Here is a 288358-nt window from a genome sequence, read left to right on the forward strand (position 1 = left end):
AGAAAATAAGGGCTTCTTCCTGGTGCCCACAGGAAAAAGGCTCTCCCTCAAAAGCCACAGCCTTGGGGGCTGGGGGTGTGGATCAGTAGCAGGGTGCTTGCCTAGCTAGCAAGCTTCAGGCCCTGGGTTCAATCCCCAGCACTAAAAAAAACTTAACTCCACAGTCTTTGCCGGGGTGGGCTTCATAGCTAGGGCTCCCTAAGGGGTCCTGTTGGTGTCCGTGTCACAGCCCACATACCCGTAAGTCCCCTCACCTCACACAGCTGCTCGGGAGAAGACAGAGCTCCCCTAAAGACAGGGTCAAAGCAAGGTGCTTGTTGGGTCTTTTCAGCCAGAGGTAGGGAGAGCTGGTCAGGACAGACACCACCCAGGAATGCCAGGGGAACCTTATGGAGCAAACACTTTATTTAATAAGTTATAAGACACAATTTACAGTCGGCATTTGATTCCAGTTTGGCCTGCACATGCCCGTTTATGATGCCTGTGGTCCCTTCACATTATCTTTAGGCTGCTCCAGTTCCCGACAGGTGGGCTTTCTACCACCCACACCTGCCCTGGCTGCTACACCTTGGTGTGGCGCACTCACCTCACCCGTCAGACACCCGACGACAGGGCCACCTCCTCAGGACCAAGCAGCAAACCAAAAGCCTGTCTGCCCGCCCCTGATTGTACTAAATTGCTCCCAAAGCCAGTTCAGGTGTGCAGGCAGCACGCAAAATGCCCTCACCCCGGTTTTGGAACTGCACCCACCCACCCACCTATTGTTTTCCAAAGACCCCCAGACTGTTTTCCAGAAAGAGTGACCCACGGAGCCGCTGGAGTGGCTGAGCTATGCAACAGGCCTCCTTGATGACAGCACGAGTGCACGGACCCATCTGAGGTCACTTGAAGGTTTTGGTAAGACTTGCAGGCTGACAAACTGCAGGAGCACGTTAGACACAAGGCCTAGTGTTGTTTAGGAGGGATCTGCAGCAAGTGGGGTACTGCGTGGTTGTGCAATAACTTCCTCAACCAAGTGGCTGCTATGGGCTTGGGAAACTAGAGCCGATACGTGGCTGCCAAGATGGTCACACTTAGGGTTGTGGCAAGGAAATAATCACCGGAAGGGGAGATGCGCTAGGAAGTCACTGCTGCCACTTTAGGTTGTGCCCTGGGAGAAACACCAGACGGCCAGAGCAGAGGCGCTAGTAAGGAGCAGTGTCCAAGTGGCGGCAGCTACCTAACAGCTTTTCTTACAGAACACGGAGGGCCCGGAATGCTACTTTTAAGCCATCTCCTTTGTCAAACAACATCCTAAACTAGATCTCTTTCTCCCTGCCCCCTCCCCCCAGTCTTGTTTCATAAATGCTCGAGTGAACCAGTAGCTTGGCCTGGCCAGATTCATTTTTTAAAAACATCAGTCTTGCCATGTTCTCGGGCTGTCTGCCGTGACTGGTGCCAGGAAGCGTTCCGATCTGGACATAGAGCACTCTGGATCTTCTTAGCCCATCGGGTGAGTTCACTTCTTTGGATTTCCCAATGTGTCCCTCAATGGCAATGTTTTCAGATGGGCTTCGGACCCACCAACATGCCGGGGGACATTGTAGAAAATGAATTACAAACAAGCAACAAAAGCAATCGCAAGAACTCCTCCTGGGGTTGGTCGTAAACTGATTTAAGGCACTGTGACATGGAAGGGGCTGCCAGGGATGTGCTCCTCCCCCCACTTCACAGCAAGAACGTAATCCCCCCTCTCCTTGACGACGTATGTGACGTTGTACTGCTGATTGCCCACGTGCTTCATGGAGACCTCTTCACAGGGGGTGGTGGGGCCATGGACTCCGATCAGCAGCATGTTGGAACCTAGGGACAGAAGAGGTTACTCTGGGTGTGTGTGGGCAGGTGAGGAAGAGGAGGCATGTGGGAGTTGAAGGGACAGAGACTGGGGACTCCTGGGATGCTGGAGCTCCTTGACAGGTAGGACAGCGTGCTGACTGTCAGCAGAGACTCACAGAGCTTGCTGGTGTGGGCTCGAATCCCCTGCCCTGCCACCTCCTACCCAGTGACCTTGGACATGGAACTCTGCCTGCAAACCAGGGAAGACAATATGATCTGCCTTAAGGAAGGTCCTACTATGGTTCCCATTTGAGAAAAGAGGAAACTGACCTGTAGAGGGAGACTCTGACTTCCTCAAGGTCACCGGCTAACACGTTTCCAGAAATAATGAATGAACAAATTAAGGGGCAGGGCTGGGTTTCCGCCTAGGTGTGTGCTGATGCCAGACCCTAGGCAACTGACTACTGACACCCAAGTAAATAAAACCCACATTCAAGTCCCACTGTGAGCAACTTGAGGCAGAGAAGGGGCCAGGGAACTGACTCATTTTGCCCATCTGTAATTCGGACACCATCACCTTTCCTATCCACCTTTAGGTCATGGCAAAGAATCAAGAGGAAAACCATTAAAAAAATACCAACTACAGGAGAACAGGGCAAGAAACATGGTTACGTGCAAATGGCTGGGCCACGTGGTGTGGGCACACCACAGAAGGCCTCCGCACAGGGGACCAAAGGACACGAGATGCTTGGCCTGGCCCCTCTCTGCCCACTCAGGCCCACGCTGCCTACCAGCTTTGCTGCAGTCCACCAGGAAGGAGCTCTTCTGGCCCACAAAGGCCTTTGAGAGTCCTGCCCCTTTGGAGGTCACCTTGCTGGCGTCCGAGGATGACTTGGGGATGGCACTATAGCAGGTCTCTGTGGAAGACCTGGTCACCGACTCTACCAGGATGGATGAGGTCTCATTGGCTGAGCCTGGGGTGACCAGACGCTGGCCTAGGACGTAGGAAAGGAGGGCGGTGTGAACAGACAAACCAAGGGCTGTCTCAGCCAGGAGACAGGAAGGTACCCCATGCAAAAGCTACAAGGGAGCCCCACACCCCAACACCTCGATGCAAAAGCCACTACATTTGCAACTCCTACCTACGATGGCTTCTAAATCCTGCGGGGTCCCACCCATGCAACTATGATCTGGATTTCTGAGAAAGGGGGTCGTTAGGGCCTTGGCTGACATGGCCTAGAAATCCCTTCCGCAGAAACACACGCCGACCTCTCATATCTTCCCATTTGCATAGAGCACTCTGTGTAACAGTTTGGGAGAACATATAATCCCCAAACTGAGTCTGTGCGCTGTAGATTTTTCTATCTTAGCTTTCTAATTACTTAGCAATGAACCTACACTACTTGTATAACAGTAAAGGACGGCATGTGGAAGGGATTTACCATGACATTTATGGTGCATTTTGGGTGGTGGGCTGTGAAGTTGTTTTTATTGTTTGACATTCTTTTCGATGTTTTGAAAGTAGTGCATTTTTATATATTTGAGCCATGTTTTTATATATTTAATAAGTTTCTGATTATTTCAAATGTGAAGGTTAGAAATGAGGGGGTTTGTAGGCACTGATTAAACCAATGCACAAGATTCTAAATATGTAAACTTTAGAGCAGAAAACCATCTAATTTGCTTTCTCAACTCCCGTGCTCTCTCACCCTTCAGATTTATTTTTCCATGTTTCAAACACAACAGCCTCTGGTGTGTCACATTATTTTTTACAGTCGACTCAAAGTAGATTCACCATGTCTAAAATAGCCACCCTGACTGTTAATCTGACAAGACGAGCTCCACAAGGTAGAGAACAACTCCCAAAGAGTCGATCATTACCTGTCACCTTGGCCTTGAAGGGACTGCCCATGATGTGGTTGGGACCACCATATTTGACACCAATCAGGTAGTTTCCGGGAGCCATGGGTGTGTACATGACTTTGTACCCTTCCGGAGTTTCCTGGCAATCCATCTTAACCTTGGACGGGCCTTCAATGGTGACAGATAACGTCCCTGGGCCTGCCCGGGTGGTGTTGATGAAGAATTCAGACTGGATGCCTGGGAGAGAGGAAGAGGAAGTGTGTGTAGAGGGTCTGGAGGGACAGGGGCCTGGTAAGTTTTCCTAAGGAAATGAAGCAGTGGCCAGGCACTCATGGAAGACGCACCTTGGTAGCAGGAAACCTACAGGTCCTAGCTCTCAGCTCCTCACACAGGGGGGACCTCAGGCCCTGGGGGCAGGAGCTCCCTTTCCCAGGCCAAGCAGGAGCATGGCTAACGTTTCACCCAATAGCACCAACTGCCTGGATAGCCTGTTATCTCCTCTGGCCATGAGCTGTGGCTGAGGTCAAAGACCTGAGTCGATGTGAGCCTGCTTCAGCCGCCAGGGCCGGGCTCTGCTCCAGGGCAGAAGGGGCGCCGTGGGCTCCTCTGACCTTTCCTTCCTCCTCCAGTTGGATCTGCAGAAGCCAGAGGCCCAGAATCCCCACCCTTCCTCCTCAGACTCCTCACCCCAGACACCATGCTAAAGACTAGGGCAGCCACTGTGACCTGCCAGCCCACCCACGTTGCCATGAATACCAGCAACAAGATGGGAACGAAATAGCAGATCCTGGGCCAAGCAACATTCTACTTGTGTGTGCATGGGATCCTTCACAGGGGCTCCTGTTTCACAAATGGCCCTAAGGCAGAGGAAGTTGGGTATTGGCCAGTCACAGCACATCACTAGAAACCGGGGAGCTGCATCAGTACCAAGTCTGTGTGGCTCTGGTGCCCAGGCCACTGGGCGGCAGTAGAGCTGCCTGAGATGCATCAGCGGCACCTGATGTCTGGAGGAGCCCAAGCCCTGGCTACCCCCAGCCACCTGCAGACCCCTTCCTGGTGAGGAAAGGAGGCCTCCAGCAGCGAGTGCCAATGATGGGCACGGGGCACCCCTGCCTGAGCCCACTGCTCCCTCAGGGCCCTTTCCAGACAGAGGGCAGGGAGGTGGGCAATGGGTGGCCTGGGTGCCAGGAGCAGCTGCGCACCCCTCGGTGGCCGTACGGGGGTGTCCTTTGCACCACACCTCCATGCAGCGCTGTGCTTCTGCCAGGCCCTGGCTAGGAAATATTCTACTTTAATTATAGCTCCCGGGCCAGAGAAAGAATTACTGTTCCGGTCATCAATAAAAGAAAGGAGCAGCTATTGTGTGACCCCCAAACACAACCCAGCTGTTTCTGGAAGCTCCTGAGGCTGCTGTCCCAAAGCCTCCCCACTGTCTCACCCTTGTCCTGGCTTCGAATCTGTGCTCTGAGAAGCCCTCACAGCAGCTGCCAAGGTAGGGGGCGGGGGTGAGCAACAAGGGGCAGAGTGCCCAGGAGCCGCAGTGGCAGGCAAGGACAGACATTTTAAAGTGGAGTCGACAAGGCCTGCAGCAATAGGGAAAAGCCTCACCCTCCGAAACAAGCGGCTTCTTCCTGAGAAAAGTCAGCTCACCGGGACTGTACGAGCCCACCAAGGCAGGAAAGGTGAGGGGGAGGAGGGAAATTAGGAAAGAGGACAAGCACTGCCTGGCCTTCACCTCCTATAATGCTGGGAATGTGTCGCTCAGCTGGGCTCCCTTATTATTCCCATGGTACATGGATCGCAGTGGAAGCACAGAGAGGTTAAATAACTCATCCACAGTCACACAGCTGGTACCAGCAGAACTGGGATTTGCATAGGTAACCCGGAACCAAGATGTGTGTCTGAGAGAAAACAGGAGAGAGAAATGCAGAAATCCCTCAGCCAGGTATGGCGGTGGAAATCTGTAATCTCAGCACTCTGGGAGGCTAAGGCAGGAGGATTCCAAGTTTGAGCTCAATCTGGGCAACAGAGCAAGACCCTGTCTGAGAATTATTATTTTTTTGGTCCCGGGGATCGAACTCAGGACCTTGTGCTTCTGAGGCAGGCAGCGGAACTACTGAGCTAAATTACCAGCCCCTCAGAATTACTGTTTTTTTAAATTTTAAAAGAGCTGGGGATATAGCTCAATCCCCAGTACAGCAAAAAAAAAAAGTCTCTCACTCCCACCCCCAGCTAAAACCTGCATCTGATACCCTAAAGCATCTCAGGCATGGCAGTCTCCCCACCCCCACCTCAAGTCTGGCTGCGCTTCTGGAGTTCAGGACATGTTTACTGCAGGGCTCCTTGACCTCTAAGGCCAGTGAGGGTAGAGGGAGCAGAGAAGGTCCCTGGTGCACATCCGGGTCCTGGACCACTTCATCAGGAAATTTGCTCAGCTGACTGGAAGAGTCTGGAACTCCCTGATCTGACTCCCGACCTTTGCCCCTGGGCAGAGTTCTGTCCCAAATTCTTCACATTCTCCTCTCCTAAATCTGCAGAATGGACCATTTCAAACTTGAGCCAAGAGATAGCAAAGCGACCCACAAAAGCACAGGGATGTTTGCTCTGCGCCAAAGGTCAGGGTGCTGGGCCCACTGACAGCCCGGCAGGTATCTTCTCATTCCACTCACCGCAGCCGGCTCATCTCTGGGGGGCTCTTTGGGAAAAGGCTTGGGAGTGGGACGGCTAGAAAGTCAAGGTGCCTTCCCCTTGACAAGAGCGGTATTTACACAGGCGTGGAAACAAATGCGCTGTCCTCTCCCCTCCTGCAGGGCCAGCTGCCTATCCCAGCAGTGCCCAGGGCCAGTCTGCAGTGACACCCGAGATCCAGAGAAAGTGTGCAATGCACCAAGAGGAAGCAGGAGAGGGCCTGACACAGCCAGCTGAGCCAGCGGGAGGGTCACGTAGTGCCTGAACCCAGCACTGCCATGTGCTCGAGGGCCAGGAGGAAACACCCAAGCCCAAAGTGGTCGGTGGCTTGCCAAGGTCCAAATGCCTGCACTGCTGCCCGGAAACCAGGGCAGTGGGGAGGACAGGGGAACCTGGTTTGAGACAATGGACAAAGCAGCTGAGGGTGTAATGGGTACCCCTAGGCAAGCGGCCACTTAGGGGGATAGTGGAGCTCAGGGGTTAAGAGCGCAGGCCCTGAGCTTACAGACCGAGGCCAATTGCTGGCTCTGCATCCTCCCAGCTGAGTCTAGGGAGTGACAGGACCTCTCCGCACCCCATTTCCCTCATCTGCCAAATGTCATCCCCAAGGTCCTTCACAGAGGGCAAGCTGCTGGCCAGAAGTGCAGTGAGAGCCTGCAGCACGGATGCCACCTCTGGACATGGTTTCACTGAGGCCACTGTTTGGCCAGAGTCCCCTCTCCTAGGCGGGGGCCCTGGGTCACTCAGGACCATCAGTCTTCAGAGCCACTCATGGGCTCGCTCGTGGGGAGGACAGGCTGCTCAGTCCCACTCACAGCATGGTGAGGACGGGGTGGAGGCGACTCAGACGCAACCAGGACAGGTGCTTCCGTGAGAAGATCCTAAGGAACACCAGGTGCACACCGCTTCCCGTGAGTCCACACTGGATGACCCCCGTGGAGACGCACGAGAGGACAGAACCCCCAGCCCGGCATCCTGTGTAGCAGTGACACACTGAACAAGGCCCCTCTCCAGCTGACCATGCAAACAGCTTTCAGTTCACAGGAGGCATTCCATTAAGAAGCAGCCATTAAGAGGAGGACAGAGCTGAATGTTTGGACACATCTTTAAGACGTTAAGTGAAGAGCGGGGCCTGGGGGTGCACACCTTTAATCCCAGCTACTTGGGAGGCTGAGTCAGGAAGATGGCAAGTTCAAGGCTGGCCTGGGCAACTTAGGGAGACTCTGTGTCAAAATAAAACATAAAAAAAAGCTGGGGGTGTAAGGTCAGTGGTAGTTTGCTTAGCATGTGTGAAGCCCTGGGTTCAATTCCCAGAACCAAACAGAAAAAAAAAAGTCAAGCAACAAAGGCAAGCTGCCCATTTGTACAGTAAGATTGCCTCTGTAAAACAAATGCAAAAGTGTGTCCCCACCTGTCCAAAGCAGTAGCCAGCTAACTGACCCAGCTGTCTAGAGCGAAGGCCGCCCTGACCTGCCGGCAGTGTTTACTCCTGGACTGACCAGGAGAGGCCGGAGCAAGGCAGCGGAGTGAGTTTCATTTCATCTACTTCCTCACTGCCTGTGTTTTTAGTCAGATGTGTCCCAGCTGGGACAAGACTGAAAGTAAGCTGTAATGGGTCCAAAAAGCTTCAGAACTCTTGGAGCATTTCCAGTGCTCCTCCTCTTCTGTTCGATCACAGAATAAAAGGAGATGGGCTGTGATGGGTCTTACGTGGCTTCAGTGTGTCTCTGGGAGCCCAGGGAAGCTCTAAAGGAATGCATGGGGGGAAGTTCCCGGCAGGCCCCGAGGTGCAGAGTGAACCCTGTGCAGGCAAAGAAAGCTCCGAACTGGGCTGTGTGCCCAGCCGTTAGCATTGTCACTAGGGTCGGGAACTCGGCAGGGGAAGACACCTGGGCCGCAAAGAGCAATGAGGTGTGATACCATGGCCACCACACCCTCGCTCTGGATTTATCCAGGGTCAACCCACGTCTCCCCAGACAACCGTGAACAGCAGAGCTTCACAGCTTGTGCTACTCCAGTTTCCCTGCAGAGAGCTGCAAAGGGCTCCAAGGTTTCCCTTGGCTTTGCTTGGCAGCTGGCTAAGTGGATGACAGGAAGCGCAGGGACGTGTTACCTGTGGTGCCACCCTCGAGCCCCGCGCCATAGGCGGACACCAGGGCAGGATTCCCCGCTTGCCCGGGCTCGCCGACGCGCACTTTGAAGGGACTTCCGACCACGTGGCTCCCGTTGAACTTGACGTCGATGGTGTGGATGCCGTTCTCGTGGGGGATGAAACGCACGGCATACTTATCTAGCAGAATGAGCAAAGGCACAGGGTGAGATGGGGCGGTGAACACGCAGGAGCCGGGTGAGGACAGAGGGCTGCAGGCCAACCTAATCACTCAAAGACCCGGTTCCACTGGGAGCCCGGCACCCGACAAGGTGGATTTCAAACCACACGGGGCAACTTGTGCGTCCCTGGTGAGTCAGTCTCCTGGGAAATGCACCAAGTCTCAAATTCTGCTTCACCCTCCTGCCCCCACCTCAGTACACTTCCGTTAGGTGACAGTGTTTCTACTTGGCCACTTGAAGGGGAAAAGAATGGTTCCAACAGGCAATTAGTCCTCCTTAATCAAGCTCAGAGCTACTAAACGTCCCACAGGTTTTTGCCCTGCGTGTTTGGGTCACATGGGGAAATCTGTTCACGGAAATAGGCACCTAAGCCATTTAGCCAGTGTACCACGTGGCCACCCTAGCCCGGGATACAGGGTGCTGGTTCTCCTCCTCTCCAGTCTCAGCCCCTGCCTGGCTCCTTGTACCTCTCATCTCCTTCAGTTTGTCACCCCACGCTCCAGCCAAGCCCTCTCCACAGAGGTGAACGTCTATGAGTGCACAGAGCCGTCCACTCCACACTCTTCAGGTCCACCTTCCCTGCAGGCCCCACTGGGCCTGGGTACCCACCCTACTCTCTTAAGCCAATGTGCTTCAGAGCAGCAGATTTGGCACCCGTGCCCAGGTGTGGTCCCTCCCTGGATAGGGAAAATCCTTCTTTACCCAAGCCTAAATCAATTAAAACACTGCATTTCTTTAACCACAAGAAGTGACTCAGGAATTGGCACATGTCCCAGTTCACTGAGATGGATACGTCTAGAAAAGGTACTGCTTGAGACTTCTGGGAAAGCGTCCCAAGAAGGCAATGTCTTTTGATGGGTATGATGTGAAGATGAAGGATCTAGTGCTACTGCAGTCATCTTGCCACCAAGAAGCAGGCCAGCTTCAGAATGAGGCCCAAGTAACAGAAGAAAGAGTAAAGGCTTTGGAGACTGTGCATGAATGATGGAATCCATAAGTACCGAAGCCCACTTTAGATCCTACACTTTCTTGTTATGTGACTCACTGGGCCCCTTTATTGTTTGAGCTGGCTTGAGTTGGGGATTTATAATTTGCAAGTAACAGCATCCCAACTGGTAAGCTGATGATCTTAGACACCTCTAGGGCTTCAAATAGTGCCTAGGGCTATGGACACCAAACTCCCACACCATAGTGAGCCAATAAACATCAACACATGGGTATCTGGGTGATACTTCAAAAGCCCCAAAGAAATAGTAAACTCTTTAATGCCCTGACCATGCCTTGCCCACCCCCTCTACCTGGAAGACCGAATTCCGCTAACTGCATTATCATCTTCCTACGCATTCACTCAGCTACAGGTCTCAATTCTCCCCCACCCAGCCCCGCCTCTGTCCTAGGCCAACTGGTCACCAAGTGCTACAGTTCTCTGGCTTCAAATTCCCCTTTTCCATTTCCAGTACTGTGGATTAACCCTGCTTTCTCAAATGGACCACTCTGGGACATCAGCTCAGCACTCTGTCTTTCAGACGTCCTAACACATTCTTGATAATGTAGCCACACTTTAACCAAGATCACCAGGGAACTGCCACCAGCCCTCCCCAATTTCTTCCTTCTTATGTACGTATGTATGTATGTATTTTTTGGTACCGGGGATCTTAGCCAGGACCTTTCACTTTTGAGGTAGGTACTGTGCTGCTGAGCTACATCCTGGGCCCCCATTTGTTCCTTCTGAGGCTCTCCACTGCGCCTTCTGCCCAGCAGAAGAAAGATGCATGAACAAACAACCCAGGACCCAGATTTAAACCCTCACTGGGCACACAGTCAAGCACACAGCAAATGCCCCACATCAAACAGGATGTGCATCTAGTGTCGCACTGCATGACACCTCTCCCGAGAAGCTCTCCTGAGCCTGCCGAGCAGGCACGGCTTCTCTCTCCATTCTGACATCTTCACCTCTGCTCCCCAGTTCTCCTGGAGGTGACAGCCCGGTTGCTGCAGGCTTTGGGCCTCAGTGGCATGAGCTCTGAGCAGCTCTCTGAGGACAGGAACCATGTGTTTCTTGGCCTCGTCTTCCTGCCAAGTCTCTGACACTTAAGGTTAACAGGCAAAATGACCTCTTTAAACTCGACCAATAATCATAGAATTCTACATACCAATGCAGCAGGAGAGAAAACCTTAGAAGCTCAAGGCCTAGAGACCCAGAGTCTCTTTTTTAAATTTACAGAGGATACCCAATCTGCCCTTCCCTCAGGGTAAAGTGAGACCACAATGAACTTGCTCTCATCATGGGGTCAACAGTAGAACAAAAATCTGTAAGAGTTTGTTAAAACATGTCGGAACAATCGTGATGAATATCATGTAAAAGGAATCTGAAAAACTAATAAAAATGAAGAATTTGTTTTAAAAAAGAAAAAGAGATAATGAAATTCTACCTAGAATGCAACTTTGAGCATATGGATGATGCAGAATGTCATGATGGTTGTTAATGTGCAGAAGATCAATGCTGCTTTGGAGCAGCGCCTACAATTTGCCAGTAAGATACAAATTAAGATCACATCTTATATTGGGTCAGGGATTTAGCTCAGTAGTTTTGCTGCCTGCTGTGCAAGCTCAAGGACCCAAGTTCGATCCCCGGTACCAAAAAAAAAAAAAAAAAAAAAAGATCACACCCGTGTGTGTATATATAAGAAAGAAAAAGAGAGGATGCACCACATGGTAAAGTAAAGAGTTTCTGAGTCCCTGGTAGAAGTTCATATCCTAATTCATAAGCAATGCCTGGCAACAGCAGAGAGCACAAAGGCTCGGAGCTGTGAGGCGACTGCTGAGCCTCCCCGGGGGTGGGGACCCCACTCTGCCCCCACTTACCTGGCTCCAGCTCAGACACGTGGCACTCCTCTACGGCTCCTGAGGGACTGTGTACCTTTGCATCAATCTTGCCTTTTGCACCGTTTAACCTTATAGCAAAGGATGCTGGCTGGTTAACTTTTAATCCCGATTCCTGAGAATTTAATATATTAGACAGGTTATGGCCCTTAGCACTCCTGCTCAGTGGCACACGCGGACCTGATCCATATGCAGGGTGACAGTTATGATGCCAATAGGCCTAGAACATTTTTCCACATAATATCTGACAACGGAAGAATTGCTGGATTGTGTCCCACATTTCTAGCATAAAATACAAGAAAATAGACATACATCTGCATGGTCTTGTCCCCAAATCATCTTGATTCAGGCTGGAAGGGACAGTTTCTGGGGTTGGAGACAACACAGGCAACAGGAGTGTAGTCTGAGCATGCCAGACAAGCACTGCACAACCCATAAAGCCCAGTATCTTTCCAGCCAAAAAAATAAGGACCCCCCCCCCATTTTTTTTTTTTTTTTTACTGGGGATTGAACTCAGGTCCTTGTGCTTGTGAGGCAGGCAGCGGAACCACTGAGGTAAATCCCTGGCCCTGTGGACCCTCATTTTAGGAGGAGCCTAGCTGTAGACAATATCACACACTAACACAAACACAGTTACGTTAATGCTTGTTTGCATCCCAAGTGTGGGAATGGAGAGAACTTTAAAAAATTGTGAAAAGCTACACATGTGCAAGGTAGGCAGTACTATACAGCAGCTAAGAGTCAGCTGGACCTTGGTTTACTGCCATTTCCTAGCAATATAAATGCAATGCTGTTACCTCTTTCAGTCTCAGTTTCTTCATCTATAAAATAGACACAGTTACTGAATCTATCGCAGACAGCTGCTGTGAGGATCGAACAAAGTTCTGCATGTAAAACTCTCAGCCCAGAGCCTGGCCCATACAGAAAGGCTCTGATATGTCAGCTTATTGTTAAGCTATTAATATGCTTTCAGGGCTGGAGATTTAGCTCAGTGGTGCCTGCGTGGCAAGTGCAAGGTCCCGAGTTGGATCTCCCGTACCACAACAAACAAACAAACAACACTTTCAGAAGTTGCCTGTCGGGCTGGGGATTCAGCTCAGTGGTTCTGCCACCTTCCTCGCAAGTGTAACGTCCCGAGTTCGATCTCCGGTATCCCCCCAAAAAAAGTTACCTCTCTCCCCAAAAAGCAATAGAAAGAAGAAGTGTAGCTTTTGCTCTTCCTTGGGTCACTTTCGTTCCCTAGGCTTTGTCTTAGGAACTATACCTTCTTGGAGGAGTGGATTAAGAATTTAGATGCTGGGGTGGGGATTTAACTCAGTGTCACCACCCCTGCCTCACAAGTGCAAGGTCCTGAGTTCGATCCCTGGTACCCCCCCCCCCGCCAAAAGAATTTAGATACTTGGGAACATAGACAGCAGCAACTTCCCAGGTCAACAGTACGGGGTTGGATGTGGTTGGAAGGCCAGTCCTCAGGCTAACATGAAAGCAGTGCAGTGGACACTTCATGTGCCAGCAAAACATCTGGGGGTCTTGGGCAAATGCAGATTCTGACCCAGGGGGTCTAGGACTTTGTGTTTCCAGTAAATTTCCAGGTACTGCCAAGGATGCTGGTCCAATGACCGCATGTGAGCAAGGGCCAAACGCTGTGTTTCTCAATTGTGTGTGTGTGTGTATGTGTGTGTGTGTACTGAAAATTAAATTAAAAATTCAGCTCCTCAGTTATGCTGGCTACAAGTTAAGTGCACAATAACCCCGTGAGGCCAGTGACTACCATACTGCCCAGTGAAGATGTGGGACAGCCTATTGTTCATCATTGCAGAATGTTTTACTGAACTGTGCTGTCTAGAGGTTATCACCTGGGGAGGGAGGACATGACACAAAATTAGGTCTCTTTCATCACCAGGTCACCTGAATCCCAGTCCCTCCTCAACAAAGTGCCAGCCAACTCCAATTTTCATCAAAGTCTCAAAAGCAAAGCAAAACAGCCCACGCCTCTTCCCTAACCAGCACCAGATGCTGCTACACTGCCGACTCTGATAAATAATGCACATGTCCCTTAGCATCAAATGACCCAGGGAGAACAGGGGACAATGCAGACACACAGGTCCCTCTTGCTACAGCAGCTGACTCAAAAGCTTGCTATGTAGCTTGCTGCGTGCCTTGTGAAATATTTATAACCAGAGTATGATGTGTGGGCTCCACAGAAAAGTTTTCTGGAGAAGCTTGCTTCAAACCAGCTCCCTTTGGATAGAATCATTTACTTTACCTGAATCTGCTTGCTGCTAAATCCTCAAGAGGGAGATAAACACCTCGGAAGATCCGAAAGGAATCTTCGAGATGCGTGAAGGCGGCTCTTTGCCTTTGACAAATGCTGGGTTTATCTCCCCCCGTAGGTTTTAGTTAAGTCAGCCACAAAAGGAATTTCTGTTAAGAAGCCTTTAAATGAAACACAAGAAAAGCATCTACACCACAGTGACCGGGTGGCACCCTTGGGACTCTCCAGACAAGGCCCCTTCAATGTGCGGACTGGGACTCTGATTTGGGTTCTGAACTAGGTCCCTACCTGAAGGACTAACATCTGGAATAACTAGAAGTACCCCCAACTCTCCCGGGTAAGTTTAGAATCTCAAGTGCAAACCAAGTTTATGGAACTAAATCCAATGATATCACCAATCTGGTTTCTCAGATTAGGTTCTACTCTAATATTTTCAAGAATTGGGGCCAGCTGAAGGCTATTTCGGAACCACCAGAAATCATATTTTGATATTTCATATTAAAGTTATTTCACAGCTTAACTGCTACTCTGGATTCAGACACTGTGTTATTTTTCAGTGTCCCGCACAAAAGACGCAGAAGCATCCCCAGTGGCTCTTTGGCTGGAAGTCTAGGGCAAACCTGAATTAAATTACTCATTTGCAATAGGAAATGCTGCATCTCCTTGTACTCAACAGACTGGGCTGTGCAAAGATTGTAGTATGGCAGGGAGACATCTGCGGTAATGGTACCAGCTCTGCAGTCATAGAGCCCTTACTCTGCCGCCTCATACCAGCTATATCCTGGCTCCTATAAGCTTCCCGTACCATCTTTAAAATGGGGTCAAGAGGGCTAGGGATTAGGCTCAGTGGTTCTGACACCTGCCTCCCAAGCGCAAGGTCCAGAGTTCGATCCCCGGTACCAAATAAAATAAAATAAAATGGGGTCAAGAGAAACTACTAACCAAGCTGTTGCAAGGATTTACTGAGCTAACATGGATAAAGCTCTTAGCCTCATTCCTCGGGCATGTACTCTAAATAAATCATCTTAACCAAATCGACTATCTTGAGGGAAAAAAAACCAACAACAGCTGGCTAAACATCAGTGGTCTGTTTGTATCATGCTGTTTTGTTTTGAAAGCCCTCCTAATCCTTTAACCAATTACTAACAGGCTTTCTTTGTTTCTCGTAAATAAACATTTAAAAGCAGATCTCTGCCTAAACAAGTGAGGGGTGCTGCTGACTGGGTCTGCTCTCGCTGGCCCCAATGTCTGTTGCGGGAGGTAGGAGCGTCTGTCTGCCCTTGCCACTGGGATGCTTGCCCACGACTGGCAACACCTGTGGCAAAATGTGCCCAGGGCCTTGGCACCCAGGGGGGATTGAAGTGGCCTCGGGAGCCCAGGGGTCCCACTGGTCGGCCTGTGGCCAAGGAGATGGATGCTTCCTTGTGTCTCACCTGAAGGCTCATAACAGTGAGGCGGCGGGCATCGTCGGAGGGTGCAATGATGGGCACCAGGTAGGGGCTCTCAGGGATGTGCTCATCGTTGAATTTGATGGACACCTCGTAGTTACCTGTTGGGAGAGAAGCTCCATCATTTATTCTGGAAAAGTCCTTCCAGAGTGGCCTTGTTTCTTAGCTAGGGCTAAAATGTCTTCAGAGAGAAGACAGCCTGGCTCAACGGGCCCAGGTGACTGGCCGGAAGAGCCAGTGGGGTTTTCTTTTTCTTTTTTTTTTTTTTTCCGGTACCTGGGATCGAACTCGGGACCTTCCGCTTTTTTTGAGGCAGGCACCGGAACCACTGAGCTAAATCCCCGGCCCTAGTGGGGTTTTCTTAGCCGGCCACAGTCAGTGATTCTTAACCTGGGTCTACAGAGTTCCCAAAGGGCTTATGAATAGAATCCAGGAGATCCATGGACTTGACAGGGAACAAGAAAAACACCACGGGCCGGGGATTTAGCTCAGCGGTTCTGCGGCCTGCCTTGCAAGCGCAAGGTCCCGAGTTCAATCCCCAGTACCAAAATAAATAAATAAATAAATAAGAAAAACACCGCAACTTTATCTTCTCTAACTTCTAACTGAAATTTAGCATTTTCTTTTTAGAAAAGTCCACAAGACATCCCAGCACAGGGAGAGACCTGTGACTTTTGTCAGCCATAAAAAAAAAAAATCACAGGTTATTTTTACAGCATTTTAAATTTTACAGGTGTCTTGACATAACCATTTATACCCAGCTCTACTTTGAAATTCAGGTCATTAATACCCCTTCACGGTATCTTATGATCTGATATGTTAATGAAGACATGCACCCATGGCTATGATGTGTATTTGATAACTACAGCTAACTATATTTTAATGTAATTTTAATAAATCCATGTTAATAGAATTGATTTCCTCTATAATCTGATCTATTTTGTGTATTTCAAAACATCATCTTGAGAACGGTCCCCATAAGCTTTACCAGATGCCAAAAGGGCACACAAAAGATGAAGAACCCCTGCTCCATCTAGTGAGCACAGGCACAGGGGTGGGCAGAGCACGCTAGTCAGTTAATGAAGCAGTTAAAAGAAAGCAAGAAGCAGAGAGGCCAACAGAGAAAGAAAAGTGCTAAAAGGAATAAGAATTTCCGTCCCTCTGAGGCTTCGCTGTGTTGATCGAGCTAGTTCGATGGGTTTCTGTTCCTGTCAACCTAACCATCTCTGAACAAGGAGAGTATCTTCAGTTGATCCTTGAGTACATACCAGGCTCTTGGGCAATATAAGACACACCGCATGACCCATTTTTATGGTCATCGAATATAATCTCGGCCTTACTGGGGCCCTCAACAGCAATGGAGAGGCCCCCAGCGCCCGCTTCCCGGGTCCAGATGCTGAACTCGGCTGAGAGCAAAGAAACACCCAGTTAGTGACCAAGCCATCGCTGCCATTTCCTAAGCACTTGCCCATGATTCCAAAGTTCATGGGAAATTTTGCACCTTTTCAATACATTGAGTCCAAGCCAGGAAAGGTTGAGAACATCCAAGTTTTTCCCCACAGACCTTCCCACAGCAGCCAGCATGAGAAGGGTCCCTTGCAGTTGATTCTGCAGCACTGTAGTGTGCTCCACGGAACACCAGCTATTAAGATACTCAGGGAACAGTCAGCCCTCTGTTCCCCTCTTAGAGACGCTGACGCACTCTAAGTTCCAGCCCCTAAGAAGCTCCACAAGCCTGTTTCGCTTTGGGTACAGCAGTGATCCAAGCCCACCGAGCCACAAAAGCCCGAGTAAGGATGTCCCACCACCACCCAGCAGAGGTCTTCTTTACGGAGCGAGGATACAGGAGCCCACACTGCAGGCTCCACCTCTCTCCCCTGCAGTGACAACCTGCCTGGAACACTCACCTGGGACTCCAGCTTCTCCTCTCTCCAGGCCAGGGCCTCCTGCCCGGACTTTGTGGGCGCCCCCTTCGCCGAGTGGCCCCACAGTGAACTGGAAGGGGCTGCCAGTTACATGCTGCCCGCGGTACTTGACGCTGACCGTGTGAACGCCCATCTCCTGGGGCACAAACCGGACACAGTGCGAGTTCTTCCCCATGGCCACGATCTCTGCCTCGGTCACACGGCCCGAGGGGCTGGTGACATGGGCTGACATGTCACTGGTGTTAATTTCTGAAAGGCAGTGGGAGGTGGTAGAAAGAGGAGGGTTAGGGTAAGGGCCAAGGCAAGGCTGGGACAACAGTGGAAGCAGCAGAGGATGCAGGTGCAGCCTGGTGGGCATGGGGTGCTTAGGCTCCTCCCTTTCGGGTTGGAGGTCTATCCTCCCGTGGCCAGCAGGGAGGGGCAAGGACGTGGAGGGCACCCAGGGCAGACAGCATTCTGGAGGCACTGACACTTCTTGCCCCACTGAGAACTTTTACAACCTGCCTGGCTGGAGTTTATTCCCCATGGCATCCTGAAACCATGGCCTCAGCTGACTGTGACAGCAGGTAAATAAAACCCACAGCAGCTTAGATGTTCCCGGGACAAAGCTGATGCGGCTCTCATGCTGAGATGTGCTCTTCCCATAAGTAGGTAAAGAGCAGAAAACATAAGAACCTCGTCCCATATCGTCAAGAAACTTTGGCGTTTCTTTTAGGTAACAAAACAAGAAGGATCTAGAGACAGGTGAATGTGTGTCACTCCCAACGGCAGAGGGGGTCCACGCATGAGCAAAGCTTTTCAACAAACCAGAGGCCACACTATCAGGAAAGTGATGCCTTGGGTCAACAGTATCAGGTGCAGACCAGGTGTGCTTACACTGATGCAGAGGAGCCAGGTGGGCAGCAGGCGGGGCACCGGGCTCTGCCATCACCTACAGCCCATAAGAAACCTCACCCTCAGCCCTGCAGGATCTGTGTTGAGCAGTTCAGACTCTGAGCCCTGAGGACAGAGAAAGGAAGGGAGGTGGTACAGACTGGATGTGCCCCTCTGAAACTCATGTTGGCCATTATTCCCCCAGTGTGACAGATCAGAGGTGGGGCCTTTGGGAGGTGATCAGGATCAGACGATGGCATCAAAGTGAAGCCCGGGGAAGGGATTCTGCCCTCAGCAGTCTGGAAAGAGCATGTTCCTCTCTGCTCCCCACCCTGTGAGGGTCCCGGGAGAAGCTGGCTGTCTACAACCTGGAAGAGGTTCACTAACACCTGACCCTGCTAGGCCCTGACTTGGCCTTCCAGCCTCCACACAGGGAGAAACAAATCAATGCCTGTTACTGCCATGACTGTTAGGGCTGTCCAAACTGACAAGGCACAAGACATTGCCCGGGTCCCCCAGACACCTAGAAGCTGGTGAGCCACCCCCACCTTCAAACAGGGGAGATCATGTGGGTAACGAGGGGGAAGCGTCTCCTCCAGTCATCAGCTACCAAGCAACTGAAAAGAACAAGAGCCAGAAGAGAAAAAGGACAGGAGGTGCCCACACGACACAGAGACACTTGCTAGAAACAAACACTCTGCAAGAAACAAGTAAGCAAGGAGAACAGAACAGAGAGCTTGCAAAAGGAGAAATGTAGAGCAAATGAAAACAGACCATGTCACTAGTAATGTGAGAAATGAAAACTGGATACCAAGTTTTCTCCATCAGACTGGCCAAAGTGGGAAAGGAAGGCAGTGAGTGCCCAGGCTTTGGGCAATGTGGAGAAAGAGGCACCAGTACGTTTCTGGAGGGCGGTTAGCCCGAGCATGGCTGCCTCTGAAACGCACGACCAACAATCCCTTCCTTCTTCCCTCCACTTTGGGCATAGGGACTTTTTGTGCTCACAGTCAGTACAGTTCCTTCAAAGTCATCTTGTCTCAGGGCTGGGGATTTAGATCAGTGGCGCCACGCCTGCCTTGCAAGTGCAAGATCCTGAGTTCAGTCCCCAGTATGAGGGGTGGGGGTGGGGGGGATCTGGTTCCAACCCTACGGTAATGAGGCTCTTACCACGTTTACCCATGACCCATTCACATATGATATGCCTACATGTTAAGAACTGCTGACCAACTACACCTGGGAAAGCTGAGAAGGTAATTAGACAGGTGCCCAGCACACTAGCAAAGACAGGAGGGGCCCCGTAGGAAAGCTGACCCCTCCCTGGGAGATCTCTCGAGCTTCACTAGAGATGGTTTATCTTTCTCTGCACAGTTTGTGCAACCCCATGGCAAATGCCAGCTTGTGGGCAGAGGAGCCGCAAAAATCTCAGTAACATAGAAAATTCTCAATAGAAAGAACCGGGCCACATTTCATTTGGATTATGTGGCCCGTGGACTGCTCAGGAACAGTTCGCTGTCAAAGGGCTCAGTGTGGCCTACCCAGTTTTGCAGCACCATCCTTGACCTAATTTGAGGCATGAAAGAGATGAGTGAAAATACTAGCAGGCTGCCATCTCCTAATGCCCCCAGATGCTGGTATCAACGGGGCCAGGCTTCTCACCAACATGATTCTACTTGACATATGGTAAATCTAAAAGCATAGCTATGCTTCCCTATGCTACACAACAAAGCAATTTGCATTTGGAAGAAGAAAAAGGTTCACAATAAATGGATTTATTTTCCTTAAATGGGCCTCTGTGAAAATAAGCATAAAAGAAAATCATAAGGGCCGCGGATTTAGCTCAGTGGTTTCACCGCCTGCTGCACAAGTGCAAGGACCCGAGTTCGATCCCTGGTACCAAAAAAAAAAAAGAAAATCATAAAATGAAATGAAAAGGGCACCAGAGCCAACATGGACAGCACGTTCTGTGTCACGGCTGGAGCCGGTTCCCCAAGCTGCCCCTGCCCTGTGCCCCTCGGCTCCCCGTGCTCACCTGGAATTTTTAGGTTCAGGTCACAGATGCTCCCAACAGTCGCTACAGATGGGGCTCGGCTCGTCCGAGTAATGCTCTCCTTGACTCTTCCTTCACCGCTGATCTTCACAGTAAATGGACTCCCTGCAAGACCAAGAAGGTGCCTGTAAGCAGCTCACAGGCCAAGCTAGAGCGTTTATGGAAAACCCAAGCATCAGAGAGGGAGGGAGAGAGGAGCACATACCAGGCACGTGCTCGTCAGCAAATTTGGTGGAGACGATGTAAACCCCAGGCACGGTGGGGAAGTAGGAGACCTTGCAGGTGCCATCCTCCAGGTCCTCCGTCTGGATGTCCACCTTACTGGGGCCTTCCACTGCCAAGGATATGCCACCGTAACCTGCAACACAGTACCCGGGACTGATGGGACAGCAACTCCCAGGAAGGGGTTCTTGACGGATGCAGAAAAATGAAAGGAATAGCAGCCTGTCTGGGGAGCCTTAGGCAGAGAAGTTTAAAGGCTCTGAGAAGTTCTATACCTTGTGAACATGGCTTTGACCAAAAGAACTCTCTCCTCAGGAGAATCTACCGACATCCCATGGAGCACAGGTGCTGGGCAACCAAGGCCTCTAAGAGCAGCACGGGCCGCCTCAAGGGTTACTCCAGCCATGGCCCTAAGAATGTGAATTTTGAAACAGCTCCCCGTTGCCACAACTAGGCCAACATATCTAAAGGTCTGACAACACAAGAACCAACAGGCATCTGTCCTGGAGCTGGGGCTTTGTCCAGAATCCTGGGTTCAAATTCCAGGAGCAGATGGGGCTACAATCCCTGTAAACCTCACTTTCTTCATCTATAAAACAAATACCAACCTGTGCCTCAGGGCACAGGTTGAAATGATCATGCAGGTAGAAGGACCCACCCCTCTAAGGATCCGCAGAGAGAAGAGGGAGTTGAGCAAAGAGATGCCAGTTTCCCTAAACTCTGGGCATTTCCACTGGAACCTCTCCACAGACCTGCATCCCTTGTGTCCACGATGAAGTCAGACATCTCAAAAGTTCGGCCTTCTGACAGGCCTCGGCCATAGACTTTGGCTCGGCGCGCATCCCCGATCTCAGACTGGACCACCATGATGGACACAGGGCTGTTGGCCACGTGGTTGCCGTTCTTCTTAATGCTGACAAGGTGTTCACCCACCTCCCGGGGGATGAAGGAGATGCCTGGCCAGAAACACGGATTGGGCTTTGTAAGGGGAGAGGGAGGGAGACGGAGGAGGGGAGGTAGGGGAGGGGAATGGCACACTCTCAAACTGGCCTCCTGACTTTCTGACAAGCCAGTGACCAAGGCTGTCAGGGTCGGAATGTGGAAACGTACCTGGACTTCTATCATGTGTGAGACACAGTGGCTTCACCACAACACCGCCCTCACCCAGTGCGCTTTCCTAGGAAAGGACCTCAGGAACCTGTCTCCCACCCACGATGTTCAGACCCCAGGCAAAACGCAGCTGAGCTCACCGACGTGGTTGTTGGGCAGCCTCTTCAGGAGACAGGGCTCGTCCCGGCCGGATGGGGCCTTAATGCTGGCCGTCAGGGTGCTGAGGTCAGTCTCACTGATATCCAGCAGGAAGTCAGCGGCCGAGCCCAACTTCACCTGGGAGCACCGCCTGCTGTCATCTGGAAAACCACCCCCAATGTGGTTCTGTTACCACGGTCAGCCTGGCTCCCCTGAGCCCTCACTCCACATGCCATTTACAGACGGATGGGCAAGAACCAATCACCCGCAGGTGAGTGACAAAACACGCCTCCGACAGTGGGTAGACCTCTGACCTCGAAAGGGTGACTGGGACTTACGCTTGGCTCGAGGAAAACTAGGAGGTGGCAGGAACTGAGACATGGAATCTCATGGGCTACTTCTTAAAGGAATCTTTGTTGGGAAGAAGCGCCTCCCACCGTGCCATTGGGCATTTCTTAGGGAAGCACCAGGCACAGTCCTTGCTGTTGCTGGCTGCTTCAGACAGGTCTAAGTACCTCCGGACAAGAACCTCGCCTTGTACCTCTTCCTTATAACCCACTGAGAGCAGGATCCAAACCCAGCAGACAGCACAGAGGTTAGGAGCACGAGCCTTGGGATGGGATGCCTGACTCTGTACCCTCGAATGCCCATTTGTGAACTTGGCTAAGCTGCTCCATACCTCTCCCAGCCACATTTTTCTCTGTACAATGAGCAGTAGAAAGCCTGTGCAGTAGCACTGCTGACAGGCTCCTCAGGTACTCATGCTGTAAGAACTATCTGAACGCCTCTGAGTGCTTGCCTTTTGCATGCGGAAGTGACACTGGCACAAAATAAATACCTTCTAAATGGTCACCCTTGTCTTCCCCCAGGTTATCATGTAAGGGAGGAGGTGGACTCGTACCTGCAAAGAGTCCCTCTAAAAACCTGAACTAAAAACACTGACTCACAGCCTGCCACCCAAGGTCTGATGCAAGGAGTGGCTGTCGGGGCAGCTCTGCCCCTTGTGAGGAAGCTGCCAGCCAGCCAGGCAACCCCACCTGTGATCTTGGCTGTGAAGGGGCTGCCAGGGATGTGCTTGTCATTGTACTTGACCAGAATGCTGTAGTCTCCTGGCAAGGTGGGCAGGTAGGTCACGGTGCACGTCCCGTCTTTGTTGTCAATGCAGCTGATTTCTGCCTTTGAGGGTCCCTCGATGGCCAAGTCGAGGCCACCTGAGAGGGCAGCGAGGGAGAGCAGTTAGGGAGGGAAGGGTTAAGATCCAGTCATGAGGGCAGCCCTGATGCTAGGGACAAGAGAACACACTCCCGGTGAGTCTCGACCAGGGGTCTATGGCAGGACAAAGTGGGCTACAAAGCAAAAAGTCCCTTGGGAGGACACCCCACCACCTGAATCGCTCCCTCAAGTAGCCCTAACTCTTCAGGAGGTATGGAACAAGGGTGAGATGGAGCCCTACAGGGAAATCACACCTAATGACAGGGCCAGACACAGAGGGTCCCCGCCAGTCAGGCTGGGCGCATTCACAGAAATCCCATTAGCTCCCCGGGTTTAGGGCTCTCCATGAGCACCGTGGACTTGGGCAGAGCACTTTAACAGGAATGAGCCGCTAAGTGATTCGGGGGAGGTCTGTGGACATGTGGCAAAAGAGAAAACCGAAACATCCTCAGCCAAAACACACTTAAAGTCCAGGTGAGTTACATTAAAAATCTCATACCACAGATCTGATTTCATCAGAATATAAGATTTCAAAAATTTCTGTTTTGGCTAAGAGAAAGAGCAGTTCTACAGAAGAGAGATTTATGTGAGGAAAAAATAAGCAAACACTACCACCCAATAACATTTTTTTCTTCTGCTGCTTTTTTTTTTTCTAATTTGAGATGGGCCTCACTGTGTTGCCCAGGATGGTCTCACACTCTGGGCTCAAGAGATCCTCCCTCCTCAGCTTCCCAACTGCCAGGACTGCAGGTGTGCCCCGTGACTCAGGGATAATTTCATTTTGAAAAGCTGCCCTGGAACTGTGCCCACTCTTCTCTCTCAATAGAAAGCCCCAGCGTGTGACTACGTAAACCGTACAGTACCTTCTCCTGCATCCTCAGTGACAATGGTGAAGGTGGCGGTTTTGTTGGCCACTCCGTACACCAGGCCTGGACCATACGCAGAAACGCTCCCACTGTTGGGGTAGTTCACGTAGAACTGGAGAGGGCTCTCTGGGTTGGCCAAGGACAGACAAAATTGGGGCTCATTAAGGGGTGAATGAGTACCTTGGGTGATGGGTATCTTAACACTGACCTATTGGCAGGCAGGTCTGGCACCTCCTGAGCAGAAGCAGGTGACAAAAGGAGAAGCCGATGTGCCTCCCCCTTCCCCAGCCTAGAACATGGAGCGGCTCTACATAATGTTATTCCTTGAATCATCATGTGAGAAAAGCAGTCCCTGAGGCCGCTCCAGACTGGACAGGGGGCCTAAAGCAGGAGGAATCCAGCTCAACTTGACAACTAAGGAAGAGACATCTGTGCCATGCAGATAAATGATCCACCACTAGAGGGAAGGTACTGGAAAAATCTGGGTTTTTTTTCACAAGGCTCTTTCTTTAGCCTGTGCCATTGCAAACGTAAGGCCTTGTGGTCTAAGGAGTTCACCCCTTAGGACTGGTCCCACAGAGGTCTTCCCTGGCCACGGCCCACCCAGCCGTATGCAAGCATTTTCATTCCCATAGGGGTCGCATGCCTATCAGAAGACCCCAGTGTCCAACAATAGGGGGCTTGTCTGCTCATGGGCCGTTAAAGAGAGTGAGGGAGTTCTTTGTGTACCAACTCAAGGCATCACCCATAATGTGTTCCAGTGATAGGAAAAAGCAAGTTGCTACATAATATTTACACTATTATGTCATTCCTTTAAAAACAAAACACAACCACATGCATGTTTGTAGATGCACAGAGAAATATGTGAAATATGCCGATACACGCCAGCAGTGGAAGGGCAATGGAAGAAAGACATTTTTTATTCTCTATACCAACATCTTTAGAATATTTAAATATAAGCAGAGCATACATTTTTGCTTGAAAATAAATATTATGCACACACACCAACACAAAGGAAAGCAAATGTCAAACTCAGAGAAACATCTGCAATCCTTTCACAAGGGGCTAATGGCTCTTAACATTTAAATCGTTCTTAGAAACTGATGTAACAAAAGCAGAAAAACAGAAAAACTGACCAAGGATAGGAGCATTCAGTTCACAGAAATAGAAATATGAATGGCACTTAAACACATGGAGAGTTGCTCAATCTCATTCACAAGAGAAATGCAAATAAAGCAACACCAAGGACTGTTTTTGTCAACAGTTCCACTGGCAACAATCCAAACATCTGACAGCTCACTCTCTGGCTGTGAAAAGGCTGGTGCCCCTCTGTCACTGGTGGGCATGTGGATGGAGCAGCCCCAGGGTGGACAATGGGCACAATCTCTCAGAGTCACAGCTGCCTGCACCTGTGCCTCCCTCGCATCCCTGCTCTGGGAACCAAACCCCACCTTGGTAAGGAGGAGATGTCAGCTGTGACAAGCTACAACTACTCTCAAATTGAACATGAAAAATAACCAACAGTAAGTTTCAAGGAGAGAACAGTTATAGGATATAGGTGGGAAGGAAATCTTTTTCAACTTCACTTTTGTTTTCAAACCGTGTGTTACCTACTCAAAACATTAAATAGAAAATATTTAAATGATTACAAAACAGGAACAACGAACAGCAGTACACCACCAGTGCGCCGGCTGATGGCCCTGAGACTTGAGCCTGGTTTCCTTTCAAAGGCCTGGCCTCCTCTTCTCTCTACTTCTACTCCTGCTCTGACCCTGCCCCAAGCCCCGAAGCACACAGGGTTCCCCAGGCCAGGGTGGAAAGTCCCTCACCCCCACCCCCACCCCACTCGACCTTTGGCCACACTCCACACAGTAACAAAGACAAACAACTGCAGCCCCGAGGCCCTGCACCATGACCCAGGGCGCTGAGCTGCATAATCTTCGGGAAACTCGCTGACGCTGATGGGCTGGAGTCCCCTGGCTGTCTGGTCTCACAGGGCTGCCGACACTGACACTGCATGCCCAAGCCTGCCCCGAGAGTGTCCCCCACACAGCGGCTGCCTGGACCACTGCCGGACTGCCAGCAGCCAGGCCCCTGGCGGTGCAGTCCTGCTGGCCCTGCCAGCCAAGCTGCTGAGCCCCACTCACCAGGGATGTGGCTGCCCATGTACTTGATGTGCATCTCATGCAGCCCCACCTCAGTCGGTGCATATCTGACAGTGACTGTGCCGTCCTTGTTGTCCACAATCTCGGGTGTGGCTGTCTTCCCGGATGGCATGTGGACCTCTCCTGCAGAGCACAGGGACAGGGGCTGTGAGCCCACCTGCCACTTTCCTCAAGAAAGCTGAGCACAATGCACAGATGTGCTCAGACCCAGGAACGCTCCCGCTACCTAAATCACCCAAGTCCCACCATGTTTGGAAAGCGAAGACCTATTTGCTTTTTTTGGTTCCCTCTGGTTTTTGCAGCTGGCAAAGTAGAGGCTCAAACAGGTCTTGAGACCACAACCCCAGCAGGATAAGCAGCGCATCCAGTCAAAAGAGGAGGCACTGAACAGGCTGAAAAGAAAAAGGAACTCTGTACAACAGGCCTCAGTGCCGAGTTCAGAGTATATCTGGAAAAGTGGAAAAACAGAGAAGGCAGGAAAAAGGGCAAAAGGAACATAACAGTGGAGAGGCACCTACACAAAGCAGTTCCTACCCTAAAAGAAATCATAGGCTCTCTTGAGAATGAAACACAAGCTGCAAGCAAACTACCTCTTCAAAGAAACACGTTCTACAATCTCAGAGGCTTCTAGACCAACCGCCTACAGCCCAAACCAGAGCACTGGGTGAGGGGCGCCACCACCTACCCAGGGCCCACCTGGGTGCCAGTGCGAGTGAGGGAGTGGAAGTGAGTCACTCTCCAAGGGCTTACCTGTGATTTCTCCTTTCCGGACTGCAAATGGAATGACCAAATTGAAAGGCTTAAAGCCCAACCCATTCATGTCACTCACTGGGACATAGGCCTCTTCAGTCACCTAAAAATGGAAGCAGTAGTCACTGAGTGAAGTGGACAATAGCGTGGGCTGGTGAAGCTACAGGAGCAGAGCTACTGGGAATTCTGCAAGCCAGAGAGGCCGGGATTTGGAGCTATGACCACCTAAGTACGAGGTACTGGCTTTGTCTAACTGGCCCCAGGCCCACAGCTGAACCTCAAGGACTGGAAAAGTCCCACTGACCAATTACTAGAAATTGCTTGGCAGTCTGCTTGTAAAATTCCCAGCAGTACCCACGGGAAAGTGGAAAAGTGAGAGACAGCAATGTCTGAGTCCCAAGAGGCTCCACCTGGAAAGGTTTAGTTGCTTGTGGCCTGGAAAAGAAGGTGAGTTTTAAGTGGCAGAGAGTAGCAGCAGGTGGCCTTGTCCCTGAACAGAAAACAAATGTGCAAATGGCAGCCGAGCTGGCAACTGGCCTGCACACAGCTGCCCACCTTGCACAGTAACCACGGAGACAAACTGCAACGAGCATGGACACACGCATGACGGCTGGCGATTCGTGGAGCATGACGGTGATGCAAAGGCGGGTCTTACAGAAAAAGCAGGATGGGATCACTGTGAAGGGCTGAACAGTGGGGACACACCAACGACCAGGTCACCCAGAGGGCTAAGCAGTCCCCAGAAGCAAGTGGTAGCTTTTCTAAAACGAAGGTTGAGTAAACATGGAAACACAAGAAGGAGAAAAAAAAAGAGGTGTACCCAGGGCCTGAATCCAAGGGGGCATGCATTTACCGGCGCCTCCTCCATGGCCGAGACTTCCCCATCCGTGGCCTGGTTGGTGGCAAATGGAGATTAGTTGGGAATTGCATTGAGGGACACTGATTCAACAGATTTCTACAACCTAATGCTACCTCCTCCTCACTGCATCACCTCGTACAGCAGGGAGGCCCTGGCTGTCACGGGCAGGCACATTCATACTACGCTTCTAGAGGGCAAGCTGGTGTCCTCTGAACCCTCAGCTCCACTTGCAGTAAGCAGGAACAGCTGAGTGGTGCGTGCAAGTTTTCCTGGAGCTGTCTGTGGTCATGATGGACAGAAGCAACCTAATGTCCATCAGTCAGAGCCTTGGGCAGATACATTATGTAGGACTGTCCGGGGAACACTGAGCCACTGTTCTAAAAAGTGTTGATGTCTGAGACTTAACATGGAAAGGCCATCTATGACACGGTGAGGGAGGAAGCAAGTTGCAAGGCAACATGCACATTATGGTCCCATGCATGAAATTCAGGGTCTGTGGTACAGGCAGAGAAAATCTGACGCCACTCATCTCTGCAGCAAGGAGTCAGGAAAGAGAATTTTTTTAACTTTATAAATACCAGCATCAGCAGAAAGGGCTGTGATTCTCAGGAAGCTCCATGAGCTGCTGCATCAGGAACAGCACTGACCTAGGCTCCTAGGGCTCCTCAGGTTGGGGCTAATGCAGGACCACATTAGCCAGGAGAAAGGACTTTCAGGTGAGGCTATGGCCTGTGTAGGACTTCTCCCGGCAACAAGCAGGAAGCTGCTTGTCCACGACTATACGTGTTGTGTGTGACATGCTTGACTGTGCCCGGAGACACCTGCTATCAATGCAGAGCCAGGTATCCAGGGCCATTTGGCCTCAAACCTGTAAGGGGTCACAGGGAAGGAATCTACCCACGGGAAACCAATGAAGAGAAAGCTGCTCCCTCTGGGGAAGGCTGGGGAAAGCGAGCAATAGGAGAGCAAAGCCCTTCTGCCTTTTATCTTCAGTGGTGCTTAAAGGGTTATGAGCACCCACAAAATATCCTTGCCTTGTGTGTTCTCGGGGCCTAGACAGGTTTTATCCCTAATGAGTTTGGAAGCCTGCACTTCAGGCCCCAGACCCTCCTACTCAACTGATCTCCAATACTTTGACCCTGCCTTTCTCACTCAGACCTTCAAGGCACCTGAGGGCTCTCAAACCCAGCCAAAGGGCCACAGGGCCTGACCTTGCCCAGAGGTTGCTCATGCCTCCCACCCAATTCTAACCAACAGAATAAAACCACTACAGGATAAAAGCAAACTTCAAAGTATAAATGAGCTGGGCATGGTGGCACACGCCTACAATCTCAGCCCTCAGGAAGCTGAGGCAGGAGCATCACCCCAAATTCCAGGCCAACCTGGAATACATAGCAAGACCCTGTCCCAGAAAAAAAAAAAAAACCCCAACAAACTACAACTGTGACCTTCTCTGTAAATAAAGACAAACTTTGAGCCGGGGATTCAGTTCAGTGGTGCTGCCACCTGCCTCACAAGCACAAGGTCCTGGGTTTGATCCCCAGTACCAAAAAAAGAAGACAAACTTTCTAGCTGCACTGCTTTCTCCTCACAGGACAAAAACATTCCCAAATGGAAAATATCCGAAGTTGACAAGTGTTTACATACTTGAGATATAAATGAGCCACGTCCAGTCCTCTGCCATGATGTTTACTAATCCACTAACGTCAAGGGAAGGGAAAAAGGCTACAACAGATTGTCAGCTGTTTGGAAGAAAGTCCCTGGGCTTCTGTTTGGAATGGAACCTTTCATCCTTTTCCATTACTGCACACTGTGAAATAATTAAAAGGTGCTTTGCCCGCTGTGGAGGAGGTGGGGTTATTGGGAGCCTAGAAACCCCTGGTGAAGGGAGGGTGGGTGGGTGGCTGCTCTCGCTCAGCCACAGATATGGGAAGGGAGCCGGAAGCACATCTGCCAACAGGGCTGGTTCTGGAGCTGACAAGAGGTAATTCTCCTAAGGTTCTACTCCCTCCTGGTGGAAGAGGCTTCATCATCACAGGAAGATCTAAGAGCCACTCAGAATTGAAAATTAACCCAGGCACGGTCATGCATGGCCATAACCCCAGCACTCTGGGAGGCCGAGACAGGAGGATCACAAGTGAAAGCCCAGCCTGGACAACATACCAACTCAGTGAGACCCTGTGTCAAAATAAAAACTAAAAAGAGCTGGGGTGTAGCTCAGTGCTTAGGCCCTGGTTCAATCTCCAATTCTCCCCAGAAAGGGGGTTGGTGTTAAGGACTCTAGTTATGTGCTGGCCCAGATATTCACATGATGGTTCCCTTCTATTTCAGACGTTCCTGGCTTCAGGACACAGTAATTCCCCTTCATATAGAAAGTGAACCTTTCCAAATCACAATTAAAGGTAGTTTCAGACCTGAGATACTAGGATCAAGTCTGTTGATCAAAGAGCATCAGGACCCTCTCTTCTCCAGTCATGCAACAGGGAGTGAGTGTGCAGGAAGAACTAATAGTAACAACGGTCACATTTCTTTAGGGTTCTGCAAAAGGGCATTTTTCTGGAAAATATCTCTTTCTGAAACGGGCTTAGGCCAGCACACTGCCCAAGTCTCTTATACAGAGACCTCAGTCACCAGTAAGATTCTCCAGATACCTTCAGAGGCAAAGGGCTCTGTGTTTCTGAGACCAGGGTAGGGCTCTCTCAGGGCCCCACAGGTGGCCACTGTTACTGTATCTGACGCCAGCAGCACGGTCTGGAGAAGGGATTCTGCTTACCATGACGGTGAAGGGGCTGTTGGGAATATCGACACCGCCAAAGCGCACATAGATCACATAGGTGCCCGGCTTGGCGGCTGTGTAGAAAATGTCATAGGTGCCATCCTCATTTTCAATGACATCAGCCTCAGCCTCAGTGCCGTCCGGGGTCAGAATCGTGCAGGTCACTTTCCCCTTCCCAGCAGTCTTAGCGTCCACTACGAAGCCCACCTCCTCGCCAGTTTTCACAGTGGGGGCGATACCAGGACCTGGGGGAAAGATAAGAAGATACTGGAAGCAAGGACCTGTGGTCCCCAAGGCCTGAGAACAATCACACTTGTTTGCACTGCTACTTTTTTTTGGGCACTGCTACTTTTAACTGCTGCCACAGAGGGACACCCTAAAGGTCACTTGGGAGGCGCTTCTCAAGAGGGCAGACCCTCAATTCCTTAATAAATAAGGGCGTCTGCAAGCTCTAAGTGCTCCCCAGTACCCCCTGAGGTTGGGCCTGGTCTGCCCACAGCCAAGGCTTCGGGACGTGAAGGCTTCTGGTCTTCAGCAAACAGACCAGGCATTTTCTCGAGTGACAGGTACCTGTAAGGAGAAGCAAGGCACAGTTGCTCCTCTCAAATGCTCATCATCTACCAGGGCAGATGGAGGGGACCAGCACAGCCTGCATGGCAACACTGAGGGGAGACTGCGCTACAGAAAATGGGACCAACTGCTCCCCTGAGAAGCGTCCTGCTGCACACCCATCCCATGCTTCTAAGAATTTATACCACAGGGTTGCCACGATGACAGAGGGCTTCCCGACAAGGAAAACCTGAAAGAATATTTTTGGCTAGGGAAGCCTTACTACCTGCCTCCAAACAACAACCAGTCTGTCTGTCTGTGTGTGTCTGTCTCTGTATCTCTTTCTGACTTATGGTACCTCTTTATATAGAAGCAATACAAAAATCAGGGACTACAGAAAAGCACAAGCTAAAAGCACATGGGTAAACAAAGAGTGTGGGACATGGCAGAGGTAGGAGGACAGCAAGTTCAAGCCCAGCTTGGGCAACTTAATGAGACCCTGTCTCAAAACCTAAAATATTTTTAAAAGGCTGGGGATGTAGCTCAGTGTAAAAGCTCTGTGTTCCATCCCCAGCATTGAAAAACACAAAATCGGGCTGGGGATTTAGCTCAGTGGCACCACACCTGCCTTGCAAGCGCAAGGTCCTGAGTTCAATCCCCAATACCAAAAAAAAAAAAAAGAAAAAAAACCATTGGGGCTGGAGATTTAGCTCAGTGGTTCCACCGCCTGCCTCGCAAGCACAAGGTCCTGAGTTTGATCCCCGGTACAAAAAAAGAAAAAAAAAATAGAAAAAACAAAATCAAGTACTGGAGCAAGAGGAAGTGATAAGAACATCTGTTTAGATAGTGAGAGGGAGAAAAGAAAACTGGAGCCGGTCTGTGGCCGCACTGAATGACAGGCCCAAAGTTGTGGCCAAAGGGCACCTCCAGGCTGAGGAGTATTCTGCTCAGGTCTCTCAATTTTTGCCACCGATGCGACAGAAAGAGATCAGCAGAGCAATTCATCACCTTGCCCTGATGCCAGAACAGAATGAGAGTTGAGAGAAACAGGATACATCAGGGTGGACTCAGGAGTGGGTTCCCCTTTTTAAGAGAAACAAATTTGTTTCGTTTCAGGGGTGGGGTTCATGTTTTAAAGTCTCCTTGAAAAGCGACCCCAGGCTGCAGGAGCTGTCCTTAAGAGACTGAAAGCCAGTGCTGGTCACCTGGTCCTGTCTAGAAACTGAATGAGCAGCGAGGCTCAACTATCCATGGAGGATTCCTGAGGAAAACCCTGAACCCTTTGATGCGGTTCTCTCGCTCTGACCTGCAATGCCCTTGGGTGACTCTTGAAGAACTGAACCCCGTATTCACCAAGGCAGAAATCTGCTTCTCATGGGTGTCATCACTGCTGATGCCCCAGCAAATGCACTCACTTCAAAAGTGATCTCATAGCTATGGTGCACCTGGCACTGTGCTCAGCATTTTTCTGGCCTGACCTCCATCTAATCTTTGCAATAACCCTGTGAAACAGTCTCTCATCCTGGACCACACTTGAATCTGAATCCCCTACCACCCTCCAAAAGATCTTCAATCTGGGTGTGACTGAGGTTCAGAAAGGCTGAGAAACTTGCCTGGATCACACAGCTATTGTGGGATGACCCCAGAGCCCACACTCCGGACCCCGACGCCACCTGCACTCACCTGTGGCCAGGCACTTGCTGGCATCGCCCGTCTGCGTAGCCCGGATGCGGTAAGGAGAAAGAGGGATGTCATCTCCGCCATAAGTGACCCCGATCATATAACGTCCAGTCTTGTCGGGGATGTATGTGACAGCATACGTGCCATCTTTATTGTCATGGATGGCGGCTCTTTTGGGTTTTCCTTCTTGGTCCTTTGGATCACAGAGAAGTGCTATTTAGAATTGCGTTGCTAACATGCGGGAGCCATTTGTGGAAAACCTTAACGTGCTTTGTTCATTGATTAGCTTCTCTAATGGGAGGACACAGAAGTGAGTTTAATACAATCTAGTTTTGTTAGGCAGAGGTGTGGGTCACAGACAATGACCCCAGGGTGGTCTGTCAAGCGAAGGCGTTGTCTTAGCTCCATGCACACTCAAATGCAGGGATGTACGCAGGACTGGCTCCTATGCACACGCCACATCCACTGCCCCATTCTTTGGTGACAAGACTCTCCCCTTCTTAGCTGGGTGAACATAGACCTCCCCGTCCTGGATCCTTGCCATCAGTTACAGCCATGACTCATGACTGACTTCTACCAAATGAGATGGCTGGATGTCCATGAGGGACTTCTGACTGGGCTACAGAAGACAGCTGATTGGACTGGGAGGCCCCTTTTCCCTTCTGCCTTTTTTCCTCCTTCCGGCCTGCCATATAGATCCCATGGCAGACTCATGGCCCATGAGGATACCCTAAGGACAGAAGTCACACACAGCGAGGCCCTAAATGATCCAAGAGGAAATTTGAATCACTTAAAAGTAAAAACAAAAGTTGTACAAGCAAAATACAGGAGAGTCACCACAAAGAGGTGTCTGGCGCTACACCCTCAAACCTCTCAGGTATACATGCTTATTCTCTCTCATAGATACTAACTCTTTGGAGATCTAACAGTTGCTAGAAACTGGTTATTAAAACCCTTGTTCTTATCCCTGGCCAGGAAATTGGGTTTTGCTAATAAGTTTGGTTCCAGAAAATGACTGAGTGTTACCGTGATCTGGACAGCAAGCAGGCCTTCCCCAGCATCTCTGGCATCAATAGCAAACTCCACAGGCAGGCTGGCGGGCACCCCATAGGAGCTGAGGCCAGGCCCGCTGGCTGTCACTTTGCTGGCATCGTATGTGGGAAGGACCTTGACCTTCAAGGGACTTGACAAGACACACAGACTCTGGTCAGTAAGGTAATAAGTCAACCCCACCACATCTCACCTCTGTCAGAGAGACTGGGACTCAAAGGAAGATTTTACAGAGGAGACTGAGTTTGATCAAAGTGTCATGAGTCTGGATACAATTTAGAACTATGAGCTAGAAGCTACCATGTAACAGGCCAGCCTTGTCCTGAATGCGTTCCATGGGATACAAACAGTCTGAGGAAGAAGGGTTCCCAAACTAGCTTGAGAAACATGGAGTTAAACACATTTAAGCCAGTTTTGCAATGCGAAGACAATGGTCACCAAAATTCAAAGAACTTTATCTCATCTCATTCTCCTTCTTTATTCTTACTCTGTATATAGTATGCTTTATACGGTACCTGATATGTACTAGTAAAGAAATTTACAAATGTAATTTAAAAATTATGTATTCTTTTTTTTTTTTTTGGTACCCGGGATTGAATTCAGGACCTCATACTTGTGAGGCAGGCGCGGTGCCCCTGAGCTAAATTCCTGGGTCTGTTTTTTGGGTTTTTTTGTTTTGCTTTTGTTACTGGGGATCGAACTCGGGACCTTGTGCTTGCAAGGCAGGCACCGGAACCACTGAGCTAAATCCCCGGCCGTGTTTTTTGTATTTTTTAAATCATACTCCTTAAGTTGGAAGTTTTACCTATACCCTCAATATATATATTTCATATGGAGATTGACACATTTAACTTTAGCTGTGTAAGAATACATAATTTTTAGGGCCAGGGATTTAGCTCACTGGCACCGCGCCTGCCTTGCAAGTGCAAGGTCCTGAGGTTTGATCCCTGGTACAAGAAAAAAAAAAAAACCACACACAAAACAAAAACCAAGTTTTAGGGGTTCTACAGGTAAAGAGTTTGTCCAAGATTCTTTTTTTTCTTTTGGTGCCGGGGATCGAACTCGGGTCATTGTGCTTGCACAGCAGGCGGCGAAACCACTGAGCTAAATCCCCGGCCCTGTGCAAGATTCTTATGTAGTAATATGAAGGGGGAAACAAGGCTGCTACCCGGCGGCGAAACCACTGAGCTAAATCGCTGGCCCAGAAATACCTGTTTTAATGAGAAAACTACTGGGAGGGTCATCAAAAGGAAGCCTCTGGGAAACAAATATATTATTTCTCCAAAGACCCCTAACTTCTTAACTTCAGCCTGCCTTTATAAAGGATGGATGAAAGTGGGGGACAGTAGGGCCAGAACCACAAACAGCAAGATGAGTGTTTGACAATACATGTATGGAACAGGCAGGTTGTGGGGAACATCTGCTGATGAATGGAAGAATGGGTGAAGAAACAGAGCGGCGCTTGCCAATCTGCAGGTGGGCGGGCTCGAAGCTGGTCTGGGTCCACCCCTCAAGTGCAAGGCACTTACCTTCGAGGGATCTCTTCATCAGCATATTTAACTGAGACCATGTAAGGCCCCTCCTGAGATGGGGTGTAGGTCACGGTGTGTGTGCCGTCCCCATTGTCCACTACATTCACGGGCTCCACCAGGCCTGAGGACAGAGATGACAGATCTGAGCAACTCCCTGGCCTCTTCTTCACTCCAGCCCTGGCTGAGCTTGCAACAGAATCATATCCATCCCCGAGAGCTACTGGTTTCCGATGAGTAACACAAAGGCAAGCAGGCCATAATCATCGGCCTAAGAAATCACAGGAGCCCAATTCATGGTTGCAGAAATGACCCCAAGAGACACCTTTAGCTTTCTGTTGGCTACAGTACACTCATTCTGCCCTAGAGTATAATTAAGGAGACTGCCCGTGCTTGCTGCTGGAGGCTGTATGGCGAAGGTGCATGCGGCAGACACACTGTATCCTTAACAAGCTGGTTAGGCATGCTTGGGATGTGGCAATTTTACTCCATTGCTGAGAAAGCACCACAGAGTCCAGACCCTGAACCGCAAACACTAACCAATGGGCTGGCCAGTCAAAACTGCGGCCACCTTTGAGCGAAATCCACTACGGTGACAGCATGCTGGGGTAAAGGTGCAGGGCAAGTGAGAGTGGCCAATCTCAAGGAGCAAGGGACCCCTCAGTGTGGTGCCCGTGGGGGACACTTAGAGGCTGCGATAAAACACAGTCAAGGCATGCTCTGGGGTGACAGACTTCGGATCCCAGCTCTGAAATGAGGGCGAAGGATGGGTCTATGACAGGGCAGGTTAATCAAAGCATGGCATGCTTATTACACAAAGCAGATGAGGCACGAACACGCTAATTTCAGAGGTGGGACCACCAAGAAGCATTCAGGTTACATAATTTAAAGCAGCAGCTAATGGGAAAATGCAAACCTGTCTCCATAAAGTCACCCTTCGGGTCACCTTTAAAGAACTCTGAAATGGCTTTCAAGGGGCTGCGCCATGACTGGGATTCCATCTCATCAGCTAAAATTAGAAGGCTGTTACTTGCGAATCCTCCATAATAGAGGCAGATAATCTAAGTAAAGTTTCTCCCCGTGGCGCCGCCCCCCTACGCATCTTGAGGTTCAGAAATTTCACAGAATCAGATTCCAGCTCTATGACCTCATTTCTCCCAAACCACTTCTGCCCTGAGCTTCAAAGGCCTTAGCCTCCTGTTGAACCCCATTAAAAAGAAGGTTTCTCTTCAAAGGAGGAAGTCCCTATTGGCCACTTCTAGAGGACAATAACACATCACAGAAGAAAAATCCAGATTATTTAAGAAATTAGACACACAAAGAGAAATGTGTTTGTTTACCAAAAAAGGCAAATTTTACATACTTCAGGGCTTTGTCCCCAGATGACCTGCCAGTCATACCAATCCTAAATTCCAGGCTGCCAACGAAACCCATTCTCGAAAAGACACTCTCTCTCTCAGGTATATCCAGGGGGCCGGGATATACCTGGCATTCCCAGGGATTCTCCCATATCTCACTTGAGGCCTCTCCAAGAGAATTACCCCCTCCAATCTCCACATTCAGAACACCCCCAGGAACCCCACAAATGTTGAAATAGGTATTAAAGCAGTCAGATCAATATTACATATGACAATCCAAATACTACTTGCTTCAACTAGCTACTTAAAAACTGAAACTATAAGAAGGCATCTAAGACTGTGTTATTAAGGAGAGAAAAGACAGACTTTTAGCGAAATTATAGTCTTGCTTTTTTTTTTCTGGTACTGGGAATCGAACTCAGGACTTTGCGCTTGCCAGGCAAGCACAATGCCACTGAGCTACATCCGAGGCCCTGGCCTGCCTACTTTTAAACAGGCTCTTCTAACATTTGGCTAGATGATGGAGCAATAAAATAATATGAGAAATGTAATTTTCAGCTCACAATCACACTCAAAAGCCAAGTGCCTGCACTAGGTCCCAGCTGTCCTGCTGGAGCAGGTGAGCACAGGTAGGGAGGCAGGGCGTGTACTCACCTCGTGGGCCCACAACCCTCACTTCCAGCGGAGCCAGGCCGGCCTTGCTACTGTCCACTGTAAAAGACTGCAGGATGTGGGCTCGGACGCCAGAGCCCAGGCCAGGGCCAGCAATTTTGACCTTGCTGGGGTCCACAACATCCTTCACAGGAACTCTGAATGGGCTGCCTGGAAAACAGGTCACGGGTATCTGAGCATCGAGCAGTGGGAGCCCTGCCTTGCGCACACCCAGATGGTGCCACTGTTCTGGGCCTTGATTGTACAGGCTTCAGGCAGCTTCTGCTCACTAGGTGGCTTCCTGTATCATTTTCAACAACTGCTGCCTACTATGTGCAGACGTTGTGCCAGGCGCTGGACCCACAGTGGCCAGCAGCCCTGAAGGGATCCGGTGCAGGAGGACGATATAAGCATGCCTCTCTAATATCCTATGTAACATGTGCTGAGAGGTGTACAGGGGCGGCACTTAGGAGACAGTGACTCCAGTCCACAGGAGACCAGAGAAGGTCTGCGAGTGACATCTAAGCTGACACAAGAGGGAGCAACTGTCACCCAGGGCAAGCGGATGGAGAGGTGCTTCCAGCAGCGGGACCAGTGGGTGCAGGGGCCTAGAGATGAGGGAAAAGACAGGAACTGAAGGAGGAAGCTTCACTGTGGGAGGACATCAGAGAGGAACAGAGAGGGCAGGGCAGGCTTTGCAGCCCATATCCTATCTCCCCTCCCACAAATGATCCCTGAAGGCCCCCGGACTCCGTTCCCGCAAATGCAGGCATTACCTCCTGTCCACACATGGACATCTTGGTTCCTTGGCCATCAGCTGAAACCTTGCTTTTGCCCTCACAGTAAGCTGTGGCCTTGAAGCATAGCTGACCTCATGGGGGACACAGAGGGCCTCTCATTTTTTGAGTGTCAATTTTAAAGACTGACGGCACATGGAGAATACAAGATCAGGATTTGTGAGAAAACTGTTAAACAGAGAAATAAGGGCTGGGCCAGGAACCCTAAGGGGACTCCCCAAGGACGAGGATATCCTCAGAAACAGGAGCCCCAGCATTCCCAGCACCATGCCCAAGGCTGCCAAGTCTCTGCCAAGGGGCTCCACGCACAAAAAACTAAGACCCTGGCTTCCTAAAAACAGCTGTTTCTATGACATCAAGTTTTTCAGCTAAGTGAAAAAAATGGCCGATGCTGGCCAAGATGAGCACAGCCCATCATGCTGGGGTTCAGAGAAACAAAAACGAACTTTATTTTACAGAGTGACAGTTGAAGATTTCAATGTCAACAGGTGATGACCACAGACTACTTCTGAGGCCAGTCTCTATGTTGACATTTCTATTGGAAGTTGTCTGAACTCAGTATGAGAGAAGCCACAAAGCAACATGCAAAGCTAAGATAAACTTAGGTCCAAGATGGCAGACGCCAAGTATTATCTCCAGGCAGACATCACCAATCTATCACGGCATCCTTTCTTCCTGACATGCTCTGAATCCCAGTCAACCCAGAGTGGCCTAGGCACCTACCACCACCGGACCATAGCTGGCCCACCACAGGAAACCAATAAGCCATTATGGGTAAGACAAGACATAATTTAAAATTATCCCATGGGAAGTATGTATGAGGCCAGGATATATTGGCTCATTTTTAACTACGTAGAATTCCTAAGAAAACAAATTAGAAGCTAGCAAGTCACTGAATGTTTCAGTACCTCATGAGTTAACTAAGTAGCCTGACACGAAGAGAATAACCAACACCTTTAAATTTCTCTGCCTGGGGCAGCTGTGGCATTATTTCCAAGAGAAGTTGGCATTTAGTTCTGGGAGGCCACAAAGTCTGAAACAAGCCTTCCACATGTGAGGCAAAAATGCAAGTCAGTCTTTATTATTATACTCAAAAATATCCCTTTGCATTTTGCTCACAGATTAGCCAGCAAGGGCTCCAACTCTTACCCCTTCTGCAGGGGAATTCCAAGGTGATGGCATCTAGCATTTTCCCAAGAGTCAAAACAGCTCTGCTGCTGCCACAGCCAGGAGGTGCTCACCCTACTGCTGCCTACAGGGTTGGAGCCACCTTGGCATCTCTCCCGACAACAGCCTTAGGCCCATTCTTGACATTTAACTATCTACTCTCTCTTGTCCCCAGCACTGTGGTATGGTAAAACTCCAAGAGACTATCTTGTCACCTAGCTCCATTCTTCTTTGGAGCAGGACCTGCAAGTTTTAGTTATAAAATGCTAAACATTTAGTTATATGAATGCTGGACAGCAAGCTTCTTGGGAGTAGGAGTTTTGTCAGTGTGGCTTTTGGGAGAAATCGCCTCGGTTAGTGATTACAGTAATTTTAAAAAATCTATATTGAATGAGCTGTAAGTACAAGTTTTATGAGAAACCTGTCACTTGGGAAGACTTAAGGCTTACATGGATATCTGAGTAAAACTACATTGAACTGATTGTTAGTGCTTTCTGATCCATTTGAGAAACATAGTGACTGTGAACACATATGCACGTCTACATATGGCAAGAGAAAGAGGACAGAGTCAGAAAAGTTGAGTGGTCAGGGGACACTCCAGCTTCCTTTGAGTCTATCCAGAAACCCAACAGGGAGCTTCTCAGCCTGCCTCTTCCTCTCAGCACTGCCCCATTTGTGTGGGGAGAACATGAGCCAGTGAGGCTCTTCCTGCTCTGCTCTTCTCAACACCACCAGACAGCTCAGGAATCCCTGGACCTGAGCATCTGCACCACAGCACACTCAGGGGCCTCCCCTTTGGCGCGCGCGCGCGCGCGCGCGCGTGTGTGTGTGTGTGTGTGTGCACATGCGTGCATGTGCGTAAGCGTGGTCATTCTATTCATTCTGTTAAGCAAATGGGACTAGAACCTGTGGTGACTCCACTCCCTGAAACAAAGGTAGAGATGCTTTCCTACTTACATCATATATTTCTTTTTTTCATTAGTATATGTCTGCAATACATTCATCTGGGGGAACGGGCACACATACATACACTTGATCTTAGCCAAAAGGCCGAGAAGCGATTGGCACACACACATTTGTATCACATCTTAGTCACTTTTACTTCCCCTTCCCCTCTTGCCCTCTAATCTCCCCCATTCCCAGACCCCCTTCTCATCTCCACAAAGACCACCTCCTTGTTTCTTATCATCTATCCTTTATTTTGCTTTTTAAATTATCTTCACATTTAGAGTTTCTCTTAAGTCATGTATTTTTTTTGGTACCGGGGATCGAACTCAGGTCCTTGTGCTTGCGAGGCAGGCGCAGCACCACTAAATCCCCGGCCCAGTCATGTATTTCTTTTTTTTTTTTTCAGTCAAGTATTTCTTAATGGTTTCAATCCTTACAGCAGTTTTCAATGGGGGTGGGGCGTGGCACCGTGCCTGCCTGGCAAGCGCAAGGTCCTGAGTTCAATCCCTGGTACCAAAAAAAAAAAAGAACCAGGCTTCCCTTTGATCAGGTATGAGGACAAGGTCCTCCATCATGTGAACAATCATTTACAGTAAAAAGGCTAAGTCAAGCTTTCTGTCATTTTACTGTCCTACTGAGAGCTAGGGACATTCTTGGGGAAATAAACCTAGGGAAAATTCTCCTTTTTACAGCTACTACAAATATTTGACAGATTAGCAAAATTAAATCTGCTTTCATGCAAAATTAGTTATTCTTTGGACTGTCCAGGAGGAGGTAGCTTACCAGGGATGTGGACTCCTCCATATGTGATATTAACATCGTAATCTCCTGGAGCAAAGGGAATGTATTCAGCGCTGCAGCTGCCATTTTTGTTGTCTCTGCAGTTTATCTTCGACTCTGATGGTCCCTCAACAGTGATGCCAAGTCCGCCAATTCCCGCCCCTCTGGAAAGAGTTGGGGCAAAAGTGAAATACGCACAGTCCATGCTAGTCTAGTTACTGTCAGAATTCATTTAAAATCTCTTTATAAGCCAGGCATGGTCGAGTACACCTGTGTTCCCAACACTAGGGGGACTGAGGTAGGAAGATCAAGAGTTTGAGGCCAGCCTGGGCTTCATAGTGAGTTCAAGGCCAACCTGAACTACACGTGAGTCCTTGACTTAAAAAATAAAATAAAATAAAATAAATGAATAAATAACCCCTTTATAAACTATCCCATTTAGCCAACCTGAGTCAACATGACACCACCTGTTACACAGGGAATTTCTCAGTAGTCTAACAGAAATCAGGCTTGACCCCTCTTTCCCAGCACTGGTCCTTTGTTTTACGTATCTAATTGCACTGCCTAGGACTGCAAAATATAATGCAGTTATGTGCCAAGTGGTTTCCCCATAGCCTCAGCCTTGTGGATACTAAGCAAGGGCGCTACTACTGAGGCACATCTGGTCTTCTTGTGGTCAAGGGAGTTTACGGCATTTCCTTTACATATGAGACTGGCTATGAATTTCTGCATTTTCAAATCAAAGAGCTTCCATCTAGTCCTAGTTTTCTGAGCAGTTTTATGACTATGATCAAGTGCTTTTTGATAAGTTTGTAGGTATATCTGGTCTTTTTTCTGTAATGTAACTGTAAAGGAGAAAATGTGGGGCCGGGGATTTAGCTCAGTGGCACCGCACCTGCCTTGCAAGGGCAAGGTCCTGAGTTCAATCCCCGGTACAAAAAAAAAAAAAGAAGAAGAAAATGTCTAAGCATCACAGAAACATTTCTCAACAGAAGTAGGGATACCATGACACAGATGTAGGGCACAGCCATAGGGGGAAAAAACTTTTTAAAAGCAGTTGAATGACCTAGAGTTACTCACTACACTGAATCAGGGCCTGCCTACCTGGTAACCACAGTGAAGACATTGGGTTTGTTGGTAAAGGCCTCGTTCAATCCAGGACCCTGGGCATGGACCCGAGATGGCTGGCAGCCTTCAGTTACAGCCACTTTGAAGGGACTGTTGGGAATGGGCACATCATCATATGTCACCTCCACTACGTGGACACCTGTGCAAAACAAACAGAAACATCTATTTTGGGGCAACAACTCTAGTTCAGGGTTTTATCCAGCATTCAAGTCTGTGTGCAGTTCTCTGTCACTGGGGAAAAAAACCAAATTAAAAACATAAATAAATAATGCTGGCACAATCTGAATTGTTTTTATTTTGGTACCGGGGATTGAACCCAATCTGATTTTTAAAAACTACTCTCTTTTAATATTTTCTGTGCACTTGGCAGTCACATAAGCCGGCTGGCCCACCTCAAGCAAGCGTCACTATGCTTATATTCAAGTTGGTCATTTGCAGCACACTATCCTGATCTGAGCAAATTCCATCCAGCCGCTATCCAATATACCATAAGAAATTCATGAAATAAAAAAGATACGGATCCACATATAAACTGAAAATATCTTGCAAGGTGTGTTGTGTACACCTGTTATCCTAGCACTCTGGTAGCCTGAAGCAAGAGAATAGCAAGTTTGAGTCCAGCCTGGACAAGGCAACAACTTAACAAGACCCTATCTCAAAATAAAAAGTACAACAAGGGCTGGGGATACAGCTCAGTGTGAAGGCCCTGCATTCACTACCCAGTACAGGGGTGGGGGGGTATACCCGAATATTTATAGGGATCATCCAAGTAGTAGGGGTAGATGGGACTGTAATATTTTTATTTATCAAAAATTTTTATAAGAGAACCCTAATAGCCAAGATATAAATTAATATACAATAAACATAGAACAAATGATAACATGCCACAGCCTCACCCCATAACCTCCTCAGGTGAGGCTGAGGCTATGCCCCAGCCCACCCGTTCCACGAGGCCAGCAGGCCAAGCACAGGGCAGACAGGTGGTCCCTGCGAAGGAGCTGTCGCCTTCCCTGTCATTTTGCTTGTGCCCCTGCGCGAGACAGGCCCAGCACACAGGTCGTGCGTGAGGCAACATAAGCCACTGGGAGGAAATGGCTAAGTGCAGCTCTGAACCAGGCTCACTCACCTTTCTCAAAGGGCGTGTACTCCAGCTGGTAGGTCCCATCCGCGTTGTCTGTGATGAAGCACTCGGTGGAGGCTCCTGAGGGGTTGGCAATGTGGGCCTTGATGTGGTCACCCCCCACCTGGGTCAGGGGCCTCGAATCCACTGTGAAATCAGTGGTGGCTTCCCGAAATACATCTGCAGAGCAACCACACAAAGGGGAACATCACCAATACCTTGGACCAAGGAGCAAACTTCAAAGCCGAGGTTCTCAGCACTGGGACACATTAAATCTAATTTCAGTGACAGCAAACAACTGGTTTCTCTGACTCTCAAAATCAGAAATATTAACCTTGTTATTGTTTGGATCAAGAAAGTCCTTTAAAAGGCTCATGTGTTCAGAGGTAGGGCTTTTGGAAGGTGACTGGATCCTGGAGCACTAACCTCATCAATGGCTTAGTTCACCGATGAATTTATAACTGCATGTGCTGTTAGGAAGTGGGGCCTGCCTGGAGGAAGCAGGCCACAAGACACATAACCGGAAAGGGTTTATTTCTGTCTCTGGCCGCTCTCTCTCTCTTCCTGTTCTTTTTGCTTCCTGGCTGCCACAACCTATGAGCTTTCCTCTGCACGCTGTTTCTGTCTTGTAACCTGCCAGTCATGGACCGAGACCCCTGAAACCATGAGCCAATGTAAACCTTTTCTCCTTTAAGTTGTGCATGTCAGGTACTTTGCCTCAGAAAAGAAAGATGACTAGTACAAGGCCCTCTCCCCCTTCCAAGGCAGATCTTGGCCAAGTGACAACACAACCTCTTCTAGAGCAGTGCTGGCTTCTCTACCAGGGCAGCGACTGACAGCCTGTTCTAGGGCAGTCACAACTACTCACACAAAACTGGGGATCTACAAGTTCAAAGTATAAAAACAGTCCTGCTTTGTAGCACATGTAGTGTTACCCAGCACCACATTTTAAACTTTTTCAGTCAAGTGTCAACAATAAAATACGTTGTTTCCATATTAAAAAAAAAAAAAAAAAATCAAGACTTCTGCCTTTGACACAGAAACCAGAAAATCTGCTGACAATGCTGGGCACCATTCCCAGTGGAGAAACAGAAAACAAAGCTGGGCAGCTGAGGAGCCTCTGGAAAGGCAATGTGTCCACTCCCAACCTTGGTCCCAGTTCCCTGAGGCAGGTAAATATCGTCAAACAGCCTGCCTGGCACTGTAGCTGGCTGTTTACAGCCCCTGCTCCGTGCGGCTCTAGTGGCCCTTAAATCCCAGCTTGCCCCCCTCCCCTGTTTAACGAGACCTACCCTTTCCTTCTATTCCTGGCCCAAAGACTTTGACTCTGCTGGTGTCCACAGCAGGCTCCACCTTGACCCGGGCAGGGAAGTGCGGCACAAGCTCGCCACCATACTTCATGGTCAGCGTGTACATGCCAGCTGTCAGTGGCACGTAGGTCACTGCATAGGTGCCGTCCTGGTTGTTCTGAATGCTGACTTCGGCTTTCGCTCCTGAGTCCGAGACGGCTTCCAGGCCCAGAGCCCCAGGACCGGCTTCTGAGCAGTCCACACTGAGGAGCCCGGCTTCACCCACTTTGCCATGCTCCAGGCCGGGTCCTGACGCCACAACCTTGGTCGGGTCAAATGGCATTTCAATGTCGGCTTTGAAGGGGGATCCAGGTATGTGGACTTCCTCAAAGAGGATGTTCACAAAGTACTCCCCAGGTTTTGTGGGAAGGTAAGAGACAGAGCAGGTCCCATCCCCATTGTCAGAGCATTCGATTTTGGCCTCACAGGGGCCTTCCACGGTTAGGCCCAAACCTCCCGTTCCGGCTCCTTTGGTGTCAATGGTGAACTCAGCGGGCTTGCCCACGAGGCCACCTTCAAGGCCAGGCCCGTGTGCCTTCACCTAGTTCAACAAAGAATAAGTCAAACTCTGCCCGCAGCTGGGGACTCCTACTCAGCCAGCCCTGGTGTCCACATCCGACTCCCACCTCCACTGAAGTGCACCTCAGTTAAGAGGCCCTTCCTCCCAGGCCCCTTGTGTCTCTTACACATACACCCGAGTGACACACACATACACCACAATGCACTCCATGCTTCAAGTGGCAAATAACTCAAGAGCACTCAGTTGAAAGCTACAGGTTGGAGGCGTGGCCGTTGGGACAGCACAGGAGTGGAGATGGCAGCTCCCTTCCCCAGTCCTGGCCGTTCTGAACCACAGGGTCGGACTGAGACCTAATAGCTCATCCAAACACAGAAGGGCTTTCATGTGTTTCAGTGCAGCTCTGCCTGCTGCACTTTGTTCAATAAATTTTGCCTAGTCAAAAATCAAGCTGTTTCTTAAAAAGAGGAAAGGGATAAAGCATTCATCTCTGATTCCACAAATGAGACAACTTTGTAGATTCATGCCTTTCAGACCAGTGGAAATACCGTGGAGTCAGGGACAGTAAAAGAAATAATATTGAGGGTTACACCTGTTTATATTACGTTGTTACAGCCCTCACAGGGCAAACTCAGTCAGCCTCCACATTTACCTCACCCTGATAAGCTGGCTTTGAAGCAAATACCATTACTGCATGGATAAATGAAGGACTCAGGAACAGGGAGTTCCTCACCAAAATCTCACAGCCAGTGAGAGGAGGGACGGGGTGTGTCCCACCTGCCCAGGGACCCTTCCCTCTGACAGGAGAATCACTGAGAAATAACATTCATCACAAAATAACTTTCCAAAGGCCTTTTCCAGGCAGACCCCCGGTACTGTGGTGTCATATTTGACGACAACAGGGAAAATTCTGGAACAGAAACAAAAGCTGACCTTGGTGGGATCAGGTGGCAGTGAGGCCTCCACCGTGTAGGGGCTCCCAGGCACAGGGTGTCCATCGTAAGCCACGTCTACAGCGTACAGCCCCTCCTCCCGAGGGATGAACTTGGCTGAGCTGCTCTCCCGGCCTGCCACGGGTGCTACCAGGCATGGCACCACCTTTCGGGAGGGGCTCAGGATTGTCACGTCCAGCTTCCCCTGGCCTCCTGCCCCTCGGGTGTCAATGGAGAACTCCTGATCCTTCCCCACCTCGACCCCTGGGAAAGGGAACAAGCCAGAGTGAGGAGCTGTCCCTTGTCAGCAAGAATCGGCAAATGAGCTCTTTGGACATCTCGACCTCTACAACAAACAACATCTGATACAGAGGACAAAAGGCAAGACTAAGCATCAGCAACATTTCACCCTTAATAACAACCAGCACCAAAACAATGATTAATAACAGTGAGAATGGCTATTATGTACTAAATTCATTTTATACACAAGCACAAATATGGCACATTGTCCTCTTTAGTTTTTCACATAGAGGGTATCTATTATTAACAAACGGTAGTAGATGGGGAAACAGGCTCAGAGAGGTTAGGTAACTTGTCTAGGGTGAGACATATCCAGCAGGACACAAAGGTAAGACTCAAACCTAAATTTATCTAACTCCATGATCTGTTTTTCTGGGCAGTCAGTTATATCTGATGCTGTTCTCTTTACTTACTTTTGATGTTAACCTCATATCAAAACAGCCGCATAGGTTCATGTTTTATCTACTAACTCCTGGCAGGAGAGTCAATCCTACAGCCAAAGCCAGTCTCCAACCCCCACCTCAAGAAGGCCAAAGCCACAGAGCTGGTAAAGGTGGGGCCTGGAAGCAAGTCCTGAGAACTGATTTGGACGATTTTTGAAAGGTCTCTGGAAGGCTGCAGGAAACCTAGTGTTACACTTGACAAAAACAAGGAAAGAACTTCCAGCAAAACAAAAGCACACGGCCCAGGAATCCTGACTCTGGGGCAATGGGGCCTGCCAAAATGAACCCCGAGGGACCACAAGCAAGGGGTCTCGAAGCTCTGTATCCCAAAGGGGAAGAAGCTTTTCCTAATTGGCATCCTGCTTTTCCTGTTCAGAAGTCAAATCTCTGAGTGCACGGGAACATGTGGCAGAGTTGAGCAGTGACCGTTCACATGTTCGGTGCTGGCTGCCCCTGGCCACAAAAGCCAACATACTGAGCTCTCACTCTGCAGACTGGCGACAAGTCATGCATTTGGGTCCCAGGTCAATAAAAGCGCTCACCAAGGCCACTACTGAGACCCTGGAGGAACCAGGACAGAGGGCACAGGAGACCTGTTAGGTATGCATTTGCCCAGCTGGATTGGTGGCCCTGTGAACAGGGACAGGTGCACCACTGAGGTACATCCAGTCTGGGACCGCCATCATGGGGGAGGACTTAGGTATGAGTGGTTTTCAAGATGCATGGCTCACTTCAAAAGGCAGGCTGAAGATGCACGGGTATAGCGGGGTAACTTAGGGTTAACGGTGCTTGTGGCCTTCGTCTCCCCTTCTTGCCCTTCCTCCTCCATCTCCCAGTAGTTCACCCTGGACTCATCTCCACATTTCTTATAACCTTACAAAACTGGGCCATAGGAAAGAATGAACGTGTGAGGAAGAGAGCAGTTGTACTGGTTCAGTACTTTCATTTTATTGCAACAGGAGCAGTTGTGCTGAAGAAAAGGCTTGATTCGTGATGAGATACAGAGATTTGGCGTGTTTGTTCTGGCCAAAAAAATCCATAGTGAGATGGTCCAAAGGGGTTACAAAGGTTGTGAAGTTGAAGGCTGTAATGGTTAAGCTCACTGTGTGAAGTTTCTACAGAGAAAAGTGTCCTGGACTTTAGAATACTCTCATGCAAAGTCAGTGACTGGGGTTATTTTGACATGTATTAACTGCTTTAAAAAGTATACAAACAAAAGGCCTTTTCAAGGTGTCAGTGTCAGCCCTGTGTATGTCTGAGTAGGGTCTGCTTGGGGGCCACTGGCACCTAGTGGCGGCAGTGTGGGCTGGGAGGGATACCTGGTCACACTTCTAAATCCGCTTTTGCTTTGCTGTCCAAGTCTAAACATACATGTTCTTTTACTAAGAGGTAATCTTTATCTATAGAAATGTATTTTTAAAACACTTTACACAGCAATTTTGTATCCACTTAAACTAATCTTTGTATTCAATAAAGCACTATTGTTTAGAGAAAAAAAAAAAAGATTAACAGTGCTGAATGCCTTCTACTGGCACACTTATGATGCAGAGAGGAAGTGTGGAGGGAAGAAGTGAAATGATAATTTTGGTCAGCCCTAGGAAGGGAGAGAAGTGATGGGGAACATGATCTTAGCCAAAAGGCCAAGAAGCAACTGTGATGGGTGACATGGAATCAACTCAACTGCAATTCTTTTTCATAAAACATAGATTTACGTATTACTTGTATAAAAGATAATTTCACGGGCATCCTGGAACATCTGAAGCTGAGTGCTAAATACATCGGTGTTTGTATGAGACTACTCTTTACTTTTGTATATTAGAAATGCTCCACAATTAAAAAAAAAAATTTGAGCTGGCCATGGTAGTACAACGCCTGTAATCCCAGCACTCAGGAGGCTGAGGCAGGAGGATAACCGTGAGTTCCAGGCCAGCCCGAACTAGATAGCAAGAGCCTGGTCTCAAAAAAACAAACAGAAATTGAGAACTTCAACACATTAAATGAAATGAGCTCATGAGATCACCGGGATGGGGGCTCAGGGCAGAGAAGAAGGGTACGTTGTGGCTGTGGTTCCTGGGTGTCGCGGACTTGACTTTGATGCCTGACTGTCGACCTAAATGGGATTCAAATGCTGAGGATTGGTGGCACAGTTAGAAACTCATCTGAAAGAACACGCCCCAGCTTTTCACTTTAAGGACAGCAATTAAGGGCTGTCTACATGCCGGCCTCTACGTTATTAGCTCATCTGCTTTCACAGTATTCCCACGAGTATGCTTGTGACCACCCCCTCTCCCCCCTACAAATGAAAAACTGAGTCTTGCTGAGGCTCAGTGGCAGGGGTCACAGAGCTATTTCGTAACATGGCGCCTAAGACAGATCTGCTTCCCTGTAATTTCCACTTGAAGGAACTCTAACAGCAGCCACCTTCCGCCAGACACTTACTGTTCTCCAGCCCATTGATTTTTATCTTGCTCAGATCCAGCGGGGCAGCAACACCCACAGTGAAAGGGCTTTTAGGGACAGGGTCGCCACCGTAAGTCACCAGAACCTGCATGTTGCCCTGGAATGAGAGAAAAGAAAGAGTATACTCTCAGCAGCCAGCACACAAGCTTGGTATTTAAACCTGCCCTCTGGACCCTTCATTCCTCCCAGAGAGTGGATTTAGAAAGCATCTGACACATTTCTTTAAGCTTTCTTTTTTTTTTTTTTTTTTGGTACCGGAGATCAAACTCAGGTTCTTGCACATGCAAGGCAGACGCCAGAACCACTGAGCTAAATCCCCAGTCCCGTCTTCTTTAAGCTTTTGACCACTGGCAAGAACAGAGAAATCAGATCAAGTAAGAGCAGCTGATGACCACAGGGACAACATAATGAGCATGCACCTGTGTCGAGCTTTTATGCATTTCCTCAACTCAGTCTCATGCAGACCTAAGGCACAATTCCCACCGTAGTCCCCATTTTTCCAAGATAGGAAACCATGGCTCAGCAAGGTTAAAGGAACTTCCCCGTCACACATCTAGAAGTGTGAGCACTCCCTAACCCACCTGCCACCTTCCCACCCAACACACAGCCAACCCCAGCCACTGGGCCTCGGGCCACCAAACAAACACAACCAGTTTCTCCACATCCTGGCAATCAGTTTCAGGTCACCTGGATGCAAAAGGGATTTGCAGTATTTCACCCGTGGCAGAGCTGTGCTTTCTTCAACCAGCACAGTGTCTAAATGCTGTTTCCTCTGAAGGAAAGAAAAGCTCCCTGGGCAAAGGCACACTGTGCTGCGGGATCGGGAGGGCCCTGTGCTGGCAGCCCTGGGGGCTCGGGAGGGGAGGCATGGCCATGTGCGCCACTGCTGTCCTCCCACAACCTCTGGGCCAGCTCCTCCCTCCAGTCCACCAAGGCTCCCTAAACGCCCACTGCCACTGAGAAGATCAAGGTCCCCTCACCTCACCTGTCCAGGAATAACTTTCAGGACATGGATGGAGGAAGAGATGATCCCTACTCCCACCCTCCCATAAGGCAGGCTCACTGACATTCAGGCCCTACAGAAAGCTGTCGCTGATAAAGATGTGTTGAATGGATGTAGCTTTTGGCCTATGTATATTTTCCCACAGTCCTTTTGTAATAAAGGGGGAAAGCCAAGAAAAAAGTGGTTGTATCAATGAAGATGGAAGGATTGATTTTCCAGAATTTTTAACACTGCATACAAAACCAACAGGCCCCCTACCTCAAGTGTATAGCATTTCGTGGTAAAATGTGCACAGGTCAAACTCAGCAGGGCTGAGAGTCAGCCAAGGGACAGAAAAGGTCTCCTCATAATGTTTAATGAAAGACTAACTTGTGATTTCATCCACCTTGGAATTCCCCATATGCCAATGCCTCAATTTGCCCCCATCCCCAAGGGCTAGCCTTGAGGCTAAGTAGGAGTCCCGGAAATACCTTCTCCCCAACCCCCAGAAGTCTCCTGGTCACTTCTCTGAAGTACTAAGGAGAGAAGGGAAAGTTAACCCCACCTGTCCCATAAAAGAAAGTATGTTCTCATTACCTGTCACCAAAGCAACGCAAAAACTCAGACAGGAAATTAACTATATCTTAAGTAACCTAACATGGGGGGAGAAAAACCCCTCAGAAATGTGTACCCTCGATGCCTTTAGCATTTCCAGTGCACACCCCTGAGCTCAGGCCCAGATAAGCAATGGATTGTGCTTTCTCCCTACAGGGCTGTGAGGAGAGGGCTGTCTGACCACCTGCGTCCTTTCTCCACAAGGTGGCTGGCTGCAGGATGGTTTTATTTTACATGCTTCTGAGACCTGCCCCTTATTCTGCTAAACAAGGCACACAAGGACCCTGACGTGACAAAAGATGAATGGAGAGCCCTCTGTGAGCAGCCTTGGCCACCACACTAAGAACATTTCTAGACCAGGACCGCTGTCCTGTGAGGTTCTGTGAGCACACATGGTTTCCTGAAGGCGCCATGGTATCAAGTGAGCATCTGATTTCCTAGTGGTTCCTAACACACACTGCCTGTAACGGCGCTGCTGCCACCAGCTCTGTCTCAAACTGCTCTGTACAGGGGAGCCTGGGGTGAGAACTTTAAGCCACACATAACCAGAGGCAAAGAAGGCAAAGTCCTCAGGGAAAAAACATTACCTTTCTAGAAAATCCAGGCCTTTGACCTCAGGGAGGTCCTCAAGCTCCAACCTACCATGTCCACTCCTCTAAGGCAAAAAGAGCTCTGAGCACCTTGTGGTGACAAAAGTGGACACATCCACTGGCCACACATCACTTGTCCCCTCCACAGCTATCACTCTGGGCCCCAGCAGGACAGAGCAGCCTTGCTGGGGTCAAGGAGCAAGAGCCAGCACTCGGGGGCTGGGGGCTGGGGGCTGAGGCAGGCGAGGGTACAGTCGGCATTGGAGGAAGCACCCACCCATAATACCAGGAGCTGTCTCTGGAAAGCTCCAGCCTGTTATTCCTGAAAAATACCAAGAGAAGGTGTGCCCGTGGGCACCAGTCCTCAACGAAGGCCACCCTTTGTCACACCCAAGAGCACAGTGTACACGTATACTTCCTTCACCGAATCTCGAGCATTCAGCTGCTCCTCAGAAAAAGGGCCCAGAGAATGAAGTCATGCTAACCACACTCCTTTACCACAACGCAGTGCTCCCAGACCGCTCTGGTTGTAATCAAGGTGCCACATCAGTTATTCACTCATTCACCTGCTAATCCATTCAGGGCACTGATGGTGCCAGAGCTGTTGCTTCGGGTCAGGGATGGGACATGACATCTTATCCTATGGGAACTCACAACCCAAGGAGACAGTCAGCTGTTTTGTCCGCCATAGAGAAATGTGAAGAACGGCAAGTGGGCCAAATAATGAAAACTATAAACCTTGCTATAAATGACAAATAACAATCTGAGAAGCACTGTGGAAACTACTCACACAAAGGGCAGTGACTGACACCAGGCTGCCGCCTGGCTCTTCATCCGTGTCTGCATCTGGACCAACAGCCCCAAGAGGGACACTACTGCACATGCCAAGCCCTCAGACCTACTGCTACCAGAGAACCAGATGCACTCGACCTCGGGGCGAGCCAGGCAGTAGGTTCCCTCATCCTGTCACGGGGGTACAGGTCAAACTCTGATCCCAACTTACTTTCTAACGGCTCAGCAAAACACAAAGAAGGGATTCAGATATAGGATGAAGCAAAACCAAGGTCAGTGCATACGACGGTAGCGTTCTGGTGCCTTCTCACAGGGAACATGGAGAAAGGGCACACAAAGCCACTGGAATGTCAAGGCGGCACTTGCATGGTGAGGCCCCACTGGCAAGAAAATAATGACCAACTTACCACTGAGCAGGCTGCTGAGAAAGGAAGAGTCTAGCTACAGAAGTATCAGTTTCACTGTTATCATAAGGACTCGCTCAGCTATGCATGGTGGCGCACGCCTGTAATCCCAGCACTTGGGAGGCTGAGGCAGGAGGATTCCCACGAGTTTGAGGCCAGCCTGAACTACATAGTAAGACCTTATCTCAAAAAAACAAAACAAAATCCCCCCAAAAGAAATTAGAATTTCTCTTTTTTTGGTACCGGGAATTGAACTCAGGGACTCAGGCTTGTGGGACAGACGCTTATACCACTGAGCTACATTCCCAGCCTTAGGATTCTTTCAAAAGCACAGGAATGAGAAAGTCTGGAGAGTCAAGACCACATTTCTAGACCAACACACCTGCATCAGAAAGCTCCTTATACTGCCCAGGAAATTCTCACAGAAAAGATACGATCTCCAAGGATGTGTAGCCTCAAAGAAAGGGGAATGGCCACCCATGGCCCATTCTCCTGTACCCCTGCTGAGAGTGCCCAGGACAGGGTGCTTCTGGATCAGAGTTCTGCCCTTCCTCTCATGGCCCACACAGGGGGCTCTTTCCCTTCAGCGTGAAAGAGCCTCAGAGGCTTGGAATAATTACTTGTAACACCAAGTGTAAGTACTAAAATCCAGGCCTTTCTGCTAGCACGTCTATGTCCAGACCCTTGAGGCGTGAACATGAAGTAAAACAAAATTTTCAACAAATAAAATGAAGACAATTTCAGTTCTGCAAGACGAAAAGAGCAGTGGGAACGGGTGGTGGTGGAGGTTACACAGCATGGTGAATGTATTAATACCGCTGAAGGGCACTTGTATTTAACACGGTTAACATGATAATGTCATGTATATTTATTTCACTACCAAAAGATGAGTTTTTAAAAATTTTAAACACATAGGGCCGGGGATTTAGCTCAGTGGTTCCAGTGCCTGCCTTGCAAGCACAAGGTCCCAAGTTTGATTCCCAGTACCAAAAAAAGAGAAAATTTTAAACACATAAATGTGAACTTGTATAAATATTGCTTTTTAGACCCTTACTACCTAAAGTAATCAGGGTAAACTAGCCTAAATGGCAACACAGACCTGAATTCCTACTTTTTGTAAAGGGGAACAATTATTTGCTGCCCTAAATAACACCTCAGGCCTTAGGAACTAAAGCTGAACTGGCTCTTTGAAAAAAGACCCCCATTAAAACATCTCATATAAAGGTAAACATAAACTAAGCTGAAAGGGCTGACAAGGAAAAATGCAAGTGTGGCAGCTCTTCCTCCCTGAGTTATTAACAAGACTTTAAGGCAGCTGGAAAGGAAGGGAGACTATGTTTGTGTATACGTGCACAAGCAAATGTGGGTGTGTTAGAAAAAGGTAGGCCTGAGTTCCTAAAGTCAAAAACCCAAAACAGAGGGAGATGTGAGACTGGTTTCCCTCATAGGGAATCCTGCAGGCGGTGTGGAGAGCACCGACCAGAGAGACACAGAGGAAAGGCACCGTGAGCCACCTCCCAGGGCTCAGCGCCACCACCAATGCTAATCACGTCCCTACTGTCTGAGGCCAGCTGCGTAGGCCTGGCCAGCAGAGCAGGGGACAACAAGGACGCTACCTGCTGGGCGGGTGTGTATTTAACGGTGTGTGAGTAGTCGTAGTTATCGATGATGTCCAAGTCCTTCACCGCATCACCAGGAAGAGGGCTGCTGAACTGCACGGAGAGTGGGGCTTTCCCAGCCCCCTTGGTGTACACAGTGAAGTGGGTCGGCTTCCCATTCTCCACACCTGGAAGGACACGGGGACATGAGGGAGACCAGGCCAGCTGGAAGGCTTTCGCTTTTAAAACCAGTCTGACAGGTTCAACGGCCTCACACCGCCTTAGCAGTGGGTGAGGAGGCAGGCCCATAGCTCTGGCAGGCACACTGTCCCTGCCTCCATCTGAGCCCAGGGGTGAGGACCAATCCTTCCAGGTCTAGATCAAACACACCCACTGTCACTCCATACAGGACAGCCCCACCCGCGCGCGCCATCTTACCTGTTCTGCTGAGCCCTGGGCCTTCAGCCTTCACTTTGCTGGCATCATGGGAAGGGTCAACTTTGACTCTGAAAGGGCTGGCGGGGATTTCCTGTGGCAGAAACACTGTCTCAGAAGAAAAGCCCCCGAGCTACTGCCAGAGCTTAGCCTTCTACCCAAACACACAGGGCAAACCTTAGTGCATCTATGGCAGCAGGTGGTGAGCACACTTCTGTTACACAGGGGAAGTTTGCACACACTAGCATTAGTAAGGCCATGAGAGTTTGCTTCTCATGTCTGCAGCCCTGAGAGCACAAACAAATCTGAGGACTCTGAACCTTCATTCCAGACTTTGGGTTCTGTGTAGGAAAAGAATCGTACCCAGAATAAAACCCAAACTGATGGCACTATATGGGATTGTAGGAAGGTAACACCAAGGAGCTAAAGTTTGGGGACTACAAGGACAGAAACAGAATGATTGTAATTCCCCCAAAAAACATGTTGCAGACAGTCAGAATAAAGTCAAAAGAGGTGAAGTCAACTCAAGGTTATGACCTTTAGGCATAAAACTTTCTCCTGAGGTTCCTGTTACTAAGTAGAGTTAACTTTAATCAAAAGAATTTCAAACTTCCTGTTTTCATGGTGCTACTCACCCAATCATCACTGTCACACACCTGACACTTCAAAACAACTCTCCCTATAAAAGTTTAAGGATGGGGCCACAGTTACTGCTTCAAAGAGGTTAAAGAACAACACGTCTAGCAGTTACTTGTTTCAGGCAGAAGCCTGATGAAAGTGTTCAACAATTCTGTCTCCAGTCCTACTTTTAAACATCGAATACACTGCCTCACTTCTGTTATAAAGTGGTAAAAATGTTGTCCTTGGTATTTTTTTCCTTCTTGGTTTTAAGGAACCAGAGAGAAAAACCATCAAGCAGAGTTCTCAAGATACCTTCCTATGGTTTAAAAAACCAAAAAGAAAACATGCATACAGGTCACCAGGAAGAACCCAGGCCACTCCCTTCTGTCGCCTCCCAGGCTCCAACACATACCTGTGATGCAAAGAGAACTTTGATAGTGTATCGTCCGGTGGCAGGAGGCACGTATTTGACTGTAAATGTGTCATTAGCGTTGTGAATAATGTCAAAATCCACATCTTCCTCATCCTCACTTAACACCCGGGCGTCACACTTAATGCCAACGCTGACATCACCTGGAACAGACCAGCTTATTAGAGCATCACTTTACAAGATACAGCATGTCCTGCACAATCACTTCCAAAACAACAACAGAACCCAAGCGAGGGAAGGTGTTAAGTCAAGGTTTTGGAAAGGGGATGAAGGATATCACCAAGAACATGACACAGAGGCTCATTAGGTGAGCAATTACCTATCCATATAGACTACTTCCTGGTTCAAAGTTCACAGTCCTCCAAACATTATAAAAAGAACCTTCTTCCCAAAGGAGCAATAATCACTGGGTTATGTGAAGCCTGCTCTCACCTTCCCCGGCCTCAGTACAGTCCACAGTGAAGTGAGTGGGCTCGTTTGCCTTCAGACCACTTCTTTCCACACCTGGCCCGAACACTTTGACCTTCTGAGGATGGCTACCTTGCCCAATGTTGACCTAGAGAAGACACTGAGAAAATTATCAAGTACCCCAATTGGACCCAGCAAAACATTGTCACAAATAGTCCTGCAGGGCAGGCTGGAGCACTCTGCTTTTCAGGCCACCCCACCTTTCAAGGCCCTTTCCTCATACAATCTTCGGCTGTCGGGCACAAAGCCCAGATGTGGCAACAAAAACAGACTTTTTCAAACAACCTCCAGGACTCGCCTCACAACCTACCCTGTAGGGGCTGTGTGGGATGCTCACACCGCCCCAGACCACAGCAATGGTGTGCTTGATGGGCTTCTCCGGGGTGTATGAGCAGGCATACGTGCCATCCATTCGGGCCTTCACCTGTATGTCGATTGGCTGGCCTTCCCCATCCTGCAGCAGGGCCAAAATTAGGGAAAGAGGTGCTGTCACACTGTCTCTATCAAATAGGCCACCGTGACCTCCCGAGACAGCCAAGGGGTTACCCGCTTAACCGGCCACACTTACTGGAGCAGCCACAGAGTGCCACATTCTCGCTCCACAATGGCAATAGAGGACAAAATGCCACATCCTTTTGTGGTTGTTTTTTTTTTTGGTACCGGGGATCGAACTCAGGTCCTTGCGCTTGTGAGGCAGGCAGTGGAACCACTGAGCTAAATCCCCAGCCCCCCTTTTTGTTTTTTGAGACAGAATCTCACCCTGTGGCTCAAGTTGGTCTCAAACTCCTGGGCTCAAATGATTCTCCCACCTCAGCCTCCCAAGTGCTGGCACTACAGGTGCATGCCACACACCCTACTTTATTTATTTTTAATTATTATGAGCCAATTACCCTCCAGAAGAGCCATGGCCACTCCATGCTTTTCACTTTCAATACCTATACGCAGGTTCTTTTGTCAATTACATTCGATAAACATATTTTCAACTCTTTACAAACCTCCCATGGCAATGTGAAACAAGCCTTCCCTCCACACAATAAAAATGATCAAGTTCATGAAAAATTTCTTGCTTTATGTTAGTCTCCACCCTCACGTAACCTCCCAAAACAGTACGTATATTTATTATTCCCAACACAGGGATGAGAAAGAAAACTGTGGATCAGCTCCACTGACCAATCTGCCATCCTACTTTCGATCTGACATCTGCCTGCACAGGTGGCCCCGGAAACTTACCTGGGCATATATCATTAAGGGAGCTTTTCCAGCATCTTTAGGGTCCACGACGAACTCAGCTGGGTTGTTGACAATGCACCCAGTTCTCTCCAAACCTGGCCCATATGCTTGGACCTGGGGCAAAGGGCCAATAATCATTCTCTTTCTCTGTAACATCCCAATCAAGCCCCTATATCAGCGATGGCGAACCTTTCAGAGGCCAAGGGGCCAAACTGCAACCCAAAACCCACTTATTATCACAAAGTGCCAACACTGCAACTAAACCGGCATGCTGCAGGTTTGCCCCTGCAAAACTGCAGGGGCAGTGGTGGGGTGACTTGGCTCATGTTCCAACAGAGAGGGTTCTGTGTGCCCATTGTGGCACATGTGCCGTTGATTTGCCACCACTCCCCTATATGACAACTGGTATCCAAGGAACGGGGTGGGCAAAATGGTGTGTGACTGGTTTCACAGTATCCACGTGAAGATGGTTATAGGAAACAAATCCTCAAATAGGTTGTAACTTCAAAATAAATAGTATTGGGGCTGAGGGTATGGCTCAGTGGTAGAGCATTTCCCTAGCATACACAGGCCCTAGGGCCAATCAGCAGCCCCGAAAAGAAAGGAGGGGAGGGGAGGGGCCGAAGGGAGGGGAGGGGCGGGGGGAGGGAAGGGAAGAACAACCCAGGCTCCCTGCCTTATTCTGAGCTGAGAGAACTTCTAGTAACTGGGGGAGGGACCTCTGGCTGCCTCATTTCTATGCTCAGAACCTTTGTCATGGACAACATCCCAAAAATTTGTAGCTCCAGGATACCAAAGGACTAAAGCTTGGTCAAGGACTGACCTGAGGTCAAGCCCAAACTAATGCCAGCCTCAAGACAACTGCCCAAGTATCCCACCAGCAGCACACATAGGCTAAGGGACCACCTCCGATCAGGTGGCCAGGCTGGCTCAGACAGGATGCCCATCAGTCTCCTAAGAGCTTGAGAGAAAGCACTCGGAAACCCTGCTTCAACTTAAGAGAAGGGGAGCTGGAGGTGGGATGGTTGAGACAATCTTTATCTATGAGCACATTGAAACTGTAGCTACAAAAAATGGCAAGACTGGAATATGATGCTCTGGGTTATAAGGCAATAGGAGGTCTGGAGTCCCCTACATAGGTCAAGCACTGTCAAAGGCTGTGTTTTCTCTGTGTGACCTCAAATCTCCCCAGATGCCCTAGAAAGCAAACAGTAGAACCATGAAAATAGGAAGAAAGGTAAATTACTTGTCCAAGATTATAAAAGTGCTAAGTGTACTATCCAGGCCAATTTATTTCCAAAGATGTAAAAGGACCTCTGCCATCTCTCAACATCCTGCTATGGCAACTTTCAGGGGTTAGGGGAGTGTGAGGGGTCAGGGAAGAGAGGAAAGAAACAGGTCGGGTTGGCTCACCAGGTCTGGGTTGTAGTCTCCTGTGGCAGGGCGGATGAGGGCCATATATGGGCTGTCTTTTATGTCTTCGTCATCACACATGATATGCACAGCATATTCTCCAGGCTCTTTGGGCCAGTATTTGACATCACACGATCCATCATTCTGGTCATCATACTCGATCTTTGCCTGGGAAGGGCCTTCAATGGCAAACCCTGGGGGGTAGGGCAGAAGGCCTCCTGGTTATATTGTAGAAAGAGTCTGCTTTACGTCACTACCAACTCATCCTTTCTTCTTCCGGAAAAGCCAAATATCAGCAAGAACACTGAAATCTGCTCCCCTTTTCCACAAAACCAAGGTCACTGAGTCGTCACTAGAGATGGAAGGGTTGGCATAGATATACTCTTGTTTTTCCCTCAAATATCTATTGTCAATATGGCAATAGGTGCCAAAAGCCTTACACCAATGCCTGCTCCTTGCTCCACCAAACCCAGGTCTGGGCCTTTACCTGAAGGAAATGACAAAGGATAGGTACTCAGCATTGTGTACATAGCACAACTTTGGAAATAATTAGAGAAATACCCCTACAATGTAATTCCAAGCATGCCATGAAAAGTGAAGGCATGCCCTGTATTCAACTCATGCCTACAGCCATAAAGACTTCCCCTAGATAGTTTATATTGCAAATCAACATTTGTATGTGCATGGGGGGAAAGTCTGAAAGAATATACCAAAGCGGGGCTGGGGATTTAGCTCAGTGGTTCCACCGCCTGCCTCGAGAGTGCAAGGTCTCAAGTTCAATCCCCAGTACCAAAAAAAAAAAAAAAAAAAAAAAAATGAATACTCCAAAAGGTTGAATATTATCTCCAGGCTAGAAGGATATATCGAGATGATTAATCCTTCTAGTAGGGAAAATTAAATGATTTCTTATTTTTCTCTCTTTTGCTTATTGCTTTATCCAAAACAGGGCCACTAAAGTACAGTACAAGGGCCAAATGTGGCTTACTGTCTGTTTTAGTAAATAAGATTTTACTGAATCGTGGCCACATCCATTCATACTTTCGCCAAATGTGGTGGTGTACACTTGTAATCCCAGCACCTGGGAGGCAGAGGCATGGGATGCTGAGAGTTCAAGGCCAGCGTGAGTTACATAATGAGTCCAAGGCTGGCCTGAACTACACAGCCAGTCCCCATCTCAAAAACAAAATAAAAACCATAAACAAAACCGTATTTTTCTATGGGTGCTTTCAGGCTCCAATGACAGAATCACAAAACTATGACAGACAATATAACCCACAGGTTGAAAATATTTGCTATTTGGCCCTTCACTGGAAAAGTTTCCTGAATCCTAACCTAAAATGATCATGTAGGGCCGGGGATTTAGCTCAGTGGTTGTACCACCTGCTGTGCAAGCGCCAGGACCTGAGTTCAATCCCCTGTACCAAAAAAAAAAAAAAAAAAAAAAAAAAAATGATCATATATAAAATGATCAGGTTTCTATTTAAAATACATTCAGTTTCACACCAAAGAATATATTTACCTCCCAAGTTTCTTTTTTTAATTACATAATAAACCTTATTCAAAATTTACCAGAAGCCTTTTCCCCTGATTATTTATGTTTTACTGATTATATTAGTAGAACCTATTTTTTTTGGTGCCAGAGACCAAACTAATGGCTTTGTACACGTGAGGCAAGCACTCTACCACTGAGCTACATCCCAAGACCTTCTTATATTTTATTTTGAGACAGATCTCACTAAGTTACCCAAGCTGCTCTTGAACTCCTGCCTCAGCCTCCAGAGGAGCTGGGATTACAGGCATCCCCAAGTTTCAAATTTTAGTAAAATTCTCTCATTCATTAATCTAACTAAGGGTCAGTCAACAATATTTGCTAAGTGCCTACTGTGTTGCAAGCGCTGTTTAGGCACCACGCCCCAACCAAGGGCTCTGCCATCAAGTGCGAGTGCATCGAAGAGGCTGGTGTCTGGAAGCACTGCGCACCTAGAAAGGTCATGAGCTTGGGTCTGTGGTTTTTAAGGCTGAAATACAGAACTTAACCCACTCTTTTAAAATAAGTTTGTAGGTTTATTGACCCTGGCTGTGGAAAAAGAATATTTAGGACACGCCAGTAAAACAGACATGAGAAGATTGATTAGAGATAGAGATTCAGGACACGCTTAAGAGCGGAGTGTGGGTGTGTAAAGAAACGAGAACATGTTATAAGCTGGAGTGGAACACATTTAAAGGGGCATCTTTAAGACGGGTGATCTAGGATTTGTCCTTTTACTGTCAGGTTTTAGAGTAGGCCATTTATCTGTGTTTCACGTGGAGACATGTTGTCAATGTAGCTGTTTTTGGGGGTAGAGGAAGGGCAATTTGTAGATGTAATTTATAGGTGAAAAGGACAGGCCCAGTGCCTGGAATTTAAGGGTTTAACACTATTGAGAGGAGGAGTCACAAGCTGGGGTGGTCTCCAGAAGCAAGGGAGAGAAGAAAGCACTTGTCTTAAAGCTGCAGTTTTTCTTAAAAGTACTGAGCAACCTTAAAATCTCAGGGGTCAGGATGGCCAGGTGGTCTAAGGCACCAGGTTCAAGCTTTAAAATTTCAATTTCTTTGTCTCCTTTTTGAATTCTTTTTTTAGGGGGGGCATCCTACTTCACCCCCCACCCCACCCCCCGACTTTGGTCCCTAATTTTGAAGGGTTTGTAGAAGGCCGAAGGTCTGACTAGAACAGTTTTAGACTGAGGAAGGGCATCAATCCCGTCTAGCTAGGGACCAAAAGTGTCATCCTGACTAATCTAAGGGAGACATGGAAATATTGAGGTTTTGTTTTTTTTTAAGAACTACGTCCTCTTTTTTGGTATGGAGAATAAAACTCAGAACCTTGCACTTGCCAGGCAGGCACCGTACTACTGACCTACATCCCAGCCCCATCATTTTTGATAGTCTAAAAAGAGGGCAAGGGCATATAAGACATTAGCCCACAACAACAATGGATTATGTAACATAAAAGAATTTTAATGTATAGTATCATAGCCAAAGAAATGTAAACTTTTTTTTTTCCTGGTACTGGCGATCGAACTCAGGATATCTTGCGCTTTTGAGGCAGGTGTGGTGTAAATTTTTTTATCAGGTTGTTACAGAACCAAGATGTTAGCCAGTTATTAAAGCTTATTATACAATTTGACATTGTATCAATCTATCATCTGGGGATACATCTGTAGAGTTGTCAGGAATGTATCTATAACATTTAGTTTCGATAACAGATAGGTTTCACCTTGTGTTGTTATTTAGTAGCAAACAACCTTAAATTTTCAATTTCCTTGACTCCCTTTCTACATATTTTACTTATTTACTTATTTATTTTTGGTCCTACCTCAGAAGGGCAGGAGGAAAATTGGCAGCTGCTACTCTACAACAGCACTCAGAGAAAGTCCTGTGTGGTCAGGAGGCTAAAGGCAGTGAGGCTGGGTGAGGCCCCAACACCCAGCTGACACCAGGCCCAGGTGCCCTGTAACCCTCAGCCCTCTACAAGGTGCTGGCCAGCTGCGTCCACTTACCCAGAGACCCTACTTCAGAGCCAACGGACTCCACCACGAAGTCAGCCGACCGCCCCACGACCCCGCCATGCAGACCAGGGCCCCAAGCTCGGACTTTCTGCATGCCTGCTTCAGGGCCAACCTGAACTTCAAAGGGGCTAGAAGAAAGGAATAGAAGCATTACAGAATAGTAAAAAAGGAGCTGCCTACAGCCATAAACTGTTAACACTCATTCTTTCCACTTACCTGATCTTTTCACCAAGTCCCAAACCCCAGGAAAGCCCTTCCTCCACACAGGTCCCCTTACAGCCATTGTTATGTCAACAATATAAGGTGGCTGCCACTCAGGCCATACTGTATCGCCTGGCACCATCCTGCAGTCAGTGACCTTTGTGTGCAGGGTTCACCAGACTGTGAGCCCCGGAAGTAAGAAAGTCTCCATATCCTACTTACACTACAACAAGAAAGCTCAGTACGACTGGGGATTTAGCTCAGTGGTTCTGCCACCTGCCTTGCAAGCGCAAGGTCCTGAGTTCGATCCCCGGTAAGAAAAAGAAAGCTCAATGGAATAGGCTGTACCTTCTATGTGAAAGAATGTGCTTTAACTTTAGGGTGGGGAGTTTTAAAAAAGTGTGCTTGGATACTAAGAATCCTATATAGTAGTCCCTCCCTTATCCTCAGTTTTGCTTCGGAAGTTTCAGTTACATGCAGCCAAATTTCTGAAATATGTATCATCAGGAGGTCAACAGCAGCCCAGTGCTATGTCACGACACTCACCTAATCTCACCATGTAGGCACTGTATCATCTCACATCACAGAAAGGGTCGCAGTACAACACAGTATTTTCATAGGCTCTATTCATACAGCTTTTAGTATGTTGCTCTAATTCTATTTCATTATGAGTTATTGTTGTTAATCTCTTCCTGTCCCTATTTTATAAATTAAACTTTATTATGCACATGTATGTATAAGAAGGAACATGGCCAATCTAGGCTTTGGCACTCTCTGTGACTTCAGGCATTCACTGCAGGTCCTAGAACACATGCCTCACGGATTTGGAGGGACTTCTGAAATGGCCAAATATTTCTCAAGGCACACTAAATGTATTCAGAGTTTGAAGTTGCCCCCAGGAGAGCTAAAGAATACATGAGTGCAGGGAGGAAACACAACACCCGGAAGGCAAAGCTGGAGGTAGAATCCCTCGGTTCCTGACACCACTCACATAGATGGTTTTAATGTAAAACCATAGCAGATTGTGCCCCCCCGGCATTTGTGAACAGGGGCATTCACTGAAAAATGAGTATCTCGGTCTCTGTAAGGGTGTACAGACACACGATGCATTTGCTCTCTATTACTGTGCCTTCTGGCTTCCTTGCCTTGCTCCAGCCCCAAACCACTAGCATTTGATTTAAAGCAAAGCAGCTGAAACCACAGCGACTTTCTGCTGCTTTTGAGAATAAGCCAAATGTCTGTGTGCTACTCTGAGAGAGAGAAAAAAAAAGCTTTCAACAAAGCAGATCTCTTTTCCCTCCTGCAGACTGCGAAGCAGCAGCCTGTGCGTCTGCCCTGGGCTGAGGACGAGACTCACCTCTTTGGAATGTGGTGTCCCCCCCATGTGATGGCAACACTGTACTTCCCCGGGGTGCTGGGGTAATACTCGAATGTGTAGACCCCATCCTGAAAGCCTTTCTGCTTCACCAACTCCTCCAGGCCTTCTGTGGGAAGAAAGCATGCAATCATTCCAGTGCAATCCAAGGCTCACAGCAAAAGCCAACACAAGAGCAGCGGGGTGGCAACATCCACAACACACCACGTAGAAAAACTGAGTGGCCTAAGAGTGTGGGACCTCCGAAACCTGCAAGGGGAGTCTGGGCTAAAAGCAGCCTCCTATCTGCCCCAAAGTGTGAGAAATGGAGGATTCCCTGGCCAACGGGCTGGAGGCAGCACTCTCAGCCAGAGGGACACTGAGGTCCTGGATCTGCAGAGAGATAGCTCTGATCACCCTCAGCGTTGCCCAACGACCATCGCCACCCTTCTCAGGCCCCCACGAAAGCTGAGGGTGGGGGAGGTCTTTATGAGTATTTGGCTTCAGTGTTCCAGCAGATCTTTTTCCACTAATGCTGGACAACAAAAGGAAGAAAGCCCTTGTGTGCTATCTACAACAGGATGGGTTTTAGATGCTGCACCACAAACCCAGACCCGGCCACCAGGCAGGAACTTGTTTTATGTTGAGCCCTGAGGTTTGGCCAAGAAAGCCGCTGAATCAAGCAAGTCTCTAAAGTCAGGAAAGAAAGCCTCCTTGGCTCCAGATGCAACAAGCGAGGAGGGAGGGGGCCCCAGAGGAGCCTGGCCCCAGGTCCAGGCAGTCTCGAACCTTGGGTGCTTGCAGGGCACACCCTGCCCCAAAACTTGGTGCTCTGTGATCAAATATTAACTTGGTGGAACTCAGAACCTTCCTGCCCCAGTCTGATGGCCACACAGAGGGAAGGAGCAGCCACAGTGCAAGAAGCTCAATTGCAGGAGCGATGGGACTGAAACCACCCAGCACTGCTACATCTGCTACCAGAAATGCTGGGCTGCTTCTCTGTTCCAGGCAAGACGCCTGTCCCCATGTCTGCTGTCTCCATCCCTAAAGCAGGGAGTGAGAACAGGCTTCTGGGTATAACCTGCCCTCCAGTAATGTCACTTACTTACAAAGAAAAACCTCATGGTACGGAATCTTATTCTCCTCTGAACACTGATCACAGTAATAACAGTAGTAACTGACATAATCTCATAGTCAATAAAATGTAACCTGTACTGGAGAAATCACTGGCTTTGGATAATATGCTTGAATTCCAGCTCAGATGCCTACAAACTGTGTGACCTTGGAAAAGAACCTTCTTCTCTGAGCCTAAGTCTCCATGAATAAAAAAATACACCTCTATGGGTTGTTGCTCCAACAGCAGCATTTCTCCAATTCCCTTACATGGCTGCTGCTTTTTCTCGTCTCAGTGGCCTTAATGTAATGTAAGAGTATCAAGGGCCGGGGATTTAGCTCAGTGGTTCCGCCGCCTGCCTCGCAAGCGCAAGGTCCCGAGTTTGATCCCCAGTAGCAAAAAAAAAAAAAAAAAAAAGAACTGGGACTGTAAGGCTATCAAGCCACCTACTGTTCTTGCCCACTTCCAGGGCAGACACTACTAATCAATCACGGCTCTCTTCCCTGAAGAGTCCAGACAGCCTCAATTCTTTGTTACAGCTCTGCAGATAAACCAATCAGCACTGTGATGGGATGAAATCCATACGCCATAACCACAACTAAGACGGGAATGAAAGGAGCACTTACTAGGACCCTTCACGGTTATGCTGAGATCCCCGCTTCCAGCAGCTCTGGTATCAACTCTAAAGTCTGCAGTCTCCCGGATTCGAATGCCTTTGGGCTGTAGGCCTCGACCACTGGCCCGGCAAGCATTTGGATTGCAGGCTACAAGCAGAGTTTTGACATCAGTTCAAGCTTTCATTCTTAGTCAGAGATGAGAAAGCCAAGGTAACTTGGAGCCAATCTCCAAGAAAATATTTGCTTTGTACAAAGAGTATGCAGCAGTTGCCCAAGCCCAGGGTCCCGTTCAGGGAGCACACCACCTCACAAGCAATGATAAAACGTAACTCTGTCCGGCCCTACTGCAGAAGAACTGGCCAAAGTTACCCTGTCAATGAATAGAGGAGAGTGCAGCAAACCCACGCTATGCTCCTGGATCAGTGTTCGTCCTTTAATTTGTGAGGAGCAGGAGTTAGGACAGAGTGCTGGACATGACTCAAACCTCACTGCCACACTCAAGGGCCCAGTAATTGGGAAGATCAGACATTTTCAAGTCTACTTGGAAAATGCAGGGCTTGAAAATGTCTACCTGGGTTCCAAACTGTAGGTCAGCCATTTCTGAAGCTCAAAACACTGTTGTCTTCTGCCTGGACAGCCAGGCAAAACAACAGAGAGCTCAAGACAGACGGTCGAGCCGCACTCGGCCACAGCAGAACAACCTTTCAGGGCTAGCTGTTACAAGGTTCTCAGAAGCTGGGAGGCTACAAAAGCAGGGATCAGCACGAAATCCCACTGCTGACTTGACTTCCAGGGCTATTTTAAAACCCTACACCTCTCCAACTGAAAGCTAAAGACTAAGATAGTTTCTAGTATTCTTTTCATGAAAGGTCCATACAGACCTCTGGTGTTAGTCAAAGGTTAATAAAAGACACCTTTGTGCCCTAGGAATTCTTTACCCAGCACGGATGACCTTCTCATTAAGCAGAAATGGGAAATTCATGGGTACAAAGTCCAAATCTCACTCTGCATATGACGGATCTTATACACTGGGGGTTACAGACTCCAGAAGAGACTGCTGCACACAAGGAAAGTAACTCTAACATCTGGCTGCTCCTCCTTGCAATGTCCACAGCTTCCCAAAGAAGCAGACATTCTTGGAATTAGAATTTTAGATGGATCATGGGTGGACACAAGTTTATAGTGGCATTTTGACAAGTGACATCGGTTTTCCATTGTGACAGAGATAGAAAAGTTCTTTTAACCTCAAATCTTTATAGCAGCAGGTAGTAAATCAGAAGAAAGGGTCTATTAATTAAATACTGCACAGTGTAAGTGATGGATGGGGTGGATATGCCAGAAATGAAAAAAGTGGTGCATGAGTGAGAGCAGGTTAGGAAACATTAGAAAAATCAGGAAAGCAGTTACAAATTCCTTTTTTTCCTTATGTCAAAAAGAGTTTTGCTTACGAATATGTTAGGGTTTTTGTTTGTTTTTTTTCTTTGTCAAAGGGAGAAAAAGTTGCTCTCACTAGAAATAAGTCACAACGGGATGACAGGACTTCCTCAGAGGGTTTAAATGTGTCTTAAAAGACATACACACACTCATGGAAATTCTGAACATGTGTAACAGTCTCGACATCAAAAGGGTAAATGCTCAGTTCATATAAACACTGAACAGAGCTGAAGAGCTGGCAGGAAACTGTCAGGTTTTCTGCTATTTTGCAAAGCCTTAGGTATATTTAAACCCAGTTAGATAGTGGGTTTGGGGTCTGGCTGCACAAGTTGTAATAACACCTGAATTTCCTGAAGTCACAAAGAGCACAGGCTCAGCTGATGATCACAAGCAGAACAAAGAACGGGCAGAGACACCCCACCCAACCAGCCCTTACCAAGCAATAGCCTCTGGCCCAGTGCTCGCAACTAGGAAGCCAGCAGCTTCGGGTCCAGGCTGGCCCAGAGGCAGGATTCGGAAGAGGAAGCCAAGTCTGCAGACGCAGAGGTGCAGATGCGGAGGACAGAACAGGAAAGGCAAGTATGGGTTAGAAAAGTAGGCACAGTTGGGAAGGAAAAAAAATAAGGGAGCAACCAAGTCTGAAGAGGTCTAACATTAGAGAAAAACGTGTGTTCCTGGTGGAAAACGAGTTTAGAAGAGTGGTTAAGGGCACAGTTACCAGAGACTGAAGTTCTGCTCTTACTGACGTGTCACAGCACTGACACCACACATCCCCACCTGCGACACACAGGTGGGGTGACAATCAGAGGTGGGTGTGCTGAGTGTCTGGCAGCCAGTGAAGGGGCAGTGGAGGCTGCAGGCCACCTGCTGCACCAACCTCAGTGACAGATGCCAGCTCCTCCGATGTGTGTGGGGAGCTCACCCGCTAAATGATTTCATACTCTCTTTTTTTTTTTTGGTACTGGGGATCGAACTTAGGTCCTTGCGCTTGTGCAGCAGGCGGTGAAACCACTGAGCTAAATCCCCAGCCCCGATTTCATACTCTTAATGCACTTCGGTCTCTGTGTGACTTATGAAAAATACAGATTGCGTATTCTTTATCCAAAATGGTGGACTGGGGATTTAGCTCAGTGGTTCCACTGCCAGCCTCACAAGCGCAAGGTCCCGAGTTCGATCCCCAGTACCAAAAAAGAAAAATGCTTAGGACCAAAAACATGTCTCAGACTTCAGATTTAAATTTTCTTTTTGGGGAGATTTTAGAATATCTGCACAGATTTTGATGGTTAAGCATCCCTAATCTCAAAATCTGAGATCTAAAGTGCTCCAAAATCTAAAGCTCTCTGAGCATCACATCCGTGCTCAAACCATCCTAGATTCTGAAGCATCTCAGAGTTCAGATTAGGAATGCGCAACCTACTGTAGACTGGATCTAAACTGGCCCCCAAAGGCCCCTGTCTGTGTTGAAGGCTTGGTCCCCAGCCTCAGGCAGTATTGGGAAGTGACGGGGCCTTTAAGAGGTGGGGCCTAGTAAGTGGAAGTTAGGCCACTGGGGGCGGGTCCTGAAGGGGATACCGGGATCCTAGCCCTGTCTCTCCCTCCCTTTGCCACCAGCTGCCATGAGGGGAGCAGGCAGCTCTCTGCCATATGCTCCTGCCATGATGTGCTGTGGCAGGACAGGTAGAAAGGCAACAGGGCCAAGTGTCCATGGGCTGAAACCACTGAAAGTGTGAGCCAAAATAAACCTTTCCTCCTATCAATTTGATTATCTCAGGTATTTTGTCACAGTGATGGGAAGCTAACAACCTACGATAGTATTAACAGCTTAACGAGAGAGTAATTCACTTCCTCCTGAAGTGACCCTAGTAGAAAGAGGACAGGGCAAGCTCGGTATTGGGCGAGACCACTTTGAGGCCTCAGTGCCCAGTGCACAGTCAGTCTCCACACCAGCACTCACCTTCCCCCACCTGCACAAGAAAGGGACTCTTGGGAATGGTGTCCCCAGCAAAGAACACCTTGACCGCGTGAGGGCCAGGCTGCACTGGTTTGTACACACATCGATACACCTGGTTTCCTTTGTCTTCCACGAACAACTCCAGCGTGTTCTTCCCCTGGGGATCTTCCACCTCCACGACAATGTCACCCACACCAGCTCCTGGGAAAGAGTGAGCATTCCATGAGCCCAAGCTCCCCCTCTGACAGCTCCCTGCTGTGCGGTGCAAAATGCAAACAGCAAGGGATACAGAGGCGCTTGGCGAGGTCACACGGAGACACTGACAACCATCATCCTGGGGTGGTGAGACTGTCACTGAACTTGTCTGAATTCAGATTCTCTATTTTCTAAATTATCTACGTCGAAAAGAAGGTTAACAATTCAACTCATAGGTCTTAGACAGTCTATCCCTTCCCCCGACAGGATCTCTCATAGAACTTCTAGTAGATGATTGTTAAAACTTACTTTCTTCGGAAAATTTAGTAAAGTCAGAAATGTATACAGAAATTGATTACTAATCAATCACTGTCAAGCCTGATGATAAACTTTTGAAAAGAAAAGCTAGTTTTGCAAAACATAAATATATAATACACATTGGGAAAAGTTGATTTTGTGGTTTGTTCAGTTTAAAAGACAAGTCTTCAGCTGGATGTGATGGCACATGCCTGTTTTCCAGCACTATGAGAGGCTTAGGCAGGAGAATCACCAGTTCAAACCCACCCTGGGCAACTTAGCAACTTAGTGAGATACTGTCTCAAAATAAAAAAAAACTTTAAAAGGTGGTTGGGTGCTGGGAAGGTAGCACAGACAGAAGGCCCTAGGTTCAGTCCCCAGCACCAAAAAAGGCAACCCTTCAAATCCTGAGGACTATTTACATTTTAGATTTTGGAAGAAAGCCTGAAAGTCCAATCCATGGAGGAATACACATTACCTGCTGTGTAGATATCAAAATAGGTGGACTTATTGGCAATATTCCCTGCGGCTTCCAACCCTGGGCCTTTGGCAGTGACTTTACTGGCATCTCCTTGGGCCTTGTCAACATTCACTTCAAATGGGCTCTTGGAGATGTGCTGTCCTGCAAAGAGGACGGTGACCTACAGGTGACAGACAGCAGAGATGTAATCACTTCTCCATGCCTAGCAAAACGACTATTATGCCTTGTGCATCATTGATCTTTTTCTCCCTTCTCAGCATTGCATACACAAAGACAGCTGGAATCAGGAGCCGGGAACCAAGGTAAACAGCTTCAATGAGACGCCTGCCTGGCCCCATCAGCCATGCAGCTGTGACTGGGAGATCATGCCTTCAGGAAACTAAAATGCTTACAGCAGATATGCTCAGCCTTTCAAGCAGGAAAAGAATAACCTGTCCTAGTCAATCTCTAGACATAGGTCCATCAGAGGGCTGCAGACGGGGCCTCTGTCCTCCCAGAATATAATATGTGTTCCCAAGATTTCAAACTGATAGTCAAAGCATTTTTCAAGGGACCAAGATCATTCTTTGATGTATATATTTGAGACAAAGAACAATGATTTCCATCTAAACCTTGTGGCATAGTTCTCATTTTTGAAATTTTTCAAGAGAACTGGATTGAGTTTCATGTGAATCCATTCTAGGCTAGAATGAACAGATTACATCATAAAATGCTCCTCTTTAAGACGGCTTTTTTCCAAATTCATAATTTTTTAAGTCAAAGAATAATCTAAGTCCAGTGGGATTCATGAAAACCCAAGGTAGTAGTGAGTGAGCCGAGTCTACATCTCCAAGACTGGGCCTAGTACACAGGAGTTGGGCTTCCTGTGCTGCACTGATCCTTCTTTGACATAGGGTACACTCCTGGGTCACCCCACTCTCCTGTAGAACAGGCTCTCAGCCCCTGCCCTACAGGCCACCTGGATACACCTGTGACCAGAATCATGGAAAGAATTAAGCTTGTGAACCCAGGTACCACTGTCCTATCTCAAAGAGAACTCAAGATGCTGCTGATACAAAGGGCCTGGGGCTCGATCACTGTCACTTCCCCAGGCTGTTTCTTTCTACTAGTCAGCTTGTTCTTCCAACCTTGCCTTCAATGCCAGCATAGCCACAGCCTCCAGACCACTTTGGAGGAGGGCACCTAAGGAATCACTAAGGACACAGAGCCCAAAGTTTTGAGACTACTACATCTACACTCCAGAGATGCAGCTGCAACCACTAGGTACCAATACTGAGTCAGACAAAACTCAGGACTTTACAAAGAACTTGCTGGTGGAATTTAAACAGAGGAGCTAATGCCTGACATCTGACGTCTGACTCATACGGATTTCAAACTTTCTACAATGAGAATGGATACTTTAAAAAGAAGTTAACTTAAGAAAACCACTCTTGGGCCAGGGATTTAGCTCAATGGCACCGCACCTACTTTGCAAGCACAAGGTCCTGAGTTCAATCCCTGGTACCACAAAAAAAGAAAACCACTCTTTTTTTTTTTTTAAAGTACTGTGGATTGAACTCGGGCCCTTGCGCTTTTGAGGCAGGCGGCGGAACCACTGAGCTAAATCCCTGGCCCCAGAAAACCACTCTTTCGGGCTTGGGTAGAGCTCAATGGTAGAGTGCTTGCTTAGTATATGAGAGGCCCAGAGCTTGGGACAAAGAAGGACCACTGTTCTTCCCTAAGATCTCCCTCTTTTATAAATATCCAAATAAGCCAAAAGAGTGTCTAATCCACGATAACTCATCTTACTTTGTGTAGCCCAGTGACCTTGGGCAGATACTCCACAGAATATGTCTTGTTCTTGTCGCTGACAGGGGTGACCTGTGCCTAGAAAGGAAGGGGTGTAACAGTTAGGGAAGGTGTCAGGTGTGAGGAACGCTGTGTCAGCCAAGGTCCTGCAACAAGCAGCCAGGCTGGAAACCCTGGAGGTGCTACTTCCTGCCTGCCAGTCCTGCAGAGGGAACGGAAAAGCAGTAGCCTGAACTCACGGAAACAAACCACCCGGGACAAAGTGAGGACTGGCACTGTCCAGGGCTAGCACTCCGTGGATGACAGAGAACATGAAGCAAGTGACTTAAACATTCATTAGCTCAGCAGTTATTCAAGGTTTGTAAGAAACAGGCGTGTGGTGCACAGGAATAGTTGTGGCAGTTGGGAGGGCAAGGCAGGAGGATCACAAATTGGAGCCCAGCCTGGGCCACATAGCAAATTCAAGGCCAGCCTGAGCTACACAGTAACACTCTGTCTCCAGAGTGGGGAAGGAGTGCTTATGAAATGCATGCAGTTTTAAGTACCAAAAACAAAATAATGAGCAAGTTGGGCACATTCTAAGTACTAGGAATAAAATATGGTCATCAGAAAATTAAGTGAACAGAAAGGCCCTGAGGAAAGAGCCAAAGAATGATAAATGTGAGAAGAGATCAGGGCATGAATCACCCCACTAACAAGGCCTTTGCTAAAAAAGCCAAAGTGAACTTTGCTTGGGCCGGAGGTTTAGCTCAGCGGCACCAGCGCCTGCCTGGCAAGTGCAAGGTCCTGAGTTCGATCCCGGTTTCACAAAAAAAAAAAAAAAAAAGAAAGTGAACTTTGCTTTATTGCTTTATTCGTCCTTGTATCCTTCAGTATCAATTTACAGTGTATTTCAAGGCACAGCTCTTGGCAAGTTACTTTAACCACTAGAAGTTTCAGTGGCCTGTTGATGCAGAACACTGTGGCTGTGGTCTACAATGAGGAAAGTGGAGCCTCCGTCCCAGCCCTATTACAAACCCCACAAGCTCCAGGGAAGGGCACATCCTTCAACATACCTCTTCTTTGTTCCCCTCTGGGTCCTCAATAAACACCATCACCTCTCCCTGCCCCGCACTGATGGTGTCCACGGTGAACTTGGCAGGCTGCTTCACCATGTTTCCAGTGGGTTCGATTCCTGTCACAAATTTACATGGTTTATTACACGCTGGACGAGGCTGTGGCACAAACCATCACCAGCTGTGTCATGCGGGAGGCAGGGACAAACTGCCACAGCAAGGACAATCAGACAGCTGCAGAGCCTTAATTTTGTCTGGGTTATTTAAGCAACATGCAGGTGTAAGAAATAATACCCTTTCCCGGCCGGGGATGTAGCTCAGTGGTGCCACACCTGTCTGGCAAGTGCGAGGTCCTGAGTTCAACTCTTGGTACCCTAAAATAATACCCTTTCCCTAGTTCCTCCAGTGGTAACATCATGTAAAACTACAGCACAATATTACAACCAGAGCAATGACGCAGTCAGGACACAGAGCCTTCCAGGGCCACAGGGGTGCCTCACGCTGCCCTTTCAAGGTCCCACCACTTCCCCCTCACCCCACCCTTCTCTTGCTGCTGACAAAATTAGTGATTTGTTATCCACCTCTATAATCTTATCGTAGCAAGAATGTTTCTAAATGGAAGCATACATTATGCAATTGTATGGAATCCGTTTTTCTTTAAGGATTCTCTGTAGATCTAAGCGGGGTTGCTACCTGTACCAACACTTGTTATTTTTCATGGATGAGTAATAGTCTATGGTGTAGACTTGTTTAATCATTCTCCCACTGAAGGTCATCTTGGTCGTTTCTAATTGTCTATTAATAAAAGTGCTATAAACATTTATGTACATGTGTTTTGAGGACATCAGTATAAAATAATAGACAGACAGACAGTGAGATCATCTGCTCCTAGTTCCTGACATGGCCCCTTGTAATTTCCAAAGTGGTGCTAGGAGCAGCTTTTGTTGTAAAGTCTGGACTTGGACCTGGTTCTGGTTCGCATCTGAACCTCCTGTCAGAATTTTTGTTCTAATGAAGCAACTCCTGGATGGGGGATGCTCAAGAAAGACAGGGCTAAAAAAAAAAAAAAAAAGAAAGACAGGGCTGTTGATTTCAGCCCGCTCCACCCTCAACCTCCAGGGAGAGAAGGGCTAGAGATTGAGCTGGTATCAATCACAGCTCATAGAAATCCCTGAAGTGTGGGGCTGAGCAACCGAGTAAAGCTCCCCAAATCAGACAGAAGCTGTAAGCCCACCAGACTTGCCGCTGGGTCTGGAGTGGGAGCATTCAGGACCGAGTCCCTGACCCGTGGCGCCAGTTTGCTATCACAATTGACCACATTAAGAGGCTCAGAATTCAAGAATTGGTCATTATGGAGAAAAACCCACAGTTTGGTCGCCAGAAATGCAGTACCAAGAAGAGAAGTGGAAAGAGAGTATTTTTCCTTTAGTTTTGAGTGAGAATACAGAAGGACAAACAGTTTTTCCTACACAATAAGCCCGCATTCCTCTGGGATAAATGTCAGGGAGCACAACTGATGGGTTGTATAGCAGTTACTTGGCTAATAGTTTTGTGTGTGTGTGTGTGTGTGTGTGTGTTTTAAAGAAACTGCCACACTGTGCTCCATAGTGGCTATACCACCTTAAAGTTCCACCAGCAATGCAGGAGTGAACCAGGTCCACTTTGGTGCCACTGCTAATTTTTATTTTTTAGCCACTCTGATGGGGTGTACTGGCTTTAGCATTTCTCTGATGCCTAATGATATTGAACATCATTTCATATATGCCTTTGCATTGGTTTATTCTCTTAAAATTGTGTTCTGCCCATTTTTTTAGTCAGATTTGTTTTCAACTACCGAATTTTGCTAATTCCTCGGATGTCCCAGATGCAGATGCTTTGCTGGCTATGTGGATTGCAAACATTTGCTCCCAGTCTTTAACTTGACTTTATCTTTTCAACTGTAAAAAGTTTTAAGGTGTTTTAAAAGGTTTTTAAAAGCAAAACCAGCCCCAGGCTCTAAGTTCTGTGTCCAGGTGGCCTGTAGGGCAGGGACAGGAGTATCTGGGCTGCACAAGAATGGGGTGGCAAAGCAGTGCACCTTTTGCCCGAAAAATCCCTTGCTCGACAGCACAGGAAGGCCAGCTCCCCTGCCGTGCCAAGCATGCGAGACAAGATTTACCTTTATAAGACTCAGAAGTTTATGACTTTGATGGCAGCCAACTTAGCATTTTTGTTCCCCCTTCAGGGATGCTTTTGGTGCCAAATCTATGAACTCTCTGCCTAGCCGTAGATCTCAAGATCCTCTTCCTTATTTTTGCCCGGGAGTCTTATAATTACATGTTTTATATTTAAGTGAGGAATCCAGTTTGAGTTAAGTTTTGTATTAGTTATGATACTAACAAGTTTCTGTTTGATTCTTTCTGGTTTTGCCTATGGATGTGCAGTTTCCCCAGCATTGTGTATTAGAAGCTCCCCGTCCTCTAATGACATGTATTTCTCGTGTCGATAACCAGCTGTGCATGTGATGTGGTTTCCCTATCCTGCCCCACTGATCTCTCTTCTACCCTTCTGCCAATAAATATCGCACGGTCCGGATTTCTATAGCGTTAGCTGAGATCAGGTGAACTAATTCCGCCCCTGTTATTCTTTCTCAGTCTAACAGTCTCCCCACTAAGCTATCGACTGCCTAGAGTTTATTCTTTATCAGAACTATTTCCACTACTGTAGTTCCTCTGGCTTTCCATGCACATTTTAGAATAAATGAATACAGAATATATCCACAAAAGATCTTGCTGGGATTTGGGGGGCTGTTGTGAAATGCTGAGGATCAAACCCAGGATCTCATCTCTCACTACTGAACTCAAACCCAGCCAGGCTGGAATTTTAGTAGCAAATATGTTGACATGACAATTTGGTGAGAACCAACATCTTTAGTATGTGACATTTATAATCCACGAAAATAGTTCAGTTGTCTCTCTACTTATTTAGAGGTCTTTACTTCTGTATCAGTGTTTTCGTAGTTTCTAATATATAAATCCTATATGTTTTATTACATTTATACTTATTTCTCATTTTTTAAAATTGATTTGTATGCTATTTTTCATTCTGGGGTCCAGATGTTCACCTCTGATAGAGAAAAATACTGATTTTGATATACTGCTTTTGTATGTATCCTTGGCCTTGCTGATCTTATTTATTCAAAGAGGGCTTTCTGCCAGGCATGCTGGCACATGCCTGTCTGTAATCCCATCATTCAGGAGGCTGAGGCAGGAGGATTGATGTGACTTCAAGGCTAACCTGGGCTACATAGTGAGAACCTATCCAAAACAAAACAAAACACAGAGTGGGGGATGTTTTTGTGGCTTTTTAATTAAGATTCTTTGAGATTCTCAACATACACAATCATGTTATCTAAAATGGGGACAGTTTCAGTTTTAAATTTTTAACCTGCATGTTTTTAATTTCCTTTTCTTGCCTAACTTCACTATTGGAAGCTTCCAGTATCATGCTCAACAGCAGTGGTCAGAGCAGCTGCCTTTCCCTTGTTCCTGATCTTAGAGGAAGATATTTGGTCTTCTGGCACTAATTATGATACCAGCTGTGGGTTTCTTGTGGTCGCTACTCTATACTGAGTTGAGGAAGTTCCCCCTCTAGGCCTCTTTTTTGAGTTCTTACCATGAATGGCTGTTGAATTTTGTCAGGTGCTTTATCCGGTTTTGATAAAATCAGGTAACTTTTCTTCATTAGCCTGTTATGGTAACACGGGAGATCGTGTTGAAAGATTTTCTAACAGTGAACAGGCCTGCATCACTGGAATAAGCCCTACTTGGTCATGAAGTATAATTCATTTTATTTACTGCTATATTTTATATGCTAATATTTTGTGATGGCCTTTTACATCTATATTCTGAGGGATACTGCTTTGCAGTTTTCTTTTCTTGGTATTGTCTTTGGTTTTGGTATTAATTTCATAAAATGAGTTGCTAAACATTCTTTCGTCATATTTTCTGGAAGAGGTTGCATAAAATTGGTTTTAATTCTTCTCTAAACATTTGATATGAAATCTCCAGTGAAACCCTCTGGGCCTGGAGGATTGTCTTTCAGGAGGTTTAAAAATTTTGCAAAATTAAAGCCCAGCATGGTAGTGCCTGCCCAAAATGCAAGCTACTCAAGAGGCTGAGGCAGGAGGATCACCTCAAATTTAAGGCTAGCCTGGGATACATAGCAAATCCCTGTCTCAACCTCCCCCCCAATTGTAAATTAAATTTCCTTAGTGGTTATAGAATAATTCAGATTACTTCATTGTGGCTGAATTTGGTAATTTATGGCTTTTGACGGAAATCTACTGTAGCTGCCCACATTCTGCTTACCACATTCTTTCTTCCTGTTATTCCAAGATTTCTTCTTTAAGTTTCCTTTCTATTCCAAGAATTTCCTTTAAAAGGCCATCTCTTTAGGGTAGGGCTGCTGGCGATAAATTTGTTTAGTTCCCTTTGTCTGAGAATGTAGTGATTTCCCATCCATTCTCTCCCCTCTCCCCCACAGGGAATCTGTGCTTGCCAGGCGGGTGCGGCTGCGGCGCTGCTGAGCTAGCTGAGCTACATCCCTGGCCCCTCTTACTGCTTTTAAACTTTTATTGTCTTTAGACTTTAAAATTTATCTAAAGTCAGGTGTGGTGGTGAATGCCTATCATCCCAGCACCTGGGAGGCTGAGGCAGGACTGGCATGAGTTTGAGCTAGCTACATAGTGAGTTCAAGGCCTGCCTGAACTACACAGGGAGACCCCTGTCTCAGAAAAAAATAAATAAGTAAAATTCTTCTAAGATGTATTTTGGGTTTTGGTGTGTTTTTGATAGAGGGTATTTATCCTATTTGGGTTTCACACAGCTTCTTGAGGCTACAGGTTTCCATCTTTTGCCAAATTTAGAAAATCTTAAACCAAATTTTTAAGAATAATTTAGCCCTATCATCTTTCTCCTGGGTCTCCACTAACACGAAAGCTAGTCATTTGTTATGATCCCCAGGTCTGAGGCTCTGTTCATTTTTCCTTCTTTCAGACTGGGTAATCTCTATTACTCAATCTTCCAGCACTCTGCTTCTTTTCTGTCCTTCCATTCTGCTCTTGAGAACAGCCGATGAGTTTTGGTTGAGTTACTGCATTCTTCAGTGCCACATTTCCAGCAGGTTATTCCTCAGGTCCTCTCTTTGCTGGAGCTTCTTGCTTCTTGCTGCCCCTGTTCATTTTTCATTTGTTGCCAGAGCAGCATACCTGCTTTTTGAAGCCCACTTTAAAATCTGTCTGATAATTCTAATACCTCTTTCACCTCAGTGTTGGCACCAATTGTCTTGTATATCAAGATCATCCTGGTTCTTGGTATGACAAGTGAATTCTTTTAAAGTCTGGATGTTTTAGGTATCATGTTCTGAACCTCTGGATCTTATGCAAACTTTCTGTTTTAGCTGGCTTTTTATGATACACTCTGGCAGGGAAGGGGAGCAAACTTCTCTGGTACCAGTGGGGGAAGAAGTCCTGGGTCCCCATCCTAACTCTACTGATACTCACTTGGGTGCAGGGGGCTCCCCGTTTGGGGTGGGTGGGGTGGGAGATCCAGCTTCCCACCAGGCCCCCCTAGTGGCTGCAAGGAGCAGGCCTGGCCTCTGAGAGTTTTCTGGCCACCTTATCACTGCCTCATAGTAAAGGTGAGGCTCCCCATTAGCTTCTGCTGCTGGAAGTGGGACTACGGTGGGTTTTGAGCAGCAGTGTTCTGCCTTGCTAGGCTGCCCTTCCAGGTCTTCTGACAGCAAGGAAGCTTTGGCTGGAACTTGTTTATGTTTGTGCTCATTGGTATTATCTAGGTTTTCATCATCTTTAGCCCCGAGTCTGGTCTGGGACACACAGGGCAAGAGGACACCCAAGGAACTCACTACCCTGTCATTCTTGGGCTCCAGGTCCTTAGCGGGCTGCCTTGTTTCCTTTCAGAGCCTCCTTGTCTTACATATAATGCCCAAGGATTTTAGTGGTCATTAGCAGGATGAACTAGAAAAGGTCCTGCTTACTGATCTACCCAGAAGCCACAGTTCGACTTATTACTTTGGGGGGGGGGGTGAGTGGGTTGCGGGGGATGGTGGTTGAGCCCAGGCCTCTCACACTAAACTACAACCTCGGCCCTCTTCTGTTTTTTATTTTGAGACAGGGTCTCATTAAGTTGCTACATTGCCCCGGCTGGCCTCACACTTGCCATCTTCCTGCCTCAGCCTCTCAAGGTGCTAGGATTACAGGGCTGCACCACCACAAGAAATTTATTACATGTTTAAAAAGCTTTTTATTATGGAGAATTCCAAGCAGACATCGAAAGAACTGTCCAGTGAAGCCATGTGCCTGTCACTTTGTTTCAACAACTACCAGTAACTCAGGGCCAGTCCTGTTTCACCTTCACTCTGGCTTCTTCCCTCCCTAGACCTCTCCTATTTTATCCATAAACATCTGCTGTGTCTGGAAAAGACATTTTTAGGGCTGGGGATGTAGCTCAGTGGCACCACACCTGCTTCACAAGCCCTACGTCCTGATTTCGATCCCCGGCACACCTGTAATCCCAGCACTCTGGCAGGCTGAGGCAGGAGAATGGCAGGTTCAAGCTTGGCCTGGGCAATTTAATGGGGGGAGGGAGGGTTGATAGCAATGTAGCTCAGTATGAAGATCCTGGGTTCCATCCCCAGTGCTATGTCCAAAAAATTAATAATAACTCCTTAATTTCTTCAAACAGTTAGTTAGGGTTCCAGTTATTTTATACATTTCTTTCTTTTTTGTTGTTTTTTTTGTTTTTGTTTTTTGGTACCAGGGATCGAACTCGGGGCCTTGAGCTTGTGAGGCAGGCGGCGGAACCACTGAGCTAAATCCCCGGCCCCCTTTCTTTTTTTTTTTAATTGAATGTTGAACAGCAATTCATGCAGTTTCCTATCAGTCAGTTTGAACAGGAACTAAATGAGGTTCCTATAATCTCTTAATTGTCAGCTCTGAATATGTCTCCATCTTTTCGCCTTGCCAACAATCTGTTGAAGACCCCAGCTCTAAGGTACTATACTCTGGGTAAGTCCCACAGTGTTGGGTAAGAAGCACAAAGTGAAAAAAAACACAGCTTAAACTCATTTCAGCACAAAGAAAGGCTAGGAAAAAAGGCCCGAGTCTTTGGAGGGAGGCAGAAGATGGCAGCTAAGAAGTGGGCTCTGGGTCTTTTATTTCCTACATTTTTCTTTGGCTCAAACTTTACACGAGGATCTGGTCTTCTTGCAAGCAGATTTGAACACGCATCTACAATGCTGACACACATCCACTCCACCGACTCCGACAGCCTGAGAAACAAGCCACTCCTTAGCTTGTCGGAAGCTGTGGGCTTGTGGCCTAGCTGATCCCAGCTGGTGAGGAGGCTGAGCCCGTCCCCATGCTCCCGCGTGCAGGGACAAGGGACAGCTGGGCCCTTTGGCTGCCCAGACTTCAGGCTTGCTATGCGGTGAATGCTTCACACAGAGCAAAGCTTTTGGAAAGGTTTCTGCTTAGCTCATGGATGGATGCTTTCAACAACCCTCCCCCGCCAGGCAGCCAGCCCACCACAAAGGCCTGCCTGTGGCTAAGGTTCGAGCCACCTGGCTGGCTCCCCTGGAAACCCACTCAAATGAGGCAAGTCCGGCCTCAGTGACCGGGGCTGCAAGTGCTAACTGGCTGGCAGCGAGAATCTGTTCCAATCCCAGGGATAAAGAAAGTTAACCTCTCAAATCTTCTAGCGATTAGATGAAGATGCTCTAACCCCGGGTTGGGTGGCAGGAATGAAGCAATGCAGCCACACAGAAGAGGCCGCAAAAGTGGCCCTGGCTTCTGTCTCACCGTGGGCCAGAGTGACGTATCACAGCCCCACCGTGATGTGGCCCCATCACTTACAGTGGCCACTTTGTCTTCCTACTTTAAATGAGAAAAAGAAGTGAGACAGAATTATATATGATCTCGTCATTCCACTTCTAGGTACAGACTCGGAAGAACTGAGAGCAGAGACCCAGATATTTGTAAACCTGTGTTCAAAGCAGCATTGTTCACAACAGCTGAAAGATGAAAACAACCCGATGCCTATGCATAGACAAATGAGTAAACAAAACATTGCATATGATACGATAAAATATTATTCACCCATAAAAAGGAAATTCTGATACATGCTCCATGAGTGAACCCTGAAAACATTCGTGCTACGTGAAGTAAGCCAGACACAAGAATACAGATAACATATGGCATTTCTACAGGCACCGACACAAATTCGGAGAGTCAGAGAGTAGAACAGAAGATACAAGAACTGAGGGGAGGGGAAAATAGATAGGGTTTTTTTTTGTTTGTTTGTTTGTTTTGGTACCGGGGATCAAACTCGGACCTTGCGCTTGTGAGGCAGGCGCTGGAACCACTGAGCTAAATCCACCTGCCTGAAAACTGGTAAGTTATTGTTTAAGGAATGAGGTGCTTTACTGTGGGAAAATCCTGGAAATAGATAATCGTGATGGTTCCATGACATTGTGAATGTACTTAATGCCATAGGAATACTTAAAAATAGTTTAAAAGGTCAATTTTTGTTAAATACACATATACATGAGGGGAGAAGGAGAGAGAAAGGGGGAGAGAGAGAGAGAGACAGCAAATCAAATTCAATGGTTAGGTTCAATGTTGACCTTATAGGGAAATTTGATTTGGTTCTTTTTCCAATCAGTTTGCAACCAGAATTGTAGAAAGAATTAAGTTCATGAACCAAGGTGTGTGTGTGTATGTGCATACACACACATACATACATAGCTATTATATTGCTTATATCTCCACAATAAAAACACAAAGAAACTATAGACCCATATATAAATATGAAAGAAAAAAATGTTTGCTTTCTCCCATGAGTGCACAATGCTTACAAAGAGACAGAAAAAGGAAGTGGCAGCGGCCAGCTACATTCCTGAATCCTAGCAAGCGGTCATTTTCTAGAAAACAGCACTGCGAAAGGAAACCATCTCACATTAACAATGGGGAAAAGAGACAGCCAGTGATAAGGTCACTACAAACAAGTGTGTTATGCCTTGATTAGATTCAATCCACTTGGCCAATTTTGACAAGTTTTATTTGGCTGTAGCTTTTCTGTCACTTAGGAAGCATAATCTTTCAATGCAGAGATTCCACACTCTGGTGATCCGCTTTGGTCACGGTGCAAAGAAAGGAAGGATTGTCAGCGGCCTTAGAGTGACTGGCCTCAAACACAAATGACTGGGGCCAGGGATTTAGCTCAGTGGTTCCGCTGCCTGCCTCACAAGCGCAAGGTCCTGAGTTCGATCTCCGGTACCAAAAAAAAAAAAACACAAACACCTGCCCAAACCCACTTACTGCCAGGTAGAACCTCAGGTGGCAAGTGTGTCCAACCCAGCGTTTTCAGGCTGTCTGCTGGTCTAAAACAGGTCTGAAAAGACGGGTGAAAAGACCTGGCCACTTGGGGAGAAAACAGCACCTACTCAGCATCACTGGTGGCCGTGTGTCACCCTGAGGGTCAGGCGGTGCCAGGCAGGGCCACACTCCACTAGGAGGGGCAAATGCTCGCGACATCCTATGAGACCCATGCTGACGCTCCAGAAAGCCAATGCGGGGGGGGGGGGGGGGATTGTTCTACATTTTAAAAGTCTAAAGAGAAATTATAAACAAACGTTAAGTGAAGTTTAATCAGATCTTGATTTGTAAACCTATGACTACAATCTTTAGGACAAACTGAAAACAAATTGAGCATTAGATGACTTGAAAAGATTGCCGTTTTCATTATGTGTGATGATGACTAAATATTGTGGTTATGTAAAGAGATATCCTATTCATAACAGTGGTTCACTGATGTATGAAGGAATGAACTGCCACTATGCCTGCAACTTATTTTCCAACAATTCAACAACAATAATAACACACACACACACACACACACACCCTCTCTCACACACACATGTGCGCGCGTGCGCACACACACACACACATATACAGAGGGCAAGAGAAAATTACTTACTATGGTAACAACTGTCAGTTCTGGGAGAGGACATAGAGGATATTCTGTGTGTACAGATGTTATCCCAATTGTAATTATGAAAATTAGGAAATAAAATGTGCTTCTCTTCCCCACAGAGAAAGAAGTAAGTTGCATTGTTACAAGAAAATAAACTGCACAGCCATGTAACTGTACTCTTTTAAAACCTGTGCTCACCGGGGGTGGTGGCACATGTTTGTAATTCCAGCAATCAGAAGGCTGAGGCAGGAGGATTGTTGTGGGTTCAAGGCCAGCCTAGAATACAGCGGGGCGGGACCCTGTCCCCCCAAAAAAAACAAGGTTAGTGTGCTTGAAGTCAGATGACAACCAGAGCAACAAGTCCCTCAAAATGGTTTCAACCTGCCATCATGTTCTGAGTCATAAACAGGATGTCTCAGCAAGGAAGTGTCTGCCAGGGGTTAACAATAACTCCCGCCCCATCTGGAAATCTGAGCCAGCTTTCACCCAACAGGAGAAATGCGTCAGCATCCCCGTGACCCTGGCTCTTGCCCAAGCCCACCACTGACTGATGACCCGGGGAAAGACCCCTCCCACCCCTGTGGACCAGGCTCTGGTTCCTCTTCCGAAAAATAGGACCAGTGGCCCTTTCTTAGTCCCATCAAGAAAGTTGCCGCACCAAAATCACAATGTCATCATTCTCTATCACATGACAAAAGCGTTTCTTAAAGCCTTCAATTGACAAAGCAGAAATACTATGACCGAGGTAGGAAGATCACTTCAAGTTTGAGGCCAGCCTGGGTTACATAATGAGTTCAAGGTCAGTCTGAACTACATAGTGAGACCTTGTCTCTCAAAAAACTAAAAATAAATAAATAAATAAATCTTAGTTTTTAAAAAAAAATATATGACAGGGCCAGGGATTTAGCTCAGTGGCACCGCACCTGCCTCACAAGCACAAGGTCCTGAGTCCGATCCCCTTACAAAAAAAAAATGTGGGCCAGGGATTTAGCTCAGTGGTTTCGCCACCTGCTGCACAAGTGCAAGGACCCAAGTTCGATCCCCGGTACCAAAAAAAAAAAAAGGGGGGGGGGGGGCGCCAAAAGAGGCCTAGAGTATCTAGAAGGATTAAGCCAAGTCCATCTTTCTGATCCTAAGAACATTTCTTTTGAAGCCATTTAACAATCAACACCAGAGGACAAGCCTCAAGTCCAACCAGACCAGCACTTACCTCTGCCGTAGGCCCTGGCTTTCTTTGGGTTGAGCTTGGGTTTCAGAGGAGCACCTGGCTTGAGTTTGGCTTTGGGAAACTGGGACAGGTAAGTCATCACCGAGTGCTCATCCACATCTGGGTGAATAATTTCTTCGGGAGTGATGACCTGGGACAAGGACACAGTAGGTGAATGCCCACATCACTCTGCACCCACAAAAAGCTAAAAATACTAAGAAACCGAGTCAGCTTCTCATCTAAGTGGAATTACATTCACCCAGACCCCAAGATCAGAGTTTTTAACTTTTTAGAGGCATCACCAGCCCCTTTGGAAGCCACGGGACAATCTCCAGAGAATTTTGCATGTCCAAAAATTCATGCCCTCTACCTCCTCAAAGAAGATTCTATTCAATGCTCTGGTCAAACTTCCCAGAAAGGACAAAGGAATAAACTATATCAAAATAGGAGGAAAAAGAAATAAGCACACACATGATTAGAAAATATTATCCAAGCCAGGGATTTAGCTCAGTGGCTCTGCTGCCTGCCCTGCAAGCGCAAGGACCTGAGTTTGATCCCCGGTATCAAAAAAGAAAGAAAGAAAAAAAAAGAAAATATTACCCAAAAAGCTCATAAAAGGACCTCTTCTTCTGCTTATACATCCACTGTCTGTGTCTCTATTAAAACCCTACTAATACAATAACAAGAAAAGACCAATCAGCGACAACACAGAGACTTACTAGATGTGGTCTCAAAATATTAGGAGCAATTTCTTAAAAGAAAAGTGAGGAACGAGTGAATTTCTCCTGACATTCAGCTTCAGAGCAAGACTAGACAGGTGACCTCTGTAAAGGTGTCAACAATCTCAGCTCCGGGCTGGGGATTTAGCTCAGTGGTTTCGACGCCTGCTGCGCAAGCGCAAGGACCCGAGTTCGATCCCCAGTACCAAAAAAAAAAAAACAATCTCAGCTCCCCACCTGTCCCCACTTCTAAAGCATGCAAAGCCCTTTCTGCCTCCAACCAGGGTGCTAAGCACATGAGCCACCTCCTTGGATAGACAGACTGTCCTGTAAGCCAGGTTAATCAAGACAATGGACAGATGAACTCAATTTCCCTCTCCCTGTGATAGCAAGCACCAGAAAACTCTCTGAGCATTACATTAGCCTACAGGAACAAAACAGCTATTTGGGTTTGAGCAGTCGCCTACAATACATTCCATAAAAAGTAGGATGTGTGCTGATTTGCCATTTCTCCTCAGCGGCTCCTCTGACAACTTCATAGTGCCAGCATCACATGAACGTCAAAAGATGGTTTCGGGTTTAAGATGAGGAGAAAAACATACCATACCACTTCCTCGGGTTGGATTAGCCAAGAAACAGATCATGTAGCAGAGACCTGACTTCAAACCAAACCAAAAAACAGGCAAGCTCTTTCTACCTTCCAAAGAATTCTGTTACAAAAAACACTGAACTTAACTCTGAACACCAACTCTGACCTTAACAGAGCCCAGAGCAAGGTCCTCAGTTCCATCACACTGGCTACCTATAGCTTCTCTTTGACGGGGTTTTGACCATGGGAGACTAAAGAGTAAGGGGGGCTTTAGGAGGGAAACACTGGTTTTCCTCCCTGTTAATAAGACTGGACTCAACCAAGCAACATGGCCTCTGTAGACGGGATCAAAGACTTTCAATTTCCAAGTTCTTTTTGCTATTCCTGTGATAGGACTTGGAACACTCTAAGGTCTTCCACAATTTCCATTAAGGGCGAGTTATCCCAATATTCTGCCCCAAAAATGTACACTTCAGGGCTGGGGATTTAGCACAGTGGTTCCGCTGCCTGCCTCAAAACTGCAAAGTCCTGAGTTCGATCCCCGGTACCAAAAAAAAAATGTACACTTCAGCAGTTCGCTGTACTAATAAATGATGTCTAGAACCTCATGGCCACTACTTTGAGCACCTCTTGTAATTGTAGAGGCCAAAGGTAACTTGTATTAGTCTCATATCTCAGTAAATTTAATGTTAAAATATTTATACAAGTTTTTCTTTCCCTGATGTATATATTTTTATACATTTGCATATATATATATGATACCACAGTATGATACTACAGTAGCCATAGCTCAAACTAAGGGTTAAAAATTTTGATAGCCTTCAAAGTATATGCAGCAAAAAGAAAAGAAAAATTTCCAGCAAGTGACTAAGAAGAGTGACATGAAGATTTCTGGATGATGTACAGGTACCTAGGTCCATGAGAACCTATTATTATGGTAAATGGAATGGGCCGCGGATTTAGCTCAGTGGTTCCAGCGCCCGCCTCGAAAGCGCAAGGTCCCAAGTTTGATCCCCTGTACCAAAAATAAATATATAAATAAAAAAAGATCATCAGTCTATGGGAAATGGAGCAAGGCAGAAGAATGACAGAGGAATGCCAGTGGGCCAAGAAAGTCAACTTCCTGTCTGACCCAGAAAGATATCCTGCAGTGCCAGAAACAAAGCCGAGGGTGGAACCAGCCTGGTGGGACAGGATACACGCATACATACCTGCGGGACACCCAGCCAGTCATCTGCCTGCTGCATGGCTTCTCGGGCATTATCCACAGGCTTTCGTGGATCCCAGGACTCCCAGTCTGGGCACAGACCTGTTGACATACACAAAGATGCTTTTAGCATTAACTGACTGAAGCAATTACAAGAAGCCCTGGGCCGGAAAAAAAAAATCAAACCCCATTTGGTCTCAACTCAGAGAACAATCCCCCGCCCCTAAATTCTCACTGAATGACACATTTTATGGGCAATATTTGCCAGTGATAGGAGTGTGCCAGAATGGAAACTATTATACATTAACACCCATTTCTCCTTTGATGTGCTATTTTGTATTAAGAGGCACTTCACATTCCTGGAAGGTCTGCTATATAAACAAATCCTGTAAAACTGTTTGGGCCTCATGCCTTTTCACAGGAGAGATTTGTTTTACCCTATTCCTGGCTATATCTAAAAGGACAGAATTAAAAATATACTGTGTGATTCAAAAGTCCACTTGTTCAAAGGCACAATATTGCCAGGCATGGTGGCATGTACCTATAATCCCAACACTTGGGAGGCTGAAGCAGGAGGATTGCCCCAAGTTCAAGGCCAGCCTGGGCTACATACTGAGTTCAGAACCAGCCTGACCGACACAGGGAGACCGTCTCCAAAAGGGAGAGGGATGCGAGCAATCCTACAATTATTTTAAGAGCCTCTATAAGCACAAGCAGTACAAGACTAGAATAAAAATCCCCAAATTTAAACTCGAAAGAGGCATCCTAAATTGTGTCAGAAGATAGAAGGACGAGGGCACAAGGACATGAACTAAGCCTGCTTCAAATCATCCCTAGATAACTCCAGTTAGAGCTTGCAAGGGAAGACTGAGGCCTTGAATCAGCCCCTCTCCCCTACTCAGCTGACATTAGCCTATCTGCTCTTAGTGTGTTGAGAGCCATCATCTTCTAAACATTAACGTTCCCAGCACATAGAGAACACTTGGTAAAAGGGAAATATAACTATTAGGCTTTTTAAAATTAAAAACAATTTTGGGAGGGATGTATAAACACTGGCACTGGTTTTTCTGTTGAGTGTGTACCAGCAAACTCTACCAACCTATCTAAACCCTCCAATGGAGATAATTACAATTGTGGGGTGCATTCAACCAAGGGTGGAGAAGGCTCCAGCTGGATCCTGACCGAGTGCAGTTCCGCGGCAATACAGAAAGGGGCAAAGAAAACCATATATAGTCAAACCAGTGGTTAATAAAAACGGGTACTTTCCACTCAGTGGAATTTTTTGGATTATCACGCCAAGCCACCTAATAGGACCACATGTTTCTGTTGAAGCCAAGGAGAAACTAGGCACCAATGTGGGGAGACACAGGACTTTGGAGTCTGGAAGCTAAACCCAAAGCCTGCTTGAAGCACAAGCACTGAGATCTACGCTGGGCATTGACACAAATGACTGCATTTGGTGCTTAAACATGCCTACGGATACACCCAGAAGAGACGGAGCAAACAGCATGTTTGCTCCCACTGCTGTCTTATGCAGCAATCAGAGCAAAGCTAGATTTCCCACCGCAATTGCAGGCTCAGGACCCGCCCACTCCCACACACAGATGGCTGAGGCAGCAGAGCACTTACCAGGGGCACAGCTGTCCACCAGGGCTCCCAGGGCTTTGCCATCTTGCCAGTTCTGGTTAAAGTTGGTGATGGGCAGGTAGGGGATCTTGTTCTGGATCCAACCCAGCAGCCTCTGCTTTGGCGTCTGCTTCTTGGCATCATCGTCCCCTTCGTCCTCCCACACAGGCATGGAGATGGAGTAGTGGAGAATCAGTGTCCACACCAGGCCCAAGATGAGCTTCAGGTTCCCATCCACAATGGCCTTGCTATCTGAGGAGACAGACAGGCACAGGCTTGGTCACCCTTGGGTTATGCAAAGGTAAACACCATGCTCTTTGTAAAGAAATAAGTGCGGCCTTCAACCATCAGAGAACTGTACCGAGAGTGAGCACGTGCATTGTCAATAGCTGCTTGAAAATACTTGAGGATGGGAATGGATGAAAAAATGATTCTAAAATGTCATTAACTGACGCCACTGGATCACACCAAAAACATTAAACATGATATTATTGTCGCTCTATTCTAGTGTATACTTAAAATTTTCCACAATAAAAAACGTTTATCATTGAAAAATCATGCCAGGCATGGTGGCGCATGGCTGTAATCCCAGCATTCGGGGGCGAGACTGAGGCAGGAGGACCACCATAAGTTTGAGGCCAGCCCTGGCTAAATAGTGAGTTCAGGCCTTGTCCACCGAGACCCTGACCCAAAAAACTGAAAGAAAGAAAAAAAAGTTCAGAAATATAGACCAAGAGGAAGAAGGGCCCGCCTCCCCGTTGATACCTGATGGCATAGCCTGTCAGACTCTGTGTGCACACTAACAGCTACGTGTGTGCTGCTACATAATCAGGTTTTATTTTGGTTGCGTGTGTGTGTGTGTGTGTGTGTGTGTGTGTTGTTTTGTCTTTGTGGTGCTGTGGATCAAACCCAGGGCCTCATACATGCTAGGTAAGTGCCCCACCACTGATCTACATGCCCAGTCCTACAAAAAATTTCCCCCAGTATTGAGGATTGAACTCAGAGCCTTTCCAATGAGCTACAACCCCAGTCCTTTTTTTATTTTCTATTTTGGGACAAGGTTTTGCTAAGTTGCCCACGCTGGGCTCAAATATGTGATCCTCTAGAACACGGGGATGACAGGTGTGTGCCATCATGTATGGCTTATGGTTGGTTTTGAAATGGTTTTTTTTTTTCCTCTCTAAAAATTACGTCCTACTCATTTTTTCCCTATAAAAAGTTGTTCCTATTTACACTCCTATCTACAAGTTCAAGAAGCCAGCTTCCCCTTAAATCTCACCAACAATGAGTGTTATCAATTGTCTTCATCTTGGCTGCTCTGACAAGTGAGTCATTCAGAAGAGGAAACCCTGAAGGGGCTAAAGCAACTGGACAAAGTCTCTGTGGCCAGGAGGGTAAGTGATTAAGCCAAAATCCTCCAGAGTGACAAAACCCTCCTACCACCAGCACTTCTGGTTCTCTGTCCACTTTCCAGTTTCCATCTACACCATCAAACATCTGTAGAATCAATATCTCCTCTTTTTCTCTCTCCCTCCAAACAAGATCCACTGAAACTTCATCTCAGAGCCATTGCACACCCTGTCCTACCCAGCCACCAGCAGCCACCTGAACACCGGTTAAACACCACCGAATTGCATGTAACAAAACCCAAGGACAACCACATGAAAAATATACACGTGCTGCTGGCGCATGCTTGGCCTGCTACTCAAAACTGTTGGGGCTTTTTTAAAAAAAAATTAACCTATTTTTATACTTCTTGCAACAAAAGACCTCATTTAAAAGCCCACACCCAAACCCATAGAAACCAGAATTTCACAGTTGTACAAACAATATCTACATCTGATCATCTACACTGGACAAATAAAGATTACCATAATCTGGCTGATAAGACGAAATTCAAACAATCCTCATTCCAAGTTAAGGTATCAAGAGGTACTGTGGTTTGGTTTGGTTTTGGTACTAGAGACTGAACCAAGGGCTTTTGTGCATGCTGGGCAAGCATTCTACCGCTGAGCTACTTCCTAAGCCCTTTTTACTTTTTATTTTGAGACAGTGTCTTGCTGAGTTGCCCAGTGATGGCCTCAAACTTGTGATCCTCCTGCTCAGCCTCCTGAGGAGTTAGGGTTACAGACACGTGTCACGACATCCAACGGGATTTTCTATGTAATCAATTGTATAAAAAAAGACTAGCAGGGGGCCGGGGATTTAGCTCAGTGGTTCTGCTGCCTGCCTTGCAGGCGGCAAGGTCCCAAATTCAATCCCCAGTATCAAAAAAAAAAAGAAAAGAAAAGAAAAGAAAAGAAAAAGAAAAAAGACTAGCAGGACTATTTACTCATACATAATTCATGGGGTCCAGTAAAAAATGAAAATGGGGTACCCTTTGTTCAAAAAGCATTAAGAATTTAAAGGTGATGGGCTGGGGGTTTAGCTCATTGGCACTGCACCTGCCTCACAAGTGCAAGGTCCTGAGTTGGATCCCTGGTACAAAAAAAAAAAAAAAGAATTTAAAGGTGACAACAGCAGAGCATTAAATCAAGTGCAGGGTCCTCTGAGCACACACATCACATGACCATGGGCCAGCCCTGCTTCTGAGATCCTGTGGTCAATACAGCAGCAAAATCTGCACAGAACCCTGAGCTCTGCATAGGACTCAGACTTCTGGGTAATTCACCCCACAAGTCTGGCCACTTTTCCAGGTGACAGTCCTTGGCAGTGACTAAAAGTTTTGAATTAGATGTCCTGTTATAGATGCTGTCTTTGAAATGCTATTGATTATCAAGTTACTACCTACTGATCATCAGTAATTCCATATTAAACAAATTTCCAAGCCACTTTTCTTTATTCAAACTAACAGGAGAAGTGCAGTCTTCAAAAAGCGGCGGGGGGAGGCGCCCACGCACACAAAATATGTGTGTGCACATGGCTAGACAGGGAGGGCAATGGTGGCGTCAGGTCGCATCCGAGGCCTCAGGGTCTTGTGCCTCAGGGCTCTGAGGGGACTAGAATGTCTCATCCAGCCTCAGCCATCAGTCTCCGCAAAACTCAAACTTCCCCAAGTTATGTGTTAAATGCTCTTCAAAAGTAAACCTGCAGATTTAATATATAACTCAAAGCATGGAGCCAATTTGCTCTATTTTTATCCCACTTACACATGCTGCTATAAAGGAATGAAACAAGTCTTTTCTCCCCGCGCCCCCAAAAAAAAATCTTGGGGGAAATATGACCCAGTTAAAATCTGAGCCAAATGTATGAAAAATACAATGCCCAGAACTTCTGTTTCCAATGAATTCAAGGTGGGTGTCCAAACGAGAAAGCCCTCATTCAAGCCTCACTGGGACAAATGATACCTTCATTCTGCTATTCTAAGAAGCTGGAGGGAAAGCCGTCTTCATTCCAAAAGTGATTTTGACAGGTCAAATGCTTGACCAAACTCTTGGAACAATAAAAAAGATGGAGGATTGCCCAAAAGGCCTCCCCAGGCCCCACCCGCAGGAAAACAGGAGACTCCCCGGGGGGTTGAGAATGAAATGCTACACGGGGTCCGGGGGTCACAGTGTCAATGTCAGACCATCGCCTTGGATCACAGAATTCTCAGCCCTGGGGGTGCCCTGCAATGTTTATGCTAATGGTAAACACGGAACAGAAATGCAGAAGGAAAAAAAGGCCAGATGAGCTGAAGCTTCTCCTTCTTGAGAGCCACTTTCATAAGATTAGCCAGTGCCCAGCCTCCTAGAACCTGCCTGGATCTCAGCGGGCTGGAATGTGGCCATGGGCTTCCCCGCCCCACATCCAAGCATTGCAGTTCCCACATAATGTTCCTGGCTCTGTATCATACTGACTGTCAAACCACACACACTCTCAAACTACTTAAAATTAAGCGATGTTGCTTTTTATTTTTTAGTTGATTTTTTTTTTTTTTTAAGACAGGGTCTGGGGCCGGGGATTTAGCTCAGTGGTTTCACCGCCTGCCTTGAAAGTGCAAGGACCCGAGTTCGATCCCCGGTACCAAAAAAAAGACAGGGTCTCACTACGTAGTCCACTGGCCTTGGGCTCACTTATTAGCAATAATCGTGCCTTGCATAAACCTCACTGGCTATGATACTGCCACTGTGCAAAGCTTTGAACTCACTGTGTAGTCTAGGCTGGCCTCAAACTTGCAGCAATCCTCTTGTCTTAGCCTCAAGAGTACTGAGAGTATAAGCAAAGCATTATTTTTGTTGTTGTTGTTTGTGTTTTTTGATTTTCTTGAAATGGGTTTGCTATGTAGTTCAGGCTGGCCTTGGACTCATGGTGATCCTCTTGCCTCAGCCTCCCGAGTGCTGGGATTGCAGTGTTGTTTTCAAATGAGGGCAGTAGCGTTTTTTCAGGGATGGGGTGGGGTAATAGGTAGAAGGTTAATTTGAGCTACTACAATCCTAGGTTAGAATTTTTTCCCCATCATTTCTGCGCATTGGTGTCCAGACCTGTACATCAGCATTCCCTGGAAAGAGGACACTTGGGGAGAAAACCAGCTATTTTTAGGCATTTTTCAGAAGCATCTTGGAAATGCCTCTTTGGTGGACCACTTCCCCAGAGTCAGGACAGTAGCCTTTCCTCTCTCTGCTCTTATCGGGAGGGGCCAGATCCATCCAGCCTCTGTCTGTCCACACCACAAGTATCCATGGCATCCCTGGAAGCCAAGGTCGGTACCTGCTCACCTGGCTGTCGGGGATTAACAAGGGTAATGGGTGGTAACCTACGCACAAGGACAAAGACAGCAGGTCATCCTCTGGCCACAACACAGCTGGCTGCCCAGTTACAAACAGCTGCCAAGGGACTGCAGGACTCGAAGAACGACAGTGTGTGCACTTGAGGCTGTCACTGAGGGCACCCCTGGCAAAGGTGTAAAGGACGCCACATCCTCCATGTCCTGCCGCCCAGCTCCATTGCCCTCTGGGAGGAGGTGTGGCAGAGTGATTCCAAGAATGGGCTCTGGAACAAGCAGCTCAACTAGTTTTGTCACTTTCGATAGTCCACCCCCTCTCTGAGCCTTATTTTCCATCATCTACCAAACAGGAATGACTATAGTCAACACCTCGCCCGGGTCGTGGTTCTGAGTAGGTAGGTTAGAGAATGCCAAGAGCTGAGCACAATGCCTGGCACACAGTAGGCACTTCGTAAACATCACCTCTCTCCCTCCTACACTAACTCACCTAACAACTTAAGTGCTGCTCTTCCTTAGAGCTCAGAGCCCGGAAGCCACCATCCCAGTGCTATACACAAGGAAGAAACAAAAGCTAATGCCCTGTGAACTTACAAGTAGTTTACACGTTCCACTTGTCACTTCTCTGAGTGACAAGTCAAGCGATTCATTAGGAGGGCGAGGACCCTGCTCTCCTGTTGCAAGCAGACACACTGGCCTGTCATACTGCTGTGAGTCTGGGGCTCTGTGGGGGACACTACTAAGCTAAGCAGTTATAGAGACTGTGAGTCAGATGTAGTAGCGCACTCCTGGATTCCAGTACTTTGGTAGGCTGAGGCAGGAGGATCCAAGCTTGAGCCCAGCCTGGGCAACTTAGTTTCCTAACATTCTTCAAAGTCCACAGGTGACTGAGTTTTTTTGTTTTGTTTTGTTGGGGTTTTTTTCGTACCGGGGATCAAACTCAGGACCTTGCACTTGTACGGCAGGCGTCGGAACCACTGAGCTAAATCCCCGGCCCGTGGGCAACTCAGAGAGACCCTATGTCAAAATAAAATTAAAAGGGCTACTTGAGAGGCTAAGGTGGGAGGACTGCTTGAGCCCAGGAGTTCCAGGCTAGTCTTGGCAGCACAAAGACATTCTGTCTCAATAAAAGGTACCCAAGCAGCCTCTGCAGACAGAATCCTGAACCGGTTCCAGAATGTGTCCCCCTCTGATCCTCCACAGGAAACAGAACGCAACACTGAAGGCAGACCAGGGGACGCTGCGGAAGGTGCAGGTGGGCTACAGCACCCACTCTGCACCTCGGTTCCCTCACTGTGTGCCGGGACAACGCTAGAACACGAGCACAGGGCTGCCAGGAGCCCAAATGGGGACCTCACCTACAGACTCCCACAGTTTTCGGCCAATGCTAATGTTATTACTCTTCTTCCCATCCCTGACTTCTACATGCGCTTAGACAACCCTGAGACATGAAGCACGAAGGCAGGAGGGAAAATGAAAGCTTAGCAGCTGGAGGTGGAGGCGGCAGCCTACGCTGGGACTTCCGGGCAGCCTTGCAGTTACAGAGCTCAGTGACCGACATCCCCGGTCAGCTCTGCAGTTCCTCTCTGTACTGCCTCCTTTCAGAGCTGAACTGGAGCCTTCAATGCCCCAACAAGGGGGCCATCTGAACCGAGACGAGGGGGTGCCATTTTCTTCAGTTTCTCAGTGAAAATCTACTACAGGTGCAGCAGCCCCCCTACCCCAAACTAGGTTAAAGAAGATCCACCTTAGTCGGCTGCCCCGGAGCAGGTCACCTGTCCGGGGGTTTAATGGCCCTTCGTGTTTTTAAGTCAGTCCTTAGGATTGAACCCAGGGCCTTCACACTGAGCTACAGAGACGTGCAACCATGTGACTCACAGCGCTGACAACTGAAGCATATCTAAAATCTTTTCTCCCCTTTCCCCTCCCAGCTATGTCATTCCTAGATGGATGTCTCTCCCAGCCTCCATCAGAATTCATGGTGTGGCTGTCTTGCCACGGACCTCGAGCAGGAGCAAAGCACGGGGCCCTGGTCAGTGGAAGCCCCCTCTGTGGATCCTCCCCCAAGCCCTGCACATCACGGTCACCTTGCTGTCAGGTGCCCAAGGACAGGCCAGGCCCGGCAGGCAGGGGATGAAAGAACTGGGTCCTAGAACTGGGTGCCCTGCCACGCTGAAAGCCGGAAAGTAACACATTTTCACACTCTTCCCACTGCCGCTCTTCTCGATTTCTTTTTCCACCAGGGGCTACAAAGGAGCTGTTTGGTTTTCACATATCACCATGTCAGGGTTCAGTTAATAAGGGGTTCATTCAGAAAGTCCTTTTATGTTAGTGACTTTCCAAGAGATCACGCAGAAGACCATGGTGCTGCGGGCTGTGAAGCCACATGCGGAGCTCAGCAGTAAGACTGCTAAAACAAGCCAGGTGTGGGGAAGCGTGCCTGGAATCCAGCCTTGAGGGAGGCAGAGGCAGGAAGATCACAGCTTGAATCTCACCTAGACAGCTTAGTGAGACATTGGCTCAAATTGTTTAAAATATATTTTAATATTATCTAAAATATTATAATTATATAATTAATATAATATTAGGGTAATATATTTAAATATAGCTATACATTTAAAATGGCTGGAGATTTAGCTCAGTGGTAGAGAACCCCAGAGTTTGATCCCAGTTACCAGGGGGAAAAAAGACTGCTAAAATATATTATCAATGTCTACCAGGGATGAGGCACATGACATGGAGGCTCAGCTAAAAAGATTATTGTGCAGGGGGCTGGGGATTTAGCTCAGTGGTGCGGAGCCTGCCTCTCAGGCACAAGGTCCTGAGTTCCATCCCCAGAACCAGGGGAAAAAAAAACCCCAAAGATTATTGTGCAGACTGGCAATGCCTGCCTTGGGCAGGGCACAGAGGTGGTACCCAGGAGTTCTCTGCAACAAAACTGAGTAAACACACCCAAATCCCTGGTCTGAGATTTCTACTATAGGCTCATAACACATTCCTTATGCATAACCTCACACTACAAATTTCCTACTTTGCAAACTATTCCTTCTGTTTTCTCTCACTTGCTAGACAATTTTTGCCTGAAACAGTTGGAACAACCTATTTCACAAATACCTGGTTTTTATTTCAACATGCAGAGTTAGTGAACTTTTGGATCATAAACTCTATGCTGGTAAACTGCTTTGCAATTTATCCCACAGAATCTATTTCCTGGTTAAGAGGAATTGCTTTATTTAAGTAGCTTTTTTTCAATGCCACTTTTGAAACATTATTAATCCCTTTTTTTTTAGGTACCGGAGATCGAACTCGGGAACTTGTGCTTGAGAAGCAGGCAGCAGAACCACAGAGCTAAATCCCCGGCCCTTATTAATCACTTTTAAGAAGTGTGATATCCAACAACAAAGCCACACTAAACTACATGATAAGCAAAATGGGTATATTAAAGGGACTAGGGTAGAGTAAGTATCCTTCCACTAAATGTTATTGAGAAATCTTCAGAAAGTCAGAATGAAGACTGTAACCTTATTAGAAAGGTTAAAAAGGGAAAGGGGACACCCCAAAACAGGCAAAGCGGTACACTATAACACCAGGTTTTGAGCTGAGCATGGTAGCACATGCCTGCAATCCCAGGACTCCGGGAAGCTGAGACAGGAGGATCATAAGTTCAAGCCCAGCCTAGGCAATTTAGCAACTTAGTGAGACCCTGCCTCAAAAAAAAACATAAAGGATTAGGGATGTAGCTCAGTACAAAGTCCCTGGTTCAATCCCCCCTATTTCAATCAGTTAATCAATAAAGACTCTAACCTCGAAGCTGTAGGTTCCTACAAACTCATTCTGTGCTGCCACCAGTTCTCCTTGGAGACTGACAAGAGAAGGCCCCCATGGACTCTGCAGCATGAGCACGGAGCTGAGGAGCCCAGCCAGCGTCCAGCCCCAGGAGGCTCAGGCTCAGCTCAGTGTGACTCAAAAGGGCCCTGGCTCCCGGCTCCCGGCTCTCTGAGAACACGTGCATCCAGCTGAAGTGACAAGGCTGGCTGTGAGTGAGGTCCTCATGCCCTGTTAACTCCAGGCCAGCTGTCGTGTAGAGAGGCCCCTCCCCTGATAGGGAGCTCACTTCCCTGGGAGCTGGGCCAGGCCTACCCAGGGCCACAGGCCGAGAACAAATCACAGCAGCTGCTGCTCCTCCAGCCTCTCCCCCTGAACCTGCATCCCTGTGAGGGTGCTGTCCTTGGTCAATCCCATTTTACAGGTGACATAACAGAAGCCCGAAGAGGTGAAGCCCCAAGGGACTTTTAAGGAGAGCCTAGATGTTTTTTTACCACTGCCTGCTGCCTCCCTGCACCTACATACGGTGAGTCTCAGCAGGTGTGAGAGGAGTGCAGTCTTTCCACCCTGCATGTGGGAGACCGAGGGCTGCCCCACAGCTGTAAGGCACAGTGCTTGGGAGGGAACCAAGTTTCTGCCACCCAGGAGGGCCCAGGACTTGGCCTGCCCTGATCACCTCCCCACCCCTGACTTCGAGGCTGAAGGAGAAGAATGAAACAGAGACAGCAGATGATGGAGCACAGGCTCAGCAGGCACAGCGTCAGTGCCGGGTTATCCTGGTCTCGGCCTCTCCCATACCCTGGGACAGGGGACTCCAATGATGTTGGCTCTGTCCCTCTGCCCGGGAGCTTCCGAGTCTGCCTCACTGCTCGCCCTGCACCCAGCCTCAGTCAGCTCCTTGAAGAAGATGCAGCTCCGCCTTAAGAACTCATTCACAACCTGCTGTTCCTCTGGAAACTAGGCATTGGTATTACTGGTATTCCTGAAAGCTCCATTTGTTCTACTCCTTTTTTGAGGGGGGAGAGGGGAACAGGCTGGCCTCGAACTCAGGGCAATCCTCCTGCCTCAGCCTCCCGAGTGCTAGAATTACAGGTGTGTGCCACCATGCCCAGCATATTCTTATGTTCCTATACTAACAATACTTCCTTATTGCCTACTGGGTGCCACATTCTGCAGTGGATACAAATTATACTTTTTTAAATCTCTTTTGAACCTGGGCCCTTTACACTGAACTATATCCCTGGCCCTTTTTTTTTTTCCTTCCTGTTGGATCCCTGGTAATCTTCCTTTCCCTGAAGTCTGCTTAATCTGAAATTAATACAGCTGCTCTGGCTTTCTTTTTTTTTTTTTTTTTTGGTATGGGGATCAAACTCGGGTCCTTGCGCTTGTGCAGCAGGCAGCAAAACCACTGAGCTAAATCCCCGGCCCTGCTCTGGCTTTCTTTTTGTTAACGTTTGCATGATTTTTTTTTTTATCCCTTTTACCTTTAATATATAGAGTTTGCCCAAAAAATGTATACACACTTTAGGAAAAGAAAAACAGTATGATGTCTTATAATAGATACTGTTACCCTCACATGAAGGACCTTAGAGGATATCTTATATTGCAGAAAACCTACCACACTGATCCCTGGCCCTCTTCAAATTTTATTTTCTGACAATGGCACGTGCTAAATTACCCAGGCTGGGCTTGAGATTAAAGGGGTGCTGGGATCACAAGCATATGCCATCAAGCCTGGCACAAATTATACTCTTAATAAATTAAACTGGCTTGAAAATGCTCCACAAAGAGATGGTGACACTATTACAACAAAAATGGGCATGTCTCCACGGGACAAACACAGATGGGCTTATTTAAGAGAAAAGGATGAAAAGGAAACCCCTGGCTTTTTATCCCTCATACCAGGATATAGGGGAGGGGGAGTCTTTTTATTATTACAAGTTAAATAAAAATAATACAAATGATGAAAGAGCAGGTACTCATTCGTCCACTGCAGACTCGTAAAAGTCGGTGCTGTTACAAAGCAGGATCAGGTGGCCTCCCTGGTTTGAAAGGGGAGAGGTCAGATTGCGAGTTTCCCTGTAACTCGCCTCTCGTTACACGACTCATACAAGATCGTTACAGAGATGGCCACAGAGACGGGCTGGCTGCCTGCCCAAAGAGTGTGAAGTCATAAAAGGAACAACTCTCCACCGAAAGTCTTGAACAGGAATCAAACTGAGGGAAATTCAGGATAATTTATAACCCCTGGCTCTCACCACCACCAACAGAAAGGATGCAGGCGTCCTTACATGGACACTTTTGGCTGCTTCTCCTCCGGTTCTTAGCTCAGTTGCCAGCTAGAATCTGTACCTTTCAAGTCGTGATGGCCTGAGGAAGCCTCCGAACACATGTCCCACCCAGTCCCATCAGAGCTCCCTGCAAGGAGTCCCAGCCGGAACTGGCCACCTCCCAGCAGGAGGAGCCCGGCATCCACAGGAGGGGGAGGGGGGGGAACAAGGGGTGGGACTCTGGCTGAAAGGACCAGCAGCCAAGTGAGCCACGTGTCGGGGATGTTAGGGAGTCAGAGCCCAGGCACTGCCTGGGGCCCGAGAGATCAGGGCTGGGAGTGGGTCGGTGCTCTGTGCTCATCTCACCGGCACAGTGCACAGTGAGAATCAAAACGGGGCTCAGCACCCCACAAGCCGCTGTGACATCACGCGGTAAAGCAGGCAGTGTACTGCCTGCCCGGTGATGGTTCAACTATATCAAAAGGGCTCTATTATTTTTAGATGCTCATTTTTATTCATGTATTTCATGAGTACATGTTTGTGCTACATTACGATTACATTTATCGTGGGGAGTTGGTACATGTATATAACACATCTTTTCTTTTGTCCCTGCCCTTTCCCATTCCTTCCTGTTTCTCCAACTTTTTTTTTCTTCTCAGTACCGGGGATCCGAACTCAGGACCTTTCTCTTGTCAGGCAGGCACGGTGCCACTGCGCTAAATCCCTGGCCCTCCTCCAATGCTTAATCCCCTTCCATTTGAAAAAGCTCCATTTCCATTTTTTTTCCTTCTCTTTTTCTAAAGTCCTTTCTCTCTTCCTTCCCTCTTCTTCCCTCCATCTCCATACTATTACTTTTACTATTAAATACAAGTTTGGGGACCAACAGTGCCTCTCTAGCTAGCACTGTGAAAGACTCGGTGCCATCTCACTCTGGGCTGGGGCTCAGAGCTGAACACCCCGAAATCCAGTGCTCCAACACTGCCAGGCCTTCCATCCGCTAACAAGCCAAGAGCCAGCAAGGGCCTGGGATTAGGGCTGATAGGATCAAGATGTTCCCCGCTCTGTGAGCTGCTGAATGAACTGGCATTTTGTTAAATCAAATCTGCAGGCCACCCCTGACTCCTCCGGCAGATTCCTGAGCAGTCTGCAGGGGCCAGGCCAGGCCACTGCTGACAGAAAATTAAATGTGAGGTCAATAAATTCAATGTGAAGCATGAAGTATACAAGTAAGTCCTCTAAGGTGATTTCTTTTTCTAAGGGGAGATGAAAGGGGGCTTGGTAGTAAAGTGATCTTTAACCACTAAAGCAGTTCATGACAGTATAATGCAGAGAATATAATGTGACTACCTCCCTGCTGATAAGTAGTTAAATAAACTTTCCGTTCAAGGAAGAGTAACAAGGAAGAGTAACCGGCTGTGGTGGAAACAAGGAGAAAGATGTTTGTGCTGATAGGGACAGTTGTACTACTTACTGAGGGAAGAGGAGGGCGGTTTGCAGAAAAGCATGGATCCTGTTTTGTGAAAAGCACAGCTCTGCGGCCTTGTCAGGAGATGGGTTTTCATTTGTTATCTGCTTCTGAATTGATCAAATTTTTTCTTCCCGGTACCGGGGATCGAACTTGGCTCCTTGTGCCTGCGAGGCGGAACTTGATTGAATTTTTTTTATTTTAAATTATATTTTTTCCTTTTATTATAAATGTTGGCACATATCACCCAAAAACTAGAAACATAACCATACACATGTTAAAGGACCTCGTGTTCTCACAGAGTCACATGTGGATCTGCGGGCACAAACGTGGCAAAGTCGGCGGGCTTTGCCAGTGACGAGAGCAACCTGTCCGGTAAGTCTGCATCTGAGGAGAGGGGCTGGGTGCTAAATGGGCAACAGCTCCCCAGCCACATCATACAGGAAGGGGTGGCCCCTTGCCCCGCACCCGTGTGGCTTTCACTGTGTGAGGCTCCCTGTACATGAATGAACCACCAGATGTGAAGCAAGTTTGCCAGGTTGTCTTTGAGGATCTCCTTTGCTCAGCGACGGCTGCCCGTTCCTCATCACACCCTGAACAAATGACCCCTGCCCCAGCCAAACAGCCGGCCTGGGGGTGACAAAGATTACACCCCAACAGGAGTCAGCTGTCTGCCTTTAGGCATGTTTTTCAAGCCAACAACAAAATCAATCTCCCGCATTCCCAGCCCCCGCCCTCGAACTCCCTCCCTGGCCGCATGGGACAAATGTCCACCTCAATTTCCACCACTGCTTCATGAGGTATCTTTGTCAGCTCCATTTTCCGGATTTATAAAAACCTACGAATGAGTAAATTAACCCAAAGTCACACAGCTCAAAAGCAGTGTGGCAGATAGCAGCACAGTTTGTAATGGCTAAAGCTTGGAAGCAGCCCAAGTGCCCATCAACTGGAGACTGAATAAAGAAGATGTGGTTTTTTTATAAAATGGAGTACTACTCACCCATTAAGAATGAGAAACTAGAGACATTTATAGCTAAATGGATGCATACTGAGCCCATACTCTTAAGTGAAATAAATAGGACACACATGTGTAAATACCAAATAGTTTCTCTAGTGTGAGAAACTGATAGTGTAAATAAGGAGTAAAATGATTAAAATGAAAAAAAAAAAAAAGCAGCGTGGCAGGAATTTGAACCCAGGCCATCAACTCTCAAATCTGCTGCTGACCATTTGCCCTGGAATCCGGAACAGGCACACAAAGGAAGAGGCCCATACATGGACATGATGGTGTCACAAATGCCCTAAAAGCCATGAAAAGCCAAGGAGGAAGAAAGAATGAGGGTTACATCATCCTCCTAAAAGAGAGTTATTGTTGTGCCCCTGAACTCTGTCCCATGAAAACCGCCCTGGCAGTAAGATAAACAGAATAAACACACAGCAGGTCAGCCTCGCTGCTAAGAGCGGAACACATTCTCACATTCCTGAGGCACACTGCCCAACTGCAAGGCAGGCGAGGGCCACGCGATTGATTAATACCCATGGATACCCACGGCCTCAACCCAAGCACCAGCCACTGCCCGGACTGAAGGCTCACAGGCACCCCGGGTCTCTCCATCACCAGATCCTGCTGACAACTGTCTGTGCTTTGAGCCAGAAGCTGCCTCCCGACTCCACCTCTTGGCCTAAAGGTGGCTCTGAGGAGCATTTGTCCAGCAACCCTGGACCACACATAAAGCTGGCCCTATGCTCGAGCCACGTGGGCCATTTACTAGTTTTCTGTAAATCGACTCATTTTTTTCTCTTTCTATACTCTTTTTTTCTTTTTCTATATCTTAAGCAATTATGTCTGTGAAATCACAGCTTTGACACATAGCTGCATTCTCCAAACACACAGGAAAATACCTATTATAATTTTTAACTGTTGCTTGTGTAACACTGAACATCATCCTGAGAACTATGTCTTCAAGAAGGCTTCACTGTGAGCCCGGGGTTTGCCTCAGTGGGGCCGAGGTCCCAAGTTCGATGCTGGGTACCAAAAAAAAAAAAAAGAAGACTGCACTAAATGTTTACTGGTTTTTCCCAGACCAAAGGGTTTCTGTGGCAAAGTAACTGCAGACACTAGACTGGGAACGATTTTTTTTATTTTTAAGACCCTCACTATGCTGCTCTTGGTGACCCTGAACCTCTGGCCCGTGATCCTCCTGCCCCTGCCAGGTTTGCATGTTGAACAATTTCTAAACTGTGACAGGACTTGGGAAAGCTTTTAATGTGCAAATGTACACTGACAATTCCAAAGGACTAAGACAGCGTGCCAAGTTTCCAAACATTACTGAACTAGGGAAATTTTAAAAATTCTATTTCAAAGAAGAGTAATATTCTGCAGAATGTACTTTGGAAGATTCTACTTTAAACTGCTCTTGGAGCCTTCAAACACTTCTCCCAAATAATCCCAGAATCTGGGAGATTACATTTTATAAAACTGGTAGGTGTGGGGTGAGAGACACAGGAAACAAGAAAGTGTCGGTCTCTCTAACCTACAAGTGTTTCTACGGCCAGCCAGCTGTGACTAAGAAATTAGAACCCTGCTGTTTGGAATCAACAAGTTTTGTCATAAAGGACAGAAAAAGCAGGCACTGTTCTTAAAGGAAGGCGCTAAAGGGAAGCACGCCCTTCTGACACACCGCCTCACCGCTGTGTTTATGAAACTGGTGATAACCAACAACCAACTCAAAAGCCACACAAAGAAACATCAAACAGTTCTATCCCAGTCCAAACAGTAATTCTTACACAACAGGCCATGATTTAAAGGAATTCAAGCCAAAACCAGCCCCCGCCTTCCTGGATTTGCTTTAGAGCTTCTAATGTCAAAATCTTCAGCCACAGACAATATATTGCCAAGCGGGCAGAGGCAGAGATGGAACTCAGTCATTTGGACCCCCGCTTCAGCTGGCAGACAGAAGGTGTCGTCCTGATGTGGGCAGCTGGAATATCAAACTATGTGACCAGGAGAAAGCTCCAGAACCTTCGCTTGAGTGTCACCTAGTTCTAAATTCCTATGCAGGGGACAGAAGTGAACTTATTGTAAAAGTTAGTATGAACTGAACCAGGCTTTGTGGCACATGCCTATAATCCCAGCACTCAGGAGGCTGAAGCAAGAGGATTGCCTCCAGTTTGAGGTCAGCCTGGGCTAAACAGTGAGTTCAAGACCAGCCTGAACTGCATAGCGAGACCTTGTCTCAAAAAAAAAAAGTTAGCATGAATTATTTCTTTAATAACTGAAACACATCCAAGTAGTATCCCTGGTGCTACTTAAGGATGAAATACTCATAAGCACAACAACAGTGGCAATGAGTCCTGAAACTTGGGTGGTGATGAAATCCACTCTACACTTCTGCTTGGTATCGGATCCAAACCTAAGATGTGGTCACTGTATCACAGACAGGGCCCCGACTGTAGCACCACTGGGATTCTATCTATTATGGTCCCTGCTACACAGTAGAGAGATAAAGGAAAATGAGGGAGGAGGAAAGAAACTACTACAACCTGCTGCCCAGCCAACAACCACCCCCAATGAACCAACAAACCAATTACACACCTGCCCAAACAAACCACCACCAACTATTAAACACTCACCCATCAACAAGCCAACCAGCCAACAATTGCCAGTCAACCAGCCAACCTCTCCACCACCGACCAACAAGTAACCACCAGCACACCAGTCGCCCAATGAACTCCACGCCAGCCATGAAACCCAAATGGACTCGGCCTTGCCTATCCCGCCCACCAAAGCCACTCTGCCCCCCCACGCCTGCTGGCCCCTCTCAGCTGCCCCCACCCCAGCCAGCACCAGGCTCCTGTACCAGCCACTCCACTCAACTCTTCCCAAACCCCCACTGAGGCCGCCAGGCCCGCCTCACACCAGGACCTCTCTCAGGGACCTACCAAATAATCTGAACGCAGATCACTAGAGGAAGTCAGGTCAGGCTAAGTATAAAGCTAAGAAAGCTGAAAGAAGTTGAAACTAATGAATCTTTAATCAAATGTCTGCAAACCATTGTCTTTACTAATTACTACTTTAATAGTCACAGAAATTTTATTACTTTTGAAATGAGTTAAGGTTTGTGTTTTCACATCCCCAGAATTTTCTAAGTATGTGTTATGATTGTTAAGCAATCACTATCAACTGTAAATTACATTAGTCAAATAATAAAATACAAAACTGAAAAAAAAAAGCCCAGTGTGGTAGCACACACCTGTAATCCCAGCACTCAGGAGGCTGAAGCAGGAGGATCGCCTTGAGTTCAAGGCCAGCCTGGGCTACACATCAAGGGCCTGTCTCAAAATTCCAAACTAAAGGGCAGGGGATTGTTTGATTGTATTCTGTACACTTAGGTCTGGGCCTGCGGTCTTTACACACCCAACAGCCCAGACCAAGTCACAGGCTCTCCGGCCGCTCTGCGGAGGCCTCCACTGTGCTGCAGCTGCTGGCAGAACACCATCAGTGCACCGGCTCCCTCCAGGGCCAGCCCTGCTCTGAGACCTCCAGAGCAACCCTCAGGATGCATCTTGCCCTTCCCTTTGGCTCTGGGCTTTGTGACTGTGTGACCTACCTTCGCACACAGATGTCTAACTTCCCAGGCTCTACTGCGAAGCTGAAGGACCAGGACATTTCACAGCTCACCCACGACCCGGGGTGGCTGCACATCCCCCTAGAAGGGAGACCACCTAGGTCAGGGACTCTTGGGGCTGGGGTGGGGGACAGGACAGTCTAGAACCCAGACAGGAAAAGGTACAACCTTGGTGTTCAGCATTCTCTAACTGATGAGATTTAGTGTCTTTACATTATGAACAGAGACCTAGTATTGGTGACAGCTTGAAAAACCCTTTATGCCATTACTATATCAAAACTATGGTAATGATGAGGATCACTACTCAATCTTGTTATTAGACATTTAATACAGATGTGGATTTATTCCTATATTCCAAATTTTTATTTCTCATAACTGTATTTCAATATAATTGGCTTCCTTTGTAATACTACCTATCCAGCTAGTTATAGCCAAGGACCTAACAGAAGCTCTTTCCCTTAAAAAAAAAAAAAAAACTAAAAATCCGGTGTGGGGTGTGGGGGGGTGTGTGTGGGTGTGTGTGTGTGTGTGTGTGTGTGTTACATACCCACACCTTTCTATTTTTTATTTGGGGACAAGGTTTTGCTAAGTTTCCCAGGCTGTGCTTGAAATTGCAATTCTCCTGCCTCATCCTCCCAGAGTGCTGGGATTGCAGGCATGTACCACCATGCCTGGGCTTATTTATTACACTTTTTAAGGCCTAGGATAAAGACAAAGGTGGAAAGTCTGAAGCTCTGATAAATAGCGAGGGAGGGTGGGTATGCAGTCCGGGCATACACTTGAGCTAGTGACCCTCCTGCCTCAGCCTCCCAAGTGCTGGGATTATAAGCAAGTGCCATTATGTCCAGCTAGGCTCAAATCTTTGCTAACACAGATTTCTCCTAAAAGGTCATTCACCTAGCCAACATCAGCCTCTCACAGGGCAACAACTTCTTACCTGTGTGTCTTGCTAAACATTTCACCCACAGTAGGCACAGAGGGAGATGGTCCTGTTTTACAGGTGTCAAAAGAGAGGCTACTCTATTTGCCCACATGCCAGTGAGGGAGGGAACACTGAGGAAGGACGTGGAAGAAAGGGACATGGGGAGTCTGTCTCCAGGAACAACCTGGAGACTGGGCTCAGTGCCTCTGAATTCTAAGCTGATGCTGCAAGCCAGGGGGGAAGCTAGAACTTCACGAAGTCCTCAGTGCTGGCAGAGTCCCAGGAGGACTCGTTGGTGGGATCTCCTGCCGGCAGTGAGGGTCCAACACCGGCGGAAATGCTTGGCTGACTTCCCAAGCGGAACCTCCAACAGACCCAGCGAAACCTGAACTACAGACCCTGGTCCATGAGAGGACCCCAGTCCCTGGAATCTATCTTTTCCCAGAATGGTTTATGGGAGGTTTAAAGAAAATTAAGTGGTAACCACTGAGTATTTGCTATGTCGGGTCCCCCTCTTGTCTGACAGGCCCACTCAGCCCAGCAAGTTACCCTTTAAACACGGGAGGAAAGGTGAATGCTTGTTCTGCTTCTTCCAGCTCAGCAGGTAAGCGAGGGTCTGGGGAGTGCCTGAATCCAGGACTCCCTGCTCCAGCCCAAGAGCCCTCTCACAGTAAAGGGAGATGAGAGATGCCAAGGCCCTAGATAGTCCCAAAGTGCGAACTTCCCAGAACTACCTTGAAGCAGCCTAATGAACAATTTCCCCATGAGTCTCGCCCTGCCTGACTGAACCCCTCCACAGCTCCTGGAGCGTTCCCTGAGACCTGCCCTGGGCCAGCGGTGTAATCGAAGGCCGCATCAGAAGCTTCTGGTTGCTCATCAGAACTGAAAGTTGGCTGGGGGCTGCAGGCAGGAGGGCGGGTGGCTCCATCAGGCTTCCTCTCGTAATAAATTCCTCCACACCCCACCTGTGAAACTCTATTCGAATTTATTACCAAAACTGGAGCTCTGGCTTCAGAGCTTTTTCCTGAGGCCTGGAAGCTGGCTTTTCCAGCTGATGACATCACTGACAAGCTCCTGACAATGCCTCCCCAGAGCCTAAACCTCTGCTAATACCTAGCAAGCGCACATTCCTCTCTCATGAGGTCACGTTTGGCTAATTGCTAATCTGACCCCCACACCAGCTCCTGAAGCCCAGCAAGGAGGGGACCTCCTGCAGCTGCAGTCACCACCCTTCCCCAAGCTGCAAAGTGGAGGCCACTTACGAGCTGGCAGTGGGACCTAGGGTGGCCAGATTTTGCAAATAAAAATACAAGGCGGCTAGTTAAATATTAATTTGGGTAAACAACAAATAATTGCTTCGTGTAAGTATTTCCCATGCAACGACTTTTCAGAAGCAAGAACTGCCTGCCATTCAGGGCATACTTACACTAGAAAGTTATTAGTTGTTTATCAGAAATTCAAATTTAACTGTTTCCTCTGGCAACCCTGGTGGGAACACATGTGAGTCTTTACCCTTTGTCTGGCTTGCACGATTTCCTAAATTTTCAATTACACATTACAACAAATGTTCTACCAACAACATAAATAGTGCTGGGGATGTAGCTCAATGGGAGAGTGTGGTTGGTATGTACTTGTATGAGGCTGGGGTTCAATCTCCAGCATGTTGTGTGTGTATATGTGTGTGCATGCTAAGTTGTATTTAGGAAAATATTAGGACTATGTGGAAAATACTGAACTCTGTGGAAGAGTGGAAATTGAGGGGGTGTAGAGAATGCAACAAAAATCCAGAATTCCACTCTCCCACTGCTTCACAAATACCCTTAGTCCATTTTAAGGTTGTGAAAACTAGAAATTAAGCAATGCACTTTCAACGTGATTTATGCAAGAAAACCCACAGGCACTGTACTGACTGTCAGGGAAAATGTCTTGGCCCTGCGTGGAAACATGGGTAACTGGCCACCAGGAGTGAAGTTTGAAGCCAGGTATGAACTGCAAAAGTGCCTGGCACAGTACAGAAGCTCAGGGATACTTGCAGAATCAATCTCCCCAATTAGGTTTATTTCCAGAATAATAATGCTGCTGAAAGTGGCTAATGGTAATCCACTCATCCATCACCCCGTTGGCACAGGCATTTGGGGCACATAATAGTATAAATGTATCTTATTTTAGAGATTTCATTTCTTAAATTACCTCAAAAAACCAAAATGTCACACACAGAGTCTCTAATACAAGCTAACACTTCTTTTTTTTCCTCCTGGTACTAGGGATCGAACTCAGATCTTGCACTTGCCAGGCAGATGCAACACCACTCAGCGATATCCTCAACAATACTCTTTTATTGAATAAACAGGGATAAAATCAAGAGCATGAGTACTTGAAAAAAATTGTCAAATAAATACACTATAAGGTTACAGGTTTTGGCCAGCCGTCCTGGCACACGCCTGAATCCCAGCACTTGGGAGGCAGTGGCAGGAGGATCGCTGTGAGTTGGAGGCCAGCCTGGGCTACATAGTGAGAACTTATCTCAAAAAAAAGCACTTATACAGTTAAAGGTTTGGGTTTTTTTGTTTTTTGGTACTGGGGATCAAACTCAGGACCTTGCACTTTCAAGGCAGGCAGCAGCACCACTGAGCTAAATCCCCAGCCCTAGTTACAGGTCTTAAATAGGTCTAAGATCCTTTTTTAAGAACTAGAAATTGGGGGTTGGGTGTGGCTCAATAAATAGTAGCACATGTTTAGCATGTGCATGAAAGAAAAAGGAGAGCTAGAAATTCATTCAGTCAACATGTCTTTGCAGGTGAATCAAACCTTTCATGAAGCACTCACAAAGTCACCCCATCCTCCCAACAAGCTCAGGAGCCCAAGGCCCATTATTACCCTGGTTTCACAGACTCAGAAACTTGCCCAAGGCCACTGTGCAGGTGACAGCAGGGCTGGGATTAAGACAGGGTCTCTCAGCCTGTGGGCTTGCACTCGCTCCTACCAGTCTTTCTACCCCCAGAGCACTGAGATGAAGCTCAGGGTTCAGGACAAAGGCTCCAGACTAAAAACACCCCAGCCTTTACAGGTAAAGGCCCCTCGCTTGCAAACTTCTCCTCTATAGCTTCTCATTAGCTGTGGAATCAGTGGTGCCCCAACCCACCTGGCACACTTTTCTTTTTCTGTTTGTTTTTTTTTTGGTACCGGGGATCGAACTCAGGTCCTTGTGCTTGTGCAGCAGGCGGCGAAACCACTGAGCTAAACCCCCGGCCCCTGCACACTTTTCTTAAATACCTAAATCCTCCATTCGTGATCACCCAGCTTTTTATTTCAATCAAAAAAATGGCAACTTGCAACATGTGAGGACTGCCTGTCCTGTTGAGAAAAGCAATTTTCTTAAGTCTGTGGGATAATTAAGGATCCCAATTATAGTTCTAGCAAACAACCCCAGGAGGTTCTCAAAAACTCTTTTAAATTAATTGATGGGGAGGGATGCTGAGATGGAACCCAGGGGTGCTCTACCACTGAGTTACACCCCCAGCCTTTGAGTCAGGCTCACACTAAACTGCCCAGGCTGACCTTGTGATCCTCCTGACTCAGCCTCCACAGTAGCTGAGATTATAAGCCTGTGCCATTGCACCTAGCCTAATTGATTCTTTAAACACATCACACTACCCCTGGTTATAGAAATGTAGACACTTTTCACGGGAATAGGATTGTAACACATCGAAATTTGAGAAGCTGTAAGTCAACGTTTAACAGTATGAATGGTAGTCAACAATTACTTGCTTTTTTTTTTAAATTACACATAATTAACTACTCATTACATAAGAGGCTTGTGTTACCAGCAGGGCATTATAATTGCAAGACATTATTTTGCCCAAAAAAAGTTCATTAGTGGATGAAAACTGTTGAGGAACACGATAGCCATGCAATCTCAATGATTACTTACTAATTATAATTACAGATTACCTAATAATTACACTAGAAGAAAGGTATCATTTCAGTGGAAAGCCAACAGACTCCACTTGGATCAAGTAATTACACTTAGCATTTTTAATAACAGGACAAATTGACACGACACACCTCCTGGTATGCTACGGGAAGTACCTATGAGCTCTGGCAGGGTACTTGCCAAAAATATTTAAACTTATTTCATCTCGAGGCCACAGACGTCTAGAAGGTGGAGCATCCTACAGTCTCGCTAGTCCAAGTGCGGCACAGCATTGGCATCCCCTGGAAATCAGCCGGAAATGCAGGTTCTCAGGGCCCCAGTGTCTTCCAAAATCAGAATGCACACTGCCCAAGGAGAGGGGAAGGAGGTCCTCCTCGAAACCGTATCTAAAGTTTGAGAAGCACCAGTTCTACACGACAACTGGTCTGGATTCTTCAAAACTCTCAACTGGGCCGGGGATTTGGCTCAGTGGTTTCGCCGCCTGCTGCGCAAGCGCAAGGACCTGAGTTTGGTCCCCGGTACCAAAAAATAAAAAAAAATTTTTAAAAACTCTCAACATCCCAGCCAGGGGTGGTGGGCGAGCCTGTGATCCCAGCTACTCAGGCGGCAATACCCTGTCTCAAAATTAAAACAAAAAGGACTGGGGATGAGCTCAGTGGTAAAGGGCCTGCCTGGCACACACAAGGCCATGGGTTCAAAAAAAAAAGTGATGTGTACTTTTAAGAGACAGCAAGCAAATATGATGACTGGAGATGCCAGGGAAGGTTTTATGAGTGCTTGCTATACCAACTTCTCACACTACCTGAAGGACTGAGGGTTTCTAATAAACTTAGGAGGAAAAGAAAAATAACTACATCACTGCTAAAATGATGATTTTCAAAGCAAGTCAAGTATTTGGAAAACAAATAAGGAAAAAGTTCATTAAACTCTGGTCGGTGAGCATCTGTGTTAATTGTACGTATTAATTTTCCTGGCAGTACAAGAAAGAATACCCTTTTTTCCAGGAACCAACTTTTCTGCCCAAATGTCAAAATGTTTCAGAAAATCAGCAGTTATTTAGGTACAATTTGCTGGAAAAGTTTCTCATTTAACGTCAAATACAGAGGAGACGTGGCATTCCAAGAAAAAACTACAGGCAAATGAAATATAAATCTGAAAACTTTATCTTCAAATCCTATACATTCCATCATTTGGCCATAAAAAGGAATAAAGTATGAGTAGAACATGGGCAAACTCTGAGAATATTCTGCTAAGTGAAAGAAGTCAGCCACAGCAGAGCACACAGCGGATTCTGCTCTGGGAAAAGCCCAGAACAGCCAAAGCCAGGGAGAAGTGAGCTCGTGGCTGCCAAGGGTGGAGGGAGGAACAGGAGCGACTCCTAAAAGGGTATGGGGATTTGCCAGGGGATGTCCTGAAACTATTTAGTGGTGACAGTTGAACAACTCTGAATACACTTAAAATTGTATACTTTTAAAGGGTTGAATTTTATGATATGTGAATCTCAGTCCTATACATTTTTCCATGCTACAAGCTCTGCCCTATTCTTCCTAGCAGGAAATATAGAAACACTTACAGGTAGGACTATCCTACTGAGGTAGGATAAAAGAAATAAAAGGTAGAAAGAAAGCAGACAAGGAAATCATAACTACAAATTGTACTTTTTCTGTTTTGTTTTGTTTTTGTTTTTTGAGAAAGGGTCTCACTATGTAGTTGAGGCTGGCCTTGAACTCACTTTGTAGTCCAGGTTGGCCTCGAACTCATGCTGATCCTCCTGCTTCAGTCCCAAGTGCTAGGACTACAGGCGTGCGCCACCACATCCCGCCTACAAATTGTACTTTTAAGAAGACTGCAACTTCCAGAGCCCAGTGAAGTCACCCAAGGCAACCCACAGCAGTATTACCTTGGTTAAACGTAGGCTCCTTTCTTTCCTTCCAGACCCGTCACACACCCCAGTTCCTCGGGAATACTACAAGTCCATAAATTGGCTTGAGAAAGTAAAGAACAGGAACATGATCTTAAGATAAAGGAACAGTTCTGAGAATCCAAAAAATAAACAATTACCCATCTTTTAAAAAAAAAAGCTGAACTCTAAAATGGGCTGGTACCTTTCTGGAGGTCAGGCCACCTTTCCCAGTGTCCCCACCCCCTTGGAACAGCATAAATGGCCCACACAAACACTAAAATTTCTGCCCAATAAAGCCTTCCTGAGCCACTTACTGACAAGTCCTAAAAATTCTTTTTCTGCGACCCTATTTTGCGGGTGGAGTAGGTTAGGTTCCTTATCACAGCTTCGGGAAGCTCCCTATTGGTGACATCTCTGACCTGTGACCAAAGGGACTGACAGACCAACCTCACAGCCCTGTGTCACCCTGACACCGGGTCTCAGAGCTCAGAGGCTGAGGCTGTGCCTCTCTGAACTATTCCATTCTAATCGGTGAAGTCCGGGCTGGACCAGAGGTTATCTCGAGGTTCTGCAAGACTTTGTATTAAAACCAGCTCCAAGTCTTTTACTTCTATTTTAAACAGCACAGTTTCTGAACTTTCATGAACTTTCAAGAATAATAAAGCTCCACTTGACTTATCCAAGATCGAGTGTCAGGTTCACGGCATCAAGTTACTTCCTTTAGATGGTCTTGGGGCTGGACAACAGGGCACTCAACTCAGACTCAGCTCTGCAGCTCAATTCAAAACAAATAAAGATGGAGAGAATAGTCATTTTCAACAGTGACTACAGTAAATAAGGATTTTTATGGAAGTTTTCCTTACCAAGTTCTTCCAGCTCCACTCCCACAGATTAATGCTGGAGGCAAAGCCAACCACTGGTAGAGGAAATCTGGTAATCTGGTTTTTCCGCACCTAGTGGAAGTCAGGATGGTGGTGGGACACATTCCTTCTCTTGGGCTCATCCCTACAAACTTATTTCTCATCTTCTGGGCAGCAGAAGCCAGACGCTAGAGCCACAATGGACAAAACTCTCTGCAGAGCCAAAGGCAACACACTGGAAGTAATCAGTGCTGATTAGTGTTTGGGGAAATCCTCGGCCTGAGCATGCTCTTTGATTCAGTTTTTCCAGTTGAAGCCATCCCGAGTCATGCTGACTCGGTCCTGGAAGGAGGAAATTCCCATTCATGCCTCTCAGATGGCACTGTCTCCTCTGCAGGAAGGAAGGGCCCACACTACAGTAGAGTCCAACTCAGAGTCCTGAGGTGCTGAGCTAGGCATCCCTTCCAAGCAGGAAGCAGCCATCCACGTAGCTGAGCTGGAGCTTCAGCTGACATTTTCCGAGGCTGGAGAGAGGCCCCTGACACTACTGATTCCCACCATCTCGGACCTAAGTGGCTGCTTCTCAGCCATGCAAGGAGTCGTAGCTGTCTGTCCCTCTGAGGCCCTCCACCTGCACCTTCAAGGGCAGATGCCCAGCACCCCTGTTCACAGCTGACTGGACTGGGATGGGACCTCTAATGCAGGCTGAATCTGAGTCGCCTTCAAGGTGTCCACCTCAGACAAGAGAAAGGGAAACAGCTGGAGACAGCAGACAGCTGTGCCGTGGGCAGTGCTAGCAGGGCTCACAGGTGAAGGGGAAGAGAAAGGTACCAGGGAACAGGATACCAAAGGCCTCTGCTGCTTTCTAGTTTCTGGTTTTTCACTACGGGGGACTGAACTGAGGGAGCATCACGCTAACCTACAGCCCCAACCCTTTTTTCAGTTTCATTTTGAGACAGTGTATTGCTAAATTGCCCAGGCTGGGTCCTGATGTTCTCAATCTCTCACAATACTGGGATCACAGGGGTGCACCACGTGCCCTGCTTCCGTGGCTTTTTGAATTTTGGATTCCACCTTTTTGAGGCCCTGTGGAGGATTTTCCGTGACCTGTGAACTCAGGGTCCTTCCAGGGTGAGCGTCTGTTTCTGCTGCCCAGTACAGGTGCGGACACATGACGGCCCCTAGCACGGGACTGGTTTAGAGCAAGGAATGAGATTCCAAAAAGGGGATTTTTTTTTTTTCTCTCTATCTGCTTCTCCTACCTTCTGCCCTGGGCTTGGATACTGGCGCCCTCAAGGCAAAGAGTTGACAAATGGCCATTCTGCCACCACCTGGTTCCCAAATCTGAAGCTGACTGACACTATGAAGTGAAGAGAGACACCAGACCCTGGTGGTCCTTTGTTGTTGTTGTTGTTGTTGTTATTGTTGTTGTTGTTTGAGACAGGGTCTCCCTGTGTAGTTCAGGCTGGCCTTGAACTCACTACATAGCCCACAGTGGCCTCCAACTTGCAGGGATCCTCCTGCTTCTGTCTCTCGAGCACTAGGATTACAGGCGCATGTCACCACCCCTGGATCCTGGTGATCCTTTTGAGCCTTGGACCCAAGCAGTCCATTTGGGGACTTCTCTGTCCTTGGAGCAAGTGGCTCCCTCTTTTGTCTTTAATTTCAAATGAGTTTCTACCACTTGCCAGATTAAAAAATAGAATCATAAAGCTCTCCTAACAAAAGACAATTTTTTCACTTAAGGTAGCAAGTTTTTCTCACTTGTACTCAAAAGATTAAAAACTGGGGAACTGATTCGCAGCAAGAGATCAAAGAGGTGACGGCTGGGTTCAGTGATGTGCATCTGTGATCCCAGTTACTCAAGAGACTGAAGAAAGAAGGGTCACACATTCATGCCCAGCCTGGGCCTCTTAGCAAGACCCTGTCTCAAAATAAAACAGGGCAAGGGATGCAGCTCAGTGGCAGAGCATTTGCCTAGCATGCCTGAGGCCACGTGTTCTCCAGTACCCCAAAAAAACTTATTTTAAAAAAGCCAGGCATGGTGGCACATGGCTCTAATACTAGCACTCACTCGGGAAAGTAAGGCAAGAGGATTGCTGCAAGTTTAAAGCCAGCATGGACTTCACAGCAAAACCCCGTTTCAAACACACACACACACACACACACAGAAATGTGGAAACACTAAACCAGCTGAAAGCTGAATAAGTAAGAACACATCTTTATAAGATCCTCTAATCAAACAGAACTGATGCATATCTGAAGTTCACCCTGTATGAAAGAGAAGACTGAGTCCATTACAGTCCAATTCTAACCAGCAGTTGCTCAGGATTCTGAGTAAGAAGTAAGACTTCTGCCTGGACGGCAGAAAACCCACCTGCACCAAACATGGGCAGCTGCCCTGAGAAAGTAACACACCAGCCAGGGTCTAAGATAGTGCCTTCAAGGGCAAGGGGAAGAATGGGCAAATTGGCAAATCGAAGAAAAGAAATGGTTTAATCACACTGGCCACAGGAAGAATCTCAAGAATGCAAAAATCTCTAAACAGTCTAATGAGTCTCAGAACACTAGGAAAAGAAAGCAATGTGGGCATCAGGCAAGTCTGCTGGCCAGATCCTTCGTGGGGCAGCTGACAGTTAGCTGTGGGCCTGGGACCACCCAGCTGGCCACGGTCAGGACCAGCTGGAAGGCCTCCTGAGGGAAGCCCATGAAGAGCAGCCAAGCAGGGTTCCAGGAAGGATTGTGAGGTGGGTTTGAGGAATTTCAGAAGCACAGCCCAGATGATCTTGAGCAATCCTACATCTGTTTCAACCTAGGTTTGTTAAAACAAAAGACTACTGATCCCAAAGCTGCCTTCAAGGATATTTGGCTCAAGGTAAATTCAAGGCAAGTACAGTATTTTAATTTTCCCTGCCTGAAGACTGCAAGATACAAAAGCATGGAGAGTGGCTACGTTAACTCACTTGGAAACCAAGTATGGAAGGAAAAGGGAGGCTTAGCAGGCATAGAGCTCACTGGTAACACTGGTTGGGAAGGAGGGTCTTCAGGAAGAGCCAACTCCTTCAAGAAAAGCAAGAGGCCTCTGAGGCCACCCAAACCCTACTGAGGACTCACAGGCATCTGACAATGTGTCCTTAGGCTCAAAGACTAATCTGCATACCAGGCACTTAGCTAGCTGAGATAAATTCACACACCTGATGACTCACTGCTGGAAATCCCTGCTCACATATCTTCTTTTATAAATTTAGAACAAATAATATAAGCTTACAAGGGCTGGGGATTTAGCTCAGTGGTTCCGCCGCCTGCCTTGCAAGCGCCAGGTCCAGAGTTCGATCCCCGGTACCAAAAAAAAAAAAAGTTACTGGGCCAGGGATTTAGCTCAGTGGTTCCGCCGCCTGCCTTGCAAGCGCCAGGTCCAGAGTTCGATCCCCGGTACCAAAAAAAAAAAAGTTACTGGGCCAGGGATTTAGCTCAGTGGTTCCAGAGCCTGCCTCGAAAGTGCAAGGTCCCAAGTTCGATCCCTAGTACCAAAAAAAAAAAAAAAAAAAAAAAAAAATATATATATATATATATATAGCTCATATATCATCTTTTTTTTTTTTTGGTACCGGGGATCAAACTTGGGTCCTTGCGCTTGCACAGCAGGCAGCAAAACCACTGAGCTACATCCCCGGCCCATGTTTCAGTTGTTTTCTATGTGGAGGGTTGAGGATCAATTAGAGTAGAAAAACTCAGTCACCAGTATGGAGATCTCTTTAGTTAGTATCTGTTTCCCTGTGATATGATCTTGGCTTTGGTTATGTTTTGGAATTTATACACTTCTTCAATGTGCTCAATGTAATAGGGTCAATCCTTGTGGCTGCCTTGGAAGGAGAGATAAACTCCCAGTTACATAAGCATCCACAGAGCCAATTATATATCAAGTTTGTAATTTAATATTTGTCGCAGCAACTTCTCTCTTTTTTCAATGACCCAAAAACATTGTGATTGCTAGGGACAGGTAGACTTGGATGTAGCAATGAGGGGAAGTAAAAGAAAGAGGAAAAGGAAGAGACTAGATCAAAGAATATATATATATATATATATATATATATATATGTGATAACATGATACTGAGAACAAAAAGAATCAGGTTAAATCCTTCTGTCCACAAAGATGCCACACAGAGTTCTATTCTGTGGAGTCCACCCAGATCTGCAGCTAGTCTGGCGAGGAACCTTCAAGAGCCTCAGTTTCCCCATCTCTGAAGTAGGGATTAGCACCATTCCTCAGACCTCCTGTGAGGATTCACTGAGAGGAGACAGAACAAGCTCTCAATCATGTGGTTACACCCAAATAATATGTAAATTTCTATAAGGATCAAACTTTTTGTAAACAAAGGTATCTGATTTGTGTTGTTGTTTGTTGGGTTTTGTTGGGTTTTTTGAGACAGGGTCCCCCTATGCAGTCCAGGCTGGCCTTGAACTATGTAACCCAGGCTGACCTTAAAGTCTGGCAATCCTCCTGCCTCAGCCTCTAGAGTGCTGTAAATACAGGCATGCACTACCACACCCAGCTCTACTTTGAGATCTACAAAAAACAACAAAGATTAAGGAACAATTTAGAGAAAAAAAGAAGAAGAAACATCAGATACACTCAACTCCTTCCTATGTGTGAATGGGACAGAGGGGGAGTGTGTTCTAAAGAATCTATGTCCTCAGACCTAGCCCATCAGCACCCACTCTCGTCAGGGCTCCCAGGCATAAACTCCCAGCATAAATCCACTCAATGAGAAGGACAAGGCCTCAGAAAGTATCACACTGCTGGCCGGGGCACAGCTCAGTGTGGTAGAAGGTAACTGTTTACTCAGCTCCGTGGCAGAGTCAGTTCCTGCCTGTTTGTTTTCACTTCCTGGGTCAGGGTGTACTAATATCCAAGAAACGCTGATCCTGCATGAGAGAGCCCAAGAGGCCAGGCACTTCTGCACACTGCTGAGGGGCTTGCCAGGCAGCACCCCAAGGACCTGCTTGCTTCTGGACATCTCTTCCCAGTAGGAGATTTCACCTTCTTGGTCAAACCAGGGATCGGTACTGAACAACCAACGTCAAAGCCTGAAACTTCCCACCCACCAATAAATCATAGTTCCATTCTGTGCATGAGAACAGGCACAAAAGTGTGTGGTGTTCTTCCAAGAGCAAATCAGAGCATTTCTGGATTTTTTAGATTTCCATTAAGAGTTTGCTCAAGGGCCAGGGATTTAGCTCAGTGGTTTCGCCGCCTGCTGCCCAAGCACAAGGACCAGAGTTCGATCCCAGGTACTCAAAAAAAAGAAAAAAGAATTTGCTCAAGGGGGCCATGGTGGTGCATGCCTGCAATCCCAGCACTCGGGAGGCTGAGCCAGGAGGATCACTGCAAGTTCAAGGCCAGCCTGGGCTACATAGTGAGACCCTGTCTCAAAAAAAGAAGACACACGTCTAGGTTTCCCTTCAACCATTCTGGTGACCCTTAGGTTCGCCATCACTGATCTAGACAGACCTCTCCACTCCACGTGCTGGCCCCCTGGGAGAGTCAGTGTGGCCTTTCCATGAGGGGCAGCATAAAGCAGATGGGCTGTGGGGAAGACTTTTAAATCTATTCATTCAGAGAGCATCAGATTCTCCCAAGAAAAAAGCCAGCCTTAATTTGGTGCTAAAAACACTTTAGCAGTTCTCTCCATAATAGTAAAAGCAAGCCTCAGGCTCAAAGTCTTTAAAAACCTTCAAGAATTTAGTAACAATTGTTTTTACTGACTTTATCTTTTAAAAAACAGTTGCCTAGTCTTTCTAACACATAATAGTGCTTTCCTATTAAGATGTTCTATAGTTCCCTTTTGATTCTTTTTTTTTTTTGGTACCAGGGATCATACTGGGGACCTTGCGCTTGCAAGGCAGGTGCAGGAACCACTGAGCTAAATCCCCAGCTATAGTTCCCTTTTGAAGTAAAGGAATATAAAAATGAGTAAACAAAAAAAAGTTTTTTAAAAGAAAACCTCAAAGTAATAATGGCAACTGGAGGGCTGGGGATTTAGCTCAGTCGTTCCGCCGCCTGCCATGCAAGCACAAGGTCCCAAGTTCAATCCCCGGTACCAGAAAAAAAAAGGCAACTGGAGAAATCATGATGGTGATAAAAGAAAGCTTATGGGCCTAGCACTCTGGAAGGCTGAGACAGGAAGATTGCCAAGTTCAAGCCCAGTCTGGGTTACTCAATGACTTAATGAGATCCTTCCTCAAAATAAAAGGCATATAGCTCAGTAGAAAGGCCCAGGCAGGGTTCAATCACCACTGCTGCAATTAAAAAAAAAAAAAAATAGGTTGAGGGTAGCAAAGGGCTAAGAAGCTGATGTGGTGTAGGGTTATGGTCATAAACAGCACTGTGGCCAATTTATGTCTATACTTGGTATGTACAGTTCTGTAGGAACATGGGGGGAGAAATGACGAATTCCACATAGGGGATTAGAAGAGGACCCCGCTAGGGAAGAGCTAGCTCTCCCCCAGCTGGTTCCTGAAGTACAAGAAAAACTGACTGATCAGGCAGAGGCGAGAGCAAGGTGGACAGGAGAGCCGCCGGTGGCCACCAAAGCACCAAAGCCCTATGCTGATGTGCAAATCGAAGCCGAGCCCAGGGGCCCACAGTGCAGCTTTCCTGGCAGGTGCTTCACCAGGGGAACGCAAACCAGCCAGGCAAAGGGGGCTGAAGTCCATGCAGTTTCAGCAAGGCGTTAAATACGTATCTCCAGGATGCGAGAACACGCAGGGCAAAGGACTCCGGCAGAGCCTGGGCCCAGTGGGAATGAACCCCACGCCTGACCAGTGCTGTGCCGGGCGACCTGACACAGGGTCAGCGCGAGAGATTCCAGGTGAGGAAACCAAGGCTCAGAGACACAGAGCTGACAGCTGGAATAAGAAACAGGAACTCTGGCTCCAGGGCCTTCTCATCTGCGCTGCAGGATGCTCCTTCATCTGACTCAGAAGCATTTAAGGCCATGGATTTACTTATAAAGAAAAGCAAATCTGTCCTAAGACTTGAGTCAATTAATTAAGAAGCTCACGAGATGGGCCCCAAACTATTAGGCTTTTCGGAGTGAGGGCCCCGGTGAGCTCGCCAGTGAGAAAAGGGTTTCACCTGAAAGTGCATCTCTGCAGAAAGTCGGCCCCAATAAAAACCTTTCCCACACAGCTGCCCGGCAGGCTGTGAGGCCAGCTCCCTCCAGGGAACTCCAAGGTGTTTTCCACCCTGGCCAAGTGATAAGGTGCTAAGGAGCCACTTTAACTATGGGGCTAGAAAGTCTCAAAGCTCCCCCTTCCCTCCAAGTGAATCTTCCAGTCCAGAATAACACTCAAAGCTGACTGAAGCTGCTGGCTTGTCAGACGTCCAAGCCCTGTAACCACAATCTTTTTTTAGTTTTTAACTGGGCAGAGTCACTAACGCTGAGCTACATTTCCCTCTCCTTCCACACAAACCCTGTGAGGCAATCACACCCCCTATTCCTCACATGTTCGTATTTTCTTTCAACTCTTCCTCCTAAGAAGGAAGGCAGGGGCCATCTGTTGCCTACACTAAGGGGCTGCTTTGCACACTCTTCAGATGGGAGCCCAAGTCTGAGATAGGTTCACAAATGCAGTTACCTGGTGTGTGTGTTTGTTTTTAAACAGGTTCACGCTATATAGTTCAGGCTGGCCTTGAACTCACTATGTAGCACAGGCTGGCCTTGCACTTGAAGTGATCCTCCTGCCTCAGCCTCACGAGTGCTGGGATCACAGGTGTGCACTACCACATTTGGCCAAAATTACCTGGTATTTTAAAAGGCGTGGAAATTATACCACTTAAATTTAAAGTCAGATTTTATTATATCTACATCTAGTTAACACCTTTTAATTATATAAACAGCTTAAACGAAACCTCAAACATTCCACAATTTACACATGTATGTGTGTTTTCCCTGTTTGAACTGCTTGTGAGATGTAATCTCACTTCACAGGTATAGATAGACAAGGTACTTACTTACCCTAAGTCACCAGGAAAGAAATACATAGCCAGTGACACCAATATTTCAGAAAATGAAGGAGTTTCTAAAGAAAAAATGGCAAGCTACTATCACAGTAACCCAGTGTGAAAATCCTGACATTCTTCCACCTACTTCAGAATCTCCAATTTCAGGTGCAGTAGAACATGTGATCTTGGTTCAAACACCCTGGCCGATGACTGGTTGAGGAGTGAGCAAGTGACATAACCTGAACCAATCACAGTGAGTCCTGGGCCTTCCCGGGAGGTACAGGGTGTGGCTGTGGGACCGGGAAAATGCTACACAATTCTGCCAGTGCAGGGAAAGCAGAGTCAAGAGAGAAATGGAGCCGGGGCTCTCTGGTGACCTGGAAACCTCTACGTCAACCGGCCTAACCCACTCCTAGACTTTTCAGTTGCTGGAGCCAACAAGCTCCGGTTTAGACTGCCAGGATTAGCTGGGTTTGCTGTAACTCAGAACCATACACGTCCTAACATGTCAAAGTCTTTCTCACTGCTACCTTACTGTGCAGCAAGTTACTAAACTCTTGGAGCCTGGTTTCCCCATTTGTTTAATGGAGATACTCCCCAGCTCAGAGAATTGTTAGGATTAAGTGAGATATGTGATACAAAGCACCACCTTCGCAGTCCCTGGAGTGTAGCTGGCACTGCTCACTGCCAGTCCTTGGAATCCGGATGTGAGAGATTACACACCTGGCCCCCAGAGCACCCACCTCTCCACTCGTCTGCTTTGTGGTGGGACTGCAGGGACCCTTTCCTATAATTACTTAGAGAAACTCCCAATGGGGAGAATGGAAACCTTTGTGATGAAAGACAAGGGGAAAATGTGACTAAGGCCATAGCCACTTTCACCAACCAGCTTTAAAAGTACTCTTTTAAATAAGAGACAAAATACTTCTTCTGGCTTGAATGTGCGGTAACTGCAAGTCTCATACATGCTGGTGGAAATGTAAAATGGTACAATCACTTTGGAAGACAGTTTGGTGGTTTCTTAAAAAGTTAAACATATACCTATGACACAGATCACTCAAAAAATATGGATGTCCATAAGTAAAGTAGTACAGAAATGTTCATGATAGCTTTATGTAGAAGTAACCCAAGTGTTATTAACAGAAGGATATATAAACAAAACAAAGTGTGGTATATCATACAATGGAACATTGCTCAACAACGAGAAGAGAAAAAACTATTAGTACATGCAAGAAGGATGTGAATCTCAGTAACTGTGCTGAGTGAAAAAAAGTCACACACATAAAAAGTACTGATTCTGTGCATGCAAAATTCTAAAATAATGCAATGCAAACTGACTTATAGTGGCAGAAAGCAGATCCATGGTTGGCTGGGGGTGGGGAAGGATGGGATAGAAGGAAGAGAAGGAAGAATTACAAAGAGGTACAAAGAAACGTTTACTGCTCGTAGTTATGCTCACTGTATTGATTGTGTGAATGTATGCATACATCTTTTTTTAATTTTGTGGTAGGGATGGAACCCAAGGTCCCAACTACATATATAAGAACATAGTGTATGGGCCAAGGATGTAGCTCAGGGGTGCCATGCCTGCCTGGCAAGGGCAGCAAGTGCAAGGCCCTGAGTTCATTCCCCAGTACCACACACACAAAAAATAGATAGATAGATAGATAGATAGACAGACAGACAGACAGAGTGTATAAACTTGAAAAATGGGACATTTTTAAAGTGTGACTTATTGCCTGTGAGCTATCCTTCAATAAAGCCATTTTTTAAATTAAATATTTATGCTGGATTGCAGTGGCGCATGCCTATAATCCCAGCTACTCAGGAGGCAGGAGGGTCACAAGTTCAAGGCCAGCCTGGACACCCTAGCAAGGCTCTGTCCCAAATAAAAATAAAAAATAAAAAGGACTGGGGATGTAGCTCAAAGGTAGAGCACCTCCCTAATATACAAAAGGCCCTGGATTCAATCCCCAGCACTGAAAAGAAAAAAAGAAAAAAATCAAACACTTCCAGGTTTACATGTTCAACTGTCTGAGAGGCCAAATCATAGCCCACAAACTAGCTGGAGGCCACCAAACCATAAAATGGAAAGGCTAAAGTTTGGCCAAAAATACAGTCATTCTCAGTGTGCAAATTTTCTCATTAACACTCATTCCACTGTTCAACAATTAAACTTTTACATACTTTCAAGGGCAATGCAAATATTTCAGCACTCACTTGAACTATTTCCTTGAGAAACATCTCCTTCACTTGGACAAAAACCTACTGACTAGACACTCCTGGAGGCAAACTGCTGGGGTGTTGTGTCTCTGAGAACCCCATGCCTGCCACAGTCACAAGCAACAGGAGGGTTTGACATGCTAAGGTAATTAGCTCAGGCGTTTCCACACACTTGGGGAACAGGAAGAAAACTCCTACTAAGCATGAATGTCTCTTGTCTTAGTATCATCTTGGTGTCCTAAGAATAATCTATTTTCTTTCTCACAAGCTGGGCCCGAGCTTGTCTTTAAAACTAACAATATAGTGTTTTTCCCCTTCCTCTCATGTTGGGCAATGCTATGCTGATACACTCTTCGGGCCTCTGACAAGCCCAGCGGTGGCGAACCTGTGGCACGCATGTGGCAGCGGGCTGTTTGTATCATTGAAACCCCAAATAAAGGTTTGCCATCACTGTCTAGGCACACACTACCACTGAGCTGCATCACCAGGCCACTGACAACTTTCCACGAGGGCAACATCCCAGACAAACACACCAAGGGAGATATGACAGCCACTATGCAAGGAAGAAATAAAAGGTCACAGAGTCAAACTCTCCTGCACTCCCCTTCACGACTGCACACCCCTCTTCCTGCAGCCCTAGCAACTACTACCCAAACCTTGGTGATCATGCCCATTAACATTTGTATGTGCAGTTTTTGAGGGTTTTTTGTGCGGTGGTGGTGCTGGTAGCAAGCGGTACTTGCGATTGAACCCATGGTTTTCACATTGAGCTACAACTCCAGTCTTTCTTTTCTTTCCTTTTTTTAATTTGAGACAGGTCTTGCTAAGTGGCTAAAAAGCCCAGGCTGGCCCCGAACTTGTGATCCTCCTGCCTCTGCCTCCCAGAATGCTAGAATTAAAGGTGTATGTCACCATGCCTGGCTACATATCTGTATTTTTATTACAAGTGTAAAACAAGTATCATGTCCAAAAAAGTATCATAGCATCTCTCTGCATTTTGCCTTTTCTGCTCCATATTCTGATTACAAAATTGATCCGGGGGCCGGGGATTTAGCTCAGTGGTTCTGCCGCCTGCCTCAAAAGCTCAAGGACCCAAGTTCCATCCCTGGTACCAAAAAAATTAAAATAAATAAAATGGATCCGGGGAGATACACGCAGAGATGCCCGCGTCCACCTCCACCTGCAGCAGATTTCAGCCACCTCAGATCACCTACCTCCCCGGGACCACCTACGACCCAGCCTAGAAATGCCTGTCTGCGGCCTTCAGCCCCAGAAGCCTACACACACGGGCACCAGCCTGGCCACTCCAGGGAAAGAGTGAACCCCTCCACCGCTGACGAACAGGAGCTGCGGGACCCCGCATCCTGTCCTCCTCCAGATGCACAATTCCAGGGGGTCCCAGCAGAGCTGGGCCCCTGCTCCCCACAGCTGTGACCCTGATCACCCATCCTAATGCTGCTTTCTTCTACTTCCCTGCCTCACTCACTACCCCCTCAGCTTCCTGGGGCCACCTCTCCAAATAAACCATCTCCGCCTGGGTGGGGTTCTTGTGTCCAGCCCTGCTGAGAACTCACACGAAGCAGAATTCTAGTTCGTATATTTTTTATTTCTCTGTATTCCATTTTTAATGACATGATGTATTTTAAAAGGATATGCCCTAATTGGAGTGTCATTTAAAAAATCATGTTTTAAATGACATTTAATGGTTGAGAAATAATCAGCAAACAATGAAATATAAAGCTAAGCGCAGCCTTGTTTATAAGATGTACCATTCCTGGCGTATGTGGATGTGGAGAAAGAGCAGGGAGAGACACACAGAGAGAGAGGAAATCTCAAAGGGAATGTTATGAATCCTGTGCCTTTCTCTGGACAAGCAATTTTTTCTTCTTTTACAAATAATACTTCCAAGGTAGATCCCCAAACCCAACATTTTTAAATTTAAAAAAAAATATTCCTTGGTTTTGCCGCCTGCTGCGCAAGTGCAAGGACCCGAGTTCGATCCCTGGTACCAAAAAAAAGTACTCCTAACCTGGAAAAATGCTATACAAATTCTATAAACTTTATGAGCATGAAGGTCTCACAGGAAGTGGGAGACAGGAGTCCCAGAGGGCCCCAGGGATAAGAAGGACACATATGGCCCTGTGTGTGGAGCACAGGGGCCGAGGAGGTGGAGGGGTGGACGAGGAAGCCTGCAGAGAAGAGCAGACTTTGCCATCACACTCCTCAGGTCCCACACACACGTCTGTCCCCTTTCCAGGGGACACTCACGAGAACAAACCCACAGCATCCAAGCCCCTTTGCCCTTCCACCTCTCCCACAAGGGTCCGTGCTCCTGGAGGGAAGTGCTCACCCAGAGTCCTGGGGAAGGCCTGACGGGGAACTCCCTGCTATGAATAACCAGCTTTAGGATTAACCAAAACGACTCAGAGGCCCAAAGAACCTGGGTCCCTGATAACGTCACAGTGTGACAGGGTTCCTGCAAACCATAACCCACACTGCCGGGGCTTGCCTTCCTGCCAGCAGCTGAAGAAACCCGGCCCCACCTCCTCCTTAAGGGCCCAACCCACACACAGTCTCTCAGGGGCATCGCATCCGCTGCCCCGTACCCCAAGTCCCTTCTGCATGCCCTGATGCCAGGCAGCATGACCAAAACCCCCACATCTGACGGCCCCTTTGCCCCAGTCTGGAATCGTAGTAAGCCTCTCAGTCAGACACCTGTGGGGTTACTCATGAGCACTCCGACTGCTTCCCATGCATCATTAAATCTTCATACCCACTCCTTGGGTAGAAACTATGATTATCCCCAGTTTACAGTCTAGTGCAGTGGGGAATGCAGCTCCAGTGAAGTCATTCCCGGGTCCCACAGTAAATCCTAGCTGCACCCTAGAGCTGCCTGCCTGATGCAGGCATTCTCATTCATATTCTCACTCATTCATTCATATTTCCCCCACCCCCACCCCCATCTTGCTAGGTAACCCAGGGTGGCTTCAAGATACTCCTGCCTCAGCCTCCTGAGTGCTGGGATGCACCACCATGGCCAGCCAAATCCTCATTCTTAACCATGACTTCCCTTCTCCCAGAAACTCAAGGGAAGAAAGACGTGCTCCAGCCTACAGGAGGGACATCAAAGACACCTACTCAGCCTCATATCCCATTAGCTCACAGAACACCATTCATTCCTAGAGATCAGCAGCATGAGGCGTCTCAGAAGTCCATTGCTGGAGTGTATCTTGCTTTGCAGAACCCACACAGGACACACTGAGGGGACGGGTGTGTGCGTGTGCGTGTGCGTGTGTGTGTGAAGAATGTGAGGACACTGTGTGCTATCTTATCTAGCTATAACTGACATGGACTCCGAGAACTCAAATCAGCTTTCAGGGAGATGGGGTTAGCTATTTCATAACCCCATCACATAAAAAGAGTTAAGATGAGTAATTATTTTGAGATCATAAAACAACAAACAAGGACACAACTCAAGACAGAATTTCTCTAGAATCATTTTGGGCTGAAAAAGGTTTATTCTACATTTCACAGAAAAGTCAAATTAAAAAGAAAAAAACTTTCTAAACTCATAGACCTCATACACATGACAGAACTCAGTCCTGTGGTTTCCTATTTAAACCCCAGTATCTGCTCACTATTTACATCAACCCACTCCTGCCACTGCCTCTCTCCCTGGAAGCACACCTGCAGCCTGTGGTCAGCGCCCAGGGCCTGCCCTGCTGGCCTCAGCTCCTCCACACCGTGGTCCACAGCAGACACTGTGCAAGTGCTAGAAGCCCTGTTCTCCATAGGCCACTCCAAAACCTCCAGTCGATGCCTAAAAGCACAAATTCAGAATTCAGTGCCTTCCCGCCTTAACAAGCAGTTAGCACGCACACTGGCTGTCATTTCGCAGTTTGAGATGCTTCAGTAAAAATGGCATGAATTTCTTCTTTCTTCACTAATTCATGATAGATTTGTTCTTACTGTAGATTTTAGCAACCTCAGCATATAACTTTTTCTTTTTTTCCTTATTAAGTGAAGAACTTTCACCTTTTCACTTAAAGGAAGTACTTTGCACCTCCTTTCAGAGCCTCATTACCTGCATCAAATGCTCACACTGCACCCCAGGTCTGTCAGGAGGTGAGGTGATTCCTGGGCTGGGCAGGGCGAAATGGAACAGCATGGAGGTTCATCAAGCTGCTCAAGATGGGGCACAATTCAAAACGCACGAATTGCTTAGTTCTACAGTTTTCCATTTAGTATTTTCAGGCTGGAGTTGACTTGAGATACTTAATGCTATTGAAAGCAAAACCACCAGTAAGGGGGGACCCTGGGCATTTCTGCTCTCCCCACCCGCACCCTCATCAGACTGTGCCCTCCAGAGAGCTGGGGTGCTCTTTCCAATTCCAACCCTTTCTCAGTCCCTGGAGCAGAAAGGTTTAGGGTGATGCTAGGTTACCTTCCACACACCTCTCAATCTCTTGCTAACTTACCCTTTTAACTGAGAGGAGCCCTCAAGCTGAGAATGGGCGAGCTGCTGGCTGGGATTTAATAACACTGTTTTGGTTTTATTTATGGTTACCTTCCATTTACTTAGTGACACTGCTTTTCCATTTATGATAGTGACAAAGTCTCCTTCCCAAATACATCTGCTATAAAAATGAGTCAACTGCAGGGGGAAATAATATGTGAAAACTGAAGTGAGACAGCCATAGGATGTGGCAGAATAGGAGACGTGCTTCCTTTAGGAAGGACTACATTTTGGAAAACACGGACCTAGGCAGTTTCTCCCATTTTACAGATGGGGAACAGATCAGAGAGGGGGTTCTGGTGATGGTAGACCTGGGCCTGGGAGTAAGAGCCGAGTCCTGCAATCACCGGGGACCAGCAATCTTGCCAAGCCCAGGGTGCCCTGGACCTTTCCCAGGCTGGATGGAGTGGGCCAACACCTGTTGATGGTATTGATAACACCCAAGCGTCAGCTTCAGTAGCTGGGGAAACAAAAGCCATTGTGCTACTGTTTAAGTTTTCACCCAGTCACATGGAAAAAGCACCTGGGCTGACTAATTTGTTCCCGTCGTTAAAAGTAAAGGTCTGCATTAATCACTCACCCAGGTAAGATCTTCACAAAGTTTACCTTTGAGGAAAGTGCTGGGTGTTCCCTGTCCCAGAGAGAGAGAACTAAAAATGACAGTCTGTGACGCTGCAGTATAAAACATCTGGCCCAACTGTGAAAACAGCAGGGAGCTCATGTTCCAGGAGCAAGCAGAGGAAGCGGGTGCTTTATGCAAGACACAAACAGATCCCATGGGCATTGGCCAGGACGTCGCCCCCCACCCCCACCCCAACCTCCCCACTCCTTCTGGTCTCAGGAGGCAGGATTCACTGCTGCCGACCTCCAGTCTCCTCACCCAGCAACCTTGACATACAGAGTAGTTTCCAAGCACTACGGCAGAGACACTGTCTCACAAGCTCCGTGACAAGAGGTTGGATATGCTAGGATTAAGGCCACAGCCCTGGACAACGAAAATCTTGGCAGCAGGTGGGGCAGCCCCACCATGAGCCCAGACGTCAAAGACCCAGGATAGGAGGAAGCCAAGGCAGGGACAGACAGGCTCCCGGGGGCGGAGCAGCTGGCTGGCACACTCCCTCTGGCTCCAGATCAAAGCACACAAGGCAGCCAGAAGCCGCATCCTCATATGGATCAACACTGACGACCCCATGTGCCTCTCCAGCCCTCCTCCTCTCCCCTTCTTCCCCACTCTGCTAAGCTCTGAAAGAGCAGGAGCCGCCTCCGTGGCATTAATATAAAGTCTCGTTTTCCTCTGGGTAAGTGGGAGGAGTGAGGCCTCAGCCATAATGCTGAGGCTAAGGACACAAGAGCAGCAGCTGTCATTTACTGAGTCCTTGCTATGAGCTGGGCGAAGAATCAAGAGCTTTAGGTGCACACCTTTTTTGGTTTGTTTTGTGGGGGTTTTTTTTATTCTTTTGAGGAAGGGTCTCGCTATGTAGTTCAGTCTGTCTGTCCTTGACTTCACTATGTGGCCCAGGCTGGCCCTGAACTCAGAACTTCCTGCCCGGCCTCCCAAGTGCAGGGATTACAGGCAAGCACCTCGCCCAGCTCACACTTCTCTTTTTTTGTTGTTTTGTTTTTGCAGTGAGGCTCTCTATGTCCCCAGGCTGATCTTGAACTCAAGAGCTCGGAGATGCTCCCACCCCAGCCTCTAGGATTAGCTGGGGCTACAGGCCCCACCCATCACAACAGGGAGAGAATATTTTATTATCACTTCTCGAATTTGGAAGACAGGTTCCTGGGAAAAGCAGCTTCCTGGGGCAGCCAGCTATAGTAGGGCAGAGCCAAGACTCAGACCAAACACAGGGTGTTTCTGTTATACCACTTTCAAGAGACCATCTCTCCAAGAGGTATACCAGGAAAAAAATGAGAAGGAAGGGCATTCTAAGAGAAAAAGGAACAATGAAAGAAAGAGAGCCGGCCCGTAATGCTAGCCCTCTGGGAGGCTGAGGCAAAAGGATCACAAGTTCAGGGCCGGGGATTTAGCTCAGTGGTTCCGCCACTTGCCTCACAAGCACAAGGACCCGAGTTCGATCCCCAGTACCAAAAAAAGAAAAAAAAAAAAAAGGATCACAAGTTCAAACCCAGGATCAACTTAGTGAGAACCTGTCTAGAGCCAGGCGTGGTGGCCCACTCCTGTAGTCCCAGCACTTGGGAGGCTGAGGCGGGAAGACTGCCAAGGAGTTCGAGCCCTGCTTGGGCTATATAGTGAGTTCGAGGCCAGCCTGAAGTACACAGCAAGACCCTGTGTCAAAAAAATTAATAAAAAATAAAAATAAAGGGTGGGGGTATGGTTCAGTGCAAAGGCCCTGGGTTCAATCCCAGGGACAGGGAAAGGGAGGGGAGGAGAGGGGGGCAAGTTGAGGGGGAAAAATCCTGAGTCAAACAGGCAAGAAGGAAAGGAGAAAAAGCCCTCGAGAACAGCATCTGCTTTCTACCCTTACAGCAGCAACAGTGGCCAGAAGACCAGAAAATGCCACTTTCCCACGGCTCCTACCCAGTGGTTACTCAGGTGGCCTCTAGTCTTTTAGGAATGAGGCATCTTTTAGGTACAAGGCATCTCTGGCCATTTCTGGGTGTATTTTCAGCTACCTGTCCCCCCTCCTGCAGCCTGACGGGCCATCCCAGGTACAGGAACTGAGAGGGAGTTGGGGAGTGTCAGCCACTCTTGGGGCACTTAGGACCCTCCTGGGCTGGCCAGGTGCAGCACTGTATCAAGGAACCTTCAGCCACACCAGGACCGGAGCACTGCCATAGCCCCCGCTCCAAGGACACCAGCCAGGAAGTGGCAAGGTCTATCTGGCCCACACTCCCAAGCATTCAGGAAGTGGCTCACTCTGTCCAAAAGCGGTTTCCATTCCACTTCTTTGCCACAAACAAAGCTGAGACAGGATGATTCCATGGGGCTAGTGTCCTGAGGGCTCCTAAGCCAACGGTGCCTTCAAAAGGCTAACAGGGTAGAAACCTCAGGGCTGCACACAATCACAAACTTCTCAAAGTGCCCAGGCAGGAAAGGGCGAGCCCAGCTGCTCAACTACATTCTGTTAGGGATACTTTTCAAATACTTCTAAACCGCTGCGCAACTGAAAGCTAAATGAGTTTCCATGCTGGGCTAGTCATGAGACAAGGTCACAACCGTTACCAAACATAGCAACTGTTATTAACAGACCTGGGCGGTCCCAATAAAAGTTGGTCCTAAAAACTTTTAAGAGACAAAGTGGCTGGAACACCCCTGTTCCGTGGTTGACCAGAACATATTCCTGCAGCGAGGGAGATATCCAAACCATAATGAGTCTCAAACAAGACCTCCAATTTTGATCCTGGCCAAAGCTCAGCAGAAACCCAACAGTGACTCTTGTTACAATCAGCAGTATGATTTCACAAAACATTTCCAGTTCACAGTCCCCTGTATTTTTTGTTTGTGTGTGTGTTTGTTTGATGTGGTAATGGGAACTGAAGCCAGGCCCTTGCCAAGGAGCTACATTGTCGACCCTTTTTATTTGTGAGACAAGGTCTCGATAAACTGCCCAGGTTGGGCTTGAACTTGTGATCTTCCTGCCTGGCCTCACAGAATCCTGGGATTTACAGGCAGGCATCACCACGCCTGGCTTAGTCTCATTTTTTTTTTTCTAAGAAAACATATTTCCCTCTTCCCTATTCTAATCAAAAGGCAACTTTAAGAGAAACTCCCTGAAGGCAGAAAAAGATCAGTTGAAATTCTTCACAGGTGAGGTATTCTTCCTTTAAATGCTTGTCTTTGTCCTTCCAACTTTTTTGCAAACCTAAAAACTACAAATAAAGCTTTTTAATGACCCCCCCAAAAGGCATTAGAAATGAATTTCAAAGACATGTTAATCTGACTGGTTTAAAGCCTTAGGGGAAACTCATTTCGTTTTCAGTTGCTTTCAGTTGCGCAGCAGTTTAAAAGTATTTGAGAAGTGCCCCTAATGGACTTAAAAATCTTACTTCCAGGGCCAGGGATTTAGCTCAGTGGTTCTGCCCGCCTGCCTCGCAAGCACAAGGTCCTGAGTTCAATCCCCGGTACCAAAAAAAAGAAAAAAAAAAACAAAACTTACTTCCAGTAGGATAGGAAGATTAAAATGTCAGAAGGGAGTAGTTCATTGGGCACTGTGGGCGTGCCTCAGTTTCCTCATCTGGAGGATGGGATTACACCTACTCTGCCTCAGAGTTGCAGTGAAGCTTGCCTTAGCTCTGTGAAGAAGCACTCGGCACTGCCTGGAAGTCGGTAGGTGCTCAACATACACCCACTATGCTTCATGGAAGTATTATTAGGGTTATTGGGACCCTAGGTGGCTTCCTAGTAAGTTCATTTCTAAGCTTCACATGGCAACTTGGAAAAGGCCTTGTGCTTTAATAACTGAAGCAAACTGTAGATGTTCAGAGGACGAACATGAAGTGCAGAGCTCTTTAAGTTCAGCACCAGTTTCCGAGGTGAGGTGCTCTACCAGGATCCCAGCCCAGTGGCCTCTCCACATCGTTCCTGCCCCACCACTGGCTGCAAAGAACCACTGTTTCACATTTTCTGAAAATAAACATTGCAAACAAGCCCGCTGTACCAGCCTTATTGCTCAGTCCATTGTATTACTATTTATTCAATGTTATTTAATGAATCCATACTAGGTGCCAAGTCTTAGAGCCACAGAAAGAGCACCTGACACTGCCCCTGCCCCAAGCAGGCAATGATCCACACAGAGTGGGACAGGCAGGGGCCTGATCTCCAACTCACAAGGGACTCCCGCCGAGGTCAAACAAGAAAGCCAAGAAAAGGGGCCATTTGGTGGGAGACAGTGCCTGCAGGAAATGGAATGTGACAGCATGTGACATGGGACTGCTCCTCGAACAGAGCAGCCCCCACTACCAGCTGGGCCTCCTGCAGCAGAGATGAGGGGTGTGACAAGCCACCCCCCACCCCCGTGCATTCCACCCAGAGCTCCTCCCTCGGGACACTTCTGGTTTCCACTGGTGGGTGGCCGAGGGTGGGAAGGGCCCTGTCCCCAGGCAGCAGACCTTGGGCTCCCTGCCTCCTCGGAGAGCTCTGGAAAACAGAGCCGCCCCCCAGCCCCCGACTCCACTCAATCAACAGAACTTCGAGTCACACCCGCCTTCCAGGGCCACAGCCCCTTGGGTCCCTGGGGGGCAGGGTCCAAGTCCCCAACCTCCCACTCAGCCTCTGGCTACTGTACCACAGAAGGGACAATCACTTTGTTCTTGAGAAAGAAGCCCAAGCATCTGATAAGCCCAAGCATCTCTGTGGCTTCACAGAGGTACGGGGAAGTCAGCATGATCCACATAAGACAAAACTACCAGCATGCTCTGGGCGGGAGGGGGAGAAGGGAGAAATGCGGGAATGTGCTCTCAACCCCTGAAAACCTGACCCGGCCTCCATGAGAGCTTCCCTCTCCCTCAGTCACGCTGGGTTCTGTCCCATCTGTCAAAGGAAAGCTGATCGCTCGATGCTTGCATTTTTCATCTTAAAATCTGAACTTCTGTGCCACAGCAAATTTACATAGTCCCCGCCACAAATCCACACCCTTTCCCTATATAGTGTGAATGCCAAAATTCCACCCTGTGTTCCAAACGATTCCAACCTCATTGGTTGCCTTTGTATCTGAAAGGAAATTCCAGAAAAGTTGTCTGCCATAGCAAAACCGGCCTTATAAAAATACCCAGAAAGGTGACCCATTTAGTCAAAGGAGCTTTCAGATCTCCATGAGAAAAGGAATTCATGCCAGCATAAAGAGCCTTCAGAGAGGGAGAACAGGAGTGTTGTGTTAACGCCCAGACCTTTCAACAAGCCAGCGCTGAGCTGCTTGCTGGGGCGGCTGAGCGCTGAATGGGCGACAGAGCAGCTGTTCTCCCGGGAGGAGCCTGAGGAGCACAGGCTCTGCTCTGGAGGACAGCAACAGGCTGTCCCTGAGGCGGCCCACGGACCAGCGTGGTCGGAAGCAAGCAGGCTGCCCACTGGGCTAGGGCCACCAGAATGGCAGGAGCAGTGCCAGGCGGGAAAGCAAGGCAGCACAGCTCCCAGCACACCCTCCCACCGGTTAATGTTTCAAGGCCACAGCAGGAAGGGGTGTGGGCAAGGTCACTTCTGACAGAGCACAGCTGGGCAATGGCCACTGTCACAGGATCTCCTGACACAGGTGGCTCTCAGCAGCCCCCACACACCTGCCCTGTGGTGTGCAGGGAGCTCCCCACCACCAGGATGCAGTAATTCCAGGCCCCTCGTTCCTACCTCTGGGCACCCTACAAAGCACGCCCATCCGCAAAGCAACCTCTAGCTGGGCCCTAGCTGTCCAGACCTGCAGGGACACTACTGCCCCTAGGAACCAAACAAAGCTGAGAAATAAACAGACATGACTCCAGAAGGGGGTGGGATGGGGGTTCCGGGCCCAAACAGAGTTCAGCAGTGTTGGAACAGGTAGGGCAAATGGGCCCAAGACAGTTCTGCTCGAAGGACGATTAAGGGTCGCATTAATCAAGCCCAAATGAATTAAAATTTGGAGCAAAACAAAAGAAGCAAACCAAACAAAACCGAAGCAGTAAAAAACAGTCCCTCTCACATCTTCTCACTCCAATAGGTTTATTTTACTATGCAAAGTATTGAACCTGACTACCTGGCTGACATGAAAATACATCATGTAGACAAGCATTGTGCCCGGCCCATGGGATGCGTCCAAATTGGAGCCTGGGTTTTTTCATCTGTAAAAAAGGAAGCTATAAAGCCACAAGCTTTGCAGGGTTCATAATAAGGATTATAAACAATAAATACAGCTGGGCAAACTGGGCAGGATAGTGCATTCCTGTAATTCCGGCTCTGGGAGGCTGAGGCAGGAGAATCGCAAGTTCAAGCCTAGCCTGGGCAACTTAGTGAGATCCTGTCTCAAAATACAAAATAAAGGGGTAAGCTCAGTGTAAAGGTCCTAGGTTCAAGCTCCAGTGCCACCGAAAAAATAAATAAGTCAATAAAAAAGTATCTGGGCAGCCAGACATAGTGGTGCAAGCCTGTAATACCAGCACTCCAGGAGGTGGAGCCAAGAGGATTCCAAGCTCAAGCCCAAGGGCTGGGGATTTAGCTCAGTGGTGCAAGTGCAAGGTCCTGAGTTCGATCCCTGGTACCAAAAAAAAAAAAAAAAAACCCAAACAAACTCAAGCCCAAGCTGGGCCATGTAGTCACTTAGCAAGACACTGCCTCAACATAAAAAATAAAAATGGACTGGAGATGTAGCTCAGTAAAAAGGCACTGATTTCAATTCCCACTACCGAAAAAAGAAAAGGAAAAGGAGGGGGAACTAGTTGGGCACACACCTGTAATTCACAAGACTTTAGGGCCTGAGGAAGGAGGGTCGGAGGACTGAACTGGAAAATCTAGTGAGACACCCTCCTGCCCCCACCCTGGTCTCAAAATAAAAATTGTACAGGCTGGGCCGGGATTTAGCTCAGTGGTTCTGGCGCCTGCCTCCCAAGTGCAAGGTCCTGAGTTTGATCCCCAGTACCCAAAAAAAAAAAAATAATAATCTCTAAAACAGGGCCGGGGATTTAGCTCAGTGGTTTTGCCACCTGCTGCGCAAGCGCAAGGACCCCAGTTGGATCCCAGTTACCAAAAAAAAAAAAAAAAAAAAAATTGTACAAAGGACTGGAGATGTAACTCACTACTCTCTGGGCTCAATCCCCACTACTGAAAAAACAAAAAAGTGTAAAAGTAATGCATTCATAAAAAAAAAAAAAGGAATGCATTCATGCCAGGCATGGTGGTGCACACCTGTAATCCCAGCACTCAGGAGACAAAGTCTGAGCCCAATGTGGGCTACACAGGGCCAGCCTGGACATGTAGCAAGGCCCTATCTCAGGAACCCCCCCCAAAAAAGTAAGGTCCTCAGGACAATGCTTAGCAGACAGGAAGCAGACAGAATTACTGAGATTGTATCAGAGGTAAACTGAGCATACCTCACCATTCAGCACACAAGCGGGAGCAGCAGTAACGCATCATCAGCACCCAGAACAGCGGAGGAATAGGTAGAGGACACGTGCCCTCCCTGCCAAGCTTTCTACCTGTGCTGCCCAGAAAACTCAGCTTCTGGTGATGGAGAATGAGAGAAAGTCAGATCCTTTGTCAAAATACCTCAGTAGTACTGCCAGTATTGACTGAGTGAAAGGCCCAACTATCACTTTGCTTATACTACTGTAGACAGCTAAATTAGGTAGAAATATTCTAGGCAGTCAGGCAGGGCTGGGCGCGAAAGGGAGTCAGTGCAGAGGATGAGAACACATCACAACTGTGGCTGGGGGTGCATCTGTAGAAGGCCAGGCCCCAAGGTAAAGACAGAATAACCAGGCCTACATGCCTCCCCAGGGGATAAGATAATTGGTATCACCTGGTCCAATAAGGTCTAGATAGACATCATTCGCCCCAGCGGGTGACCAAGATCCCCTGATCCACCCCTTCCTAAAGAAGGTCCTTGTTCTTCCCATGGACACTTGCTACATGACCCGCTTCCCCGATGGATCAATATTATCCAAGCGGCTATACTTGTACTCTTACTGGTTGATCATACTTTTGACCCACTTGTACCCACCTCCTGATTTCGCTCTATAAAACTTCCTGTGAGAAATGGGCTCGTTGGCAACCTGCTTTTGGGTCCCCTCCTGTATCTCAGGAGCTCTCTCTCTCAATAAAGTTTGCCTACTCTTTTTTTTGGTTTTGGGGATCGAACTCAGGGCCTTGTGCTCACGAGGCAGGTGCAGTGCCACTGAGCTAAATCCTGGCCCGAGTTTTCCTACTCTTAACCTCTGTTATTCCTTCAAACTCATTCTTCATAATTTTGGGGAACACAAACTCGGTGTATCTGACATCTAGCAGGTTGGGAGTTACATTTATTTCCCCTATATCAACACTGTATTAAAAGCCTGGCTGAGGACAGTATACTCAATCTTCTGCATGAAAATGGATATTCTGGTAAATTTACAGGATAATTTTGGTAAATTGTGTCATCAGACTATGAGCATAAGTAAAAACCCCAGTTTTTATAACCAGTTTGCAGAAGAATTATGACATCCATCTACAATTTATCAAACGAACATATCCAAAAAGTGCCACAAAGCTCTTAGAAGGAAGGCAGTAGCTTCATACATAATTCAGAATTTTTCTTACCCTCCCCAAATTGTGGTACTAAGCAAGCCTGATTAAAATACCAGTAGTTCCGTCCTCGATACCAAGTACAGCCACTGTCCCCTCCTGTTTGATCACTCCAATCCTAAGGAGAACTGGTTTTATCCTCTTTCCCAAGAAGCTTTCTCCCAAGCATATGGACTCAGTCTCCCAGGAAAAGGGCTGCGGACCTAAAACATCCAAGATCAGTTCAAAGTCCCTGAAAAAGAAAGTGCTGTTGTTTATTACACAATAAACCTCAGCTCATTTAGGCATCCCTGGGCACATTTCAGTGGATAACTAGTTTTACAACAAGGTAAGGGAGCTCTAGTAGACAGACAGTCATGAAAGGCAACTGTAACCATTACAAAAGCAGAGAAGGGCTCCCACACAGTGAGGCCGAAATGTCTCATTCCCTGGATTTGCTCAATTGCACTTTTTATTGGGGAAAAGGGTTGTAACTATAGATCCAGCCCTCAGGATAATCAAAGATGAAAATTAAATGCAGAATACATACTAATCCGGGAGGAGGGCTAATGTGTAGCTTGCCCAGCATGCACAAGGCCATGGCTTTGGTCCCCAGCACCACAAAAAGCAAAAAAATAAAATAACTGAATATAGAAACATAGGCCCTCGGGGAGCTATAAGGCACATAAAATAACACTGTTACAGCCAGGAAAAACCAGGTCCTACAAACTAAGAAAGTAAGTTTTATACTACTTAATATAGACTGATAATGGTATATGTATATAGCTTATAAATACACAAATGAGCAAAGAAACATGCCAGGCATGGTGGAACATGACCATAGTCCCAACACTTGGGAGGCTGAGGCAGGATGATTGCTTCAAGTCCAAAGCCAGCCTGGGCTACACAGCAAGATCCTATCTTATAAAAAAACAAAACAAGAAAGAAAAGGGAGGGAGGGAAGAACATTCCAAACTTCTCACTGACAGGAACAAGCAACAGTTAAGAGACCTCAAATTAGATGATCCACTTCAGCCAGGTTCCCCTCCCACCTGTCTTAGTTACTTTTCTCGTTGCTAAGACAAAGTACCCGACACCCACACGTTACAGGAGGAAAGGTCTGTTTCAGCTTGCCATCTGTAGAGGTTTCAGTCCATAGCAGGCTCTAAGGCAGGGTAACACGGCAGAGGAGAAACAGCTCATGGCACAGCAGCGAGGCAGCAGCTTCTTTGTCGCTTTATATTCCATCCAGGCTACCCACCAGGTTGCTGGCAGTGGGGGACCCTAACTCCCAGCATCACACCCTTAATGTCAGAATCCACACCCTAATCCAGCCACCTTCAAAACTCCCCACCCATGCCACATGAGGCTTGGTGGGGACATCTAGATACAAGCCATAACCCACCCTAAGCTTGCTCAAGGAAAACACAAGCTGCTGTCCTCCTTCGTCAGAAGCCCTCTGTGAACCTGCCCTGCCTACCTGTTCACCACTCCTCGAACCCAAGTTTATGACCTCCAACCTCACGCACTCTTCTGTACTCACCCAACTCCATATTCACCCAATTCTGGCCAAGCTTTGGACCGCAAATGAAAAGCCCCTTCCTCAGGGAGCCTTCCAGATCGCACACTCCAGCCCGGGGGTAGGTGCTCCTCCTCGAGAGAGAAGATTGGCATCTAGATCCTCACTAGGCACAGCAGCCCAGAGTCAGCAGCATCTGGGAGGTGGCTGAAGATGTGGACTCTCAGCCTTCACCTAAGCCCTGCATTTCTAACAAGGTCCCGGGAGGTAGGTGCATGCCTGAGTCTGAGAAGATCTCTTCTCTATGTACTCTCTGGTGTCTCTTCTCAACACACCGAGCAGAGTGTGAGGCAGGCAGATGTGACTCTCATTATTTCTGTGGTCCTAGCACTTACACCTGGGCTTGGTTCAGAGCTGGTCTTTCACATACTTTTTAAATGAGGAAAGGACAAAAAAAAGGAATCTTGGGAAGCATCTTCATCAGAGGTCATAGCCAGGGGGAAACAGCTGACAAACTAGGTGACAGCAACAGGAGTCCAAAAACATCTGGACCGGCCAGTGGATAGATGGGAGACCAAACAAAGTCCTGGACTTGGGTTACAGCACAAAAAGATCAGCAGTGATAATGCCAGCACTATAATGCTCTCAGCAGCTCTGCAGGGAAGCAGGCTCAGAAACGTTCCAATGGTGGGCCAGTGTTGCACAGCTGTTGGGCACAGAGCAGGGATCAGAACCCAGGCCGGGCAGCTTCAGGGTCACATCTGGAATCATGAGGCTGTATCCAGTAGCACCTAGTGTGCGCTGACCATAAAGAAAGGAGGACGAGGACCCCTGGCCTACAAGCTCCTGCTTCTGAGTATCTCCTGCCCAGAGAGCAGAGCAGTCACCCTGCTCTAAATCAGCAGGCTCCGTCAGGAGGCTGGCCTGACAGCACAGAACCAGGCCCGGGAGTGGAAGTGCCCGGAGACACAACCTGGTTCCAAACCAGCACCCTCCTCAGCACCAGCTCTCGCTCTCCAAGAACAAAGGCAGCTACTGGCCGGAGCACTGGCTCCGCCACTGCTGGAGGAGCTGCAGAGGCCCAGCCACCATCTGGAAGTGATCTGGCCCAGAGATTCCTGAGCAGGGTGGGAGGTTGGGATGACCAGCAGCCTCGCTTCAGCTCCCGTCCAGCTCAGAAACAAAGCTGGTGTGAATGGGCTCCTGAGGCAGCCATAACATACCAGGGGTCATCCAACCCCTTCCCAGTCCCTAACGTTATTTCAGCAAGTAGGAGCAACACTAGCCAACCAAGCTCGTCTCCCCAGAGCAGCACTGACTTTAAGTGGGCTTTGCGTGTGCAAACCACCCCCCCCCCGCGCGCGCCTTTTATTAAGGGACAGTACCTTAGTTAAAAGCACTGGCACAGCACTTACTATATGGCTTTATAACAACCTTTCAAGGAGGTAGTTATCCCTCATTGTAGCGATAAGAAAACCAAGGCACAGAAGTTTCTTAATAGCTACTTTGTCTCAAGAGGAACTTGAACCAGGACTCCCAGCTCCTAACTCTGCACAAGCCACAGCCCTGCCAATGTGCTACCTTGTTGCAAAGGGGCCAGATTTGTTAATTCTGACACAGCAAGATGCTTAGCCACTTTTTAAGCATTCTCTGGGTCTGGGCTACCCTGCCAGGAGACACTCTGGCATTTGCTAGGCAGTTCAGGAAAGAGCAGAACTTAGGGTTGTTTGTACCTTGGTTTGGTGGTGAAGGGACAAAAGGGAGAGGAAGGAAAAGGGCCTGTGTGGAGCGAACACCCACTACCCTGGAAACTGCCCAGGGACCGGAAGGCTTGAAAACACAGCCCCACCTGCTCCTGTGCTGGCCTGGTGCAGGTTAGGTAAGCAAATATCAGGGTCAGGCCGCATCTTCCGAAAAGGAAAGCAATCCTTTCTCTGAAGGACCAGACCACAGCACACTCCCAAACTTCTAGGCAGCCTCTAACTCATTTCTCAAGCTAAGGGACCCCTCCTTCTCCAAATTGACTGAGCTGTCTGGTGTCAAAAAGGTTTTTGGAAAAACAAGTAAATAAAACTGCCAGTTCCTGGCAGACAACTAGAACCAAATATGCTGAGGCCTCACTATGAACTGCCCGGGACATAACAAGAAACTAAAGAACATTTTTAACTTTGGGTCGGAGCCTAGAGTCGGCCCACCTTCCAATGAACCACAGTGAGGGAGCAGGCAGGGCTCTCGAGGGGCCAGAAACACCACGCCGCTGCGGCTCCTCTAGTCTCACAGCTGGTCGCGTGTTCGTGATTCTAATGGTTCCCACAATGCACACTGCTGGGAGTTGTCCAAAGCACATAAAACTGAGTATTCATTCAATCATGCCCTCCCTGATGGTGGAGTAAAACAAGATCCATTGGGTAGCAGGAAATCTCAAAAACAGAAAGCCACCTGTGAAGATGGAGCAGCCATTCCTCAACAGATTCAACCCTGCCAGGAGACCCAGCTAAGCCGGGGCGGCCCACTCAGCTCCTGGGACCCTGGCCACAGCCCGGAGGACTCATCCTGTCACTCACCCAGGGCCCTGACAGCCCCATCTGGTCCAAGGCTAGAGGTTCAAAGTGCAGGTACACAGGTGCCATTCTGACATCCAGACATGCCGAACCTACTGCTACAGGGACCTCTGATAGGCGGAGAAGGTCTGGATTTTACTCATCTCTGACACTGGAAGGAAAGTCGGTTAAGGCACAAATTCAGCAGCGTGGTAGACCTGGGCTCCAGCCACCATTTACAGTACTGGCTGGCGGGGTCACCCACTTGGTCATTATTGGAAGGACAGTAATTGCCGCTGTGATTATTGTGAATATTCAACGCAGGTGATCAGCAGCACACACTCGGCAGGTTCCCCAAATAGCACTAATGTCCTTGTCAGAACAAGGAAACGTGATATAAGCAGTAGGAAGAAAACTAAAATCCAGCTTGGATGTGACTTCCTTCTGTCTTGGTCTCTTCCTTTCCGGTAGGGGCCATTCTGCACGACAGCTGCAGGGCCAGAGGGAAGAGAGGCCTCAGGCTTTACCCCTAGACCAGTCCTGGCACCTGGCTAGACTCCTTCTGGCCTTGGCCTCGAGAGGCTGGAAAACCTCCTTGCTCTGAGATCTTTCTGGAGACCAACTAGGCAAGAGTCATAAATATGATCACACCCTTTGACCTAGGAATGCCACTTCTGGGAATATGTGGGGGGGGGGGATAATTAAAATGGAAAATTAAGCCAGGTGTGGTGGAGCAGGTCTGCAATCCCAGCATTCCAAGACTGACTGAGGCAGGAGGATCAAAGTGAGTTTAAGGCCAGTCTGGGGTACACAGTGAGTTCAAGGCCTGCCTGAACTATATAGCCTATATATAAGACCCTGTCTCAAATAAAATTTTAAAAAAAAGAAAACAATGTAATTTGTGGTGGAATAAGGGGTACAGAGGGCCGGGGATTTAGCTCAGTGGTTTCCAGGCCTTCCTCGAAACCACAAGGTCCGGAGTTCAATCCCCAGTACCACAAAAAAAAAGAAAAGAAAAAGGGCTACAGAAAGAAGTTGCAATAGCCCTCAGGCCCACTTCAAAGGAAGAAGAACTAAGCCTGGAAAGTCAGGACAATGCAGCCCTGATGCCTGGGAATGTTCAGGAATGAACTGGTAATCCCAGTGACTTGCCTCTAAACCCAGCTACTCAGGAGGGGGAGGCTGAGGCAGGAGGATCGGAAATTCAAGCCCAACCTGCACAATTCAACTGCAGAGACAACCCTCCCCACCTGCCAAAAAAAAATTTTAAAGTAAAAAGAGCTGTGAACATAGCTCAGTCCAATAGCTCTCTGGGTTCAATGCTCATACCACGAAAGACAAAAAGAAAAGAAAATCTTGAGGATCGATTTAAAAAAATTTAAAGAGACCCAACAAAGTCTAGAATGGGACACACTAGCTCAGTGCTGATGCAAAGCCATGCTGGAAGCAGATGCTGCCTGTGTAAACAGCTGGTAAATCAGGCAGCCCAGGATTTTCTGGTGCTGTGGTTTCCTTTTTTTTTTTTAAAGAGAGATTTTATGTCATGCTTGGATACTCCTGGCTTACTTTAAGTTTCTTTGTGCAGTTAATTAAATAAATACACATTTTTAAAACAAAGAAGAACAGATCTAAGTCGAGCTCAGCCAGGCCTTGAAATTCCTCAAAGGAAAGGCTGGTTTCTGAAAAGGAAAGAATTCCAGAATTCTGAGGTTCTCCCTCCCCAGTACAGGAGAGGGACCCCCAAAGAGGACAATAGCACCCCACCCCCTGCACCTTCCTGCTGAAGAGAAGCATTCTGGGGAAGGCAGGCCAGCTACTGAGATAGCTGGTGAGTGGGCCCAGGAAGCAGGAAGCAGCCTCACCGGCCAGGACAGGTGTGGGAGAAGGCCAGGGCGGGGCTGGGTGGAGGCTCAGGCTAGAGGGAACCCTTTTCCACTGGAGAAAGTGCCAGCAGCCACACCTACCTCCCTTTCTTTCAGTCACTAAAATCTTTGTAAGGGCCTCATTTCCTTAGGAAGAGACCCCAGACCCAGGCCACCCCCTCTCTAGCAAAACACACACAATGCAGGCACATACTCTGCACACCTACACAGACTTTTTGCACACTACACACATGGTATATGCACACAGGTCTGAATGCGCGCGCGCGCACACACACACACACACACACACACACACACACACACTATAAACCCCTCATCCCCAGTGCCCAATGTCACAGCCCACATCCTGGGCAGCCCTGTGACCCCTGTGCCAGCCTCCAATTATCCGGGGTTAGAAGGGATCAGAAGGGAGACCTCATCCTCGCTCCTGCTCTCCAGTCCAGCAGGCGGGACACCAGCTCCCTCCCTCTTTCAGGAAGACTGGTGAGAGGGCAGGGAAACAAAGCCTCCTTTCTCATTGTCACCCACTTCCTTCAATTCTGGACCCTACTTACTAACCTTGGGAAAGTCAATTAACCTTCTAGACCCTCTTATCTGTAAAATGGCATGCGAGCTCCTTGGCTAGTGTGATGTATAAGGACACAAGGCTGTGGACACACAGCAGGAACCAGTTGGGCACTCTACAAGACAGCAGTTACCACCAAGTGTGGTGGTGCACAGGGCTAATCCCAGCTATTCAGGAGGCTGAGGCAGGAGGGCGGTAACTTCGTAGCTAGGCTGGGCAACTTGGCCAGAACCCGTTTTGAAATAAAATTTAAAAGAGGGCTGGGGAGGCGGTCCTCATAGGTACAACACTGGCCTAGCAGGGCCGAGGTCCTGATTTCAATCGCCAGGACCGCAAAAAATGTCAGAAAAGACAGCAATTACTACTATCATCTCCATCTCTAAACCATCTCAACCTGAGGAGACCTGCTAGCGCAGAGCCGGGAGCAGAAGGAGCGAAAAGGACACACCCCCGCGGCTCCCCGTCCGGGTCCACACCCATTCCAGCGACGGCGGGGAGGGCAGAGGTCCTTCTCCACCTAGGCAGGGAGGCCCCAAACCCGCGGAACGGTCCCTCCCAGGTCTCTCGCCCGGACTTAGAGCCAACGCCCATTCGGGGGCCCCAGAGAGCACGGGCCTGAAGCCCGGAGCCGAAGGCGAGCGCTCCCGGGGGCATCCGAATCGAGGGGCCCGACCCCGGGGACGGCAGACGCGGGTTTCCAGTCTCCAGCTCCGACACCGGCGCCCCAAGTTCAGAGAAAAGCCTCACGTCCACCTGCGATCCCAATCCCAGCCTCCAGGCGCACGGTGGGGCGCACGGTCCCGCCAGGGCCCAGCCCCACGACGCCACCGGGGAGACCCCGGTCCCTGTGTCCCCTCCGCGGGGGGCCACCCCAGCCTCGGCGCCCACACCCAGCGGGGAGCGCAGGGGCGCGCTGGGGACCCGCCCGGTGCGGACGCGTGGGCACTCACCGATGGACACGAGTTTGATGCTCTCCCGGTCCAGGAACTCGAGCGCCACGGACACGTTCTCCAGCTGCATCTGGCGGAAGGTGGGCCGCTGGTGGTACTTGCGGTACATGTGCTTCTGGCTGAGCACCTCGAGCAGCGCGATGAGCCGCAGCCCGTCGCTCAGGTCGGTCTGCAGGTTCCCGATGCGCTTGTTCACGCACTTCAGGTGCTCGTTGCACCAGCGTGTGAAGGTGTTCTGCTGGATCTTCTTCCACGGCGCGTCCTCCGCCAAATCCTTCTCTGTCACCGGCATCCTGGCGGCGGGGAGAGCACAAAGCGCGACGAGCTGCCGGGGTCTGGTGTCGGGAGGCCCAAGGGCCGGGAAGCGCGAACAGAGACGGAACGCGAGCGGGGTTCGAACTCGCTACTGCTGCTGCCGTAGCCGCGGCCGGAGCTGCTCTGCCGTCTCCCGCCCCTGGGCGCGCGAGGCTGTTGGCCCCGCGCCTGCGCGCTGAGCCGCTCCGCCCCGAAGCACCGCCCCTTTCCCCCACCCCCGCTCCGACCAGGCTGCAGCCGGTCCCGGGCCGCGCTCGCCCCCTGCCGCAGGAAGAGGGCACTGAGCCCCCGCAGCCTGCAAGGCTTCCCAGGACCAACGCTCTATTCCCACCACTCCTGGCAGGCAGGATGTCCGGCTTTAAGGAGAAGGTCACCCAGCCAGCCCCACAGCGAGGAGACTTGAGGAGGCGGGGCCTGGACAGAATAGGCAGGGGCCGTGACCTGGGAGGAGCGCAGCGGCTGGGGAAGCATTCATCGTCCCCCTGTGGGATCAGTAAGGGTCGTTGTGCGCCCCTGCTGTTTGCCAGGCTCTCTTCTCAGCCCGCAAGCGATGGCCAGTAAAACAGATTTACCGTCCAACACCAGGGAGTGCAGAGCCTGATGTTGTTGTCACAAAGCTTAGTAGGAGTAATAAAAACGGGAACACCTGTAGTCCCAGCACTAGGCAGGAAGATCACAAGTTAGCTCCAGCCTGGGCAATTAGCACTGACTTACCAAGTCTTTGTCTCAAAGTAAAAAAAATAAGGAATGAGGTTGTAGCTCAGTGAGAAAGCCCTGAGATAGATCTCCAGTAAATAATAATAATAATGATTAATAATAATAATAATAATAATAATAATAAATGTTTGCTATTACTCACCTATAGCTGATGTAACAAATTATCAAGGCCATATCTTTTTTTTTTTTTTAAAGAATCTTTTTTTTTTGGTACTAGGGATTGAACTCCGGTCCTTGTGCTTGCGGGCCAGGCAGCAGCACCACTGAGCTAAATCCCCGGCCCTCAAGGCCATATCTTATGGGGGGGCACTAAGGATCGAACCCAGGACTTTCACACTGAGCTACATCCTCATTCCTTATCTTAGTTTTGTTTTCTTTCTTTCTTTTTTGGTACTCAGGATTGAACTCAGGACCTTGGGCATGCGAGGCAGGCAACGGGACCACTGAGCTAAATCCCCAGCCCAGTTTTGTTTTATTTTGAGACAATTCTTGCTCAATCACTTAGTCATCTAGGCTGGTCTCAAACTTGCCATTCTCTTGCCTTGGAGTGCAGGGATTACAGTGGGATTACCATGCCCAGCTAAACCCTAGTGTTTCTTGAAAATACAAATTTCTTTCTTTCTTTTTTTTTTAAGTGCAAACTTCTAAAAACCAAAAACAAAACAACAAAAAAAAGAGCTGGGCATATGCCTGCAATCCCAGCACTCGGGAGGCTGAGGCAAGAGGATTGCCACGAGTTGGAGGCCAGCCTGGGCTACATAGTGAGTTCAAGCCCCAGCCTGAACTACATAACGAGACCTTGTCTCAAAAAACCAAAAAAGGGCTGGGGATGTAGCTCAGTAGTTCCGGCGCCTGCCTCGCCTGCCTCGCAAGTGTAAGGTCCCGAGTTCGATCCCCAGTACCAAAAAAACCCCAAAAATATATAATAAAATAAAAATAAAGATTTCTTATTTTATAGTTCCATAGATGTCCCACATAGGTCTCCCTAAGCTAAAATCAAGCTTTGGCAGGATGCATTCCTTTCTGCAATCTCCCGGAAAGAATCTGTTCCCTTGTCTTTTCCAGCTTCTACAAGCTGCCGGCATGCCTTGGGCTATGACACATTCCTCTGTCATCTGCAGTCAGCTAGAGTCTGTCTGGCACCATCATTTCTGGGCCCCACAGTCATGTCTCCCTTAACTTTTTTTTTTTGGTACCGGGGATTACATTGGGTTAGTCCAGGCTGAGATTCCCCACTTCAGAGTCAGCAGATTAGCAATCTCAATGGCATTTGCATCCTTAACTCCTCTTCATCACATAGGGTGATATTCATCAGTCCTGGAAAGCGGGATGTGAACGTCTTGGGTGCCATCGTTCTGCCTGCCACACCATGTATAAGCGCCTACTGTGCACCGTCCAAGTTCTGTGCTAGGTGCTGGGATTCGGTGGAGCCCCAAGCCGGGTCTCTGCTATTCAGAGCCTGAATAATGATGAGTAATAGCTAGCACTGAAGCAGCACCTGCTGTGTGCCGAGCCCTTTCCTTGCTCTGAGCCCCATTTGATAGTTAACTGAGAGGTTAAGTAGCTTTCCCAGGCTGCACAGCACAATCAGAACTGGGAGCCAAGTCTATAAAAAGTTACGGTGGCCTGGGACGGAAGAGGCCTCCGAACCCAGGTTTGTGGAGAGGTCAAGGCAGGCAGGCTCCCTGAGAAAGGGGCTGGGCAGGATGGAGGGCAAGGGTTTCCAGCCCTGGGGTTCAGTGTAACCATTCTATCTTTGGTGCTAGCTGAAGAGATTGCAGCAGCCTGGGGGAAAGAGTCTGTTTCCTGGGGCAGCCCACAGTAGGGACTCAAGAACAGTTCGGCTGCTCCTCCCCCAGGCCTGAGGCTCTCAGTTCCTCTTACTTTCCTCCATCCAAACCCATCCATCAGAACTTTATCAGCCAGAGTGCTGCTCCCTCAGGGACCATCTCCTTCCTGCCTGGTGAGAAGTTTATGATCAGCTGCACCAAACCACCAGCTGTTCATGTGCTAAGGTTCCTCTTTAAGTGTCATTTAAAGGCTGGGGATTTAGCTCAGTGGTCCTGCTGCCTACCTCGCAAGTGCAAAGTCCTGAGTTCGATCCCCAGTACCAAAAAAAAGAAGTGTCATTTAAAAAGTGAAATAAGCCAGGCCTGGTGACACACTCCTGTAATCCCAGACCCTGTGAGGCTGAGGCAAGAGGATTGCTGCAAGTTTGAGACCAGCCTGGGCTACTTAGTGAGTAAGGCCAGCCTGAGCTATATAATTTCAAAAAAAAGAGTAGACCCCCGGTACCAAAAAAAAAAAAGTAAAGCCAGGGATGTAGCTCAGTGGCGCTGTGTCTGCCTGGCAAGCACAAGGTCCTGAGTTTGATCCTCAGTACCCCCCCAAAAAAGTAAAATGAGCATTCGTTTTTTTTGGGGGGGGGGTACCAGGAATCAAACTCGGGATCTTGTGCTTGTGAAGCAGGTGCGGAACTACTGAGCTAAACCCCCGGACCCAAAAAAGTAAAATGAAATGGGTTAAATTATAGTAACACAGTCCCACTTTGCTCAAAACTAAGGCATTTCAGGCTAGGGATTTAGCTCAGTGCCACTGTGCCTGCCTTTCAAGCACAAGGTCCTGAGTTTGATCCCTGGTACTCCAAAAAAAAAAAAGTTCAGATAATTATGGGCCAGGGATTTAGCTCAGTGGTTCCGGCGCCTGCCTCGAAAGCACAAGGTCCCGAGTTCGATCCCCAGAACCAAAAAAAAAACAACAAAAAAAAAAACTAAGGCATTTCCTGCCATGCAAGCCTTTAAGACCAGAGAAGTCCCTGGCAACCCAGAACAAGTTGCTCACCCCACCCAGTATATCCAAAATATCATCATTTCAACATACAATTGATATTTTAAAATATTTTTATATTGTATTTTTACTCCTCTTTTGTACTGTCTTTCAAAATTGAAGTGTATTTGAGCTGGGATGTAGCTCAGTGGCACCACGAAAGGTCCTGAGTTTGATCCCCGGTACAAAAAAAAAATTTAGGGCCGGGGATTTAGCTCAGTGGTTCCGCTGCCTACCTCACAAGCACAAGGTCCTGAGTTCAATCCCCAGTACCAAAAAAAAAAAAAAAAATTTGAAGCGTATTTTATGCTCACAGACTATGCCAATTCAGATCAGCCACGTTTTAAGTGCTTAGCAGTCACCCATGGCTACTGGTGGGTATAGTGTCAGACAGTGCAGGGACAGAGATGGGCCCGACACTGCAGTTCAGAAGCTGGAGACAGACTTGTACCTTTCCAGGTCCTGACCTTGGGACTGTGTCCCTCTTTGTGAAATCCACGTCCCCAGTTCAGGAACTCCTGCTGCATCAGAGCTGTCCCACGTAAATTTCACCCTGTGTTTTCTTAGCATCTTGGGGTTCACTACTTAGAGTAAGATGTCAGGCTATTCACAAAACCGGAGTAATGATAATAATAGAAACTTCCATTTCCGGGGTATTGGCATCATCTCATTTAACCTTCACAGGGACCCTAGGGGACATTGTTACTATCCCTATTTTACAAATAAGGCAACTGAGCCTGGAAGGGGTAGATAGATCCCTGAGGCCACAGAGTAGCAGAGCACAGATATGAAGAAAAGCAATGAACATGGTTAAGAGCACGGACCTGCAGCAGCCTCTGACTGTGTTTCCTTACCTGTAACCCAGGGACATTAAACCTCCCAGGAGGTCTGATTGATGAGAAAGTGTCTAGAGCACTTAGCATGGAAGATCCACTGAGGGAAATGACACTGCTGTCACCCTGATTATTATTACACCTTCCACGGTGAATATGCCCAGTGTGGACTAAAAACTCCAGATTTATTCATTTGTTTACTCGTTTTCTTTTTGTGGTGCTAGGGATCGAAGCCTCATGATTGCCAGGCAAGTGCTAGGCGGTCTACACCCCAAATCCCAAGTTACAGATTTAAGAACCCGCTTTCCAAAGGGAACAGAAATGGACAAACAGGCCTAGCAAAATGATTTTCTGTCTTCTCCAGGGCGTGGCCCCCAGGCTTCTCTGCCCCAGGGTGGGGCCCTTCTCAGTTGTAATTTCACACCCGTGTCCACACCCTCTTAGCAAGAAACAGAAACAAAAATCTATCCGAGAATATCTGCTCTGCCTCCACCACCCAGGAGGGAGAGAGCTGGTTCCCAAGCAGCTCCCTAGAGAGGTGAGAGGTCCCCAAGCCCTGGCCGGCTCTGCAGGAAGGGAGCAGCGCCAGGAGCAGGCCCTCCCCACGGGCTTGGCTAAGGCACCTAGGTGTTTTGAAGGTCAGAAGATCCCGCTGGAGATGGTTCAGGCCCGAACCCTGACCCTCTCACTGTACCCCACCTGTGGTCATGGGGCTCAGAACGGGCCAAGTAGTGCTTGATAGAGTCCCTCTCTACTGGACTCACACTGTAGGCCCAGGGACCCAACTTGTACTCTGTCCTTTATGCTCACAGCTGTGGCCAGTGCCACTTCCTAGTGCCAGGAACTGAGCTAGATGCATCTTAACACAGGTTCTCTCTTCCAACCTTTTCAAGAATGCTATGAACTTGATACTATTATTATGATCCCATGTTCCAGGTAGGGAAACTGAGGCTCCAAATACAAGTTCAGTCGCTTACTCAGGTTCTATAAATAGTAACATCAGAATCTGGATCCAGGCCTTGTTTTAACCAACTCAAGAGGCTGGTTCTGGACCTTTGAGCTCTCCGGTCCCTCTGGTCCCAGAGTACCCAGAGAAGGTGAAGCAGGGAGAGCAGCAGCCAGCGAGCACTCAGCAAGGGGTGGAGACGGTGTCTGCCAAGGGCTTCTGCTTCCTCCCAGGGCCTTCCCATCCCTGGCAGACACCAGACCAGAGCCAGCCTCAACCCCACCCCAGTCTTGCTGGAATCACACAAAAAAATTTTTAATTGCAGATGACTGGGGTCCTCTTCCTCTTCCAAGCCTGGCTTTTGCTTCTTTAGAAGATTTATGTATGAATCTATTCTTTCTTTCTTTCTTTCTTTCTTTCTTTCTTTCTTTCTTTCTTTCTTTCTATTATATGTGCTGCTGAAGTGAGCACTTTTTCTTTCTTTTTAAACGCCAGACAAATACCACGGAGTACTTTTCTGCTAAAAAAAATTATGTCCAGGGGCCAGGGATTTAACTCAGTGGTTTTGCCGCCTGCTGCGCAAGCGCAAGGACTGGAGTACCAAAAAACAAAACAAAACAAAACTATGTGGAGACTGCTCAAGGTAGTGCATGTCTGGAATCTCAGGTATTCAGGAGGCTGAGGCAGAAGAATCAGTTCAAGGCCAGCCTGAACAGAATAAGACCCTCTCTCAGACAAACAAACAAACAAACAAACCTAAATTGGGCAACCTGAATTGCCCAAGCTGAATATTTTTACTTGTTTGTTTGTTTGTTTGTTTTGAGACAAGGTCTCACTAGGTAGTTCAGGCTGGTCCTGAACTCACTGTGTAGCCCAGACTGGCCTCGAGGCAATCCTCCTGCCTCAGCCTCCCAAGTGCTGGGATTACAGTTGTGAGCCACCATGCCCAGCCTCCAGTGTTTTTTAAACATACACTGTGGGTAAGAATGTAAAATGGCATATCCACTTCAGAAAACAATTCCTTAAAAAGTTAAACGCATACCTACCATACGATCCAGCCATTTCACTTGTAGGTGATTACCAAAGAGAAATAAAAGCAAGTGTCTATAAAAAGACTTCTGTGTTCATACTAGCTTTACTTTTTTTTTTGGGTGCCGGGGATCAAACTTGGGACCTTGTGCTTGTGAGGCAGGCACTGGAACCACTAAGCTAAATCCCTGGCCCTTTTTTTTTTGGGTACCGGGCATCAAACTCCGGACCTTGTGCTTTCTTTCGAGGCAGGCGGTTTTTTGTTTTGTTTTGTTTTTGAGACTGGGTCTCACTATGTAGCCCAGGCTGGCCTCAAACTCAAGGTGATCCTCCTGCCTCAGCCTCCCAAGTGCTGGGACTACAGGTGTGCGCCCCATGTCCGGCCAGCTTTACTTATAATCACCTAAATCTGCAAATAATGCATAGATCCATTAACAAATGAATGGATGAACAAACTGGTGCCTCCGCAGGATGTAACTGTCCCTGGTAATGGAAAGGAAGTGCTGGTGCACACATGGGCACAGAGAAATCCCAGAATAATTATGCTGAATGAAAGGATCCAGGCAGAAAAACAAAAGAGTACATAGCCTGTGTTTCTATTTTACATGAAATTCTGGGAAGTACAAACTAGTCTGTATGACAGAGAGATTCACTCCGTCCTGGGGAGTGGGAGCAGGCAAGGAGGGGTGGGAGGCCAAGACTGCAGGAGCGTGAGGAGACTGGGCAATGGGCAGCTTCACCGCTTCCGCTGCAGTAATGGTGTCACCCACGCACCTCCATACGTGGGTGATTATCGAATTGTACACTTTGTGTCAGGTTTACTATTTGTCAATCATAAAAGGGAGGACGGGAGGGAAAGAGAAGAGAAAAACAGAAACTTCTGCTTTTGTGGGCAGAAAAGCAAGAAGGACAATTTCAGTGGCACAACACATAGAAACCTGGGCGCTCTGACTGCATAACGTGTTTGCCTTCCAAATCTCGTTCCCCACCCATCGTTCCAGAGGATGCAGAGCACATCAAATGTGCTTTTACTCAGCCCCTGACCGGCAGGTCCTTTCTCTCCCCTTCCCCCCACGAAAGGCGAAAGAAGTGGAATCCCGCTGACATGGAGTCAGATAAGGTTTCCTTATCTCCCTTGCTCCATGACGGCCCCAGCTTCTCTCCAAGGAGGCTGCAGGCTGCGAGGAATGTGATGACACACGTTCCCTTTGAAGCTAGCTTTGGCCGGTAAATACATTCTCAGTTCAGAGCAGAAGCACCCCATAGGGTAGGCCCTTCCAAAAGAGCTGCAGTCAGCCCTCCCTTCAGATGCTCAGACTTCTCTAACAGCGAGGAGAGGGATGTGGCTGAAGTCCATATGGTGCATTTTTTTTCTTGGGTTTCCCTAGAGTCCAAACTGAGAATGCTCCTATGCTGGGCATGATGGTGCATGCTTGTAATTCCAGCACTGCGGAGGCTGAGGCAGGAGGATCGCCACCACTTCAAGGCCAACCTGGACTGCATAACAAGATCCTGTCTCAAAAACAAACAAACAAACAAACAAACTGGGAACACTTCTGGCTACAGGAAGCTCGTTGATAAGCAACAAGAAAACAGTTAGAGGGGTGGAGATTTAGCTTAGGGGTTCTACCGCCTGCCTCGAAAGCACAAGGTCCTGAGTTTGATCCCCAGTACCGAAAGAAAAAGAAAACAATTACAGCATGGTTGACCAAGCTTTAAGGAGGTGTTGGCAGGTCTCCTGTATCCCAGGTGCAAGAGGTTTGGTTTTTTTCCCCCTATATTTTGGGGTGATGGAGATATTCGCCTTTTTTATGGTACTAGAGATGAACTCAGAGCCCCTTTACACTGAGCTACAGTCCTTTTTCTTAATTTTTAATTTTGAGATAGGGTCTCACTAAGTCACTGGATTTCTCAGTCTCTGGGCTACACTTTTCTACGTACATCTTTTCTAATGCATGTGAGCAATGCAGAGTGGAGAGGTTTGTTTTGGTGAATGCATTCAACATATCTTGATCATTTTCAATCCTGTTACCTTCTTTCCTACCTTGTTTTTCTTGTTGGCACATATCACTTCCTAGTTCGTAGTGTATCAACTATGCACACTATACAATTTATTTATCTTGTTTATACTCTGCCTTCCCAAACAGCTCCAGGAAGATACCACTGCCTGGAACGTGCCTGGCCTGCAGCAGGTGCTTGGTAAATACTTGAAGTCACACAAGTGAAGGAATCCTTGCTGGAGGTTTTAGCATGGAAGAAAGGCTCTGCCACTTTTTAGTCTCATGACATTCAGAGGTTGCATTATTCATCCTCTAACACTTCATCTGCCTCAGTGGCCAAAAAAGAGTGGTAGCATCTGTGCTTCTTGGTCACCAGCAGAGCCTAAGAGAGAAGTGTGGCCGTGCGGGGGAAGAGCTACCTCCGCTATGGTTTGCATGCTACGTCCCCACAAGCCTCGCTGTGCTGAGGGCTGGTTGCTGGTGGGATTTGGAGGTGTGACTGGGTTGAGAGGGCTCTACCTGCACCAGTAGATCCATCTACCGAGGGGATCATAATTTGATGCCTGATGGGAGGTGCTGGAAACAGGAAGTGGGGCCTACTTGAAGGAAGTGGGTCGTGGAGCTGTGACACTGGGTGCTGTCTCTGGTCCCCAGTCCCTTCCTCTTGGGCACACTCACCCTGTGCTTCCCAGCTCCCATGAGGTGAGCAGCTTTCCTCTGCCACCTTCCTCCACCGTGATATTCTCCCTCACCACAGGCCTGAAGCCAGGGAGCCAGCCGACTGTGGACAGAAACCTCTGAGACCATCAGCTGAAATAAACCTTTCCTCCTCTAAGTTGATTTTCTCAGGTATTCTGTCACAGTGATGAAAAGCTGACTAATACACTGAAGTGCTCCGGAAAGTTTCTGAGGGTCTGCTCCTGTCAGGTGGGATGCCAGGCACGGAAGGGTGTGGCATGTATCAGAAACTCCTGCCCACTGGGAGCTGCTGCCCAGCCAGAGAGACGGACGAGGTGACAAACACAGCCTGATCACAACCCTGATCTACCATCTGTCAAGCCCAGTACTTTGCACGGTTCCATGTTACCCTTACTAGCTGGGCACCACCAGCAGCTCTATCTTACACCCAGGGAAATTGCAGCAAGATCTTCAGAAATAAACGCTTACATTACCTCTAGATATATGTCCAAGAGAAATGAAGACATGTGCACACAGAGACGTATGAATTTTTTTAGTGGGTGGTTCTGGGGATGGAAACCAGGGCCTCACACATGCTAGACAAATCCTCTAGTACTGAGCTACATCTCCAGCCATGTCTATTTCTTTTTCTTTTCTTTTCTTTTCTTTTTTTTTTTTGGTACTGGGGATTGAACCCAGGACCTTGCACTTGTGAGCTAGGCGCCAGAACATATCTATTTCATTTTGAGACAGGATCTGTCTAAATTGCACAGGCTGGCCTCAAATTTTCGATCCTCCTGCCTCAGCCTCCCCAGCAGCTGGGATTACAGGTGTATGCCACCACCCCTCGCTGAATAGTTGTCCATGCCAGCTCCATAACAGGCAAACCCAAAGAGCCCTAGCAGCAGAGTCAAGGTCACCAAGGGAGGGGCAAGGGAGGAGGGAGAGTGAGTACTTAATGAGGTCGGGGTGTTCAGTGGGGTAATGAAAATGTCTGAAGACTAGAGGGAGCTGGCGGTTGCACAACATTGTGAAATAAAACAGTTTATTTTCAGTTCTTGGATCTGTATTTGATTCTTTTTTTATAGTTTCTAGTTTTGTGCAAACTTTTTTTTTTTTTGGTGCCAGGGATCAAACTCGGGACCTTGCGCTTGCGAGGCAGGCGCTGGAACCATAGTTTCTAGTTTTGTGCTGAAGTTCTTGTCGTCCGATTTGCAAATATATTAATCACAGCTAATAGAGTCAGAGTCCTCCTTCAAAGCTGGGGGCAACTCCAGACTTCAGCCTCACCTTTCTGGACCATCTCTGGGGGTGATGCTGGCTGGAAATTTGCCCAACTATGTCCACCTCAGTGAGTCTGGAAGCACCGGCACCCTACCACCCCCGCCAGGGCTCTTCGGCTTATGTAGACAATGGTCTGAAAATTAAAAAGCAAAACATAAATGTTTAGGTTGGCAAAACTGCAGGAGTTTCTTTTGTTTATTTGGTTTTTTGAGACAGGGTCTCACTATGCAAGTTCAGCCTGGCTTTGGGCTCACTATGTAGCCAAAGCTGGCCTCAAACTTGCAGCGATCCTCCTGCCTCTGCCTCCTGAGTGCTGGGATTACAGCCGTGGGCCACCACACATGCAAAACTGCAGTTTCTAAAGCTGTGTTATTTATTTACTTATTAGGGGAACATTTCTCCCTATTTCATCCCAAGAAATACTACATAATGTAATGTCTTGAGGAAATTACTTTTTAGATAATGATAAGAGCTGCCATTTACTGAGTGCCTCAAGCAGGCTAAGCCTTTTAAGAATTTTACACCTGCTGACTCACTGTGGTCTTCATAAAAAGCCTAAGCACAGGGCTGGAGGTAGACCTCAGTGATAGAACACTTATCTAGTATGTGTAAGACCGTGGGTCTGACTCCTAGCACCTCAAAGGAAAAAAGACAAAGGCCTAGAACCAGGTTTGGCCACCTCTGTGGCTGTGAGACTGAAGGAGCCACGGCCCAGAGAGCCTAAGACATTGACCTGAGGACACACAGCTCGTCCAAAGTGCAGTAGAGGCTTGAATCCGGGTCCAACCACCTCCCCGGCATTTTTCTTTCTGACCGAAAAGGAATGAGCAACCTGGCAATAAAGTCAGAAAAATTTGCCAGTACCATGTGGAAAATGGCTACTGAGGAAGAAGCAGGGATCCGGAGACAGGCACAGAGTTCTGAGTTCCATTTGAGGGGCCCTGGCTTTGAGGACACAGGACTTAACGTCTCGGAGTCAGTGTCTTTCTCTGTAAACCGAGACTGATGAAGGGACTCAGCCCCAGCCCCTAACCCTTCTCCCCTCTCCAGTGGAGCCTGTCCTTCCCGCTGGGGAGGCCTGGGCCAGGGAGAACAAAGGGATCCAGCCGTCTGGGCTGGCATCTGGCTCTTGAAGGAAACTAGACTTGGGCACCAGGCCCTGCAATGGGGAAGAGTAAAGACAGCACCTTCCCAGGCCAACCGAAGCCCCCCTGCAAGTCCCCATGCTCCTACAGGGAAGCAGGACACTCAGCACACTGTCACCCCAAAACCTGAAGGCCTCCCAAGACCAGAGCCCTGACACCTCAGCACTCAGTCCCTCGGTCAGCACCCATTCACTGAGGCTCACCTGCCGTTCAGGACGCTCCTGGTGGCTAGTGACAGAAACCTAGATTAAACTCCTAAAGCAAAAAGAGGGTTAAAGCCAGGCATGATGGTACAGGTCTATAATCCCAGCGCTCTGGGAGGCTGAAGCAGGAGGATCACAAGTTTGGGTTGCTTGGACAACATTTAGTGATTTAGCAAGACTCTGTATAAAAATACAAAATAAAATAAAATAAAGGTTAAAAGCCCTGAGTTCAATCCCTAGCACCACAAAGGGTGGGGGGACGAAGGCTCCCTGTGACCAGACAGTCTAGGGAGCAGTTCAGACGCCGCTGGGCCCAGGGTCCTCGGTGGCATCACCACAGCCTGCTCACGCCATGCTAGGCTCTGCCCCGCTCTGTCGGTTCCTTGTGAGGCAGCCCCTTCCCCCGCGGTGACAGAGACAAGGGCGGCCGTGCCAGGCTGAGCCCTCAGCAACCCTGGCGGGCGGGTGGGCGGGTCCAGGGCTGCTGCTACTGGCTCAGGTGGCCTGGCGGTGGCAGTCAGAGGGACCCCACTTCTCATCGGCTCCCCTGGCTCACACATTGCTGCTGCTGTGGGGACCGGAAGGGGACACGGCCGGCCCGCCTGCCCCAGACACTGCTCTGAGGGCTCCAGGTATGCACTGTTCTCCCCGTCAGGCAGGTGAGGGAACGCACAGAGATCAAGCTACCTGCCCAGGCCACACGGTGCGGGCAGAGCAAGGCTGGGCCCCAAATCTCAGCACTTATGACTTTGGGCCTCCCTCCTAACCTCAGCTCCTAGCATTTCACCCTCGAGCTCTGTCCTCTGCCGAACTGAATCCCTCCCTGCTCCTCAAAGGACAAAGCTTTCTTTCTCCTCCTGGGATTCTTTTGCCCTAGCTGCTTCCTTTGCTCACCATCATCCCTTTCCTTTTATTTATTCATTTATTTGTCAGTAATATCCTTTTTTTTTTTTCAGTAATATCCTTTTTGTTGTTGTTTTTGAGATAGGGTCTCACTAAGTCACTCAGTTGCCCAGGCTGGGCTTGAACTCCTAAACCTCCTGCCTCAGCCTCCCAGAGTGCTGGGATCCCAGGCCTGCACCACCACCCCCAGCTGACACACAGTAGTTGTGCACGCTTAGGGGACACAAGGTGGCATTTCAAGGCATGCCTACGATGTGTGCTGTGCTCCTTCCCCCAGGTTACTTTCCTACTCAACCCTGTGCCTTGGCCAAAGCAGCCCTCACTTAGGCCCGGCCTGCTGGCCTTCAACAGCGGGGCCCTTTGCTGAGCCCACCAGCCCAGCTGTCCCCTGTCTGCATGAGATTGTGACTGCCAGCCGATGCTGAGGCACCCCACAGGTGTCAGCCTCACTGCTGCTGTCAGAACATGCCGGGCACAGCTGCTTGGGCATGGGCTGCTCACACTGCCACAGTGCAACGGCTTGACACACACAGACGTCTTCTCACACAGCTATGGAGGCCGAAGTCACAACTCGGTCCCTCAGCTAAAGTCGAGGTGTTAGCAGGGCTACTTCCGCCTGCAGGTTCCAGGGGCGAAGTTCCCTCACCTCTTCCAGCTTCCGAGGGCCACCTGCATCTTGGCTTGTGGTCTTCTCTTCTGCCTTTAAAGAAGACAACATGACATCTTCAAAGCCCTTTCTTGCTGGGCACAGTGGCACACACCTGTAAACCCTGCTACATGGGAGGCTAAGGCAGGAGAATCACAAGTTGGAGTCCAGCCGGGGCAATTTAGCAACACCCTGCCTCAAAATAAAAAGGTGCTGGGTTCCAGCTCCAGGACAGCCAAAAAAAGAAAAAGAAGAGAAAGAGAAGAGAAGGAGGAAGAGAAGGAAGAGAGGAAGAAAAAGAAAAAAGTATCGTTTCCCTTTTTTGCCTTTGCTTCACCATCTGTGTCTTCTACCTGGAGGACAGAAGGAGGAGCCCCTCTTATAAGAAGTAGGATAATGGGCCGGGGATTTAGCTCGGTGGTTTCTCCACCTGCTGCGCAAGTGCAAGGATCCAAGTTCCATCCCCGGTACCAAAAAAAGAAAAGTAGGGTCAGCCTTGAAGTTGTGGTGATCCTCCTGCCTCAGCCTCCCAAGTGCTGGGATTGTACAGGTGCATGTACCATCACGCCCTGCCTGATATTTTAAAGGGTTACCTTTCTGCCTCCCACAGGGGTCAGACGTGCAGGCTCTGAGCCATGGGTGGCCCCTACCTCACAAAGCCCTGGGCTGTTCCAGGATCGAGTAGAGACGGAAGTCCAAAGTGCAGAGGCCCAGTGAAAGTGGTGGACAAAGGTTGGAGGGTGCTGGGTTTGGGCCGGGCTAGGGCAGAGTGCTTCCTCACTGCCTGAGGCCCCTGGCTCCACCCCTAGCAACACAAAGAGCTTCAAAAAGAAGTGTGGTCTTTGTTTGGGTTCCCACCAGCAGACCCCGAGTCTGCCTGTCATTTCTTGCTTCCCTTCCGGAGGTGACTTCTTGAGAAGGCACTGGCAGGGAAGCTGGGAGGCAGGAAGCCTGCGGGCGGCGCACGAAGGAGTTTCCTGCAGCTGGACCTGACCCTGCAGAGGGCCCCGAGCACTCAGCCAGTACTTGGGGGCTGAGGGAGATGAGAGGCCCCGCTCCAGCCCTCTGTCCTCCACCTGCATGGGCTGAGCCGGCTCTGCAATCAGAGGAAGTCCTCCGGCGAAGGGTCAGGACCTAAACCTGGCCGAAGGGTCTGGGTGGGCACAGAGGGTTGCTGCAAACGTCACTCGGCCAGGGACCCTGATCCGGTCACTGGACACAAAGCAGATCCTCAGGCCTGAGGCTGGGGACGCCAGTCACAATCCCTGCTCTGCCCGGGGAACAGAGGGCGGGCTGGGTCACACGGTGGAAAGCGGGGCCATGGAGACCGTGGTCCTGGTGGAGGACAGCGTGTTTGGCCTTCTGCGGGTGGGCGCGAGTAGAGCTCAGAGAGGCGGGGTGGACAACGGAAAGGGGGAGAAGTCCCCAGAGGCAGGGGAAGGCCGGCTACTCCTCCGCAATCAAACCCGGAGGCCTCACACACTCAGCCCCCCAGCGGTGGAGGCAAAGGTTGCTCCGGTGTCAGGAAACCTGCCAGGCCTGGGTTCCGCACCAGGGTTGATTTGAACAGGAGACCAGAGCACCTGGACACTGCACCTCCCACTCAACCTGCACCCCTCCATCTTCCCAGTCCCCTCTCTGCTCGAAACCCGGAGGGACTCAGCCAACAGAATGTGGTCCGTTCCTCCTCGGAGCCTGGGATTTGGGCCTTGACACCTTGACCCTCTGTGAACTTCTGAAATGAGGCCCTTTTTGAGGTGCTGCTCTAACCCTGGGACCCAACCTACACCCATGATCTATACACATGACCTCATCCTCTTTCTTTCTTTCTTTCTTTCTTTCTTTCTTTCTTTCTTTCTTTCTTTCTTTTTATTTTTTCTTTCTTTCTTTCTTTCTTTTTTTTATGGAGAATTTGTTTATTTGTTTAATGAAACCAGTACTGTTTGGACACAAAACTAGTTTATAAATATATATATATATATATAATGTAATATATATATGTTTTATATATATATATATATTTTACAAGCAGAAACTAATACCAGCTGGCATTTCTAAAAGGAGCCCAGAGCAGAGGAAAGATACTTCTAGCCAAAGGGAGGCAAATTAAATTTTAAAATGTTTAATACATTCCTTCTCACTTAGTCACATTGCCCCATCAAAGTGATTATGAGACACACACGACTTCTAACAAACTCAAAGTACAGCCACGCTTTTCAGCCAGTGTATTCATGACATTGACAAAGATTATTCACATGTTGTAATTTAATTCTATTTCGATGTGTTTTATAAATACTTTCAAGTATGGGAGAATATTTTAAAGGACTTGATTTTCTTTTTTAATATAGAACATGAGCAAAAATGATTCTCTTACCTTAATTGGCCCAGATTACCCAAAAGTAATTAAACAGCAAAAGAACAAAGTAAGGCTGATTTTTGGTCCTATAACACCATAAGATTCCATCACTGCAGAATATCTTAATGTGCACATAATTACTCACATAGAAATGTCAGTCGACATCAATCGAGCGAGATGGACAGGTCGTTACTGCAAAGTCCTCTGGCCACTGGTGGGCTGCTTGCACTTTCTCTGCTTCCAGAGCCAGGCACTCCAGGGCTTTTCATCTGTTGCTTATGAGTTGTTCAATACCCCTGGCTGTGATCTCCACCAGCTGCTGGGCGTTATTCGGCTCCCCAATATACAAATCTTGGTATTTCTCATAAATAACACCGAGTGGGAGGATTCCACTTGCTGTTTTTGCCAGCGTGACAAGGTCTTCTTGTATCTTATCCACCCGTGACCTGAAAGTGACGGCCAAGGAGAACAGCTCCTGCGCGCCCTTGGCCAGCAGGTGGCCCTGGGCCATGGTCACCACTGAGGCTGGGGTCCCCATGCTGGTGGTGCGGGGGGTGCAGGGACCTTAGCACCGCGACTGCCTCGCCTTGGCCGCGCATGCCCATCAAGGGCGCTGGCCTAGGGGGCCTCACCTCATCCGATTTCTGAGAGGTAGAGGAGGTGGATTCAGTGTCATCTGCTAATCTTCTTGATCCGGGAAAGTCTGCATTCAAGACCTGGGTTCTAATCCCAGCACCCGTATGACTTTTGGTAAAGGAGTTGATCATAACAGTGCCTATCTGGCAGAATTGTGATGACTAAACATGTGAAGCACTCAGCAGAGTTCCACCATAGCAAACCGTCCACTGCTCTGTCTAATAAGTATTACCCCATTAATTCTGCTAAGAACCTAGAGCCCTGGGTGTCCCCATGGGAGGAAATCACCTTACTTCGATGGACTGAACGTCCTGCTCACTTTTCCCTGGAAGCCCCCTGAGCCAGCAACTTGGACTTGTTCATCATGGTTTCTGGCATAGCATATACTTTACATGTTCTTTTTGAAAGAATTCTTGTTTGGCTTAAGGTTCCTTGGTAATGAGGGGGTCAATACAGCCTCCAGCCCATACCATGCATAGGTGCAGGCCCGAAGCACCTTCTGTATCTTAGGGCTTTGGCTGGGTACCAAGGCAAGACACAAGAATGCCACAGACCCTCAGCACTGCCTTTGAGGAACTCAACCTTTCAGAGAGGATAAATAGAAATATCTGGACTTTATAAGGCATTACATACGAACCCAGGCTCACTTCTTCAGGTCAGCCTTAAGTCTCCATGCCTAGCACATAGTTAATACTCAAGGAATATTCATTGAATCAATAAGTAAAACAAGAAGGAAGCAATTGTTGCTGATAGTTGAGTAACGGTTGGTGACACATTTTGGCATATGACCCTGAAGTGTGACATAACCTCACTGGATCCTTAGGACATCCTGCAAGGGAGGCAAAGCTGCCGTGCGTGTTGTATTCTTGTACTGAGCTGTATCTCCAGCCCTTTTTGTTTATTTTTATTTTGAGACAGAGTCTTGCTAAGTTGCCCAGTCAGGGCTCGAACATGTGACCCTCTTGCTTCAGCCTCCTGCCTGGGATTACAGGCATCGGCACCATGCCTTTCAATAACCATTTTAGAGACGAGACTAATGAGGCTTGGGGAGGTGAGGAGACTTCCCAAGGCCACAGAGCTGGGGAGGGGAAAGGCTGGGCATACAGTTCAGATCTGTGTTCGAAATGAGCTTCAAACAATGATTAAGAGGTACAGAGATGGGTGTGGAGCGCAGGCGGAAGAACAGCACAGCAGAGGTGTGGCGGCAGGAGTGAGGATTCTCTGTGGAGGGTAAAGAATGAGGAGGCTATTTGCCCCTGAGAAAAAATAGCAGAATACCACGGAGGTGAGGAGCATGGGTTGTGCTGCCAGCCCCTCCCTCGGCAAGGCCCACCTTTGCCACTTAGGGGCTGTTCCACCCAAGCCAGTCACCTGGCCTCTCTGCCCGAGCATCTTTACCTTCGCAATGGGCATGGCAGTATCTCCCTTATGGGGCCCCTGTGGGGATGAAACAACATCACGATTGCCAAGGGCCCAGTGTGGCTGGTGTGTTCCCTCCTTCATGAAGCCGCCCCGTTGCCTGTGCAAGGGGGAGCGTGGAGATCTCAGGGCACACTTGCTAGGCCAGTGCCACATCAGATTGCCCACTCTGTGAGGCAGCCACAGCCTGCCCGTTCCTGTGCGGGGTCAGCCACATGCTAGACAGACAGTGGATGTTGGTGGATGGACAGACAGATGGACAGGCATGAGGCTGAGGCGATGCCTCCTGCAGGCAGTGAGCAGCACTGGCATGTGGGCGCCCACGGTGTGTGGCCTTGAGCCTAACAGTTTGGATCAGAAGAACCTGCATCTCGTCCCTGCCCTGGGTGGGGTGTTTGCTCTGCTCTTATTTCTGCAAAGCAATTAACTGTACATACTGTCAGTCCAAGGAGACAGATTCTAGAAGGTAAGCAGCCCTTCCCTCTCTGAGCAAGATCTTGCCACAGTCCTGTGGCTGGAATCAGGATCCTGGAGTCTGTTTTTATTTTCCTTTTACATGGAACAAAGCATTATACTCATGAGCCTTTTGCTTTATCTCAGTGACACGGTTTGTGCCCTCTTCTATACTTTCTGCTCCTAAAAGTTAACTTTCACCAAATTGCCCTCATAATGAACACTGCCCTGGATTTTATTTTCCTTTGCCTCTTAGGGCTCCCCAAAGCCAGGTACTTGTGTTTGTCTAACTGCTGGTGGCTGTGGCCAGGCCCTGGCTGTGCAGCGTGGAATTCACTTTCCCGTCCTCAGAGTGGGACAGTGGGTCTCACCAGTCCCAGCAGCTCTATGGCTGGGTGCAAAGCAGCGTGGTCACAGAGCTGCCTTTGTGTACAAAGGCAAAGCAAAATATACGTGATTGACCGAGCATGCAGGATACCTCTAGAATGAGTCACAAGAGCAAGGCAAGCATGGGGACAGAGATGCCAGACTCTTCCGTGGTATCTTTCACATTTCAAACCATGGCGTTTTGCTTTTTTGTTTAAGGTAACTTTTTATTTTAAAAATAAAGATTTCCTCCTGGAGGTGCAGACCAATTCCTGCTCTTTCCTACACAAAGGTTGGGTCGGACTTATTGTCTCACTTCCGGAGAGAACATATAGAAAGTGAAAAATAGTTGCTTAAGGGCTGGAGGTGTAGCTTGGTGGTAGAGCACTTGCCTAGCATGGATGAGGCCCTGGGTCCCCAGTCTTGAAAAATAAGTAGCTTTCTATCTATCAAGAAGCCTGATAGATATCACCCGAACATAGGGTCAAGGCAAGCCTGGCAGGTAGTATCACCCTCACACTCCCCATCCCTGAATTAGGATATAATGACAAGGTCTCCATAGCAGCGATCCTCCTGCCTCAGCCTCTTGAGTGCTGTGATTATAGATGTGCGCCACCATGCCCAGCTTTGGTTTTGTTTTTGGTTATACTAGGGACTGCACCCAAGCCCTTCACACTGAGTTACATCCCCAGACTTTTATTTTTTTATTATTTTGAGACAAGTTCTCATTAAACCACCAAATTGCCCAGGCTGGGCTCTAAATTGTAATCCTGCCTCAGCCTCTCAGGGAGCTGGGATTACAGGTGTGCATGCACTACCACATGTAGCTTGTAGTGTTCTTTAAAAAACAAAACCTACAGCCCTAGAAGTGATGTAGAGATGATATAAGGACCCCCAAATGATACGAGAAATACTGTAACTCCCAACTTGTTAGGTGTCTGATATGCTGAGTTCATGTTCTCTAAAAGCAATTCTAGGAACAACGAAGGTTAAGAGTAGGAAATATTTATTGAGCAAAAGACAGCTTCTGTCTGAGAGAGACAGAAGGGGACCCAAAAAGTGGGTTGCCCACAAGCCCACTACTCAAGTTTTATAGAGCAAAATCACGAGGTGGGTTCAAAATCAGAAGGTGGGACAAAGCTATGGTCAACTAATAAGATTACAAGTATAGTTGCTTAGGTAATCTTGATCAGCGGGTCACGTAGCAAGTGTGCATGGAAAGAACAAGGGCCTTTCCTGGAAGGGACAGTTAAGGTCTTGGTCCCCCACCTAGGTGACTGATGCTTATTTAGAATATCAATCATTATTGTTCATCCCTGGGGAAATAGGTGTAGTTGTTTCCTCTTTGTCTTGAGGCCTGAACTTCAAGAAATGCGCTTCTACCCAGTTGTGATGTGTTCTCATCTTCTGCACTGACTTCTTTGAAGCCTTAGCCTGGTCTGACTGCCTGAAATATTTCTACCTAACTTAGCTGTCTGAAATAGTATCATTAGGAGAAAACCATCAGATGGACCCAGATTGGGGGACATTCTACAAGACAGCTGGCGTGTCCTCCTCAAGACTTAAGGTCATGGTTTTCTCGGAGGGACTGTCACAAATTAGAAGGGAGACTTCACAGCTCAGGTCTTGACCTGACAACAAAGTAACCTGGGTAGAAGCTTGGAACAGAAAGAGGACATCCAAATCCACTTCAGAATTCAGTTACAGCAAGTTTTTGTTGTTTTGCTTTGGTTTTTTTGAGATGAGGTCTAACTACAGGGTCCAGGCTGGCTTTGAACTCATGATGGAGTTCATGCTGGCCTCAAATGATCTTCTTGCCTCATTGGGATTACAGGTGTGCGCTATCATACCCAGCAAAAAGTTCATTAAAAAAAATAAAGAGTTTCCACAACCAGATGTGGTGGTGTACACCTTTAACACCAGCACTCTGGGGAGCTAAGGTAGGAGGGCCACAAGTTCTAACTCAGCCTGGGCAATTTAACAATTTAGCAAGAGGCTGTCTCAAAATTAAAAAATAAAAGAAAGGGCTGGGGATGTAGATCAATATGAAGACTGAGTTCAATCCCCAGACCGCCCCCCAAAAATAGAGTTCTCTAAATTTCAATGAAGACTAAAATAAGAGAAATTGCTCTAATATGAATGTTGGGGCCCGGGGATGTAGCTCAGTGGCACCCTGCCTGCCTCACAAGCACAAGGTCCTGAGTTTGATCCCTGGTACAAAAAAAAAAAAAAAAACTAGGGCCAGGGATTTAGCTCAGTGGTTTTGCCACCTGCTGTGCAAGCGCAAGGACCCGAGTTCCATCCCTGGTACAAAAAAAAAAAAACAACCTAAAACAAACATAAATACTGAATAAAAACTCTGGTACCCTCTCTCACCATTGGTCTGTGTGGTTCTGGAAGTCCCTCTCAGCCTCTGTATCCCTGTCTACAGGAAGGGGCACACCAGGCCTGCCTCAGCGTGGCATGAAGAGTGCCTAATTACTGTCAGCCACATTACTAACAGCCTGGTTACAAAAGGCAAACACATCTTTTGTGGATGTGTATTTCATTCCATAACAATAATAATATGACTTCATTTAAGGAAACTAAGGAAGCAGTTAAACACACGCTCTCTCTGTCTCTGTTTCTCTCTGTCTCTTTCTCTCTTTTCCAGTACTGGGGATTGAATCTGGAGCCTTTCCACTGAGTTACGTTCTCAGCCCCCTTTTTTTTTTTGGTACCAGGGATCTAACGCGGGACCTTGTGCTTTCCAGGCAGGTGGCAGAACCTGAGCTAAATCCCTGTCCCCCACCCTTTTTTTTGAGACAGGGTCTTACTAAGCCACTAAATTGTCCTGTCTGGGCTTGAACTTGTGATTCTCCTGCCTCAGCCTCCTAAGCGCTGGGATTACAGGTGTGCACCACCATGCCTGGCATAGCCTTTTCTTTATGACTTCCTTTATAAACTGTCCACATGGCCCATAGGAAGGTGCTATCAGCATGTGGGGTCACCAGCAACACACTGCCTTGCCTGATTGTTTTGTGGCCTCAGACAAAATTCCTTCCAGGCCAGGCCTGTTTGTGCTGGATTCTACTGCAAAGCCACACCCCTGCTCCTCTCCCCAACTCTGTTTTTTCTGTCTCCACTCATCTGCGAAACCGCCCAGTCATCTCTCTCTGCTGTTGTGCTGCCCCACCCAGGCTGGAGAAGGCCAGGCCCCCCTCAGACCTGCGTCAGTGTGACTCCACGTGGGTGGAAGTGTCCCCTTCCCTCCCTGACTCATCAGGCCTCTGGGTGACCTTTCTTCCGGGTGAGGTCTGCTCCACCTGTGCCCTCCCATGGGGCAGGGTCCATGTTCTTTTGCGGGGTGGGGGGTGGAAATGGCTAAGGAGATCTGAAAGCCTCAAATCTGCTATGGGACAGCAAGGTGCCAGCTCCGGTGGTGGGGTAGTTTCTGAATCTCATTTTGCCCATCTGTAAAATGGGATAACGTCTGTCTCATAAAGAATTCGTACAAGGGCCGGGGATTTAGCTCAGTGGTTCCGGTGCCTGCCTCGCAAGCACAAGGTCCCGAGTTCAATCCCCGGTACAAAAAAAAAAAAAAGAAGAAGAATTCATACAAGCCCTTTGCAAAAGGTGTGATTAGAGCCTGGTGGAGGGGTGCACACCTATCATCCCAGCTGGCGCTTGCAAGGCAGGCAGTGGAACCACTGAGTTACACCCCGGCCCTCTAAATTATGGGATCCTGAGAGGCAGGGACAGAGCTTCTAGTCCGGAGCTCCTCCTAGGGTTCTCTGAGAAAGGGGAAGCAAAGGAACCAGGACCGGGAGGAGCGCAAGTCCGGCGTGGGTCTCAGCCTTCCGCCTGGGCCTGACTCCCACTTGGAGGCTGGCCCGCCCCTGCCCGGCCCTGGCCTTACCCCTACACCGTCTCCTGAAGCCCCACCGGGCCCCACCTCCACAGCGTGGCCCCCACCTGAAGCCACATCCCGGCCAAAGCTCCAATCCAAATCCCCCCTGGTCTCCGGGGCTCCAAGGCCGCCCCTCCCAGGCCTCCCGCTGGCCGCGCCCTCCCACCACGGAACGCTGGAAGCTCAGTAGGCCCTGGCGCAGGCAGTGTTTCCAAGGCCTCCTTGTTTTATGAAGAGTTCCGTATCCAGTGATCTCCTCCTCCACTGTCACCATCTAAGTTCAATGTTAGCTAGGAAAGTGCCAGGTAGTAAATGGTAGTGAGAGAGAGACCTGAGCTCAAATCCTGACACCATCAGTGTGGCTAGGAGGTGAGGATAGTGTTGTGGGTTTTCTGAGAGGACGCTATTATTGTTGTTGTTTTGTTGTTGTTTTTGTTGTTATGACTCGAGATGGATGAGAAGGACCTGGACAGACCCAGCAATGCAGATGATAGCAGCAAGTCAGATGTAGTGCTCGCCATGTTCTAGGCCATGCTCTAAGCTTCATGTAGAAGTCACTCCGTTACCATGCTCTTCCTGCAATGGCGGAGTTGCTCTTGTCCTGATAGAGAGGGGAACCCTGAGGTACATAGAATGCACAGTGATCTGCCTGTTGTCACAGAGGTAATGACAGGTGGAGCTGGGTGAGCTCAGGCCATCTGGCTTCGAGGCTGTAACCGGCCCACCAGCTATGCCCACTCTTGGACACCACCCTGGCCCCTTCCCCTGCAGCCTGGGCTGGGGAGCTCCCAGTCTTGTCCCACTGGGGCGGGTGACCCACTGCTAAAGGAAGAAGCCCTCTGTCCTCAGACACTTCTGCTTTCCAGGTAGCTACTACAGTGGTGCCTCAGTTTACCAACTTGATTTGTTTTACAATTTGGGGGAAGATGGCTGTGGTTGTGTTTGTTGCTTGGTGTGAAGTTTGTGAACGGGAGCAAAATTTGGCCAAACACTTTTTGTTTGTGAACCAAACTGTTTGCAGACAGAAGCGTTCGTGAACCGAGGTATTACTGTATGTACTGAACAAAAAGCACTCCCCAGCAATGATGCAAAGGATTAAAGCATCTCATGTAATCCTTAACACAGGCCTCCTCAATAGGCACCACTGTGAATCCCTGGACCACCAGGCAGCTGTGCTCAGATGGCTTTGACGACTTGGTCTGGGCCACACAATGTGACTCAGCAGTGCCGTGTGCTGCCTTCCTCATATATATATATATATATATTTTTTTTTTTGGTACTGGGGATTGAACTCAGGACCTTGAGCTTTTGAGGCAGGTGGCAGAACAACTGAGCTAAATCCCCAGCCCGATATTTTTGTTGTTTTTTTTTTTTGGTACTGGGGATCGAAATCGGGTCCTTGTGCTTGCGCAGCAGGCGGTGAAACCACTGAGCTAAATCCCCAGTCCCTGCCTTCCTCTTGATGGAGGTGGACAGGCCCTGCCTCAGGCTGTTTGGGGCCCACTTGCTTCTTATCCCAGCTGGATGCAGCTTGTAGTTCATGACAGCAGGTGTGGGGCAGCTAGGCGTGGAGAGGCTCAGCTCCCATCCACTCCAGGGAGAGGAGGTGGGGTTGAGCCACCCCTCACCTGCTGTTCCACTCTCCACCCACCCAGGCTGGTATGGTTCTCCTGGATGGCAGGATGGGGAGGGAGCAACCTAACTTTCCAGTGAATACCAGTGGAGGACTTCAGTGGGCATCACCCTGCCTTGAGTCAGGGGCTGGACATGGTGACCTCCTGGGAGCCTCTCCTCTGGGCCTGAGCACCTTAGACCCCTAAGGCCCCAGAGACATGAGGTGGCCGGGGGTGGTGGCACACACCTATAATCCCAGCCTTTAGAAGGCAGAGGCAGGAGGATTGCTGCAAATTGAACAGCGACTTCAAGCCCAGCCTGGACTACAAAGGAAGACCCTGATGAAAAAGATCAAAACCAAATAAACAAGAGGGAGGGAAGGAAAAGCAAAAGGATCAAGATGGGATATGTATTATGTACAAATTCCCCACAATGAATGTGTTTTTTTGTTTGTTTGTTTTGTTCTGTTTGTTTTTTGCTTTTGGTACCGGGGATCGAACTCGGGTCCTTGTGCTTTCGAGGCAGGTGCCAGAACCACTGAGCTAAATCCCTGGCCCTGAATGTGTTTATTATATTTTGCAAACATATACTAATAAAAAAGGTGGGAGAAAAAACAGCCAGGCGTGGTGGCACATGCTTATAATCCTAGCACTCGAGGGGCTGAGGCAGGAAGATTGCTATGTGTTCGAGGCCACCCAGTGGTACATAGTGAGTTCAAGGCCCAGCCTGAACTGTGTAGTGAGACCTTGTCTCAAAAAACCGAAAACAACAACAACTGGGCTGGGGATGTAGCTCAGTGGTGCAGCGTCTGCCTGACAAGCATAAGGTCCTGAGTTTGATCCCCGGTGCCGGTGGAAAAAAAACAACCAACAACCAAAAAGTGAAAATCCTCATATATATAAACACGATCCTACTGTCACACTTAATACAATTAACTGACCTTCTTTCCCTAGAGGATTTTAAAATCATAACTCCATCCCCTCAAAGCTATAATCATACCCTACACTACTTTTCACCTTCTATGGTACCATATAACTTGTTTATTTATTTATTTTATTTTTTTTGGTACCAGGGATCGAACTCAGGACCTTGTGCTTGCGAGGCAGGCGCTGGAACCACTGAGCTAAATCCCTGGCCCTATAACTTGTTTATTGTATTGTTGTTTTGGGAGTTTTCGCTGATTTGTTTGTTGGTTTGGTTTTTCTTTTTTTTGTTGGTTTGGTTTTTTGAGAGATGATCTATGTAGTTAGTCTAGGCTGGCCTCAAACTCTCAGCAATTCTCCAGCCTCAGCCTCCCAAGTGTGGGGATTACAAGCATGTGCCACCATGCTTGGCTTGGTTGTTAATCTTTGGTCTGCTCTCCTCGGTCTACAAACTCCACAAGCAGGGACCTGTCTTGTTTGCTGATGTAATCCAAGTCCCAGGATGGTGTCTGGCGTATACTGATGGTCCCATAAATATTTGCTGTATCGATGAGTTTATGAATAATTCAGGGAAGCCTGAAAAGGAGTCTAAATATGATATAGCAAGAGAAATAGATTAAACATAAAAAGTGAGGAAATGAGTGGGCTGGGGATCTAGCTCAGTGGCACCCCACCTGTCTTGCAAGGGCAAGGTCCTGTGTTCAAGCCCCGGTACTGCAAAAAAAAAAAAAAAAGAAAGGAAGGAAAATAAGAGTAAGAGGAGGCCAGGGCAGGGTGGAAGCAGAACACACCTCTCGTTTAGTAAAGGTGAGTCTGAGTGTGGCTCTGAGCTTGTTGGAGGGACACCACTTATCCACAGAACTGGGATTCATTGTATATCCCTTATATGCCACAGTACTAGGAGCTGGGAGATATAACAGACCCCGACAGGAATGTGATTCCTGCTGTTAGGAGTTTATATTTTGGTGGGGGAAGGGGAAGAGACAGATAATAAATCCTTAATCCAATAACTAAATCATATAAATCCAGGCGACAGACTTGGGGGCTGGTTTAGAAAGAGGAGTCAAGGAAGGCTTCTCTGAGGAGGTGACATTGGAGACGGGTGATTTTGTTGTTTGTTTTGTGGCATGCAATGATTTGAATTTGGATACTGATATACTTAAAAGATAGGTCTATCAGGACCTTATTTACATAAGGATCTTTGTAAATGTAATTAAGGTAAAGATTTCAAGGTGAGATCGTCCTACATTAGTATGGGAGCTAAACCCAATGGTGAGGCCTAGCAATGGGGAGAAGTCGGTCCTAGGAGGAGCTGGTTATGGCGGGGAAGGAACAGGGACACAAAAGTACGAAAGGCCCTGAGCAGGATGAGTTCCAATGCTGGTTCTCAGCCCTGGCTGTCCATTAGACCCACCAGGGGATTGTTAGAAAACGCATCTCCCTAACATGTGGAAATTTAAAAAACATGACAAGAAAGTAGAAGGGAGATAATTGCCAGACAGGAGGAAGAGACAAGAGGCAGGGGAGCTGGGGCTGTAGCTCAGTGGCGCCATACCTGCCTAGAAAGCATGAGGTTCTGAGTTCGATCCCTGGTACCAAAAAAAAGAGAGAGAGAAGCAGGGAGATGTAAAGGCAGGCAGTTGGGGGGATGGATCTGAGAAAAACATATTAAAGCAGGGAAAGACCCCAAGAATGTGAACCTGGCGGGGAGGGACAAGGGGGTTTTGGGTACAGTTCCCCAAACACAGCATGTGCTCCGGAAATACCTATCACATGGAAGAGTGAGCAAGCCAAAGAATGAAAAGACAGTCTTTTTTTGTTTTTTTTTTGAGACAAGTTTCACTATGTAGTTCAGGCCGGGCTTGAACTTACTGTGTAGTTGGGGTTGGCCTTGAATTTCTGGTGATCCTCTTGCTTCAGCCTTCCAAGTGCTGAGATCCCAGGTGTGCACTACCACACCCGGCCAAGTCTCACCATCGTTGGTGGCTAGGCTAGGTGGCTGGCAGTCATGATGCAATTGTCACTGCTAAAGAAATATCTTCTGTTGTGTTTTGTTTTCCTGGTACCGGGGATCGAACTCTGGTCCTTGAGCTTGCAAGGCAGGCAGCAGAACCACTGAGCTAAATCCCCCACCCCCCAAAGAAATATCTTGATCCACTTAATTCACCTTATTTTTCTCTTTATGTACACAAAGATGAAATATGCTATATAAAAACTTTTTTAGGGCCGGGAATTTAGCTCAGTGGTTCTGCAGTCTGCCTCCCAAATGCAAGGTCCTGAGTTCGATCCCTGGTACCGAAAAAAAAAAAAACAACACTTTTTAAATTAGAAAAATAATTAACATCCTAAGTGATTAAGGTCTTTCTGTTAGTTTAATTGGCAATGACTTCCTTCACAGTGGCACCTAAAATAGTGATGTGTTCTTGGCTGGGCAGGGTGGCAAACACCTGTAATCTCAGCACTGGGGAGGCTGAGGCAGGAGAAGTGCTACAAGTTCAAGGCCACCCTGGGCTACATAGCTCGATTCTGTCTCTAAAAACAAACAAACATACAAATAAAAAGATTTTTTTTTTTTGGTACCGGGGATTGAACTCGGGTCCTTGCGCTTGCGCAGCAGGCATCGAAACCACTGAGCTAAATCCCCAGCCCCGCATGATGTGTTCTGTAGTCAACAACAACATCTTAGAGTCAAGACAGGCCATGAGCATCCAACTACCAAGAAGGAGAATAGCTAAGAAGCACTGAGCTCTTTCCTAAGAGCTTTGCATTCACTGTCTAATTATCTTGTCTAAGATAATTCCTATCTAGATATATTACTATTCCTATTTCACCAATAGGGAGACTGAGCCACAGAAAGGTCAAGTTACTTCCCCAAGGTTACCCAGCTGGAGGGAGGCAAAACCAAGATGACCAGCAGCCATTTCACACTGGAACCTGCATGCTAACTACTGACCCGCCTGCCTCGCATTCAGTGAATGAGTAGAAATTCTGTGGTTACCATTTCCACTTTTAATATCTGAGGGTGCAGTCTGTCAGTGGCAGAGCTTACTGAGCGCTGAAGGAGTGCTGTGCATGCTCATAGGAGTCCCAGCGGAAGAGCCCAGGCCCTCAGATCTGCACAGATGTGAGGAACCATCCACCCCATTGTGATAACTCAAAATCCCACACTATTTGAGCCAAAGATGATTTCAGGGCCAACTGAGTATTTAAGCACTAGTAGAGGCAGAGTGGAGGAAGCCAGCCACAGGGAGTGGGGTGGGGAATCCAGGAGGGCTTCCTGGAGGGGATTTGCACCCATAAACTGCCTGGCCTCTGGCAGGGATCCCATAATGTAGCCGCCTTCCCAAGAGAACAGGGGAAGGGGGCTGGGGAGCAGGGGTCGGGACTGGCAGGATTTCACGGCGGTGGATCCCTCAGCCATGATGTGCTCTGCCAGTCCTGGAAGTCCCCACTGGCCCTTTGGCCCAGACCCTGGCCTTGTCCCCTCTTCTGAGCTGGCCAGGCTGAGAGTGAGCTCATCACCAAGCCTGGAGCTCCTTGAGCACTGGTACCCATAATGGCTGCTTCGTTCTCTGGGCAGGGAGTTTCCAGGCCTCTGTTCTGACAAGGAGGGAGCTTTCTCTACATGGAGGCCACCAGCAACTCAGCTCCTGAGCCGGGACCTGCTCCGCTGGAGCCAGGACTTGTCAGTTCATGAGCCTGATTACTCACTCGGTGCTAGCAACATCCGTCATTTAGTGGGGTGTGATGTCAGCCCACCCTGCTGAGCCTCACTTTTCTCTTGTCTGGAATGGATTTGCGCACCATGCTGCCTTCCCAGCACCCCTGGGAGGATGTAGGGCCACAGCAGTGGTTAGGAGTGGGCATTCATGGCCCTGGTCCTCACTGTAGGGTAGAACGTGCCCATAGCAGGCAGGGGATTACCTTCAGGCTCCTGGGAGGAGCTGGAGGGCAGTGAGGATTTCTTTGCATATCCTAATAGTTAACCTCTGAGCCTCAGTTAACTGTTCTGTAAATGAGGGGTAAGAGCAGGAATTTGCCAGGCACAGTGGCACCCACCTGTAATCCCAGTACTCAGGAGGCTGAGGCAGGAGGATCATTGCAAGTTTGAGGCCAGACTGGGGTACACAGTGAATTCAAGGCCACCCTGGAATACATAGCAACACAATGTCTCAAAAAACAAAAACAAAGAGGAGAGGAGAAGGAACTCCCTCATCTTGTCAGGATGAAGCAAAATCATGCAGCATACAGCAGGTGCTTAGTAAGTGTCAGATTTTGCCATAATTTCCTTCAGCTCTGGCAAAAACCTTCCAATCATCTCCATTTTCCAGAAGGGGGAAGAGCTCAGGGAAGGAAGGACTTGCCCCAAGTCATACAGAAGAAAGTGATAGCCCTCAGGCTGTGACAAAGAACCAGCAGGTGAGAAGGACAATGCTCAGCCAGGAGAGCTGACTTGGGCACTGCGATCAGATCAGTGATCAACAGCAGCATCAGCAGCAGTGCACAGGGTGCCTGCATCCCAGCGCTGCCCTCACACCCACGGACTCAGCCTCCTGAAGGTCACCTTGGGGGTTCGCCCGGGTTGTGAGCTCTGGTCTGGTAAGACTGCCTAGGGGTGGAGCTTTCCCCCATGTTCCTGCTGTCCTGATGGGAGGAGGGACAGTGACCCTAGCCAACTGTGTCACTGCTAGGCTTGCTAGTCTACTGCAGCAGTCTTCAAAGCTCACGGCCCCTGTCTTAGTCTGTTTCTGCTGCTGCTAACAAAATGCATGACGCTGGGCTATTTATTTATTTATTTACTATTTAGTGATGCTGGGGATCTTGCCAGGACCTAGGCAAGTGCCCTACTGCACAATTATATCCCCAGCCCCTCAAGAGAGGTTTTCTTACAGTTCTGGAGAGAAACCCACCCCTGAGCGACTCATTCCCGGTGACACCCTTAGCCTGACAGGAATGGCCCAGCAGAGCCTAGGTGTGGAAAGGCAGGTCGGTGAGGAGCTAGCCCCAGGAGGGCAGCAGTCCTGTAGCTTTGGGATGCCTCTTCCTCTTCCTTTTCTCTTCCCACTTACTCCATGTGGTTTGGCTACTATCTCTACCTCACATGGGATCAAGTGCCTGCTGGGCAGGCAAGACTGGCTTGACCAATCAGAGAGTCCTTCCTTCCCCAGACCATGCTGATTGGTTCAGGGGTAGCACATGACTTGAGCCAAACAATTTTTTTCTGGGGCTTCTCTGCCAGAGATTTTCCACTGGCAGGACCTGAGCCTGTGGCAGCCAGTGGACATCTTGGTTCCATATAGGGAACAATGCCTGACCTGACTGATAAAAGCTGACAGGGCAGAGTCCCGATGACAGTAGGCGGGTCAGTGACTTGAGTCAAAACTTTCCCTTTTTTGGAATTGCTTTTCGGTCTTGACTAATAGGCCTTGGTCTCTCCCACTGTATTGGGAATTTCCTAGTCTTTTATGTCATCTTCACGCACCACACCCTCTTCCCCTCCAAGAGCCTGAAAGAAGAACCGGCCAGACAGACCAGTGTCACCCAACCGCTCATTTGTGAATTTAAGTTACTCACCTAATGTCTGTCTGGCCTGTGGAGAATACCTGATCTTGTCTCTCCATTCATCACAGATGAGGGGAGCCCTCTCCTCTCGGAGCCACTAGGGTGGGACGGTGGTTGGTCTGGGCTCCTTGGAGGACCTTATGTAAGCTAGGGGCAGCTCCCTAGGGACCCACAAGACCTAGAGACCCACCCCTGTCCTGCCCTCCCCTCCCATTGTCTTGGATTTTCAAATGAGTTGTTCATGGATTTTGAACTGGGCTGGAATCCTGAATCTGCTGCTTCATAGCTGAGTGAATCTGACCAATTTCTTTCTCTCTGAGCCTCAGTCACCTCATCTGCAGAATGTGGACAATAATAACAGCAAACTCCGGGTGGCTGTCACTGGGGTGAAAATTATAGACAACACACGTGGAGTACTTAGGGCCTGGTAGTTGGCAAGCAGTTAATACATGCGGGGTGTGTGTGTGTGTGTGTGTGTGTGTGTGAGATATCCTGATATTATTTATTTGAAAAGTAAAGAAAGAGGAGAGGCCCTGGGCCGCCCCGCCCATCTTAAGTGAGTGGGGTGAGAAGTCCTCGATGGGCAGCCAGCGCCAGGAGGGTGTGGAGGTCGGAACACTCCCCGAGGGACCTCCGTCTGGCTGCCTGCTGGTACTGGGTGGCGCAGGGCCTGGTGTTTGCAGGCTGCCCACCCCCCCGCCCCACCCCTCGCCCCCCTCGCCCCCCTGAGTCAGCCCACTCCTTAAGCCTCTGCCAAGCCCATTTGTCACTTCCTGGCGGCCCCAAACAAAGGCTCAGAACCCTCCGTCCAGGAACTGGTCCCTTATCGCTCCAGGGGCCTGATAAGAAGGGCAGCAGGAGGGCTGAGTCAGCCTGAGGAGCTGTTTCAGGGCTCTCCCTGGCCCGCTGCTCCCAGCTCAGCCTGTGGCCACACCCCATTCCTTCTCTGCTGCCCATCCCTTGTTCCCACCACTCAGCTCCCCTACTACCTGCAGAAGAAATGGCCACAGCTCTCCCCGCAGGAGCAGCATGCCAGGAAGCGGACACGCCCTGCAGTTTATCCGGCAGGCTGGCTCCTTCTGGGGCCTAGGGAGTGGGGCAGGGGACAGGAACTGAGTGAGGAAGGCGGGCAGGGAAAAGGTGAAAGGGGTTGGTGCCCCACCTCCAGCTGGAATGCTCCGTCCAGGTTCTCGGGCTATGTGACGGCTGCGGGTGAGGCTTCCTCTCAGGTCCTCCCTCCACCCAGCCGCTCTGATGGATGATCTGATCATCCTCCACTCCGGAGCTGCCACCCTTTTTAAAGCCACATCTGGAGGGAGGGGACGGGAAGGGCACGTACAAAGAATGAAGATGTGTTATGTACTTGTACCAACTCCCCGTGATGAGTGATGAACGTGGTCATTATGTACTGCAAATGTGTGCTAATAAAAATTAAAACAAAAACACAGCTGCTCGTCCCACCCCTACACAGGATCCTGCTGTGGCTCCCCATTGCCCGTGGTGGGGGAAAGCCCCCTGTCTTAGCCTATTCAGGCTGCTATAGCAAAAAGTGGGTCACCAACATAGAAATGCGCTTCCTCACAGTTCTGGAGGCTGCGAAAGCCAAGATCAAGGTGCAGGCAGCTTCTGGGCCTGATGAGGGCCGGCTTCCTCACTAGCTGCCTCATAGCCTCCCTGTGCCCTCTCAGGGAAGAGGAGAGCAAGGTCTCAGGCCTTATTAACTAGGGCAGGAATTCCACCCTCTCCGCCTACTTACCTCTCTCTAGGCGCTAAGATTTCGTGCCAGGCCTTTTAGAGGGACTTAAACATTTAGATCATAGTGCTCGGCTTTTTTCTGACTCCTAGGGCCTCCCTCCTCCCTCACTCTAAGACAGAACCCCCACTTTCTGGGCCTCTGGGCTTCTGCTTCTGGGGGAGTGGGTGGAGGTCAAGAAAAGGTTCCCAGAGGAGGTGGCATTTCAGTTGTCCTGGTGTTCTGACCAGAATGAGACAGGCGGAGAATAAGGCAGGGGAATCCCAATCTCAGTACCCAGCAGCCACCTCTTCCCAGGCAGCAGTTCCAGGGCCTGAGCTGGAAGCTCAGCTGTTAACCATCTGTGCTGCATTGGACAAGGGCCTCTCTCTGTGGCTCTGCCTCCTTCTCTGTGAAATGGGCTGAGGCTGCCGTCAGGGCTGATGGCAGAGAGGAAGGAGAGGACCAGGAAGTGCTCAGTCCATTCCCTCTGCAATGGGGGTTTTTCCTGGCTCCGTTTTGGCTGCTTCCCTGGTCTGGGCCAAAGCAAGGCCAGGCCGGCCCAGATTTTCCAGCTGTTCCTGGCTATGTGTGCTCTGAGGGCCGGAGGGAGGAAATTCTCTGCACAAAGACAGGAAGGCAGAGGTGCTCCATGGCAAAGGCAAAGCTTGAGGTGTGCTTGATGTGCCTCAAGGGCCCACAGTGCCTTCGGAGCCCTGGCGTCCCTCACCCCAGGTCAGCACGATGTCACAGATGGGGGAACTGAGGTCCCGGGAGGGATGGGTCTGCCTTCAGTCACACAAAGGCAACAACTTCAGTTCTTCCTCCTCTTTTTATCACTGAGGACCTTCTGTAAAGAATCTCAAAAAATATCAGTTGTGGCTTTAAGAGAATTCACTTTACATACATGTTTTAAATAGCTTGTGTGTGTGTGTGTGTGTGTGTGTGCATGTGTGCATGTTTGTGGTACTGGGGACCGAACCTTTGCATTGAGCTACATCCCTAGCCCTTTTTTCATATTTTATTTTGAGATATGGTCTCAATAAGCTGGGGTTGAACTTATGGTCCTCCTGTCTCAGCCTTCCAGAGTGGTGGGATTACAGATATGGGCCATATTCTATAAGTTTTAGTGAATTTACACAGTAGTGCACTACCACTACCAACCGGTTTTTAAACACTTCCCTCATATTATTTGTTCATCTGTAGCCACCCCCCTGCCCCAGCCACGAAAACAGTGGTCTTTTTTTGTTTTTGATACCAAGGATCGAACTTGGGACCTTGGGCTTGAGAGGCAGGCGCCAGAACTACTGAGCTAAATCCCCACCCCAAAACAGTGGTCTTTTTAGCTCTGTAATATTGTCTTTTCTCGAAAGTAACCTTTCCTGTGGAAGAGGAAGAAGAGGAGGAGGAGGGGAAGGAGGAGAAAAAGAAGAGAGAAGAAGGAAAAAAGGAAGGGAGGAAGGAAAAAAGGAAGGAAAGAAGGGAGGAAGGGAGGAAAAGAGGGAGGGAAAGAGGGAAACAAAGAAGGACAAAAAAGTGAAAACATCCAGGAATAACCTCTGCACTCCAGGCCTGTCCCCTCTTGGCTTAACTCTCATTGCTCAGATAAATTTCGGATTGGGTCCTGAGGGGGAGCAGCTACAGTGGTCCCGAAGCCAATGCTTTCCTTCTACAGACACGAATGCCCTTCCTCCCAGAGTACAGTGTGAGGCAGCTTTGAGGTGCTCACAGGTCTCTCTCTGCCATTGTGGATGGCAAAGGCCACACCAGGTGCTGTACAGGTCTCCAACACCCACGCTAGGCTCAGGGCAGCTGCTGCTCCTCACCAGGGCCAGTTCCAGTTCTACTTGGAGAGGTCACTGTTCCCAGCCTTTTCCCTGAGCCCCAAACTGCCCTGTTAAACTGCAGACTGAATGTTCAGACAGAAATCACCAGCTGCATCAACTGTAAGAGAGAAATCACCTAAATCAGATCCACAACAAGCAGCTGAGACAGCTCATTCACGAAAGCAGGGCAATTTGGCTGTGCAGCCAGGGCACTGGGCTGGCCCTTTCCTATGAATCATGGGCAGGTGAAAATCAGAGCAGTCTGTCTTCATCAGAAGCTGGTCTTGCTGTTTTGGGGGGCCTGGAAATTTTCCAGTGTGTCTACCAAAGTTTTTCTTACCCCTAAAGCAGCAAGACTGTGAGTCTGTCACTGGGGGTAATTAGGATAATCATAACAAACTGTGAGAACCTCTTAGCTGTTCTGAGCAGTGTCTTATGGGGTTTGTACTGTTAGCACTCCCATTCCACAGATGAACTAACTGAGGCCCAGAGAGGCGAAGAAATGTTAGTGGAGATGGAGCTGGGGGTAAACCCTGGAAGTTGACTCCAAGGTTCCCTCTTCATAGCCAGGGCAGTATGGACTTTTGCTGTGGAGATGCTTTGTCTTCTGCTGAGTTTTATTAACAGGCTGACACTGCTGTCCAGATCTGCTGGGACAGATCAGAGCTGACGTCAACATTGCTTGTGGCTGTGTTTTTCTGGCTTGCCAAACTGCCCTTATGAAGCCAGGGGTTTTCGATGCTGGGTGATGACAAATGAGTTGGGTAAGGTAGGTATTACAGGTATGTTAAAGTCCTGACTCCTGGTACCTATGAATGTGACTTTATTTGGAAACGGGAACTTAGCAGATATGATCAAGGTAAGATGAAGTCATACAGGATTAGGATGGCTCTAAATCCAATGACTGGTGTCCTTATAAGGAGAGGGAGGTTTAGAAATCCAGGTACACTCATGAGCAAGAAGGCCATGTGACTCCCGGGCAGACTGGAGCACAGCATCTCCAGGTCGGGGTCTCCAGTGACGGCCAGCCACCACCTGAAACGGGGAACAGCAGGGAGCAGATCCTCTCTGCCCCCAGGGAGCCAATCTTTCTGACACCTGGACTTCGGACTTCAAGATGATCAATTTATTTTTATTTTTTAATTTTTGGTATCAGGAATTGAACTCAGGACCTTAAGCTTGCCAGGCAGGCACAGTGCCACTGAGCTAAATCCCCACAAGATGATGAATTTCTGTTGTTTTAAAAGCACTCAGTTGTCAATTCTGACAGTCCTAGCAAACAGAGTGATTTTCTCCCATCTTGTCCTTTTGCCGGTTTCCTTAGTGTTAAGGATTAGACAAGACATACTTGTACGAGATCCCTCTTGAATTTCTACTTGGCCATAGCACAGACTGTCCCAGCAGCTCACTCTGCCCACTCTGGTACACGACGTCCCCCATTGTCCACCCCTTTTCCAAGCACCGGAAACAGCCAGGCTTTCCAGGAGAAAAATGGTCCCTGGTCCTTGATTGCTTTTGGTAGCAAGCAGAGCCAGTCTCGGCAACAAAAAGCTAAGAGGCTAAAGGGAAGGGTGAGCCTTGCAAACCCGCCATGAACACTTGTGAACCCGTGTCAGAACAGCCGGCAGCTGGGGTCTGTGATGCAAAGCCACAGCCAAACAGCCCACGCAGGACAGTGAACTCACTTTGAGGCTGACTCACTCAGATTGGCTGAGAAGTGTGTGCAAGGAGGCAGTCAACTTCCCTGGACCCAGATATGAGTGGCATTGGCCCGCCAGGCCTGGGAGTGCACCCGGGCCCCCTGCTTACTGAGGTTCTTGGGGAGGGGTAGAAACCTTGCTCAGGGCACCTGGAGAGCAGCAGTCTGGGGTGAGAGGTGAAAGGGAAGAGGGCTGAGTTGGAATTGCATTCACTCATTCGCTCAACCAATGTGATCAGGAACGTGAGTGTGACCTTCGGTTTCCTCACGTGGAGAATGACCTCCCTCCCGCTGGCTCCCTCAAGACCCTGACAGACCCAGGGATGAGAAAGCACAGGCCCTGACATGAGAGTGGCCCAGAAATAGGAAAATAAGTTAAGTCATCTGCAAAGGCAACTCCTTCAGCTCTTTTGAGAAACTCACTGTGAGCAGAAGGGTGGGAGGCAAAATCGACCTAAGTAATTTTTTTTTTTCCAAAAATGGAAAACATCTTTTTAATTTAAAAGAAAATTAACTTCAGGTGGGCCTCATGGTGCACAGCTGTGATCCAGCACTCTGGAAGGCTGAAGCAGAAGAATCGAAAAGCCCAACCCCAGCCTGGGCAGCTTAGAGAGGAGGGAGGGGAGCTAGGGATGTAGTAGCTCAGTGCAAAACTAGGGTTCAATCCCCAGTACCAGGGAAAAAAGTCACTTCATTCCTCCCATTCTTGCGCAGCGCAAAACCACTGAGCTAAATCCCCAGCCCATCCCTACCACTCTAAGAAGTGTCCCCACCCCTTTTTTGAGACAGGGTCTCCCTGTGTAGTTCAGGCTGGCCTTGGACTTGCTGTGTCATCCTAGAGACACAGTGTGGGTGTGGAAGTGCAGGTCTGTGCTTTCCTTCTCTTTTCTTGCCTAGTGAATCTCCTCAGGCCAGTCGGCCACACCTCCACAGAATGCAAGAGCCAACGAGAGATGGCCACAGATCACAAATCTGTCTTTCAGGACTGGACACCTTCCCCACGCCCGGCCCTGGCCCGGCACCTCTTCTGCTGCCCACGCCTATCTGGAGCAGCAGTGCGGTGCCTGCACCAACCAGAAGGTGTTAGGCTGAGGAAGCCACTGATTTGTGCCTTTTACTTTTAAAAAAAACTTTATTTATTTTTGGTTTTTTCGAGGCAGGGTCTTGTTATGTAGTCTGGGCTGGTTTTGAACTCACTATGTAGCATAAGCTGGCCTGGAATTTGAGGTGATCCTCCTGCCTCAGCCTCCTGAGTGCTGGGATTTCAGGTATGTACACCATGCCTGGCTCTCAAGTGCTTTTTAAAAGTACATGCTGTGTAGTTGTAGTTTTACTACTTCCAAGTGACAACAATCAGGGAGGTGTGGGGCCTGAAGCATTCAGAAAGCTGGAAAGTAGTTGGTAGTTGGAAATCAGAAAGGCATGTCTTATGCAAGAACAGATTTATTAGCTGATTTTTTTTTTTTTTTTTTTTTTTTTGGCAGTGCTGGGAGGGAACTCAGGGCCTTGCAAATGCTAGGCAAGTGCTCTTCTTCTGAGCTGCTTCCAGCCCAGGCCAGGTTTATTTTTAAGCCAGGATACAATTTAGCAGAACCACCAGGACACCGCATACTCAGCACTGTGCCAACTTTACCGAACAGGTGAGACGGCATCCACTCGGGTCGCAGGAGGAAAATGGCTTCACAAGCACATGCTGACTCCGATGAGCATGTGGTGTCTCCAGGGCCACTGCGTTGGGGACGATTCTGAGCAAATTTTTCTTTGATGTTGTTGCTTGTTTTCTGAGACAGAGTCCAGGCTGGCCTTGCACTTGTGGCGACCCTCTTGCCTCAGACTCCTGAGTGCTGGAATTACAAGCGGGTACCACCACACCAGGAGCGAGCAAATTTTTCAAATTTTTCTACTGATCACTAGCACCAGCCTGGACTGCAGCATCAGGCAAATCCAGGGCTCTTTCCACAGGGCCACCCCTCCCTTGCCCCATCAGCTATACACAAAAATCTCCCTTTCCCCTCAGTCTACCTCTGTAGCCCCAAGTGGATTGAAACTTCAACAGAAGCCTGAAAGGAGAAGGAAGGGAAGGAAATGTGGAACTGCCAGCTGGGAGACGCTGGCTATGAATGAGACTTCTGTTTGCCTGCCCTGCATGTGTAGAATTTTGTATGAAAACAATGAATGGGAAGAAGGTGAAAACGTGTTCCCCAAAGCAAGGCCACCACGCGGCCCCCCTTCCTCGCTTATCAGAGTGGCTTTGTTGGAAGCAAAGTAAAGGAGAAGCTGGGGAACATGCTGAAGTTTGGGGGAGCTCGGGTGCCAGCTAAAACAAAAAATCAGGGGCCCAAGACTGGGGATTTAGGTCAGTGGCACTGCATCTCCCTTGCAAGCTCAAGGTCCTGAGTTCAATCCCTGGTACTTGAAAAAAAAGAAAAAGAAAAAAAAAATCAGGGGCCCAACCGGAAGTGAGCTTTCAGATTCCTAATCACTTTCACGACCATGCTCATGTCGGTGTGATGTTTCACAGTTCGAAAAATAAGCTCTCATTTTCCGGATGGGAGGAGAGCTGAGGGACAGGCAGCAGCACTTCATGCAGCCTTCTATCTTGCTGTCTGGGGAGCTGGTGTCCCAGGTACTGAGTACACTGTGCTTTTTCGTCACTATCCCCGTCTTTGGGCATCTGACTGACTGGGCAGAGTTCTGGTTGCCCCCCTGCTAGCTTTGGGTTGCTGAGGAGTTATTCACTGGACCAGCTGCAAAAGGGAGAGTGGCAGTGGGTGCCTGGCAGCATGGCTGGACAACGACATGAGCTCCTTGGCATGGCCACGACAGTCATGGCTGCTGTGGCCAGTGTAAGGAGGGCACAGCCTGGAAACCTCTGGGATTAAGTCTCACCCAGAAAAGCAGGGTGTAGGGGCAGGGGGGCTGCAGGATGTAAGGCAGGCTGTGGGAGGGACAGGCCCTCCGGGCTGGGGGTGCTGGTTAACCAGAGGCCCAGGAGCTGTACACCTTTCTACTTTAACTACAGTACACAGTACACAGTACACAACACCCAGACTCCCCTGGGTCCTCCTCTCAGAGGAACAGCCACAATCCTTCCAGTGGCCTAGAGGGCCCTAAGGCTGGGTTCCTAGGGCCTCCTGGACCCTGGCTCCTACTGCTATCTTCCTTACCCACTCTGGCTCAGGCACAATGGCCTTTTCCACCGTCCTTAAACACGGCAGGGAAGCTGGGCATGGTGGCACATGCCTGTAATCCCAGCGCTCCAGAGGCTGAGGCAGGAGGATCGCTGTGAATTCCAGGCCAGTCTGGGCTACATAGTGAGTTCAAGGCCAGTCTGAATTACATAGTGAAACCCTGTCTCAGAACAAAAACAAAAAAAAACATGCCTGGAATACTCCTGCCTCAGGGCCTGGCACATGCCACATCTGCACTGCTGGATGCCTTCTTTCCCTGATATTCACACAGTTGCCCTATCTCCTTCAGAGTTCTGCTTAAATGCCACCTTCTTAAAGAGGCTATTTGTGATCACTTTATATAGAATAGCAACCTGCTGACAGTGGTCCTACCTACCGTACCATGCTGGTTTCCTCCAGAGTACTTGTCAGCCCATGATATACTGTAGAATACATGCAAATTTGTTTACTGCCTCTCTTTCCACTACATTGTATGTTTCATAAGGCAAGGTCTTGTTGTTTAACTGCCAGGTCTTAGTACTATGCCTGGCATGTAGGGGGTGCTTAAAAAAAATACTTGCTGAAAAAAAAAAAACTTGTTGAATGAGCTGGGGATTTAGCTCAGGGGTGCCACCACCTGCCTTGTAAGCGCAAGGTCCTGAGTTCGATCCCCAGTACAAAAAAAAACCAAAAAAATTGCTGAATGAATACACAATGGTTAAAAGAAAATGGTATTGCTGGGTGTGGTGGTGAATACCCGTCACCTCAGTACTCTGAGAGGCTGAGGCAGGAGGGTTGTGGGTTCAAGGTTAGTTTGGACGTGTCAGTGAGTTAGTGAGACCCTGTCGGAAAATAAAAAACAAACAAAAAAGGGCTGAAGATGTAGCTTAGTGCAAAGGCCCTGGGCTCAATCCTAGCAGCAAAAAAAGAAAAAGAAAAACAAAAGGTAGACTGCCATACAGTGGTGTGACAGGAGTCCTTTGTTGTCATCTAGAACATCTGGTGACTGCTCTGGGCCAGGCACTGGCCTAAACCCTTGTCAGGTGTCAGCTTGTTGATCCAGGTACTGTTATTAGTCTGTTTTACAGAAGAGGAAACTGGATCTCAAAGAAGTCAGGTTAGAAATGGCAGGGCCAGGACTGTGGACTGGCTCTGCCCACCCGGTGTGGGTTTCAGCGACCACATGCCGCTCACTCCTGATGCAACAGGAAGCTGACAGGGGACACTGGAGCCGCAGTAGCAGTAAGCTCACCAGCATCTGCATCCCTGCTTCACATTTTTCCATACTTTGCATTTCTTCCACAAGAAGCATGTATAATTTCATACTTGGAAAAAGAAAAAGGTAGTTTCATTTGAGCGTTTATCTTAGGGGGCATCACTAAAAAGTGGGACCCTAATATGGGAGGCTGCCCATTGCTCTTCTGGGAGCCCTGAGTCCCAGCATGTTTGGGAATTTGGTTAAGAGCAGGAGGGGTCTGGGCCCTGCTCAGATGCTGGAGGCCTTTCAGTGGGACAATAGGATGGCAGCCGTTACCTCAGACTGCGGGGGGTAGGATGAAACAAAAAGCTTTCTCCACAAGTACAGTACTATAACTGCTTTCCTGTCTGTGCTAGGCTGCTGCAGACAGTAACAATGCCTCGCGAGGCTGGCCTCCAACTCAAGATGATCCTCCTGCCTCGCCCCCAGCCCCCGAGTGCTGGGATTTCAGGCCTGTGCCACTATGCCTGTGTTTGGCTCTGAAACTATGGCAACATTCATATTTTCCCAGAAACAATGGGGAGACATTCCCACAGTGACTCACACTTTTCAGGGTGGGTTTTGGTCTCGACAGGGTCTAGTCAGGAGAAAATGAATGCTGTGACAACTTTTTAATGAACTCCCTAAGATCCATAAGATCTCCCTTCCCTCACCCTTTAAATGCTAGTAAACACCATATTAGGGCAAGAATGGGCATTCCTGATAAGATATAAAAACCCAAGAGAAGGTCTTTGTTCTTAGGAAATACACACTAAAGTCTACAAGGGCAAAGGCAAACGGTTCAGAAAATAAAAGTGTATCAACACATACATATCAAGGGACAGGAAATGGAGCAAAATGTAAACAACTGGTAAATCTGGGTGAAGGGTAAATGTAAGTTCCCTACATTACTGCAATTGTAAATCTGAAGTCACACCGCAATAATAAGTTGCAAAGATTAGGGAGTCTGTGTGTGTTGAATTAGCTAAGGTACTTGTCTTCCTTTGCCCAGAGAAGCTGAACAGAGGGTCCAAACCCTTTCTTGTACTAAACCAATGCAGTGCTGGGCATGGTGGCACATGCCTGTAGTCTCAGGACTCAGGAGGCTGAGGCAGGAGGATCACTGCGGGTTCAAGGCCAGCCTGAACTACATGAGAAGACCCTGTTTCAAAAGAAAAAACAATGCAGAAACTGGAGAGAACTATGATCACCCCACTCTTCATGGCTCACTCTGGACCCTCTTAAGCTTCCTGGTATGGAACACATCCTGCTCCTGGAGCCAGGGAGCCAGAAATCTGAATCTCTGCAGGTACTTAAGTACCCCCTACAGGGTCAACATGGAGAAACTCTTAAAATACCCAGGACACATCCCAGACAGTGGGCTGGAGCCAGCTAGCGCAGAGCCCTGCCTTAGGAGCTTACCGTTTAATAGGGACAGAAACACTTACATGACCTGTGGCTGAAATGCTCAGGCTAAGAGAAGGGTTACAGAAAAAGCCCTCCAGGGGCTGCGAACAGGGAGAGGTTGCTTCGGCAATTTTTGATGGAGACTGGAAAGCAGACAGAAATGGAAAGGTGCATATGAAGCTGCAGGGTAGCTCTGTGATTTTATCTTTCTGCTTCAGCCGGCCTGCGGCTTCCCACAGGCGAGAGTGTGAGTCTGCCCAGGAACGGGGTAGTCTTGGCACACTGTGGGTGCACACCTAGCTGTCTCCTGCCTCGGCCATTGCTCCCACCCGGTTTCCCCTTCCCAGTGTCTCTCCCAAACCTGCTTTTCCTCCAGGTCTAATGCAACTAGGTGGGAAATACTCATTCCCACCTTGCCTTTCCAGACCTTCCTGTTGCAGGCTCAACAGGCCCAAATTTTCTGTCCTTCAAGGCCTGTCTCCAAAGTCTTGCTCCCTTCCAGTGTCTCAGGCGGCTCCCTGAGGTCGTCTGATTGGGAGTCAATTTGAATCATCAATATAACTTGGTTGTTCAAGCATTTAATGTTCCTCAGTGTGCATACACAGGGAGCTATTTTGAACTAACCAACCCCACTGCATTCTTCACAGTTCAGTTCAGACCCTTTGTAAGCCTTAACAACTTATTAGTACATGTTTTTTTTTTTGGTACCAGGTATTGAACTTGAGACCTTACGCTTGTGAGGCAGGCGGTGGAACCACTGAGCTAAATCCCCGGCCCTAGTACATGTTTACAGTACATGATTACATTCATTGTGGAATGTTGGTACATGTATGTAACACATCTTTTTTGTTTGGTTTTGTATGAGACAGGGTCTCACTATGTAGTTTAGGCTGGCCTTGAACTCACTATGTAGCCTAGGCTGGCCTCAAACTAGGAGCAATTCTCCTGCCTCAGCCTTGTAAGTGCTGGGATTATAGGCGAGCACCACCATGCCTGGCCAGAACACATTTAATTTTATTTTTTTGTTTTTGAAACAGGGTCTCACTATGTAGTCCAGTCTAGCCTTGAACTCACTATGTAACCCAGGCTGGTCTCGAACTAGGAGCAATCCTCCTGCCTCAGCCTCCTAAGTGCTGGGATGACAGGCATGTGCCACCATGCCTGGCTATGTTTGGGTTTTTATTCTACTGTGTGTGGCAGGTACAGGAGGCAGATTGTGAGTGCTCCCTTCCCTTCACAGCCTTCTATTGTTACGTAATGGAGTCATGAAAAACTCCCTAAAAACCGCATAACAATGTTAAAAGTTTATGATCTTGAGGGGGTGCACTGGTACAGTCCATGCCTGCAGGCGGCCTTGGGCCACCTCTGCTTTACACTCTGAAATGCTGGCTCACACAGTGTTTGCTCCCTGTCCCAAGGAGTCCAATAAAGGGGAAGCAGCTGCATAAAGATTTGCCTTCACTCAGTCAAAAGCACACAAATGTATAATCATTAGTGTAGTCTCTAGTGTCCAGGGTGACCAGAGAATAAGGGAAGCAAGTTGGTTTTGTTTGTTCATTTGCTTTTGGATACTTGTTTTCAAACCCAGAAGTCTCTGAAAACCAAGGCTTTTGGTTTGGCACTCACAACTCATTTGGCAGGAAATCTTGACCTGAACTGACATATGGTAATTTACAGCTTTTACTTATTCTGCTTAGTTGAATATTCATGTGGTTCATTGCAGGCATTTTACACTATGTTACTGAGTGTTATATGTACTATACTGTCTTTCAAAAATATAAATAACCAAGTATCTATCAAATCCAAAACACATCTGGCCCCCAGGGTTTCACAAGGAATTGTGGATTAGGTTTACTGTTATATTAAATGTATCCTATTTTTTTTTTTTTTTTGGCACCGGGAATTGAACTGGGGTCCTTGCGCTTGCACAGCAGGCGGCCAAACCACTGAGCTAAATCCCTGGCGAATGTATCCTATTTTTAAGGAGCTATTGTGTGACCCTTCTCTAGCTGGGGTTTGAAGGTAGGCGAGGGCTCTACCACCACGCTGTATTGCTGCACTCTTCTTTTTTTTTTTTTTGTCCCAGGATCGAACTCGGGTCCTCGTGCTTGTGCAGCAGGCAGCGAAACCACTTAGCTAAATCCCCAGTCCCATCACTACGCCCTTTTAAAATTTTGAGACAAGTCTCGAGAAATTGCCCAGGCTGGCTTGAAATTTGTGATCCTCCTGTTTCAGACTCCTTAGTAGCTGGGATTACAGGAATGCTCCACCACACCTGGAAGACCTTCTTTAATGAAATGAGAGTTAAGTGTGGTGGCTTATGCTTGTAATTGTAGGTACTTGGGAGGCGGGTCTGGGCAATTTAGTGAGACCCAGTTCCAAAATTAAAAAAAGGGGGGGGAGTGGTATGTGGTGGTGCTGAGGATGTAGCTAGGGACTCCCTGGGTTCAATCCCCAGCACTGGAGAAAAATTAGTTTGTTTTGTTTTGAATTAGAAACCTTGATAAAAATCTCAGGTTTGGCAATCTTGAATCTAGCTCCAAATTTCTTTGAACAATTCCTTGACCTGTGAAGTCCAACTCTAGCATAAGGCACTTCTGCTTTGTAAATCTAGGGTTTGCTAGGATACAGGCTGCCAGCTGGTAGCCCCAGGCATGTTTGTCTCTCAGTGCACTCTCCCTTTTTTTTGGCTATGTAGTGCAGGCTGGCCTAGAGCTCACTATGTAGAGTCCAGGCTGGCCTCCAACTCCAGGTGATCTGCCTGCCTCTGCCTCCCGAGTGCTGGGCTTACAGCAGTTGCACCACACCTGGCTCTCCCTTCTTTAATCTGGAAAGTGAACAGGGAGACCAGTTTCATTTCTCTTAGAAATTCAGAAGACATTGGCAAGTTTCACAGGACAGAAGAGTCAGCTGGAACCCCTCTACTTTCCAGCTGACCCCTCTGCTAACCCAATTTGCTCCACTCCCGCTGCACACAGGGCTAGAAGAGACTGCTTGTCACAGGTTAGGACAGCTCTCCACAGAATGGTGCCCTGGCCAATTCCTCCACACAGATCGAGGAAACATCTACAGCAGAAAGAGGAAAGGCTAGAAGGCCACAAGCAACTTGTTCAACTCAGTGGGCTCCTTAGCTGACACAAAAATAACAGAAGTCCCGTCACAGCTGTGATTATTAGGCACAGGCCCAGCTGCCTAGAGCCTGGGTATGATACAGTCCTTAGTCCACAAGGATGGCAGGATTCAGAGCAAAAATAGTTTCAAAGGACAGTGTCCACATGGCTAAAGATCTATAAGGAAAAGGCACAACAAAAGGCAAAATAAAGATAGTAAGTTTCAGTTACTCAGCTTGCTTCAGTTAAAGCTGATGTATCCTGCCTATTTCTCCTTCACCCCTGTAAGCTGCATTTTCCTCCCACCACCATTCCACAAATACAGGAAGCTGGTGATGTATCATCACTACTTATACCTTCCCTAATAGATGAAGTACAGTGGCTTTTATTCTTCATCCAATATTGTTTCAGCTCTATTGGGGTTGATGCCTATTCATCTAATTCATTGATTTTAACACCTGTGTAGGGGCCGTCATGTAGCCACATACCATAATTCATGTTTCTCTACAGATGAACACTTGCAGGTTTTGCTCTGACAAAGAATGCCTCTATGGCCAGGCATGGTGGCACAGGCCTGTAATTCCAGGACTCAGGCTGAGGAAGGAAGATTGTCGGGAGTTCAAGGCCAGCCTGTGTTACATAGTGAACTTAAGGCCAGCCTGATTAAATTGCAAGATCCTGTCTCGAAAAAAGAAAAAAAAAAGCTGAATGCCTCTGCAAATAAGGGTTCTTATCCATATTTTTGGCTGCATACATGACAGTTTCTCCAAAATATCTAACTAGAAGGGAGATTGCTGGTCAAAGTACTGTATGTTTTCAACATTATTACACATCAATCAATTGCTCTCCTAAGTGGCCATGTTAATAATTTAGTCTCACCAGGCCGGGGATTTATCTCAGTGGTGCCACTGCCTGCCTCAAAAGTACAAGGTCCTGAGTTCAATCCCCAGTACCAAAAAAAAAAAAAAAAAAATTTAGTCTCACCAAAACAAGTAATTTGTTTTCTGGTACTTTAGGGGCACTCTCAGACCTTCTTTTTTCAACATAAACTATATATTTGCATTCCTCTAATCTATTTATTGGCCATCTGAATCCCCCCCACCTGGGACTTGATACTTCATGTATTTTGGGGGGAGAGTTTGGGAATTGTTAGTTTTAAAAAAATGTTTGAGAGAGGGCCGGGGATTTAGCTCAGTGGTTCCATCACCTGCCTCGCAAGTGCAAGGTCCCGAGTTGGATCCCTGGGACCAAAAGAAAAAATGTTTGAGAGAATTCAGCAGAGATGCCATCAGGTTCTGGGCTCTTATTTGATAGAAGACTTAATTTCTAATTTAATGTCCTTACTCTCCAACCCACCCTTATACTTGGGATGGAATCTAGGACTTCTGCACTGAGCTCTATTGCCAGCCCTTTTTATTTTTTGCTATAATATACATTTTTTAATAGCAAAATTTATTGGTACATCTTAGGCACACATAACAATAACACTCATCGCAGGGAACTTGCTGTACATGGTACATCTTGTCTCTTTTTTCTCATTTCCCCCCTCCCCTCAAGCCCCCTCCTCTCCCTATGTTCAAAAGCTTTGTTTCCATTTTTTCCTATCCCTTCCTTCCTTTCCCTCTCCCCCCTCCCCTGTTCCCCTTCCCATTTGAACATTTTCTTCCCATTTCCCAATATCTATTGTACATTTTAGTCCTTATTTCCACTTTTGGTTTCTCACACCAGAGAAACAATGTGGTATTTAAACATGTGTCCAATTTATTTCACTTAAGAGTATGGTCTCGGGGCCAGGGATTTAGCTCAGTGGTTTCACCACCTGCTGTGCAAGCGCAAGGACCTGAGTTTGATCCCTAGTACAAAAAAAAAAAAAAAAAAAAAAAAAAAAGAGTATGCTCTCAAGGTCCATCCATTTAGCCACAAATGTCTGAAGCTCACACTTCTTTCTGGCAGAATAGTACTCCACTGCATAAAAAACCCCACATCTTTACCCATTCATCAGTCGATGGCCATTTTGGGCTGTTTCCAAGCTTTAGCTATTACAAACTGTGCTGCTATAAACATGGGTGTGCATATATTGCTGTGGTACGATGGTTTTAATTCTTTCAGGAAGATACCAAGAAGGGGAATAGCCCCCAGCCCTTTTTAAAACATTTTATTTTGAGACAAGGTCTCACTAAGTCACTTAACCTGCCCAGGTTGGGCTTGGACTTAGGGTTCTGCCTCAGCCTCCCAGGGTGCTGGGATGCAGCATCACAACCAGCATTTTCCTACTCTTCATTGGCCTGTTCAGACTTTTTTTATTATTCAGTCTTAGGAGGTTATAGGTGCTAGGAATTCATGCATTTCTTCTAGGGTTATGCAATTTGTTGGCATATAACTGTTCTGTGGCATCGCTTGTAAGGTTTTTTTTGACACAGAATCTCACTATGCAGTTCAGGCTAGCCTTAAACTGGTGGTGATCCTCCTGCTTCAGCCTCCCCAGTGCTGAGATTACAGGTGTTGCACCAGCTTACCTGGCTAATACAAGGTTTTGAGAAGTTGCACAGGTTGGCTTTGGGCTTCTCCTGCCTCAGTCTCCTGAGTGGCTGTTATTACAGGCATGCAGCATTATGCCCAGCTCATTATATAAGTTGACATAGTATCAAAACCATAATCTGTCCCCCCGACTTTTTTTTTTGGGGTACCAGGGATCGAACTCGGGACCTTGTGCTTGTGAGGCAGGTGGCAGAATCACTGAGCTAAATCCCTGGCGCTGTCCCCTTTCCCAACAAAGCTTTTAACTCTTATTCTTCTGTAAGTTATGGAGACTGGCTTTTATTTCTTCTATCTGAAAACACAATTATCCTCAAACTATTTATTGAATTATTCCTCCAGTGATTTATAATATAATGTGCCCTCTATTAGAATTCACCAAAATTTTACAAGTGCTTGGACTTTTGAGTTTTGTTGTTCTACCAATGGATTTGGCCATCTCTGCCCTAATGACACAGGGGATTTGGGCGTGGCAAAGCTGGCTGGGAAGTAGGTGTGACCTGTTAAGTACAAGATCCCAGGCACATGCACAGAACAGTTCCCAAAACCCTGACCTGGACTTCTCATGAGAACTCGAGCAGGTTTTCAGGGGGTTTTTTGGTCTTTTTTTGGTACCGGGGATCGAATTTGGGACCTTGCGTTTGTGAGGCAGGCGCCGGAATCATTGAGCTAAATCCCCAGCCCTCAAGCAGGTTTTCAATAGGGGCCTAACGGGACGTCAGCCTGAGGCTGGGATCCCAGCACTGCCTCTTTCGGTTTCCTGGACAGTATAAAAGTAGACACGAAGAAGAGCTTACTATTGTGGCTACCCTCATAACCCACTCTGCTTCCTCCACGGGGTGCTTTTACTAAAACTTCCTTTTTCTATTAACTGGCCCAAGCTCATTCTACACAGCCAGTTCCTCTCTCGCTCTTCACTTTTACTTTCTCCAATGAACCTTGCTACTGCTTTTTATTTATTTCCTTCAATTCTTTGTTCGAGAGAAGAACCTAGATTCTAACTTCAGAAGTGGAGGCAAGCAACGCAGAATCTGGTAACATTTGGTGAGTCACTTTTAGGAGAGACCTGATAACACTAATACTATAACCTAAACCATTACAGCCTTGAAATATGATAAAATAAGTCTATCCTTCTTTCTTTAAACTCACTATGGCGGGGCATGGTGGTGCATGCCTATAATCCCAGCACTCCAAAGGCTAAGGCAGGAGGACTGCCACAAATTTGAGGCCAGCCTGGGCTACAAAGTAAGTTTGAGGCCAACCTGAGCTACATAGTGAGACCCTGTTTCAAAAGAAAGAAAGAAAGAAAGAAGGAAGGAAGGAAGGAAGGAAAGAAAGAAAGGAAGAGAAAGAAAGAAAGAAAAGAAAAAAAACCCCAAAATCACAACCAAAAAACTTACTAGGTAGCCCATGTTGGCCCTGAATTCACAGGGATCCTCCTGCCTCAGCCTCCCAAGTGCTGGGATTACAGGCATGTGTCACTATTCCCAGTTTAAATGTATGATTGTTATTAGCAACATGAAGTGCTAAACTAGAATCCTATAGCAAATTTGGTTTGCAGGGAAAATGTGATCAATTCTATAGACACTGACTTTTTTTTCAGTATCAGGGATTGAACTCAGGACCTTGTGCTTGCCAGGCAGGTGCGGTGCCACTGAGCTAAATCCCTGGCCCCTAAACACTGACCTTTAAAGAAAATTAAAAATTGGCTAAGGATATAGCTCAGTGTAGGGTACCCTGCCTACCAGCATGTGCACAACCATGGGTTTGATCCCTAGCACCAAAAAAAAAAAAAAAAAAAGGAAATCAAAACTAACCTTTAATAGATTAATTCTGTAATGCAAGAAGAGGTGTGATGGGGGAGGTCAATTATCTCAGATCAAGTTTTTAAACAAACCAAAATGATCTACCATGCAAAGATTATATGGACAGTAAAGTAACTCATGACAGAAACCCAGGAGTGAAGGAGTGGAAATGCACAGGTTTTCCGTGCTGTGGGTGTTCCTCCCTTGTCTGCTAGGGGGAAGGCTTCTCAGCCCTAGTGGAAGGATCCTATCATTTAGTAGGGAAAGGAATGCTGTTCAAGCGGCATGCCCACTTCAGACATTACATGGATGATGGGAGAAATAAATACACCAAAATTTAGGATGAAGAAAAACCCTAGGATGTTATCTCACTGAGAAGTATGAATCTACCTACACACTCAGGCCAGTTCAAGAGATGAAAATGCAACAAAATGGAGCAGCTGTGCATGGCAGGAACATAACCAACAAGCTCCTCCTCTTGATTCCCTTTTCCCTGGTCCCTTTAGGCTTTATTCATGGTGTTCCTGTCTTTTTCACAGGCTTTATTTTGGTGTTCTTGCATTATAGGGTAACATCATATATCCTGAGGTCTGAGCCAAAACATGCTTAATCTCCTGAATGAGCAGGACTGTGAACGCCACAGTGCGATGCAGCAAACAGGCCCCTGCATGAAGGGAGCTTGTCCATCCATCCACGCCCCAGGCCACCAAGGGCAGACTCCCTTCAGAGGCAGTCTGGTGAAACATTTTCCCCTTGCTTAAAAAAAATAATCTCTCATTAGTTACCTACTACTTGAAAGGTACAGTTTGATCATTTAACCGGGCAAAACGCCAGGACAGTAAAGGTTTGCCATCACTGATCTCCACAAAGCCTTAAAAGTACTTTCCAATCACAGTGCCTTGAGCAAGTACTTCAAGAAAAACCCATCTTGATACCCAGGCTATCTAGAAATGCAACTCACCTGCACTACTGCAGCCAGATATCCCAGGCTTGGATGACTGGGTGGTAGAAGGCAAGAGGAAATTCCCCCTCCTCTACAGTTGCACAGGTTCATCTTCTTTCACTGTCTTGTAATTTCAGGTCCTTACCTGCATTTCCCTTATAACTAAACGTTCTTGGAAGATAGGGGCTAAGTACTGCTAGCATCTGGAACAGTGCCTCATATTTAAGTGAATGGGTATAAAGCTACTGAAACCTGGAGACACAATATGGAATAGAAGAAAAAGAATATTTTGGTTCCCAATTTTCTAACTATGATTATGACTACAAGTTAAAAGCTTTGATTCTTCTCCCTAATAAATAAGCAAAAAGGTGAGCATGGATTCCTCTAGCATTGTAATTCCATGTACACATGCAGAAAGCATGTTCAAAATTGTAAGACTATTGAATGACAGAATTCATAAACACAAATGGCTATTAACCCCTTTAAAAACAGGTACAGTACTTCGGCAAGTTACTCATTCAACCATAGGAACCAATTTGGAATCCTTTTTGTTTCTAAGCAAATCCAAACAGCTTCTTAAAAACTCACAAATTACTATGGGCACAGTGGTGCATGCCTGTAATTAAAGCATTCTGGAGGGATGAGACAGGAGGACTGCAAGTTTGAGTACCCTCTGGCAACTCAGTGAGAACTTGTTTCAACAAATCCAAAGGGGCCTGGGGATGTAGCTCAGTCCAAAGTCCTGAGTTATTGCCTCAGCACCACCCCCTTCCCCAAGTGACAAAAGCAATAGATATTGACTACTAAAAATAAATCAGAAGTCATAAAGGGGAAGGACATTCACACACAATCACTAGCATTGCCTGGGTATAAATTTTTTCAAGTCCTTTTGCTATAAACCTATCCCATGTGCCTATGATTTTTTGCCTTTATAAAACCAGGGTTATTCTACACTGGTAATCTTCCTGTTACTTAACAGTATGAATTATCTTTCCACATACTTTCCAAGCACAGACATCTGTGGGGTACTAATATTAATTTATTTAACCAATGACCTACTGATGGATATTTAGGTTATCTATTACTCTTACAAAAAATTTGCACCAAATGTCCCAGTAGCTAAATTTTGTGCACATACTTTTGTGCTCAAAATAAAATTCCACAAGTGACATTTTGGAGCAAGGTTCCATTTTCAAATCAGTAGACTTTTTTCTTTGGTAGCTGACGTCCATCCTCTTGGTAGTAGATACATAGATGCCATGAAGAAGCAAAAGTAACTTGGGGTCAAGTCTGGTGACGACAGTGAGAGGTCAAACTGTGTAAAACTAATTTTGGTTGAAAGTTTCAGACTATAAAGCAGTGGAACTGGTTTTCACACATGACTCAAAATGGCTCTGAAAGGCTATTACAACAGGAATTCTAAAACTGTTATAGGTGGTTGGTTCATCACCAAATTAAGTATGTTACCTCTCAAAGAGACAGCTATGAAACAGATAAACACAGTCAGGTGATGATACTTTCTTAGGATTCATAATGTTACAATCAAATCCCAACTGCATATATAGATATTTTGAACAGGTGAATCAATAAATTCATTTAAAATAGATGTACTGGGGTCGGGGATGTAGCTCACTGGTGCTGTGCCTGCTTGGCAAGTGCAAAGTCCTGAGTTTGATCCTTAGTATGGGGTGTGTGTGGGGGGATGCACTGGGTTCACCTAAAACAGTGAAACCACTGAGCTAAATCCCTGGCCGCTGTATGATATTCTTATAAAAATTATTTATTACTTGAATGGTACTTCACATACATTATCTTTTAATTTTCACATGACCATCACGAATGTACTATTCTACTATATAGATGAGGCAATGGAGATGCAGAAAAATGACTTGTCCAAAGTAACAAAGTCAACAGAAGAGCCAAGACACCAATACAGATCTGTTTAACTTTTATTTTTTTGAGACAGGGTCTTGCTATGAAGTCCAGGTTGGCCTCCAACTTTTGGCGATCCTCCTGCCTCAGCCTCTGACTGCTGTGACTACAGGCACGCACCACCATGCATGGCTAGATCTGTTTTATTTTAAATACGTGTTTTTGTTTTCTAGCCCTGTCATGAAGCACCTTTGAAAAGATTATATATATATATCTTGCAGTACTAGGGATTGAACCCAGAGCCTTTGCACTGAACTATACCCCCAGCCCTTTTTATTGAATTTTTTTGGGGGGTGGTGGTTTTGAGGCAGGGTCTTCCTTTGTAGCCCAGGCTGGCCTCAATCTTGCAATGATCCTCCTGCCTCAGCCTCCCAAGTGCTGAGATCACAGGTGTGTGTCACCATGCCTGGCTCTTATTGTTAATTTTTGAGACAAGGTCTCACTCAGTTGCTAAGTTACCAAAGCTGAGACATGATTTTCCAGCCTTAGCTTCCTGGAGTGCTAGATTACAGGTGTGAGCCATCATGCCCAGCTTCTGTTGAATAATTTTTAAATGCATCATTATAGAGTCATTCAACTCTTTTTGGGGGGGGGGTGTCATTCAGTATTTAACTGCTATGCTTTAAATTTCTTAATGACTACCATTACCAGAGAATAATCCTACTTTTGATGTAACCAGGAAGCAAACTGAACAAAACTGGAGGTATTGCTTATGAATAGGCTCATTTGTATTCTTGAGGAAAAAAATGGAAGTAACTATAAAAACCCATTTATTCAATTTGAATAGAGTAAATATTGATACTAGACTTGTACCTAGTGAGTCTTGTCTGGCAAGTAAGTCACATTTTAACAATAACCATATTAAAAGGAGGAAAAATTAGAGCAGTAAGTTAAATAAAAGGCCAATAAAACCTGGAGGAAACAGCTCTGTGTTTTCTTTTAAACCCTGATGAACACCAAACATATGTTATATTGCATAAAGAGCCATTTCATGGAAAGACTTAACAACTGAACAGTTGAGTCAGCATTAAGAATGTCAATGATATCCAAATCAAACATGCACAGGGAGAGTAAAGTTATTTTATTAAATCATGCACATCACTTGTGTTAGTGCAAATAGTTTAATCTGTACTTCAGAAATTCTAATGTACTTTATATCTTTACAAAATAGATTTCAAACAATTATTTACTTTAAAAAATGTAATTCTGAAGTTAAGCATTTCAGAACAATATTTGCAATAACCTATATACAAGAGGTACTGGGTACCACTGGCATATTAGCATTCTGTGGTGGAGTGGCTTCCTGCAACAGAAAATGATGAACTATATGACAGTATTTCTACAAGTCATTTGTGACTAATTCCTCCATAAATCTAGTGATCCTCCCAACAGCAATCCCAAATAGCTTAAAATATACCCTTTAGAATATAAACAATGACCGCCAAACATTACAAGGCAAATTACATCCTAAACTCTTATTTCAGTATTTGGCTAGACCTGTGTATTTCCACAGAACATTCAAGCCGATTCACTGACATTCCCTCCCAGTCTTTACCGACTGAAAAATTTAACTATGTGATACTTTAGGATATTCTATGACTAAATAAACTTTATTGACATAACTATGGTGCTGCACAAAACCATAGCTAAACGTTCACTTCTGTGTTTTAAATTTATAACATCAAGCAGTGTTTAGGTGCTCATTGTGCATGGAACATTATCAAATCTTGGGAATAGAGCTTCTAATTAGCATAAAGTCCCAATTTACCACAATAAAAAGAAAATAACCATTCATATTCCCAACCAGGAAATCTGTTGGTAGATGATAACAGCTCACCTTGAACATGAATTCTCTGAAACATCATAACCAAATTAAGTCAATAAAAGCTTATCTAAAGAGATATAATTCTTTCTTCAATTAAACATGCTTGGAGGAACAGATGATAGAAAAAAAAAATCATGCTTCCTAAAATGCTGTATATGAGAAAGTAACTTGGCTTTTAAAGAAAATATCTCTTTAAATATATGAGGTTTAATAAATTACATTCTAATTGACTTAACAGTTTGGTTGACTGCACTGAAATTGTGTAATTAGTATGTTTTTGCTCCCAGAAATACTTCAGTTTGCTCAAGAAAATACACACTCTCATGGAAAGTTTTTCAAAGTTGATGTCCTCCACATCTTCAAGTCACATTAAGGCTGAACAAGCGTGCACATATTCCCCAAATTATCACTATAACAGAGTATTTTCCAAATGTATTTTTCCTTAAAAAAATCCACACAAATAGTTGTCTCTAACTCTTGTTCCCAATAGCTCAGTGGTTTTATAACAAGTAAAAATGGCGTAAATATGTAAAAAATATATATATATGTGCATATATTTCAAACTAATAGGCACTGAGCACACAGGGCCTCTCTTCCCATGTATGTATTGGTTGTTTGGTTTGGGTAGTTATCGAATCAGAAAAACAAATTATCTGGCCATCAGAATTCAGAGTTAAATACCATAAATTTAATGGTATAAATAATTTGGTGTACCAAGAAGCCTACTTTAGGCCACCATAATATTCAGAATCTCAACATACTAATTTAAAAATTACATGAAAAACTGAAAGCAAATTATTGCTTACAGTAGAATAAAGTCACAACTTTATATTCTCTCTATAGACAGATACATTTTTATATAATTTAAAGCAATGACCCTACATCTGTGTTCTTGCACTTCTGCTGTTTTAAGAGGTAAAAAGGAAGAAAATGGTTCTGTTTGTCCCCAGCATGAGTGTGATGCCAGCTTCTAGAGGGAGGACGGTGTACGGACTCTCAAGAAACGCTCTCATGGAGAAGCTCTGGCCAGACCTGGCACATACAGCACGATGGCTGTCACCGCAACCAGGGCAGCCAACATGGGCATCCAGGGCCAGGGTTTCTGTGTGGAAAGAAACCAAGAGTCAATATCACATTGTCCCCTCTTTTCATACCTATTAGCCCCTTGGTTCCAGAGAGTCCTGAATACTTAACAGAACATTGCAACAATCCTGTCTTTGCATTGTAAGAATGAAGTATAAAAAGAAGAGAGAGAGAAATTAAAAGAGAGAAAGAGAGAAAGAGAGTGCATGTACAAGGAAAGCTGTAACAGGACCATTACAATACATTCCAGGCAAGTCCTGGGCTGTTTTCAACTTTTTTTTTTTTTGGTATTGGGGATTGAACTTGGGACCTTGTGCTTGAGAGGCAGGTGGCAGAACCTCTGAGCGAAATCCCCGGCCCGTTTTCAACTTTGATAGTTGAAATCCAGTAGTGACTTTTTTCTTCGTTTGGTAGTACCAGGGAGGTGACCCAGCCCCTGTGTACAGTAGGCAAGTGAGCTACATCCCCTAGCCTATTGGTGACTTCTAAAAACCCTCTGAGCTCTGCCTACTTTATTCACTTTGGTATCCATATATGGATTCCAATGTAACTATTGTATATGTAACTGATGTCTGTAGTACGCTTCTGCCTGAAATGTTTATTTCTTGATGAAAACCAGACTAATGTGTTGGAATAATTTTATACAGGTGCTGGTGGCTAAGGTGACAGAAAGAAAATGGGCTAGGCTTTTGATCGTCTAACCTGAGACAGAACCAGATGAGCTTTGAGTATCATTAGGGATCTTACTTGTCTAATACTTCTTTTTTTTGCGACAGGTCTCGCAGTGTAGCCCAGGGTGGTCTCAAACTCGGGGTACTCCTCATGCCTCAGCCTCTTCAGTGCTGTGATGACAGGGATGTGCCACCACACCCAGCTCAGCTTGTCTGATACTTCTGATAAAGATCTTGTTCCATGTAATAAAGCTATGTCATTTTGTGTGTGTGTGTGTGTGTGGTACCGAGGACTGAACTCGAGACCTTTCACACTCAGTACATCCCTAGTCCTTTTTTAATTTGAGACAGAGTCTCAGTAAGTAGCTAAGTTGCTCAGGGTGAGGGCAAACCTGTGATCCTCTCAGAATGCTGAAATTATAGGCCTGAACTACCATGCCTGGGTCTTGTCATTTTTTCATATGCTTTTCTAATCTGTATGCCAATTAGAGGCAAGCATGGGTGGGCTATTCCCTGTTAAATTTTAGAGGGTTTTATAATCTTAATTTGCTTTTGTTGGTATTTTTATTTTTAGTGTTGTTCTGAGAGTCTTGATGAGAAAGTTGTTTTTCAAATGACTCTGATTTGCAGATTAGGGTTTAGGAACATACGGGATAGCATTTATATCATCACAAGTAAATTCATATTGGATTTGAGATTGTGCGGCAATGGTTCATTATGTTAATCTCATTCTCTTTCTTTCTTTTTGAAACAGGGTCTCGCTATGCAGTTAAGGCTGTCCTTGACCTCACTATGGAGCCCAGGCTGGCCTTGAACTCACAGCAATCCTCCTGCCTCAGCCTCCCGAGGCAGGGATTGCTGGGATTACAGGCATGCACCAGCATGCCTGGCTCTCTTTCATTTTAATAGCCACAGTACAAACAGGCAAAAGGTTGAAACAAAGAAACTCTATACTAAGGAGAAGGGAGGAAAGAAGAGAAGGAGAGAGACAAGAAGGGGAGGAAAGCTGACTGAAAATTTCAAAGAGGCAAACTCTTCATTTCTCATTTAAATCTCATTCAAACACAGACTTGGGAAGGGGGTACTAATATTGCAGAAATTCACTGCTTACTCCAGTTTGCTAGAGATAAAGACACAGTTAAAGGAAGCATATTAACAGTTGGTTAGGTTGGAATTAATTCATAGTTAGCATTACTACAAAGGAAACAAGACAAAACATTATGTGATTAGTTGACTACTCATTCACTGATATGACACAAATACATGGCATACTAAATGAAGGGTTTGCTTCAGGTAACAAAATACCCGTGTGGTTTTGCCATGCACTATGTTACAAATATGGCACAAACAGGTGACGGGGACAAACAGACAAGGACTCAACAGTAGTGTTTGTACCTTTCTCTACCACAATGGACCGAAACACCAAAACAGGAAAGCCAGGAATAGGCCGATGAATACGGCTGGGACGGGTTGTAATATGGAAGGCTAAAGAAGGGAAGGGATATTAAAATCATTTTATGCTATGAAAAAATCAGATAAGATGATTTAGACCCCAGGTGGGCGGGAGGAAGTAAAGGAAGACTGACGTAAGAGAAGTATACCACCCAGGTTTCTCACTCATTTTAAAAGACATCTAACACAATCCAGAACAATAGACCATGGCATTATGTTTGCAAATAACTACTTTTGTTTTGTTTTGCTTTGCTTTTCGAGACAGGGTCTCCCTGCATAGTTCAGGCTGGCCTTGAACTCAGTATGTAGTCCAGGCTGGTCTCCAACTCACAGTGATCCTCCTGCCTCAGCCTCCCCAGTGCTGAGATTACAGGCATGTGCCACCACACCCCGCTTGACTACTTTAAAAGGAACAGCCAGAGGCAATGGTCAGTGTGGGTGTCCCTAATACCCTAATGAAACAGCACATTGAGGCAGTGCTATAACACTTCACCAAGTGATAAAGAACATCATTTTGTATCTGAAATCCACTGTTTAGTAGTATATCCCCTTGGCAATGGTTAAAGTTTAGTTTATCCCTCCATCAAAAAATTTCTCAATCAAAATTCTTCCACTTGAGATGTTACTACTTTCAAGCTTAAAAATAAATGCTCTGTGGGCCGGGGATTTAGCTCAGTGGTTTCACCGCCTGCTATGCAAGGGCAAGGACCCGAGTTCGATCCCCGGTACCAAAAATAAAATAAATAAATAAATGCTCTGTGATGATGCATACTTTGTAAAGCAGGTGAGAGGTGATAATGTAAAATAAACACCTGGTATATAAAGACAGGCAACTGATTCTCAGGGCTTTCAATTATGATATCAGAATATAACTGATTTTTTAAATAGGAAGAGAATTATTTCGAACCATTATATCTGATATCACAAAAATGAGAAATTCACCTGTAAGGTTTACTGTTTTTCACAACTATAAATAATAACTGCATGATTACTTTTGAAAGGTCTCAAATATACCGAGGAGAGGGAGTGTCCATTCTGATTATGTTAGATGTCTTCATAAGTTAATTTGGCAGGAAGTGGACTGAAATTTCATGAACAGAGGGATATGAATTAACACAAAAGAAAGAAGTCAGCAAACCATTATGACCTGATTTTAGAAGAATTCTGTAAACTACATTTAAAAAAATAAGTGCAATCAATTTTTGGCTTAATGTCTTCACATCCAATTCATTAATTTCTAAAAGGTTTTAACCTAAGTAGTAACCCTTTACTGTCTAAAATCAAAGACTTTCTTAAGTGAAGAACAGTTGGACACAACTCATGAGCATTCTGTGTACAACTGCATAACTGATAGCCATGCAACATCACTCTACACTTGAGCTGCAAGTGAAGCAGAGCGCCTGTCCCACAGGAAGCGCGTGGCTCATGTCTAATGCAGTGTTCATGCCATGACGGAGTCTGAAATAAGTCAGAGCACAACCACACTGAACAACCATCAGTTACGGCCCACAAAGGCAATGGTCACCAGAACGTACAACACAACATTTATTTAGTACAACATCTTTTTAAAAAGACCTTTCTAGAAAAGGAAAACAAATATTATCAAATTTAATTTATACCAAAATGTTCCCCTACCTGTCTGTCTGTCTCTCTCTCTCTCTCTTTCTCACACACACACACACACACACACACACGCATACATGCACACACACACTTTTGCTCAGAAATCCCTACAGTGACCCCCAAGTATTTCCTAATACTTACAAGATGATAAAGAGAAACAGCTTTTTAGGAAGGTGCCTTAGTGAGAATATTATTAGTATAAAATGAAAACCACACCAGATCTGCCCTTTTTTTTTGGTACAGGGATCGAACTCCGGACCTTGCGCTTGTGAGGCAGGCACGGCATCACTGAGCTACATCTCCGGCCCTCAAATTTCCCTTTTTTGATACAATCTTATGCTAAGATCAACACGTACTTCTTTCTCCAGGCAGCCCTTAGGCTTGTCTTTCTTTTTTTTGAGACAAGGTCTTGCTATGTAGTTGAGGCTGGCCTTGAACTCACTATGTAGCCTAGGCTGGCCTCAAACTTGTAGTGATCCTCCTGCCTCAGTCTCTGAGTGCTGGGATTACAGATGTGTTCCACCATGCCCAGCAAGTCTTTAGGCTCTTCTAGGGGTACAAGTTAAAGAGGTACATTCTGACTTAAATATCTGACAGCACAATGACTGCATCACAGAATTTTATAATGAAAAGCATATTTCATCTGTATCCCAGGCCTTTAGTTTCCCAATTCAGTAACAAAGTCTTCTGAAAATCAATCTCAAGTATCACCTTCCTCTCATACAAAGCTAAGTCAGCTGGCAAAGACTTACATTATTTCCTTTCTCTCGAAGCAGCTTCAGGTTGTCTTTACATTGTTTGAGCTGATCTGTGATTGACTGCTTTTCCTGCTCAGTCATTTCAAACTTCAACTTCAGTTCTGAGAGTACAGTCTGTGTCTTTTCATACTAAAGGCAAAGAAAAAAAGAGTGTGCAGACTTGACTTAAAATGGGTATGAAGTTATAGTTTTAGTCAGGCTTATACACCAGGCCCTATTTAAGAACCTCCAACACCAAAGTCAAGCCTTTTTCTTTTCTTTTCTTCTCTCTCTCTCGCTCTTTCTCTCTCCTTCCTTTCTTTTGAGACAAGGTCTTGCTATGTAGTTCAGGCTGACCTTGAACTCACTATGTAGCCCAGGCTGCCCTGAACTCACAGTGATCCTCCTGCCTCAGCCTCCTGAGTGCTGGGATTACAGGTGTGGGCCACCACACTAAGCCAGCCTTTTTGTTTTAAGGATGAGAATCATTTGTACTTATAGTGAAGTCTTTAATGTTTACTTGATTCCATGTAACAATTTTCTGGCCCTGGAGTTAAAAATGAACAGAAGGCACCATTTTGTCATCTGTTTCTAATATAAAGGGTCACTTTTTCCACATAGCAAGTTATTGGATAAAAGGGAAATTTCCAGCTGAGCAGAAGAATAGCAGGTGAAGAAAATTCCATAATTAATTAAACGGCAATGCTAGGAAACCTCAGTTTATATCCTGGTAAATAAGCAGTGTCAACCAAGGTATTCTAGTCTTGAAGTAAAAAATATTAACTGCTAAGAGGTCTCCCTTTACCCACCATCAGAGGGTATTAAAATGTTCTGGATAAGTGAATTTTCCAGACAAATGAAGCAAAGAACTGTATTTAAAGCACCCACCACTAGGATTGAGAAACTTTTCTTCACTTAAAACCTATTCTACTTAAACCCTAATAATATTCATCAAAACTGATTTTTAAAAATTTGTTTCAAAAAAAAAATCTGAGGGCCGGGGATTTACCTCCATGGTTCCACCACCTGCCTTGCGAGGGCAAGGACCTGAGTTTGATCTCGGATACCAAAAAAAAAAACAAACAAAAAAATCTGTTTCAGAGAGGAAATTTTCTACAGAGAAATATGCCATGATCTTCTCTGGAAAACAGTTCAAACACTTACAATCTCTCTCTGTGTATGTGTTTAATATGTAGGTATGTAACAGGGATGGTGGACCTTTTAGAGATTCCACTGATACAAATAGCCTGCTGAGGCACATGTGCTATATAGGCTTGCCACCACTGGTATATGTGACTATCAAACTACCCTCGAACACAGGTGAGACCAATGTGACACACAGCATGGTTTGCTCCTCCTTTAAATGTCCCCATGAAGCTGGAATTCTAGGTGGGTTCCACTTTTAGATATTGTATCTTACATGGAAGCGGGGCTCCCAAAGAAAACAGACTGTTTTGTTGCTGAGCATACCTTTATCTCTGCTTCTGCTGCCCCACTTTGCCATCTCTGAATGTTTCAGAATGAAGATAGAAAGACAAAAAAAAAAAAAAAAAGATAGAAAGACAAGGACTGAATATAAAATAAATATACCATGGGTGTAAGCATGTAGAAAGGCTCTTCCTCCTCCCTAAATATGGCTTATGAGGCCAGGTGATTTCCAGTTCTTTTCTATGTTCTAAAATTCCTCAACAAAGGATATCTTTAAATAAATAGTTACTTATTGACTGATCATAGTATGGGGGATTGAACCCAGGTCCTCATGCAGGTTAGCGCTTTACCACTGAGCTACATCTCACTCCTTTCTCTTTTTCTTCTTGGTGTTTTGAGACAAAGTCTGGCTATGTAGTTCAGGGTGACCTTGAACTCATTACGTAGCCTAGGGTGGTCTCAAACTCACAGTGATCCTCCTGCCTCAGCCTCCCGAGTGCTCGGATTATAGGTGTACACCACCATGCATGGCTTCTTTTATTTTTTCTGAGACAAGGTCTCGCCAAGCTGCCCAGGCTGGCCTTGACCTTGCAATCCTGCCTCAGCCTCCCAAGTAGCTGGGATTATAGCATGTGCCTCCACACTTAGCCCAAAGGACAGTAATGCTTCTGAAATGGAGCTTCTGAAAAGGCAAATACTTTACGGTGACTAGGAGCTCATCATTATGGTCAACAGAGACATAGATGGATGAAAATGTATAAAAACATTAGGGAAGAAAGGTAGCATTCGGGGTCAACGTTGAGGGAACCAGAAAGGGGGAAGAAAGATGTGACAGAATTCCCTCATTAACTAACAAGGTTCCCAGAACAAGCCTGGATAGTATGCCAAAGGATGAACTAAGGGATAAAATACATAGGCTTCACAATGATACAGTATTTTTTCAGCTGATGTGAAGGTTGATGAACTTCTCTGAGAAGGTAGAAGGTTGCTGGTAGGCTGCCAAAGCAAAGTCAGTATATTGAGACGACTTTCTGCACCTCAGAACACAGTCAATTCCCAATGATCTATAAATGGGTTCTTAAAAGTGACTAATAAAGTAAAAAAGTGCTTTGTTGACCAAAATTTTCTATTTTCCTTTTCCACCATTGTTACATCCAGACTGCCCTTTCGACCAAAGTACTTAACCATTTCTCCACTCCAGGAGTTGTGAAGCAGAACCACAGGAAGGCAGCTCATCAGGAAAATCCTGCTGCTCAACCCTAGCGCAAGAATGGGTGGGCAGGACTCTGCCCACAGCAAGATGGCAGAGCCAACAACTCTCTGAATCAGGCTTTGCAGGGTAGAGTTGTGGGCTCAATTTAAATGAGCCCTTAAATTACAGATATTTCTGCTAACGTAAATATATAGATGCTTTTAAAATCAAACATAATAACCTTTATTTTTCTTAATAATGAGGATTAAAAGGTACTTTCCTCATACTTTTTCTCTGTTAAATATTCATATAAGAGCTGCCACATGTATAAAATTTAATTAGTGGAACAAAGGTCATCTTTTGCAGGCTTAATTTCATACCTTGCTTGGATATCATTTAGGCCCCGTCTTGCTTTCTAACTCTGAGGTGAGAAACAAGCTCAGTCCTTATTGAGAATGAAATATCACTTGATATTACCAACACCTTTTGTCTTTCTCCACAAAAATAATCATATCTGGGCTTGTAACAGCCTGTTAGTGCTTGACTTATAATAGTTTAGCCTGTTAGTGTTGAAAATACATCATGACACTGCATATTAAGCATGGTTCTATGACAGAAAGAAGAATAAAGAGGAAATATTGAAAGGGAATAAATGTGCATTAATCAAAGAAATTATTTGCAGTGAACTACACAGAAATAAGAACCGCATTAAAAAATATTTTTGTTATAGACTAGTAATAAGTTGACATCGGGACAAACGTAAAGAGTAATATCACATTACAAAAGAATATGATGACTACACATCATTTCACAATGGAAAACAGTGAACAAGAAAATAGGAAAGAAACATATTGACAATCTCAGACATATTTTTAAATGTGCTGCATTTAATGCATTCCAAAAACTATCAACATTTTAGATGCTGTGACAACATGCCACTGCCACTGGTGAAAACAATTAAGCACTGATTGCTCAGTGTCTTAAAACAGGCAAGCAAATAATGCAACAAAATGGCTAAACGCATCTATAGTAACATACAACAGAATCATCTTCCAATCACAGTATTTTTTCCCAGGTTTTCAAAGGATTATACCATATGGACTGGAAGGACACAAAGTGCTTACAGTATTAAATACTAGCATATTTACTTTGGCACAGAATTTGTGTTCTGACCAATAAAATGAGGTTTCTCCTAAAACACATATTCTTAGCAAGGTAAAGACAAACATATTACAATGTCTACATGAAAATAAAAAAATGTTACAGCTTTTTTCTTTAGGAACAAACATGAAGACAGAAGAACAATAATCACTTTCAAATTCAGGATACTACAAGAAAAGGAAAGTGCAAAGAAAAACTGCATTAGTTGAATACATCTTCTATAAACAATTTTGGGATAATTCATTATTAAAGACAAAGAGCTGTCTTCAACTTCCACTCTGCAAAGAATCTTTCCTTTAAGTAAGTCTACAGCTGGCGTGGTCCCTGGTGAGGAAATAAGCTTTATAAGCCCACTTCATCACCAACAGCTGGGCCAGGAGACAATGCAAGCAATGGCATGAAGCCCACAGGACCAAACACAGCTCTTACTGCCCTGCTGTCAACTTCAAAGAAAGGGACCCATGTGGATCAGGGAGAGGCTGGGGGGGGCGGTCTGCACTCCAAAGCCAGCCCTCACCACTTTAAATATTACTTTTCAAAAAGCCACTCAGGTCAAAGTTTTAAGCAAAATGACACAAAAACTGAGAGTACACGTTTGTGAAGAAGGGGAAGAGGGGGACAGAAGGGAGAAAGTAGAGTCATAGAACATTTGTGTTTGGCAGGTTGGCTATCAGGTGAATTTTAAGTAACTTTTTAGGCCAGTTTCTCCAGAGGATATGGCTCCAGTCTGCTTTCGGAAGTATTCTAAATTAAATATGAAACTTTCTTTCAAAGATAAACAGTGGATTCCAAGTAATCTGGTACAAAGTGTTCCTCACGTAGGTCAATTAACTGGTAGAGGAAAATTTAAATGTAATTTTATATACTTATATTTTTGAGAACAAACTTTACTAATGAAGACTCACTTTATGGACCATGATACATAGCTATAGAAATCACCAAGCAGGGATGTTCCAAGTGTCAACTTTTTGACAGGTGATCTGACTTCTACTTCCCTTTACTTCTAACTAGCATGGGTATCTGATTTGCTTTTGGCTTTAAGTCCAACCATAATTGGGCTCATAATGTCTTTTCGCTTTACCTCTTTCTGTACATCCTTTGCTTGGCTTTCAGCCTTAGTGAGAAGAGTTTTTAAATCAGCTGAGTCCCGAAGATGCTGTTCTTTCAAGGATCCCACTTGATTTTCAAGCTCTTTTCTAGTCATCTGAAGAATGCTGAGATCACTGGTAAGCTCTAAACTCTGCTTTTGAGAACTGCAACATAAAAACTGACAGTTATTCACAGGTACAAACTGGACACAGCAGGAAGTCCAACTTCTTAAATATTTCATTATGTAGGGTGGTAGTGAATTTCAGAGGAGAAAAAAAGTATTAAAAAAAAGAAATGAAGCTGGGTGTGATGGCGCAAGCCTGTAGTCCCAGTACTTGGGAGGCTGAGGCAGGATTGCCACAAATTCAAGATCAGCCTGAACTACATAGCGAGATCTTGTCTCAAAAAGAAAAAAAAAAGAGAAAGACATCTGCAGTAAGTAAAAAGCATGAAAATACAAAAAAAAAAATCCTGCACATTTAAAGCCATGTGTTATCAGGTATACACAAAGGTTGAAATTTTAAAAATAGAAGGAGGTGCTGGGTGTGGTGGTGCATGGTGTAATCCCAGCACTCGGGAGGCTGAGGCAGGAGGATTGCTGTGAGTTGGAGGCCAGGCTGGGCTATAGAGTGAGTTCAAGGACACCCTGAACTACAAAGCAAGACCCTGTCTCCAAAAAAACCAACCAACCAACCAACCAAAGGAAGTGACCAATTGTGTATGTATGTATGTGCGTGTATGTATATGTATATGTATGTGTGTGTGTATATATATATATGTATATATATATGTGTATATATATATGTATGTGTATATATATATATCCCCCACCCAAGGTCTCGATATATAGTTCAGGCTGGCCTTGAACTCATGGGATCATCCTGCCTCAGCCTTCTGAGTGCTGGGATTATAAGCGTGTGCCCTCATGCCTGGTTAACAAACTAATTTTGAATTTAAATTTAAATTTAAATGTGGCAAATGCAGCCAGACATAGTGGCACATGTCTATTATTCCAGCACTCTGGGAGGCAGAGGCAGAAAGATCACAAATTCAGGTCCAGCCTGGGCAATTCGGCGACTTACAATTAGTAAGAGCCTGCAGCAAAAAACAAAAAAAACAGGGAGGGCAGGCACTTTGGAAGATATCTCAGTATGAAGGCCCTGGATTCAAACACTAGTATGGGGGATGGGAGAGGAGAAACAAATGCTAGGAAAATAGAATTTCACTAAATTTTTTGGAATAAATCCATTTAATCAGTTGGCTTGTAAGGTATCAGATACTAGGAATATTTAACTGGTTTTGGAGAATTTTTAATCTCTTTTTTGTTTTGTTTTTTTTGGTACTGGGGATCAAACTTGGGACCTTGCACTTGTGAGGCAGGTGAGGGTACCACTGAGCTAAATCCCCGGCCTTGTTTTGTTTTTTTGAGACGGGCTCTTGTTATGCAGTGCAGGCAGGCCTTGGACTCGCTATGTAGCCTAGGCTGGCCTTGAACTTGTGGCAGTCACCCTGCCTCAGCCTCCCAAGTGCTGGGATTACAGGTGCGCAATATGCCTAGCAGAATTTTTGATCTTACACATATTCTTTTTATAACCATATTTGAAATTCTGAAGCTGAATGTATACCTTTTAGTACACATTCTTTATTAGTCATCTGATCACTATTCTTAACAGAAAGACATTTAAACATCAAAAATAAATCTAGATAAAAGTTTAATATAAATATTTTGAAGCTAAGAGGGTTTTTGCATACTTGTGCAGTTCTTTTTCTTGCCGCTGCAGTTCTGAAGATAACAAAACATTTTCCTTTTTCAGAGAATGGCATTCAGTTTCCAGTACATTCCATTCCTTTTTCAACTTTTCTAGTTCACCTAAAATAGTTCAAAAACAAGTCTGTCAATATAGGAACATAGGACCAGGGCTTTAGCTCAGTGGTTCCGCTGCCTGCTTTGTAAGAGCAAGGTCCCGAGTTTGATCTCCAAAACCAAAATAAAAAAATAAATAAATAAAAATAAAAAATCTACTGACAATATAGGAACATAACTACTCAAAAGATGAAGGGAAATATTTCAGAGAACATACTCTTTTCTACATCCTTTGTTTAGCCTCTGTGGTTATTTAGGTCGTACACTTTTTTTTTTTTTTTTTTTGGTACCAGAGATCGAACTCAGGTCCTTGTGCTTTCGAGGCAGGTGCTAGAACCACTGAGCTAAACCCCCAGCTGAGAACATACTCATTTGCCCCTCAAAGACACGTAGATTTTTTTTCCCTTGAGACCCTGCATGGCGGTGAGCTACACCCCCGGCCCACTAGATGTGTAGATCTTTACACAGCTAATGATTCCTATTATTTTGCATCAAGGAAGTTCTATTACCTTGAACATGAATAGTACTTTTTCCACCTCACTTTTTAAAAAGACAATTTTTAATAGTATTAAATTATAGTAGCGTAGAATTGTTAGGGCTGGGGATTTAGCTCAGTGGTACCACACCTGGCTTGCAAGTGCAAGGTCTTAAGTTTGATCCCTAGTACCAAAAAACAAACAAACAACAAAAAGAAAGAATTGTTAAAAAAAACTGTCATTTACTATACAGCTTATAGACCTGGAAGAATACAAAGGTGATCAAAAAATACTTTTGCCAGTGCATTTAAATTAAAAATATTTATTACAGTAAAAGACACATGGTTATTAAACCCCCTCAAAATATTTCCCCCAGCTTCAAACACATTTATCCCATTGTTCTTCTTCTTCTTTTTTTTTTCCAGTACAGGGGATGGAACTCAGGACCTTGGGCTTGTGAGGCAGGCGCAGAGCCACTGAGCTAACTCCTCAGACTCTATTCTATTGTTCTTTCCACTTTCTGATGCAGTTCTGGAAGTCCTCTTTCATGTCTCTATGAGGTGTGATTAAAAATACAGTGAATGAGGGCTGGGGATTTAGCTCAGTGGTTCTGGCGCCTGCCTCAAAAGCGCAAGGTCCTGAGTTCCATCCCCAGTACCAAAAAACCAAAAAAACCAAAAATAAAAACAACAGTGAATGCTGCTGCGAGTGCCATCTAATGGCAAGGCAGGCTATTAAAAACATCACAGTGTGTCCTCACCCACGTCATTCACTGGCACCGCACACTTATCACTCTTCCCTGAATTCAAAATGACCACGAAAGCAAACATTTTAAAGAAATTCAGGACAGAAGGCATCCACAACAGTACAAGTAAAGACACAAAAGAAGCCTTTCAGAAGTGCTCCAGAGTGGCAAGAACAATGGGTGTGTTCGATGTGAGGGGGAATAATGGCAATGTGTCTTTTACTGAAATAATTTAAAAAGATTATTTTAATATTGGTGTATTTTTTGATCACACCATGCATATTTCTACCCCTAGTTTAGAAGAAGTGCTTAATATAACTGATTATGATCAATGAGAAAAAAATCCCTTATTATTTTTTACAAGTTATAGTTATTGCTGTCAATCGTTAAGAGCTTTATGTAAAATACACTTACCCTGCAACCTTGTTGCTTCTTCTCTCTGTTGGTCCTCACACTGTTGACATCGCAGCTGAAAACTGTTTTGCAGACCTGTGATTTCTCTCTCATATTCAGATGCTGCTTTCCTCCATCGGTCAAGCTCAGCTCGTACCTTCTTAAGCTCTTCTTGCAAAGAAGCTATGTCAGTGTCCCGCTCAGAGGCAGCTTTTGCTGCCGCTTGATGAAGGAGCAAAATTTCATCTCGGGCACTAAGCAATTCATCTCTAGTGCTTGTGACTTCACTGTCCTTCTCTTCCCGGAGATTCTCAATATCAATATGTAACCTCTGCAGTTGGGCTATAAAAGTATATTTATCCATCATTTTCTTATTCCATAGGAATTAAGAATAACAGCCCATTAAAGAATTGTTGATACTGCACAGCCTAGCTGTCAGAGTTGTTGCTTTTGTTGTTTGTTTTGGTTTTTGAGACAAGCCTCTGTTGCTCACTGCTCTATCCCCACACCTGGCAGTGTAGATGATTAAGAATTATTGGCTGAATGAATGAGGTGATGAAATTAGTGAATTTCATCTCTAATTGAAGAGGTATGTTTTAAAAAGATCTGGTCTTTTAGCTCTGTGATCCAAACTGGAAACTGTATAATCATACTTGGTTCAGAAATAGCATACCAGTCTTGGTTACCATAACACTACAAGGAAAATATGGGTATAAAAAGTTAAATAATAATTAAGAGGATTTAGGACTAGTAGGATTGCTACATAAACAAACATTAAAGAAGGTATCAGACCTTTCAAGTTTGTAGGAAGGATAAAGAGAACAGATTTAAAATCTGAGAAAGTAAAATGGCCAGATATAAGGTGAAGAGAGTTTTGTTGATAGTCTTTTCTTTTCCTTTTTTTGGGGAGACAAGGTCTCATTAGGAGGTAGTTCAGGCTGGCCTTGAACTCATGGCTATCATCTGTCTCGGCCACCAGTGCTAAGATTACAGGTGTGTGACACCAACCCCCAGTTATTGATAAAATCTTGAAATTCACATGTTGACATCAGAGGGCACTCAGTGATGTCTAGGCAAGACAGCTTTAAGACAAAACATAGCACCATGTCATAGAGCGTTTAGGGAAAATTCCCCATGTACAGTACAGGATGGAAATGTAGATGTGAATAAGGTTTATAAAAATTAATGGATAACAGAATTGAGCTAACAGAATTTCAAGAATTTTCAATTTAAAAACACATACAGCCTACTCCATACATTTAAAATGGATCATAATAAAACTAAAATTTATCTTTTTTTTTTTTTGTACCAGGGATCCAACTCGGGTCCTTGTGCTTTTGAGGCAAGCGTTGGAACCACTGAGCTAAATCCCCGGCCCAATAAAACTAAAATTTAAAAATCAAAATATTTTGTCTGTGTGTGTATGCTTATATTTTGAGACAGGGTCTTGTTATGTAGCTCAGGCTGGCCTTGAAGTCCTGACAATCCTTTTGTGTCAGCCTCCTGAGTGCTCACATTACAACCAAGTCTGGCTTCAAGCTAAAATTTTAAAACAACATTGGCATAGCCAGATGTGGTAGCGCAAGCCTGTAATCATAGCACTTGAGAGGATGAGGCAGGAGAATGGTGGCAAGTTTGAGGACAGCCTGGGCTACCTAGTGAGTCCAAGGACAGCCTGAACTACACAGTGAGAGCTTGCCTCAAAATAAACAAATAAACATGAACAAAACCCAAACCAAACCAAAATAAAAAAACCAAAAAAACCTGGTTCTTCTTTGATAATAAAAGCAAATTAATTTTGCTTTTGTAATTTTATAATGAGATAGGAAAGAAAGACCTCTCCTGGAGTATCTCATGGAGGTCACAGAGCTTCACAGTATGAAGAGTTTCCCCTTGAAGTAAACACCTGGTGGGCAAGGGTCTTTCTGGTGATTTCTGAAATGACCTTGTGATAACCCAGAGACTAAAACGGTGAACATGAAGAGTAGCCATTATCAATGAAAGCACTGCAGAGACGATATTCTACTCCATGTGGTGTATAATTTTTAGTGCAATGCAAGTATGTTTTGGGCATTAGATATAATGACACCAGCAAGCTAAAAGTGTGGAGGCACAGAGTAGCTCAAACACATTTCCTGTTCAAAAGCTTTCCTTTTAGTAACTCAAGATATCACCCAGATAGTATCACCCCTGCTCTTTCCACTCCAAGTGTCTAATAATGGATTACTAGCGAACCTATCCTTGTGTGTCCTTTAGAGGAAAATAACCCAAGAGCCTAGTTATGCCAGGTCAGAGAAGAACCACAGCCATGACAATTCGGAACGCGCTGCACTCTTCCTTTCCATTCCTTTTGAATTATAAAGACAAACAAAAACAATCTCAAATACTTCTAGAATGTTCCATACCTTGAAGAACCTGTATTTGTTTAGCAGATTCTTCAACTTGATTTCTATAGGCTTTTCTTTCTTCTTCCAGAAGAGCTAAAAGTAAAAACACAGCATATCTAATTTTGTGATTTAATGAAAAGTATTCAGAATTGAGCAGCTGAAAATGTCTAAGAAATTATCTCCTAAAGCTTATTGAAAGAAACAAAAGTTAAGCAGTAAGTATTATCAGTATTAGTAGTTAGATAAAATTTTGGGAGCATAAAATAGTAGTAAGCAAGAAATCTATTTAACAGTTTCTAGACATTGTTTCACCAAGATAATATATGATATTCTGCACATGAGCAGCATACTTGATAAATGTCAATCATTATTTTGAGCTTACTTTTTTTTTTTGGTAACGGGGATTGAACTCAGGACCCTGTGCTTGCCAGGCAGGTGCAGCGCTGCTAAGCTATATCTCCAGCCCTTAAGCTTACATTTTAAGAAGTCTTAAAATTCTCATTTTTTTTTTTTGGTACCGGGGATCGAACTTGGGACCTTGTGCTTGTGAGGCAGGTGCTGGAACCACTAAGCTAAATCCCCAGCCCTAAAATTCTCATTTTTATTGCCAAGCACATAGTAAGCACTAAACCAAATAATTGCTGACTGCTAACCATTTTTCTATTGTAATTGGACCCTTCAAAAGGTACAAGCTAAAAGAATGGCAATTCTTTTTTTTTTTTTGGTACTGGGGATCGAACTCGGGACCTTGTGCTTGCAAGGCAGGTGTTAGAACCACTGAGCTAAATCCCTGGCCCAAGAATGCCAATTCTGTAAAAAAAAATTTTTTTTTTTCTGTAGTGCTGGGAATTGAACCCAGGGCCTTGTGCATGATATATGGGTTACATTTTCATTCTTCAGTTTTTCAAGATACGAACTTCTTCAAGAAGCAGGAAAGGAAGGAAGTAGTAACAAGAAGTTCCAACATTGCTTCCTGGGATATGAATTTTCTTCTGGCCAGGAAGGCCATCCTTTTTTTTTTTTTCTTCAGGAAGGCCACCTTAGAGAACATGAGAATGACTCCACAGGTCATTCACTTTCTTATTTTTATTTACTTATTTTTGGTACCGGGGATCTAACTCAGGACCTTGTGCATGTGAGGCAGGCACAGCACCACTGAGCTAAATCCCCAGCCCCACTTTCTTATTTTAAGACTTGCCAAGGCACCAATTAACTGCAAAAAGGTAATTACTGTGAATGATATGGAAGGATCATGGCACAGACTCTACTGGCTTATGACACTACAGATAACTGAGTTACTAACAAAGAAGATTCTATACTTTAACCTTGCATAGTTCCTCTAATTCATTGATGAACGTTAAAAAAAAAATCACAGGGACTATAAGTTTTACTTATACTGAGTAGTTAATGTTAGATGTAACTAAAACTTAGAGAAATTTATATTATTACTTTTCCTTTTGTTGCACAGATTGAGCATCTCAAATCTGAAAATCTGAAACAAGCTGAAATCCAAAACCTTTTGAGTACTGATAAAAAGCTTAAAAAGTTTCAGACCTTGGAGCATTCTTGATTTTTGGATTAGGGGTGCTCAACTGGCAAAGTCTATGCACATGTTCTAAAATCTGAGTCATTCTGGTACCAAGCATTTCAGATAAGGGATATTCAACCTATACTTAATTAATTTTTCATTTGTAGAGATCTTACTGATCTTCACATCAACACTGTAAAGGAGGTAGGGCAACCGTATCACTCCTCATTTTACTGATCTGAAAAGTAAGTTTAGAGAGATTAAGTCAATGTCCCAGGATCACACAGTTAATGCATCAAGGCTGGATGTGGAACATGATACTATGTCTTGTGACTCCAAGTTTGGGACCATGTAACTATATCATGTTGTCCCTACACATCCCCTAACGAGTTAAAATAATCTTGGATCTCACCTTGCAGTTCAAAGCATTTTTGTTTACTTGTTCTAGCTAGCTCCTGGGCTTCAATCAATTCCTTGCGAAGATGCTGAATTTCTTGTTTTGCCTCAATTTCTGACTGTGCACCCTGTGAGTCATCTGACAAAAAGATGTTTATTTTAAAAGCAAGAGTTAGTATCACACTATAATCTCTACAATTAAAGACTGACAATTTTTCAAGTTTAAACATGCAAAGTTAAAAACATAGCACAAATGAGTTAAATAAAACTTAGAAGCACATTACGGTAAGCATTTTTAGTCATTTTATCCTGCAGAAAGAACACAAAAACAATTATCAATAGATGTATGTGTGTGTAATCATGGTAATGGCACTACAAAATATGTACTTTTTGTTGTTGTTGTTGCTGTTGGTACTGGGGATCGAACTCTGGTCATTGAGCTTCCGCAGCAGGTGGCGAAACTACTGAGCTAAATCCCCAGCCCCCAAGATATGTACTTATTAAATTATATATTGCATTCATGTAGAGCTTAGGTAAGACTTGAAATTCAAAGAGATAGGTATAATGTTATTCATTGATTTTCAAAATTTTGATGTCAGAAAAACAGAGCTAAGAGTAATTTTTCACAACACAATTACAGTAGATCTTTGATGTTACATACATGTATTTCTATATTCATAGCTGATATCCTATTTTCCCTGGTAAGTTTTGATTCTAGGCTCATGTGTACTCTAGTCAACCAATCACTTCTTTCTTCAAAAGCCTTTTGGTCAGTGGCAGAGATGCTGTCATATCAGCTATAAACTTTCTCTGACAGCTCTATCAACACTATTTGTTGGCATCTGCAAAGATCCCATTTCTGGATTTGTAATCATGTAGGGGAATCCCCTTATGTTTAGGAGTACTTAAGAGAGAAGTGTCATGATGGCTACATTTTCCTTTCAAGTGGTATGACAAAAATATTATGTAAAAATCACGGAGTAGATATCTTCCTAGTTCTACATTGAAGTTTTCCCACCCTTCGCACTACTGAATAATCTTTTGTTGCAGGGTTTGCCCTATGCCTTGCAGAATGGTCAGTAATTTCCCTGATCTCTACTTACTAAATGCCAGTAGACTTCTTTGAGATATAACAAACAAAAATGACTCCAGATAGTGCTAAGTGCTTCCTGGGGGGTAAAAACTCCCAAGTTGAGGACAACTGCTCTATGTTAATCACTTGATAACTATGAAAAAACCCTACATATAGGTTCTTTCCCACAGAACCACTGGCTAGTAATTCTGAATGTACTTCCTATGTATTCTAAAAATGATCAAATAAATATATTATAGATAAAGGGATCCAGTTCTCTCACCTATGAAGAAGAGAGTTATAGACATGGCAATAAGGAAAACAGAATTAACTAGAGTATGAATTCTAATAGATTTGAATATATAGAAAAACATAGATGTAAAAAATACAGATTTATGTGAGACTATGCATATATACACACACATACCTATGGGTATAAACATCCATCCATTCATTCCTTTGTTTTACATTCCTTCCTTCTTTGCTCGCTTTTCCCCCCTCTCCCTGCCTTTCTTACCCTAGCCTCTTTCTGTTTTTTCCAGTGCTAGAGATCAATCCCAGGGTTTTATTTACACTACCACTGAGCTATATCCCCAGCCCCACACATCTACTTCTTAAGTCTGTGCACCGAGTGAACTTTGAAGTAATGACACCCCAGGAGCAATGAGAACACTAAACAGACTGGTTTCTAAATGCCATTTTGCACCAGAAGGCACTAAAGTTCTTTAGAAAAATAGCTGACTTCAGGGCTAAAGCAGGAAAATTTAAGTGTACCAGTAAACTTTTGTTACTTTTGGCAGTACTGGGGATTGAACCCCGGGCCTTGAACACACTAGGCAAGTGCTCTTTCACTGAACTTCATCCCCAGTCCTTTAAAAATTTTTGAGACAAGACCTGGCTAGGGCGGGGATGTAACTCAGTGGCGCCATGGCTGTCTGGTGAGCACAAGGTCCTGAGTTTGATCCTGGTACGGGTCAGGCTGTGGGGAGACTTAGCTAAGTTCCCCAGGCTGGCCTGGAACTTGTGATCTTCCTACCTCAGTTTTCCAAGCAGCTAGGATTACAAGCGTGTGCCACAACGACTGACTCCAGAAAGGTTTTTGTGCTGTTGGAAAAAGGGCTCAAAGAATGTATCATGAAAAAGAGACTCAAGCATCTTCTTCTAATGATCAAACACGGGACAATTTGAGCATTAAAACAAATGGCAGTGACAGACTGTAACTCACTGAGTAGAATATAAATACAAGAATTCATACTGAAATAAATTAATGAGAAGGCTTTTTAAAAAGAAAGCTAAGTTGGGCATGGTGGTGCACATCTCTGATCCCAGCACTTGAGAGGCAGAGGCAGGAGGATCACTGCAAGTTGGAAGCCAGCCTTGGCGACATAGTGAGTTCAAGGCCAGCCTAAACTGCATAGTGAGACCCTGTCTCAAAAAAATAAAAATAAACAAACAAAACAAAACAAACAAGTAAAAAAGAAAGCTAGGCACAAAAAAAAGCCAGCCAATAAATGTAGAAGGAATGACAGAATAATGAAATCACTACTTGACAACTAATATAATAATAATCTATCAGGAAAGAATCATCTGTGGATGCAAAGACTAAGTGGTTAAAAGTCTGAAGGGGTAACAGGGTATTTATATAGTCTTACACTGCCCCCCCATATGATACTTATACAAAAAGGAAAACAGTCACTTTACAGTGGAGAAACTTAAGAGACAACACCTGAATCAAACAATCAAATATCCCAGTAACAGAAAAATTCAATATCAGGTGCCCACTGATATACCTAATATGTCTGTTACATTACTGTAAAAAATGTATAGCTTGAGGGCTGCGGATTTAGCTCAGTGGTTTAGCTGCCTGCTTTGCAAGCGCAAGGACCCGAGTTTGATTCCCGGTACCAAAAAAAAAAAATGTATAGCTTGAATCCAATCATGAGAATCTAATCATATTAGAACTAAAGGACATTTTAATTATCCTGGGCTCTTCAAAAATGTTAATATCATGAAAGAAAGAAAGACTGAGGAAAAGTTCCAGTCTAAAAGAGACAAAAGAGAACAAAAGAGACATGACAATTGAGTACAATCCATGATTCAAGACTATCTTTTGTTATAAAGGATGTTATTGGGACAGCTGACAAAATGTGAATAAGGTATACAGATTTGAGAACAGTAATATAGCAATGTTAACGTCTTTGAGAAGGTTATGGTAGTTGCATAACAGAATCAGGAAATATGCACTGAAGTATTTAGGAGTAAAGGTTACTATGTCTGTAACTGACTCAATGTTCAGGGAGAGAACAGAGGAGGGGGGGAAAGGAGAGGAGTAAACATTGGAATTCTTTTTTTTGGTACCGGGGATCGAACTTGGGACCTTGCACTTGCAAGGCAGGTGGCAGAACCAGAGCTAAATCCCTCCCCCATTAGTAAACATTAATAATTGGGGGAATGTTAACAGCAAATGGAAATGATATATTAATATTTAGAGAATCAGAACAAAGAGTATATGGAATTCTTTATTTTTAAAAAAATTATTATTATTTTGGATTTTTGATACAGTGTGTCACTAGTGTTCTATATAGTTCTATGTAGTTCAGACTGGCCTTGAACTCACTAGGTAGCCTAGGCTAGCCTTGAACTCTTGGCAATCTTCCTGCCTCAAATGCTGGGATTACAGGCCTGTGTCACCACGCCTGGTTCTGTTCTATTCTTTTTTCTTTTTTTTCCCCTTTGGTACCAGGGATCGAACTCGGGTCCTTGTGCTTGTGAGCCAGGTGGCAGAACCACTGAGCTAAATCCCTGGTCCAAAGATTTTTAAGCTAAATTTGTTGTACTTTTGTCTTAAGTCTGCACTATATTTTTTTTGGTACCTGGATCGAGCACTGGTCCTTGCGCTTGTGAGGCAGGTGGCGGAACCACTGAGCTATCTATTCTTAAAACCTATGTAAGTCTGGAATTACGTGAAAATTTAAAAAAGACAAATTTTTCTATATGTATATAAATAAAGAAAATATGGCAAAATATTAACAATTATTGAGTCTAGGTAGTGGGAATATATGTGTTTTTTGTACTCAACTTTTCTCATGTTTGGATCCCCCAACTACTCCCAGTACTGTACTGGAGACTAAAGCCAGGACATCTGCACTGACCTACAGCCCTATAGCTCTAACCTTTTTTTTCCCCAGGTACCACAGATCGAACTCAGGACCTTGTACTTGCCAGGCAGGTGAGGCACCACTGAGCTATGTCCCCAGCCCTTTTTTTTTTTCATTTTTGAGACAGCATCTTTCCGTGTAATTCAGGACTATGGAGCCCACGATTGAACTTGTGGGAATTCTCCTGCCTCAGCTTCCAGAGTGCAGAGATTATAGGCATGTGTCATCACACCCAGCAAAAGTAAACAATTCTTGTTTGAACATTTCCCTTCATCAGTGATGCTGTCAAACAAAATTAATACAGTGTAATCCCAGAGCCTGGGAGGCTGAGAAAGGAGGATCACAAGTTTGAGGTTAGACTGAGCTACATAACAATTTTAAGGCTGGCTTAAAACAAAACCAAACACAGAACTTGCTTTTCAAATTAAAAAATAATGGAACAGATTTTCTGTTAAGTTATCATGTTACAAGAGACAACTGAATCACAACAATGACTTGTGCTAACACAGGGACCTAAACTATTTGCAAATTAGTTCTTTGTATCATACTGTAATGAAAAGGATCAGCATTTTAAACTGGAATTAGATGTCATGTATCAAATTATGCAAATATACAAACTCTATATAGTAAAATAGATACTGACCAATATTTAAAAATAAAGTTTGATGTAATAAATACAAATGATTACATTCAAACTAATCAAGTAGTGTGCACATCCACTTTCCAGAAAATCAAGTACCAATTTTTTACCAAAGACTAATGAATAATTCCTTTTGTGCTAAGGTGGATCAAAGATTCACTGTATTCCACATGGTTGTGTGGGGAAATGCATCATTAGCTTATTGTGGTTCAGGTCCACAGTGCCTCACTTTTGTCCCGCAAAGGGAGTTTTTGTATTGTCTATTCCCAACCTGGAGAAAAATCTAGTAACAAGTTAGTTTTTTTTTTTGAGACAGGGTCTCCCTATGTAGTTTATGCTGGCCTTGAACTCACTGTGTACCCTAGGCTGGCCCTGAACTTGTGGTGATCCCCTTGCCTCAGCCTCCCAAGCGCTGGGATTACAGGTGTGCCGGGCCAAGTTTGATAATGAGTACTACAGTGTTTAGATGAAGGTAAATGAGAGCCTTCCCGAGCCAAATCCATTTTATTTAAAGTACAAGTCAAATGAAGATAAATGTTATTTAGGAGTTATAATAGATGAAAAGAATAACTGAAAGTATTTTTGCTTTAACACAAATGGTGTATCTCTGGAGCTGCTTGGTGTACAGTAAGGACCAGGGCCAGCTTTCCTCAGGCTAAGGCTAAATCTTGCAAATTCAAAAGATGCACAAACCAACTAAATTAACCAGCCCTGGCACCCAGAGCACCTTCATAATACCATAAACTATTATGAGAGTAACTGGAGATGTAACTTGAAGTCTGACCTTTGCTCTAAACATAGTTGAGACACACTGAGCCATTTGGTAAAGGACCAAAACAACATTTTTCCCCCAAGACCTATTGTGTGGGTGCATGTCTGCTGAAGGCTCATCTAGCTATAACATGGTTCAACATATGTTACTGACTGACAGAAGTGATATAGCTGAGTTGGTGCAGTCTTTTCCCACTGCTATACCATAGTTCCAGGCTTGGCTTATAAGAGAAACCTTCACAATAGAGAAAGACACTGTTCCATCAGCAAGCACATGGGCATCCAAGTGAGCTAGTCCCAGGTGGTATCTAATTGCAAATTTAACTTCAGCAGCCAACACTTACTGTCATTCCCACTCTTGCCACTCCTTCAAATCAGGTAGGATTCTTCTTGTTAGCTGGATCTTTTGTTAGCTCTTTTGTCATTCCCATTGTTTTCTTTCTCTAGAAATTCCTACTGCTACTGCCATTCACTCTTATGCAGAGGATTCCCACACCTGCATACTGCCTTCCAAAGGACAATGTCTTATCTTTCATCACATCTGCCCCACAGGGCCTGTGTTTCAAGATACTTGTGTTCTTGGTACACTTCTACTCTAAACATTATTCCTGGGGCCGGGGATTTAGCTCAGTGGTTTGGCTGCCTGCTGTACAAGTGCAAGGACGTGAGTTCAATCCCCAGTACCAAAAAAACCCCAAAAACCTTAAACATTATTCCTATTTGTGTTTGTAGTATTTTTAAGAAATACATGGCTCCCTTTCCTTTCTTGGCATAGTCTCATTTATTTTCAACTACCTCCCTCAGGAATCCCATCCTGATCACTGTTCCACCCTAACTTGCTACATCTCTAGTCCTAGGGTGATCATATAAAACTGGGATATCTTTGAATGTGAGAGGGAATACTTTTTTTTTTTTTTTTGATACCGGGGATAGAACTCGGGTCCTTGCACTTGTGCAGCAGGTGGCGAAACCACTGAGCTAAATCCCCGGCCCTGTGAGGGAATACTTTTAATAATTATGCTAGAATGATGGCATAAATGGTTCCAGGCAAACCAGAACTTATGGTCACCCTTCCTGCTTAGCACATGACAAACTAAATCCATCACTGTCCCTACCGGGACATCGTTTCTTCCAGAAATAAATATTTCTGTTAATTATACTACCATCTTTTCAGTATCAAAAGCTGGAGTTATATATAACTTTTATTTCTTTCCCATATTTAGTTTCTCATGCTTATAGATTCTAGAGAAGATTATCAAGGGAGGGATGAAGGACAAGAAAAACAGGGCCTTAAATGAGATTTTATTCTTTTGCTTAAATTTCCAAGCAATAATCCTACTTCAAATTCTCAGTGACTACCTAAGACTCCTGTTGCCTTACCTGTGATCCCTACCTACTCTAGGTCACCAAATAAATCTCCCCCAAATATAGGTCCGATTACATCATTTCTTTGCTCAGACAGCCTCTGAATTCTGTCATCACAATCACTCAAAGCAATGAAATACTCAAACGATTATGTAAGCAAACTTTGTACTTGTGACAGCTAATCTGTACTGTCAATTTGATTAGATTGAGATACTCCTAGGAAATCAGTAAAGCACACTGAGTGTGTCAATGGGTATTTCTTGATATTCCTGGACCATGAGGACTCTAACTTCATCAGAGGATTGATGATGGTGTTATTGGGAGATGATGGAAACAGGAACAGGGCCTGGTGGAAAGACTGGACTATAGGCATGTGACCTAGGAGACCACGATCTGGTTCCCAGACCCTTTCTCTGACTCTCTCAGCCTCTCTGGTGCTTGGCTGCCATGATGCGAGCAGCTTTCCTCTGCTATACCCACAATGTTTCTGCCTCACCACAGGCCCAGAAGCAACAGAGCCAAGTGATCTTGGACTGAAATCTCCAAAACTGTGAGCCAAAATAGATCTTTCCTCCTACAGGTTGACTCTCTCAGGTATTTGGTCATGGGGACAAAAATCTAACATGCTTGTCAATCCCCGAACTCAATTCATATTATTTAACTAGTAGATTTTAATATTTCCTTTGTCTTAGAGGGTTATCTTAATCTTCATTTCTTATGGTTCCAATCCATTTAAAAATACTCTATATACATATTTAAATATAAATTATATAAATGTACAGACTATAAAAAATAAGGACTATAAAATAAATACAGTAGCTACAATATTATTATATTAAGAAATGCTAGGGCCAGGGATTTAGCTCAGTGGCACTGCACCTGCCTCTCAAGCACAAGGTCCTGAGTTCGATTTCTGGTACTAAAACAACAACAAAAAAGAAATGCTCAGAGCCAGGGGTGTAGGTCAGTAGTAGATAGCTTGCCTAGCATACATGAGGCCCTAATCTCTAATACCTCAAAAAAAATTCCTTAATACAGAGTATGCTGCCAGGCCTGGTAGTGCACACCTTTAATCCCAGCACTTGGAAGGCTGAGGCAGGAGGATTGCCATGAGTTCAAGGCTGACCTGAGCTACACAGCAAGACCATCCCTCAAAAAAAAAAAAACCCTCCCAAGAAAATAGTATGCAGTCAATATTGAAAATTTCCCGGTCCCAGTTTTCTTTCAGTTACATTGTTGGAATAAACATTCAAAGAAGGTTCACACATTACATTTAGTTGACACATCTCTTAAATCTTTTAATATATTATGGTTCCCTATCCCTTTTCCTTTTACAATTTATTTCCTGAAGAAACTGGGTCATGTGTCCTATAGCATTTTCCACATTCTGGATTTTCTGGTTGTTGCCCCATCACATCATTTAGAATATGTCCTTGGTTCTTGTATGTCCTGCAGTTTGGCACTTAAATCTATAATCTTCATCAGATTCAGTTTTGAGATAGGCTCTTGCTATGCTGCCCAGCTGACCTCGAACTTGTGATCTTTCTGCCTTAGCTTCCCAAGTAGTTGGGATTACAGGCATGTACCACTAATGCCCAGCAGGTTCAATTTTATTGTCACTGAATATGTCATATATGGTATGGCACACTTTCAGGGTCATCTCAAATGATCCCTCTTCCATGAAGCTCAAACTTTTTTTTCTCCATTCTCCCAAACAAACAGAAAGCCTTCCTTTGACTCCTGATGGGAACCATCAGGAATTAGCTTACTATCTAGACCTCTCTGTGTTGTAAGTTGGAGAGGGAGTTAAGTTTTTTTGTGGGGTCTTTAAGAACCACTCCAATACATCCACAGACATTATACTTCGAGAGGCAAATAAACTTAAGGTTTATTATCCTCACAGATCCTAGAGAGGGAGGTGTGGCACAATATGCAGGAGGTCACACGGGAAAAGCTCCTAGGCAGTGAGCTCACCCAAGCAGGTAGGTAGTTGAAAGTAAGGGCCCAGGGGCAACTGTTTTTTCTGGCAATAAGGGGGGGAGGTGGTACACAAGCAAAAGGGATGACAGGATTTCACTGAACATCACTGGCTCACAGATGGTGAGAGTAACATTAAGACAGTGGCTGGGTCCAGTCACAGTGGTGCACCTGGTTGCCCGGGCAGGGTGTTCACGGCCTGTTTGTGGGTATGTTGAAGTATCAGGGAAAAATTTACAGTACACCTTTTATCATCAATTTGACTAAAAATTCCTCAAATTCCGGGACTGTTTTATCAGATTTTAAAACACTAGAGTCCCCAGCACAGTTTCCTAAATAGAGCAAACTTGCATTAGACTCTGTTTGGGCCGAATTAAATTTATTTATAAATTTTTTTGGAGGAGATGATTTCAAGCATATAGAAACCTATGGTTTGATCTATTTTCTTTTTTTTTTTTGGTACTGGGAATTGAACCGAGGGCCTCGGGTTTGCCCAGGTAGGCACTGTGCCGCTAAGCTACATTCCCGGCTTTTTGTTGTTTTTTGAGACAGGGTCTCACTGTGTAGTTCAGGCTGATCTTGAACCCATTATGTAGCCTAGGCTGGCCTTGAACTTGCAGTGGTCCTCCTGCCTCAGCCTCCTGAGTGCTGGGGATTACAGGTATACACCACCATGCTTGGCTTGGTTTGACTTACTTTTATTTCTCTTTCAAAAGAGTCATAAATTGATTGAAATGATTAATATATCAAGAAAAAGGTACTAGTGCTATCATCAGTTTATTTATATCTCATGTGACTATCTAATCTACATTCTTTTCCTAATTCTAGATAACTAACATGAATAGTACATGATAATTCTCATTAAAGATTAGCTTTTGAAAAGGTAAAGAATAAATTTGAAAATAATGGCTCAGGAAATCAGCACAGAGTTTCAATGAGGAAAACAAATGGGTTACTTACATGTACTTTTTTTTTTTTTGGTGGTACTAGGGATTGAACCCAGAGCCTTTTCACTGAAATGTAGTCCTTTCTAAAGTTAATAGCAGAGTGCTGGTAGAATTATGGTACATTTCATACTTTCTACATTATTTTCTTATCAATAGTATAGGTTATAGGTTACTTATTTTTAAAAAATAAAGTAGCCTGAAGATCCTGAGTTCAATCCTCAGTACCAAAAAAAGAAGTAGCCTTATCGTGGTATAATTTGTAAAAAAAAATTAAAGTTAACACCAGAGTCTAATAATTTATACTCTTCCTCTAAGAGAAAATTCTGTCAGGCTACTAAAGGTTAATTATATAGATTACAAAGCATAATCAAGAATAACCTAAATATTTCTAATAAATATACCAGCGAATAAATCATTTCAAAGAATTTATAAGACATCTGCAATAGAAAAACATTAATTATCATTTGACATCACAATGATTATTTCTCAGAAACCCTTCTAAAATGTGCCTACTTCTACCAGGGTAATTTTTTTTTATATTCAATCACTGATTTAACGGTCTGTTGTTAAAATCAAACTGCAAAATCTTTCAAAAGGTGTAAAGATATTATTTCAAGCCATGCACACCTGTAATCCCAGTACTCTGGGAGGCTGAGGCAGGCGGATGTCAGTTCAAGCCCAGCCTAGGCAATTCAGCAACACCCTGTCTCAAAGTAAAAAAATTAAAGAAGGGCTGCGGACGTAGCTCAGTCCAAAAGCCTTGGGTTCAATCCCTACTACAAAACAAACAAAAAAACTACTTCATTAACAAAAGCTGGCAATCATATAGAAATGTACAGAAAGTAAAAAAAAAAGAAAGTGTACAGAAAGTTTTGAGGATTAAGTTACCTTAACTTAGCAATTACTAGCAGTATTTGTATACCCACTCTTCTTCCATATATGCCTGGCATTTTCCAGTCTCTTTCTCTTCTACTTCTTCCTCTTTCATTCCTTCTTCGTTGAGTCTGACTTCTCCAAGCTATATTGTGGTTATTTACTTTTTTTTTTGTTTTTTGAGACAGGGTCTCGCTATGTAGTCCAGGCTGGCCTCAAACTCGCAGTGATCCTCCTGCCTCAGCCTCCCAAGTGCTAGGATTACAGGTGTGTTCCACCATGCCCACATGTTGTAGTTATTTTTACAGATACTGTGCCTTCCTGTGATATGACACAGTTTCCGGACATCTGGATAAGTAACACGCATTATTTATTGGAGAGATTCATTACCAGTAACTGCTTTTCCTTGAAAGATAAAGTAGGATATATTTTATTTATTTATTTATTTATTTATTTATTTTTGGTACCAGGGATCGAACTCGGGTCCTTGCACTTGTGCAGCAGGTGGTGAAACCACTGAGCTAAATCCCCAGCCCTAAAGTAGGATATATTTTAAAACTCCATGATTTTATTCAATTAATGAAGAGTTACTCAAAATTCTTCCAGGAACAGATCTGCTTTTATCAGTCACCACCACCATCATCACATGTCTTCATTATGGTGGTTAACATGTTCCCATATCACGATAAGTGGTCATGCACACTGGATCATTTAATCCTCCATTTAAGAAGAGTATGGATCAGTAAGAGTACAGGAAACCATGATCAGATTAACCCTATGAAGTCAGTTTTCTCCTATCTAATCAATGAGGGAAAAACTCTGACGCACAGAGGGGTTAAGCAGTTTGCCCAAGAACATGTTACAAATAAATGTCCAAGCTGGGGCTGAACCTAGAGTTTTTTGACTTAGCTCTGTGGCTAGTGTTACTCTCCTGAAGTTCTTATGGTTTTATAATTTCAATATAAGAGGACTATTATTAATTCATCAAATATCTGAAATTTTATTTTATTTACTTGTTTTTTTAGAGACAGGGTCTTGCTATATTATCCAGGCTTGTCCTGAATTCCTGGGCTCAAGTGATTCCCCTGCCTCAGCCTCTTGAATAGCTGAGACTACAGGTGTGTGTCACTATGTCTAGCAAATATCTGAAAAATTTTTTTCCCACTGGGAATCGAACTCAGGACCTTACACTTGCAAGGCAGGCTCAGTGCTACTGAGCTAAATCCCCGGCCCTAAATATCTAAATTTTAATATCTGGTATTGTGGTAAGCAATGGAATTAAAATCATATCTAAAGCAGACTGAAAAGAATAAAAACCACAAAAGCAGAAATAATAGTTGAACACATTAATGCAATCATAAATGCTACTTAAAAATAATCTGAATGTGGCTGCTAAAAAGGATTTCCATAAGATTTCTGTAGTACAAGAGACTGTTAAGAACTACTACTTCAGGGGACCGGGGATTTAGCTCAGCGGTTCTGCCGCCTGCCTTGCAAGCATAAGGTCCTGAGTTCAATTCCCAGTACCAAAAAAAAAAAAGAACTACTACTTCAGTATTATGGAGTGTTCACTACTCATTTCCCTCCTTGTTTCCTTGTTTGCTATGTTCCCATAAAGGCCCATGCATTAATTTTTTTTTTTTTAGTTATCAGAAACAATATTTCAGTTGGGCATGGTGGTGCATACTTGTAATAACAGCACTTGGGAGGGCTAAGGCAGGACTGCTGCAAGTTCAGGGCCAGCATGAACTCTATACTGAAACTTGGTCTCAAAAAACCAAACCAAAACAAAGCAAAAAAGCCCAAAACAAAACACCAGAAACAATTTTTTTGGTACCAGGGATCAAACTCGGGACCTTGCACTTGCAAGGCAGGCGCTGGAACCACTGAGCTAAATCCCCAGCCCCCAGAAACAATATTTTATACAATAATGGTATTGTTTTTCTGAGAAGATGAGATTTCTAGACTATACAAACATTAACTTATATTTTTATCATGATGCTAGAAAAAAAGGCATGCATTATCAAACACTAAAAGTCCTCTAAGAAGAATCTGGATCAGTAAAAGTGCTGAAAAACCATGATCATACCTAAAGACAAATTGGCAGGTCAGGCGTGGTGGTGCACACCTGTAATCCAAGCACTCTGGAGGCTGGACAGCAGGATCACCACGAGTTTGAGGCCAGCCTGGGCTACACAGTGAGTTGAAGGTCAGCCTGAACTACATAGTGAGACCCTGTCTCAAAACAACAACATAAAACAAAGACAAATTGGCAATTGGTTGCTTAGGCCAGCAATCTTCAAGAACTCCCCTGATTGTGGAATTCAATCAAAAGTGGCTCCAGGAGCCATGTGGTTTTCAGTGTCCATGGAGAAAAGAGAAAGCCAAAATGTCCAGACTAAAGAATATTGGGAGAACTGCCAGGTCTGGTGGCACATGCCTGTAATTCCAGCACTCGGGAGGCTGAGGAAGGAGGATCGCCATGAATTCAAGGCCACCCTGGGCTACATAGTGAGACCCTGTCTCGAAAAATGAGATAAATGAGGAAATAAGAATGAGGAAGGAAAGAAGGAAGGAAGGAAGAAAAAGAAGAAAGAAAATCGATAATCTCTCGATAATCTCTCCGTATCAACATCACTGTACAACTAGGTGAGCAGCAAGCAAGGTCAAGTGGGATAAAACCAAGGCCTCCTTCCCTCAAAGGGCAGAGTCTGGAACATGATATCCCAAAATAGCCAAGCCAGAACAAAAGGCACAGCTACAAAAAGAAACTTCCACAGGCTCCTACTGCTCTGATCCCAGACAGCTTTCTGGTGTTGCTCTACTCTACCAACACGTTTAACCCACTAGTCTGAACTTATACATGAACTTTTCTTGTGTATCACAGGCAATGTAAAATAAATTCTGACAAGCACAGGTTTATCAATAAGCTTCCCCAAGGCACTTTCATAAATATTGATTTATTTCCCACCTATTTCATTCTAAATAAATATCAAGAAATAAATGTACTTCCTTTTTAGAGGTTAAGACAAATAAGTGCATTACAGGCACTGCTTATTTTTGCCATAACTACAATTTTTCAGCCCCAAATTTCTTGACGAATGCCCTAAAAACTGAAATATTTTTTGGAGGATGAAGAGAATCAGAAAATTAGGAAATTTACAACCACTAGCATATGCTAACAGCAAACTGGTGATTCCAGAAAGTTGATTTTCATCTTATCCTAATTATGTTCAAAGTTCCCATCTGAGACACAAGGTTAAAAAACCAGCTTCATAGCCTGTAACACTTTGCTCTTCAGAATTTGTCTTTTGAAGAGAAAAAAGCTTTAATTAGAAAGTATTAGAAAATAAAAAAGAAAAGTATTAGAAGTAAGTACTAAAGACTTTAGTTTGAGGAGCTAACAAAGATCAGACCAGCCCTTAACAAAGGAGAGTAAGAAAAAGAAGAAACGACTCCAGCTTAAGCAGCTGGAGGGGCGCACTCTGATGAAAGGAGTCAGATTAGCTCCACTCTTTATGGTCCTGATCCAAATTATTCTAGAATTTAAATATTTTTGAAGCATTGAGAACCAACACTAACATTTAAAATTTTATTTCTTACACTTTATCTTAACTAAAATTTACAATTCACACAATACATGGAACAGATTTTGTGTTAAAGTATGACTGATGACTTGGTTTAAAATGTCATAAAAACATGTTACTGTACCTTTTAATAGGGACACTTTAGCTAGAGGTTCATTTAGGTCTTGCTCATCCATCTGGGCGTCTGCCAAGGGTGAGGGGGAAAATAATACAAACAGTAGTTAGATCTATCAGCAATCTATTATTATCAAAATAAGTAACTAGAATTTATACAGCTACTGGATAGTTGAAAGTAGTTTTAACAAATCATCCACGATTCAAGGGATTTGATAAGTGAAAGCACTGTCTACACACAAACACTAAAATCTCCATTCACATTAATCTATTACCTAACCTGCCAATAATATCTACAGATTTGAAGGTATGAGGTTAAAACTCACCTGTAGTGTCGTCACTGCTTTTTTCCTTGCTTGGACTCAGAGTATCTGATAAGTCAGATTCCTTTGCTCTTGCTTGGTTTTCTACCAACAACAACAACAACAAAGTAAAAATCTCTTTTTTAATTAAATACCTTATATCAAGAAAACTACTTCAGGCTATGAATGCTAAAAATCTAATGCTATTCAAAGTACTTTTAAAATTAACTGAGATCACCGAATCTCTTATTTTGTCACCATCCCAGTCCAAAATGGAATGTTGGTTATTACATGTAGCTCATATTAAATTATAATGTAGATTATGTCTGCTATGCAGAGGGCTGGGGCTTTTGTTCAAGGCTGTCCATCTGCCAACTGGAAACAAAAATAAAGCGAGCATTGCTAAAGTATTCAGAGAACTGCAACAAATATAGCAAAATTCTCAGGACAATGTGGACATTATATGAAGAGGATGAAAGGAAAAAAGACTACCTTAGATAAAAACACTAGCCAGATGGTTGCCTTAGTAATATTTATACTCTTATAATAAAATTCTTTTTTTAAAAAAACCACAATTATTTGTTATAAATGTACCATTTATAATAAGAAAAATAGCCTAATCAAACATATCTAAATTGCAGTGAGAAAAATCTCGTTAAATGTTTTGAATTATTTGCAAGATATTTTGCCAGATCCGATGAAGACATTTTAGGCCTAATTTCAACTAACTGCTCTCTCAAAAATTCTAACTATAGGCCAAAAATTTATTAAGGCAATCAATCGGGCCACAGAGATCTTTATTTGTAATGGCGTATCTGTGTAAACTATGGCATCCTTTTTTTTTTTTTTTTAACTATGGCATTCTTTAGGAGTGCATTATAGAGATTTCTCTGACCAAAATCCTACAGCATCTCGATTTTCCACAAGGCTTCAGCCACAATTTTCATGGCAGAATTTAGTCATAATCTAGACCTTGCATTAATTTCCACAGGAGCTCTGCTTTAGTCATGTGAGCTTTATAGGGCTATGGCATATCAGCTCATTATGGCCTGCAATTCTTTGCTTGAGTCTATAGTTCTCTAACCTCAAAAGCCATTCATTCTTCTTGGACTACTGTAAGATGTAGTTTAAGGTTCTTTATTTCTACAGAAGTCTTCATTTCTCAGTATTCTGCTCCTTTTTATTATATTTTTTTGTGTTTTTGTAATTAATCACATTCTATTTTATATCATTCTCTGTGGGTATATAAGCATCTTATTTCCTGTTGTACTGTTTGTGGCAATATGTATCAAAATTTAAAATGTTCAAACTCTCTTTTAGTGCTTTTTTGAAGGAAATAACAGACCACACCTGATATATGTAAGGGTGCTCATTGTAGTATTGTTCATTATGGGGAAATGAAATGTGTGTATTATGGAATGGAAAATATTCAACATATACTTACTATTATTATTAGGTAAAAATTAAGTGAGAGACCAGTATGTATAATATAACCCCACATAGATTTAAAAATAGTGGTGCCTCTGTTCATAAATGTTGTTTGTAAACAATTTGGTTCACAAACAGAAATGTTTGGTAAAATTTTGTTTTTGTTTGTAAAGTCTGCATAGGGCACCAAACACGACTGCGGCCATTTTTCCTACACAACACAAATGTGTCCATCTTTTCCAAAATCGTAGAATAAATTAAGTTTGTGAACCAAAGTACTACTGTATATATTTAGCTATGAATTTTAATTGATTATGTATTTGTCAAGGTCTGGAGGGATCTACAAAGATATCAAGGCTATTTCTGGAGGGGCTTAATGGTAGACATTAGCTTCACATAGTCATACATTGTTTGAAAATTCTATTTCTTTTTCTTTCTTTCTTTCTTTTCTTTCTTTTTTTTTTTTGGTACTGGGGATCCAACTCAGGACCTTGCACTTGCAAGCAGGCAGCGGAACCACTGAGCTAAATCCCCGGCCCTGTTTGAAAATTCTGTAGTAAATATGTTGTTCCATAATCAACTAAATTAAGAGATATTTTCCACCAGCATGGTGAAGTATGCCTGTAATCTCAGCTACTGGGAAGGGTGAGGCAAGAGGATCACAAGTTTGAGGCTAGCCTCGGTAATTCAAGGAGACTTTGTCCCAAAATAAAAAACAAAAAGCTGGGGATGTAGGTCAGTGGTAAATGGCTTGGCTATCATGTACAAGACCCTGGGTTCAATCAATTCCTAGTAAGAAAAGAGAAAGAGAAGGGAAGAGGAAAAAGAAGACATATTTTCTAGTTCGAAAGAAATTAGAAATACATCCAAAGCCATTATTACTGTCAAAATATTTAAGACAATATTAAAATAAAACTTGTTATGGTTATTCACACTTCTAGAATTTGTGATTTAATGTGTGAAATGGGTGATGAATTGCAAGAAATCTTTTGCTTCTTTGTTCACTGCCATTTGTAGTCAAAAGTTAACTGCTGAGCAACGGGGAGCTCAGATTAGAAGTGAAGTCACCGACTACAGAGACCCATGGGAATCTAATCTGTGACCTCTGGTGCATTCATAGTGTGCTATAATCAGACATTTCTGAATGCTGTAGTTTTGATCACAAAATTACGCTGTCAAACAAAACTGGCTAATATACTTAATCTCTATATATGGAAACCACTCTGGACTGCCTTAAAGATAGAGCACCAAATATTCCATCAAGATCTTACTAAAATGTAAACTCCATGAAAGCAGGGTTTTTTGTCTGTTTCATTAACTGCTATATTCCTAGTGAATAGAACAGTGCTAAACAAAGCAAGTTTTTAGCAAATCAATTCATAGTTCATTATTGTTGTGGCCAGATACTTGTACACAACAAATGGTACAGTATCTACTTATTTTCAAATATCTATCCATATGGAAGCAGCATATAGCTTTCCAATATTAAAATCATTACTGATTTTTAGTTCCATACTTAATCATTAAGACACATACCAACAAACAGTACATAGAAAAAAAATGGAAGAAAAGCTACTAATGTCAATAACAACACTGCTACCAAGAGGGGAAGCCCAAAACAAAGTGATTACTTCACTGTTGATATAGACCTAACTATGGATGGTCGAAACAACTATACTGGCTGTGTTTCATTTCCTATACACTGAAACCATTATTGGGAAAGAAAGCAAAGATAAAGATCAAGAAGGAGGAAAATTAACATTTATTGGACATGAGAATGGTGCTTCTTGCTTTATAAGCACCATCTTTTTAAATTCCCACAATAATCCTGTATATTAAATCTCATTTTAGAAATGAGGCAAAAGAGCTAAAGTGAGTTGCCTGAACACATAGCTAGTGGTAGAATCATTTACTTGTATTCCCAATTCCAAAGCTACTATAAACACATGACGGTAAGTTGAGATAGGCCTTAAACAGAAAGCATACGTAACATAACATGTTGCATCAGGTGAAATGTGGAAACACTAAGAATGATAACAGCTGGTAACTGTCAATTTCTAGCAACTTATATTTTCAATCCAAAAAAGAAAATTCCATTAAAAAAATCAATGAAAGAAATTTTTTTTTTTTTTTGAGACAGGGTCTCACTACATAGTTCAGGCAGGCCTTGAACTCACTATGTAGCCCAGGCTGGCCTCAAACTCTTGGCAATACTCATGCCTCAGCCTCCCAAGTGTTGAGATTACAGGTGTGGGCCACCATGCCTGGCACAATTGGGTTTATTTATTTATTTAATTTTATTTTTTTTGGTACCAGGGATTGAACTCGGGACCTTATGCTTGTGAGGCAGGCGCTGGAACCACTGAGCTAAATCCCTGGCCCCCAATTTGTTTTAAAAGGAGAAAATTTAGCCAAATTTGAAAGAAAATAAGCAGGATTCCATGCCTGTAATCCTAGGACACAGCAGGCTCTCAAGTTTAAGGCTTGCCTGGACAACACATAAGACTATCTCAAACATTAAAAAAAAAAATTAATTACAAAGCCTAATTAAAAACATTTAAAATTTAACAATTTTGCTATCTAGTTTAGTATAAGGACTATAGCATTGTGATAAATGCTAATAAAGTATTGACTACCAATACAGAAATGCTAAGTGTACAAAATTTATATTTGTATTATTATTCCTAAAGGGTGAATTCTGCTTACTTGTGTGGACTTATCGGCCATAATTTATTTAATAAATGCCTTTCTAATGGAACACTTAGGCTTTCCTATTTTAAAATATTCAAACAAACATATTCTTCCTTGCATATTCTTCCAATTTGTTCCTTAATCCCAGAAGTGGAATTGCTGGATCAAAAATCATGTTCCTGAAAACTTTCAATACAGATATTTTATAGCCAGGTTTAAGAAGAAACTCAGTAATACTGCATAAATCTTTCTTTTTTTTGTTTGTATACTGCAAAAATCTTTTTCAATAATGATACTACATATTTTCAAGCAAATATATATATATATATATATGGGGTTTTTTTGGTACTGGGGATCACTCAGGACCTTGTGCTTGAGAGGCAGGCGTCTGCAACACTGAGCTAAATCCCCAGCCCCCAAGCAAATATATTCTAATTCAAAGTGCACTGAATAGAAAAGTATCAGATATTCTGAAGAGGCACAGGGTTGCCCCCTCAAGGCTTTATTTCCATGTCAAAGTGCTGGATAGTCAACCAACTAATCTGAATAGGTGTTTAGGTGGTGAAGTAAAAGCTATTTTAAAGTCTGTTCTCATCTCACTTTAATAAGATGAAATAAATTGTCATATGTACTAAAAATAGTTCACTGTTCTGAAACTCAATGCCTGTTTGCCAGAACAATATTAGTGATGCATACTCTATGCATTCTTTCCCCAAATATGGCATCTACCATGCACAAAATTCAGAATAGAAGCCACCAGACATCTGAAATAACATCATCATTTTAAATATTTTAAAAAGTCAAATGAATCCAGTTAACAAAACATAATGTACTAAAATTAGCATTCCAAACAACGTTTATTGTTTTTACTGAAAAAAAGGACTGTGAATTTAGTTTTAAATTTTACACTCGCAAAGTCTGATGAAAGTTCTGCTATTGCAATAAGCATATCCCATCAGACTTATCTGCCTAATTTCCCTATACATAAAAGTGACTTGATGATCTGATGCTTTAAAAGTTAGTTTTCTAAGTTTCTAACTGTATCTGAAAGAATTAACAAAATAAATTACTTTGGGCAATTACTGATAAATGTAAGATTCTACACTGACTAAAACATCACTTTTGTTGAATCAAACTGAGATGTCAAAAATTAAGGAAATATTAAGTATAAGGAATTTTAAAGGTACCATAACCTCAAAAATTAAACTGCAAGCATTTTTTCTCTATCATAAAAGATTTACATTGCATTTGATTAAACAAGATCAAAGCTGAAAATAACATTTGAAGTGATACAGAAAGATCACAAAAAATTTTAATTCCTAAAGACACCTGTAACAAGTATTAATTTTCAAAAAACCACACATATATATGCTAACTTTAAAAGATACTTTAAAAACAGAAATCCAACTATTTTATATTATCTGATATTGTACTTAGATTGCTATTTCAGACTATAAGAAATAAACTGCTAGTTCAAATATGACCTTGAAAATTTACACTAACCTTCATTATCCAAAAGAGCTGTCAAAAATCATACAAATACCAGAAAACAAACCTTTTGAAAGCTTTGTTTCTTCTACCACTTTGGTTAGATGCCCCTCCACGATCAGCTTCTCTGCCAAAGAAAATAAATGTTACTATTCAAGCCCAAACAGAGCTGCATTTCCCAGAGCAGGGCCGTGTAACACATTCCATGACCAAATTTAAAGATGATAACATTACTCCTATGACCAAGCTTGAACAAAAACTTCAACTTGAAAGGGGAACTAAGAGAACTCAAACTACGATGGAGTAATCAGATCAATGCAGAAAACTGGACTTAGGGAGACAATTTGCCTTTTATTTTCATTAGATTTCACTTTATTTAAAAAGTCTAGAACTTTTTGTAAAGAATTGAAAAGAAACAAACACTAACCCTTTTAAAATCAAGGATATTAAGTAGAAATAAAGGAATTCTGACAAGGTGCTTCATTTAAACTAGAAGTAAAAATTATGTTGTACAGACAGTTTACTTTGCCCTGCTGATTTAATTCAGTAGCGATGTCTATAGGACATATTTCAGGATAATGATTAATTTTAGAAGAGCTAATTATTTAAAAAATTTAAAATGTTCTTTTATGGATGATTCTCTGTAAATGTACACCTTCTTTATAATTTATCTTAAGTCATATTTTCATATTCTACATTTCACTGAGGAGATGTGTCTAATTTGAATATTCCCTTCTTTAATCCTGTATGCTAGTTGGTCTCTTTCAATTGACTCCTTTGCTGTATGTGAAATAACTTCTATTCTTTTACTCTTTAAGCAGCTCAATTTGGTCAGCATCTACCACACACCCACTGAAACTACTCGAAGATCATTACAATTATTTATTTGCCAAAGCCCACAGTCCTTTTCATAATTTTCATTTCTCACAGACTGCCTGTCCCTGTCTTTTTTTTTTTGGTACCAGGGATCAAACTCGGGCCCTTGTGCTTGCACAGCAGGTGACGAAACCACTGAGCTAAATCCCTGTCCCTGTCCCTGTTTTCTTAAAAACAAAGGTCAGGGCCAGGGATTTAGCTCAGTGGTTCCTCACAAGGACCCGAGTTTGATCCCCGGTACCAAAAAAACCCCCAAAAAACAAAAAACAAAAAAAAACAAAGATGAAAGGAACAGATTTAGATAATTTTAAAAGGCATTAGTTTTACAAGATGTAGAATGTAAGTTGTCCTACCTGTCCTGTCTTACTCCACTCCATTCCTGAAACTCACTTCCTATAAGCAACAACTTTTAACTTTTAGCCATTATTTCTGTTATTTACATTTGTATTTCTAAATAGCATATTGATTTAACTTTTCCATTTTAGACCTTTAGACTTTTCCATTTTTGACAATCTTATACATTATTAAGCCCTCATATTCCACTATCATTCTTATAAGTTACATTTTGCCAACCTAAAAATCAGTATTTTTATGGACTAATTTAACTCTACATTTGAATCAAATCATATATATATTTTCTTTTTTACATAATATTTAGTAATTTTGGAATTTATAGCGTCATGTTTAGTCTTATTAATTTTTATATATCTAGCTCAAACACAATACAAGTTCTCACAGAACCATAAAACTCATGACACTGTCAAACATAATAAGGATAATTAACCTATCACATTATACATCTCCACCCCTCCTTTCCCCTAGGTTTTTTTTTTTTTTTTTTGTACCAGGGATCGAACTCGGGACTCAGGGGAACCACCGAGCTAAATCCCCCGCTCCCCCCAGGTTTTTAATCTTACTGCTTTAGTCTGAGCTGTATTCTGTGCACAGTTCCCTATCCTTTAATTTTTAATCTTCCTCTTCCTATTTTATTCCTTTGTCTTACTGCAACATATCCTCTGATAATATCCTGAAAGGAGGTGACAAGAGTATAAATGTTTTGTGACTTTGTTCCTCTGAAAATGTTAGTATTTTACCCTTGCATTTATTTGGTTGGTAGTTTGGTCAGATACACGATTAGAGAACAATTTGTCCTCAGAATTTTTTTTCTTTTTTTAAAAACAGAGTCTCATTATGCAGTTCAGGTTGGCCGCAAACTCACTGTGTAGCCCAGGCTGGCCTCAAACTCGCAGAGATCCTCTTGCCTCAGCCTCCAGAGTGCTGGGATTACAGGTGTGTGCCATCATGCCTGTCTCTTTCAGAATTTTGAAAGGATTGTTCCACTCTCTTCTGACTTCCAGCTGGAAGGAAGTCTAACAACTGCCTGGCTCCTGCTCCTCAGCATCCACAACAGAAACACTCGGTACTCAGCAGTACTTGATCTGCCTGGCCTTTCTATGCATGTGGAGCATTGTACACCCCAACTCCTGAGCAGCGTGGAAGGCCCTCAGGACTCTTGCCAGCCAGGGCTAAAGCACTTGAGACTGCTTCCTACCTTTCTTTCACCTCCCACTACAGGAACTCAAGAAATGTGTGGAGACAGAAACATTATAAGATGGTAAAGATTCCATCAATCTAGATCCATCAGTCTAGATCCTTAAGTAACATGTGGAGCAGTGTTCTCCCTCAAGTGGACATGAAGGATGAGTGAGAAAGAAATGCTTGTCAAATTAAGCTATTAAGATTTCAGGGATGGGCCGGGGATTTAGCTCAGTGGTTTCGCTGCCTGCTGCATAAGCGCAAGGACCTGAGTTCGATCCCCAGTAACCCCTCACAAAAAAAAGAGAAGAAAAAAAAAATAGTTACAAAGATTTCAGGGTTTGGTCAAGCCCAGTGGGGTGGGGCATAACTGTAACCCAACAAATGGGAGGCTGAGGCAGGAGGATTACAAGTTGAAGACCATCTTTGGCTACATAACAAGTTCAAGGCCAGCCTGGATGACACAGAGAGACCGTTTCACTCCCCTCCCTCAAAATCAAGGTTTGGTGATAGGGAGGGTAGGAGAAAGGGAACAAAAATATTTCAAGGTTTATCTACAACTATTTCATAGTTTGGCTCATTACTAATATGAGAACCTTTGTTTCTCTCTGAAAGTTTGCACAATCTTTCCTTTTCAATTAGTAGTCTTAAATTTCATATTCCTCAGTATATAGTCTTTTTTCCACTTTCGTACTTAGGGTGGAATTCACATAACATAAAATAACCACTTTAAAAGAACAATTTAGTAGCATTTGGTACATTAAAATGTCATGTAACCACCTCCATCTAGTTCTGAAATATTCTCATCACCCAAAGGAAGAACTATATCCACTCCACATTTACTCCCAGACCATGGCAGTCCTCTCTGTCTGCTCTCTGTCTCTGCAGATTTACCTATTCTTTATTCATTTCTGCGTGAAGGTAAACTGACTACCCATTATGCCTACCTTTCCCAACATACTATGAACTCCTGGGGGGAATGTACAAATTCCTTCAAATATGCACTGTGTATGAAGCACAGTACTAGGTATTCCCCATGTATTACAAAGATAAATGTGACAAATCTAGGAATTCAGGGTTTAGTGTTAAGTAAGGAGGTATGTCATTAATAAACTCAATTCCCAACACAAATCTGACACACAACAGACCTTCATAAATGCCTATTACATGAACAGAGCAAATAATAAAATAGAATAAACACAGTCTTTGAAAACTCTTCCAGCCTTTCTCTAAAGATCCACGTATCAACTTGTTTTTAAAATTATAAACCCACATCAGAATACTGTAATTTATTGCTCAAAACTTTCACCCTTAAAACAAAACCTGATGTGCTTTCTATGACCTACAAGGTCATAGGGTCTGCCCCTGAGGTCAGCCAACTATACTCCACTAGGTCACATCTAACCTTCTGCCCCCAGTACATAATGTTTTGTGGGAACACAGCTGGGCCCATTTATTTACATATTGCCTTGGCAAAGCTGAGTAGCTGCAAAGGAGACCTTGTAGAGCCTATAAAATCTAAACATTTACTATCTGGTATTTTATTCTAAAGAAGCATTTGTTCTAAAACTCTAAGCTTAGTTTTAGGACATCACATGGTTTCTTTCCATCTCACACACTTTCTCCAGATATATGCATGAATCAATCACACAGTTCAGTATATGTGCTATCGAAGTGGGCACACAACTAACACAGTTTAATATCATTTCTGTTTAGCCATGTACTACCATTGTTACTCCCTAACATCTTACATTGTTTTATTTTTCTTCAGTGGACACAGCATTACCTGACATTATTAGCTTATTAGTTTTTGTCTCTTCAGATATAAACTCCACTACAAAAAGCTTTGTCTCATTCACGTTTTTTGTTTTTGTTTTTTTTGGTACTGGGGATTGAACTCGGGACCGGAACCACTGAGCTAAATCCCTGGCCCTGTCTCATTCACTTTTTTGTTGTTGTTGTTCTTTTTTTTGGTACTAGGGATCAAACTCGGGACTTTGTGCTTGCGCAGCAGGCGCCAGAACCACTGAGCTAAACCCCTGGTCCTGTCTCATTCACTTTTAAAGCTCCAACAGCTATCATGATGCCTGGTACGTACATAGATGTGTATGACTATTTGTTGAATGCATGGATTAAGCATCTTTTTTTTTTTTTGGTACCAGGGATCAAACTTGGGACCTTCTGCTTGTGAGGCAGGCAGAACCACTGAGGTAAATCCCTGGCCCTAAGCATCTATTTTTAAAGGAATTAAACTTGGAAAAATTATTTGAATGTTTTCCTCATCCTAAAAAGTTAATAATAACTATATATAAAAAGTTAACAGTATTAGTATATAAGTGCTAAATAATAATTAGCTTCTTATTATCACTACTGAAATTATTTGAGGTTATATTATCAGACCTGATGAGTCACTAGTGATCTGTACTTAAAGTGGTTTACAGTTATGTGATTTTTAAAATTCTCTAAGCATCAAGTCTCAAAAATGTAGTAATCTCAATGCTTTGGAATAGTAAAAGTCACTACTGTAAACAAAGAATCAAAAGAGGTTAGAACCAGATCTCTGTCTTTGACTCTATCCCCATGACTCTAAAAGAGAACTTCCTTGAAATGAAAACCACGGGTCTTGAAAGAGCTGTCTGGCTTGGCAGAACTGAGAAAGACAAAGCAAAGTAGAAAGCTTTCTTTTTTAAAACTCCCCCCTTTTTGAGGGTTACCCTAGAGAAATGATTATGCATTTTTCTCCTATTTTAAAACTTTTTTATTGTGAAAAATAACACACACAATATAGTATAAAATACAAAGGTATATATTGATAAATTTTTATTAAGCAAATTACTGTGCCACCACAGCCCAAATCAACAAACAGAACTTTCTTACAACTTCTAAAGCCCTCCACATTCTCCTTTCCAGTCAAGACCCTGCCTCTTCCACAAAGGTAAGTACTATTCTGATGTACATGGTATTTAAATTTCTCCAATTTTTTTATGGCCACATTACTCAAATATGTGTGATTAAATAACAACTTTAGTGGTTCTGAATTTTATATAAAGTGAGTACATTCTATATTCTTATGCATCATACTTCTTTAAATCAACAAACTGAAGTGTATTTAACCATTTGACTAATGAAGGTCTTTTGGGTTATTTTATGTTTTAAACTAATAACTGGGCATGGTGGTGCACACCTGCAATCCCAGAACTCATGAGGCTGAGGCAGGACAGCCTGGCCTACATAGTGAGTTCAAGGACAGCCTAAACTACATAGTGAGAAACTGTCTCAAAAAAAAAAAAAATTTTTTTTTTTACACTATTGTGAATTTTTTAAATTTTGGTACCAGGGATCGAACTCAGGACCTTGCACTTGCGAGGCAGGCGTGGTGCCAATGCACTAAATCCCTGGCCCTAACACTGTTGTGAATATTGCTGTAAGGAACCTACGAAGGAGAATTGAAGGTATAATACAGTTGACTACATTTGAGAACCATCACCTAAACATTTAGTCAGAAAACATATGACAGAGATGGAAAACCTGAACAGAAGTGAATCAAGCTGATTTCTTAGTTGGCAGAAATGAATTATGTAACTAAATGATCATTTGTCACAAAATAAAGATGAAGAACAAGAAAACAATGCAGTCAAAAGAAGTTCAAGGGAACACAGGTGGGCCAAGACTTGACTGAATTATTAAAAGCTATATTCTTTTTTTTTTGGTACTGGGGATCAAACTCGGGACCTTACACTTGCAAGGCAGGCAGCAGAACCACTGAGCTAAATCCCCGGCCCCTAAAGGCTATATTCTTTAAAACTATCTCCTGTATGTAATCATAGTGGGAGAAAATCTGGTAGAAATGTTGTAAAATTGGCTGACTGGGGAAATGAGATATAAACAAACAAGCTTCTAATGTACCCTACATCAGATTCACTAAGAAGAAAGAAAGAAATGTGCAAGTTAGCTTATACTCAGTTTTCCTGTAACAGATATAACCTATGATGAGCAGGAAACCACACCAAGTGTTTTCTATTCTTTGTCATAAATAAACTCCTTTAGCTTAGGGAAATAGAGTTTAAAACTGTTTCAAGTAGACTATGCAATTGGAATAATCCTGAGATTGTTCAGAGAGGCTGATCTCACAGAGTGATGAAAAGTAAACATTCAATCACACAGTAATACTGACTGAATGCATTCCTCCAAATAAGGCAATGTCTATGTGAGAGCAAAGCCCCAGCAGGAAGGAGGGAATGAAAGAAGCACACAGAGATTAGTGACCATAGTTTGAAATGGGGATGGGAGTCATGGAGAAATTTTTTGAAAATCAGGAAAAAAACCAAACAAACAGCAAGAAATGAAATATTAAGAGAATTAAACTTTTGTGTAACAGTAATAGCAAAAACAGTAAACATGGATGAAGAATAGAAAGACATGAGGTTCACTTTACAGCACTTGCTAACTCCACCATCAGGAGGGAGACTGCCCTGGGCAGGAGACAGTTTTTCTCTACAAAGTAGACTTCGGGGCCTCTGCTCTCATCAGGACGGAGCAAAGCAAGAGAAATTAAAGGGGGGCAGGCAGCATTCAGAGAAGGCTGTCTTTAATGTGTTGTGAAGTGACAGGTCTCTATGTCCTTAGATTCTGCACTTTTCTTCTTTTGGGATGTACTAGGATTGAACCCAGAGACTTCACACTGAGTTACTTCCTCAATTCTTTAAAAAAATTTTTTTATTTTGAGACAGGATCTTGCCAAGTGGCTAAGTGGCTCAGCCTGGGCTTGAACTCATGATTTTCCTGCCTCACTTGCCCAGAGTGGTGAGATTACAGATGTGTACCACACATCTGGCTTCATCACCTCACTCAGCATACAAGTTTAACAAGTGAAAGAGCTGATGGACATGTATGACATATCTTGAGAGAGGCACAGTTAGCTCAGAGAACACCTTCAGCAGAATACAAGGGTCTCAATGTGTCCACAATAAACCTGAAGTTCACTAAAATTTGCAGAGAACATGGAATATGGAATTCTGCCTAAGCTAGATTCATGTTCTGAATCTCTAAAGAGGAATGTATTGCTAAAAGGTTTTAAGGAAGTTTTACTGAAATACCGTCTTACCCTAGAAAGAATGGTTATCATGAAAAAAAATCAAGTAATAGCTGGGTATGGTGGGGCTTGCCTGTAATCTCAGCATTGGGAGGCCAAGGCAGAAGCATCACTGTGACTTCCAGGCCAGCCATGATTACATGAGTTCAAGGCCAGCCTGAAGTACACAGAGAGACCCTGTCTCAAAAAAAAAAAAAAAAAAAAAAAAAAAAAAAAAAAAAAAAAAAAAATCAAATAACAATAAATCCTGATGAGGCTGTGAAGGGGAAAAATGAACTCTTCATTGTGGTTGGGAACGTAAACCAGTATAGTCACTCTAGAAATCAGCATGGAGATTCCTCAAAAAACTGAAAATAGAACTTCCATTCAACCTATGGGAAATCCAAAGTATAAATAACTGAAAGACGAAAATAAAAGTTAGGTAACAGAAAATGGGGAGATCTCTCAATTGTTTATACTTTGGATTTCTCATATAAGAGAAACCATGCATTATTTAAGCTTATGACCCTGTGATTTATTTCACTTAATATTCACTTAACAAATGACTCAAGTTTATTTTTCTTTATGGCAGAGGAGTACTCCATTGTGACTAAATATCACATTTTCTTTATCTATTCATTTGCTGATGGATGTATAGGCCGCTTCCAAGATTTAGCTATTATGAGTTGTGTTGCCATAAACATGAATATGCATGTATGACTGTACTATGATGCCTTTAACTCTTTCAGGAAGGTATCTAGAAGGGGAAGAGCTAGGTTGCAAATGAGGCCAAGAGATGGAGGGAGGAGGAAGGGGAAGAAAAAGGAATGAAGATTTGTGTTGTACATGTACCAAATTCCTCATGAGGAATGCAATCATTATGTACTATAAGCAGGTAACAATAAAAAAAAAGTAGGGCTGGGGATTTAGCTCAGTGGTATCATGCCTGCCTTGCAAGTGCAAGGTCTTGAGTTTGATTCCCAGTACAAAAAAAAAGTTTTACTGAAGTTATTTGCTAATTTTAGATTTTATGTAGTAAAGCTCTTTTTATACAGAATATTTACTTTACAGTTCAGAAATTATCCAAAGGTTTTATTTAAAATCTGTTCAAAAAAAAAAATCTGTTCAAAGTTCAATCTCTTTAACTGAGATGAAGAGGTTTTTTCCAAAAATAAAATTAAAAAAAAAAATGTTTTAACACAAAAAGAAAGCAAACTGAAATGTGTTTCACACATACTGTTCTTATGGATTCGTATATATAAAATGAAAAACAAATCTATCAATATGATAAAGATAAGACATGAAGGAGCCACCAGAAGTGACCTATTTTCTAATTTTTAAAACACAAAGTGAACTAATTCTTTATAAGCACTAGCAAACTATGAGGGCAAGATGCTTAACATTGGCTTTTTTTTGGGGGGGGGGGCGGGTACTGGGGATCAAATTCAGGACCTTGCACTTGTGAGGCAGGCACGGTGGCACTGAGCTAAATCCCCGGCCCAACATTGGCTTTTTACAAGACTGGAAACAAGAATGTGAAGTACTACTCCAAACAGAATATACTTTGTAATCAAGATCATAAATCAGTTAAAAATCCTAACAAAAAATAAGCAGTGGGGCCAGGGATTTAGCTCAGTGGTTCCACTGCCTGCCTCGTAAGCGCAAGGACCCGAGTTCAATCCCCGGTACCCCCCAAAAACCAAAACAAAACCCCAAAAATAAAACATACACAAAACAAAAGCAACCCCAAAACTATAACTAAATATTACACAGTTATTGTAAATGGAATATTTAATAACAAATTAGACATTAAAGTTTTGTTCTCTTTTTTTTAAATAAGGAAGAATAGTGATCTTGTTACTAAAAAGTAAAAGGATTTTTGCAAATTGTAATTCAGTAAAACATTCTATAATTCTTCTTACTTTGGGCTTAAATTATAAATTCCAAAATAAAAAACAAAAATGAAATTCAAAATACAAATAACCTATCAAGGAATGATATGTAACAATATATAAAATCTTTCTTCTAAGTATTTACATTTTACTTATTTTTTTGATTTTCTGAGACAGGGTCTTAATATGTAATTCAGGCTGGTTTTGAACTCTCTGAGAAGGTGATCCTTTTGCCTCAGCCTCCAGAGTGCTGGGGTTACAGGCATGTGCCACAATGCCTGGTGTATTTATTTATATGTAAAGGTTTATTTATATACATTATATATATGTTATTTTATTTTACTTTTGGAGACAGTGTCTCGCTATATAGTTCAGGCTGGCCCTCCAACTCACTGTAGCCCAGGCTGGCTTCAAACTTATAGCAATCCTCCTGCTTCAGCCTCAGTAGATATATTTTAGATTTTATACTCTTTTACTGGTTTCAGTGATTATCAATTATCTTGTCCCAAGTCACTGAGTTTCCTGTAAAAGTGAGCTTTTCAAGTCAGAAGAAAACAAAAGGACGCTCTAATCTTTGCTTTATACTGTTTTGAAAGAAAAAGAAATATACCATATTTATTAAATTGCTTCAAATTAATATTAAATTTAAAATTTAATAGTACCTGAAACTGCCAAAAACAGAAGCTCTACTAAAACCATTTAATGAAATTTCACATTTCATGAAATATCTCTAAGGAATGTAACATCTGATCTGCTGAATTTGTGTCTTCTGTACCTAACAGGCATGACCCTTACAATTGTCAAGTGCTCCTAAAATTGTAGTTGAGGAGAACCACATGTTTGTACAACCCACAAAATGAGATAGTATGTATATAATTTTGGAAAAACCACTCAACAGAGAGAGAGGAGAGACAAATATCTGAAAGGAATAAGTATACAACCTATCAACAAATCTTTATGTTGTGACCTTCACTTGTCATTAACTAGACCAACAGAGTATCACAACCCTTTGTTATAGCTTTAAGCAGCTACATGCTTTTCAAATAAAAAGGAATTCACAATATTTTGGTTCAGAATTCAGCAGGGGCCTAAATTCCCTCAAATGGCAATCTATGTTTAAAATATTCTTCAGACTCAGAGAATTAAATATTGCACTATTTCTCTTTTATCAGAAACCCAAAATATAAGTAATTTAAAGAGCAAAATAAAAATAGGATGACAAGAAACAGGGAAGTACTTTGTGGAGATGGGAAAGGGGTTTACGGATGGGGCGTAAAGGAGAGGGTTAGGAGTAGAAGGGGAAGTAAAAATGAAATGTACCATTTCCTCAAGATGAATATAAATTATTAGGTATCAAGAACACACACCAATAAAAAATAAATTCCCAGTGTGTAATAGCCTTATACAAATTCCCAAGGATAGCTAGTTGACATCAAGACTGTGGGACAATCTTCTGTTACCCCTTCCCTAGAATGAGAAAGCTCCTGCTACCCTGAAGGCCATCTTCAGAACTGAGTGCCCAAACTGAATAACTGTTTTTTATGGCTTCACTTAATCTACAAGAAATTTATTTAAGAACCTTGAAATTCAAATGTGTAACAGAACCAGAACTTAATGAAGAGTAGTAATAACTGTTCGTATAGAAAATTTAGGTGTTTGACATTCTATTTTAATTCTCTGATTAGTAATGGTTCTTAGTTCACAAGTTTGAAATTTCCTCTTTGTGTGTATGTGGCTACTATGAAATGCTCAGCTTTATCTGTGAAGGCAATTGCAATAGGAATATTTTTCTCAATACAGAAAAATGAACAGTATGAAAAGGTTCACTGTTGTCTGAAGATGGCTCTTTGTGCACTTCTGTAACACAATGAAATCCTCATTTTTTCATTTTAGCCCCTAACTTCATTAAAATCAATGTGAAAAATACTCTGTACTCACTCTGGCATTCTATGAATTGATGAATAAAAGTGCAGTCCCCTCCACTCTTTGAAAGCAAGTGCTCTAATAAAGAAAGAAACACCTTTAAGGATATAGTTTGTTGCTGTCTTTGAAATCCAACAGCAAAGGCAGGAAAACTGAAATGTATTAACATGGATAACTCTGACTAGGACTAATAAAAGCTGAATATATTTTGTTACTAGAAGCAGATATATTTTGGAGTTAAAGAACTGAAAGTCGTGATTATGTAATCATGAGTTTGTATCCTGAATGATTAGCTTTTAAAGGTGCAGTTTTTATCCAAAGAGCTCAAAAAAGCCACTCAAATATATTGTTTTAAAATGTTTCTCTCAGAAAAAGTTCCTCCCCACCCCCTGCCCCCCAGAAAAGAAAGAAAGAGAAATAATTGCTTCTCCTAGCTCAGTGAAGTGGCGCATATCTGTAATTCCAGCATTCTTGGAAGCTGAGGCAGGAGGCTCACAAGTTTGAGCCCAGCTTGGGTAACTGAGTTACTCAGTGAGATCCCAAACTGGGGATGTAGCTCAGGGTGAAGGCCCTGGGTTCAATCCCAGCACCACTACCGGAAAAAAAAATGTTTCTCCCATATTTAAAATATACCTTTCTTCATGAAAGCTTAACATGTACTACTAAATAATTCAAAAAATTTAGATTTTTAGTAATAATTTTAAAATTTTAGATTTGTTATTAGTAAATTAATCTTCAAGTGTTTATGCTCTATCAGTCACTCTTCAAAGCTATTTAAGAAGCAAAAGGTAAAAACTTAATGAATACTATAAAATAATTCCTTAAAACTTTGAAGAAACTGATGTAATACTTTAATTTTACCTTTATTTTCATAATCTTCCCTTTTGAGTATTTTAATCTATGCCTCTTATATGATTAAAAAATGCAGCGTTTATCTCTGCCCAAATGATTAAAATAAGTTGTACATTTTAAAATAAGAGCTTCATAAATGGTTTTTCTCAGATCAAACAGAATTTTGTATTGTTAAAAAAAAGTAGATGGAGAGAACCAAAATCTAACAGTGGTTTAATACAAGTTTCACCCTTTTTCTTTTTTTCGGTACTGGGGATTGAACTCGGGACCTTGCGTTTGTGAGGCAGAAGGCAAGCCTTTTTCTTATAATAACTTTATTTACTTTGCTTCTGAATCTGGATAACATTCTTAATTATATATCTGCATCTTTCAAAACTACCAGATTTTAGAAATATATTAAAAATATATTTCAACGTGTGATGACTTTCTAGAAGGCATTAAAGCACTGAAACCTGTGAAAGAGGACACACAAGTTAGCACTATTCTCATTCTAAAATTCTTTTTTCTCTTCCCCTGCTCCATTCTTAAATTATCTCAACTTTGCATGAGATGTAGATACTACCTACTCTGATAGTGTTTCACTCTCTCTTGTCAACTGCCTTTTTCACCTGTATTCTCAAATTTATCATTACCTTTTAGCTAGTTGTATGGTGTACATAGCCTCCACTTTACAGCCACCATCAGTATAAGACAAATACATGAAATAAAACAGATATACCTCATGTTTGGGAGAGATGAATATGTTACATACTTAGATATAACACAGCATTTCCTTTAAAATGCTAACTCTAATAGAAATTTGAAATTACAAAAATTTAGGTAAGTAGAATTTGCCAACTGGAGCCAATTAAAGCAAAACAGAAACCCTCAGCATAAAAGTAACTATATCAAGATAAAAAGTTATTTTACACAAAATCTACCTAAGCTATGACATTTTCAAAATTCAAACTATATAGCATTGTGTCAAATATGAAAACTCATTTGGAATCATATTTTAACATAACTAAAGGACTTTCTAAAACTTATCTGAAACCAAATTTCAGACCAATATCAAAGGACTTCAAATGACATTTATTGAAATATGCTATTTGTCCATCACTCACCAGGCTTAAAAACAACTGACCTTTAAACTAATTTTAATATGTCTAGTCTACAATAAAATATTTACTACACTGGTTTAGATAAAACCTAATGTTAATACAAATTCACATAAGAGAAGTGTCTTACAGATAGTATGAATAAAATATTTGGATCATTGCTTAGTACTCTTATCACTTGAATTCAGGCCTGTGGAAATTCACTCTGCTCAAACTACAAAAGATGCATGCCACTGATAATACAAAAGAAATTGGATATTTACTGGAAGAAAGATGGGTGCCCATGATGATGTATTTTATTTATATATGTGAGTTTTCTATGGATTTTGATTTTTTTTTTTAACCTATGTTGTCTGATACTATATAGCTTTTAGTCACATGTGCTACTGAGTCCTTCAAATGTGGCTAGTCTGAACTAAGACATGTTATAAATCAAATGTACAATGATTTCAAATACTCAAAAAAGAAAAAAAAAAAAAAGTAATGTGAGCTGGGCATAGTGGCAACCGGTCTGTAATCCCAGCAATTTGGGAGGCTGAAGCAATAGGACAGTGATTTTAAGGCCAGCCTGGGCAAGATAGCAAGATCCTACCTTAACAACAAAAAGTAGGGTGAAATGTTCCATTAATAACCTTTTACATGTTGAACAACATTTTTGATATTCTGGATAAATAAAATGTTACTAAAATTTGTTTTACCAGTTTCCTTTTATACTTTTATTGTGGCTAGCAGAAAGTTCAAAATTATATATTTGGCTCTCATCGTATTTTTTTGGTACCAGGGATCGAACTCGGGTCCTTACGCTTGCGCAGCAGGTGGTGAAACCACTGAGCTAAATCCCCGGCCCTCTCATTGTATTTCTTTTGGACAGCACTATTCCATACTCTTTTATATTCAAATAATGCTTATTAAGATAAAAATTTACAGCACAAAACTCTGTGCTTTTTTTTGGTACTGGGGATTAAACTTGGGTCCTTGTGCTTGCAAGGCAGGAGGCAGAACCACTGAGCTAAAGCCCCAGCCCAAAAATCTGTGCTTTTAATAGCTGCATTATATTTAAATCATTTCAAAAATTACTTCCATTTCACTGGAAGTATTAATTTCAACATCTCTAGACATTTTAAAAATATTCTTTTACAACTATACTTTGTGTTTTCTCTACTAAAGAATAATTTTAGTTTGAAAATCATATAATATTATGGCTGTGGATTTTAGAAAACTATTACAAGTGATTCAGAATGGAGTAAGTGACCCATTTTATTTCAAAGTCCAGTCTAACTAAATCTGGTATAATGAAGGTTTTGTGTATATTCAGAAATTCACTTAGTTTCTCTTAAAATTGCCTATTAACTAATCTCACACTACTCTTTATCACCACCAAAACAATAAATACACCAATAAGGGAATAATAATTATAGAAAGCAGTTACCTTAAGTATTTAAAATATCTTATTTAATCTTAAATTAAGGAATCTACAACTGTTCTACATTTTAAAAATAGTCTATTCTCTTAAATCGATTGGAACTGGGAAAAGTTTTAACAGTAATTTGACAACTCTAAATAGTAAAAAGGTGGTTCTATGGATGTATAAGGATTCTCAACTTAAGAAACACATTCTCAGCTTAGATCAACACTATTAATAATAGATATTCAAATCAAGAGAATAATAACAGATTTGATTAAAAAATATATATGCCAGAAACAGAAAGGCAAAATAACAAAATATAAAATCATTTAAAGGAGATAAAATTTTAGGATATGAGGATTAATTCATTTTACATGTTTGCTAGATATATTTAATGAATGGCAACTAGTAATTTTGGTATAATGAATATAAACTACACCTTTAAAAATTCTCAAATTGAAACTTGATCAAATTGGGAATTTAGAAAAAGCAATATAATTTACAAACATACACAGAAATGTCAAATAGCAATGATTAAAGAAATTTCTTTCTTAATTGAAAGTTCTAAGATTCAATATGTATTAGGTCTTGACCTTGCAGCTCACATATACATGATTTCTTATGTCTATTCTACCAGTTCTTCATTAAAAACCAGCCAAACAAAAACAAAACAAACCACTTCCCTAATACTACCAGTTTTAGTCCTTCCCAGGAACTGTAAAGATCCCCTGATACATAGAAAAAGCATTTAACAGGAAGTTCTAGTACTGACCCTGATATCCCTCTTTAATTTTTGTATAAAAACTGTGATGATATGCACACAGATCAGTATACACAGATAACAATTTTATTCTTTTGGTACTCCAAGCATCTAATGCAGGATCCAGCACATTGTTGGTGCTCAACTGATGCTGGATGAAAAGGAGTAAAAGGTCAACAGCGATATTCAAGAATGAAGGACTATAGAAGTTACTGGGTAAAAAGCCCTCCATGTAGCAATGAAAACCAATACATAGTAGCTACAAGTTTTTAGTAAGAATGAACCCATGCTATCACAGAAAAAAAAAAGGAGGTCACACAGCCAAGAATTAATAAAAGATTTTTCTGATGGAAGAAATGACTGTGTTTTTGGTCAATGAAATAGATAGACAAAAATAGTTTCTATGACATGTCCGAGGGCTCAATGATCTGTTAAATGAACTCACACATTAAAAATAGGGGTCTGGAGCCAGAACTTGATGAAAAAAAATAGTAGTATAGCTTTGAAAAACAGAGTGGGAGGAAAAGAGCTGTATTATATAAGCCATTGCTAACACTGAACTTTATGATTTTCTTATATTTGAGCAATTGAAATTTCCATATAATATAGCGTATCTAAGAATGGATGAGAGCATTATATCTTTGAAAATAAAAGGAAACCTTATTTTAGTTGTTTCATATTTTTGTTTGTTTTTGTGTGTTGGAGAGTGAACTCAGAGCCTTGCACATGCTAGGCAAGCACTCTATCACTAAGTTCCAGTTCCAGCCTAGGAAGCCTAATTTTAAAAGATAAAATTCAGCAGTCTCTGTACAGTATACTTTTCATTCTAAACATTTAAAACCTTAATACCCTGAGCTCCCTAACCTACTCAAATAATAAAAGGATATCATGAGAGAAAAATATTTAAGTTTTTTACACTACCTTTTTCTGTGCTCCCATTTATTTTAGGTAAGAAGTCATCAACTTGTATCCCTAGGATTAAGACAGTATATCATTGCCTGATCAAAGCAAGTATTTCTTTAAAATTGGTCTCAAGTATAACCAGGGCATTTCCTTTTCCTACTCATAGTAAGTTTGTACTGAACACTTTATTTTTACAAGAAAGGTTCAACTTGCCATTTTCTACTAGTTCAAGCTTAGTTGCCTTCCAATGAATGCATGAGTCCTACTGTTCATGGATTTAAGTAGAATATTTCAGATGTAGAAATTTCATTCATTTTCAAGGATTAAACAATGGTGCCCACTAGTGGCAATCAACTATATTTTAAAGGGAACTTTTCTGAGAGTGCAGCATTTTATACCTAATATATAAAACATCCTTATAAAAAATAAGTACCCAATGTGAGATATGTAAGATATGTGAGACAGTAAACAAGGTAAAAAATTTAATGATTAAACTCAGCTTCAAATAAGAAATGTGGATGACACCTACCTAAGCTGCTGCATTCTTTAAGAGTTTTCTCCTGAAGATGTTCTAACCGTACTGTAAATAAAATTCCAAGAAAAAGATATTTCACAGACAAAAAGAAAAAAATAATCTAGTCTAATGAATTTCTGAATTAGGTAACTTACCTTGTAAAGCTGTTAGCCTCTCATTGGTGAAGTCATTATCAGCTTGCAAAGCTTCTATTTTTGCCTGGAGCTCCTGTTCTTTTTCTTCCATTTCATCTATTTTATGCTGTAATTCTTTCTTCTCAGCTTGTCCCTTCTGCTGGATTTCCTCTTGTTTTCCCTCTGCTACCTGTCGAGGATGAAGAAGATTCAGTTACTTAACAAAAACCTGATCTTGTTTTAAGAGGCCTTAGCCAGGATTGCTTATTCACTTAAAATTCCAAGGAATGTAGTCAAAACTATACAATGTATTTATAAAGCAGTTTTTCTAAACCAGTAAAGAAGACAAAACAAAATGTAAAAAGTGATCTGCACTGGGGTTACTACTCTGTAAACACCCACAGAAAGATAAAGGGTCAAAGAAGAATATTCAACAGTTTTTAAGTGGGAAGTAATATTTTCTCCTGTAACTACCACTATTGCAATTTATTTTTAAGTTCTAAAATGGAACTTATTCTGAAAGTTTAAACAAAATTATGTTCAGCTAAAGGGATGATGGCACAAGCCCTTTCAAAAAGACTTCCTTTTAGTAAGACCAATCTTTTTTTTTTTTTTTTTTTTTTGGTACCAGGGATCGAACTCAGGACCTTGCACTTGCAAGGCAGGCAGCTGAACCACTGAGCTAAATCCCAGGCCCTAGTAAGACCAATCTTTAAAACTATCAGAAGTTAACTAACAACACAGAAGACAGCTATGCTCTGGTCTTCTCTAACAAATGCTTATCTCCTAGGTACTCAGTCCATGGTCTGAATTATAGTAAGATGTAAAGGATCAACTAGACATTACCCTACAGTCTGATCTGTCCTTAAACGTCCCATCACTACAGGTAATGGCAGCTGAAGTAGAATAAGCCATATCCCATCAGGAGTCAAACAGATTACTCCAAGATTCCCCTGGGCTTGTTTTAGCACTAAATAGCTGGACCTTGCCTTTAATATGGCCTAAAAATAAGCAGTTTCAGGTTTAAAGAACCCATTTGAATATCTCAGGTCTTACTGATTCTCAACTACTTACTGTTGAAATTTATTTATTTATTTAGGTACTGGGGATCGAACTTGGGACCTTGTGTTTGCGAGGCAGGTGCTGGAACCACTGAGCTAAATTCCTGGCCCATACTGTTGAAATTTAAAAGATGCCTACTGGGGCTGGGGATTTAGCTCAGTGGTTCCTCACAAGTGCAAGGTCCTGAGTTCAATCCCAGGTACCAAAAAAAAAAAAAAAAAAAAGATGCCTACTGTTCCAGTGATTTAGCTCAGTGGTGCTGCCTGTCTCCCAAGTGCGAGGTCCTGAGTTTGATCCTTGGTACAAGAAAAAAAAAATTTGTATAGTTTGGGCCAGGGATTTAGCTCAGTGGCACCATGCCTGCCTCACAAGTGCAAGGTCCCGAGTTTGATCCCTGGTACAAAAAAAAAAGCCTATTGTAAAGCACAGACTACACTGACACCTAGAGGAAACGTATCAGAATTTATAGGCTTTCAATTACTTATGGTAATAGAGGTTGGGACAAAAAAGAATACAAACACCTTATTTTTTACTATAAATGTCAAACATTACCAATTTTTTTCCCCAGTACTGGGGACTGAACCAGGACCTTTACACTGAGCTATATATCTCCAGCCTTTGTAAATTTTTTTTTTTTTTTTTGGTATCGGGGATCGAACTTGGGTCCTTGCGCTTGCAGGGCAGGCGGCAGAACCACTGAGTGAAATCCCCAGCCCCGCCTTTTTAAATTTTTAAAACAGGGTCTTACTAAGTCACTAAGTTGCCTAGGCTAGGCTTGAAATTGGAATCTTCCTGTCTCAGGCTTCCATAGTGTTACGATTACAGGTGTGTACCACTGCACCTGGCTCATTATTACATTTTACATAAACAATCACTAAGCAACACCTAAACTTTTTTAAAGGCATTTTTTATTAGTACACAGTTATCCAGAATAGTGGGTTTCATGTTGGCATATTTGTACATGCACATAACATACTTTGATCATTTTCTCTATAATATGTGGGCTATCATTCTTTGAGAAGTACACTGAGGAATGATATAGTTGGATCAAGTGATAGCTGTATTTTTAGTTTTTTGAGGAACCTCCATACTGACTTCCATAGTGGCTGTACTAATTCACATTCCCACCAACAGTGTCTAAGCTCCCCCCGCCATTTTTGCCAGCATTCATTCATTCATTCATTCACTCACTTATGTAGTGGTACCTTCACCCCTACCCTCTGCTCCCTTTTTGGTACAAAGGATTGAACCTAGGGCCTTAGCACCAAACTATATCCCTATTTTATTTTGAGACAGGGTGTCAGTTGCTCAGGCTGGGCTCCCTGATGTCTGAAGATGCTGAACATCTTTTCATTTATTTACTGGCCACTTGTACTTCCTTAGAAAAGTGCCTATTTCAGTTCATTTGTCCATTTCTTGGTTGGATTATTTGTTTCCTTAGTTTTAAGTTGAGTTCTTTATATATTCTGGACATTATCATCTGTCAGAGAAGTAGCTGGCAAAGATTTTTCTCCCATTCTGTAGGCTGTTTCCTCACTCTTGTTTCTTTTGCTGTGCAGAAGCTCTTTAATTTGTTGTAGTACCATTTATTTTTGCTATTATTTCTTATGCTACTGGAGTTCCATTCAGGAAGTCTTTGCCTGTACCCATGATTTCAAGGGTCTACGTTTTTTCCTAGCAGTTCCAAAGTTTCAGCTCTGTGATTTGTTTTAGCTGTGTGATTCATTTTGAATTGATTTTTGTATACAGTGAGATATAAGGATCTAGTTTCAGTCTTTTACATCTAGATATCTAGTTTTCTCAGGACTATTTATTAAAGAGGCTGTCTTTTTTCTAATATAATGATTCTTTTGTCAAGAATCAGACAACTATAGTTGTGTGGATTTGTTTCTCTGTCCTTCACGCTATTCTGTTGGTCTATGTCTCTATGTTTATTTATTTTTTAACTTCTGTTTTTTTTTTTGAGACAGGGTCTCACTTTGTAGTGCAGGCTGGCCTTGAACTCACTATGTAGCCCAAGCTGGTCTCAAACTCAGTGATCCTGACCTAGCTTCCCAAGTGCTAGGATTATAGGCACGTGCCAACACGCCTAGCGTATGTCTGTATGTTTATACTTGTACCATGATTTTTTTGTTACTATGCCCTTGTGATATATTTTGACTAGGGCTTGTGACATATACAGCAAGCAATACCCAAACTTGTAAGCTGTCCAGTGTGTTACAGATAATTAGCTTAACATACCGTCAGCCTGGATAAATACATACCTTTAATTTATCAGATAAATCTTTAATTTCATTAACAGCTCCATTGTATTTATTGGCTAATTCTCTTAATTCTTCCTGAGTCCGTTCATTCATTTCTTTCAGGTGGGTACATTCATCTTCAGTGTTACTGAGACTTCGCTGCAATGCAAGTTCATAGACAACTTATTTAGAATAAAAGCACATTTATTATTTAGAATTCCTTCCAAATTCATTTCATAAAAATTTAATTCTATGGGGCTATTCTAAATCAGTATCTACCCTGAACTTTATTAAAGCTGAGCTAAATAATATAAGACTTTCACTTCAGGTACATACTAAAACATAACTTAAAAAGTTCAGGGGAGAGTGAGGCAGGAAGAGGATGCTACCTTTATATAACTGTACTTCCAAAAGGTTAGCAGGTATAGCTTTAGTCTTGAAAATATTGTAAGCCTGTTTTAAAATTTTATTTATTTTTTTGGTACCGGAGATCGAACTCGGGACCTTGAGATTGCAAGGCAGGCGGCGGAACCACTGAGCTAAATCCCTGGCCCAGCCTATTTTTTTTAAAGACCAGGTCTAAATTGCCCAATCTGGCTGTAAAGTTGTGATCTTCCTGCCTCAGCCTTCTAAGTAGTTGGGATTACTGGTATGTACCACTGTGCCCAGTTTAAATCTATCAATTCTTAAACTAAGTTTAAAAATATGCAGCAGTTGCAGCAATTTCCCCTTATGTCAAATAATGAACCAGGCACTATGTGATGAGGCCATTACAGAAATTATTATAGTATTAAGGATAAGCTTACTATTTAGTCTATGATGAATGGACATTAATTTCTGTTCATTTTGCAATGGTTCAAAGGAGTGACTCACATAACGTTTTGTTTTTTTTTAAAGCAATAAGAATTCACCTGTCTCCTCTTTCTTTCCCTCCCCCTCCATCTCTCTTATAATGGCAATTGAAACCAGGGTTTTGCCAAGCATGTGCTCTACCACTGAGCTACACCCTCAGTCCCAAGAATCACATTGTGACTGTTCCTAAAGGATCTGGAAAGGATCTTGGAGACTTCTGCTTTGAATCTCCAAAGTATAAGACAACTTGGATCTCCTCTCTGGAGGATGGGTAAAGTAGGAACATGTAGTCTAAATTCCTACCTTACAATGACCAAGAAGAAAGGAAGAAAGGGAGGGAGGGAGGGGAAGGGAGGGGAGGGGAGGGGAGGGGAGAGAACAAAGAAGGAAAGGAAGGAAGGAAGGAGCCAGGCAGGTGCAGTGCTGCACATTTGTAATGCCAGCTACTCAGGAAGCTAAGGGAAGCTAAGGCAGGAGGATCACAAGTTTGAGGCCAGCCTGGGCAACTCAGTGAAACTGTCTCAAAATAAAATAAAAAGGGTTAGTGGTAGAGCACTAGCCTAGCATGTGTGAAGCCCTGGGTTCAATCCCCATACAGAGGGGGAATAAAAAAGATCTTGTGACAGAAGATCAATTCCCTGGCACACATCATGGTCCATTACATAAAGGCTGAATGCCAGAGTATAAACAGTAAGATTTCTTGATTAGGTTTTTATTTCCTTAGTCACTGACTTGAGACTATAAGCACCAGAATACAAATGGTTATGTTGGGAATTCTTACCAATGAAAGCAGCATACCTGCTCCTTCCCATCAGACTGACAGAAAATATTTCCTAGCTATATGATAATAACTAAGTTTAAAGACTCTTGGAATGTTTGAAATTCTTTTTTTTTTTTTATCTTTTTTTTTTTTTTGGTACTGGGGATTGAACTTGGGTCCTTGCACTTGTGCAGCAGGAGGCGAAACCACTGAGCTAAATCCCCAGGCTCCTATGTTTGAAATTCTTAAAGAATCATACTATTATTTAGTATTTTTAAAAGTGAAATACCTCAACTTCCGAAAGTTTTCTAACCACTTCTATTTTTTCCTGAAGAACTCGCCTCAGGGATTCTTTGGCTGTTGTCTCATAGTTGTGTTTATCTTCTTGTAATGCTATAAGCTCCTTCCGTAAGCTATCTTCTGTTTGATTCTAGAATAAAACATTTATAATTACAGCCAAGTTTTTTTTTTTTTAAAAAAGCTTCCTACCATTTGAAAAAAGGCACATTATAATGCTTTTAAAATTATATGTGAAGGTACCTTTAAACACAAATGAAGTGATCCTATATTAACTGAAGCTGTATTTTAAAATATATCAATAAATTATGCTTTTATAATGGTATTAATTCCTACTTCCAACAGAAAAAAGTTCAAACGCAACTGAGAATTTCTCTCAAATATACAAAATTAATTACTCATATCTGTCATATTCTCTGCAAGCCACCATACTTACTTTTGTGGTAAAACATAATCAATTACCTTCAAACACATCAAGCATTTTAAACCATGGTTAAAAAAGTGGACTCCGTATCTGGGGCAAGAAATGTACAAAATGAGCTTGGAATATCCTGTTTAGTTTGAGGGCAGGAAGCTGTCAAAGTCTGCCACAGTTCCACAAAGAGAACCACCCTAAAGAGGTTCACCTACACTGAAAATGGGATAATTTGAATATCAATAAGGAAAACAGTATAATAGACTGAAACACATCAAATATGTTTAAATCTATGTGGCGACAGAAACTGCTTCATGGTCATTCTTTGGTGGATAAAAAGAAACTAGTAAATCTAGTAAATAAGGGAAGAAAACCATCTGCCTTATTTTTCCCATAGAAAATGTACCCCAAGGTTAATAAGCAAAAACTTCTCTTTGAAGAAGTAATCCAGCTAAATGAATGAAGCAATAATAGAATTATATCACCATTTTTATAACTTTTTTTTTGGTACCAGAGATTGAACTCAGGATCTTGTGCTTGTGAGGCAGGCAGCGGAACCACTGAGCTAAATCCCTGGCCCTTTATAACTTTTAATGAATGATAAAATCCCAAAAAGGACAGACAAAGCCAGGCATTATGGTACATGTCTGTAATCCCAGCACTTTGGAAGCTGAGGCATGAGGATTGCAGTTAAATTCGAGGCTAGCCTGCACTATAAAGTGAGACCCTGTCTCCAAAATTTAAAAAAAGGGACAGACAACTAGACATTATGTTGCCTTTTGCTAATGAACACAATACCACCCATGAAGCGTTGATGGCAACAAAATAATGACCCAGTTTCCTCAATAAATATCAACTGTGACAGAAAAAACAGACTCGTATATGGGCATTCATTATATAATTCTTTCTACTTATAGGTATGCTTAAAATTTCTTTTGATAACAGATTTAAAAGAACAGTGAAAATGTATAAAATTTTAGCATATACTCAAAATAACAGTCAAAGAACCAAAAGTACATTAAAAAACCCTATGCAGTCTTCTTTATGTACTTGAGTTACATACTTTGGAGCATGCCTGTAATTGGTTTCCCATAACTTCTAACCGTGATAAGAGTCTATCTTCATCTATTAAAGCCTGTTGAAGAAGAAAAATCAAATATAAATAAAACCTCAGAGTGATTAAAAACACATATCACATATATCATATATACTGGCAACAACAACAATAAAAAAATTATAAGGCTGACCAACGATGGCAACAGGGAGCATCATAGCTGCTTCCCTGGCTCAGCTGGGGCTGGCATGATGGTCCCTGCCCACTCCCCTTGCCTGTCTCTCATTTGCTGCTTTTCCCTCTTTCCCCTCAGCGTTCTCCTCCTCCTTCTTCTGTACCCCCCATACAATGTACCCTGCATTCTTTGCATCTTTCTTGCTCCTTGCTGGAGGGGAGGGGTGGAAGACTCTTATTAAAAAACATGGTAAACACTTCTGTCTTAAAACAAACAAGCAAACAAGTTAACAAAAAACCTGACCAACATCCACTGTAAAATGCTAACATCAATATCTGCTCTTTAGTTTAGAAAACACTGCCTTTGCCAAAAAATTTTAGTTTTAGTTCATACAACACATAAGGAATATTAAACTTTTATTTGTTTTTGGGTTTTCTTTGGTACTGGAGATCGAAAGGAATATTAAACTTTTAAATGCTTGCTGAATATAAAGACAACTGGAATACCTGCCAACTGGTATCCGAAGCCTCTTGCGTGATGGCCAGTAGCCGCTGAAGCGTGGCTAACTTCTGTTCTAACATCTGTTCCCGATGTAAGGCCTCCTATTATTACAAATCACAAAAGAGACTATAATAAACTCAGAACAATTCCTTTGAAGAGTAATCAATTTTCAGCACATTGTGAATATATTCTCATATTACATTCCCCTTGATGTGTTTCAAAGTATTCCAAACTTGATAATCCTTTTAAATATATACAGGCTACAACATTTTAGGATCATCTGTTGGGCTTTAAGTACTGCTTTTAGAGTTACTCTAGCTGTAGCTTCCTCTGAGACAGAAGTCACTTGTTCTTTTTTTTTTCTTTTTACTAATAATTTTAGGATTGCATTTTATATATCACACAAATACTCACATATAAACTATGATTGTATCTCAGAACACACTCACTCCAAACTAAGAAAATAATCTGGTAAGTATCAAAGACACTTTATAATGGCTTATCTGCACAATATGATGTCTAAAATAGTTATGTATCCATCCATATATGTCCCAAATAACTAAAAGTTCATCAAATATTGATTCAATGTAGTAAAGGGGTCAAAAAGTTATACACAGCAGCTCAAAGTTTTTTATATATATATATATACACACACATATATATATATATACATACACACATATATATATATATACATATACATATATATATATATACATATACATATATATATATATATATATATAGTTTGTTTTTGTACTGGGAATTGAACTGTGGACCTTGCGCTTGCGAGGCAGTCGTGGTGCCACTGGGCTAAATCCCTGGCCCTCCAAAGTACTATTTTACAGAGAAAGACATTGGTAAGCAAAACCTGATCTCTAGGTGACTTGTTTATATTTAGTATCTGTCAATAGTCTCCTTCATTGGGAATCAAGGTGAAATGTTCACAGTATTTGTGGCTTTGGCACACCTTCACCTTCTTCTCTTCCTGTCATTATCCAAAGAACACTTACCACCCTACTATCTTTGAATCACTTCAACAGATAAGTATATACTTCAAAGACACTACTTGAGGTTTAAAGCATGAATGTATTGCTTTCCACATCCTTAATAAATAATGATTATGGAAAAATCTGGTCTAATTAGAAGTACAAACTATGTTTTAATATAACTCTAAAAATGTAGATTAAGGTATTTTATAAAACCCACATCATCTCAGAGTCCACATTTTTAAACACCACTACACTTGGACCAGCCTCAGAGTCCACATTTTTAAAAGCTTACAATTGAAAGAGACTATTTATCAGGTCTATTTTAAGATTCTAAAAGATCCCTAATATGCAGGAAATTACACAAATGCAAAATGTTTTACTGAAAAAAACCACCAACCATAGCTTTAAAATCCACCTCCACTAGATGGTGCAATTTCACTTCTTGAAATTCAATTCTATTCGCTTCTTAACCATATGAACCACATTCTAACAGAAATACAGCACCTCCAAAAATGCTGTTTTATTAGTTTTAAAGCATGAAATGCATGTATTCCAGCTTTTATATAAATGGTTAACAATTTACATTAGAAGTTTAGGACTGGGGATTTAGCTCAGTGGTGCTGCGCCTGCCTTGCAAGCACAAGGTCTGGAGTTCAATCCCCGGTACTGCAAAAAAAAAAAAAAGGACTAAAAAAAAAAAAAAAGAAGTTTGACAATTCAATAAGCATGTATACAGACAAGATTGGTGCAATTTCTCTCAAAGTCTTAGAATAATAAGTGGATATTCAAAGAACTGACAAGAAAGTTGAAGAGTAAGAGCCAAGGGATTGCAATTCATGATGACTAGAGCAATAATCTATAGCCTTGGAGAAATTATTTAACCTTTCTAGGGCCTATATTTCTCATATGAAATATGAAGTGCAGACCTAATTAATCTGTTTTCTTCCACCTCTAATGAGAGACCTAGGTCAATTTATGTGGCTTCTATTGAATAGAAGATAACTACTGACATTTATGGCATACATTTTATGTGCCACCACTGTTCTAAGTGCTTTACGTGTTCTTTACAATTCAGGGAGGTAAGTGCTATTGCTCAATTCAACTCATTTCTTAGATGAAGAAAACAAGTCTCAAACATTTTAAACAACTTTTTCAGAAGATCAAGTCTAGGGAATTCTGGCTAGTGCCCATGCTCTTAAATACTCTACTAAGGGACAAACATGCAACATTGTAAGATACAAATTAATGCATTGATTATTTTCTGTTCATTTTCACAGAAGTATACATTCTTTTTTTTTTGGTACCGGAGACTGAACTCAGGACCTTGCGCTTGTGAGGCAGGCACAGTACCACTGAGCTAAATCCCTGGTCCAGAAGTGTACATTCTTAATTGAAGTAGATCTGCTCTCCGTGATTGACTTCCCATACTCTCTCACCATAATCCAGCCCAAATCTGTATAAGCCAGGGAGAAAAATAACACTTGTTTGCTTTTGTATAGAACTTTAAATATACAATTAACTGCTTTTGGAACCCATTCCAAGTATCTGGTCTATCAAAAGTCTTTCTATATGGATCCAGCAGCACAGTACAGAAGAGACTCAGGTTTGACTATTAAATTAATGAAAACTCAGACGAGGTCCAAATCTCAGCTCTATCATGTATTATTAGATGTGTGATACTGTGTAAATTATTAAATCTTTCTGTCCCTTGATTATTATTCTTGTAAAAGTGGGAATGAAATATGTACATTATAGGACTATTGCAAAGATTACATGAATACACATAAAGTCCTAAAGTAGAGCTTGGTATACAATAAGCACTATATAATTATATGCTATTAATTTTTTGTGTGTGTGGTACTCAGAACCTTGTGCTTGAAAGGCAGGCATGGTGCCACTGAGCTAAATCCCTGCCCCCTTATGCTATTAATATTAAGCAACCAAAATCACCCCGGTTTAATTTTATTTGAAAGCATCTACAGATAAAGAACTACTTTGGAACATTCTCGTTTTGGAAAAAAAAAGTTTTCTTGTACAGAAGTTTGTCTTCTTTAAATTTAAAAATGCTGGCCTTTTTTTCCTTCATAAGGCCTATTTTTAATCCTTTGCTCTTCTTTGAAAAGATATTTATTTTGAACTTGTATGCAGTCATGTGTACATGTATCCTGAATTTGTGAACTAGCAAAATAAAAACTAGGATGTTTAATTCTATTCCTAAAGACTCAAAATTCTCAAGATCTACTTTTACCTGTAGATACTGAGAAAGCTGGAATAGTTCCTGAGAGTACATACTTGGAGTGTTAGCAGCAACCTAGAAGTAAAATGATACAGTGTCAACAGTAACAGAAAACAGTTTATAAAAGACATTAAAGAGAAACCACAATCACCCAGAATTTAAAATTACTATTTAAGATATTTGCTAGTTAATTACAGAAAAAGCTTAGTGAAGGGTGTTTTTTCATGTTGATTTTTCATTTCTATTCATTCTTTTGAGAACTGCTTATTCGTATGTTTTTGTCCTCTTACTGTTTTGGAGAGCTTGCCCTTTTTCTTGGTTTAAATTCTTTATATATTAAGAATGTCTATCCTTTGTCATATAACATTTTAATGTGTTAGCTGACTTTTTGTACAGCTTATGGTATTTCAGCATAGTTTTCTTTAGAAGTCTTTACATGTATGCTTGAACATGCATGGATAAATATACTAGTTTTGGTTAAAAAAGGCGGCCAGAGATTTAGCTCAGTGGCACCGCGCCTGCCTTGCAAGAGCAAGGTCCTGAGTTTGATCCCCGGTACCAAAAAAAGAGAGAGAAACCAACTCCTTGAAGTGTCTATTTACTTAAATATGCAGATAAAAATTATTTTTAAAAATGGGCCGGGGATTTAGCTCAGTGGTTCCGCCGCCTGCCCTGCAAGTGCAAGGACCTCCTGAGTTTGATCCCCAGTACCAAAAAAAAAAAAAAAAAAAATCATTTTCCCTAGTTCTCAAATTATTTCTGTTCTATGCTTGGAATTTATAAATGGTATTATGCTGATAAGTATGAAATTGATAAGCAGGGTAGTGGAACAAGTGCTACTCATGATGACATTCCCAGATAAGCCAAATCACAAATTTATATCATAAAGACAATTAGCTCAGTGGTTCCACCACCTGCCTCGCAAGTACAAGGTCCCGAGTTTGATCCCCGGTACCAAAGAAAAAAAAAAAGTAACATCTTCAAAATGTTATTCTTGTGTGTGTTGGGGGGGAGCATGAAATCTCACACTAGTGGACAGAGACAATGAAAATAATTTTGTCTTTTCTTAATAAGCACATTTTAATGAAGCAACAGAAAATAATTGTGTTTAAACAATAGTAAGGGTATCAAACTGCTTTGAACTCAAAAGAAATACTTTCTATAAGGAGTTTCCAAGACTGTAGAACATAGAATGGAGGGGGAAGAGAGGGCCACACTTGAAAGGCTGCCGTAATATTTACCCAATTCCTCAAAGCTAATAAGCCCACTATGTTAACTTATTTATGATGTTACACTATCATTCCTTATTAAGCTCAGAAAGTATATCTTTATTAACATACTGACTAAAGGAGTTGGCATTATTATTATTATTATTATTTTTTGGTACCAGGGATCGAACTCTGGGCCTTGGGCTTGTGAGGCAGGCAGCGGCACCACTGAGCTAAATCCCCGGCCCTATTTTTTAAAACTAGTTGTAAACAAAAAAATAAAAATAAAATAAAATAAAATTAGTTGTAAACAAGGCTACTATTTACTTCTGAAATAATTCTTGGTATTGCAGAAGTAGATAATTAACAACTTTTACCTCTAAAGAGGAATCTAAGAGACAATTTCAGTTTCAAGCATTCACTCTTCATCCAGATGGAAGAAAAATTATAAAATATTTTCCCCAATAGTTATTATACTAATAATTACCCACATTAACGTTAAATGATGCAAAAGATGTTTTGTTTTTACTTTTTCTTTTTGCTATTTAGCAATGATACCTCTGGTTTAATGCACCATTATTTCTGAACAAAAATATTTTTTAGGGCTAGGGATATAGCTCAGCGGTGCTGCGCCTGCCTGGCAAGAGCAAGTTCCTGAGTTCAATACCTGATACCAAAAACAAAATGTTTTTTAGAAAGGAACTACTGCAATGTTTCTGATCAGAACATGTTAAACCAATCTTCAAAGATAATTTTAAAAAAATGTATAAGTTATACGTCTGTGCTTCTTCCTTAAATGGGTAAATGTTGAGTGAAATATTTTGGTAGAAAGCTTTCATAAATTTCTGGACAGAACTGTATCTCAGAATAAAAAGAAATGGCTAACATTACCCCTTACCTCTCTGGCTAGGCACAAAATAGGTGAAACAAATTTATACAGAAAACAGTTTACTTGAGATAACAAAGGCTTTTTCTGAAGAAACATCCATTCTAAATTCTCTAGATATTGAAGTTCAGAAGACTGAATTAACTAGATAGGTATATATGTCCTGTTTGGTTTATAAAAGAGAAGTTTCTGAGTAAAATATATTAAAAACAAATATTTTCAAAGCAATATAACTGAGTTTGGAAAAAATAATCATTAGCAACTTACTTTGTCAACAGGACTTGGTAATGGAGCATGGATGACACTGAAAAGTAAAATTTAGAATTTTTATCTAATTTCCTGACAATGGGGGAAATAATGTGACCTACTAGAATATCTTAACCACAAAACTGATATATTTCTTTATATAATTAAAATAATGCAAATTATATTTTAATATTTTCATAAATATATTAACATCTCAGAAAACAAAATAAATATAAAAAGCTACTTTTTATACAAGAATAATTTCTAAAAACAAATTTCAAGTCCAAAACATAGTGAATGCCTTTTGAGGACCTACTACTTACTGAGGGCTACAATGACTTCCTTCATTGTAAGTATTTCTATAGAGAAAAATATGCTCTTTAAGTAACTCATATTCAATTTTGTAATATATAAACCAAATTCTTTTGAAATTAAACATTCCTGTATGGAAAGCCTTAAAAAAACAAAGTTTAACTGGAAAGAAAGGCTATAATATGGAAATTTGTTCCGGTGAAAAACTTTAGCTGATCAAAACAGTAGGAACTGTTTCCCACCCAGCCACCTGAGAAGCGAACTGAAAGCTTATCAGTGATGGTGAACCTTTCAGAACTTTCAATGATACAAACAGCCCACTGTGGCATGCATGGCCTAGGTTCGCCGCCCCCGGCTTAGGTCTATCACTTTAGAACAAAGTATTAAATAGACATCATAAATTGGCAGTACTTGTCTTTTGGACCTGATAAAGAACTACTCACAGGTAATGCAGAGCAGTTAAACATGCAGGCTCAGAAGCTATACTCACTGGGCCCAAATTCTGGCTCTACTTACCAGGTGAAATGCAAATTGCTTAATTAAGATAGTTCTCAGCTTCCTCATCCATAAAAGGGAGATAATTATAAAACTAATCCCATATAATTATTTTTAGCATTAAATGTTTTAATATAAATAAATAGCTTAAAACAGTGTCTAGGACACAGTAAGCAATTAATCACTACTACCAGTCCTAAGAGATGTGAGCAGCTAAGGAAGCCAGGGTCTCTACTCTACAGTGCCCTGAAAGATGCTATATTGTGTTCAAGACAGATAGAGGGGACATACAGCAAGGCTGCCACCTATGTCCTCTACTAGTTGCTTATCATTTCACATCTTAGAAGTCACTCTAGTGATAGCCAGGTTGAAGAATGACTGTGCAAAGCTCCTAGATTCAACTGCTTAATCACAAATAAAAGCTGCTGAGAAACTAATCTGGTATGACTTGAAATGGAATATTAAGTACCAGCACCCACCTCCTTTCTGAGTACCAGTAATAACCCATACAGAGTTCATTGAGCCTGTGTAAACCCCTACTGCACCTTGATTACATGTCTGTGTCTCAGAACTATGTTCAATTCACTTTTGAATTCCCACAGCCTATTACAAGGCCTAACAAAGCTGGTGCCTAGTGAAGGTCTTAAAAAACTATGTACAGGGCTGGGGATTTAGCTCAGTGGTGCCAGCGTGTGCCTTGAAAGCTCAAGGTCCCGAGTTCGATCTCCGGTACCAAGAACAAAAAACAAAAAAACAAAACAACTATATACAACTTTAGTTGTTTTTTCTCCATAAAACTAAAATAGACAGACAAATATAAGTTTATTTTTTCTTGAAAAAAATGTGAAGTAAAACAAAGAAACACATTAAAATTACTCAATGCAAGCACCCATATAATCATTTTAAGTATATATCCTTTTCTCTACAGATATACACACATGGTCTAAATGGAAGCAATAGTATTAAAATCTGTCTTTCTCAGTGATCCAAGCACAAACATCTATTTTTTTTTTCAGGTATTGGGGAATGAGCTCAGGACCTTGCACTTGCCAGGAAGGTGCGGCACCACTGAGCTAAATCGCCAGCCCCTGTTTTTCATTATTTGTTTTGGTATGGGGAATCAAACTCAGAGGGTCAAGCTTGCCAGGCAGGTGCTGTGCCACTGAGCTACATCCTTGGCCCCATACCATGTATTTAAACTCTAGGCATTCAAACCATGTAAACTGCTAATAAAAATTAGATTATAGTAACAAATAGCCAATGTTTATCCTTTACTTATATTTCAGATACTATGCTAAACTTTTTCTTTTTTGGAGACAGGGTCTCACTATATAGTTCAGGCTGGGCTTGAACTCACTGTGTAGCCCAGGCTCGCCTTGAACTTGTGGTGATCCCCCTGTCTCAGCCTCCTGAGTGCTGAGATTATAGGTATTCACCACCATGTCTGGCTACTAAGCTAATCTCTTTAAGTACACAATCACATCTGCTTTATAAATACTATAATCATCTTCATGTTTCAAATGAGAAAAATGAGCCCTGATTAAATCACAGAACAAGTAAAGTCAGGCTTTGAACTGGACAAATCGACTTCTAGGCTTTGCTCTTCCTCCAGTTCTAGAGAATTATCTGATCAAATGCATCTTCTTCAGAAAGTCAATCAGATTATATACAATGAAACTGGCAGCAAAAATTTAAATGATGCTAATATTTAACCACATAAAAAAACCAAACAACGAGAAAAAAAACAGCAGTAAAGATCAAAAGGATTAGGGAAATGGAGCATAGGGACAGAATTCACTGAAACAAACTTCAAAAAATTACCATGTTCTATTAGATGGAACCTGAGAATGCAGATGACTCCTTACTTAATTGCTCAAAGCTTTTAACTTCATGAAAGAAAATTCTCATTACCAAAAACAAATATTAAAGTCTTTAAAAAGCCACATGTCATTAGTTGATTAATACTGTATTTCTAAAACCTCAACTTTTTTTTTCAAAACTGTAACTCTTGGTTCATAAAAGCTGTTATATTAAAGTCTCTAAATTTTACAACAATATTAATAAATTATAATCCAAAATAGGTAATAATATTTTAAATTTAAAAGGTTTTAAAATTTTTGCTTTGCTTCAGCTAGTCTTAAAATTAAGGGAAAAATCTGGCAGCTTTTAACTGAAGCATAAAATATATGACTAACAAAACTCAGTATAGATTACCACAGTAATGGTAGGACCTCTCACTACTTCATCTTTCTCTCTTCCTTAGGCACTATTCTACTTTTCCTTAAATCTAAGCATTCTGGCATACCTCAAATCATGTAAACTGCCAATAAAAAATAGATTATAATAACAGAAACACCTTTTGAAGGACAGAAAACATAAGAATAAAAACAAGCTTCCACCCTACTCAAGCTTCCTCCCCTAAATGAAAAAGTTTAAAGTCTAAAGACTGCTCAACTCCCTTCAATACTTCATAATAATAATTTGTAAGAAGTACAAGATCAAATGTCTTATGTTTACACTTTAAAATCTGTACTTTAAAAGAAACATTTAGACTGTTTCATTCTCAATAAAACACTGAGAAAAACTTTTAAAAACTCCCACCAAAATAAGGTATGTTAACTATACTGATTTCTTTAAGGTCCTATAAGATTATGACACTGGTATTAACTTCAAATGCAATCACAGAATTATATTCAATGCAGATCAAAAGGAACACAGTTACTGTTCACCGTAACAAACATACCCTAAACACTGAGAAATAAGTAATTATCTATCCAAATTATAAAGTTAGATTGAAAAACAAAATAATCTCTGTCTCTGATATATTATTTACTAGCATTAAACTGATGCAAAAAGTAATTTAAACTGGAGTATATTACATTCTAAAAGCACCATATCAATTTTCTAATATTATTAAAATGATCCTCAAATATTAGCAGTATATCATCTTCTAGAATATTATCAACTAAGGTAGTTACTCCAAAAACTTCACAGCACTAAATAATACTCACTCTGAGCGGAGTCGGGCTTCCATACCATCTGGTAGAAAAAGTTTTATTGTGGAAACAATACACCCATGGGTAACTGGTTAAAACAAACAACATAAAATAATTGTTTAAAAATATAAAACTTTGTAACTCTCATAGGTAAACGTATTATTTTATTCTTAAAGTAACAACTTGTGGGAAAGAAAATAAATCTAGTGGTTTAATGACAACATTCATCACCCTGAGAATACCCAACCCTGTCCATAATGAATCCCAACTGCAAGGTAGTTATAGATAGAATTGTTCTATAATTATAGTCAATAAAGCCCAGCTAAATATGTGGAAATACAACTGAGGAAGGGAAATGTATTTTTGCCCCTATCTACTGACATCAAACCTAGTTCTATTCTCCTTTAAAATATAGTATAGTCCTTATTCCTAGTTCTTCGGTTCCCATCCAATCTCCCACTCATGGCTCACGAACGCTAACATAGGTTAGATACAGCCTTTCTCCCATTTTTTTATGGGCAAGAAAACCAAGATTTCAGACAAGTGTAAGTGCCTCTATAATGTCCTGCTAGTAAAGAGCTGGAAAAGAGACAGGTCTGGTGGCACAGGCCTGTAATCTCAGCACTCTGGGAGGGAGGAAGGAAGGAAGGACGGACAGACGGACGGACGGAAGGAAGGAAGGAAGGAAGGAAGGATGCATGTATGTTCCTTCTGAGGCAGCAAGATCACAAGTTCAAGCCCAGCATGAACAAGCAACTTACCAAGACCTTGTCTCAAAACAAAAATTAAGAGCTGAGGATACAGTTCAGCAGTAGAACACCTGCCTAGCAAGCACAGGGCCCTGGGTTCAATCACTCGTACCAAAAGAGGAAAAAAAAAAAAAAGAAAGAAAGAAAAAGAAAAAGACAAATGCATCAATCAATTAAGCAATCAAGGTCTGGGGAAAGCTGAGTATGAAGGCTTTGGATTCAATTCCTGGATGGACATGGGGACACACATAAACACAAAAGAGGCAGGGTGATACAGTGGAAAAAGACAAGTATTCTTTTCCATCTTTTCCTTTGGTAATGCTAGGGAGTGAAGTTAGGGCCTTGTGTGCTCTAGGCAAACACTATGCCACTGAGCTATATCCCCAGGCCCGTTTTTAAATTTTATTTTGCAGCCACACATATGCTGTTTTTATGTTTACAATTTGACAAAAATCTATTTGAATATACAAATTTTATATATTTTACAAGGAAATCTAAGATGGTAGATATGCAAAGTTTACTTTACAAATACTTTTTTTTTTTTTTGGTACCAGGGATCGAACTCAGGACCTTGCGCTTGTGAGGCAGGTGCCAGAACCACTGAGCTAAATCCCCGGCCCTCCAAATACTTTTTAAAAGTTAAGTGTATAACTTAAGTTAGAAAAGTCTTCATTTACTTCTGTACATTCACACAACCAAAGACTGACCTTTGCCAGGTTTACTGAAGCAATTTAGGTAATAGTGGAAGCATTATTACACCAAAAATTACCACTCATTATCTGCTTCCCCACAGTATCATCCTAATTCCACACTAGTAATTTTCATGTCCATGTTATTTTAATCAAACTCAATACAAAGTAGACAGATTTTTGGGTCAAAGGCATGGTAGGTGCACTCTTGGATTCTGGAGGATTCTGGAAGGCTCAGGATAGCAAATTTGAGCCTAGTCTAGGGAACTTAGTGACATTATGTCTCAAATAAAATAGGGCTCTAATTGTAGTGCCATGTGAAGGCCCTGGGTTCAACACCCAACACCAAAAAATGAACAAACAAAAAAACTTCACACAAAAAAAACTGAATACCTAATTGCTCTTTTGGTTCCTATGATGACGCATCAAAATCAGAAAAGGTCCTTAACTCTGAAATTTTGAGAGTTCATGCATTTAACCAACTCTCTTCAGATTAATGATTTTTTAAAAATTAATTTTATTGGTACATTTAAGGTATACAATATAATGACAGTCATCATTGGAAATTTGCACCTTTACATAATCTCTCTTGGTTTTATTTTTTCCCCATTCCCCTGCCCTCCCTTCAACCCCTCCATCCCTCCCTATTTACAAAGACTTTGTTTCCGTTTTTTCATTTTCTCATATTAATACCATTCCCTTCTTTCCTTTCCCCTACCCCTTCCACTTACCCCTCCCCTTTTGCCCCTTTTCTTCCTATTTCACATTATCTATTATACCTTTTAGTCCTTATTTACACTTTCAGTTTCTCACATTAGAGAAACTATTCAGTATTTACACATGTGTGTCCTATTTATTTCACTTAAGAGTATCACCTCAATGGCCATCCATTTAGCCCCTTTATTTGCGATTTCTACTTCTTTATCTGAGAAATTTCTGTTCATTTCAGATGCCCATTTTTGGACGGGGTCTTTAAATTTGGGAGGTCAGGGGCCAGGGATTTAGCTCAGTGGTTCTGCAGTACCAAAAAAAAATAGATAAATAAATTAGGGAGGTCTGATTTTTTAAAGTTCTTTATATATTCTAGATAGTAGACCTTTGTCTGAGGAACAGCAGGTGAAAGTTTTTTTCCACATTGTGGGTTGTCTCTTCACACTGTTGGTGGTTTCTCTTCTCCACAATGCACTTTTTTTTGGTACTGGGGATTGAACTCAGGACCTTGCATTTACAAGGCAGGCACCAGAACCACTGAGCTAAATCCCTGACCCTGTTGGTGGTTTCTCTTGCTGTGCAGAAGCTTTTTTTTTTTTTTTTTGGTACCGGGAATTGAACTTGGGTCCTTGTGCTTGCAAGGCAGGCGGTGGAACCACTGAGCTAAATCCCCAGCCCTGCAGAAGCTTTTTAGTAAGAAGAGATTCCACTTGTTGATGGATTGTGCTGATTCACAGGCAACTGAAATTTTGTTCATAAAATCTTTTCCTACACCACTAACTTCAAGAGTTCTACCTAACCTCTGTTCCAGCTGGTTCAGCGTTTCTGTTTTAATATTTAGATCTTTAATCCATTTCGCTTTTAGTTTAGTGGATGGTGAGAGATATAGGTCTAGTGTTTTTTGGGGGGTTTTTTTGGTACTGGGGATCAAACTCAGGTCCTTATCACTAAGCTAAATCCCCGGCCCTATAGGTCTAGTTTTAATCTTTGGCAAGTTAAAACCCAATTTTTCCAGCACCATTTATTAAAGAGACTATCTTTCCTCCAGCAAGAGTGTTTGGCTCCTTTGTCAAAGATGAGGTGGGTGAGTGTGTCTGGCGTTGTTTCTGCATCTTCTAATCTGTTCCACTGGTCTTCAGGTCTGTTTCATTGCCAGTACCATGCTGTTTTTATCACAGTAGCCTTGTAGTACAGTTGCAGGTTGGGGATTGTGATACCCCCTGCCAGGTCTCTGTTACCTAAAATTGCTTTTGCTATTCTGGGTCTCTTCTTGTTCCAAATGAATTTTTGGATTGTTTTCTCAAGGTCCATGAAGTATGCTGCTGGAATTTCAATTGGGATTGCATTGAATCTATATAGCAGTTTTGGAAGTATGGTCATTTTCACTATGTTGATTCTTCCTACCCATGAGCAAGGGATGTCTTTCCATTTTCTGATACAGTCTTCAATCTCCCTTTTCAGAGTGCTACAGTTTTCAGAGAAGAGGTCTTTGATACCTTTTTTGTTAGGCTGATTCCTAGGTATTTCAGTTTTTTGGATGTTATTGTGAAATGAATTGTTTGCCCTATTTCTCTGTCAGGGAGTCTGTTGTTTATGTACAGAAATGCTATTGATTTTTGTGTGTTGACCTTGTATCCAACTACTTTACTGAATTTGGTTATTAAGTCTAGAAGACTTTTGGTGGAGTTCTTGGGGTCTTCTATATAGAATATCATGTCACCTGCAGACAATGACAATTTGACTTCTTTATTTCCTATCTTTACACCTTTTATTTCTTTCTCTTGTCTAATTACTGTGGCTAATGTTTCTAAGACTATATTGAATAGTAGTGGTGATAGTGGACATCCTTGTCTTGTTCCTGATTTTACTGTGAAGGATTTCAGTTTTTGACTATTTAGTATGATATTGGCTGTTGGTTTTTGCATAGATGGCTTTTATCAGATTGAAATAGAGACATCTATTCCAATTTTTTGTAGTGTTTTTATCATAAATGTGTGTTGGATTTTGTTAAATGTTTTTTCTGCATCTATTGAGATGATCATATGGTTTTTGTCCTTGGCTCTATTGATATAGCATATTACATTTATTGATTTGCATATGTTGAACCATCCCTGCATCCCTGGGATGAATCCCACTTGGTCAGGGTGTATGATCTTCTTGATGATCTTCTGCATTCTATTTGCCAGTATCTTATTAAGGATTTTTGCATCTATGTTCATTAGTGAGACTGGCCTATAGTTCTCTTTTTCGGTTGGGTCTTTCTCTGCTTTGGGCATCAAGGTGATGCTTGCTTCCAGGAATGAATTTGGGAGTATTGCTTCCCTTTCATTGAAGAGTTTAAAGAGTAATGGCAGTAGTTCCTCTCTAAATGTCTTGTAGAATTCAGCAGTGAAGCCATCAGGACCTGGGCTTTTCTTAGTTGTTAAGTTTTTTTTTTGGTACTGGGGATCAAACTTGGGTCCTTGAGCTTGCACACCAGGTGGCGAAACCACTGAGCTAAATCCCCAGCCCCTAGTTGGTAAGTTTTTAATTATGTTTTCAATTTCATTGATTGATACTGGGTTGTTCAGAATTTTTAGGTCTTCTTCATTCAACTTTGGTAATTCATGTGTATCTAGGAATCTGTCCATTTCTTCTGTGTTGTCCATCTTATTGGTGTATAGGTTCTCAAAGTAGGTATTGATGATCCTCTGGATTTCTGCTGGGTCCATTGTAATTTCATCCTTTTCATTCCTAACTGCATGGATTTGGGCCTTTTCTTTCCTTTTTCTAATAAGGTTGGCTAAGGGTTTGGCAATTTTGTTTATTCTTCTGAAGAACCAACTCTTGGCTTCATTGATTTTTTGTATTGCTCCCTTAGTCTCCATTGCATTGACTTCTGCTCTGATTTTTATAATTTCCTCCTTTGTATGAGCTTTGCGTTTGTCCTGCTCTTCTTTTTCTAGAAGCTTGAGGTTCAGCATCATGTTGTTTAGTTGGGCTCGCTCTGTTATCCTAATACAAGTATTCACTGCTATGAATTTCCCTCGTAAGACTGCTTTCATTGTGTCTGATAGATTCTGATATGTTGTACTGTCATTGTCATTTAATTGTAGGAACTGTCTGATTTCTTCTTTAATTTCCTCTGTGACCCATTGGTTATTCAGAAGTGTGTTGTTGAATTTCCATGTGTTTATGAAATTCTTGCAGTTTCTTTTGCTATTGATCACCAATTTCATCGCACTATGGTCTGATAATCTACAGGGGATAACTTCAATTCCTTTGCACTTACTTAAACATGTTCTTGAGTATGTTGTCTATTTTGAAGAATGACCCGTGTGCACCTGAAAAGAATGTGTATTCTGATTTTGTGGGGTAGAACACTCTGTAAACATCTGCTAAGTTCATTTGTTCAAGAGTTTGAGTTCTAGTATTTTGTTGCTTATTTTCTGTCTAGTTGATCTATCTATTTGTGGCAGTGCTGTATCGAGGTCCCCCACTACTATTGGATTAGTGCTTATTTGATTTTTCATGTCTGTATTTGTTTTATATGGTTGGGCGCACTAGTATTTGGTGCATGTATATTTATGATTGTCATCTCTTCCTCTTGGATTCTTCCCTTTACAAGGATGTAGTGTCCTTCTTTGTCTCTCTTAATTAGTGTTGGTTTGAAATCTACTTGATCTGCCAAGAGGATAGCTACTCCTGCTTTTTTTCAGGTTCCTGTCACATGGAGTATTGTTTTTCACCCTTTAACTTTCAGTCTGAGTTTCTTTGTGAATTAAGTGTGTTTCTTGTATGCAACATATTGGTGGATCTTGCTTCTTGACCCATTCTGCCAGTTTATTTCTTTTGATTGGTGCATTGAGACCAGTAACATTGATGGTTATAACTGATACGTATTGACTTATCATTGTCATGACTTTTTCTTTTTGTTAGATTCTCCCCCTTTACATTTAATTTCTTGTTGTGCCCAATGGATTCAGTCTGCTGTGTTTCCTGGGGTTGTGATCCTTGTTGTCTTTTCCTAGGAGATTGTCTAAAATTTTCTGGAGTGCTGGTTTGGTATTCATGAAGTTCCTAAGGTGCTCTTTGTCATGAAAGTATCTTATTTCTCCATCAATTTTGAAAGATAGTTTTGAAAGGTACATCAATCTGGGTTGGAGGCTGTTTTCCTTTAGGGCTTGAAATATGTCACTCCAAGCTCTTCTTGCCTTGAGGGTTTGTGTTGAGAAGTCTGCTATGATTCTGATGGGCTTTCCTTTGTATGTGATTTGTTTCTTTTCTCTCACTGCTTGTAGAATTTAGTTCTTCTGTTGGGTTTCTGGAATCTTAACTATTATGTGCCTATGTGTAGATTTTTTTTTTTTTATCAAGGCTAGCTGGAGTCCTATATGCCTCACTTATCTGTATGTCAAGTTCTTTTCCCCTGCTTGGGAAATTTTCTGCCATCACTTTTGTGAACAGTTTTTTTATGTCATCTGCCCTCTCTCCTGTTTCTTCATTGACACCGATCAGTCTTATGTTATTTTTCTTTGCATCATCTAGCAGCTGCTGGATTGATTTCTTGTGGTCCCTTACTATTTTAAAGAAATTTTTTTTCCTGGTCACTAATTGCAATCTTCTCTTCTCTTCCTTTTTTTTTTTTTTTTGGTACTGGGGATCGAACTCATGTCCTTGCGCTTGCACACCAGGCGGTGAAACCACTGAGCTAAATCCTCGGCCCTGTAATCTTATCTTCTATATCTGAAATTCTGTCCTCACATTGGTTCATTCTGCTGCGTAAACTTTCAGTGGAGTTTTTAATCTCCTGAAATCTGTTTGCATCTGTTTTATGGATTCCATTTGTTTCCTATGTTGAGATTCCATCATGTTCCTCAGCTCCTCTATTTTTTTTTTTTTGTATTAGGGATCGAACTCTGGTCTTTGTGCTTGCAAGGCAGGTGGCGGAACCACTGAGCTAAATCCCCAGTCCATCTCCTCTATTTCTTTTTATGTGTCCTCTCTAGATTTATTAATCATGTCTTGCACTATGGGCACAATCTCTGCTGTTATCTGAGAAATTATTTCTCATTTCATTTTTTCCAGATCCTCTTTTGTTGCCAGTTCAGGGAGTCCAGGTGGCTCAGTATCAGATTGTTCCATCTCGTTTTCCTTTGGGGTTGCTTTAGGTGATCTGGAAGTCTGGTTTTGGGGTGCTGCTGGTGCCTGTGCTGGGGGCAGTGGTACAGCAGCCCAGAAAATTCACCTCCTCTGTGCTAGGGGCAGCTCTGCATCTCCAGTGAGACTCCTGATGACGTTGGTGAATCTGTCTGCAGCCGCAGCTTACCTGACCTCCTCCAGACCCCACAGTGAAGCCATAGCTTCAGGGTTGGTGCCCCAGACCCCCACATCCCAAACTCTGGCATGCAGATGGGTTCACCCGGGTCTGCTTGATGCTCTCCAGAGCAGGTAACCAGCTGGGATCTGGTGTCTCTGAGTGCGGATTTCCTCCCCACCCCATTTTTAATTTTTTTAAAAAAAATTCATATACTAACATTCTGTCTTCATTTATAGGCTGAAGTTCAGCCATCAGAAAGCCATTAGAAAGCTTTCCTTTTTCAACTACTTGTTTATCTCAGGTATAACTGTTGTTGTTCTTCTTTTCTTTTCTTTGGATGCTGGGATCAAATCTAGTACCTCATGCATGCATGCCAGGCAAACATTTTACCACTAAGCCACACCTCCAGTAACCTTATAGGAAAGGCACGATAAATGTTTTAGCATAAATTAGTTTCTTAACTTCTTCCAAAGGTGTTAAAATTTTTTTTTAAAGTATCACTGTAAGCACACTGATTCAAACATATTTGACATATTTTCTATTTTAATCCATTGATATTATTTGTTGCCCAAATTGTCCATCTTTGACCAGTGAGAATTCACTCATGTTAATTCCTAAAAGTCCTTCTGACAGGAGGCCAGCAATCTTACATAGCTTCATCGCTTCCTGGTATACAAAGTCTTGTAGGCTCAATTAATATATTTAGGGCTCCAGATTTAGTGTCAGCTATTTCCAAGGAGTCTTGTTTCTATCTAGTTGGTAGGAATCCTTTCTCTAATTACAGAGATTCATTTTTGGTGGAAGGAGTCCTTTCTGTAAGTATAGGGATTCATTTACTATTTTATTTCTTTTAGCATAACATGGAAGGATACTGTGCTTTGGCATATTTTTTTTTTTCCTGGCATATTTTTTGACTTGGTCATGAGTAGTGGTTTTCTAGGTTTACTTATTTGCTCACTAAATATTCACTGAAAACTTCCTGACTACAAAGCAGTACTCTGGGAAGGATGGCGAGAACCATGATTATGACTAGGTCTCTGTCTTTAAGGGATTTCAATAGAGAGAAAGCAGAAACATAACAACAAAGCGGGGAGGTGCTACAGTAACTATAAACCACTATGGGAATCTGGAATGGAAAAGAGCAAATGAGACTTCATGAAAAGACTAAAAAGGAAAACCAAAAAACAGAATAGAAATCAAATGCTGGAAACAGAAGGAAAAGCAGAAAAAATGGCCCGAGCAAAGGAACAGGGAAAGAAAGAAAAGGAAGTAAGAGAGTGCACACACATGGAGAGAAGCAGAAGAAATTGGAGATAAGTGTGCATTTCAAGGCCCTCTAAGTGCAAGGGCCCAATAAAAACACTATGTAGGTTAACTACTTATAACAACCCATGTAAATAGTTACTTTTATGTCCTGGTTTACAAATGAGATGACTGAGGACAAAAAGGCCAAAGTAATTTCCTTGAAATCAGAGCTTTAGTAAATGGCAGTACAAGGATTCAAAAGAATCTTTTCTGTATATCATCTTACCTTTAAAAATCCAGCGCAACATCTTCACATCAAGGGAATAAAATTTAAAAGTTGAACTGAGTCTACATTTTTAAGGGCATCAAATGTACAATTAAACATTTCAGACTATATTTTGTAGCAAGTACAACTACAGTCATTAAGGCTTCTTAAAGCAGGAAAAGGGCATAAATAAAACTGGAATAGAATAATGTCCTAGAAGAAGTATATTGGTAGAGTGTGGTGGTCAGAAGTGGGAAGACACTGTAACACTGTGCTGGCAATAGAAAAAACAAGATTCAGGGAAAGGAGACAAATGGTTAAGACAACACAACTATTGAAGGTAAGGAAGATACAGGATTCAGAAAACATGCAGTCTCAGTGAGAGTGTTTGGTAGAATGATGGAACAATAAAACACATGGGAAAGTCAGTATAACATTCTGGTTGAAGAGAAAATTAAGCATTGTAAAAAGTTATTGTGATACGACAGCAGAACATTCAAAAGGAAACTAAGCATCTAGAAATACAAGTTCAGAACCTATAAAAATGGATTCACAGAAGACAAGGCAAGAAGGAAAACTGGTTACCTGAGGAGAGAGGAAAGCACACAAAACAGTTGATGCTAGGAACATTTTTCTTTTTTGATTGGGCTGAGGATTGAATCCAGAGGCTTGTGCATGCTAGGCAAGCACTCTACTAATGAGCTACATATATCTCCATCTCCTTTTTAAAAATTTGAAATAGAGTCTTGCTAAGCTCCCCAGGCTGGTCTAGAACTTTCAATCCTTCTGTCTTGGCTTCTTGAGTACATGGGATTATAAGTGTACCACAACACCGAATTGATATGAGTAACTTAACTGAGCAAGGTTCCTAAACTCAGACAACAGAAATCACAGGTACCATACCTGCTAGTGTTCCTTCTTAGGACTAAAAGGTGGGATCCAGGCATCTGTAGTTTTACAAAGTTCTGCAGTAATTCTGGTACACAGCATGGGTTAGAACCACCAGCCCCCCCCACCCCCGCCTCTTTTTTCAATGAACCAAAGAACACTGTCAAGCCATCAGAAAAGTTCCCTTAGTCAATCTGGTAAAGTTAGTACAGTCTGTATTCAATTTTGTGATTTCCCCTGGCAGCTGGAAAATGAAGTTGGCAAGAGCTCTTTTGAAATGGGCTATGATGGGTTCCAAAACACAGATGGAAGACCCTAGAACTGAAGTTACTAAGAAGGGCAAATTTAATGACATAGATTATAAAAATGATTAGCAAGAACTTTAGTAATAATAACAGTGCCTGGGCCTGAGCTGAGTACTTTATATGTACTCTTATATATGTACTCTTTCAATATTGACATTGAATACTGCCACAATATGAGCATCAAACACTGTATGACAACCCAGTAAGTTGCAAAATCATGATACCCATGTTATAAGATGAAGAAGTAAAAAAGACACAGAGCTAAGTGATGGTACAATAAAGTAGTGAGTAACAAGAAGACTGCACATTTTCAGCCCTCACATTAAGCTTGTGAGGATTAGGAGGAAGGTTGTAAAAATCTTGGTTGTGATACTGACAGAAAGAACTTTCATCAAACAGTAGAGGACGATTCATGAGACATTTTAAAATTTGTTCAACTAATATGTGTCAGGCTGAGTGTGGAGATTCTATAATGAAGATAGATACTGGCTGCACTCACACATCTTAGAGTTTACTGAGGGAGGCAAACATATAAAAAGGAAGAGTGCAAGGTGCAATAGGGTTGTGGAGGAGGCACCTTGTCTAGCCTTGTGAGATTAAGAAGTGTCTCTACGCATAGAAAAAAGCATGCACAAGGACTTGAAGGTCAGAAAAGGTAAGGTCTATTGTTGGGAGTAAAGTAATTTTGTACAGTCAGAGCATAAAGCCAAAAGAAGATACCATTGACCTTGCTCATAACAGGTCCTTTGTTCATAGGGGCTTAACCAAGGAAAAGATATTGGAGAAGAGAATATAGGATGATGAGCTAACTGGAGTTATGTGTAAAATTTATAGAACTGGCCCAAACTGTGCAACAGAAGTTTATTGTAATGATGTGTGACTCAAAACTCAGGCTTGGAGCAATTAGTAGGTGTGGAAACCAGTGAGGGCCAGTAGTTGGGTGGGTAAGTCATAGCTTTCTCTCTTGTTTTCCTTTCAAAAACCTATTAGAATATAAGCATATGTGTTAACAATGATATTTTAAAGAGATTATTTTGTACATGCCAGGCTAGTGAAATCTGCACATATGTTAGCAATTATAGGTTCTGCTTGCCTTATGTAAACTAACATTTGATTACCTCATTCTTTTATCAATTAATGCCTAATCATTCTCTGGGAAATGTAAGCCATGAAAGCAGACATTCCTTGAAGGACAGTGTAATAAAATTCTCTTCTCTGTGCATTACACACAGTTGAGCTTCCATTTATTGAGCTCAATGTACTGTCTGCTGAATGACCTGCTCCCAGAGGTGCATTATGGCAATATAAGATACAGGACCATCCAACATAGGCTTGTTTCCAGAATGGTCATACATAAGTTGAGTTCTCTCAATAAGGAGTAATTAATATTTTGCATCAAAATTCAATCTTTCTTTTCTTTTCTGGTTTACAACTGTAAATGGTAATTTCTAAGACTATCCAAATTGAAATCAAAACCTAAATTCCTGAGGAAGCCAACAAAAACCAGTAAAAATACTGCTACTGCTGCAATAACACTGAGAATACATACACAAATACAGGCATGAACATACAAACAAGGACATCATCACCACCACCATCACCACGCCCGCATCTACTGTGCAAAATGGCAGTCTCACTCACGACAGTGTACCACCAGATCCGAGTATGTTCAGAGGAACAAAAGGAGAAACTTGCCCAATTGTTCCACTGTCCACATTAAAGTGTGACGCTGCACACTTTTTGGTTCTGATAAGTACTACTAGCTGCCTACCTACCTCCATTGCTTTCCCTCTTATTTCTTGCTAAAAGAACTCCGATTTTGTTTGGGGCAACAATGTACACAGAACCTAAAGAAATAAATCATAATTGATCTATTTCAATAATGGATCTCCTTCCTCTCCTTTGCCAAGTAACTTCCTATGCTTCTTTGCAACTATAGGTAACTATATATGTGACCTATCCATGTGGCCAGTAAGACATAAGGAGAAATACATTGGGAGCATTCTTTTAAAGACTATTCTTTCAACACAAAGAGTCACACAAGGCATTTTGCTCCACCTCATTCTTTTTGCTTGGGAATACTGGTATGTCAAAAATAATGCCTGAGGCCATGGGCCATCCCCTTTGCAATATAAACAAAAAGCATAAGAAACTAACATATTAAGGACAGTTGACCCTGAAACCCTGATTGTATCACTGAGTTAAGAGATAAACACTGGACCTATCTACCTCCAGACTTTTCAATGTCTCATTAGTCTCAATATTGTATTACTAATAAATATCCCATGGTTTAGGCTAATCTTAGTTGGTTATCACTGCAGCTATCTTCTAAGTGATATAATAGTGCTCTATGCTTTCATAATGTTTTGAAAAATATAAATAAATTACTAATTAACATTTCAGAAATTAAAATTTTTAAAAGCAATAGGGGAAGTGGCAGACTTTTAACTTTCCACTGCATATATATAAAATGTTGTATTTAATTAGCTTCTACAAGCATGTAAAAAGTACTGCTTTTTAACATTAAGTAAGAAAGAATAGACAATCTTTTTTTTTGGTACTGGCAATTGAACTCAGGTCCTTATGCTTGTGAGGCAGGTGCGGTGCCACTGAGCTAAATCCCCGGCCCAAGAACAGACAATCTTAAAAAGACAAATAATGGGAAAATCGATCCATACCCGTACCTTTCCGTGTGTTCTCTGTCACATCTACGCCAAACTGGATAATATCACCAGAAAGAATTTCACATGGTGGACTTTCTTCAGAGCCTCGACTTAATCTCTGGCTATTTATAAAGGTACCATTACTACTTTTAGTGTCTTGAAGATAAAACTGCAAGAGAAAAAAAGAGAGCCAACGATTAATAGCAATAATTTCAAACTTTTTTTTTAAACTAAGGACTGATGAGGTGGACTTTTTCCGTTATTATTTCTACTCATTTCAGCTAATGTTCAACTTATGAAATTAAAATCCTCAAACTGGATGACTTAAAATCAAACTACATAAAATGGTTACAACTAAGCTAGAAAACAGCTTGTCAGGTCCTCAAAATGTTAAACATCAGGTTAATATGACTCAACAATTCCATTTATAAATTTTAAAAAATGAGACAGACATGTAGAGATAGGAGGTTCTATTTACAGGGAGAGAATAGAATAAGGGCCTCATTAGATTTTCTGGCTAGAAAGAGTTAAAACTTTACTGGGGGAATTCCTTTGGAAGCAATTAAAAGGTGAGAGAGAGAGAGAGAGAAAACGAGAGAAGCAGATATAGGACAAGCAGATATAGGACGGCACCAGATAGCACAAATGGCAGGAGGACTTATATCAAAAAGATCAGAGGGAAGAGAGCTGACAGGCAGAACACAGAGGAAGCCAGATGCACAAAACCAAGATAGCCACCTCTCCCCACCTCCAATAAAATGCAAGACACAAAAGAGGGAGGGGCCTACCTAAAGGTAAATAACTCTTATTTAGTATATAAAAATATATACTCACACCCATGCATACACAGTGGTACCTTGGTTCATGAACTTAATTTGTTCTATGATTCTGGAAAAGATGAGCATGTTTGTGTTTGTGTGGGAAAGATGGCCATGGTTACGTCTGACATCTGATGCAGTTTGCAAATAGAAACAAAATTTTGCCAAATGCTCTGCAAACCAAATTTTTTGCAAGCAAAAGCGTTTGTGAACCAAAGTACCACCGTGTATATATCTCTATATATTACATGTATTCTCACTCTAGGGTCACTATATTACTGCACTAGATACACATGCATTCCCTTACTTAAATTTAAATCACTAACTCTAAACTGCCTTTTTTTTTTTTTTTTGGTACAGAGGATAGAACTCAGGACCTTGCACAGGCGGCAGAATCACTGAGCTAAATCCCCAGGCCCTTAGCTGCCTTTCTATAAGACTCCTCCTAGCCAACCCATAAATCTTGGAGATAAAGTCCTGATAAGGACAAACAGGCAAGGAGAAATCAAAGCCCACCAAAAGGAATGTACACACTGGCAGGGATGCCCAGTTTAGGGTCCTGTAGCCTGGGATCCATTTAAAGACAGCCCAGAGAGCCAATCAAATTGTGACAAGTTCTAGGTACCCACCTAAAAGGAAGGATCCCTAGAACCTAATAAAGAACAGGAACAAAAGCCTCACAGGAATCCATCCTTCCGGACTCCCTACCCGCTCTCTGGGGCAGCTTTCTGTCTTTGGTTTTTTTTTCCCCTCCTTACAAACAAAGCATCTTCCTTTCTTAAACTCTGTCCCTCTAATTCCTTCTTAGTGCTGAGTTCACAGTCCCCGTTAGTTCATCCCAGCCATGCTCACTCCCAGATGCAACAGACACATTAAATACCTTTCCAAGGAGTGAGGAAACATATCAACAAGGACTCAATAGGATAAAAGCCCATTCTTACTGATCTTCATGTTTCATTTATTTTTCACTCTTCCCACAAGTACTCTTTCAAAACACACCAAAGACTAAGCAATTTGCAGAAAATATGAAAATGACATTTTATTTCAGTGATTCTGAGGTGACAATTTAAAGGTTACTAGGAAATCTATGAAGAACTTGTTCTCTGTTTATAATTCAAAATAGACCAAATGTTACTTTGGCTAGCAGTTTACACATTTAATTAAAGACCATTAATAAAGAAAATGTGTTGATGTTTTATAAGCCCATTTGAAATTTACATATCTTAACATTTCACACCAGGGTGATAAACATGAGCAAAACCTTCAAGCAATAACATTTCTCCTCAAAATTTTGTCTGTACTGAAACTTACTATAAAGGGAATTGTGGGTTTTTTGTTTTGTTTTGTTTCATAATAAATATATTCTTGAGAAATGTGGCAATAAGTGGGTTCTGGTTTAATTATGTGTCCCTAGGCAAGTAAAATAAGGGAATGATACTAGATGTACAGTGGTTTTTAAACTTCAAGTACTGCTGCATTAGTGGGTTGTTAATTTAATGAACTGCAGTGTTTTTTTTTAAAACATAGAATAGAAACAAGAGTACATGAAATAAGGTTCAGTACTGTTTAGCAAAATTTGTTGAAAAATAATTTTTAAAAATATATATTAATGTAAGGCCAGGGATTTAGCTCAGTGGTTTCGCCGCCTGCTGCACAAGCACAAGGACCCGAGTTCGATCCCCGGTACCAAAATATATATATATATATATGAACACTTCATATTTATATATGAATACGTGTATTCCTATATAACTCCAAAACCATAACAAATCTTCAAATTAAAAACTGTAAGTCAGGGCAGGGTGTGGTGCACATACTTGAAATCCCAGAACTCTGGGAGGCTAAGGCAGGAGGACTAAAAGTTCAAGTCCAGCCTAAGCAACTTAGTGACATAGTGAGACCTTGTCTCAAAATAAAAAATGGGTTGGGGATGTAGCTCAATGCGAAGGCCCTAGGTTTAATTCTCAGTTCTGCTCCCACCCAAAAATATATATGTGTGTGTGCGTGCATGTGTATTATATACAACAGTATGCAACTATATAACATACAATATATATAAATATTTTATATATATGATGTATATGTAAAATCAGTATTAACTCAAGTTCTTTTCATTCTGACACAGCTGTATTACTATCCAACCCACATCATGGTACCATGTTGGCCTCCACTTAGTTTCAACATGTTATTTACATTAGTTGATCATTCTTCCTCTGCTCAATCTAAAGGCTTCCAAATACCTTAGACTAAAATCCAAAGCCCTAGGGGCTGGGGATGTGGCTCAGCAAGAGAGCCCTTGCCTAGCGTGCAGAAAAGCCCCAACTTTGATCCCTAGCTCTGCAAATTAAATAAATAAAATCCAAAGTCCTTACCCCTGGAGCCTGTAGAGTGCTACATGATCTGGCTCCTGGTTCTCTCTCTGAACTCAATCAATCCAACTCTTTTTATCCCTGATCCCTCTCTATCACACAATCTCCACTTATGCCCCTGATTCTCTGAAGCACTGGTACAGAGCTAGATTGCACTTAGTTCCCTGTAGAGATACAATATCTCCCTCTGCCTGTTTTGAAAGACTGATAATAAAAATAATGGTTTTCCACTTTCTATAAAACAATCTACTATTAAATCTACATTGTATAGAAGTATTTACTATGAGATTAGGTTGCTAAAGGCTTACAGGTATCAACTTGTTTGCAAAAAATTGGAAAGAGATTGGGCTTATTACAGTCCTTGGAGGCATTTCCAAGAAGGAAGTATGTTAGTTGTCCTCTTTGACTCTAAAATGAGAAATATTCTTTTCCTCCATGCAGATAAATCCTTAAAGATTTTTTTCCCTAAATCAGTTTTGACCACAATAAAAAAAAAGTAAATCTGTTTAAACCTGAATTATCTTTCCCAGTAGCCTAAGCATTGTCATAGCAGCTCTGGTATTTGCACTAGCCAATGAACCTTCATTTTGATGTTGAGCAGGCATGTAAGGAACCCTAAACTTGTAAAGCCCTCTCTGGCATGTGGTCAAAGTCCAACAACTGTACTATCATTGTTTTCAGGGTTTAATTCTTCAATCAACTCTGCTTTCCCAAGTGAACATTAAAACCCCTAAAATTCAAGCACAGTGATCAAGGATAGTGATCCTTAACTGAAAAGCTTTTCTTTGTTCATCAGTCATTTGTTCTTGTCTCTTGCTGATCAATTTCAATGACACTGGTACGGTATTCCCGTTTTCATAATTTGCTCTCTGTCATTCAGAAAGTTCCAGTTGTAGATTAATTCATTCCATATACACATGAATTTTGCCTTACTTTCAACTTTGCCACAATCTGCAAATAGTTTCTTTTCCACTATAATGATACACTGTGGCTTTCTAACCCTTTCGATGTTGATAAGTTTGCAATACCCAAACACCAATAGTTGAACTAAAGCTTCAGAATAAAACACACATATAGCAGACATGCCATAGATAACCACAAATTGTTAATTCCTTATAGGGCAGTTTTTAAAAACATGGATGCAGGGTGGATTCTTTGTAGATGGCAGATGTTGCAACAGAAATTTTTAATCTACTTTAATCACAACCTAAAAGCAAACACTGTGGCTAGAGTAAGTAACATGGTATCCACACAAACCCCAAAATACAAATGAACCAGGAAAACTACCAATTGCCACAGAGATACAGGAAATCAATTCTGTGTAGGAGGATGCATAGGGAAGCAGTGGGAGCATTTGAGGGACCTGTGGAGAATAACAAAATAGCCACTGGACCATATGGAGATCAGTTTGAGAGGAGAAGCTGAAAATGAATAGGTTTAGCTCAACTCAGCAACAGGTGAGTGCAAGGTTAAATCCTGAAAAAGGCTGGAATATATACATACACACACACATATGTGTGTGTATGTATATATATATAAGTGTGGTATATATGTATATAAGTCCATAAACTATATCCATATATTATATATCCATAATAAATTATATCCATATATAGACAGATACAGAGATATAGATGTAGATATAGGTATAGATATATTTTTTGTCCTGGTGCCTGGGATTAAACCCACGACCTTGTGCATGTTGAGTCAGGCTCAACTACTCAGCTATATCCTCACCCCCTATGTAAATTCCTAAAAGCAATCTACCAACCAAGCTGCCACCCAGTGAGGGAAAACTATTGGGAATAGAGCCAAACTTGAGTGGATAGGGGCAGTAAAAGAATAAAGAAAACGCCTAGATAAAAGTAGAAAGGGAGATAGGAATAGTGGCACACGCGTTATTCCAGCTGAGGAGACCAAGACAGAAGAGTGCAAGTTTAAAGTCAGCCTGGGTAACAGTGTGGACCCTGTCTCAAAATAAGGTAGGAAAAGGGTTAGGGGTGTAGCTATGTTGTACAGCACTTGCTTAGCATAAAACAGGCCCTGAGTTCACAAAAACAAACAAACAAACAAACAAACAGAGGCCCTGAGTTCATTGTCCAGCTGGGGGGTTGGGGGTGTGTTTGAGGAAAGGAGGCCATCGTATTGTTGAACATTTTACAAAAACAACAGA

General features: G+C 44.4%; 3 protein-coding genes across 55 annotated transcripts in view; all 3 read right to left on the reverse strand.

Moving 5' to 3' along the window:
• Nucleotides 1-383: 383 nt before the first annotated feature.
• On the reverse strand, nucleotides 384-144329 carry Flnb (filamin B). Of its 8 annotated transcripts, none has more exons than XM_021243941.2 (47): nucleotides 143890-144329; nucleotides 88000-88248; nucleotides 86375-86472; nucleotides 83859-84006; nucleotides 72618-72736; nucleotides 71563-71640; nucleotides 69772-69934; nucleotides 68805-69002; nucleotides 65426-65563; nucleotides 63689-63815; nucleotides 62122-62258; nucleotides 58583-58776; nucleotides 57170-57283; nucleotides 56250-56393; nucleotides 55904-56027; nucleotides 55454-55614; nucleotides 54424-54514; nucleotides 54004-54173; nucleotides 48984-49101; nucleotides 45803-46065; nucleotides 44296-44893; nucleotides 43010-43183; nucleotides 41860-42022; nucleotides 40759-40919; nucleotides 37067-37234; nucleotides 35971-36063; nucleotides 35055-35178; nucleotides 33502-33658; nucleotides 32479-32668; nucleotides 30244-30491; nucleotides 27465-27503; nucleotides 26612-26714; nucleotides 25844-25984; nucleotides 23694-23822; nucleotides 22656-22829; nucleotides 21621-21779; nucleotides 21123-21326; nucleotides 20354-20506; nucleotides 20131-20253; nucleotides 17211-17477; nucleotides 16572-16709; nucleotides 15289-15404; nucleotides 11563-11695; nucleotides 8480-8656; nucleotides 3697-3915; nucleotides 2607-2810; nucleotides 384-1842 (listed from the first exon to the last, which is right to left on the reverse strand). In XM_021243941.2, exons 1-47 carry the CDS (start codon nucleotides 144179-144181, stop codon nucleotides 1655-1657), a joined length of 7869 nt encoding a protein of 2622 aa, XP_021099600.2. In that variant the 5' UTR covers nucleotides 144182-144329; the 3' UTR covers nucleotides 384-1654. The 8 variants fall into 8 exon arrangements, with proteins under 8 accessions (XP_021099600.2, XP_004864290.2, XP_021099602.2 ...); XM_004864233.3 differs by having other exon boundaries at nucleotides 27432-27503; XM_021243943.2 differs by lacking the exon at nucleotides 143890-144329 and adding an exon at nucleotides 100265-100416 and having other exon boundaries at nucleotides 27432-27503.
• A 9442-nt stretch (nucleotides 144330-153771) lies between these two features.
• LOC101713912 (uncharacterized) lies at nucleotides 153772-159323 on the reverse strand. Of its 2 annotated transcripts, none has more exons than XM_021243968.2 (3): nucleotides 158065-159323; nucleotides 157415-157468; nucleotides 153772-154650 (listed from the first exon to the last, which is right to left on the reverse strand). In XM_021243968.2, exons 1-3 carry the CDS (start codon nucleotides 158494-158496, stop codon nucleotides 154582-154584), a joined length of 555 nt encoding a protein of 184 aa, XP_021099627.1. In that variant the 5' UTR covers nucleotides 158497-159323; the 3' UTR covers nucleotides 153772-154581. The 2 variants fall into 2 exon arrangements, with proteins under 2 accessions (XP_021099627.1, XP_021099626.1); XM_021243967.2 differs by having other exon boundaries at nucleotides 158008-159308.
• A 37771-nt stretch (nucleotides 159324-197094) lies between these two features.
• The window catches only part of Slmap (sarcolemma associated protein), a 144711-nt gene continuing 53447 nt past the window's right edge, over nucleotides 197095-288358 (reverse strand). Inside the window, exons 2-25 of one of the 45 annotated variants that reach the window (XM_087182278.1) lie at nucleotides 283020-283167; nucleotides 270200-270272; nucleotides 266403-266439; nucleotides 264054-264116; nucleotides 260819-260914; nucleotides 260147-260218; nucleotides 258661-258801; nucleotides 256781-256918; nucleotides 253476-253644; nucleotides 253336-253386; nucleotides 252825-252875; nucleotides 247805-247867; nucleotides 236559-236618; nucleotides 230909-230989; nucleotides 230593-230652; nucleotides 216095-216217; nucleotides 214173-214247; nucleotides 211789-212109; nucleotides 210042-210159; nucleotides 208282-208453; nucleotides 204890-204925; nucleotides 203435-203569; nucleotides 201003-201092; nucleotides 197095-198955 (exon numbers count right to left, since the gene is read on the reverse strand). In XM_087182278.1, coding sequence (XP_087038404.1) covers nucleotides 201009-201092; nucleotides 203435-203569; nucleotides 204890-204925; nucleotides 208282-208453; nucleotides 210042-210159; nucleotides 211789-212109; nucleotides 214173-214247; nucleotides 216095-216217; nucleotides 230593-230652; nucleotides 230909-230989; nucleotides 236559-236618; nucleotides 247805-247867; nucleotides 252825-252875; nucleotides 253336-253386; nucleotides 253476-253644; nucleotides 256781-256918; nucleotides 258661-258801; nucleotides 260147-260218; nucleotides 260819-260914; nucleotides 264054-264116; nucleotides 266403-266439; nucleotides 270200-270272; nucleotides 283020-283167 — 2367 coding nt within the window. In that variant the 3' untranslated portion in view covers nucleotides 197095-198955; nucleotides 201003-201008. Of the gene's footprint in view, nucleotides 198956-201002; nucleotides 201093-203434; nucleotides 203570-204889; nucleotides 204926-208281; nucleotides 208454-210041; nucleotides 210160-211788; nucleotides 212110-214172; nucleotides 214248-216094; nucleotides 216218-230592; nucleotides 230653-230908; nucleotides 230990-236506; nucleotides 236619-247804; nucleotides 247868-252824; nucleotides 252876-253335; nucleotides 253387-253475; nucleotides 253645-256780; nucleotides 256919-258660; nucleotides 258802-260146; nucleotides 260219-260818; nucleotides 260915-264053; nucleotides 264117-266402; nucleotides 266440-270199; nucleotides 270273-283019; nucleotides 283168-288358 lie in introns of those variants that run through there. The other 44 variants (XM_087182294.1, XM_087182279.1, XM_087182276.1 and 41 more) reach the window with 44 other exon arrangements.

Source organism: Heterocephalus glaber, unplaced genomic scaffold (genome assembly GCF_053883595.1).
Source record: "Heterocephalus glaber isolate CG9 unplaced genomic scaffold, H.glaber_assembly_v1.0 deba00001472, whole genome shotgun sequence".
NCBI classification, from domain to species: domain Eukaryota; kingdom Metazoa; phylum Chordata; class Mammalia; order Rodentia; family Bathyergidae; genus Heterocephalus; species Heterocephalus glaber.

Coding starts and splice junctions, on each gene's coding strand:
- Flnb (XM_004864233.3), bottom strand. CDS start 144,181: ATGCCGGTGACAGAGAAGGATTTGGCGGAGGACGCGCCGTGGAAGAAG. Junction 86,473..87,999: donor GGTGGACAGCTGTGCCCCTG/GTAAGTGCTCTG, acceptor GTATGTCAACAG/GTCTGTGCCCAGACTGGGAG. Junction 23,823..25,843: donor CATGGGCAGCCACATCCCTG/GTGAGTGGGGCT, acceptor TGGCCAACCCAG/AGAGCCCTCTCCAGTTCTAC.
- LOC101713912 (XM_021243967.2), bottom strand. CDS start 158,496: ATGCAGGTGGAGGACAGAGGGCTGGAGCGGGGCCTCTCATCTCCCTCA. Junction 157,469..158,007: donor CCCCTGTGGGAGGCAGAAAG/GTAACCCTTTAA, acceptor TCTTCTTTAAAG/GCAGAAGAGAAGACCACAAG. Junction 154,651..157,414: donor GCCCTCGGAAGCTGGAAGAG/GTGAGGGAACTT, acceptor TTTAATTTTCAG/ACCATTGTCTACATAAGCCG.